This window comes from Geotrypetes seraphini, chromosome 5 (genome assembly GCF_902459505.1).
Source record: "Geotrypetes seraphini chromosome 5, aGeoSer1.1, whole genome shotgun sequence".
Taxonomy (NCBI): Eukaryota; Metazoa; Chordata; class Amphibia; order Gymnophiona; family Dermophiidae; genus Geotrypetes; species Geotrypetes seraphini.
In genome coordinates, this window is record NC_047088.1 from 197,129,547 (window position 1) to 197,375,181 (window position 245,635).

General features: G+C 42.2%; 2 protein-coding genes across 13 annotated transcripts; both read left to right on the plus strand.

Moving 5' to 3' along the window:
• Window positions 1-1,663: 1,663 nt before the first annotated feature.
• On the plus strand, window positions 1,664-14,698 carry ATP5MC3 (ATP synthase membrane subunit c locus 3). Of its 2 annotated transcripts, none has more exons than XM_033946526.1 (5): window positions 1,664-1,714; window positions 1,919-2,022; window positions 3,077-3,154; window positions 6,065-6,258; window positions 14,452-14,698. In XM_033946526.1, exons 2-5 carry the CDS (start codon window positions 1,984-1,986, stop codon window positions 14,564-14,566), a joined length of 426 nt encoding a protein of 141 aa, XP_033802417.1. In that variant the 5' UTR covers window positions 1,664-1,714; window positions 1,919-1,983; the 3' UTR covers window positions 14,567-14,698. The 2 variants fall into 2 exon arrangements, with proteins under 2 accessions (XP_033802417.1, XP_033802419.1); XM_033946528.1 differs by having other exon boundaries at window positions 1,684-1,773.
• Window positions 14,699-30,689: 15,991 nt separating this feature from the next.
• On the plus strand, window positions 30,690-215,823 carry ATF2 (activating transcription factor 2). 11 transcript variants are annotated; one of them, XM_033945191.1, is made up of 14 exons: window positions 30,780-31,121; window positions 56,157-56,254; window positions 57,550-57,621; window positions 75,662-75,758; window positions 93,699-93,726; window positions 102,477-102,595; window positions 110,388-110,516; window positions 136,361-136,539; window positions 149,055-149,169; window positions 155,167-155,253; window positions 166,513-166,662; window positions 169,865-170,071; window positions 180,995-181,100; window positions 209,188-215,823. In XM_033945191.1, exons 4-14 carry the CDS (start codon window positions 75,738-75,740, stop codon window positions 209,412-209,414), a joined length of 1,368 nt encoding a protein of 455 aa, XP_033801082.1. In that variant the 5' UTR covers window positions 30,780-31,121; window positions 56,157-56,254; window positions 57,550-57,621; window positions 75,662-75,737; the 3' UTR covers window positions 209,415-215,823. The 11 variants fall into 11 exon arrangements, 10 of the variants coding, with proteins under 10 accessions (XP_033801076.1, XP_033801080.1, XP_033801082.1 ...); XM_033945189.1 differs by lacking the exons at window positions 30,780-31,121; window positions 93,699-93,726 and adding an exon at window positions 30,741-30,773; XR_004539519.1 differs by lacking the exons at window positions 56,157-56,254; window positions 93,699-93,726 and adding an exon at window positions 185,831-185,956 and having other exon boundaries at window positions 209,188-209,315.
• Window positions 215,824-245,635: the final 29,812 nt, after the last annotated feature.

Genomic DNA, 245,635 nt, shown 5'->3' on the forward strand with positions numbered 1-245,635 from the left:
TGGTGCAGCTATAATTTAGGTTGGCAGCAAAGGTTTCCTTGATGTGATGGAATTCAGATCTGTTTAAGGTCCGATTCACTCTCTCAGAGAGTCACACGAGGTAACTGTTCAGGTCTTAATTATTATAAAATAGGTGCTTGGAGAATACCTGTGATGAGATGCGAGTTCACCCACACCTTAACACAGACTAAATTATAATTAGCACCTTTTCCCTTGGATCTCGTCAGATGACTTCTTCGGACCAATCCAGAAACAGAACTTAGATGAATAGCCTTTCTGTATAAAGTCTCGTACAGGCTAGGAGACACAGGCACCTTCGATAGATAAGCACAGCATAGGAGTATGCCTTCCCCATGATTCACATGGGAAGATCACATAGGCATAACTGGATGTCCTTGACTAGACTACAGTTCTGGTACATACCCAGAATGCATCAGGCAGAAACAGCAAAGATGTTTTCTTCTTTCTCTTCTTGCAGGTTCAGGCTGGAATGATTTCTTGCAAATAATGGTTCAGGCTTGATGATGTCAGGTGCAAATAAGGAAACACCCCTACAATGCGCAGGCAGTAATTCACAGGTGGCATGTAGCTGACCCACAAGCCTTCCCTCCAACATCAGCTCTGATGCTGGAAAGGTTTCAGGGTCAGCTATGTGCAGTATGTGAACCGCTGCCAGCTGTGTGTCTCCCCCCCCCCCCCCCCGACAAGCAGCTGAAGGCAGAAGGAGTGAATGCGGTAAGGAGGGAAGCCCTATGGGTTGGCTTCGGGGGGGGGGGGGGCAGGCAGGGATCTCTGGCAGTGGCTTCAGATAGTGGGGCGAGCAGCAAGGAGGGATCCCTGGTGGCAGCAGCGCGGCTTTGATGATGGGCAGGCAGGGAATATTCTCTGGCCATGTACCCCCAACAAGCGGCCCACGTACGCCCAAGGGTACGCATGCCGCGTGTTGAGAAACACTGCTCTAGTACAAACTTAGGGCCATGTTTACTAATTGCACGCTAAGTGCTGTGCAGCCCAATTTATTCCACACAGCACTTAAGGCATATTAAACTTTAATAAATATGGCCCTTAAATTGTAAACCCTAGGGGGACAATCTACTGTACTAAAATGAAAAAGTATGAGCTAAATCCATAATAATGCAATGTAATGCAAACCCTATTAATGTCATGAAGATTGTTTACTAACTGAACACATAACTTGCATTACTGTATCTTACTAAATCAAACCCTTAGTTTGTACCTGAAACAATGGAGGATGAAGTGACTTGATCAACAAGTATCAACAGAAGACCTCGGAATGGAACGCTGTTTTTTCTGGTTCTTAGCCCATTGCTCTAAAACCCACTAAACTACTAGGCTATCCTAGTTTCCTCCAGGGCTACCAATGTGTTCTACTCCTGTGCTTTACCATACTGCATGCAGGTACCTATTTTGATGGCATTCCCTGATCTAAAAGCACTGCACACATCTTATATCACTATGTAGGTATGTAGAAATAGTAGTCTAGGTTTTTTTTTTTTTTTTTTAATGTATTGAGCCCTTTGGCGGTGGAATCCGCTCTTGCTCTTGTACAGATTTTTCTGCAGAAATAGTAGCAATAAAGCTGTTCCAAAGTGACCTTCAGCGGTTTTCCCTTCCTTGCATCCGGGAGCTGACTATAACTTAGGCAGTACGCCTGCGCGCTGTGCCTTAGTCAGCTCGACCTCTGCTGCCGCCGGTAGGTGCACGGGACGGTCAGGGCCCAGATTCTCAATCTCGTCTCATCCTGACCGAAGGGTGCGTCATCTGCAGCGGGGGCTGTTCTAGCGTCTTGGAATCGGTTCCTGTTCTCTTTTCCGTGGCTTCTTTTTCTCGGGGAAAGGGTTTGTGCTTTTGAATTGTTCTGCTTTTGACCTTAAAAACTCCTCCCTCTTTTTTGCAGAGAAGGTAAGACTGGGTTTCCGAGCCGACTCCTAAGAGAGGGGACACATACCCACTTTCCATAAAATGTATGCCTGCGCGAAGTTCGTCTCCTCTCCCTCTCTGGTAAGCGGCTGCAAGAGGCGGTAGTGTAAAATGGAAAATCCGGTGTTTTTTCTTAGTTAGATTAGTATGGGCCTAGTTTCTGAGAGGATCCTTCTTGTAGGTCAAATTGATTCAACGAGAAGCCTCGTTCTCCCAGCATGGAGCTGCTTATACTGTGATTTTGAAATACAGCGCAATTAATATAAAACTTTTTTTTTTTAGTTCGATACTTGAATTTAAGATTGTGACCTTCTAAGGTTTTTAATTCTTTGGTGTGACCTTAATAGCTTTGTATCTCAAGGACAGACATTAGGCCTTATTTAATATTCTTATTGTTAAACCTCAGATTACACCAGTTGAACGAAAGTTAAACACTAAGAAAACATTCATTTTTCTTTTCTCTCGAAAATATTTTTTATGCGTTTTTATGCAATTGTACTAGAATTATATTATATACTATAGTGTTTACCATTCATAGTTCCTTTAAAATGAGAAATGCATTGTAGTGGAGAAACATTTTTTTAATGACTCCTGAATATCATCTGTGTTCTGACTTTGATCTTGTAGTATGCAAGTGCAAAGGGGGGGGGGGGCTGTTGTGACCTTTACTTTCTATCTAGTGACATAAGATTTACCCACTTTCTTGTGTGGGCTTTTTCTTTCCATGTGGTGATTTGCTATTTAATGGCGCTTAAAATGTTGTAACAAATATTATGTCGTTGCAAAAATCTTACTTCACTGTCTTAATATTAAGAACTAACTGCTAGGTGTGCTCTTAAATCCATATGCAATGATTTTTAGCAGTGTGGTGTCCTGCAAGAGAACAATTTTATAAATGAAAATTAGTAATACATATTAGAGAAGATGTGTTAACTGTCCTTTTAGATACCTTAAATGTAATCAGGTTCTTTTTTTATATATCAATTTATGGGTGAGGTGAAGTAATGTGATGGGTAATAATCATTTTGTTGCATTAACATGGTATGGTTTGGTTTGTGGTGTGTGTGCTGTAGCATTTTACTTCTTGCATTAATGGGGTTATTCTTTCTCCCCTCCCCCCCTTTTTTTCAACAAGATCCGTGCTGGGTCCAGAGCTTTATACAGACCAATTTCAGCATCTGTGTTGTCTAGGCCAGAGGTCAGGACTGGAGAGGTAACTGCTTTTTATTCTAAACTTTTAATACATTACTTACAACATTAGTCAATAGTGAACTTAAGATGGTATGTGGGGTGGTTTTTTGTCATATTTTTCTAGCAGAAATTGAAGTAAATTACTACAACTATAGGTGCTCATAAGTGTACTGAGCAGCATTTAGAAAGGACATTCAGATTGAAAATTGGACTTCAGTCAGGATCCGTGTTCTCTCTAAGGGTGAGTGTGTGAGCGATCGCTCATACTTTTTGTGAGCATTGCTCACATGTTTGCACTGCTCACAAATTTACTTGGTTGCTTACTTCCAGCAGCTACAAGAAGAAGCACATGCGGGTCTGCTCTTCTTGGGTGTACTCTGTTGGATGTGCCGGTCTTCTGCCCTAGAACAGGACTTTACATCAGAGAGTATAGAGGACTAGCACAAGCCAAAGGCACACACCTGAACAGAGTCCCACATGTGTTTCTTCGTGCCACTTCTACTGCAGATCAGAAGTAATAGGGAACAGATTGAAGCCAAGGTAACCCAGGAAAGGGGAGGTGTGGGAACAGCTGGATGGTAGGATAGGGAAAACGGGGAGATGCTGGATGGAAGGTAGAAGAGAGAAAAAGAAAACCCTGGATGGAATGGGGTGGAGAGGTGGGCCATGCTAAATGGGAGGATGAGGAGAGAAAAAGGGGACACTAGAAATAAGGATGTGGGAGAGAGAGGGGGGTGACATGCAACTATGCATGTTTTACTATTATCACTTTTACATTTGTATATGGGTTCACCATATGTAATGTTTATTTTACAGTTATCCATACAAAATGCGTGTTCTGTTAATTTTTCAATACTTATTAAATATATATGGTAGATAAAATCTCCATTACACAAATGACTGTTGTTCATGTCAAGTAGGTCCTCTGCTTATGTAGAAAATTTTTTATTCACATCAATTCAGTCCTTAGAACATAGGTCAGGATATCTGAAGTTCTAGTAGTATTTTAAGACAGGATCTGTCAACATAAGAGCCTGTTCAAAAGTACATAGTAAAATTGACTTTTAGGCACTGGGTAAGTGTGGTATGGGCATCCATTTTAGTAAAATATCGATGAGCTAGAACAGGTACGTGGATTTCTGTGGGGAAACACAAAACATCCATGTTCTATACAGGAAGGTCTTTGAGCCATATTAGAAGCACAAATGTACTTTCATTTTTCTTGAAACTCAGAGGCTGGTACCCCTTTCCCAGTTCTGCTTTTGTATGTGTGTGAGGGGGGGAAGAGGTGAGGCATATCAGCCACTAAGGAGGAGACCACCTTAATCCTTCCAGTGGAGTGATACTCAGCAGGAGCACTTTTCTGATACTTACCGTATATACTCAAATATAAGTTGATCCGAATATGTCGAGACTCCCCTTCCCCCCCAAAAAAAAAAGAAAGGAGGAAAAATGGTTGACTCGAATATGTCGGGCGGCAATATTCAAGTGCCCTGCCCTGTCGGGCACTACACCCAGCCCCTTTCCTTCCTTCCCTCCCTCCTTCCCCTGTCAGGCACTGCACCCAGCTCCCTTCCTGTCAGGCACTGAACCCAGCACCCTTCTCTCTCTCCCCTGTCAGGCATTGCACCCAGCCCCCTTCCTTCCCTCCCCTGTCAGACTCTGCACCCAGCATCCTTCCTTCCCTCTCCCTCCCTCCCCTGGCAGGCTCTGCACCCAGCATCCTTCCTTCCCTCCCTGTCAGGCACTGCACCCAGATCCTTTCCTGTCAGGCACTGCACCCAGCACCCTTCCCTTCCTCCCCTGTTAGACTCTGCACCCTCCCTCCCGCTGTTAACTGGCTGCCGTGAGTGTCTTCGGCTGCTGAGAAGCACGAGCAGGCGTGCGATTTGGCTCTGCAGCTCAGTGCTGAGCAGCTTCCTTAATGGTTCCTGCGAATTCTCGATAATTCGCGTGAAACATTAAAGAAGCCACTTAGCAGCAGCGCCAAATTTCGTGCCTGCTCGTGCTTAGCAGCCAAAGACATTCATGGCAGCCAGTTTAACATTGGGGCAGGAACTTGGAAAGTTCGTTCCTGCCCGCTGCACCTCCACCGACAATCGGTAGTAGAGGTATGAGACTAGGACAGGGAGGGTGGCAGGGTGCAGAGCCTTGTGGTGGCAGGGGCCTGCAATAATTTTGGAAGGGGGTATATTGGTTCGAATATAAACCGGGACCCAATCCCAGTTTATATTTGAGTAAATATGGTATACATCAGTTAGCAAGTCTAAATTCCAGTGTGCATCTTTTTTGGGAGACATTTATTCCCTTTCTGAAATTAGGAATAAATATCTAGTTTAGCCTATGCCTGGCCCCACCCAATACACCCAGACCATGGCCCCTTGTCATATAGATGTTCCATAGTTTAAATGTCCATGTCTCAGCTTTGTAAAATCAGGATTTAGGTGTCCATGCAATATGGATGTCTAAAACAGTTCTAATAAAATAAACATATTGGAAAAGATAAGATTTTAAACTTAAAACAATTCCATATTTATGTAGCCGACTTCTTGCAGCAGCCTACCTAGTTCATTCAAGAGAATTAAACTATATGAACACTTGGGCCTGTCCATGGACTTTTTTCTTGACTATGTATTGTCTCTAGTATGAACTATGCAAATTTATGCTAATGTACTGGTTTAGTCAGTGGCTTTAATTCTATTTTCTTTTTTAAATCATTTTAATGGCATCTAAATTTGGCCAATTCTTTTTTTTTGTTAAACTAAGCTTAATTTTTCTTAAATCCGGGTTCTCTTAAGAACTTGATTGCTAAGTAGGTGTTAAGATTTAACTAGATATGACTTTTATCCTGATTTTTATGGTAGTCACTGAAGATGTCAATTTTCTAATGGCTGTAATTTTTGTTTTCAATTACTTCACTCTTATACCCTAGGGCAACCCAGCATTACTCGGTGGATCTCAGACTACTTTTCAAGTAGCACTAAGGTCATTCCAAACTAGTGCTATCAGCAGAGACATTGATACTGCAGCCAAATTCATTGGTGCAGGTGCTGCCACAGTTGGTGTGGCTGGTTCTGGTGCTGGTATTGGAACAGTGTTTGGCAGTCTTATCATCGGTTATGCCAGGTATGGTTTTCTCATACTAATCACAAAAATTAGTTTGATTTATGCTGTGCTTGAAGATTGGGTCCTTATTTAGGTTACAAATTTCATGTAGTACTTTGATTCATAGATCAACACTTCTGTAACTGTAATCTTGTTATAATGGCTAATATTAAACGCAACGAAAAAAGACATACTACTCAACCAGACTTTCATCAAAGGATAAACATCAAAAAATGGAGCGGGTATATAATCTTTCCACAATTATCAAAAATCTCCTGTAAATATGCTTTATAAATACTTCAAACACATATAAAGGTATGTTGACTGTAAAATGTCTCAAAAATATTTAAAGAAGGTAGAAGGACCTCAGACTTACACTGAGCATAGTGTATGACCACCATCACCCCAGATGGCAAATAAAGGTGTCACAAGGCTCTTTTAGTACAATATTGCTCTAATCCTATACATGGTGCTCAAAATTGTATTTGCAAAAATTGGCACTTATTGTCATTAATCTAAAATTAGCATGTATATCTTCAGGCGCCATGATCTGCACACAAATTTTACGTATGGATCCAAAAAGGGGGAGCAACTGTGGGAGGGACATGGTGGATCAGAAGCATTCCTGAAACTGCGTGCAGTTCTTTTAAAATAAGGGAGCTGTGTGCCTAATTTAGGTGTGAGAATTTACACTTGGAATAAATCCTTGTCTGCAAAACTGGGAGCCCAAATCTGAGGGCCATTTACAGAATTGCACTTGGTGCTAATTTTTATTGGCACTCAAGTTTCAGAGCTATTTATTGAATTGAGTCCTAACTTTTAAGACATTTTGTACTGTGGAGTCTTTAAAGAAAATTTTAGGGTCTCAAACTGATTAAATATTTGACTGTCACAAAATAAAAAATACAATTATTTTTTTTCTACCTGCCACTGCCATATCCAACATTTGTTTCTTTCCTACTGTCTACCCTCCTTCACACAAATCTCTCCCTTCTTCCCTTCCATTACCGTATTTCTTTCTGTCTCCCTGCCCTCTACCCTATGCCCAACATTTCTCCCTCTTCTCCGTGCATGTCTCCCTCCACTCCACCATATGAAGGAATCCTACCTCTTGTTTCATCTCTCCCTTCCTCTCCTCCACCCCAATAATTCATAAGAACATAAGAATTGCCACTGCTGAGTCATACCAGTGGTCCATCATGCCCAGCAGTCCGCTCTTGCGGCGGCCCTCTGGTCTAAGACCAGCACCCTAACTGAGACTAGCACTACCAGCGTACGTTCTTGTTCAACAGAAACTTGTCTAACTTTGTCTTGAATCCTTGGAGGGTGTTTTCCCCTATAACAGCCTCTGGAAGAGCATTCCAGCTTTCTACCACTCTCTGGGTGAAGAAGAACTTCCTTACGTTTGTACGGAATCTATCCCCTTTCAACTTTAGAGAGTGCCCTCTTGTTCTCCCTACCTTGGAGAGGGTGAACAACCTGTCCTTATCTACTAAGTCTATCCCCTTCAGTACCTTGAATGTTTTGATCATGTCCCCTCTCAATCTCCTCTGTTCGAGAGAGAAGAGGCCCAGTTTCTCTAATCTTTCGCTGTACGGCAGCTCCTCCAGCCCCTTAACCATCTTAGTCGCTCTTCTCTGGACCCTTTCGAGTAGTACTGTGTCCTTCTTCAGGTACAGCGACCAGTGCTGGACGCAGTACTCCAGGTGAGGGTGTACCATGGCCCGGTACAGCGGCAGGATAACCTTCTCTGATCTGTTCGTGATCCCCTTCTTTATCATTCCTAGCATTCTGTTTGCCCTTTTTGCTGCCGCCGCACATTGTGTAGACGGCTTCATCGACTTGTCGATCAGAACTCCCAAGTCCCTTTCCTGGGAGGTCTCTCCAAGTACCGCCTCGGACATCCTGTATTCGTGCATGAGATTTTTGTTACCGACATGAATCACTTTACACTTATCCACGTTGAACCTCATCTGCCATGTCGATGCCAATTCCTCGAGTTTGATTATGTCACGTTGCAGATCTTCGCAATCCCCCTGCGTCTTAACTACTCTGAATAACTTCGTATCATCCGAAAATTTAATCACCTTGCTAGTCGTACCTATGTCCAGATCATTTATAAAGATGTTAAAGAGCACAGGTCCAAGCACCGAGCCCTGCGGCACCCCACTGGTGACGCTCTTCCAGTCCGAGTATTGTCCATTTACCCCTACTCTCTGTTTCCTATGCTCCAGCCAGTTTTTAATCCACGTGAGTATTTCACCCTCAGTTCCATGGCTTGCAATTTTCCGAAGTAGTCATTCATGCAGAACCTTGTGGAACGCCTTCTGAAAATCCAGATATACAATGTCGACTGGATCGCCCTTGTCTATCTGTCTGTTTACTCCTCAAAGAAGTGCAGCAAGTTCGTCAAACACGATCTGCCTTTGCTAAAACCGTGCTGACTGGTCCTCATCAGCCCGTTTCCGTCAAGGTGATCAATGATGCTGTCCTTTATCAGTGACTCTACTATCTTTCCCGGTACAGAGGTCAGACTCACTGGTCTGTAGTTTCCCGGGTCTCCCCTCGAACCTTTCTTGAAGATCGGTGTAACATTTGCTACCTTCCAGTTTTCCGGAATCTTTCCCGATTTGATCGACAGATTGGCTATTAGTTGAAGCAGTTCAGCTATGGTCTAATCTAATCTAATCCTTAGGTTTGTATACCGCATCATCTCCACGTTCGTAGAGCTCGACGTGGTTTACAGTAGGAGAAATAAGAAGGAACTACAACAGAGGGTTAGAGGTAGAAGTGTGAAGAAAATTTAGAGGACTTGGGATGCCAAGATATAAGAGTTTCCTTGATTCCTAAGTTGGAGGGAGACTTACATTTTTTGAGAAAAGCCAGGTTTTCAGATGTTTACGGAAAACTTGGAGAGAGCTCAAGTTCCGAAGAGGGGAGGTAAGGTTGTTCCAGAGCTCAGTGATTTTGAAGTGGAGGGAGGTCCCTAGCTTTCCTGTGTGGGAAATGCCTTTTAGCGAGGGGAAGGAAAGTTTTAATTTGTGGGAGGATCTAGTGGTATTAGGGTTTGATGAATTCCAAGAAAGAGGGATAAAGGGAGGGAGGATACCATATAGGATTTTGAAAGTTAAACAGGCGCATTTATAGTGGACCCTGGCGATTATCGGAAGCCAGTGGAGCTTGACCAGGAGCGGGGAGACATGGTCAAATTTACTTTTAGCAAAGATGAGCTTGGCCGCGGCATTCTGAATCCGTTGGAGTCTGGAGGTTTTTCTTAGTTAGGCTTAAGTAGATAGAGTTGCAATAGTCCAATCTGGAGAGGATGATGGATTGGACAAGGAGGGTAAAATGTTTTTGATGGAAGCAGTTCCTTGATGACATCCGGTCCCGGGGATTTATCGCTCTTAAGCCTATCAATCTGCCTACATACCTCCTCTAGACTGACCGTCAATCCTGTCAGCTTTCCGTATTCGTTTCCAGCATATAGCTGTGTATATCTTCTTCGGTAAATACAGATGCAAAAAATGTGTTCAGTTTGTCAGCGATTGCTTTGTCCTCCTTTAGTGCTCCCTTTATTCCATGGTCATCCAAAGGGCCCACCACTTCTTTTGCGGGTCATTTCCCCTTAATATATCGAAAGAACGGCTTGAAGTTCTTCGCCTCCTTGGCTATTTTTTCCTCGTAGTCTCTTTTGGCCCCTTTTACCGCCTTATGGCACCTGCGTTGATGTTGTTTGTGCTTGTTCCAGTTTTCATCCGTTTTTGACCTTTTCCATTCCTTAAATGAAGTTTTCTTGGACAACGAATCAATTCACCAAAATGAATCAATTTGAATCTGGCAGCACTACCTGAAACCCATTCATGGACATCAAGTTAAGAACCCCTGGTTTAGAGCTCTTGAAACTTTTAGTAAGAGTTTGAGACATAGGGGGAAGGACATTTTAAAGGGATGGACTGACTACACTGAATTTTAGGTTGGGTGTGCTCAAAGCAAACATTCCAATAAGGAATCGCAAGACAATTTGGTAAAAGGAACGCAGGTCTTGTATAAGAGAATAGGGCATGAGTGTCTTGCCTCAAACACTTATGATTTTAAGTGTTCGAAGTTTGTGCAGATGAGAACAGAGCTTGCAGGAATGGGACGGGGACAGAGCTCATGGAGACGAGATGGGAATAGTGAGATCCCACAGGGACGGGCAAAATGTATCACTGTGTAATTCTCTATGTAAAGGTTACTGGAAGACAGTGTTATTGATGAAGAAAAGGAATAATATGGTCAAATCTTAATCTTGTGATGGTTAAAACACAACAGTCTGCAGTCAGAATATCTTTTCTAGTGCAATGTGTTTAGTGGTCTTGAATGCTAGGGTTTTGTATCTCAACTTGCAAGTTGATTGCAGAAAACTGTCAGTTGTGTTTTCAACTCTTCCTTCTTCCCAGGGAGCTGCTCCTGCTCCCTGGCTTGAAGAGAAAAATTCTCCAAGCAAGTTGCTTAGAAGTGCTTCTGATTTGCTCTGTGATTTTATTATTTTGGGGCATTTTTCTTGGTTTTCATTTGCAGGTTTGGTGCCCAGAGGTTCCCACTTGTTGGGACATCTGCCTGGAAGAAGATGCAGATCTGCATGGCGGAGATCTGCTGTTAGCAGGATCAGCCCTTGGGGACACCTAGCTATCCAGCCTGCTTTTGTATCTTTTGAGCTTAGTGGCTGTCTCCTGCATAGCTGCTCGCATCCCTGATTTACTCAGGAGCATGATCATGGTAAGAGGGCTGGAACACTGCCCATATGCCGAGAGGTTGGATAGGCTGGGGCTCTTCTCTCTGGAAAAAAGGAGGCTCAGGGGAGATATGATAGAGACCTTCAAGATCATGAGGGGCATAGAGAGGGTGGATAGGGACAGATTCTTCAGGCTGAAGGGGACAACAGGTACGAGGGGGCATTCGGAGAAACTGAAGGGAGATAGGTTCAAAACAAATGCAAGGAAGTTTTTTTCACCCAAAGGGTCGTGGACACTTGGAATGCGCTACCGGAGGAAGTGATCAGGCAGAGTACGATACAAGGATTCAAACAGGGACTGGACGGATTCCTGAGGGATAAAGGGATCGTGGGATACTGAGAAAGCTAACCAGGTAATAAGTATAGAAACCCAACCAGGTCGTGCATGTGCAAGACCGGAGGGTTAGGACTTCGATGGGAAGATAGGACTCAATAGGAAACCAAGGTGGCAAGGGGGCCCCTTCTGGGATTCAGACAGGTCGTGACCTGTTTGGGCCGCCGCGGGAGCGGACTGCTGGGCAGGATGGACCTATGGTCTGACCCGGCGGAGGCACTGCTTATGTTCTTATGTTCTAACAGTGGACCCGGCTGCATGATCTCTTCCCCCACCCCACCCCACCCCCGCAGCATAGTTTTCCAGGAGTTGAGGCACAGTCCAACCTTGGTCTGACTGGTAGCCAGACGACCAGGTTCATTCAGCGAATCTGTGAGGCAGATTTCTCCATTGATTCCTACTGAAATCCTATGCTGAAGGAGGCAGGCACCATATGGCTCTATGAGTAAGGCTGTTGTAGCCTATGAGGAAAATCAGGGGTCCTCCTAAAGTTGAATTTAAAGGTTTCTGACTACAGAGCCTAGGTTCCCTCCCACCCTCTATAATCCCTTTCCTTGTGGATTTTTTCGTTCAGGGAGGTCTTCACAAGCCATTTTTGGTGTGAATTTTCTACAGCGGCCATCTTGGATTTTAAACTATCTTTTTTTGTAGCCTCCATTTGCCTCAAAACCCCTCAATTTTGCTTTTTGACAGGGATGGATGACTCCAGGTCTTTTTTTACCCCTATTTCATGCCAGGTTCAGCTGCATGGGCCAGCTGAGGAGTGTCCCATGTCCTGCATTCAGCAGAGCGCTCGGAAGGGGGGAAGAGCCTCAGGCTCTGCCTCCTTTGAGTCCTCCATGGTTGGAGATCCAGGGGATCAGACCTTTTCCAGGACCCTCCGACAATGTATTGGCCAAGAGCAGTTGCATGGGTGCTGCTGAGCCCAGGAGGGCTGGCAGGGGGTCCCTGTAGAGGTCTTTGAGACCCCCAGTACATGGCATCATCGCAGATTTTGTAAGCCTTTGTAGAATGCCTATTTAAACTGCCAATGGTCCTCAGCATCTGCTAGCAGCACACCAGTGGCGCAGGGGTTCTCCCTCAGCATGCACCCCGCCCAGATAAGGATGCAGACCTGGACCAGGAAGTTCAGTCTGTCATTGACTGGGAGGATGGAAAGTCCAATTCCATGCCACTTCTATCGCAGAATGAGATTTCGCTGGCAGAGTCTGCTTCTTTGTAGGAGGGCAGCGGTCAAGAAGTAGTAACAACCTTGGAACAGGGTAGACCCCATAGTGCACTGGTTGTTCAAGGCCTCTGCGCTTTCAAGCATTTCCACCTCGTGGAATAGTTAAAGCTGGAAGTTCCTCTAGCTTTCTCTTCTCAAAGCTCAGTTATGAGCAGTTCTGCGACTCCAACTGCAATTTTTTCCTTGCATCTGGACATCACTTAGTTGGTCACTGACCACTGGGCCTGCAGATAATGCTACATCATGGGGTGCCATGGCTAGGCTTAAAGGGAGCCCGAAGAACTGAAAATGCTGCTCCAGCACATGAAATTGTAATTATCTCCTGGGGAAGATGGGAATGTGGAGACAGGCTGTCAAATTGAGGGAGGCAACCAAGGTCTAGCTTTATGCTAAGTTCTGGGAGATGTTTCAACATTGGTTAAGGACAAGGTGGAACTGCTCCAGTCTCAGTGGTGCTAGTGTTTCTCCAAGTGGTATTCAAAAAGGGGCTAGCAGTCGGTTATTTCAAAGTACAAATGGCAGATATCTTGTGTTTCAGAGCCGAGTGAATGCCTCTCATCCAGATATAGCCAGGTTTATGAAGGGGGTTCTCAGGTTGTGTCTGCCTGTTGTTCTTCAGCCTGTGTACTGTTCTTCAGGGTCTTTTCAAGGCCTCTTATGAACCTTTACAGCAGGCATCTATGATTTACCTCTTGGTGAAGACAGCCACCTTAGTAAGAAGTCTTGAAGTTGCAGGTGCCTTCCTGCAGAGAACATTTTCTCAAGACTTTGGATGTAGGGGTTTCCCTGCACACAATGCCTTCCTTTTTACCAAAAGTAGTTTTGACTTTCTATGTCAATCAGGAAGTACGAATGCCTGGCATTCTACTCCACAGGGTCGGAGGAAAAAAAAAGACAAAAGTTCTGCAGTTACTGGATGTGCAGAGAGTCTCTGAGTCACTAATGAGTTTTGCCTCTCCGATCATTTATTCGTGCTCACCAGTCAGCTTATATTATCTGAGGGAAATGGCCACTGATATCTTTGAGAGCACATTTACTAAGAAGCATTGCTTCTTCATGGGCAGAGGTCGGGCGATTCTGCATGATGATATCTGTAGGGTGGCTATCTGGTCCATACAGAGTGTGCGTAGCCATGAGGAACAAATGCAGCCTTTGGATCCTCAGTGTTGACGATAGGCTCATCAATACCACCCTAGGCTCTAGGGACTGCTTTGGTATGTCCCACTTGTTCAGAATGAGACACCTATTGCACTAGAAAGAAAGGATTAGGTTCTTACCTCGACAATCTTCTTTCTTGTAAATAGGTGTATCATTCCAGAATCCCACCTTGTACTTCATATAACTCACCTACTTACTGAGTACTGTCTCAAACGGAAATGACAGTTTCTAGTCTGAAATTTTTCAGGCCAGTTAGATTTAAGGGATAAAAACACTTATTATTTTTTTTAAACAATTACATGAGACGCTTATCGCACATTGGAAAATGTACGAGCTCCATAAATGTTAAGCTTGCGGTTGTTTTGCACTGCTGTTTTTATTGGTTTATATTGTTCATAAATTGTCTTTAGTATACTTTTTGCAGAGCAGAACAGACCTGAGTTATTGGGGAGCTTTCTCGAACCCCTCCTTCTGAGGGCTATCACCTGCTTCAGGACAAACTGAAGGGGGCAGCACACTCCACTGAGGAAAGAGGAAGAGTTGAAAACTGTGATTAATACCTTCTGCAAAACGTGCAGGTTTGGATTCACTACCTACTTGTCCAGAATGACATACCTATTTACAAGAAAATTAACGAGGTAAGAACCTAATTTTTCTATCATAATGAGCATATTTGGGCAACATTTTCTCTAAATTCTTTTTTTTTTTCTCTTGTTTTAGAAACCCATCTCTGAAGCAGCAGCTGTTCTCATATGCTATCCTGGGATTTGCCCTATCTGAAGCTATGGGTCTGTTCTGTTTGATGGTTGCTTTCTTGATCTTATTTGCCATGTGAAAATGTGCTGCTGAGAACTATAGGCATTATTCTAAAACATGTGACTGCGTATTTTACTGTGGCTCCTCCTCAAAATTGTTGTGGAAATGTACATTTCCAAAGTTGTTTAATTAAAAATGGTAACAAAGTTTAGTTGTATTCTTTGTCCATTGTGCCTATCACTTTTTTATTGAAGCCTAATTTAAAATATTTCTTGCTTAGATCAAATTTGCCGTGAGACTGTGGGGCCCTTTTTTCTGAAGCTTTGTGCATGCTAAATGCTAAGAAGCCCATAGGTATGGGCTTCATAGCATTTAGTGTGTGTTAGCCATATTAGCTTTTATTAAGCTTTACTAAAAGGAGTCCTATATGTTCATTGAGTCTTTTTTTTTTTTTTTTCTTTTCTTTTTTTTTTAAACTAGTTAAATGCTATAAATCCCATCATGATTTTATGAAAAGGCAAATGCTCCCCCCCCCAACCACCTTATCCAGCAATAAGCAGTGGTGGGGCCCAGATAGCAAAACTTTCCCTTTTACAGATACTCCAGGTCAATGCTTTACTCGGACTGTGCCAGTGACCTCCTAGCTGTAGCTGTGCTGTGCTATTGCAAGGTGTAATCTTTCCAATTGCTGTAGAGAAAAGGATGACGCTTAACAAGTAGTATGATGAGAACACTGCTAGGGGTCATTAGCAAACATTTTGGAGTTGAGCACCAACCTTGATGACAGTAAAGGGGGATTACTGTCTTCTAAGGACCACTCAATGCTGATTATTCCCCCTTCCTGGGGTAAATCTCAAGGGATGGGGAGGGAAGGCCTTAGCAAAGGGTACAGGTTCCTTGTGTTGGCACCCAAATTCAGATTGGGTATTAGGTCTGTCCTAGGGGTGGGAGTATCAGTCCCGTGGGGAGGTGGTACTGCCACCTCTCAATTTAAGGGCCCCTTAATAAAGCTTAGCACCTGCTAATGTATGTTGGCACTCAGTGGAAGATTCTCAAAACTTACCCTGCCCTTAACGATGGTCGCTAAACCTGTTCAGCCATGTATTTTAGTGGCCAATTTATCAAAAAGGCTCACCATGACATAATTTATGTGAATCTTGTAATTTTTTATGTCAAATTTTATCATGCCTCACAGCCAGAACACATGAGAGACGCCTATAATGCATGCGCTTAAGAAGTGTGCTTTTGTTCCCCCCAAAAACAAACAAACACCCTACTATAATTTATGTGAATCTTGTAATGTTTTAGTAGTTTTGGAGGGAAAAATCAAAAGCACGCTTCTTGAGCACGTGTATTAAAGGCGGCGGCGTTTTACGGCTGTGAAACACCGCAAAGCATGTTGGGATTTGTGCCATGCAAAATTTAAATTCCCATGAATTATAGGCATTTGTGAGCTGTGCGTGTTTTGTACTACAGTAGTGAATGGCATTATGAATAGTGGTTCTTATCCTTGTGCTTTCCATGTTCTGAAGAGAAGATATGTGATGAGACTCGAAGATGATGATAGCATTGCTTTTCCCGGCAAATGCACATATTTAAGCCTCTCTTCATGGTGTATTCTGCGCATGTAAATTTAGTGACCCTTTGCAAAACTCTGCGAACTTCAACATGTGTGGTGTTTTGAGAATAATTCAAAAAAATTGAAGAAAAACTAAAGTTGTCCAAAGATGAAAATTCAAATACAGGTGGAGGACAAAACATATCAAGTATAAATTCACTACCAGACCTTAAATTTCCCAAGGCATTGTTTTATTCAAATGTTCTTCATCCTTGTTGGGAAAAACAATCAATCATAGGTCATTAGGTACGGTGACTTATGCTGTGCAAAAAATATTTAAGTTAAGGGCGTAAAAGATAAGTGCTTTCCATTTCTAGGCACTTTATGCACTCTAAGCACTTTATTGACTTAAAGGTCTGGTAGTGAATTTATACTTGATATGTTTTGTCCTCCACTTGTATTTGGTGTTTTGAGAATGACATCTTTTTGAAATTAGCAATAACAGCTGCAACAGCAGCCTGTCGGATTTTTCCGGCGATATTAGAGAATCTTCCTCTCGGTGTACACTATGTGGCCCATAGATATAATATAGGACATGTAGAATTTAGTGTGTGCTAAGCTTTAGTAAAAGGACTCCTTAACTATTTATGGTTGGCCCCTGTACTGCAGTTACTCCTGTGCTGTCTGAAGCTGTGTAGTGCAGCAAATGTGCCCCCTGCTGTTACTGCACTAGCTTTGCAATTACTACATGTTAACCTATTACATTGAATATAAGCCCACCCCCTATCCATCTCTTTTTAGCCAGTGATTGTCATAACCCCAGGCTCCCACCTGACATTGCCCCCATGCCACCCCTGGCCTATCTACATTTTTGTGATTGGTCAGAGGGGATATTCAGCAGAACTGCCTGGTTTAATGCTGATGAATATTAGAAGTTAGGTGGCCTCAAAGGCTTTGAAGTGAGTAGGAGCTCTCCTTCCTGTTTAATTGCTTTGAATATAAGTCCCAAGGTAACTGCAAAGCTTGCCACACTTCAGCTACTCTTAAGGGTCTTTAGTAAAATGTTTAAAGCATAGTACTTGAAGTTTCAAGTTTCAAGTTTAATATTCATTTGATGAATCGCTTATAACAATATCTAAGCGATGTACATTTTAAAAACCACAAGGATGTGGTAATACAATTAGAGTAACAAAAAATTAACAAAAAATTTTAAACAAAAGACAAATAACATTGGACAAACAAGAAAGGTTGGGGAGGAGGGGAAAAGTTACAATTTTTATATTTAGAATTTAACATCAATGGGAAAATACATTGGGTAGTAGCGGGTTTTAATAGAAAAAAAGAATATGGAAACCTGAAGTATTACTTTTCATGCATCAAAAGCATCTTGAAATAAGTATGTCTTTAAAATTTTCTTAAAAGAGACAAGGTCTGTTTCATTTTTAATAAAATTTGGAAGAGAGTTCCATAATGTAGGGGCTTTCACGGAGAACATATCATTGCGTCGTGTGCCTATTAAGAGAAAGCATGGGATATTTGGTTGTTTCCATAGCCCTCTATATAAATTAATATGTTATCTTTTGTAAAAGTCTTGTGAAGAATTGCACTATTGATTATCAAAAGTTTTTATGGTGTTAAGTAATTTTTTTTTTAAATCCAAGCACAGTTTACTTCAGAATATCCATTTGCTTTAAACACAAAGGAAATAGAAAATGAAAACATACGAAGTACTTTCCTCTCTGGGAGAGGGGGTAAGAATTAGTTCCCCTGCACACATTCTGCCACTCATCCTTTTTCTATTCCTGCTCTAGATTCTGTCCAACAGCATCTAATGGTTGCAGCTCATCCAGTGCTTAATATTTGTTATAGCCATTTCTCAGAAATGGGTTTGGTTGTTCAGTACCATTACCATGCTTACTTAAAAAGGTTTTACCGTATATAGTTTATTGAATATGTCAGTCAAGAGTATAAGACAAGGTACCCTTCATCCCCCCCCACCAAAGAAAAAAAGGTTGACTTGAATATAAGACGGATGGGGGGTTAATAGTCATGTACCCTGCCTCCCCCCACCCCCCTTCCTGATGTCATGCAGGACTCCACCAGGCCTGCCTTGTGACATGGACCGGAACAGGAGGCATTCCTCCTATCCCAGCTGACTCTGCCAATTTTTTTTTTTTTAATATCCCTCCCCTCCCCAGCAAAACTTTTTGAATCCTTGATGGTCCAGTATTGTACTGGGCATGAACAACCTTTTCTCGCTCCTGTCTGGCCCTGAGCTGCTTGCTGAATGGCTGCCCTGAGTTCTCGCAAGTCATGCAAGAACTTGGGATAGTCATTCAGCAACAGCTCAATGCCGGGCAGAAGTGAAGAAAGGTTGCTTATGCCCGGTTCAATGCTGGGCTGCAAGAACTCGAGGTAGCTATTCAGGGAGGGGTGCAGGGCAGGAGCCCGGAAAGCTCGCTCCTGCCCAGTACACTGCTGGACTACCAGGGATTCAAAAAGGTACGTGGGGAGAGACAGGAGGGAGGTTAAAAAAAATTGGCAGAGTTGGCCAGGACAGGAGATGGGAGGGATCCCTCCAGTCTTGGCCAACTCCACCAGGCCTGGCGGAGGCCTGCAACAAGTCCAGGAAAGGGGGGGAGGCAATGACCTGAGTATAAGCTGAGACCCCCATTTTTGGGCCATTTTTTTGGCCCAAAACTCTGTTTATATTCGAGCATATATGGTATAACGGTTGTGTGTTTTCTGCTAATCCTTTTAACACTTAGAATTTTAAAAATATAAACTCAATCTGTTATAAAGGAGAGGGTAGCTTTGCACTTTTCTTACCACATATTGCTAGTTATGAATGAATATTTAATGGTCAAGTTAACAAATATTAAGCTAACCAAGCTTCTTGTGTCCAAAAACCTACAGACACACACACCCCACCTCAAATATCTATTTTAATACAGAGGAAGAGAAGTTCAGTAACTGAGCAGTCTAAGCTACTCCATGTGCTATATGAAGAGCAATAAGCCCTTGATGGTGATCTCTCTTCTGTGTATTTTTTGTTTATAAATGTCAATTGTATAAAATTTCTTTCAGTATCTTTGTGCCTAAACATGTCTCTTAATTCCTATCTTAGCCCCCTAAATACACACATCAAATTCAAAATATAAAAGCCAAGGGGAAAAGTGTGGCACAGTGGTTAAAGCTACAGCCTTGGCATTCTGACATGGTTTCAAACCCATGCTGCTCCTTGTGACCATGTGCAAGTCACCTAGTTCCCCCCCCCCCCACCAATATTGCCTCAGGTACATAAGATTGTCCTGGTAGGCTCAATTGGGGAACAAATGCTTAAGTACCTGAATAAATTCATGTAAACTGTTCTGAGCTCCCTTGGGAGAACGGTATAGAAAATTGAATGAATAAATTAACTTAGCTTAAGCTCATTTTGAAACTTCTTAAATTAAAAAAGAGCTAACTGAACACCATCAGATCCTCTCCTCATATTGAGCTGGGAAAGAACAGCATCAAACTTCATGCTGTCATGTCAACAACAAAACTATGAACAAATCAGCATCTCTAAAAGTTCTCAATCCTACAAGCTAGGATTGAGAACTTTTATATAGACAGAAATTTAGCTGTTTCTATTTTCAAACAGTGCTTATATACGTGAGGAAATCCTTCAAAATTTAAATGATGGTATTCCATTCAATACTGTCATTTAAACTCATAGAACCTGCGACTTGTAGCTGATAAATCCAGTAATGTTCCCGATAAGTAAATCTTTGCAAGTAATCCCTAACAAAAAGATTGAACTTTTTCCAATTATGAACCACTTAATTTCAGAAAGTATCCACACTGAAGAAAATGATTTACCATGGGTGCTGACAATGTTTGAGTATTTAATTTGCTGTGATGCTCAGTTAAACGTGCCCTGATTTTACAGGAAGTATGATCCACATACAGTTTTTGTAATATGACATATTTCATTCCATTTGAATTACACAGTGTAAAATAACACAGAACAATTTTTTTCTTGGTAACTGGCTGAGTCCAATGTGTTAGGGACAAAGCGGTTCCACAGAAATCACTGTGTCTACAGAGACTGTGTTAGTTCCACAGAAATCACTGTGTCTACAGAGACCATGTTTTCCCTCCTATACTTGATGAATTTTTCATAGAATGAGTCTTCACCACTTTGTTTCATATATTGGCTCCACATCTAAAAGCAATACAAGGGATGGGGAGTGGCCAAGATGGTGTTTGAGCTGAGCATTCTTTTTACCTTGTTGCTGGATTTTACTCTTAAATGCTGCATACTAAGCCTACTCCCTTGAGCAGCTTAAACATCATCTCCTCGGCAGCAGTCGATTGCTCAGTTTACTGCCAAGATTCCCATAAATGAATCTAGAGGGCAGAGTCCTGCTGAAGCCCCGAAAGAAATCCAAGTTCAATTTATTTGATATGCCACCAATATACAATCAAGGTTTACAGTGTAATAAAAACGGTTTACTGAAACATAAGGAAAAGCTTGGGGATCTGGGACTAGATGTTAATAATTTCCCCTTTGGTATATAACCCTCAATTGTGTCTGAATGTTTCTGCGATACTGCAGTGAAGTTCCAGGTCAGTACAGCTTGATCAGGAAACCCCTAGCCAAGGGGCAAAGGTTGCTGAGCCACTTAAAGGAGCAGGAAGCACGGGTGATACAGTAGCTAAAGATCTGCACAGAAGATCTGCAATAATGACTTATTTGGAGTGCTTTACAGAGGCTTGATTCATAGTTACAAAATCTGCAAAGGAAATATCTAATCTTGTAAGTACAGTTGAAAATTTGTCCAAAAAAATTAAAGACTAAGGAAGAACTTACTTCAGAACTGAAACAAAGATGATAAAGAATTGTCTTAAGCAGCAGTGAAAGATAAAATTATTCTAAACAGGAAAATTGAACAGCTAGAAAATTATAATTGTAGGTTGAACCTACGTATATTAAATTTTCCAAAGTCCATGGGTGTGGCACTGTTGGTATCAGAAGTGTTTAAATTTTCTTCTGAGTCCTATTCCTCCAGCTAATTGGATTTTTATATTCCTGTGAAAAAAAATTTGAGGAAAGCACTGGGACTGAAGTAACCACCTTTCCTAGGAAAAAGGACTTGAATGTCTGAACTTTTAGAATCATTATCTGACACTATGGAGCGAGCTACCCTCTTTGTTTTGTTTTTGAGCAAGACATGAATGCAATTTTGTGACTTATTTTTGTAATTCACATTCTTTTGTGTTAAAAAAAAAGAGATAGATATCCCTCGATGTTAAAAGGCAAACTCATGAGAGAAGGAAGACCTTTTTGCTAATGTTAAGAATGTCTTGTATTAGGAATGACTTTCTTGTGCTCTTTTTCTCTCCAGAACAATTGAGGTCTTTTATAGATATGAGGAAGATAGTTTCTAGAGAATGTGGTACAGTGATTAAAGCTATAGGGCACCCTGTGGTTGTGGGTTCAAACCCACGCTGCGCCTTGTGACCCTGGGCAAGTCACTTAATCCCCCCATTGCTGCAGGTATATTAGATAGATTGTGAGCCCACCTGGACAGACAGGGAAAAATGCTTGAGTACCTGAATAAATTCATGTAAACTGTTCTGAGCTCCCCTGGGAGAACGGTATAGAAAATTGAATAAATAAATAAATTCAATGGAGATTATGATGCGAAAAAGAAACAATGTTGAATGGAGCTCTGTATCCTAAGAGCTTCTATGCCCACCTTTTTTTTGGGGGGAGGGGTCTATTGAGGATGTAAAAGAAGCAATAATGATATAAAGATACTCTATTTTTCCTTTTTTTTTTTGCTTATGAAGATCATCTGTTTCTCAAGCAAGGGTTCTTATGGAATTATATTTAAAATTTATAAATAAAGAGTTAAAAAAAAAAAGCAATACAAAGTCCTGTTTGAAATACTGAATGCAACTAATTTTGAATCACATGGGCTACTTTATGTTCTAACATTGAGTGGCTTAAAACACACATGTCTGTCCATAGTTTTAGAATTTGAATATTACATAAGAATTGCCACTGCTGGGTCAGACCAGTGTTCCATTGTGCACAGCAGTCCGCTCACACGGCAGCCCCCAGGTCAAAGACCATTGCTCTAAATGAGTTCAGCCTCACCTGCGTACGTTCTGATTTAACAGAAACTTGTCTATCTTTGTCTTGAATCCCTGGAGGGTGTTTTCCCCTACAACAGCCTCTGGCAGAGCGTTCCAGTTTTCCACCACTCTCTGGGTGAAGAAGAACTTCCTTACCTTTGTACGGACTCTATCCCCTTTTAACTTTAGTGAGTGCCCTCTCGTTCTCCCTACCTTGGAGAGGGTGAACAACCTGTCTTTATCTACTAAGTCTATTCCCTTCATTGTCTTGAATGGAGCAGTAATGTTTTGTTAGCATATAAGGCTCTATAGTATGCTAGTTTCTGTATAGATAAAAGATAACCGTAGGCTAAACATTTTTCTTTCAATAAAGTTGCTTTACAAACTGTTCATCAGAGGAGCAAATTATACAAATCCTTAAAAACTGAGCAATAGGTACTCCTTGCTTTAATCTTTGAGGATGACAACTCTCATACTTCAGGTAAATTATTATTAGGGTTTTTATATACACTGTGGTTTCTAAAATATTTACACTTTTAAAGTCCAAAAAATCCAAAAACAGAATTTGAGCAGAAAATTATAAATTGGATCCAGATAATTCAGCTATGCTAGAAAAGATTGGTCATCTGCACAAGCAGACTTTCAAAGTACAAAAATATCAATAAATCTTTAAAAAGCTTTCAAATGTTGAGCCCACCTAGAAAAATACAAATCTTTTTCTTCAAAAACAGAAACATAAATTTAGCAACATTGCAGGCCATGCCTGTAGCTATGGCCACTCCATCTATCTGTTGATAAGACTTGAGGTCAAATAAATATTTTTTTCTTAATTCAGTGTATGTTAATTCTATCAAAAAATCTGTAGGAACTCTTATCCCAGGACAAGCAGGCATGATATTCTCACATGTGGGTGACGTCATCTACGGAGCCCCGATGCGGACAGCTTTTCAAGCAAACTTGATTGAAGATTTAAGTTTGCTCTGCTGCACCACGCATGCGTGCCTTCCTGCTCCACTAGAGGGCGCATCCCCTCCTCGTGGTCTCCAGTTCGATTTTTTCCACGGAGCCTAGAAGTCGTATATTTTTAGGCTCTGCCCCAAGTGCCTTCTAGAGTCACTGTGCGCCTCTTTTTTCCTGCTCATCTTCGTTTTGAGGCAACCCGGAGGCTTCTGGGTTGTCGTGGCCACGTGGGCCGCGGCCGGTTTCTTTTTCTATGTCCCGGCCTTTGACCGGTTTCAAAAAAGTGCACCCGGTGCGAGCGGCTTCTCTCCATCACAGACCCGCATCGCCGGTGCATCCTCTGCCTAGGGGCCGATCATCCAACCGATTCCTGCCCCCAGTGCGCTACTTTCTAAAACCGGGCCCTCCGTCGAAGAAAAGCCCGCATGGCGGATCTTTTCATCGCCGATCAGCCCTTTACCTCGTCCTCGAGGCCGGCCTCGGGTACCTCGGCACCATCTCGAGAATCGACCCCGAAGTCCTCGGGCACGCAGAGGTCCTCGGCTCCGGGTAAGTCCCCTCTTCCTTCATCAGGTTCCGCTCCAGCGAAGAAGCCAGCCTCGGGGACTCCGGCGGCACATGGTGAAAGTTCCATGCCTACGGCCCCGACAAAGCCCTCCAAGTCCTCTGGACGTGCCTCCACCACCCGGGAATACTCAAAATCGAGGTCGCCCTCGGTGGAGTGCACAGCGGCATCGGACATGCCCTCGATGCTGTCCGTGGCCGTTTTTCAGGACATGCTCCGGGCGATGATCTCGTCGGAGCTGTCTGCTGCACTGGCCCACCTGCAACCGGCCCCGACCTCGCATGCGCCGGACCAGCCTGAGCCTCGCGTTGAGCCCCCTCGGGGCATGATGCGCCAATCTCATCGCATCTCATCCTCTTCAGATTCCTCGCTGAGGCGATCGGGACGCTCTCCCCCCACAGACCGCCGCGGGGCAAAGCGTAGGTCTAAACAGACCGAACCCTCGAGCCGCCGGACCTCCAAGAAGGCCCAAAGCTCACCTACTCCCCGAGGCCGCTCCCCGACATCCCGTGCAGGACCGCTGAGGGTAGCGGAGTTATCACTCTCCAACCCTCGGATTCTTCTGACTCCCCCTCGGTCCGGGGCTCCGGTCCGAGGTTCCAGGCTTTCGCAGAGGGAGTCCGGGTCCAGGTCTCCGACTCGACATCGATCGGTGCCTCGCACCCCGGCGGCGTCCCCGAGGGGTTCCTCGAGGCGACGCAGGTCCTCGACCCCGGAACACTTTCGCAGTGTATCCCCAGTCTCGGAGCGCGGGTCGGAGCGTGAGCCTCGCTACTCGAGGGAAGCTTCCCCGTCCTTTTCAGCCCGGCGGAGGTCTCGCTCACCGTCCCCTCATAGGGCTCCGGGAACATCCCGCCCCTCCTTCACTCGATTTGTCCAGGACATGGGTCACGCTCTGGACTTAGACCTTCAGTCCGACTCGAGGTATTCTAAGGAGTACCTGGCGGAACTGGATTTGCCCTCTCCACCTAGAGAGTTTCTTCGCCTGCCACTGAATCCGGTGCTCCGGCAGGCATTTATCAGGAATCTGGAGACTCCCTATATGGTGACGGCTGTCCCCTCCAAAATGGAGTCTAAATACCGGACAGTGCCCTGCCCGGGGTTTGAGCACCCACAGCTCTCCCACCAATTGCTGTTGGTCGAATCTTCCTTGAAAAAGACTCACCCCTCCCGAGTCTCAGCTGCGGTCCCCCCAGGACCCTTGACAAATTCAGCAGGAGACTATACCAGAACTCTATGATGGCCTCGAGGGTGCAAAATTACACCTTCACGTTTACGTCCTACCTGAAACACCTGATTGAACTTTTGGGAGCCTTTGAAACAGACTTGCCGGCCTCCCGTCGAGGTGCATTTGGCCTGCTCCTAGAGGATTTCTCCAACCTACGCCTCCATCTATTCCATGCGGCCTATGATGGCTTCGAGCTTTCCTCCAGGGTGGCGGCCTTTGCTGTGGCCATGCGTCGCCTGGTTTGGTTGCGCCTGGTCGACATGGACCCCAACTTACAAGACCGATTGGCCAACCTCCCTTGTGTGGGCAAGGAACTTTTTGATGATACCATCGAAGCGGCTACGAAACGCCTCTCTGAGCACGAGCGCTCGTTTGCGTCCCTTGTCCAGCCTAAGCCTAAACCGCCCGCCTCCAGACCGTTCCGGGCCCTCCCGCACCGCTACCCACAAAAATCTACTCCTAGCTTCTCGCAGCCTCTGCCCCGACGTCAGCAAGCTCACCCTCGGGCTATGCCCAAGTCACAGCCACCTGCAGCCGCTAAACCGTCCCCGTCCTTTTGACGGGATACACGGATGGGGGCTGGCCCTCTCCGCCTCCTTCCCAGGCCTCCTTCCCATCGGGGGTCGCCTCAGAGCCTTTTACCCTCGTTGGGAGCAAATCACGTCGGACGCATGGGTCCTTGGCGTGATCTCATCAGGATACTCTCTCAACTTTCGGGAGATTCCTCCAGTCAGCCCTCCAAGTGTGTGCCCTCCCAATCGGGCTCAGTTGTCCCTCCTCCTCTCGGAAGATCGAGACCTGCTTCGCCTGCGGGCAGTGGAGGTGGTCCCCCCCCCGACCAACAGGGGCAAGGTTTCTACTCCCGTTACTTCCTGGTACCGAAGAAGACGGAAGACCTGTGCCCAATTCTGGACTTGAGACGCCTGAACAAATTTCTGGTGCGGGAAAAGTTTTGGATGCTTTCCCTCCCGATTTTTTACCCTCTGATCGACGAGGGCGACTGGCTCTGCTCCCTCGATCTGAAGGAGGCATACACACATATTCCAGTGCACCCTACCTGCATATGTTCTTGTTCAGCAGGAACTTGTCTAACTTTGTCTTGAATCCTTGGAGGGTGTTTTCCCCTATAACAGCCTCTGGAAGAGTGTTCCAGCTTTCTACCACTCTCTGTGTGAAGAAGAACTTCCTTACGTTTGTACGGAATCTATCCCCTTTCAACTTTAGAGTGCCCTCTTGTTCTCCCTACCTTGGAGAGGGTGAACAACCTGTCCTTATCTACTAAGTCTATCCCCTTCAGTACCTTGAATGTTTCGATCATGTCCCCTCTCAATCTCCTCTGTTCGAGGGAGAAGAGGCCCAGTTTCTCTAATCTTTCGCTTTATGGCATCTCCTCCAGCCCCTTAACCATTTTAGTTGCTCTTCTCTGGACTCTTTCGAGTAGTACCGTGTCCTTCATGTACAGTGACCAGTGCTGGACACAGTACTCCAGGTGAGGGCATACCATGGCCCGGTACAGCGGCATGATAACCTTCTCTGATCTGTTCGTGATCCCCTTCTTTATCATTCCTAGCATTCTGTTTGCCCTTTTTGCCGCCGCCGCACATTGTGTGGACGGCTTCATGGACTTGGCAATCAGAACTACCAAGTCCCTTTCCTGGGAGGTCTCTCCAAGTACTGCCCTGGACATCCTGTATTCGTGCATGAGATTTTTGTTACCGACATGCATCACTTTACACTTTGGCAGCCTGCTGTAATCACTGCAGTGTTACTACCACTCCCAGCAATGATCAAGGCTGAGGAAGAGATGCCAGAAGCCCAAGTCCAGGACGATGTTTACAATAAGAGTCGGAAGGGGGGACCTGCTGCAAAGGATGAGAGAGAACTTTTCAGATCCCTCAAGTCAATGATTGGTGGTTGCCGGTTACTAAGCTGGGCTGCTGCCAGATTTTAACTTGTAGAGGCTAGTTGCATTTGCAGCAATTATTGTACTTTTCATCCTTATCTCAGAACCATCATTGAGAAACTACACACAGGGCTTTGGTATACTGTAGGTTTGTCAATGCAGCTCGCTGATTATACATAGGGCTTTTCATTTAATTGAGGTATTGCCCAGGTATCTTACCAAATCTCTATTACAAACATCTAATCGTTAATGCTGCAAGCCAAGTTGGCAGTGCAGGTGGAAGGCTAGTAACCACCTCATGCTGACTGTGACGTGGCTTTTATCCCTTCATTCGGAAGAGAGATTCCCTTTCCTGCCTTCAATCAGAAAGTAAAGTAGGTGTCCTCAACCATAGGCACAAATGCAAAGGACTGAAAATTGCACTCAAATGCCTTATGGGCATAATAAAGACTGCTAAACAAATGATGCATGGTCTTTTCCTATAAACTGGCAGCTCAGGGCTCATTCACTTATTATGTAACACTATTTTGCATTTCCCCTCTCTGCCGAAGCTGACCCAAAAAGGCTTCCCTCCAATATCAGAGCTGATGTAAGAGGGAAGCCTTCCGGGTCAGCAGGAGATCTCAGTTGCCTCCTTCAGGGGGCTCGTTCCAGCCTTCAGCCACACAGGGACGAGTAGCAGGCAGTGGCTTTTGCACGCTGAACGTAGCTGACCTAGAAACCTTCTCTTTGACATCAGAGGGAAGGCTTGTGGATCAACTAAATGCAGCGTGTAAGAGCCACTGCCCGCGACACATCCCTGTGCGGCTGAAGGCAGGAAGGAGCAGCCAAGCTGGACAGCCCTGAAGGGAGCAAACACGTTGTAGCAAGTAAGAAGAGAGGGGACATGATCATGGGACAAAGGGAGAAACGAGGGTGGGGGAATTTGGGACAAAGGCTGGAAGGCTGGGGGGGCACAAACTCCTGACATGGAAGGAAGGGGGCATGAACTCGGGACAGAGAAGAAAGAGAGGGGGCATGAATATGGGACACAGAAGGGAGGGAAGAAGGAAGCACTAACTTGGGAGACTGGCATGAGTATGTGAGCGAAAGGGAAAGAGATGGTGGCACATGGGGAAAGGAAGAAAGAGGAAAATTGTTGGGCATAGAGGGACTTATTGAAGGGGATGCAAGTGGGAGAAATGTTGGACATAGCAATGGAGGGAGAGATGTGGCATTGTGCTGGAGAGGGGTGATAGGAGAAATGGGCATGGGGCTGGTGAGCAGTGGTGAAAAATGCTGTGCATGATCCTGGGGATGAGAGAGGGAGAAATGTTGGATGTGGCAGTAGGGGGGTGGGGTAGGAGAGACACCCTAGATCTTGATCTCTCCCCACTCCTTTTGCAGCAAGGGAGGGAATGAGAGAAAGAGAGATGGACAGTGAGAGAGAGAGAGGGAGACATGTTACCAATGGGGGTGGAGGAGAGAGGAAGAAAAGTTGGACTAATGAAGGGACAAAGAGAAAGGTTGGTTGGGGAAGGGAATGAGGTCTGGAGGAGGGGAAGTGTGCAGGAGGCAGAAAGAAATAAATATTGGATGCACAATCAGAAGGAAGTGCAACCAGAGACTCATGAAAACACCAGACAACAAAGGTAGGAAAAATGATTTTATTTTCAATTTAGTGATCGAAATGTGAAAATTATGAAAATTTATATCTGCTGTCTATGGGGTCCTTTTATTAAGGCGCGCATTTAGAGGATGACATCACTGCCATCTGCAGGTCTTCTGGTTATCTGGTGGCAGGCTACTGGCTAAGGGCTGGTAGAGTTGAGAATTCTGTAGGTACACAGAGCCTAAGGGAGAGGAGGAAAGGAGAGAGTAGGAGTGGGTAGGCGATTGCTCAAGAAATATGATATAGAGAGGAAAGATGTAAGGGCACCAGGATAGGAGGGACTAAGGATATCAGAGGACAAGGAACTTGATGAGATGCTAGATGGATGGATTGAAAAAAGGCTGCGGCGAAGAGGGCAAATAGAATGCTAGGAATGATTAAGAAGGGGATCACAAACAGATCTGAGAAGGTTATCGTGCCGCTGTACTGGGCCATGGTACGCAAAGGAATGCTGGAATACAGCACTGGTCGCTGTACATGAAAAAAGACATAGTACTACTCGAAAGGATCCAGAGAAAAGCGACAAAAATGGTTAAGGGACTGGAGGAGTTGCCGTACAATGAGAGGCTGGAGAAACTGGGCCTCTTCTCCCTTGAAAAGAGGAGACTGAGAGGTTATATGATTGAAACATTCAAGATATTGAAGAGAATTGACTTAGTAGAGAAAGAGAGATTGTTCACCCTCTCCAAGGTGAAGAGAACAAGAGGGCACTCGCTAAATTTAAAAGGGGATAGATTCCGTAAAAATGTAAGGAAGTGCTTCTTCACTCAGAGAGTGGTGGAAATCTGAAACGCTCTTCCAGAGGCTGCTATAGGGGAAAGCACCCTTCAGGGATTCAAGAAAAGGTTAAATTCCTGTTGGACCAGAACATACGCAGGTAAGGCTAGACTCAAACAGGGCACTGGTCTTTGACCTAAGGGCTGCCGCGTGAGCGGACTGCTGGGCATGATGGACCACTGGTCTGACCCAGCAGTGGCAATTCTTATGTTCTTAGGCATCCATTATATTCTATAGGCGCCTTAACATTTAGCGCATGCTAAATCAGTTAGCTCACCTTAATAAAAGGACTCCTATATTTTGCACTATATTTGTTTATTTTTCTATAGTTGTTACTGAGGAAACATTGAATATTTTAAAGTCATCTACTTGACCTCTTTGAAAAACCCCCAAATATAAATAATTAACATTTTCTGTGTACAGTGTGCTTTGCATTTTTTTAATTTTGTTGTTACCATTATGTATTAAGATTATATTGTGTGTATATGAAAAATGAATGGAAGGAATTGCATTACAATTAGTACAATTATTAGGGGGGGGTGGAGTCAGGGGAAGAGCTTGGGTGGGTCTGAGGTGGAGCCTGGACAGGTCTGGGACTGAGCTTGGGTGGGGGTACTGGGTTGATATTTGTTAGACTTAGGGGGTACTTGGCTTGAAGAAGTTAAGAAACACTGGTCTAAGCTACTCCACAAGTGTTATATAAAGAGCAATAAGCCCTTGACAACGATACCAGACATTACATCATAGTAAATCTCTCTTCTGTGTATTTTTTGCTTATAAATGTCAATCGTACAAAAATTCTTTCAATGTCTCTGTACATAAACATCCTTAATTCCAGTCTTAGCCCCATAAATACACACTTTTATCAATTCAAAATGTAAAATCCAAGAGGGAGAGTGTAGCACAGTGATTAAAGCCACAGCCTCAGAATTCTGACATTGTTCAAACGCAACCTGTGACCCTGGGCAATTCACATTCAGGGAAAAAATTCTTGAGTACCTCGATAAATTCATGTAAAATCATTCTTAACTCCCTTGGGGGAATGATATATACTAATTGTGCGTTTATTTATGGTGGGTATTAACTTTGGAACATTACAGAAAACAAAAAAAGCTCAATAACCTTTTCCAGGCTCGGATCAATACATTTCTTAACTAACACTCTTTAGTCCTCTAAAAAAGTTATCACACTTTTCGAGTTGTTAACCTACATTAGCGTCCTTTCTATCTGAAGCCTACAGACTAAACTAAACTACTGCTGCCAACCAAATATAACAAATCGTCCACTTCCCACCTACCCTACAGCGCAGTAAATCAAATAAACAATTCCTCCGCTATCGCGTTCCCACCAGCAATTTCAGCACGCAGCCGCCTCCATCCGCGCAGGCGCTTTACGACTTGTGACGTAATCCCTACCCCCTTCCCTTCGGCCCCGGCCTGTGGTTGTCAGCGAGTTGTCGCGATATCTGACGGAAGCCTGTGGGATTTGGCCTGCAGCGAGGTACAGCCCTGCAGGGTAAGTTTGTAAACAAGGAGACTAAATAAAGCGGTGGGAGACCGGTGTCTGCGCTCTCAGCCGTCCGAGACTCTGAGCGAAGCGGAATCACCAGAAGCCGGACTCATATCAAGGCACTGGCACCGCAGTATATGGTGTGGGGGCGACTGTGAATAATAATATGGCGACGCTGATGTATGTTCCCAGCCCTTATAGGCGGTACAGTTATTTTTAATGCTTTTATTTTTGTATGGCCGCGGAGTCATCATTCACCGGCCTGTTTTGTTTTTGGGTTTTTTTCTCGGATGCTGAGATGGAGCTCCTGTGAATGTCTGGATGGATTGCATTGCAGGGAGATTGGCTATTAAGGTAGAAAGGCTCTTTTCCTTGATTGTAAATATAAACCGGGGGGATTCCTGTGGGTGCGTGTGATTGAGAGAACCGGCAGCTAACGGTTGTGACCGGCGCATAACGGGAAAAGCCTGTACTTCCTGTCAGCTTGCACAGTTGTTTGGTTTCCAAGGTAGCAGCATAACCTTGCAGACTTTCCCAGTTTAACACTTTAGAGAGGAAATATACATTGTCTCCTTTAAAATGTCATCGCGATCACCTACCTTTTTGTTTGTTACTCAGCACATTCAGAACGGATTGTTTGTTAGTCTATTGAATTTCCATGAACTTTGGTTGAGTTTTGAGCATGGAATGGAACCTATGGGGTACCGAGAAAGGACTTTTTGTTAATGCCTGCTATTAGCTTTCACTGCACTGCATTTTAAAAAATTTATTTATGAAAACTAATAGGTGTTATATTTTCGTGTGGCACCTCACACCTGTTTCTAATTTGTAGCAACTCATTTTCTACGGTCTCCTTTTACGAAGGTGCACTAGTTTTTTTAGCGCACTGCTCAAGAGGAGGCAGTAGCGGCTAGCGCGCACTATTCCGTGCGTTAAAGCCCTAACGCACCTTCGTAAAAGGAGCCCTATATCTTGTGATATTTACCAGTCACATTTCAGTATGGTCTCATTAAATGAATAAGCATATTATTCTGTACAGTTATGCTGTTGATGCTATGAAATCGGTGGAAAATTACACTGTGTTACAGTAACAGTTATCAAAGAGAGAAAATGAGGGTAGGTGAAGACTATGTGGCTTATCCAGTCTGCCCACCCATAATATCTACAGTACAACTGTCAGCTCCTTTCCCTTAGAGATCCTATATGCTTATCCCATGCTTTCTTAACCAGGATTTCCTGTGAAATGTTTACCAAATAGGGGAAATTATACAGAATTGTATCAACTATAAAAGCTTTTATTGTAATATGAAAATATTGAGCCTGATCAATAGCTAAAGTAAAAACTTTTGATCTTATTTAGGGGGTCCTTTTATTACATTGTGGTAAGCACTAACATGCTTATGACAGCTTAAAAGTGTTTACTACAATAAACTTCAAAAGTGTGTGTGCCAAAAAATATTTATTTTTTGGCTAAGTGGGTATGTCTGGGGCAGAGAGTGGGCATTTATGTGCTAATCAACCACTACTGCTAATCATAATCAAAAATACCAGGACTAAGGGGTGCGATGAAGCTAATAATTAGTAGATTTAAAACAAACAGCAGTGTTCTCCCCAGAAATTTTTTCCAGCCGGGTGGCATGAAAAAGTAGCCGGGTGGGGTGGGGCGGGAAAATTGGTAGTGGAAAAAATTAAATGTATAATATTTTTATTAGTTAATTATTATTTTCCAATGCTCGATATGACTTCCTTTTTTAAGGTTTGACACTTGTGCCAGAATATTTTTACTAAATCTAAGAAGTATCCAATTCTAGAAGTGAATAATTAGATATTCACCCTTTTTCAAATGGTATAGAGGTTTAAAAAAGGGAAATGCGTTAATGAAGTCATTAGGTTCAATCTAACCATTTATTTCTGCATGAATTTAAACAACTAAAAAAAAAAAGATAAATATAGCTCATCCAGTCATACAAGAAATGGCTGTACAACACCTCTAATAATGTTTTGATCACTAGGTTCCTTCCTGAGGTCTCACTGAGGATATGAAATAGATGCTAGCCCCACTTCCAGACCTCTTCCACATAATTTATGGAGAGGTGTTACTGAGCCTTGAAGGGCACCTGTGTGATTGATCTTTATCTGCTTCTTTTTTATTTTGCTATAGTGCAAAGTAAGAGCTAGGGCAAAACAGTATAGGTAAAGATGCAGGTAATAATTAGCAATGTATTAAAAATATTTTATTTTTATTTTCTTATAATGTCATTTGAAAGCTGCTTGATGATAATACAACTTTAATTTAATTCTTTATAATGTGTGTGTCTGTGTGTTGGGGGGGGACAACACCTACGTTAACAGTAAAGTTAGAATAGGGTCATTAAATCCAGTGGTGTAACTAGTATATATGACAGCCAGTGCTAATCATTTTTTTAACAACCCCCTCCTCTATATAAAAAAAGATATTTTTAGTAATAATCCATGAGTCACACAATAAGGGTGCATCTAGGAAAAGGCAGCATCTTAAACACTGCAGTGAGCACTAGAACACCAACACACGCATTGGAAAACTAAACAAACCAGATCTTACACAGTCAATTGATCCTGTAGTCGATGCTAACAGAAAGCCATGTCCTTTTCATACACACAGAACACAGATACACCCTCGCCCAATATGGAATAATCACAAACTAAAAATAGAAATATGTAGAAACCAGATTCTTCATATAATGCAACACCACAGAAACAGTGACACATGTCCCCTAATACTGTGCAAAATATAAAGACAGTAGATGTAAATTTGAAAAAAAACTTCTACATAAGTCACCACTTTACAAATTAACAAATAGAAATAAAACAAATAATGAGAAATATGAAAATACCATTTTATTGGACTAATCCATTTTTCAATTAGCTTTCAGAGGCCAAATCTTTCTTCAAGACAATATAGTATACAGCTGTTATGGTATCCTGTCCTGATCTGAGGAAAGGGGTTTAGTCCCCCCCAAAATTGCCTTATTTCCATTTCCTATTGATAAATTTTAATCAATACAGTTACAATACTACTTGATTCTACGTAAAGCAAAAAAAATATTTTTTTTTCTACCTTTTGTCGTTTCTGCTTTAGTCATCTTCTCTTTACTCTCTTCTTTCTATTCAGCATTTGTCCTCGCTCCCTTCCATGCAACATCTGTCCTTTCTCTTTGCCCCTTCAGCCTCTACCCCTTCCATCTACTGTCCACCCTATCTCTGCCCCTTGCATCCACTGTCCACTCTTTCTGCCTTTCCCTCCAGTGTCTGCCCTCTCTCTGTTCCATATGGTATCTTCCCTCTTTCTATGTCTCTTCAGTAAACTCTATATCCTGTGCCCTTTCTCTCCTTTGTACATGATTTATTTCAGCTTCAACCCCCCTCCATTTTTTGTCTCCACCCCTCCCCTATGCTCTGGCATCTCTCTCTTCTCCTTTTCTTCCTTCCTTCCCACTCCACCCCATGGTCTGACATCTCTATCTCCTTCCCTTCTCTCCCCCTCTCTCCAGTATCTGCCTCTCTCTTTCTCTCCATTTTTCTTCTGTGAGGAGATCATGTTGATCTTGAACACTGAATAATTCTTCCATATTCCCCATATCACTGTACTGTAGTCTGGTCCAGCAGACTGCTTTGGCACTATTACATGGGTAATAGTAAATTCATTATGCATCAGCTTTCCACACAGAATGCCACAAGTCTCTATTTCTTGTGCTGTGTTTACATCTGCCAGCAGCAGAAACTTGTGAGACAGATCCCTTGGCAATACTACACTTCGGAGCCCTTTGACCATCTAATTCTGTATGGCTGCAGGCTTTAAAGCTCTGTTTACTGGAGGAGACTGTCCAGCATACATAGTTGCATCACTCTTAAGGATCTAATCAGAGATTACATTAGGCAAGGTGGTATTTTTAGGCATGGAAAAACAGGACATGTTCTCCTCAATCTGCTCAGATGCCCTTTAATGTTCGTCTGATCTCGGGCTAAATCTTGCCTCCTGAGCTAATCTTCAAAGGAGGGCGGAGTGAGAGCCATATCAGCAGTGAGATCTGTTTTGGGCCGCATGTTGTGCAGGGCTGGACTAAGGCAAGTTGTAAGCTTCCTTCCATCGCTGACCTATCTTCCATAAGTTAGCAACGGAAGGAAGCTTACAACTCGCTGCTCTTGCTTGCTTCGGGCCTTCCTCGTTGCCGGGTCCTGCCTTTACGGAAACAGAAAGTAGGCAGGACCCGGCAGCGAGGAAAGCCCGAAGCAAGCAAGAGCAAGTTGTAAGCTAACCTGTCTCCTATAGCAAACCCATGCTCCAGGGCGTGTGCATGCCGACTTCCCTTCTCTTCCCCCCTCGGGACGTGACTTCCAGTTTCGGAGGGAAGCGGCATGCACTTTAGAGCCCCGGAGCATGGATTCAAGTCGCTTGCTGGCGTTAAAAACTAAAAAAAAAAAAAAAAGTCAGGCTCCTGCGATTCAGCCCGGTAAATCTCCAAGCCGGTGAGAAGGTTTGTTTTTTGTTTTTTTTTTAATGTTGAGCAGAAGGCGGCAGCAGCAGCAGGATTGCGATCGAGATTACAGCTGGGCGCTCATCTAAATTAGCTGGGCAGAGCGCCCGGCTGAAAGGCCCTGGGGAGAACACTGAACTGGAGAAAATAATGTGCAATTAAACTCTAGAATTCGTTGGTGGAGAATGTGGTGCAATCAGTTAGCTTAGCAGAGTTTAAAAAAAAGGTTTGGATAGTTTCCTAAAACAAAAGTCCATAGTCCAGTGTCTCGCAAACTGTATGCTGTGGCACAGTGGTGTGCCACAAAGAGATTCCAGTGTGTCACAAGACATTCCAGAATTTATTTTTAAAATTCCCTTCATAAGAAATAATTCATAAAATACACATACACTAGAATAGATGACATCTGTGTTATACATGCAAGAGTCTGTTCCTACCGTGCCTCTTCTCTCTGTCCCTCAGCATACCTCTGTATATGTTCACCAGCATGAGAAGCATTATCCACCTATTGCTTTCAGCAGTCTCGGCTCCCTTCTGACATCACTTCCTGTCAAAGGACCAGGATATATGACCTCAGAAGAGAGCCGAGGGTGGTGCGAGCACCAGATGGAAGATGCTGTTCACACCAGTGAACATTTATAGAGGTATGATTTCAGTTACAATATGCTGCGAAGAATATTTGCTCCGTTTAGTGTGCCGGAGTTAAAAAAAAGTTTGTGAGACAGTGCCATAGGCCAGGGGTGTCAAAGTCCCTCCTCGAGGGCCGCAATCCAGTCGGGTTTTCAGGATTTCCCCAATGAATATGCATGAGATCTATTTGCATGCACTGCTTTCATTGTATGCAAATAGATCTCATGCATATTCATTGGGGAAATCCTGAAAACCCGACTGGATTGCGGCCCTCGAGGACCGACTTTGACAACTGTGCCATAGGCTATTATAGAGATGGTTTGGGGAAATCCACTGCTTATTCCTAGGATAAGCAATACGAGCGGAAACTTCAATAAAGCAGTTTAAAGTAAAACTCAAAACATTTTTATTTGAGGATGCTTTCGGATAAAATTGTCCTTTTTAGGACTAAACCAACAACAGTCCCGTTCCCCACCTATCGTTTAATCCCTAAGTGTGTTTTATTTTAATTACTGTAATTCAACCCTACTTTCCAAATTGTGTGTAGTCAGTATATGCGTCCTATGTTAAAAGTCTACTAACCTAGTACAGTATTGTATCATAACTTTTTTAACACTAAATTTGGTTTGTGTTTTATTTAAAGTTTTCTTTTATCAAGGCTGTACACCGCTTAGAAATTTGAATTGGCGATATAAAAAATGTTTTAATAAACTTGAAACTAAAATCTGTTTGACTGCTTGGTATCTAGCTAGGTACTTGTGGCCTGGGTTGGCCACTGTTGGAAACAGGATACTGGGCTTGATGGACCTTTGGCAATTCTTATGTTCTTATAATTTCTATAGCGCTACTTGATGTATGTAGTACTATACATGTTATATGTAGGCATTTTCTCTGTCCCTAGTGGGCTCACAATCTAAGTTGGGGGGGTTGTACCTGGGAGGGGTTAGGTGATTTGCCCAGTGTCACAAGGAGCTGCATTGCAATTGAACCCGGTTCACTAGGATGGATCAAAGCACGCTGCACTAACCATTATTTATTTATTTATTCATTCATTCATTTTTCTATACTATTCTCCCAGGAGAGCTCAGAACGGTTTACATGAATTTATTCAGGTACTCAAACATTTTTCCCTGGTGAGCTTCCAATCTATTTAATGTACCTGGAGCAATGGGAGGATTCGGTGACTTGCCCAGAATCATAAGGAGCAGCGTGGGTTTGAACCCACAAACCCAGTTTGCTGAGGCTGTAGCTTTAACCACCGCGCCACACTCCTCTTCACTCCGCTCTACTCCTTTGGCTGTTGTGCACACTTCTTTGTAACTGGATTTAATAGCTAATGGCTTTATTACAATTGGCTTTAATTGAACTGTAAATTGACATCTCTGCAATTCTTTGCACAAAGGTTTTTTGTGTGTATCTGCTAAACTCCTCTGTGTTGGAAGGCCATAACCAATCTATACATCAGAGCCCCAATCCCAGGAGTGCAGAAATGTGTGCACGGAACCTGTGCTATGTTGTACAATAAGCAGGGTAGCCATAATGGAATATGGATATGGGAGATTTTCATATACTTATCTACAACATATGTAGTTTCTCTCTTACATATATTTTGTAGAAATCCTGAAAATAAGACTGAGTAAATGCTTCTCCAGGACAGTATTGAGAAAGGATGATCTATAAGGAGAAAGATGTACAGAAAGGATCAGGTAATGATTTTCAGAACTTCTTTTAGTTAAGACCTTCCAGATTAGTATGTGACCAAAAAGCATCTCATTTAAAAACAATCCGAGATACAAAGTCCTGTTTGGTTTCAACCAACCATAAATTGGAGCCCCAACCCTAGGAGTTCTGAGCTTCAGCATAGAACCAATACGATCATTGCACTGGGGAGCCTCCTCATGGTGAGGCTCCGCCGATTGCCTATGTGGAAGAGTGTGTGGCGCAGTGGTTGGAGCTTCAGCCTCAGCACCCTGGGGTTGTGGGTTCAAATCCCGTGCTGCTCCTTGTGACTCTGGGCAAGTCACTCAGTCCTCCATAGCCCCAGGTACGTTAGATAGATTGTGAGCCCACCGGAACAGATAGGAAAATGCTTGAGTACCTGATTGTAAAACCGCTTAGATAACCTTGATAGGCAGTATATAAAAACCTAATAAACTTGTATGTAAGAGATGGCTACATTTATGCTACTAAACAAAGCTAAGTAAATCTTTTAATTACTCCAGTCATTCATTGTGCACGTGTGAGAGTGCAGAGTGGTTCACTGGAAAGTTTATCTTGTTTGCAGCCGAGTTTTATCAGTATACCTGCAATATTGTTGGAATTATTCTTTTTGTTCCTTCTTTTTTTCTCTCTCTTGTTTGTATGATCTTAACTCCACAACTCATAACACATCCAAGATTCTGCATCATTCATTTGATGTCTTTGGGAAAAAGAGGAGAAACATTAACATTTTGAATTCCAGGAAATGGAAATATTGGAGTAAGAACAATTCATAAAAGGGAAATGTTAAAAAGTACAGTACGTGCTGTTTAAATTAGGATTTGCATTTCTAAAGACGCTATTCTGATCATGGTCTTCATGTACAAAACATTTTTTTTTCATAGACAATTTGAGAAATCCTTAATATATCCACTTCAGATTCCATAACAGCAAATGATTAGTTTGTATTTAAACTGTAATGAATTTTCACTGACAAAAATTAATATGGAATCTTTAAATCGTTTTGAAGGCTAATGGCTTGCTTTACTCTGAAGAGTGAATAATAGTGAAGGAAACTAGTATTTAGAACAGTGTGTGTATTCTTTTTATAGTATAGTAGAATTAATTGTGAGGTTACGGTAATTCAGACTTTTGAGAATATACTTGGTTTTTGGGGGGTTTTTGGGCGGGGGGGGAGGGGGGTTTCTATACGTTATCCCAGAAGATGAGGTAATCTAGAAGTGCATCACATAAATGAGTATGTTACGGATGTGCATATGACCATTATAATTATAGTATTGTGCAGTAATTTCCTTGTTTTCGCATACTAAATTGCGCACTAAGAATTTTCTAAAAATATTTTTGGGAGGGAATGTAGTATGGGCAGGAATGGATGATTGCATGTGTTAACTGGTTAAGGCAGCCATATTCAGGAGCACTTGTCACCTCCTAAATTTGCAAGTCTCACGTGCTAATGGAATATTAGCTCATGATCTGCAAAACCAAATAAAGAGAAAGACTTGCAAAACAAATATGCTAAATTTGCAGGTAACACGCAGGGAAAATTTCGCATTAAGCTATATTACTTGCACATTTTAGTATGTTTTAGTAAAAAGGACCCCTTAGTGTGTAGTAAATTGATTTTAAGGCAATCTAATGAATGCTCATCCTAATAGATGTGAGTTTTAACTTCCAAAATACATCACAGGTAAAACTGCATGAAGGGCACATAAAGATGCTGACAACTTATGTTCATTCTTTGCTGTCTTCCTCCATTGACTTATCCCTTTCAAAAAAGAAAATTATTTTATAGAGCATGGCTTTTTTTTTAAATGCAGCAATTAACATCTAGATTATAAAAGAGGAAAATACACACTGGAGTAAAGGCCTCTGGTTGTCAATGACACTGGAAAAGGTAAAAGTAGAAATGGAACCAGCTTTCTTTCAGAACTGCTTTGTGTTGGGGTAGCTGTGGTGCTGAGGAGGAGTTCAGTGTGTGGCTTGTGGAATTTGAAGATAAGAGAAGAAGCTATGCTCCTTTCAAATCATGCCCTGAAGGACACAGCCCAACAGAATGCACCTTACTGACAGGCTGTAAGTATGGAAGAAGAAAGATGGTTGTAGTAGCAGGCAAGATATAGAATAAAAATGGAGAGGATTAGTTTAGGCAGGGGAAAGCGACAGAGAACAAAAAAGCAAGGTCAAAAAGTGCTGGTCCAACCACTGAGTGAACTAGGGGTCTGCTTGGGTCAGCCTAGTCACTTGAGAAAAAAGAAAACCTAGAGTATAAGGCCTCAAGCACATGTCAGTGCTCAGATACCTGCTATATCCCCTTCTCCGTCCAACAGAAAGCTTTGCTTTGATGGGTATAAAAATAATATGACTTTGAGTACCAGAATCTGCTCAAGGCCTCTTGCTGCATACTTATCAGATCTGCAGAATGGCAGCAGCAGAATGGTGATGCAGGCCCAGGTCTACCAAGGGTAAGTTAAGGGAAGAAGTGAGAAAGATACCGAATGGTGCAGGGACAGGGCTAGGAATGAGAGAGGTTCTCTTATGTGTTTTTTTCCTCTTAATTATTTGGATCTTTCCGAGTGGCTTTGGCATTAACAAACTCAAAATTTTCCTGGCTGTACCCCCTGTCATTGGAATCTTAAATTCTCTGCCTCCGTATGCTAGTAAGGTGATATAATCTATAGGTCCGAAATGGTCTAACTAGACTCGTGGAAAGGCAATTAGCAGGTAAGAATAAATTTCACTATTTGACTGGAATGGTATTCACTCATTCTGGTGACTTTTTATTAAACAAAAAAACAAAGCTTGTTAATGTATATCAAAACTTTGTCAACAGATTTCAAAGGATGAATTCTCCATTTTCTGTCTACAAATAGGATTGAGTCAGACCCACAAGAGGCAATGTTATTTTTTGTTGCTGGGATGGGATGTTTCTCCCAGAGCTCAGAATTAGTGTAAAGCATGAACATGAGCGTGTGTACCCCTTCCCATGCACAGCAGTCTTCTCAGTTTAGCTGTTTATGCCAAATGGATCCTCAAATAAAGCTCTCCTAGACTGAAGAGGTTTTATGCCTTCATCTTTGCTTTACAATTTTTTGTCATACTTCTCCTTAAAAAGAGTTATTTTATTTCTTTTGTTTTTCCGAAGATGTCCTAGATGAAGGATTCTGACCTTGCCCACAGTGTGAGAGAGATCCAGAACTTCAACACCCATCCTACATGACTGGTTGATTTGTCTGATTACATATCATAATCATGTGGACTGCAAGCATTGCAGCAGGATGGTGCTGCAAGCTCGAATGACTGCCTAAACCATTTTCAAAATCACTATGAGGCAGAGGAGAGGTTCCTGCTTTTTCAGGAGGAAAGAAGAATGTCTGCTGACACTGCATGCTGGTACATCTTGCAGAAATTGCCTCTACCTCCTTGCATAATGTCTTTGAGTCAAGCTGTGCAAAAGAAGTAGTGCCAGGATTCTTCAAATAGATGTAATCCTCCTTGGAAATTTCTAGACTTATAAATATAGTCCTTTGCATGTTTACACAGGTCTAAGGTCAATGCATCCTCATAAGATTCAGATGGCTAAGTGCAGATGTGGTTCTTCAGAGCAGTGCTCCTAAGTGCATCTCTGTGCAGCTGTTGCCTGCACTGTCCACATCAAAGAGACTTCAGCTGGATGGTAGTGCTGAACTTTGCCCTACTCTGCCAATGCAGTCGTCCTGTGATCTCTTGATACAGATAGGCCAGTGCTGAACACTGAAACATCTGAGCAAGTTCCGAGAAGGCTGTTCTAATGCAAGAATCTCTACACATGCATATCCAGTGTACATGTCCTACTTTCCTGTTAATGTAGAGTTATTTCCTACACAATGACTGACCAGTCATCAATGCACATCTACAGCAAAAACGTTGAATGGATTTGTGAAAAGCTACTATCAGTGCAGTATCAACCTTTTCTGATGCCATCCCAGTTGACTGGTATTCTCCTACACAGAGGTTCACTTGCAAATCACAATTTCCCACAGTCTGTGTTGTGGTTTTTTATTGTTGTTTTTTAAAATCTGTCCTCAGTTTACTCAGAGCTTTTCCAGCAGTGCTCTGGAAGATTATCTAGATTCAGAGTTCATTCCTGTGGAACAGGGATTCTCTACCTAGTCCAGGAGACACACACAGCCAGTCTAGTTTGCAAGATATCCACAATGAATATGTATAAGATAAATATGCATGCACTGCCTCCATTATGGGTATCCTGAAAACCTGACTGGATATGTTCTGAGGATTGGGTTGAGAACCCCTGCTCTGGAATTTTCCTTTAAAAGAATAGTTCTCTGTGCAAGAGACAAAGCTCCTCTAGGACTTATCTCCTGCAAGAAACAAAGCCCTCTATGAAAATGTATCTCTTATCTGAGATTTGTTCAGACCTTCAGCAAGAAGTAAAACTTCATTCAGATTTGTTTTGCCTCTTAAAAATTTGCTTCTTTAAAGATATAGGCCCCCCTTTTACAAAGCCTAGCAGCCGAGTGCCATGTAGCAAATGCTCAGAAGCCCATTCAATTTCCTGTGGACGTTGGAGCATTTATTGCATCAGGCCATGCTTCCGGCTTTAATAAAAGAGGTGGATATTAAAGGAGTTTAAAGATGTATCATTGGATGTTAAATTGACTTGTTTACCCTACTCTTAAGAACGTAAGAATTTCCATACTGGTCCATCAAGCCCAGTATCCTGTTTCCAACAGTGTCCAACCCGGGTCCTAAGTACCTAGCTAGATCCCAAATAGTAAAACAGATTTTATCCTGCTTATCCTTGGAATAAACAGTGGATTTCCCCACACCATCTCAATAATGGCCTATGAATTTCTCTTTTAGGAAATTATCGAAACATATTTTAAACCCGTAGGGTATTGTTCTCTCTTTTTTTTTTTTTCATTTAACCTTGAAATTATCTGTGTCATCCTAACCTAGAAATGTGTATGGTCCTGCTCATTTTGTTCTGTCCATGATCACTGCCATTGATGGTTGCAGAGGAGAAGTGCATGGTATAAGAAAACCACCATTCTCCTCCATTTGCAAACTTTGCTCATTGAACGGAGAGGGTGAATTTTAAAAAAGGTGATAGTGGGGGGAAGAGTGATGAAAGGAAAATGTGAGAGGGAATGAGCATAAGGGTAAAGAGCCTGGTGAAATCAAGAGCTTGGGTGCACTGTTGTCATTATAGGAAAAGAACTTTAAGAGATTGCCAGTGCACTCCCCTCACCACCAAAAAATTATGACCAAGTTTCATTGAATATACTGCCCTAGAAAAGCCTTCAAAGCTATCTATCTAATCTATTCAATAGATATGGGGAGGAAATACATCCATTTATAGGAACCTCCCAAGCAAGCAGCAAAGGCATGACATAACCAATCATTGATTGTATGCATCCTTAAAGAGTAAAGTATTAAGTACAGAATTAAATTTGTTACTCTGGTTGAGTTGAAAGTGATTTATATGCCAGCCATGATGGGAGTCACGAGGGGAGGGGGCGGCTTTGCTTCCTTTGAGGAGACCTCACAATTTCTCTGGGTTCAGTTTCAATCTAGGATAGCTTATTGTTGAATGTGTAGATTTCCTGTGGATTATTACAGTCTAGGCCAACCAGAATCTGGATATCATCCGTATATATCTAGAGAGTTAAGCCTAGGAACAAGATTAGATAGTGACTTGGGGATTCCTGGGGACTTAATGGGGACTTGAGGACTATTGGATTAGTGATTCAGGGATTGGGTATATAGGTGTGTTTAGGTAGGGTGGCATGGAAGGATATGTAAAGCTGTGAAAGAAGTAGAGGGGCTTTGAAAGAGATAGGTCTATGAAATGTTGAATCAGGGTAGAGTAGAATAGCTAGGGTGAAGGTAAATAGGGATATGGGAAGCTAAATAAGAGATAAGAGACAAAATAATAGGCTGGATGTCAAGGAAGGGTAGAGTAACACCGAAGGGACTGGTGGGGTAAGGTAAGAGATGTAGAGGAAAGTGAATAAGGGCTTAGGAAGCAATGAATATAGAAAGCTGGAAATGGTAAATATGGGACGGTGATTGGAGGAACATAAAACTAGAGGGAGGGAGAAACAGAGGATGAAATGGGTTGACTGGGAGAAATAAGAGTGGGAGTGTGTGGCACAGTGGTTAAAGCTACAGCCTCAGCACCCTGAGGTTGTGGATTCAAACCTGCGCTGCTCCTTGTAACCCTGGGCAAGTCACTTAATCCCCCCATTGCCCCAGGTACATTAAATAGATTGTGAGCCCACCGGGACAGACAGGGAAAATGCTTGAGTACCTGAATAAACTCATGTAAACCGTTCTGAGCTCCCCTGGGAGAACAGTATAGAAAATTGAATGAATGAATAAATAAATAAATAAATAGTATGTGGATATGAGGTTAAAAAAGAGGAAATTGAGAACAGAGGGATAGGAGAAGGGCAAAAGAATGGAAATTTATCCATGATAGATTTGAGAGGTAGAGAAGAAATGCAGATAGAAAAACAGAAGATGAAGGTAGATATGGCCTATCCAGACTGCCTATCCATGCCACCTACTGTCCCTTAGAGATGCTATGTATTTGTCCAAAAATTCCTTTAATTCAGATAGTCTCCATCACCTTCATTGGGATGAAAGGGAAGAAAATCAATATCGGACATAATGATAAAGAAGGAAGAAAGAATATAGAGAAATTTAAATGGAAAAGAGATTTTGGAAATGGACTTAGGGGACACCAACAAAAGAATGGAAAGTCTGGACCATCCCAGTTTTATTTTTGGCTTTTTTTGCTTGCAAAATGTGAGTTTTGGGAATGTGCATTTCTTAAATCTTTCTATTTTGCTCAGTATGGGAAAATGCATTTCTATTTATACTTATTTTGTGTTATACTGGTTATTGAAACTGGCTTTCAGAGTTTCTATTTCAGGTTTTGTCTAAATGTTGCCATTTTAAATATTTGATCGTTTATTTTGTAATTGGTGAGAGTTGGTCTTTTTTTCTGTGTGGCTGCAATGAGGGATTCTGCTAGCATATTGTTTCTGTATGGAGATCTGTAGCAGGTTTACATGTTGTGTTTTCTAATAGGAGCATATTAGTTTGCCATGGTGCCTTTCAAAGGTACAGTTCTTGGTATTGGTTTCCTGAGAGTTCATTCTATTATATGGTAGGTTTGCTATGTATGGTCTAAGTCTTTTTTGCAGTGTTTTGTGTTACTTCATAAAGGGAGCAATTCTGTAACCTAGGATTAAGAATCTGGAGAGTGTGCAGTAGAAGACTCTACAGAAGAACACAGGTGTGCGTGTGTCCCAATGTCAGAAGCTTTTCAAAACCCGGACAAAGTGCCGGGTTTTGAAAAGCCGTCCAGACCCCCGGACATGTCCTCAAAAAAGAGGACATGTCCGGGGAAATCCGGACGTCTGGTAACCCTAGATCTAATAAAGTTAATTTACCTAACTAGAGACGTTGAACAGGATGTCTGTCTTTTTTTGACTGGGATACAAGCAAAGGGCCCATTTTACAAAGCTGCAGTAGCGATTCTTCTGTGGTAAGTGCACTGAAGCCCATAGTAACTGAATGGGCTTTGATGCATTTGGTGTGAAGGTCACTGCCACAGCTTTGTAAAAGAAGCTCTAAGTTTTGGCAGGCAGAGAAGAGAGTGAGAAAATTAGGAATTTTTGTGTGTATATCCAAGTTTTCAAGTCAAAAGCAATTTTTGTGTGTATTTCCGTATTTCCAAGTTTCCAAGTCAAAAGCTTAGTCCTGAAAAATGTATGTAAAATTGTTACTTTCCCTGGATAAGGGTGGGAGATAAACAAACAACACAAAAACAAATGTACTATTATTTTAAAATATTATTACTATTATTGACAGGTGTTACTGCAAGATAGAGAATGACACGGTGACAAAATTCATCACTGTTCCTGTCCCCGCAGATAACCGCGGGAAATAATCCCATGTCATTTTCTAGTGTCTATTTCAACCTCAGTCCTTCTACACCAGCATTCTTCAAAGCAAAGCTTGCGGGTCAGTGGTTGTGGCCATTCATACTCTGATTCTTCCCTCTCTCCTTAAAGAATGACATGAAGATGGTTTCCCGCGGTTATCTGCGGGGACGGGAACGATCATGAATTTTGTCACTGTGTCATCCTCTACTGCAAGATGCTATAAAAATTGGATAATTCCAATTTTCAAAATGACATCCTTCGGGAAATGACCATTCATACCATTTTGCTGAAATGGATCTTTAGTGTTAAGTAGATAAAGTTGCAATTAAATTTTTGTGACAAAATAAGGCATGCAGCACAAAGCGTTTACTAAGGGAGTTTCCTAATAAAGGCTGGACTAATGAATTTTCAATAGTTACACTAAACCCCCCTTTCACAAAACCGTGCAAAAGGTTTTTAGCACCCACTGAATGCGCTGTTCCGACGGGCATAGAGCATCGGAGCAGCACTCAGCACACCAGCCGGCGCTAAAAACCTGTTGCGCAATTTTGTAAAAGGGGGAGGGGGATAAATGTTTAAACAATTGCAAAATATTTTGAAACTATATAAGGGATCCCATTTTTTCATGACATTATGTATTTCTCCAGTTTCTTGAAATTTGTGATATAATTCCCAAAGGATAGTATAGTAGTAGTTCTGAATTTACAGCCCTCCACCTTTCACAGGATATATGCCTTTAAGCCTGAACAGCTAAGTTCCACTGGGCATTTATGTACCTTTTGAGTAAGGGCTTTGACATGGAGAAGGATTTGTCTTGACCTGCAAAATTTTTCTTCAAAGCAAAGCGTTACATGTAACATTCTTAGTTGAAGCTCTGGCAGAACAGAGTTACAAAGTAAAACAAGAATGTCTAACCTTGCTGGGACATCCTTATTTCCTTTCTGGACCTCAGTCTCTCTTTGGACTGGTTAAGGTCTCCCTGATTCCACAAAGACACATTGTATCTCTTTATCCAAGAGTTTGAATTTTTCTTTTTTTACTGATTTCTTCCTTCCTCCTCGGGTCTTCTTTGGATTCCAAGGCGACTGCCTAGGACATCAGATTTTAAAGGCATCAATTACTTTAGGGCAGGCTTGTCTAACCTGTGGCCCAGGGTCAGAAACCAGCGCTCCAGGTACTTTTTTTCTGGGTCTTGGAAGCTTGGTAATTCATGTGGTGCTTATAGCAAGATTTCTGCTTCCCTGCCATGACTCAGATCTCTCTAAATTTGAGCCAAGCAATGCCGGAAGTTTGGCTTGGTCTTGCGGTTTCAAGTCTCATGAGACTTGAAACCATGAGACCAACCTGAACTTCCGGTGCCATGCAGCTCAGACTTGCAAAGAGCCGAGTCTGGATGGAGAAGCAGGAAGCCCATTGTTTGTTCTGTAACTGAAGCCAGGCGAGGGGAAAGAGACTGGGTAAATCTTGGGAGGCAGTGGGGATGGGGTTACATGAGAGAGAGAGAGAGAGCATGTGGACTGGATGAAAGCTGTGGGTACTGGGTAGATGAGACTCGGAGAGAGAGAGACTGGCTGGGCGGGGACGACACACTGTTGTATTTTGCTACTATTTGACAAAAGATGTGGCAAAATACAATCGTATGTTTTGGCCCTCTGAATGTTTGCAAAATAGAGAATGTGGCCTCTAATAGAAAAAAGGTTGGATAAGCCTGCTTTAGGGCCTTGTGATTTGCTGATTTAAAGGGACACCAAGTTTAAAGGCCAGCTATGGTTTTTCTCTGTTCCTGGCTTTACAATGATTGGGATCTCCAACACCTCCCCACCCCATTGTCTGGGATCCAGGGCTGTGGAGTCGGTAGATAAATGTTCCGATTCCGACTCCTCAGTTTTTTGTACTTCAGACTCCGACTCCAGGTACCCGAAATTTACTGCGACTCCGACTCCACAGCACTGGTTAATTTTCAGATCGTTAAAATGGAATGTCAAGTTGAGAGAAATGAGCATTTTCGACACCACCTTCTTTTTGCTTTTAATCAAAGTTCTAAGGCCGCAGAAGCTGCTCGCAACATTTGTGCTGTGTATATAGTGGGTGCTATAGCTGAAAGAATCGCTCGTGATTGGTATGCCAAGTTCAAAAATGGAGTCGGTAGATAAATGTTCCGACTCCGACTCCTCAGTTTTTTGTACTTCTGACTCCGACTCCAGGTACCCTAAATTTACTCCGACTCCTCGACTCTGACTCCACAGCCCTGCTGGGATCTGCTGTCTTGTCTTTCCCATGGGTGCCAAAATCTTAAATCTGGCCTGTGGACTTCTTGAGACAGCACTGTTTGGGTGGCTTTCTTCTTTTTCCTTTGCCCATAGCTGGGTAACTCTGGATAAGAACCTGACTTGCTTCTTGCCATCCTTACTTGGATACTTGTTCACACCTGTAGCTCTTTCCCCATGAGAAACTTATATAGAGCAGGGATACTCTTCACTGCTTGGTCCTGAAATGCTGAAAGCACCTTTAGAGGCACTGTACTTTAGAACCTTTGGCAGGCACTGAAAGTGAGGGAGCTTGCTTCCTTCCTCTTCAGCTCCCTTTTCATTTTTTGTAGAGATAAAACTCTCTCCTTTTGGTGTAATGGAACTAGAAAAATGAAATTCTGGCTATCTTTCACAGAGTCTAAGCCTCTGCCCATCATTCTTCACCAGACCTTTGTGGCTACTCCAAAGCCAGTCTGTCATTCAGTCTGTCATTACATCGACAACCAAACTTTGTCCACTACTGGGAGAGACACAGATCTTAGTAAAAGAGTAATAAACCTCTCTCATGAATATTCTTAAGATACATATTTTTCAGTATGGATAATGGTGCCATGATCAGATGTTCATATATATCCAGTACTGCTGCCACACAATCTTTTTTGTTTTATTTTATTCTCATTCTCATTATCAGCATCCATTTCTTCTCCCTTTATTAGCACATTTTTCCTCATTCATAGCTTTTCTCGCATCTTTTCAGCTCTCTTGCCTCGCTATTCTAATTTGTTATTCTAGTGCAATAGGGATGATATGCTGAACGATAGGGTTGTCCATTCCTGCTTATGAGCTTTGTGCAGAAGATATCAATCACAACTTTTCAGCTCTTCCTCCTCCTGCCAAGTCTTCTACTCCCTTCAGTTCTTCCTTCCGCAGATGAGCATGAAGGTGTCGTGTTGATTTTCTCCCTTTATTACTTTATTATTTTGCAGTGTTTTCTTTTTTTTTAGGGTTTTTTTTAATCACAGTTATTAAGCAGCTCAAGGAACTGCTGAGCCTGTTTTAGTCAGTAGCTCCTCTGATAGCCATCTACTGCAAACAGGGCATGTATCCACAGTATCCTGCCCTGAGCAGTCCATCCCACCAGTTTTTGAACAAAAACGAGGTATTTTGAGGCAGAAGCTTTCTATTTCAAATTGGGAAGTCCAAGATGGCTTCTGCAGCAGCGATTTTGGTGCCAAAAGACAAACCGAAAAATAAAAAATGGCAATTTTAGGATTTTTTTTAGGTGGTGGGACCCAGGACTAACCTCCCAAACCACCCAAAATGCAATTTTGGAGACACTCCCCCCTCCCCCCCCCTGAATCAAGCTGCCAGGCTGGCAGCCTGTTCATTGTGCCATGCTGTGTGCTGGAAGCTGTAAGATGGAAGTTGTAAAAGCGTCGGGGAGATCCTCTGCCTCATCAAGCATTGGAACCTGGACTGCCTGTTTCTTCTGACAGCCTCTCGGGCCCAGTTTCCCAGCCAAAGACCTTAACCCCCTCTGGATCCTACAAACGCAAAATGGGGAGAGAAATGCAGATGGCCCTGACCCTGAATAGACCGCCACGCAGTCTGTGCTCAAACCCGCTAGTGGACTAACCTGAGATGAGCTATGCTCCCAAGGGAACAGTCCCTGAGTTCCCAAACTGAATGCAGGCTGTCCAGGTGGGTGCACTACCAAGCAGTTAACTCCCTGGAAGCAGACTCTCTTCCTCAAGAGTCTACAGTCTCCCGCAGCATGAGCTGTACCTCAAGACAATCCATTCCAGCACGAAAAATAAATCGTGCAAACGGAAAAAATACTGAAGTTAAAGTAATAGAAACTCTAGCAGAAAAGACTAGCTCCTACTGTCTCACTTGGCTTTAAATCTACTTGGCACCACTACATCCATTAGATTTCATAAGTACTTTATGTGCAGAGCCCCTATGTATTTTATTTAGGCTTTTAAGGTGTTTGGCTAGCCGTTTTGAAAAACTATTTAATTACAAAGGTACTTTACAATTATAATCTTGCTCCTTCATTTGGAAAGAAGGTACCGTAATTGATCAGATGATAGCAGGTGTGATGACGCAATTTTCTAACCTACAGTTTATAAAAGCATATACATTTTATTAGGAACCTATTTATAGGTTGTTCAAAGTACATTATTTTATTTACCCTAGGCTTTTGTTTCCTTTTGCAAAAAAAAGTTTCTACATGCAGTTTTTCTGACACACATTTTTTTCTGGATAAAGACTGAATGCATGGCAGCGTTTTCCTGAATGTGACTTAGCTATATACATTGCTGTTTCAACTATGTGCATTTTTAAACATTATGGGGCTCATAATCAAAAAAATCCAAACGTCTAAAAAGTGGCCTAAAAGGGTACTTGCACGATCAAAAAGCCTGATCGTCCAAGTACCCATAATCAAAGCTGGTTTTAGACATATCTAAAACCAGCTTAGGCCTTTCCCCTGCCTCTAAACGCATAGAGCGAAAACAGGCGTTTTTAGAGGAGGGGAAAGGGTGGGAGGTGGGCCGACTTACACCTAGGCGTACAGCAGGTATAACCAAAAGTTTAGGCAGGTTGTCTAGTCGGCACTTATACATTTTGACTTAGACCAAGTTAAAACAGGTATAAGTGCCAAAAAAGGCCGCTGAGCTGATCGCTGCAGCTCAGCGGCCCCAGAAACCTGCCTACCGCCTACTGCAACTATCGCTGCAGGAGAGATGGCTCATCTCTCCTGCCGTGATGGTGATCGCCCACCCCCATCCGAACCGCGGCACTTCAGGGTGAGCATTGCAGCAGGGCATCTCCCCTGCTGGTGATCCTCACCCCGAAATGCCGCAGTTCGGAGGGAGCTGGGCGATCACCATCGCGGCAGGAGAGATGAGCCATCTCTCCTGCAGCGATCAGCCCTCCCCCTCTACGATCGGGCAGGAGGGAGCCCAAGCCCTCCTGCCTGGCGGCACCCCCCCTGCCGATTACGATCGGACAGGAGGGAGCCCAAGCTCTCCTGCCCGGCAGCACCCCCCCACCCCACCCCGATTACGATCGGGCAGGAGGGAGCCCAAGCCCTCCTGCCCAGGCGAACCCCCGACCCCCACCCCCGCTAAGATAAGAGCAGGAGGGATCCCAGGCCCTTCTGCCCTCGACGCATCCCCTTCCCACGAACGCCCCCCGAACCCCCGATCGGCCCAACTGCCGACCCGCGAGACCCCCCTTCCCGTACCTTTAAACAATGTCCGGACGGACGGGTACCAAGCCCATTCGTCCGGCAGGCCAGCCATTCCAGGAATGGCTGGTCTTAGGGCCTGATTGGCACAGGCGCCTCAAACCTCGCCCACAGGTGGGGCCTGAGGCGATTGGGCCAACTGGAATCAGCCCAGTAGCCTTAGGCCCCTCCTGTGGGTCGGTGAAGGTGCCGATTGGGGGTTCGGGGGGCATTTGTGGGAGGGGGGTGCGTCGTGGGCAGGAGGCCTTGGGATCCCTCCTGCCCATATCTTAGTGGGGGTGGGGGTAGGGGGTTCACCTGGGCAGGAGGGCTTGGGTCCCTCTTGCCCAATCGTAATCGGCGGGGGGGGGGGGGCTGGGGGTGCCGCTGGGCAGGAGGGCTTGGGCTTGCCTCCTACCCGATCATAATCGGCGAGGGGGGTGGAGGGAAGGGTGCCGCCGGGCAGGAGGGTTTGGGCTCCCTCCTGCCCGGTCATAATCTGTGGGGGGATGGGGGTGCCGCCGGGTAGGAGGGCTTAAGCCCCATGTTGTTTTTGACAAACACCGGTTACAGAATCCAGCTTTTAGGCTAAGGACTGGCTCCTCCTTCGCCTAAAAGCCCTTGTTTTGGGCATTTGGGACTTAGGCTTTTTTTAGGTTAATTATATGGTGTAAGTTTAGACGTAGTGGTGGTCTGGGCGTTTAAACAGCTGAACGTAGAGGCAGGCCATTATTTTTTTTTAAAACCTCCTTTTGGATGTTTTTTTTTATTATGCCCCTCCACATTTAAAGACCATTTTAAGTTATATTTGAGCATCCCGTTAAAATGATAATTTTATACAACAAAAGTTCAAGCCTTCTTAGCCATTTTAGAAAATGAAAATAAATGTTATTTATACACTGTTTTTTATAGAGTCCAAGTCAATCTGCAGACTTAATATGTATTACAGAAAAGAATTAGCATCATATCTATGTTGTTTGAATGTTCTAATGTAGGGGTTTTCAACCCTGTCCTGGGGGACCCCCAGCCAGTCAGATTTTCAGGCTATCCCTAATGAATATGCATGAGACATACTTGCATGTCTGTCCTATCCTAGGACAAGCAGGCAGCATATTGTCACACATGGGTGGCGTTATCCATGGAGCCTGGTACGGACAGTGTTAAAAACTTGGCCGCCAGCAGCACTAACTTTTACCAGCTCTGCAGGCAGCCCCCCAGCGTCCTGCGCTGATGGAGGTGTCCTTGTAGATCCGATAAAAACCAGAGGGAGCCGCAGTATGTGGCAGGACGAGCCCCTTCAGAGCCCATGAGGAACTGTGAGAGGACTGAGACTTAACCCTTCTACCATGGGCAAGAGAAAAGCTAAACTTCATCTTCAAACTTCAGGTTCTGGTCCCATGGACCGTTTATCTTTTGACTTCATCTCCACCAGGGATAGAAGAGCAGATAACCTAGTAGTCCCACGACCTAGTAGATCACTCCATACTACTCCAGATACTAGACGCCATAGGGATCTCAGGTATGGTACTCAACTGGTTCCAAGGCTTCCTTAAAACTAGAACATATAAAGTAAAGTCAAAAGATCTCATATCGGACCCTTGGTCAAACCCCTGCGGAGTACCGCAAGGATCTCCATTATCGCCCATACTATTCAACCTCTTCGTATCCTCACTGGGCACTACCCTAGACACCCTAAATATAGTATCATTCAGCTACGCAGACGACATAACAATCCTTCTCCCCTTCAATATTCAAGACCCCAATTCATCAGGACGACTGAAAACAACATTGGAAACTGTAGAAACTTGGATGACGAACCACAAACTGAAATTGAACACGGATAAAACCAAATTCCTTCTGCTAGAAAAAGACAAAGAACCAACCTTATCTGAATTGGTGGCAAATGCAATCAAATACCCAATACAGCCCTCGTTCAAAATTCTGGGAGTAACGATAGACAGGTGCTGCACAATGCAGATTCATACCAACAAAACTATCCAAAAAGCTTTCTACACCATGCGCAACCTGCGGAAAATAAGAAAATTATTTGACAAAGTACATTACAGGATCATAGTCCAATCACTTGTGCTAGGACTTGTAGACTACTGCAACAGCCTTTATCTACCATGCCCCACTTACATGATCAAACAATTACAGATAGTACAGAACACAGCTGTCAGACTCATCTATTCGCTAGGAAAATATGATCACATCACGAATGCCTATCTCGACTCTCACTGGCTACCGACACGAGCAAGAACCCAATTCAAACTATACTGTCTATTATTCAAAGTACTAAACGGAACAGCACCTTTCTACCTAAACAGCCGCCTACACCGAAACCTTTCACCCAGAGTAAGGAGAACCCAGATCCCATTCACCTACCCCCCACTCAAAGGCACAAGACGCAAAAAACTAGATGACAACCTACTTGCTACACAGGCCATGAAAATTGACCCTCACCATCTCCAAGTTGCTGATCACAACTACTGACTATAAAGCGTTTCGAAAAGATATCAAAACCATACTATTCAAAAAACACATCCCAACAATATAATCTACCATCATCTTCTATCCCCTTCACAACCTCCTTCAATTCCTCTCCACAGGCAACATCTAATCTAGTCGCAATTGATGATAAGTCAATTCATATCTGGAAATATTGTATCCACCAAATATCTCAAAACGTCAGATATAACAACTTAAAAAACAGAATCTAGCTTTTCTGTAATATAAAGTTATGCTATGTAATGTAAGTTATGCAAGTACTGTAAAGATAATGTAAAGTAATGCAAAGTAATCCCATGTAAAGTTTTGTAAAGTTATGTACGAAAAGTTATGTAAAGTTAGGTATGCAAAGTTTGTAAAGTAATGTAAAGAATTGTATTGTCATCGCCTAGAAATGACCAGCCATCTTCTAATGTAATCCGCTTAGAACCGCAAGACACAAGCGGAATAGAAATCACTAATGTAATGTAATGTAATAACTTTAAGCATGCAGTCAGCTTCCCTTTCCTCAGGAGGGGCCCTTCACCACCTCCCCAGCCGTTAACTTCTGTTGGAAGAGTAAAGACATCCTCCAATGTTGAGGATGTAGTCTCCTCCTTTCAAATGTCTGGTTGAACTGGACTTAATATGGTTGAGCAAATAAGTGAGGTGAAAACTAATGGATTGACCCCTGTCCAGATGGTCAAGGAGCCAACCCTTGATGTTCTTCTCTTCAAAGCATAGTTTTGAAATTGTGTCAATTTTCCTCAGATGTAACAGTTAAAATGAATGAGCATGATAATCATTAGGAGGTAAATTGGATAAAGTGATAAGTCTGTGGGTAACTTACAAAGCATTGTTCTATCTAACATTAAAGAGAGTGTACAGCTTCATGAAAAAATAGAAAAAATGGAGAACTATATGAGTTAGAAATCTTTGTTTCCTAAATTTCCCGATCACACATTTCCTTTCTCCTTTGGAGCTAGTAAGAATATACATGAGGGAGATTTTGCAATATTCTGAGGTGGATAATTTTCAACCTGATAACCTCTATTATATTCCAAGGGCTTCTAGGGAGCAGAAAGGGAAATTGATAAACTAGTCTCACTAGATAGTTTAGATCTTTCTCAGTTTCTAGAATCATCTAAAGACACAATAATAAAACGTGCTATACTTTTGGTAGTTTTCAAGACAGAGTTAGAGAAACAAATTATTTTGAAACTATAGTTTACTAAAAAAACAGGCTGTGTTTTGTGACCAAAGAATTCTTATATTTCCTGATGTCTCTAAGCAGACTCAAATGAAGAGGAAGCAGTTCCTAACACTCAGGCCTAGGGCCTTGGCTGTGGGCACAACCTTCTCCTTAATTTCCCTGTAAATGCCTTATTTAATATGCAAGTGATAAGTATTTCTTTTTAGATCCAGTCCAGTTAGAAGGTTTTCTAAAAGATAAACCGGTTCAAACAATATCCTAGATTTATTTGGTATCTTTAACTAGGGAAGATAATTGAAGAAACATATAGAAATAGATGCCACATTCTGCCTATTTAGTTGTTTTTCCTTTACTAAATTTATGTTGCTATAAGGATGGTACTGTTGGCCAGATAATGTGGGCTAGATCGGTGGTATTCAACCTAGTCCTCAGGGACCACATGGCCAGTCGGGTTTTTAGGATATCCACAATGAATATGGATGACAGAGACTTTGAAAACCCAACTGACCAGGTGGCCCCTGAGGACTAGGTTGAATACCATTGGGCTAGATCATTGAATGATTTTATTTGCCTTTTTGTAAATGTTTATGATGATTTTCCTGAGTTTGTTATATATATAATTTGTAACAAATGAATAAAAATAAAAAGTTTTAAGAAACTTTGCATGTGCAAGTGCCTTCCTGCCTGACTCCAGCTCGCGATACCTCTTTGTTTTCTGCAGAGTGAAGAAGTGCTTTTTCTGGATTCCATCCAGTCTGTGTTGCCTTAACCTGTCTGTTTTTGTCTTGGAGTGACCTTTGGCTGTGATTCTTGCAATCATTTCGTCATTTAAACTGATCAGTGCTTGCGCGGCAGCGTCCAAGGTATAACTGACTGCGCAAGCACTGATCAGCTTAAATGACGAAATGATTGCAAGAATCACAGCAGAACCTCTTACTGAATGAGCTATATGTATCGGAAGAGCTGGAAGCTCTCGTTCGGGTCTCCTGAAGCAGATTCTGAAACGGGGCCACGTTGAGACCCCTTGGCAAAGTTTAAGCTAAGTGAAGACTCTCATAGGATTTGTGAATTTTTTGATTTTTGCAACCTTTTTAAAGAAACATTAAACAAAATGAAAAAAGGAGTAATATAGTAATAAGGGGAAAGAGAATATCATTATGTCTCAGAGATTGATCATATGATTTAAACGCAATGACTGGACGATGAACTCTGTGAAAGGGGGGGGTTGTCACTCCCCATTAGAATTCCATATCTCTGAGCGTTCAAGATAACAGTTGATCAATCTATTGAGACATATAGTATTTTTCATATATATCAGAGTAAGTTCCATTTGTTCATACCTCAGTATACATTATAGTATACTTTACTTATCTCCTCATACAAACTACAGCACCCCGTTCTATATAGTTGATTGGAAAGTGAAGAAGGAGAGAAAAACAGCAGATGGATAAGAAGGCCTTGGAAACACAGTTAAGAGCACAGACAGAAGTAAGTTCAATCAGAGACTGGGAAAAGATGATTAGAAAAATAAAATCAGATAACAAAGGTAGGAAAATGTTTTTATTTTCAAGCCGCATTAGGCTTTTATATCGCTGGCCACGTCAGTTTTAGCCTCGACACTTATATATTGAAATGTGTCAATTTTGAGAAAAATCTGCTGTCTATATTTTGCACTGTTCAGGAAGAAATGAATTTCTTCCTATTTCTCTGGTGTCGTACTGCATGTAGTCTAGCATCTTAGGGCTTCGTTTGTGTATATTAGTACTTTTAATTTGTGGTCCTGTATTTGCATAGGGGTTATTTTTGCTCTGCATGTGTGACCAAGGCCAGATTTTCTGGTAGGAATTAATATTGAGAAGCATACAGTATAGTTTAATTTTGTGGTTAACCATTAGTATTGTTAATAAGATTATATTTTGTGTGTGTATATTCAGTCGTGAAAAAATTAAGACACTCCATGAAATATTCAGTTCTTTCTTAAATGTCCACATATCGATGTCAAATCTTTTTTTTATTTATCTCTGGAAAAGAAAGTGATGTAATTGCAGGTAAACAACAAATAATCTAATAGTGCTGTGTTGCAGAAGACTGTGTTGATTCTCACACTTGACCTCTCCTTGTCCAAGTGGCAGAGACTCAGATTGTTGTAGAACAATATTTCTCTAGCTGTTTATTTGGTACCCCCTACTCAAGGGTGTCCAATCTTGGTCCTTGCCCAGTCAAATTTTCAGGATTTCCACAATGAATTTATATAAGATTTATTTGCTTACAGTGGAAACAGTGCATGCAGATAGATCTCATACATATTCAATGGGGAAATCTTGTTTTTGGTGTATTCACAAGGAATATGCTTTCGAAAGACTAGCATGCCCTTGCATTGGAATATGTATCACTTGCATTGGAATATGTATCATACATATTCATTGTGGGTAAGAGGTATCCTGGGGAACCTCTTTAGAAGTATTGCTTCTACTGTAATGTTCACAGTCCCAGGAAACAAGGAATCTTAGTCATGACACAGCAACAGCATCTACTGACCAAACTATGATGTCAAAGGGAGCAACGATTTTAAAGTGTTATGATGTCACAATATGGTTTAGAAAACTAAATGAAAATTCTAGGAGTAAATAGAAAATTAAAGATTCATTTTGAGTTCCAATAACACTTACATGTACATTGCATCACATGTAGAACAGTAAAAGATCAATATAATTTTAATTTGAATGACTTGATATAAATAATGTTTCAGAATTGTACATGCATATGTTATTGTTTCTTTGCAGGTAATATACAAGGACCTGTAGAATATGAGTGATGACAAACCATTTGTATGTACTGCACCTGGATGTGGTCAGGTAAATAGATGTGAATACTGTGGGCACATTTAACATATTACACTATACTGTATATATGGATGCATTTCCATGTATGTATATAGGTATCTGTGTAGCAGATACCTGTATGCATACTTTTTGTGTAGCAGTTATGTTATATGAAAATAAATGGAAACTCAGAATTTTGATAATCATGAAACCAAAAAGTGTATATAAGCAATTCAGCCTTTTCTTTATCAGCTTCTACATATTTCTCCCCTTCACCTTTGAGTCTCATAGTGCCACTTTTGCCCTTCTTCCTATCGCTATAAAATGTCTCATCTCCTTGTTTTATCATGTCAGCTTTTTTTTCTTCCATTTGCATCTTTGCTTTCCTGACTACTCGGCTAGCCTCTCTTAACTTTTCCAGATATTTTTGCCTGTCTTCCTCTTTCCTCTGACATGATCTGGGTTGAACACAGGCACATCCCACTTGTCTGGGCTGGTCTGGCATGGATGATTGGGAAGGTAGAATTTGTACTTACCTATTTAATTTCCTTTCCTTGGGTCCTGCCAAACCAGTTCAGAACTTGCTTATGAAAGCCATGACAGTCAAGGCCTCTGACAACTTCAGAAAGCTAACATTGGGTATGTTATAGCCCAGAGTTTCTCAACATGTAGTATGTGTCCCCCTAGGCACTTAGTGGGTCTCCTGCCCTCCTTTCTTCTCAATTCCCTGGAGGAGCCACTGTTTGTGGAGGGGTTGAAGCATGGGGGCAATCAACCACTGCTCCCAGGGTACTTGAAAGAATGGTAGAATAAAGAGCCTCAATGATAAGTTCGGTGAAAGCTTTATCTTTACTTGCTGCTTCTGATTTTCCTGTCATGGCTACCCTTTTGATTAAACCACCACTTGTGACTCTGGACGCCCTGTGGTGTGCTTTACTTAGATTAGATGATTTCAGATATTGAAATTAACCAGATTCTGTACAGAAATTAAGCCCTTGAATCAAGTTCAGGCTTCATTAGTGCTCTGGAGGGAACTGTAGCCAATATTCATAGTAACATAGTTAATAAGGCAGATGAAGACTAATATGGTCTATTCAGTCTGCTCAAATATTTGGCCTAATCAAATGTTATTTGAAGTCTACGTACAAAACAGTCTGCCATTATATATCTATGCTTTCTTACAGAGTGGACTTGCCTCTGTCATAAAGTTGCAATACTTAAAATCTCCTGACGTTTTGGTTATTTTCCATAATTAAGTTATAAATGAGTATACAGTATATGGACCATAGAGGTTTCTGTAAGATGTCATATTTTTAGTCACCCAAAGTGATCATTAAAGCACTAGTCTCATAATCAAGCTACTTAGAATATAAAAACATAAGAATAGCCTTACTGGGTCAGAACAATGATCCATCAAGCCCAGTAACCCATTCTCACGGTGGCCAATCCAGGTCACTAGTGCCTAGTCAAAACCCAAGGAGTAGCAACATTCCATGCTACCGATCCAGGGCAAGCAGTGGCTTCCCCCATGTCTTTCTCAATAACAGACTATGGACTTTTCCTCCAGAAACTTATCCAAACCTTTCTTAAAACCAGCTACACGATCCTCTCTTACCACATCCTCTGGCAATGCATTCCAGAGCTTAACTATTCTTTGAGTGAAAAAAAATTTCCTCCTATTGGTTTTCAAAGTATTTTCCTGTAACTTCATCAAGTGTCCCCTAGTCTTTTTGACGGAGTGAAAAATCGATCCACTTGTACCCATTCTACTCCACTCAGGATTTTGTAGATTTCAATCATATCTCCCCTCAGCCATCTCTTTTGCAAGCTGAAGAGCCCTAACCGGTTTAGTCTCTCCTCATACGAGAGGAGTTCCATCCCCTTTACCATCTTGGTCGCTCTTCTTTGAACCTTTTCTAGCACTATATCTTTCTTGAAATAAGGAGACCAGAATTGAACGCAATACTCCAGATGAGGTTGCACCATGGAGCGATAAAGGGGCATTATAACATTCTTAGTCTTGTTAATTATCCCTTTTTAAATAATTCCTGCTTGCCTTTTTGGCCACTGCCACACATTGGGCGGAAGGCTTTGTTGTATTGTTTACGATGATACCCAGATCCTTTTCTTGGGCATTAATCCCCAAGTGGACCCTAGCATCCAGTAACTGTGATTCAGGTTATTCTTCCCAATGTGCATCACTTTGCATTTGTCCACATTAAATTTCATCTGCCATTTGGACGCCCAGTCTTCCAATTTCCTTAGGTCCGCCTGCAATTCTTCACAATCCGCATGTGTTTTAACAACTCGCTCCCCCTACCCCCAATTCGTACAAGTCTAAGGGGTTATCATATATTGGTTCCTTTTTTCCCCACATGCTCTGTCCTTAGACCTCATCTGTAAAAGATATGGGGCATCTGTTCCATTGGCAAATTCAAACAGCATTGCTGAGAATGGATCAGCTTCTAGATAAATAACAGTTTGCACTGATTGTGATTAGCATTCTATCTGCTACTCCATTCAGCTCTGTCGCGTTGTGCCCTGTTTAAAGCATAAAGGTCAGTTAATTTAGCTTTTGATTCAGTGCTTATACTGTAACAAATATGCCATGCAATTTTTTAATTCAAAGGATAAAAACAATCACTGTTGTTGTCCTTACCATCTCTCCCAGGCGTGTATTCCATGTATCCACCATTCTCTCTGTGGAAAAGTAATTCCTAATGATCTTATTTCAGTCTGTCAATACTGCCTTTGAATAATGATAAAATCTTTATTCCTTAGCATTTTGAAAACTTGCAAAATCATACAAAAACCTAAACTTATGTTTTTTAATTTTTCAAAGGTTTTGATTTTGTCCTAAGGGGTTATATAAAAAGTATCCTTTTGAGATCTTACAATACTAGAAGAGGTTATTGCTCCATTGCATAAGGTTAATTATCTTTTTAGAGGCTATACATAGATCCTGTTCAGAAGCTGGCAAGATCAAGGTCAGCTGTCATCACATAGCCTGGATGTTACTAGAATGCTGATGAAGTGGTAAGATCTACCTTGCTGGTTAACTTTTGATTTTGAGCAAAACCCGAACATGATTACTTTCATAATGTTAATTCCTTTTTTTTTTTTTTTGGGGGGGGGGATAAGGGAGACAGAGAATCTGGATTTTTTTTTTCACCTTGTTAGATCTACATAGGAAGGAAGGAAGCAGTTATGTCCTCAGGTTTTGACTTTCCTTGTAAATGTTAAATTACAGAATATGATCCTTTTCAACTGCAAACTTTTCTTGATGCAAAGCAGCCCATCAGAAGGAGCAGCATCTATCAATGTTGGGGCTATCATTGATAGAGATGATCAGCCTTTTTTTGTCATTGTTATAAAATAATCTGAAAAGTTTTTCTTTATGGTTTGTTGCATCTTGTTCAATTTTCTTATTCCTCCCTCCCTTGCTTTTAGGAGCTAATTAACAGTGTCCATTAACATTTGATTTTCGATTATATTTTCTATTTTACTTGCAGTATTGCTTTGTCATCTGCTATTTTCATTACTTCATGATGTATCAATGGTTTATTATTTATTATGACTTTTTAACTATTTTTTTAAAAGAATTTACCCAAGATTGTGTATAGCAAGTCTAACCTGGAAACAGACAATAAACATTTACAAAAGTAACAGTACACATTACGGCATAGTATGTTATTTACAATGTCGACACAATACACATATCTTAATAGACAGAGAGGGTACAAGTAGAAGTGCAAATAATTTAACAGGAGCTTAGATAAGGATGACTAACTTGAGGAAAAATTGCACATGTAATCAGAAAAGGTGCATACAGCTGATCTCAGAGTATGGTTATTAAGTAAGTCCTGCTGCAATATATGGAACCAATGTTGGTCTTTGTGTGTGTGTGTGGCTAGATAGCTAGTTGTGTCATGCATGAAAGTCTTTAAATGAGAGGCGGACTTTCACCTGCTTCGTGAAGTAGAGATGGTCTTGCATTAAAAAGTTCTAATTTAAAAAAATGGAATCCCTAGTAGATGACGCTATGCGTGATTCTCTGAAAATGTAGGCCTTTAAAACCCTGGCCTACATTACTATCACCTAAGTTTTTCCTAAGTGTGATTGACACACAGCCAGCGCCGTTTTGTAGGCACCGAAACTAGCGGGCTGACCAGCTCAATCGGGAGCCTGCTTCAGCAGGGCGTGCAAGCACCGCCCTGCTCCTCCCCCGAGCCAGCGGGGATAAGCTTAAAAACAACAACAGCGCCAACAGCGTGCAGCCATTCGGCACACGGCTGAGGCGCATGGCAAAGGCGCATGTGCCTTAGTGCGCGCCTTTGTGAAGCGACCTCACAGATCGGATCCAGCGCAAAACGAACCGAAGCTGACGAAGAGCCTCATAGATTTCACATTTTTCTCAGATCTGCAGGGCAGTTTGTCCTCCCGCCTGTCCCCCACCGTTTCCAGCGTCCCACGCCGAGTCCAACGACTTCAGGGCTCCCAAGCCGCCTCCCTCCTCACTAGGCCGGGCGTGTGAGCGTGCTTTGCCCCCAGAAGCGGCCTGGGAACCCTAGACCCACAGCAGCTAGAGCCAACCACTTGCTACCGCCCTCCTGCCTACTACCACCGATACCGACAGCCCACTAAGGTTTTTGCTAAGGTTTATCTTTCTGCCAAATCTTTGCTGTCCACACTTTACTTGCCAGATTCTTAGATGCATGTGTAATTGTTAGAGGCTTGGAGGCATGTGTAACTGTTGGAGGCATGTGTAACTGTTGGAGGCATGTGTAACTATTAGAGGCATGTGTAGTTGTTAGAGGCATGTGTAATTATTAGATGCTTGTACTAGATACATATGTGATTGCTAAACGCACGCATTAGATGCATAGGACGCAGGTGTTAGTCACATTAAACGCATTCATTAGATGCATGTATTAGGCACATGCACTAGATGCATATTCTAGACACATACATTAAACCCACATATTAGACGCAAGAATGATTGTTGAACACATGTATTAGACGTATGTATGGCTCAAGCTGTGATAGCGAACTCCCCCAACTCAACCACCACTACCAACTACTAGCTACACCTGTGCCATCTTAAGAACTATATCAATCTGCCTAACAACCAAACAAACCATAAATCGAGAATATTAGGGAAACAATATAGCTTTTGCGACAGGAAAAAACACACTACCCTGCAAACATGAATCTCCTATTGATCTTATTGATCTATCTAATAAGCGGTAGCATCAAAGATGTTAACTCGCTCTATCCACAATTAAGATCAATCCACTACCCTGATCTATCAATCATGCACATCATTAACCCACAAGAAGACATGATAAATCACATTAATGTTATCTCAAATAAAAGAAGACATCAACAAACCCTTAAAAAAAGAATAAGGGAAGTAAAACCTATCAGAACCGCTACTTCTACCAAACCTATCACAGCCACCTCTATTCCCTGTGCATATCTTAAAACTAGATATGCACAGAGAATAAGGCTTTTCTAATTAAAGATTGGATCATCAGCAAGCAAATAGCCTGCCTTTTTCTAACCAAAACATGGCTATTGTCTAAAGATGATCCAATAATAATTGATCTCCTATCAGATAATTATAAAATCCTTACGCTAAACCATGAGGGAAAAAAAGGAGGATTAGCAATTATTCTTAAGGAAGGATTTGAGTTCGAACTATTGGATTCCAAAATGACTAATCAATTAGAAATTTTAGCCTGTAAAATCAGTAACAATGAATTAGAAGAATCCCTATCTTGCATATTATTCTACGTCCCACTGAAAAGCTGGCCAAAAGCCAAAGAGGACTTCTGTGAATTTGTTCTACATAATTCAATTAGTCCTTCCTACAATATCATCGCAGGAGACATAAACATACACCTAGATAAAGAGGACAATACAGATAAGAAAGAGTTTAAAAACTTTCTATCCCTACTTAATTACAATCTCCCTGTATCCATACAAACACATGAAAAAGGCCATCACTTAGATGTGGTAGCCATGTCCACAAAGGAAATCTTAGACCCTACCATCTCTCTATCTGAAGGCACCTGGTGTCACGATATCTGGTCTGACCATTTTACTTATTATTTAAAGTTAATCAGGACTCATCTAAAATCTAAAATATGTCCGAGGATAAAAAAAGAACATCACACAAGAGGCTATATTAATCCAGAAAAATATTGGTCACAATAGGAACTGCAAGCGGAGATAGGTGAAGAAATCGATTTTTGGGATCACTGGATGAAAACTAGCACATCCATTTTAGATAAAATTGCCCCTAAACGAAATAGCAAAGGCAGCGTAAATAAATATAACAAATGGTTTGACACCGAACTTCTAAAAATGAAACAACTAGCAAGACAACTGGAAAGAATTTGAAAAAAAACAGGAGAATTGGCAGACTGTAACAAACAACTGATAAAAGACAAACGTAAAGCATTCTACTGTACTAAAATCAACTTATCTTGCACTGGTTCACAAGGAATCAATACAAAAGAGCTGTTCAACTTGATCACAAATTTATTTATTTATTTTTTTTATTATTTGTTTATTATTTTAACAATTTAAACAAGAAAATAAACTTCTTGTACAGAAAATGAATAAGATATGGATTCCAATATCACAACAACAAAATTTTTAAAGTAAAATTATCAACTTAATCAATCTTTAAAGTCCCATAATAGAGCGATCCAAAATTCAAATGAGTGAATCAATATAAAAAGAAAGGAAATAACATATCCTGTTGAAGAAAAGCAGACAACTTTCAGTGAGTACAGGAAAAAATTATTTTCTCTTATTCAATTGCAGTTGTTATCGCATTTCCCCCCTCAAGACGTTTCATGGTTAGAAATCCCGACAGCTGAGAGGGTTCAAAGAATATGTAGTTAGAAGATTTATATTTTACTAAACATTTACATGGATATCGTAAAAGAAAAGTTGCACCCATTGCAATTACTCCTGGTTTTAACAACAGAAATTGTTTTCTTCGCTTCTGAGTTTCTTTTGTCACATCCGGAAATATTTGGATTTTTTGACCTAGAAATTCCTTGTGTCTGTTCTTGAAGAATAGTTTTAATATCCAGTTTTTATCTGGCAGCAATACTACATTGGCCAACAATGTAGCTGGTCTTACTAATTCTTTCAATGAAGTATCCAGCATAGTTGTTAAGTCCATCTGTTGCTCCTGATCCTTTTGTTGCCTGGATTGCTGCCTTTCCTGATTTTCCATTGGAAGATAATAGATTTTTGAAAATGGAGGAAAAATTTCTTCTGAGACATCAAGTATATCCTGAAAATATTTTTTTAACATTTCTTTAGCTGAGATTGAGGATATTTTGGGAAAATTTAAAATTCTAAGATTATTAGCTCTGCTATTATTCTCCAAAATTTCCATCTTCCTTCTCAGATTCAGATTGCCTCTGATTATAGTGGACTGAATCTTATTAACTTCCAAGAAATCATTTTCAATTTTTTCAATTTTTGTATTAATTGCAATATTATCCTGTTTCAAAGTTTTTATATCCTCATTTTGTTCCTGGAATTTCTGTTCTAGAACTTTAATTTGGGGTGACAAAGTTTGACCCAGAGTCACAACTAAATCCCATAGCGAGTCCAGGATAACATTAATGTGTTTAGTAATTGTAAAGATACTTGCAGCCTTTGAATCCTGTCCAGCTGTTCCGATTCCCTCCTGAACGCCTTGTTCCTCTTGCTCCACCAATGGATCCCCCGCAGACAAGCTCTCATCCAGTGCCAAACTCAAGATAGCCTCCCGGGACATAGAGTCCACCACCTCAGGCAGACTGTCCTCCCATGGAGAGCTGGCACTCTGCGGTTGTGGAGGCGGGGTCCTAGCGTCTGGGCTCAGCGTGGATTCCAGCCCAGGGAGATACACGGCGGCTTCACTCAATGCCCGTGGCTCCAGCGGGCGACTCCCAGTCGCGAAAGGTTCCTGTTGAAGGTGTCTCAGAAAATCATCAATCGTTGCCTGTGAGGGAGTCTCCAAGCGCCGCAAGGCTCCAGCAGCGCTTTTCCTTCTCCTTTTCGGCATCGCTGCGCTCCGGTATGCAAACACAGTTCTCTGAGAGCGTCTCTCTCACTGACTGTTGTCCGCGGCCATCTTGGATCGTATCACAAATTTATTTGACACCACACACTACATTCAACCCGTGCACAATATTAAACTACCTTCTGCGAATGATTTAGCACAGCATTTCGATTCAAAAATTAAAAACCTAAGAAACAACTGTTCAACAAATGACCCTAGTGATCATCAAATAGCTAACATACAAGGAAATGAAATACCAGCAGACATGTTCTGGAGTTCCTTTCAAGATTTAGAATGGAATAATTATATCAAACTATACAAACAAATACTCTAAATCATATTGCGTTCTGTACTTATGTCCCCCAGAAATTATGAAAGCGGCGCCATTAGAATTTAAACTATCGTTGCTGCACTACTTAGCCCACAACCTAAAAAATGAGAAGTTCCTCACTAATAACGGTCACATAATAATAACCCCAATTCCAAAAAATAGTAAAGAATCATCAGCACTAGTAACCAACTACAGACCAGTAGCATCCATTCCATTTATTATAAAAATCACGGAGGGATTGGTACACACCCAATTGATGGAATATCTTAATCAGTTCTCTCTCTTACATGAAACTCAATCCGGTTTTAGACCTTTGTTCAGTACTGAGACAGTAATTGCGGCTATCTTAGATAATCTGCGTCTATTGTTTAGCAAGGGCCTCAATGCCCTGATCATGCAATTTGATATGAGCTCAGCCTTTAATCTAGTAGACCATGAAGACCATGAGAAAATGCTACAATGCCTAGACGCTATTGGTATCAGGGAAGAGGTGTTGAACTGGTTTCGTGGCTTCCTTATGTCCCGTGCCTACCAAGTACGCTTCAATCATGATCTCTCCGATACCTGGAGCAATCCATCTGGCGTACCGCAAGGGTGACTGCTATCCCCATTGCTTTTCAATGTCTACATGTCCTCACTAGGCGCGCAATTAACCCAGCTGGGGATAAAATTATTCAGTTACGCAGATGACTTTACGATCATCATCCCATTTGCTAACTCTCTCTCGGAAATTACTCCCAAGGCATCAGAAGCAATAAATTTCATGAAGCAATGGATGACTGACTTCAAGCTTAAACTTAATTCAGAAAAAACGAAATTTTTTGTCGCTTCGCCACATCCACTTGACACCAAAACTCCACTATGCATCAATAAACTTAGTTACCCTATTCAGTCCACCATGAAGAAACTGGGTGTAACTCTTGATCAATGCCTAACCATGAAAGACCAAGTAGACTCCTTAATCAGAAAGGGTTTTTTCACTCTCGGGAAACTTCAATCCATTGAAGCATATTTTGAAATGTCAGCATTCAGAATCCTGGTACAATCCCTCGTACTGAGTCAACTTGATTACTGTAACATCGCCTATTTAGCAATTTCCCAAAAGAATATGCGACATTTACAATTAATGCAAAATGCAGCAGTCAGATTAATTTTCGGGCTGAAGAAGTTTGATTACGTGACACCTTACTACCGGCAGCTGCACTGGTTACCGATGGAAGCATGCGTAAAGTTTAAGTTCGCCTGCCTCTGCTTTAAAGTACTATACGGACTAGCCCCTAAATACATAACTGACCTTTTCTCCTTCTCAGCCAACAGACACAGGAGAAGCTCACATTCGAACTTCATTTCTCCCCCAGTTAGAGGATGTAAACTCAAAAAACATTATCAACACCTTCTCTCACATCAGGCAGCATTATGGGGTAAAGATCTAGAACAATTGCTTTTGCCCACTACTTATGAGGAATTCAGGAAGCGCTTAAGAACATATCTATTCCTGAAGTATCTAGACAACTGACCCGTACAACTCTTTCTCTTCAGTAACAGTTCTCTTGACCTATTAACCACTTTCTTTCACCTTTTTAAGTTCATTCAATTTGTACCATCTTTTAATCTTTTGTAAACCGCATAGAACTTCACAGTCCTGCGGTATATAAAATGCTATTATTATTATTATTTAGGCATCATTTACAGAATGAATTCAGGCCATATTGTAAAATGCATTGTGCTTTGTATTATCTTGATTCAGTGATTGAAATTGGCATGAAGCTAGAAAATGTATCCCCTTATTTTAACCCTTGCCTTTAAATTCAAGTAAAAGAAGCTTCTGTTTCCCTTTCAAAAATTATACAATGGTGAAAGAAGTTTAAGCAAAAGGGAGGTACCCTGGTTTCTCCGAAAATAAGCCCTAGCATGATTTTTAAAGATGCTCCTAATATAAGACCTACCCCCAAAATATGCCCTAGTTAAGTTTGACCCCTGAAGCTCCCCCCTCCTCGAATGTCCCTGACTCCATCCCTGACTTGGCAATTCAGCAACCCTCATCCCTGCTGCTTTAGGAGGCCTCGGAGTGGAGGTATGTCAGTCTCATGGTGGGAGGGTTGGTAGGGTTCTGCTGCACAAGGGGATGGTTGAGAGGGGAGGAATGATGCTTGACCTACATTTCTAGTATTTGCCTTTTGATGTGAATCACACCTCCATAGGTGCTTTATGGTGCCTAATGCCACTTCTGTCGTTAGCCATGCCTACAGTGGTGTTAGGCACCTTAAAGTGTCTACAGAAGTGCAATTCTGGTGCCAGTTTTTTAGGCGCTGTCGGGCATCTTGAAAATCTGTGAAAAAATGTTCTTTAAATGGCATTTTCACTGATCTTTGGTGCCTAAAAAAACAGCGCCCTTTAGAGAATCCAGACTTAAATATGTTAAATAATTTTGTGGAATTTTTGAAATTAAATCTCAAGTTTCTGTATTTAGTGTCTTTTTTTATTTTTTATTTTTTGTAGACTGAACTATACTAAAGGTGTCAGGAGGGTAATTGTTTAAGTCATTGTAATTTGAGCATATACATTAATGATGAGTGGGATATATCGGTATTTTGTTCCAGTTCTCAATAGCTTATTTTATTATGTTTTGAGCCACACTGTAGTATTGTTAAGAAGGTACTGCATTTCTTTGAGGGGATAAGTAAGCAATTGGACCAAGGTGACCCAGTAGACATTATATATCTAGATTTCCAAAAAGCCTTTGACAAGGTGCCCCATGAACGCTTACTGAAGAAACTGTGGAGTCACGGGGTGGAAGGGGACGTGTACAGATGGATCAAAAATTGGCTGGCGGGCAGGAAACAAAGGGTAGGAATAAAGGGGCACTACTCTGACTGGATAGGGGTCACAAGTGGTGTTCCGCAAGGGTCAGTGCTGGGACCATTGCTGTTCAATATATTTATTAATGATCTAGAAACGGGGACAAAGTGCGAAGTTATCAAGTTCGCGGATGACACAAAACTCTCCAGCAGGGCCAGAACTGTTGAAGAATGCAAAGAATTGCAAAACGACCTGAACAAACTGAGTGAGTGGGCAAAAAAATGGCAGATGAGCTTCAATGTGGAGAAATGTAAGGTCTTGCACATAGGGAAGGGGAACTCCAGGTACAGCTATACGATGGGAGGGAGGGTACTCGGGGAAGGCAGCCAAGAAAAAGATCTGGGGGTATTGGTAGATAACACAATGAAGCCGGCGGCACAATGTGCAGCGGCCTCAAAAAAAGCGAACAGAATGTTGGGCATTATCAAAAAAGGTATCACTACCAGAACAAAAGAAGTTATCCTGCCACTGTATCGAGCAATGGTGCGCCCACATCTGGAATACTGCGTCCAATACTGGTCACCATACCTCAAGAAGGACATGGCAATACTCGAAAGGGTCCAGAGGAGGGCAACGAGGATGATAAAGGGTATGGAGAACCTTTCATATGCCGAACGGTTAGACAGGCTGGGGCTCTTTACCCTGGAAAAGCGGAGACTGAGAGGGGACATGATAGAAACTTATAAAATCATGAAAGGCATAGAGAAGGTGGAGAGGGACAGATTCTTTAGACTAGCAGGGACAACTAAAACAAGAGGTCATTCAGAAAAACTGAGAGGAGACAGATTCACAACGAATGCAAGGCGGTTCTTCTTCACTCAGAGGGTGGTGGACACCTGGAACGCGCTTCCCGGAGAGGTAATAAGACAGAGTACAATTCTGGGGTTCAAAAAGGGACTGGATGACTTCCTGGAAGCAAAGGGGATAACAGGGTACAGATAGAGGTTTACCGTACATTGAGCGAATAGGGTATGGATATTTTAGGTTAGGTAGGGAACACTTTCAGGTCGTGGACCTGGGGGGCCGCCGCGGGAGCGGACTGCCGGGCACGATGGACCCCTGGTCTGACCCGGCAGAGGCAACACTTATGTTCTTATGTTCTTATGTACTGAAAAATGATTTTGCCTACTTGCCTAAGGCAGAGTGATTGTTACTGTTGAGAACTGCAGAGATAGGAATAGGAGCCAAATGGTAAAATTGGCAAACACTGAGAAGCAGTAATACCTTTTGACTAGTGCTGCCCAATTCAAGGAAAAAGATTGATTCGATTGAGCCTACTGAATCAATTTTTCGATTCGATTTTCCTGCCCAATTGGATGTGTTTTTCAAACATCCTGGTGGGTTTATTTTATACCCTACACAAGAAAAGTCTCCAACTAATTACTCAATCAAAAGATAGATGGACTATGCTTGAGAGTAATCCTCTTTCCAAAATTTATTGTTCAACAACCACTCCAGTAAATCCTCTGTTGTTGGAGAAGGGATACCTCAAGTGCCTGCAGCTATTTATGACATTAGAACTAGTCTTGTCAATATAGCCTTAATGCAAACTATCATTGGTCCCTTTAGGCTCTCCTTTCTTATGTTTATATATCTTATTTTACTTATAAATCCCACATGTTCAATGTAATAACGTTAGCAAACAGTGTTAAAGAAATGTGTACTGTAACTATAACTTTTTGTACTTAGCTTTGTTTTCTTGGCCACAATATAGGCAACTGATGATATAATCTGCTAGTTGGATTAGACAAAAAGCCTTAAAGCGCTCGATTGTAAACTTGAAAGTGCTCAAGTGCTTCTTTAAAGTGCTCAAATGCTCTACAGAGCGTCTCCGTTTCACTCCATCTAGAGCTTCTTCAGGAGAATTATAGCTGTTGGCTTAAATGCTAGTACTATTAACCGATGTATTATATTACCACTTTTGTCATTCTCTGGCTCTTAACGAGCCTGCAGTATCAGTATCTCTATCCCCCACCCCACCCCTCCACACCATCCCTTGTGTCCAACTTATCTCCCTTTCTGTTCCTTCCTTTCCTAAATCCCATTGTCCACCATCTCTCTCCCTCTCCTCTGTTTTTAGACTCATTATTTCTACCCCCCCCCACGTTATATGCACGTCTCTTTGAACCCCCTCTTCCCTCCCTCTGTGTACCGTATTTTCACGCAAATAACGCGCACCCGTATAAAACGCGCACACGGGTATAGCGCGCAGAAATCACGATGATATGTACAAAAACTTTGGTATACCGCGCTCACGGGTATACCGCGCATGCTGCCCAACGCTCCTTTCGCCCGCCCTGACTTTCCGACTCTCCGTTCACCCCCCCTGACTTCCGTGCACTGTCCCCCCTTGAAGGTCTGTCCCCATCCTGAAAGCCTGATGCCCCCCCCCGACGTCCGATACATCCCTCCCCCCGAAGGACCGCCGACTCCCCAACAATATCGGGCCAGGAGGGAGCCCAAATCCTCCTGGCCACGGCGACCCCCTAACCCCACCCCGCACTACATTACGGGCAGGAGGGATCCCAGGCCCTCCTGCCCTCGACGCAAACCCCCCTCCCCCCAACGACTGCCCCCCCCCAAGAACCTCCGACCGCCCCCCCAGCCGACCCGCGACCCCCCCTGGCGACCCCCACGACCCCCCCCCCCCCCTTCCCCGTACCTTTGGTAGTTGGGCCAGAAGGGAGCCCAAACCCTCCTGGCCACGGTGACCCCCTAACCCCACCCCGCACTACATTACGGGCAGGAGGGATCCCAGGCCCTCCTGCCCTCGACGCAAACCCCCCTCCCCCCCAACGACTGCCCCCCCCAAGAACCTCCGACCGCTCCCCCAGCCGACCCGCGACCCCCCTTGCGACCCCCACGACCCCCCCACCCCCCTTCCCCGTACCTTTGGTAGTTGGCCGGACAGACGGGAGCCAAACCCGCCTGTCCGGCAGGCAGCCAACGAAGGAATGAGGCCGGATTGGCCCATCCATCCTAAAGCTCCGCCTACTGGTGGGGCCTAAGGCGCGTGGGCCAATCAGAATAGGCCCTGGAGCCTTAGGTCCCACCTGGGGGCGCGGCCTGAGGCACATGGTCGGGTTGGGCCCATGTGCCTCAGGCTGCGCCCCCAGGTGGGACCTAAGGCTCCAGGGCCTATTCTGATTGGCCCACGCGCCTTAGGCCCCACCAGTAGGCGGAGCTTTAGGATGGATGGGCCAATCCGGCCTCATTCCTTCGTTGGCTGCCTGCCGGACAGGCGGGTTTGGCTCCCGTCTGTCCGGCCAACTACCAAAGGTACGGGGAAGGGGAATGGGGGGGTCGTGGGGGTCGCCAGGGGGATCGCGGGTCGGCTGGGGGGCGGTCGGAGGTTCTTGGGGGGGGGCGGTCGTTGGGGGGGGGGGGGGGGTTGCGTCGAGGGCAGGAGGGCCTGGGATCCCTCCTGCCCGTAATGTAGTGCGGGGTGGGGTTAGGGGGTCGCCGTGGCCAGGAGGGTTTGGGCTCCCTTCTGGCCCGATATTGTCGGGAAGTCGGCGGTCCTTCGGGGTGGGGGTGCGAGTGGTCCTGCCGGGGGGGGGATGTATCGGACGTCGGGGAGTCGGCCGGGCAAGAGGGCTTGGGCTCCCTCTTGCTCCGATCGTGGATGCGGGTGCGGGTGGGAGCGCGTGCGAGCGGTCGTTCGGGGTGGGGGTGCGAGTGGTCCTGCCGGGGGGGGATGTATCGGACGTCGGGGAGTCGGCCGGGCAAGAGGGCTTGGGCTCCCTCTTGCTCCGATCGTGGATGCGGGTGCGGGTGGGAGCGCGTGCGAGCGGTCGTTCGGGGTGGGGGAGCGAGTGGTCCTGCCGGGGGGGGGGGGAGATGTATCGGATGTCGGGGAGTCGGCCGGGCAAGAGGGCTTGGGCTCCCTCTTGCTCCGATCGTGGATGCGGGTGCGGGTGGGAGCGCGTGCGAGCGGTCGTTTGGGGTGGGGGTGCGAGTGGTCCTGCCGGGGGGGGGGGATGTATCGGACGTCGGGGAGTCGGCCGGGCAAGAGGGCTTGGGCTCCCTCTTGCTCCGATCGTGGATGCGGGTGCGGGTGGGAGCGCGTGCGAGCGGTCGTTCGGGGTGGGCGTGCGAGCGGTCCTGCTGGGGGGGTGAATCGGGCGTCGGGCGGGGTGGGAACTATGGTTTAAAACTTTTGTATACCGCGCTCACGCATATAACGCGCGAGGGGTATGCGCGGTAGGTAAAAACGCGTATAACGCGCGCGTTATATGCGTGAAAATACGGTACTTCTACACCAGGGCCACCCTTCCCTGAAGGCCTGCCCCCCTTTGAAGGCCTGCATGTTCAGCCAGTTTCCCCACTCTTACCTTAACATAATATGGCAGCCTGCAGGATCGCCGATGCTGTAGTGATCCTTGCAGCTGCCGTCAGCATTCCCTCTGCCACGGTCCTGCCCCTCCTCTGACGTAAGGGGCAGGATCGCAGCAGAGGGAATGTGCCACTGATGACGACAGCAGCTGCAAGGATTGCTACAGCATTGGCAATCTTGCAGGCTGCTGTATTATGTTAATGTAAGAGCGGGGAAGTTGGAGGGACATGCAGGCCTTCGGAGGAGGAAGGCAGGGCTTCCCGACTGATCCTCCCCCCTCATCCCCCTAAAGCGGCAATGGCAGTGGACAGTCAGCAAGAGGAAGCACTGCCGCTCCTGCTTTAGGAAGGCAAGGGGAGGAGGGTCGGTCACCAAATAGGGAGGCCAATTTTCTTTAAAAGCAAATCAATTTGAATCGGAAATCTGGTAGCACTACTTTTGACAGATTGGAGCCACAGGACTGCCCAAAGTCAATAAGAAGTAGCAGTGGTTTTGTGGGCAACACATCTAGTGCTGTGCTGTACAAACCACTGTATGAGTGGTGCAGCTAAAAAGGGTGCAGATATGGAGAGGTCCAAAAATTGCTCTAATCTCACTGTTTTCTTGTTGAAAAATGAGTAGCTGGGGGAATGTTGGGAAGGATACTAATGCTGCTGCTATACAGAATTTCTGTGGTATAACTAGGTATGTATACAGTACTGTACAAATACATAAGATACAGACTCTGCCCTGAGGAGCTTACAGTCTAGATGAGACACAATCAACTTATGGTTTATTTAAGATATTTCCTTTGATATTCAGCTCTTGAGCTACTATTATTTGTATGTGAGGTATGGCTCTCAAAGACAGAGCTATATCCAAGAGATCCTTCTGCAAAGAGCTATCACATCAGCAGCAGCTACAGTGTCAATGTTTTGGCCTTGTTATGATTCAATGGCTGCATTTAATTTTCCACAAAGAAAGCAAGTTTGCTTAACTATAGATGCTAATTATCAAAGTTACTGTACAAATATGTGGCATGGGAAAATTCCAAAAAATAAACTTTTTTTATGAAGAGTATTAGGAGATTATGAAGAGATTAGGAGATTATGAAGAGTATTAGGAGGGGTTTAATCCCTGCTTCTGAGGGTAGACTTGTTCATGATGTTTGGATCCATTTGCAGATCTTTTTTGCTTGGTGGCAGAAACGATGACTTCTGAGAAGTACCTTCTCCAAAGTAATTAAATTATGAGTATTTTTAAATTTACTGAAAAAGAAAAAAGTACACCTATCCAGTAAAGGCAACTGAAAGTTCTCTTATAATAGAGAACACCAAAAACAGTAAGAGAAGATCTCAAACAAAACTAGAAATAGCATGGCTAAACGGGACCTATTGTAACTTAAGATGCTACTCTAGAGCTCCCACATAAAAGAGGGCAATTTTATAAAAGTCCTTTGTGTAAAGCAACTTATGTGCAGAAATTGTAGGAGCCTATAATTTATACACTCATAAGTTTGTATATACCTGGAGGTAGGTTTGCATAACATAAAACAGCAAATTTGTGCATTATCATTAATGTATTTTTAAGAGGGAAAATATGTGCATTCTTGCCATATTAGTTGGCCCATTATAATTACCTTCAAAACAATTTGCTTTATTTTGTATTTGTCTATTAAAACAATTAATTAACCCCCTCCCCATTTTACTAAACCACGATAGTGGTTATTAGCGCAGGGAGCCATGCTGAATGCTCTGCGCTGCTCTCGATGCTCATAGGAACTGCGTCGGGAGCAGTGTGGAGCATTAAGCATGGCTCTCTGCGCTAAAAAATGCTTTCGTGGTTTAGTAAAAGAGGGGGTAAATTATTTCATAATTAAAATGATATACCGTATATACTCGAATATAAGTCGATTCGAATTCGCAGGAGCCAGTAAGGATGCAGCAGCGCCAAATCGCGCTCCTGCTCATGTTGCTCAGCGGCAGAAGGAACTCGCGGCAGCCGATTAGCAGCAGGGCAGGAACTTGAAAAGTTCGCTCCTGCCTGCTGCACCTCCACTTGGCGGATTGCCAAGATGAGGTACCGTATGAGGCTAGGGCAGGGAGGGAGGTGGGGGACAGACCTGGCAGCGGCGGCCTTAAAAAAAAATTCTGGGAGGGGGCACTGACCTAAATATAAACCAGGACCCCCATTTTTGGCACAATGTTTTGGCCCAAGAATCCTGGTTTATATTCGAGTATATAAGGTAACTGCTTTTATTTTCTTTCTTTATGCTCATTTGACATTGTACACTTCATCAAGCAATTTAGAAGAATATGAACTTTATTCATAAGCATTTTGCATAGGCAAAGGAGGGGAAATAACACTTCTAAAATGTTTAATAATGGTGATTTTTATCAGTGTTCTAAAGTAATTCCTTCCTGTTTTACTTACTACCCTTTTTCCATCATATTTCAAATATTAAGTACTGTTCTTTAAAAATGTTTTGCCATAGCGTTTTACCAATGAAGATCATCTAGCTGTCCATAAGCATAAACATGAGATGACACTGAAGTTTGGTCCTTCTCGAAATGACAGTGTTATTGTTGCTGGTTAGTATTTATTTTTTTATTAATAGCTTTCAAACAGATTTTAACTATATCCAGTATGTTAATGATTGCTGTAAATGACCAAAGAAATACATTTTTTGCAAGATGTAATTAATATTTATTTCCATGTTAACAGATTTTGGACATTCTCTGTCTGAGGATGTCAAAACTCAGGATAATGCAGCTGGGTCAAGAGATTAGAAAGAGAGCAAAAAATAACCCCATCAGTTTTCATTTAGAGGTTGAATTTGCAGGCTCGGTGGTTCTATAAAATAACAGAATAATCTGTAGTGTCTGTGAACACACTTGATGCATGTTAACTTGGGTCCAGATTCTCGAAACGTGCCCAAGCTCAGTGAAAAACGCTATTTAAACATTTTAAAATGAATTTTCAAGGTGCTTAAAAAATTAGCGGAATCGCATTTCCATAGGCACTTTCTGTCGCGTAACACCATTGTAGGCATGACTAATGCCGGAAGTGGCATTGGGTGCCATAAAGTGCCTATGGAGGCGCAGTTCACATCAAAGGTAGGTGCTGAAAATGTAGGCCTGGAAAACCTTGGCCTGCATTTTTGGCGCCTACCTTTGCCAGAGGCGCAATTCTCTAACCATCGCCATCGTATGATTGACATGCAACTGATGGCCGCTGTTATGACAGCAGCCAACAACTGTCGGTTAGACAATCCAGGCCTTGATGTTTGCTGGGGGTGGGAGAGCACTCGGTGCTGAAACTACTAGAAAAAACTTCTGATATGTGTACCCTTTCACACATATAGCACCCTTGGAGAGGGACCTCCATTTTTCTGCTCTGCTGAATGGATGTGATTTCTGTACCTTTTTACCCATGACGTTAACACTTCTTTTATAACTGCAGACTTTTTTTTCTCTTTCCTTTTATTTAAAAAATGTCTTTCTACTTGTCTGAATTAAAACTAAATTAACCTCCTTGGTTCTACAGTATGTGGAAAGAAATACTGCAACAGGAAAATGTAACAGAGAAACAGAGAAAATGTAAGGCACATAAAGACCGTATGGCCTATCCAGCCTACCTATCCATGCTATCTATTATCAATTCCTCTCTCTTAAAGATCATATGTAGTTGAATTCAGATAAAGTCTTTGACTCTACTACCTTCACCAGGAGGCCATTTCATACATTCATCACACTTTCTTTGAAGAAATGACCTTGTTTCTAGTACAGGCTCAAATATCTGGTGACGATGCCATTTTTATTTATTTATTTTTTCAATTTTCTATACCGTTCTCCCAAGGGAGCTCAGAACAGTTTACATGAATTTATTTAGGTACTCAAGCATTTTTCCCTCTCTGTCCCAGTAGGCTCACAATCTAGCTAATGTACCTGGGGCAATGGGGGGATTAAGTGACTTGTCCAGAGTCACAAGGAGAAGTGTGTGTTTGAACCCACAACCTCAGTTCTGTAATCACAGACCCACTGTTTTCAAAGGAGCTAACGTGATCAGCATTAGCTGCAGATTTACTCTCATGCAGAGCTTGATCTCTCTCCAGCAGAAATACAGATGCCCTCCTCTTTCAACATGTTTACAGAAGTTGAGGAAACATCACCATCTCTACCTTATTAGGCAATGCCAACTGTTCACACTGAAATAGTGAAGTTATTCTCAGACTTTCTCTTTCTCTCACAAATGGGAGCAATGGTCTATACCTCGACTTCAGAAATCTCAGTGTACTTTACCACTGGTCAGTGCAGCCAGGAAGGCATAATGTCCTTCAGCTCATAAAAATTCAAAAGGAAACTTGCTGCCTAAAATTCAGAGGGAAACTAAAAACATTTCTACATGATAAGCACCTAAGACAGATCCTGCATCAACTGCCTTCGACTCTTCCAGCAGAGTATATGGAACATCCAGTCATTAATTCTGACACTATCACACAAACAGACAATATTGTACTCTGCTAATGGTATTTAAAACTAGTTTGCTTTAACCATCATCTGTATTCCCACTAAGTTCACTGTATACTGGAACGTTCATTGTCTTTTGATAACTTTGTTCTCTGTAGCTCCCCATGATATGCACAGGTTCTTGACATTGTAAATCACCCTGATCCTTTATAGACATAGAGCGATCCACAAATGCTAGATTAAGAGTAGATTCACACCTTCTGTCATTCAGCCATTTAGATTCAGATGGTGATTTGTCTGCCCTGTTTTCTATATATATTGGTGGATGCTTTTCATTCAGATGGTGGAAGACTTACAGTTCTCATCCTAAAACTACATTTTGCAGAAGAGTTGTCAGTCCAGAAAACAGGTCACAATCGCTATCAAAAATATTTCTACTTATGAGGATGTTTCTGGTCAGATCAGCAAAGGAGATAACCCTTTTCAATCTAGCAGGAAATCAATTTTTCTCAAATACAATAAAGCTCCCAAGAAAGTAATGTTTATTCCCATCCATACAGTAGATTGCTTTTTTTTAATCTATAGACCAGGGCATTACAGAATCCCATTTCAGTCTAACCAGTCTTAAAACCAATAAACATGAAATACAAGGTTCAATCTGCTCTGAGGTTTAATAATTCTCAGATAGCCCATCAGCCTGAAATTGTAGAAGGAACTTCAAGGAAGGGAAAAGTTTAGAGATTTCTCCTACACCAGAAAAAAAGATTTTTTTTAAATGCTAGATAAAGTAGTAAAAGAGACTTCATACAAATATGCTACAATTCCGAAATTTAATCCACCTGTAAAACTTTGCTCTGCAACCCCTTGGCCCATTCTCAGAAAGCAAAAAGAGAAGATTTTGGGAAAATACTTCCTCAAGGTCCATCATGACATCTTCAAGATCTCTTCTTAGACATCAGCAGTGGCAGTTGTTACACAGAGATTAGCCTGCTTGCATGCACTTGGACTAAATTTTCACTAGAATCCACATGGGACATCCTCTTTGATGACAGCTAATAGTATAAATTGTATACTTTTGGTGACTCTCTGATCCACTGCAGTCTCTGTAGGTTAGGCCAAAGGCCAATATTCATCCCTTTGAGGATTGCCTCTAGGAGCAGAAACTCTAAGAAAGCACTCAAAGATCAGCCTCAAAAATAAGGGCAAAAACCAGTCAGATCCTTCCTCCAGGGCCCTTTCCTATCAGGGTGAGGAAATTCCCCTTAAACAAAATATAGTCTTTTGGCTTCATTATCAGTTCCCAAGGTCTGCTTCAGAAGCTGTCTATCCTTCAAATCCCGGAAAACCCCAAAGTGGCAAAAAAAAAAGCCTTCTCAATAGCAGTTCTCTCAATGGGAAAATATTTGCAAATTAGTATTCAAATCAGTTCAACTTAGAATAAAAAATGAAGCAAAGCAAAGTTTCTCGGTCTCCATGAACTAGTGTAGGTCAGTACTGAGGGACTGATTTCCCCTCACCCTCCTGCCACCTCCCACGTAGCCATCTCTTAACTACCTACCACCACCTTCTGGCAGGACTCTATTGACTCACCACAATATGAAAGAAAGACTCCCAAGACCTAGCCTCGGAACCATGTGGTCTTCTTATATACTGTTTCTCTAAGGGGCTTCTCTCTGGGATATCTGGGTCTCCGCGATGAGATATGCACCCCATAACATCTACTCACATGTGTGCCTCCTTGCAGTTACACACTATAGTACTTAGGCAGTACCTTATAGAATAGTATATAGTACATGCATCACAGCCAATCATTGATGCCAATGATGTGCACAATGACACATATTTCTAGGCATTTTTTTATAGAATCACCACAAATGCTGAGCAAGGGACATCGACGCCTTTGTGAAAGCTTCAGGTTTGAAAATAATAACACATGCAAAATGACACCAGCACAAGGTTTTAAATATTAATTAACATTTATTGAATTATTGTTTCTATTTTTCCATTATGAGATCAAAAGCTTCAGCATAATTGCTTAACAGTTGCGCTAATGGGAGATCGTTAGAGTTGCCAAATGCTGGCCTTCTCATAATGATCTCGATCTCATATCGCCAATCATTCTATTATATAACTTTTGGCTTAGTGACATCATCAAGTTTGACAACCAATAACAATTCCCCAAAGAGGTGGTCTTAAATGTTGGACAAAGAAAAAAAATCCCTCCATGTTTCCATGTTTAAAAGTTAGACAGAGTTTTAGAACAGTACATTTGTTTTCTGAATTAACATTATAACATTATAACACATTCAAGAGAATCTACAATTAGGAGAAATTCTCAGCCCTAAAGGAAAAAACTCTCTTCCTAAGCTGACAGGTTCACACTACACAGAAACCTTAGTCTGGAGGAGGAGGGGGGGCAGGTCCCCCTCTCTGAGCTTCCTATGTTAGAACAGGAGTCTGACTTAATTACTTCCAGATGTTATGTTGCTTTAGGATTTCTTTAGGTTGCAAAGATATATAAATATGTTTTTTCAAAACTCAGTCTTTTGTTCAACACACAGTCATACATAAATCACTCCAGTCATATTTGCTTGGCCAAGCCTTCCATACATAATTTGCATTCAAACCTATATTTAATTCAGTTTGAGACACGTTATCTTTCTTTACCAGTCTAAAGCAAGCACATGTGGTATTAATTAACACCACGCTGCTGGGAACAAAGACCTGGACACACAAAATGGATTCCAGGAACCCAAAATGGATTCCTCAGCATGTGAAGGTATAGCAGACACAGAGAACTCAAAATGGATTCCATGTAATCATGATTTCCACCATGATTTGGCTCAACAGCAAAGTACATAAACAGATATTATTATGCTTTCCCTTATATTAATCTGTGGTGTGTTTTTTTCTGGCCTTAGCAACATATTATTCAGATTTTTGTTCAGCCGTTTTTCCGTACGCTTCTATTTGGGCGTGGTCCTTAACTGACACAGAGGTTTGAATCTAACTAGAATTACCCAGAATCATACGAAAAACAGGCGCTTTTGTAGAAAAACTCCACAAAAAATACTGCACTTATCATGTTCTGACATCCATTCCCATTACCGTCCCATAACCATCACCCCCTGCTGGCCACGAGCCACTACTCCTCAATGCTCATAACCATCAGAAGCTTTATATCTTTCTTTCATTACAAGCAACTGATTGCTTCTCCAAAACTGCCTTAAAGACAAAACAACAAAATCCAAATAGAACCCAAAGGTTCCACCAAGGAAATGAAGCTGCAAAATAACAAAATGATTGTGGAACAGAAGATCAGATGTAACAGTTTGTAGATTAATAAGCATCCAAATAACTTAAAAACAATCCACAATGTATGTATACAGTCATAAGTGACCCACAAGATAAAAACCAAATAATGTATAACATACAAATGATCCAACACAAGCTGTTTCTGCAAAATGAAATGCCTTCCTCAGGGGTCTTATAGGGTCATTGGCTGTCTTAAATATAAAAACATGAAAGTCACAAAACCTCCAAGTAGTTTGAGGCTACAAACACAAGCCTCCGATGTAAGCTACAAAGACTTTTTCTTTTGACTGTTTCCTTGACTGTAGCCACATCTCTAAATTAGTATATTGATGGTAGGAGGGAAACTGTAGCATATCTTCCATTTAATGTAAAGTCATGGATACTCAGTATATCTAAAGGAGCTACCATCTCAGATTTCAAATCTTCCCTCCAAGCATCTGCACATAACACCCAACTCAATCTCTTTGATCAGAGTTATTATAACAAGAAAAGCAGAACTTGCTGAATGCTATTCATCTGCCACACATCTTTTTGTTCAAGCAGCAAGCATGGCCGGCTTGCTTTAGCTGGACCTTAACAGTGATATGCGTTTCCTTTAGAGTTCAGATCAAAACCGATTGATATACATTACATTTCATGAAAAGGTTAAATCCCTTTTATTTTGTTCTACATTTGGAGTTCATTGTTAGTCATGATTTATTGTCTGTATTTTGATGTTTAGTATGTGTAATTTTGTGAATATATCTTATTGTGTTCCACTTTGAATCCTTTATGGTGAAATATGTTAAAATGTACAAGCAAAATAGTCTGTCCTCATTCTATAGCAAGAAGAAGATTTTACTTTTAGTGTTTCAATATGCCAAAGTAAACAGGAAATTCAAAGCCTGTACTAGATTGCAGAAGCTGAACAAGATCCTTTGAGAAAAGAAGCTCAAGATAAACTACATATTGGCAACCCTCCTCCCCTATCTCAATGCAGGAAACTGGCTGTGTTTGCTAGATTTCAAAGATGCCTACACACTTAAAATCCATTCATTGAACCTTCAGGAAATTCCTCCATTTCATATTGATGAGCATTCATTATTGGTACAAGTTTTAATTACTGTATCTAGTCGAATATAAACTAGGATTTTTGGGCCCAAAAATTGGCCCAAAAATGGGGGTCCCAATTTATATTCGGGCCAGCATCCAGCGTATACCCCCCCCCCCCCTCCCAGACTTATTGCAGGCCTCCGCCAAGCTCTGTTCCCTATCCCCCTCCCTGCCCTGTCCATCTTACCTCCTCTGCACTGGAATCTCTGGTGGTCCTGAGGTGTAGTGAGCAGAAGCGAGCTTTCTGCCTCCTGCCCCGCTGCTAACCCGGTTGGTCGCTGCCGTGAATTCCGACTTCAGCTGCTGAGCAGTACCGAGTGGGAGTGTGCTATGGTGCTGCTGCTCAGCGCTGAGCGGCTTCCTGAATGGCTCCCGTGAATTCTCATGAGAATTCGTGGGAGCCATTCAGGTAGCCGCTTAGTGCCAACTAGTAGCGCCAAAGCGCGTTCGTGCTCAGTACTGCTCAGCGGCTGAAGCCAGAACTCGCGGCAGTGACCAACTGTGTTAGCAGTGGGGCAGGAGGCAAAAAGCTCGCTGTTTACACAAAGCTCTGTTTTTGCTTAATGAAGCAAATTTCTTGGTATTAGTTATAACTTTTAATTTTTCACATTCAATAATGATACATTAATAAAAAGATATTTTATGTCAAGTCTGTTTTATTGAAAAAGAATAGTAAATCAGTATAAAAATAACACTAGAGTTTCCAGTAGGCTTGTAATAACAAGTGGGGGGGGTCAGATTTCTTAGAACCCCACTAATATAGTGTTACAACCATAAAAGAATAGGAAAACATTCTCCTATCATCAAATAATGATAAAAAGACATTTTATACAAAAATCTAGCTGTATTTTATTAAATGAACTTTCAATATCTGCACTTTATTGTGGAAAATAACAGAAATTTAACATACTTCACTAATAGTTAAACATGTACACTTTGGTGTAGTCATCTGCCAATGGCATTACAAATACTCAGCATTCAATGTCTTCTTGAGATAGTCAGGATAAAGCCTGCGATTCTGTTCAGTTTGTTGCAAGGAGCTGAATAGCATCACAGGCTTTATCCTGATTATCTCAAGAAGAAATTGAGGCCCAGATTCTGTAACCGGTGCCGTTGTTGGTGGCCACCTTAGAAGCGGCCACTGATCATTTTTCAATCATGCAACAGCACTGGGTATAGAATTGTGCCTCCAGCAAAGGTAGGCACCGGAAATGTAGGCTGATCTTGGGGCAAGCAGTGACTTCCTTCATGTCTGTCTCAATAGCAGACTATGACCTTTTCTTCCAGGAACTCATCTAAACCTGCTATCCGCTGTTACCACATCCTCTGACAATAAGTTCCAGAGCTTACCGATTTGTTAAGTGAAAAAATATTTCCTCCTATTTGTTTTAAAAGTATTTCTATGTAATTTCATTGAGTGTCTCCTAGTCTTTGTAATTTTTGAAAGAGTAAAAAATCAATTCACTTTTACCCATTCTACACTACCCAGGATTTTGAAGACTTCAGTCATATCCTCCCTCAGCTGTCTCTTTTCCAAACTGAGGAGCCCTAACCTCTTTAGCCTTTCGTCATAGGAGTTCCCCAACCTTTTGTTCTTCCCTTTAAGTGTTTTCTCTTTTTCTTTCAATTGTAATTTCCAAACCCTTCTTCCCTTTTGTTCCTGTTTGTCCGTGTCTGTAAATCATTTTTTGATTTTTTTTTTTTTCTTTCCCCCTGGTCTGTTTTAGCCAAACTATTTTTTAATTGGTATAATATTAAGGTATTTTGTACACCACCTAGAAGGTTCGAGTGGGCGGTATAGTAAATTTGAAATAAACTTGAAACTTGAATTTCAACCCCTTTAACATTTTAGTTGCTCTTCTTTGAACCTTTTCTAATTCTGCGACCTTTTGTGAGATATGGCACATCTCCTATTTTGATAATTTTTCTCTCCACTCATTTCAATAATGGACTCATCAATGCAACCTTATGAAAGAACTTCTGCAAGATTTTTTGAATTAATGTGTCCTGACCACGGGCACATCTTACAAAACTTGAAGAGCTTGTCTAAAGAGTCAAAATTACTTAAGATATCTGGTCAGAGAAATTGTGCCGCACAAATCAGCTGAATTCAAAGCAATCTATGTTTTCAAGAATTGTTACCAAACTACAAGGCAAGTAGTACTGGTACAGCCAACAACTAAGTTGCAATGTAGTCTGTGAGCGAACAAAATGGCACAGCTTCTCTGTCTTAGAAAGATAGCAAGAATTTGGTGATCATTATAAGAGCAGCCTATGTGCTATGGGATCAGAATACTGTAACCATACAAGTAGCCCTTAATTAGAGTACTCTTCAAACTTCAACAGAAAGCACTTTCACAATGACACTTTTACCCATATAGGGAGTAATTCTCATTAGTTCACAAAAAGTGTGTACACTATCACTTATGCTAGTTCCAGTTTCTGGAGTAAATACTTAACTGCTGTCGGGCACATAATTGATAGCATTCTATAAATGTAGCATGTGCTAGGTATGCCTCTGACCCTTCCATGCACCTATCATGTTCACATGCCTTGGCAGTTGCACACTAAAAAAAATTGTTATAGAATATCAACTATGTACAGTTACACTCCTAACTGCTAATTAGTACCAATTAACCCCAATTATAACTAATATTGCTAATACCAGTTAGCACCTACCATAACAAGTTATGCATGTAATTGGCAGTATTAATTTGTGTGTATAATTTTGCATGCTAAGCACAAAACTGAGTGCATAAGACTTTAGAATTAGGGGGTTAGTGCCTGTGTGCTTTCTTAAATACGTAAATTCCAGTCCCCCTAAACACCAGGAAGTTTTTCAATCTAAACTAGTACAGTGTTCCCCCTCTCGTTCACGGTTCATGAATCGCGGACTCACTCATTCGCAGTTTTCTCCAATCGCCTCTTCCTATAGTAAAGTCGGGCTACACCAATCTGGAGCTGCGTGTCAAAACAGCTCCTGATTGGTGTGGCCCGACTTTACTACAGGAAGAGGCAATCGGAGCAGACCACGAGTGATTTTCTTCACCCACTGGCGCTCCAGCTTCCCTTTCCTGCCTCCCCTGCCTTTTGACGGGCAAAAAAATCGCATTTGCGGTTTTTTGAAATTCAGAGTGATTCCTGGAATGGAACCCCTGCAAATTTCGGGGGAGTACTGTACAAGAACTGAGCAGTTCTAATAATACCATACTGGCCAATGCTTAAGTTGTTGCCTCTACTTCTAGAGCATTCTATGTAAGATATTTCTGGAGTTGATCATTTAAAACAAAAGGGGCATTTTTTCATCCCAGTCTGAGACCTAACACATTGGCATAGAGTACAAGCCTGGTGTAAAGATTTTAGATAAATAGCAGGATGGGGTGAAATATAGAAGAACACAAGGCAGTATCATAATGATGTGCTACATCTTTTTGTGCCAGGAAAAATTATTTTAGGTGAGAAATTCAGACAGTATGTTTTAAGTATTTAAACTAGCAGGTGAGAGTGACAAAAGGAAGTAAGGTAATTCCGGACACCAAGAAAAAGCATAATAGCAGTGGGGAAGGTAAAGTTAATAATATTAAAAAGCCATCTAAACAACTCACCTATTTGCACAAATGGAAAGTAATGAGCACAAATACTGACGTTTAAGTGAGAAGATTCAGGATTGAGGCAGACTTGGATATTGTTACTTTCATAGAGACATGGTTCTGTGAGTCCAGTGAATGGAATAAAACCATACTGAGATATAAAATTCATAAGGAGGGCCAACAGATGAGGCTTGGTGCTCTATATGAAAAACAATATTAAAGCAACTGAAATGTAGGGAAGCTGGGGTAAAGAGGAAGCAATATGGATTACCGTGGAAAGAGAAGATGGAAACTTTATATACACAGGTGTCTACAGACCTCCAGGATAGATGAAGAAGCTGGTCAAAGATCTGATCAAAGAGATCCATAAGATGAGAATGAAAGAGGAGATACTCAGAGACTTCAGATTGTCTGATGTGGATTGGAATATTCCATCTAAAGAATCAGAAAGATTGTGGATGCCTGCCAAAGTGCTTTACTCAGATAGCGATGGAACCCACAAAGGAAGGGATCTAATGCTCACAAATAGAGAAAGTACTTCTAATGTCTACATAGGTGCTCACCTAGTCAATAGTGATAATCACATGTTTTGATATAAAATCTAAAGCATGCACACAAAATTTGCTTAAGTAGAAATGGGAAGTACCTAAAGAAGGAGCTGATAGGATAGGTAGACATAAGAGAAATGGAAAAGACAGCGGTCCAGGTTGAAAGCAGGTATAAATGTGGCAAGAGATCTTTATGTAAGGAAAGTAAGCAGGAGGCTCCTGAATAAGCTGAATGGGCTGAACTTAGGACCCAAAGTGATGAACTGGATTGGAAAGTGGTTGACTAACAGATGACCACAAGTAGTGGAACATGGAATCCACTTGGAGAAAAGGGAGGTGAGTAGTGGAGTGCCTCAGGGATTGGTACTGGGGCTGAATTGGAAAGTGGTTGACTAATAGATGACAGCAGGTAGTGGAACATGGAATCTACTTGGAGGAAAGGGAGGTGAGTGGTGGAGTGCCTCAGAGATCGGTACTAAGGCTGATTGTATTTAATGTATTCATGAGCAATATTGTCAGAGTGTTAGAAGGAAAAGTTTGCATTTTTGAGGATGACACAAAGATTGCCAACAGAGTAGACACCCCAGAGACAGTAGAAAACAGATCTCTAAAAATTAGAAGAATGGTCTAAGGTCAGGCAGTTAAAATGTAATACAAAGAATTGCAGAGTGATGCATTTGGGATGCAAAAATCCAAGGAGATGTAAGAGGTAGGTGAGAGACTGATAAGCACAGCTCAGAAGAGAGACCTTGGGGTGATGATATCTGAGGATATTAAGGTGACAAAACAATGTGACAAGGCAGTGGCTGTAGCCAGGAATATGCTAGGCTGCATAGAGAAAGGTATAACCAGCAGAAGAAAGGATGTGTTAATGCCTTTGTACAAGGTGGTGAAAGTCCACTTGGATTATTGTGTTCGGTTTTGGAGGCCACATCTTGCTATGGACATCAAAAGACTTGAAGTGCTTCAGAGAAAGGCAGCTAAAATGGTATGAGGTTTGTGCCAAAAGATGCATGAGATTAGACTTGATGATCTGAATATGTATACCTTAGAGCAGGGGTTTTCAACCCAGTCCTCAGGATACACCTAACCAGTCAGGTTTTCAGGATATCCAGAATAAATATGCATGAGATAAATTTGCATGCAGTACCTCAATTCTATGTAAATCTGTCTCATGCATATTCATTTTGGATACCTTGAAAACCTGACTGGCTAGGTATGTCCCAAGGACTGGGATGAGAATTCCTGCCTTAGAGGAAAAGAGGGATCGGGGTGATATGATACAGCCATTTAAATATTTGAAAGATATTAATATGCAAACAATTCTTTTTTCTAGAGACGGGGAAGTAGTAGAACTAGAGGACATGAATTGATGTTGCAGGAGGGTTGACCTAGGAGTAACATCAGGAAGTACTTTTTCACGGAGAGTGGTGAGTGCTTGGAATGTCCTGCAGGTGTGACAGAGGCAAAAACAGTAAACGGAATAGATTAAAAACAAATTTAGTGGTGCTTAGATGGCAGCTCCTAGTAGTTGAGATATAAGGCCAGTGCTGTGCAGATTTCTACAGCCTGTGTCCTGAATATGACTGAACAGATCTGGATGAGCTAGAATGGGCTTTATAGTTCCAGTAGTTGGGAATTAAGTTAGTGGTAGGCAAACTTTTACAGTCTGTACCCTGAAAATGGCAAGAAGAGATCAAGTATACATGTATTATCACATCATATATACGAGTTTTTCTTGTTGAGCAGACTGTATGGACTATGCAGGTCTTTATCTGTCATCATCTGTGCACTATATACAACCTTATAGCCTCCCTCAATTCCAGAGCTTTATTGAGTGAAAGTATTTTCTCCTATTTTTTAAAACTATACTGCTTAGTATAACTTCATGAGGTGTCTCCTAGTCTTTAAGAATAACAAACAGAATATTTCTATACCGTCTCATCCTATTAGCTCTAGAATACAATGAAGAGTACAAGATTCTACATAGACATACAGGTGTAATTTAACAATAATAAAGCTGATTTGGAATACAGTGGTACCTTGGTTTACGAGCATGATCCGTTTCAGGAGCATGCTTGTAATCCAAAACGCTCGTATATCAAAGCAAAGTTCCCCATAGGATATAATGGAGGATCGGGCAATTCGTTGCTGCTGCTGCCGGCGGCCAACATAAACGTAACAGAACTGGGGCGCTGGAGCTCTTTCCACAGCTGAACCAACCTCGCTGGGGCCTTGCAGCTTTAACTTCTTTTTCTTTCATTTTGTGCTGTGGGCGCCTACATTCATGCCGGCTTTCTCCTCCTTCTTGCCGCGGTGCTTGTTCAAAGCTATGGGCAGCGGTTCCCACGTGCCCCCGAAGGCCAACCCGGAAGCCCTCCCTGTGCCGCGGTGCCTACCTTCATGCTGGCTTTCTCCTCCTTCTTGCCGCAGTGCTCGTTCAAAGCCACGGACAGCGGTTCCCACGTGCCCCCCACAGCTGACCCGGAAACCCTCTCTCTGACGTCACGATGTCGGAACGTCTCTGGGCCAGCTGAAGGAGGCATGCAGGAGCTGCCTCCCGCGGCCCCGAGCGAACACAGCAAGGAGGAGGGAGCCGGCAAGAAGGCAATCCTCCAGGGGCGGCAGAGGGAACAAAAGCATTGCCCTCGAGCGGGCCGCCCGGCGCAGCAATTTGGACTCCCTAAAAGGCAAAACTGAGGTGGAAGAGAATCAGAAAGAAAATCTGCAGTCGGTGTGCGTACATTGCAAGGTATGGAGAGGGGGATGCGGGATGTTTTACTTTGGGACACGCTCGTATAGCGAGTCAAGCTCGGTTTACGAGTCACAGATTTTACAAATGTTTTGCTCGTCTTGCAAAACACTCGTAAGCCACGGTACTCGTAAACTGAGGTTTGACTGTACATTAAACAGAAAATTAATTGAGATTAAGCAAATTTCGGCATCTCAATGGCCACGAATTTGGTCTTGGAGAATAAAATCAACAATGTCGGCATCTATGAGACAAACATGGTTGTTTTTGTTGCATAGAGTGTTTTGGACCCCAGTTCGTTTACAGAAAGTAGATAATTCTAGGTCTAATAGATGTTGGCATTGTAAATAAGAAGCAGGGACTTTAGATCATTTAATTTTTTTCTGTCCTTGCATAAATGCATTCTGGAAGTCAATTTGGCCCCAAATTAATTTGTTATTAGAAAATCATGTTGCCCTGTCCTATGATACAATTTTATTTGGCACTTCAATGAGATATAAAAGTCAAATTTCAGGATCCAATAATAAATTATTAACAGGAGTTGCCATTCAGCATATAACTAGGAATTGGAAAGAATATACAAGTCTGAATTTTACGTTTTGGTGGAATATAGTGTGTTATATATATAGAATGGAAAAAGCTATAGCATTACAAAATGGGAACTATAATAATTTTAAAAAGATATGGGGGCCATTAATGAAATATTCAAATGATTTGGCACCTTTACAAGACTGATTGAATATATAATGAAAAGGATAGAATATGATAATGATTGAAATATAGAAATGGGAGGGGATGGGGGTGGGATATTTCACTACTTAATAAGATGTATGGTTAAGAATGAACAAGTGATTGTGTATAATATATTATATAAAATTGTAAACTTGTTGATTGATGTAAAAATGAATAAAGAAGTTTAAAAAAACCCCCAGAGAAAATTAATGTAAATACTTGATAAACAACCAAGCCTGTAGCCTTTTCCTAAATCTTAAATAGTCCATTTCATATCCAATAGACAATGGTAAAGAATTCCATTTTAAATGAATTTTTCTGAATAACTGCAGTAAAAGACTTTTGTTGAAGCTAACCAAATAAATGATGATAGATGATGGTAGAAACTCAGATTTATTAATGTGTACAGGTCGCTTAGATATCTGACACAATCAAAGTTTCAAAAGATTTGAAACTTAAGAAGGGCAGTTTCCATTTAAGAGCTTAAAAGATAAATGCAGAATTTTAAACTCTAATGCTGTGACCAGCAGCTAGCGGAGCTCCTTCAGTAGAGGAGTCATTCTATCATACTTGTTTTTATGCATAATTATCTTCACCACTGTATTCTGCAATAAGTTTAGGCAAGATAATAATGATTTAGAAAATCTTAAATAACAAGGAATTGTAGTAGTCCAGCCAGGGAGGAATCAATGTTGAAACTAGCATTGCAATTCATCTAAGGAGAAGGAACATAACATAAGGATTACCATACTTGAACAGACTGAAGGTCCATCAAGCCCAGCATCCTGTTTCCAACAGTGGCCAACTTAGGTCCCAAGTAGTAAAACAGATTTTATGCTGCTTATCCTAGGAATAAGCAGTGGATTTTCCCAAGCCATCTCAATAATAGCCTATGGACTTCTCTTTTAGGATATTATTCAAACCTATTTTAAAACCTGCTAAGCAGCGAATTTCACAGTTTAATTTCATGTTGTGTGAAGAAAACGCATGTGTAGAAAAATGTAGGGAACAATATGATTTACCTACGAGTTTTCATCTAAAGTAGAGTCTAACCCAGGGGTGTCCAACCTGCGACCCCGTGAAGTATTTTGTGCGGCCCCGGTCGAGGGCAATGCAATCTTTTCCTCTGCTGCTCCCAGGTGTTTACCATCTTGCTGGCTCCCTCCTCTGTCTTGCTGCACCATTTGAGTGTTTTGGGCAGTCCCAGAAAAAATGTTTTGGGCCAATGCGGCCCAGGGAAGCAAAAAGGATGGACATCCCTGATAACCTATTCCTAAATCACGAATAGTTGTTTGAAGAGGAATGATTTTTCTATCTAGTGTATAGCTCAAAGTAGATTGTGGAAACTGCTGAGAAAACATCATTAGTCAATCATCCAATGAGAGATATTCATTCCAGATTAGAAGCCATGAATTTATTTTTTCCTGTGACTAAACTATTAGTTAATTAGATGCCATTGACTCATGTTTGAGTCCTAGCGACCTGATGAATCTAAAAAATTAATTGCTGTTGTGCTAGTTCAGTAAGGTCTATTACTAAAACATATGATCTGAACATTATCAACATAAATATGTCAGTTTCATTAGTTTTAGTTCCCTATTTAAGGAGCTAAAAAAAATTTAATGGATAAGAGGAACTTTGGATCAAAATCTTTGTGTTTTGCAAGACTAAACATTCAATTCAAGTTTATGTATTCCACTCTGCTCATGATTTTAGATCTCTATCATAGCTCCCCTCAGCTGTCTCTTTGCCAAGCTTAATAGCCCTAAATGGGAGTTGTTTTGGTTGCTGTTTTGTGTATCTTTTCCAGTTTGTATCTCTTTATCTATTTATTTATGAGCTGGTGTAATAGATGCATGGAATGCCTTCTGGTTGAGGCAGAAATCGTATCAGAATTTAAGAAAGTATGGGACAAATACAGAGGGAGAGGAAAGAATTAAAGAGACTTTTACTAAGGCACGCTAGCTGTTTTAGCGCACGCTAAACACATCCATTATAGTCTGTCGACGCGTTAGCATTTAGCACGCACGAAAATGGCTAGCGCGCCTTAGTAAAAGGACTCCAGAGTTTTTGGTTTGGATAGGTAACATAACATATCATAACATAAGAATTTATTTCTAGACCACAATTACCGGAGAGTTCAATGCAGTTTACAAAATATTAGCTATAATACATAATTTGAAATGACAGATGAATTAATTATTTAAGAGCTGAAAAATTTTAAAAACAAAATATCTTTGATAACAACCGTTTAAAATCTTTATCCCATAGTGGAAAGAGAGAGTTCTGTCATGGTAGACTGAATAAGTTATATGACTTCTCTGCCATTGTGTTCTGTGTTTCTAGCGAAGTCCATAGGCAATTATTGAGATTGCTTGGGGAATTCTACTTCTTATTCCTAGGATAAGCAGCATACAATCTTTTTACTACTTGGGATCTAGCTAGGTACTTGGGACCATGGTTGACCACTGTTGGAAACAGGATACTGGGCTTGATGGACCTTTGGTCTGTCCCAGTATGGCAATTCTGATGTTCTTATGTTGTGTTCTTATCTCCAGGCTGGATTATCCATCCAAGGCAATATCAAAGCATATCATATCAAAAAGAAATAGGTAGTGAAAATCAAGTAGCCCCTTTGCATATTTTCAGATCATATCATTGCCTAGATCATCAACTTATAGAAGCTGACTACTCATAGAAAATGAAGGCAGATAAAGACCATATGACCTATCCAGTCCATGTACTGTACTCTCCCTTAGAGTTTCCAAGTTTATTAAAAATTTGTTATACTGCCTAATCAGACTTCTAGGCGGTGTACATTAGCTAAAAGGAATAACATAAAATAATATGACTAACTTAATAAAAACAGGCATTACAGGGGGCAATTAGTATGGCAGACAAAATAAACTAAAACAAACTGGAACAATGGGAAGAGGGAGAGAACCACAATCTTTGAAAGAAAAGAACAAAAAAGTGAGGAACAAAAGGAAGGGGAAAGCTCTCTTGAATTCAGATGGACTCTTTGTATACATACCTCTACTAGGAGGTCTTTCCATATATTCACTACCCTTTCTGTGAAGAAGTATTTCCTTAAGTTGCTCCTAAGTCTATCCCCTTTCTCCTTCATGCTATTTTGTCCCTTCCTTCAGTTGATAGAGACTTGCCTCCTGTGCCTGTAGTCTAGTGTATGCAAATCAATCTCATGCACATTCATTGTTGATATTTTGAAAAACTGACTGGCAAGAGGGTACTCTAGGACTTACTTGGAGAAACTGGTTCAAGTAGTTCAAGTAGTTTTAAAGAACAGTTTTGCATAATTTGTGATCAGTTCTTCCAGAAAGTTTATCGGTGTTTTTCCAAATACTGAAAGTCTGCTTCACAAAGAGTATATTTTTTCCTGGTGTTAACACACACTATGACAACCCTCAACTAGTGTGACTGATTCATCCTGCAAGTAGACAGTGAAAACAAAGTTGCTTCTTAGTAAAAGTTGTTTTCCATAGGCAATAGGATAAATTGGACACACAATTCCTGCCACCTTCCAGAGAGTTAAAAGATGCTTGCTTCAAGTTTTGAGGATAGACAGTGTTGCTTCTCTATCTCCCTTAGTAATGGAACTAATAGGAGGTAGAGTCCAGCTGTTATCATGGTGTGGCAGGGGATACTGAGCAGCAACTGGATTCTGCAGACAGGATTACTGGCTAAACTTGTCTTAGATGCAGTGGACCATCTCATTCTTATCTTAGTTGTTAGTTGTCGGTTGTCTTATCACTTTGGTTTTAACCTCATCTTGCCACTTGACATGTAGGATTCTTCTTAATCTGTGTTAATCAAAATAATCTATAGTTTAATTTGGAGTGTTTCGTTACCAACCATGGTTCTGCATTGTATAAAAAATGAGTATCGTAGTACTATTATACACATACATCTTAGTTTGAGATGTTAGTTTCTTATTGTCCCAGATATTCTTATTGACCCAGTTTGTTCATGATTGGTGCTGCTTTTCCAATTCTAATTTTGATTTCTTTTTCAGTGTTGTCTTCTGTTACCAGACTTCCTAAGTAGGTGAATTCTGGTACTTTTTCTAGTTCAACTTATGTTACCTTGATTGCTGTGTTATCTGCTATATTTATAGTCATAAACTTTATTGTTTTGTTAGATATAGTTAACCCAATCTGTTCACTCATACCCATTATTCTCTCTATCTTGGTCCGCATCACTTGAAGACAACTTGCCAACCAAGGTTGCATCATCTGCAAAGTCTAAGTCCTATAACTGCATGTTTTCAAGCCATACAATTCCTGTATTTTTGACTCCTGTTGCATTCTGCATTAACCAGTCCATGGCTAAGCTGAATAACAATGATAATACATAACCTTGCTTGACTCCATTTACTACTTTAAACCATTTTGTGTAATGTCTTCCTCTCTAACACAGCATTCACTGTTGTCATACATGTTTTTGATAACTTGTATGGAATACCTGCCAAGTTCATCAGCTTTCATAAATCTGCATAAGCTATCTCTCAATGCTGTTGAATATTTTTTCAAAATCCACAAAATTTATAACTACTGGGATTTTATACTCGAGAATCTTTTCTAATACTCTGCATAGTGTGAAAATTTGATCTATGCAGCATCTTCTGGGCCTGCTTGTTCTTCTCGTAGCCAAGGGTTATTTGACTGTAATCTTTATCAGATAACAGAAGAATTTCTCTCCAATTACTTCAGGCCAATAAATCTCTTTTCCTTAGCAGCTTTACAGTTATGCCTTTCTTCCATTCATCTACATTTTTTCCATTTCCCACAATCATAGCAGCCATGCTGTCATTTGATTTGATTTGTAACCCTTGAATACAAAGTCAGAGGGTGCCAGTCCAATGTTTGGATAAAGAAGAAAGTTTGGAGATGGGCTGGTTACCCATCCCTATAAAAAACTAAAAAGATTGCAGAAACAGTCAATGTGTCAAAACACATTTAGTTGATAAGAATGACACCACTATCATCATAAGACCTCATAATGAGGAAAGCACATGGAATGTTGAATGACAGGACCAGACTTGTTATGTGATGGGCAGAAAACAAAGCTGAAATGACACCTTGGTACAGAATTCAGTGTTCATGGTGAAGTCCATCATCAATATTGGATGTTAGAATGCATACACATTAATAGAAACAATAAAATTATATGCAGATATTAAGGAAATGGAAACAGTATCACCTTGACATCCTTTGTGTAAGTGAAACAAAATTTACAGCTGGGAATAAGAGAACTATGGATGAAATAAAATAATATAGTCCAGATGAAAAGATGAGACACACACACAAAGCATTTCAATCTTTCTTATAAGCTGTAGTTAAAGTCAAAATTATACAATGGTATGCACCCACAGAAGCTGCAGAAGACATGAAGAAGAGCAGTTTCTGCTGCATTCTACCTGACACAATTAACCAAGTCCTGAAATATGACATATTGATATGGGAGATCTGAATGCCAAAGTTGGAGCAATTTGACTGAGAAAGGACTTTGAAAATGCTGGCATTGAAGTGCACAATAATAGCAAACAATTTGTTTAGTTCACCTAATAAACTAGTCAATGGTGTAACAAACTTCACACAAAAATATTCATAAAGTCACGTGGCACTCATCCAGCTGCTGATAAAACCAGATGATCATGTTGCAGTTGGAGGAGGGTGCATCAGATCACTGAACAATGTCAGAAACTAAGAGGAGCTGATATACGAGTACACAGTGGCCATTATCTCTAATTGTAGAAATCCAGATCAAGCTTAAGAATGGAGAAATAAAAGGATGTTATCAAATACAATTGTAAGTTGAAGCACCAGCAGAAACACTTGCATCAAACAGTTTCAAAGCTTTAGCAGACAAATATTCAGACAGAAAATCAGACGTTGAAAACGTAGACATTTTTCAAAGAGGAACTATATGGCATTTGTATGAATACTCTTGGTCAGGCAAAGAAAAAAAAGAGTAAAGAAGGTGAAGAAACATGAAAGTGTATAAGGAAGTGAAAAGAAATTCAGGCATTAATTACATCACAAGATGATACTGAAAAGAAACATGTTATATTACAGCAGTACTGTCAGCATGATACAGATTTTAAAAGGTGTGAAATGAAATATCAGAAGAAGCAGCACAAAGACTTAAATTGTGTATCGCATAATCAATCAGCTAACAGGAACAGAAGGAAAAAGTTCTATCTGTTAAAGACAAAGAACAAAGGTGGTAAAGTCATTACAGACAAAAAAATAGTCCAGCATTGGGAAGAACATTTTAAGGAAATAACTAAACCACCCAAAACCTGACCAACCAGCTGCTGAAACATCAGCAGATCTCCACAATGGACATCAGCACACAATGGACATCAGCAGACCATTCATAATGGACTGAAACCAGTTCTCCTTGGTAAAGAAAGGAAAAGACTGATAAATTCTGAAAATTAGTGGGACAATAAAGAGCCCCGAGGGACTCCTTAATTAACTGCCCTCAGAACTGATTAATTGGCCAGGGAAATTTATTGAAAGTAGCCTATTAAAAAGATTATAAACCAAGACAGCGTACATCATATACAGTTTGCAAAAGTTGCAGAGATGTCCAGAACCTTTAATAGGGCTCCTGGAACTCTATATGCAGCGATAAGCATGTCGCCAGGCACCAAATCCAAAGTGGTCTCTATGCTACGACCAAGGAAGATTTGCCTCTCATGTTGTAATGAATGTTGCTAAAAGTAAATATTTGAGCTGTAATTAAGGAGACTGACTCAAGTCAATTAAACCTCCAAATAGGAAGGGCTCGTATACACTGTAACATAGCTCAGAGGCATGTAACTCTGAAGAGGGGGAGGTAACCCCCTCTTGGAATAAGAGTTGTATATCCAATCATAGCATAGTATTTGGTAAGAACGAGTCCAACTTTTGAAGGTGTGAATTGATTGAAAACTGTATTCAACACTTAGGTAGAATGACTCACAAAATTTTCAAAAGTGCAAAATAAAAGTGATTGCATTCAGGATATGCTAGAGATTGTACTTAGCTTGTATGCAAAAAAATTGCAACTTCTCAGGGTCCAATCTCTAGCATATCCTGAATGCAATCACTTTTATTTTGCACTTTTGAAAATTTTGTGAGTCATTCTACCTAAGTGTTGAATACAGTTTTCAATCAATTCACACCTTCAAAAGTTGGACTCGTTCTTACCAAATACTATGCTATGATTGGATATACAACTCTTATTCCAAGAGGGGGTTACCTCCCCCTCTTCAGAGTTACATGCCTCTGAGCTATGTTACAGTGTATACGAGCCCTTCCTATTTGGAGGTTTAATTGACTTGAGTCAGTCTCCTTAATTACAGCTCAGCTATTTTTCTGACTCCCTATTGCTATATTGTCCCTGTTCATTGGAAAAGTAAATATTTGTCTGGTGTGTTTAGCCAAAAAATGGCAAATTGGAAATGAGCTTTTTAAAGACTTGAATGGATTATTGCATTTTTCCAAGATTCTGATAGATTGCACTTAGTGAAAATAACATCATAAACAGGCATGCTGCAAAAAAGCACAAAGGTTTAAACTAGAAGACAAGATAACAAGATAGAATGTTGATTTATGGAGACAGTGACAAAAATATCTCTTGTAACTGGACAGCCACATGATGGTAGTCTAGCTGCTGTAAACACCAAAAAGTCCAACAGTACAGAGAACCCACGTGTATAAAACAATACAAAAGGAAGTGGGAACGGACAATGAACACTCCACTGAAGATCACTGATGTAAGACAAACTTGTTTATTTCAGAAAAGGACACAAGCAGAAGCTGCAAGACATTTGCAGCGCCATTCTGTAAACTAGGCGCTCCAAAGTTCAATTATAGAATAGGCTACTACTATGGGGATGAACATAAGAATTGCCATACTGGGACAGATCAAAGGTCCATCAAGCCCAGTATCCTGTTTCCAACAGTGTCTAACCCGGGTCCCAAGTACCTAGCTAGATCCCAAGTAGCAAAACAGATTCTATGCTGCTTATCCTAGGAATAAGCAGTGGATTTCCCCAAGCCATCTCAATAATGGCCTATGGACTTCTCTTTTAGGAAATTAGCCAAGCCTTTTTAAAATCCCGCTAAGCTAACTGATTTCACCACATTCTCCGGCAACGAAATCCAGAGTTTAATTACATGTTGTGTAAAGAAATATTTTCTCTGGTTTGTTTTAAATCTGCTACTCAGTAGCTCCATAACATGCCCCCTAGTCCTAGTAACATTGGAGAAAGTGAACAAGCGATTCACATCTACTCTTTCCACTCCACTCAGTATTTTAAAGACCTCTATCATATCATCCCTGAGCAGTCTCTTCTCCAAACTAAAGAGCCCTAGCCACTTTAGCCTTTCCTCATAGGTAAATCATCCCAGACCTCTTATCATTTTCATCACCCTTCTCTGTACTTGTGCTCAGTAACAGAATCACCCACATTGGTATAATTCTTTGACCCAGCTTCTGCTTGTGTCCTTTTATGAAATAAATAAGTTGGTTTTACATCAGTGTTCTTCAGTGGAGTGCTCATTGTCCGTACCCACTTCCTTTTGTACTGTTTTATACCCATGGGTTCTCTGTCCTGTTGGACTTTTTGGTGTCTACTTGTACATTCAGCAGTTTAATTGCCCAAACTGCCACTACGTGTATGCTTTCAACATATTCTCAGCCAAAAAAATCACCCAAGTCCCAAACGCCCAAACCAAGACCTTTTAGATGAAGGAGAAGCCAGTCCTCTGTCCATCCAGCAGGCCAGCCTTGGTATGAATGGCAGGCCTGCCTGTTCCCAGTACATTGTGGGATGCACCGGGGAGGGGCCTAGTGCCTGATTGGTCCAGGCGCCTAAGGCCCGGTCATAGGAGGAGCCTTAGGCACCTGGGCCAACCAGAATCTTAGGTTGGCCCAGGTGCCTAAGGGCCCTAAGCACATGAGTGCCCTAAGCATATGGGCCAACCTAAAATTCCGGTTAAGTTAAGTAGTGATCGCATGGGGAGTTCGGGGTGGGGGCATCTCTCCTGCCATGATCGTTACGGGTGCAGGGGGACGGGTTGCCTGGGCTGCTGAGCTGATCATGGCAGCCACAATCAGCTCAGTGGCCCGATTCAGAACCAGTTTTGACTTCATCTAAGTCAACTTCATCTAAGTCAAAACGTATAAGGTTCCATCTGAAAAGGCCTAAGCTGGTTTTAGATACGTCTAAAACCAGTTTTGATTATCGGTACTTGGACGACCTGGCTTTTTGATCATCCAAGTACTAACTTAGGCTGGTTTTTGGACTCTTTTTTTATTATTATTATGTGCCCCATAGCATGTATTTTACAAGTAGGAATACACATTAGCAGAATCTTGGCAGAATATTGATGGGGCTCAGGCACACACAACTTATAGAATACTATAAATTAAATGCATATTGCTGGTATCTCTATGACTGGGAAAGTCCTTGCACCTAATGTATGGGTGTATAGTTCATCTGCTATGCTAGTATTCTGGGTGCACTGTTAGAGAATTGCCCCATGCAGTGATATATTCATAAACATAAGAAACATTCTATTCAAGACAAATATGAAAATTAGGGAGTTTCATTTGTTATGGGAAATGGTAAAAATGTCATGGATATGAACGTGAGAATAGCAGGTTAAGAATGAAAGGTAGCTTCAAAATGGTGAGCTTTTAGACTGAATTTGAATATGTGAACTTCAAGTACTCATCTCATGTTCACCATATCTATAGGTTTTCCATAATAGGATAAAAATACTATCCATATTTCACATTGGTCAATCAACTGTGTGTTCCACTTTTTTCCTGAAGCCTGATGTTAACAAGAGTGGCCAGACCCTCCATATTGTAGAAGGCAAACGAGCATTGGCCTATCACGTGAAAAGAACACATGGCACTTGATGTGCTATGATCCCAAAGGAGATACCAGGAGACAAAAAACTTTGTCAAACTGGATTATGGACTGCATTGCACTGCTACAATTTAGTAGAATTACTCTTGAACATTGTAAAGATTCATGAGCTCAGAGCTCCGGTGGGTTCAGTTGCGCATCTACTCTCTTTCTGGTGTTAAGGAGATTTTTAGGGTTGCAACCTGCCTTCCACTCATACAATAACATCTCACTACTGTCTGGAAAAAACATCCCAAAGAGACAGCAGATTTAGACAAGTAGGCCTAAAATCCTAGTCATTTAATCATTTCCTCGAATAAGGTTCTCCAGGTTGTTTTACATAAGCCTGACCCAGAGGCATAGCCAGGTTTTGATGTCAGGGGAGCAGACTTTTGTAAAATAGGCACTAGTCAGTATCAGCCAGGTGCTGGTGTTGTCGCTCAGGTGTGATGGCTGTGGATAGCAATGATTACCATAGGCTGTCTCTGCTGCATCCCTCCTATAAGAAAACAGGAAGTTACATCAGTAGGCAAGAAACAGCAGAGTTCCCAGGACTGGCTGAAGTAGGCAACCTATCTTTTTTTTTTTTTTTTTTTTAATATCTGACTGGGTGGGCGAGGTCTGTTCTTCCTTCTTTGGCACCTGGAAACGGGGGGGTTGCAATACCTATCTTAACTACAAGTAAAAATATTCAGACTGTGAACATCACCTCAAGAACAGCATATATACTCCTTTCACTGCTAGACACTTTGTTTAAACCAGAATGCTTTTGTTTGTGTGGTGACTACAGGATGTGGAGACTACTAGTCCTGGTTATTTTATTTTGGATGAAAAGGGCCACCAGAGCCTGCTTTCAAATAGGGCCAGACACTTTGCAACATAACACAAAACCCTGCAAAGGGACACTCAAAACCTATGTAGAAAACTATATTTATTTATTTTAAAACTTGCACCCTGTAAAATCTAAAAAATTTTGGCAGCTCACAATCAGTACAAACATAACCCACTGTAAAAAAAGCACATTAAGTAAACATACATAAGCTTAAGCAAATGACTGTATTTCCCACTCAATACTTATTTCATAGTCAAATATGCAAAACTTCTCAAAGGTTGTCTATCCTACATTATTTTAAGTCAAGAAGTACATCCAGCCGTATTCCAGGATTATTCTCCACAATAACAGCAATGTTAAAAAAAAAAAGCCCTAACCCACCTACGAAAAGAGTGCTATAAATATTGCATTGAGTTCTAGAGCACCAAACTTACCACACAATAATGGTCGTAACCTATCTATGAAGAACAGTGATAAATGTTACAGTGGGCCCTAGTGCATCAAAACACTGCTACTGGAAAATTGGAACAAGCCCATTCTCCCTCTCTCCCCATCAGTCGTCTTTCCAGTGTCTCCTGTCCTTTTGACATTTCTTCTTTCTTCATGTCCACTGTCATTTCCCTCTGTGTTCTTATCTGTCATGTCTAGAACCTTCCCTTTGTGTTCCTGTGTTATTTCCCTCAAATTCAATATCTGCCCTCTGTGTTACAATCCCTTTTCTTGTGTCCATGTTCCTCCATTGTCCAGCTGTTCCAGTCCTCCTCACTTCCCTTTCTTCTGCATTCCTGACCCGAAGCTAGTATCTCACCGTCTCTCTTCCTTGTGCCAGCATCTTTCCTAATCTCCTCCCAACCCATCCTATCTTTCTCCTTTCCCTCTGTTCAACCCCTCCATCCCAGCATTTCTCTATTTCTCTCCCTAGCTTCTCTCTCACTGTATTCCCTGCCTCCTCATCCAAGTTCTCTCTTCATATTGCTCTTTGCTTTCTCCCTATTGTGTGGTGACATATCTTGCCCTCCTCCGAGTGATGTGGCATCTCTTTTACTCTTCCTTCCCCCCTCCCCCACAGCACCTCCTCTCTCTTTCTATTCCCCGTAGGGTTCTCCATCTCTCTCCCTTCCTATCCCCCTACCACCCTCCCCTGTGCCAAAGTTCTTCAATCTTTCAGACTGCCAGCAGCATCAGTGTCGGCAGTGAAAGCACACCACCTTTGGTCAGCCCCGGAAGCTTTCTCGCTGCTAAAACTTCCTGTTCCTGCAAAGGCGGAATGCTGCATAAAGTCATTTTCCAGGACCAGCCAAAGGCAGCTTGCCTTCATTGCTGACACTCACACTACCAGTGGTCTAGAAGATTAAAGAACTGCAGCTGGGGCCAGGAAGGAAGAGAAATAATGGACTGTGTAAGAGGATGCCAGAGAAGTAATTTACAAGCTATTTTACTGGGGTGGTGTTTGCCACCTGTAGTGATGCCTGTGGTGCATAAGCACCATTTTCTTTTGAAAGTCCATTTGGGGAAGTGATCACTCCCTTTGCACCCCACCTAGCTATGCCTCTGTCCTGACTGTTTCTTGACTAAACATATCCTGGAATAATAGTAGTTCTCACAAGTGTGGCGAATTTCATTGTAGTGATCAAAAGAGAAAGCATAATTGATTACTTGTTACAAGAATTCTTCATAAATCCAGCCATACAAACTGTTCTACCTTGTTTGGGAGTTCATTTCCTAAACTATATGCATATATCCTAATGAGATGCTGACTTTGTAGGAACTCCCATGGTTGAAAAAAATCTTTGTTTTTTCTTTACTTTGAGAGCTAGTCTATGCCAGCACTCTCAGAAGATGGCACTAATTTTTGTATATGCTTTATCTTGCTATTTATGGAGAACTTTTTTATTATAGATAAGCAACTGCATTTAACTGTGTTAGTGATTAGTGGTAGTGTGTTTGTTGACAGTGCTGTGATTAAAATATCTATTTAGCTGTATAATCAAATTCAAAACATCCTGAAATGTATCTTTCTCTGTTTTGTTTTTTTTTTTTTAATTCAGATCAAACTCCCACACCAACTCGATTTCTGAAAAACTGTGAAGAAGTAGGTTTGTTCAATGAACTGGCTAGTCCTTTTGAAAATGAATTCAAAAAGGCGTCAGAAGATGATATTAAGAAAGTAGGTGGTTTGCTGACAGCATTTGGAAAATTAGTGCATGCGCAGCCTTATTAGATGGAGAAGAACATTTTTTTAAAAAAATTTTAACTGTATACAGTTGACTATTGCTAAAGTATAATTTTAAAAGCAAGGAAGATTGCATAATATCCTTAGAAAGCCTGTAGTCTTATGTTAGTAGAAAATATAATGGTCAGTATTCAGCTGATGTGGTGACTGTATTAATTAAATAAATTTAAATTACCATATATACTTGAATATAAACCGATCCAAATATAAACCAAGGTAACCTTCCCCCCCCCCCCAAAAAAAAAGGAAGAAAAAAGGTTGGCTCAAATATAAACCGGGGGTGGTGGTGGAAGGTGTTAATATTCAAATGCAGTACCTTGCCCTGCCAGGCTCTGCGCCCTGTTCCCCCTCCCTTGCTGCTCATCCGGCTCTGAATCCAGCCCCCCTCACTCACTTACTCCCTCCCCTGCCCTGCCAGTCTCTGCACCCAGCCACTCTCCCTCCCTGCCAGGTTCTGTACCCTTTCCCCCCCTCCCGATGCCTTGCAGTGACATGATTTTCCAGCAGTGGCCGGGACAGGAGGGATTTCCCCCGCCTCCTGTCCCAGCCCGATTCTAATTATTTTTATCTCCCTCCCGCCTCCCCCACATACCTTAAGTATCCCTGGTGGTCCAGTGGTGAATCACAGCAGGAGCTATCTTCCTTCGCTCCTGCCCATGTAGAGCTGTGTTATTGGGCCAGAGAAGTTGCCGATAAATATGTAATTTAGTTTGAATGTTGTTGTTAGATGCCATCAACTGGTGCTCCAGCCCTAGTGACATGATGAATTGTGGATCTAAAAAGAAATCAGTTTTGTGCTAGTTCGGAAAGATTGAATTCCAGCCCATTAATACATTTCAGCGAAATAAGAATTATACTAACATGATAAAATGAGCAAACACAAATTTAACAGGTTTCAAAATTAGATCATTTGGTTTCTTTACTGATTTTAATGTTTTTTAATGTTCAGTTTACATTATAAGTTACTAAAGAAAACCAGATACACACAAAATCAATTTGAAAGCAGTGTAAAGGAAAAGAAATATTCACTGAATCATGCCTTTTAGTAGTGGGGCAAGAAGAAGAGGAACGGTTAAAAGGGCTAATATATTTATTAGACACAACAGAGTTACTGAAAAACTTACAATATATATATATATGTTGACCTGACTATAAATTACCCAGCTGTTATAGAGTATTGGCAGATGATTCAAATGGTGCTTTGCTGCTTATGAAGGTCTTAAGATGAAGTCCCGCCCCTCACCCCCCCCCCCAAAAAAAAAAAATAGGATATTTAATGAGACGCTTACAAGGAAACGTAAGAAAATAAATGTCCCCCAGTTGACAAGATTAAAGAACATAATGCCAGAAATATTTTTTTTTGTTTTCCCTGTGTTTGAATGGATTCATCTGGGACAATGGAAAGTTTCAAAACCAAAATTGTCTTCTATTTACAATGGGAACAACAAATCTTCAGTAGAAAATCTCTGTCCATTTGAAGTACCAGGGAGACTAGTAAAGTAGCTGAAATAGTCTCAGCATCAATTAACTTTTGTAGCAGCTGTAAAATATTTAAATTGTTAATCAATAATTGAACAAGTGGTTGCACTTCCTTCATTTTACAATGTAGCAAATAATACATTTTTTACTAGTATGGATAAGGCTTTAAAGGTAATGTATATCCCAGATTTTTATAAGGGGTCCCTGAAACAACTCAAATAAAAATTACTAGTATTTAGGAACATTTAGAACTTTCAAATTTAAATTGTTCTTTGAGTGTTGTCCTAAGTTTCATCTTTGATTTCAATGACAACTTTTCTTTTACCAAGGCAGAATTTGTCTCTGTTTCTATATCCTGTTAATTTAATGTCCAATTTCAGCTATACATAGCTGAAAGCAGTGCAACATGCAGAAAGTGAAGTTTAGATAGTTTTCACTTTCTGCATGTTGCACTGCTTTCAGCTGTGTATAGCTGAAATGATCAGAAGCAATTAAGGAAAGCTTTATAAACTATAAAGAGTTTTACTCATGCAAAATTGTGATTAGATTCTAAAGTATCAACTGCAAGAGACAAGATTTTGTTGCAGTCCTCTAGGCTTTTTTGTAGAGGGGAGAATCAAAATCCGACTTGTGCCTGGAAAACTTGTGCCTTAAGTGTTCAGTGGTTACGTCCTCAACCTCCTTCAGCTCTCACCTCCTCCAGCACCGGACACAACTGCCATCTTACATTAAGCAGTCACCACCAGGAGAGGTGCTGAATTTTGCGAGAGTTCACAAAATTATGAACACACGCACAAGCTGCACTGCCTCCAATGGTTACCTTACATTGTGGAACGTTGCCTGCCTTCCTGCTGTAACCTCACGCAAGCGCTTTCCTGCATCTGTACTCGACTGTCCTCTCTACTCCACCTCACAATCGTGTACAGATGCAGGAAAGCACTTGCGTGAGGTTACAGCAGTGAGGCAGGCAACGTTCCAGAACAATGGTAACATACCGAAGGTCTCAAAATAGTACCTGGCAGGCCACATGCAGCTCGTGGGCCGTGAGTTTGAGACCACTGCTTTAAAGGATCGGCAATTCAAGCATCTAGACCAGTGGTTCTCAACCCAGACCTAGGAGCATACCTAGCTAGTTGAGTTTTTAGGATACTCATAGTGAATATGCATGAGATAGATTTGCATACCAAGGAGGTAGTAGAGGAGCAGCCTAATGGTTAGTGCTGCTGGCTTTGATCCTGGTGAACTGGTTTCAATTCCCACTGCTGCTCCTTGTGACCTTGGGCAAGACACTGAACCCTCTACTGCTCAGGTACAGAAACTTAGATTGTGAGCCCACCACAGCTAGAAAAAGTACCTTCATATAACATGTACAGTGTTGCATACATCTAGTAGCGCTATAGAAATGATTAGTAGTTGTATACTAATTTATCCCATGCATATTCAAGCTGAACACCACCTTGATTTGCATCTGTAAAAAAACAGTGGTTTTAGCAAACTTAAATAAGGGTCATTCCATGCCAAGTGGACCAATACTGAAAACAACCCACGCTCGACCCCCCTTGAAATTTTGTAGTTTGGTACAACACCTTGGGGCAAGTTTCTGTGCCAAGTTTGAAATCTTTTGCGAACGTGCTTCCATTTCTACAGATCAGCAAAGTAGGCAAAAAAATTCACGAATGAAATTTTCATTCCTAGGTAGTTTCCTTCTGCTGCAGTGCTTAAGCAAAGTTGGCGTTTTAGGTCACATGAGGCATGGGAGTGGATCGATTGCTTTGGTTCAACCACCCCTAGCTCCTGACCAAATTGAGATAGATCCCAAAAATTTTGCAGAGTTTCATTTGAGACCCTAGACAACACCCCTTTAAAATTTGGTTGGATTTCAAAGGGGTTGAACATAGGCTCCTGGTCCACTTGACATGGAATGACCCATAAATGAGAACAATAGATGATGAATACTGATGAAACAACCCTGATGCATATTTTTTTAAAATATGTATTTATCAAATAACATTAGGAAGAACAGACCAACAATGGCTTATTTTGAATTATTTTTTACTTGGTTTTGTGCCTTTTCTGCCCTGATAACTCTAAAGGATGCAAATTTATATAAATGATTCCACCAGAAAAGGTGCACTGCAAAGTACCAGTGGCACAGAGTGCCAATAAATGCCAATTTTATATGTCCTCAAAAATACCTAATTAACAGAAAAATAAACACCTATATTTTATACTTGGAGGGCCACTGCTTGCCCTGGATCAGTAGCATGGAACATTGCTACTCTTTGGGCTTTGGCCAGGTACTAGTGACCTGGATTGGCTGCCATGAGAACAGGCTACTGGGCTTGATGGACCATTGGTCTGACCCAGTAAGGCTATTCTTATGTTCTTATACTTTCTAAACATCTAAAAAGAGAAGCACTAAATATATTTTATCTCAGCTCATATGGCTTTAAGATGGTATTTTATGGTTTTGAAAAGAAACCCATATCCTTAAAAAGAAACATGTTATGAACTGAGAGTGACTTTCTCTACATTGGATTTTATTTTTTGAAAAAACATAGTAGATTATTATATAAAGTGGTACTAGTAGCATTAGAATTCATCTTTTACTGGCAGACAAGATAGTTTCTGAATGGAGCTGAAGTTAGTATCAATGTAGACCCAACAAACGTCTTGCAAAGTTTTTGTTTACCTTTGTCAGACTTGGTAAAACACGAAGGAGAACTCAAGTGTTTCCTGTTGCTCCTGCAACTTCTCTTCAGAGCGGCTTGATTGAGAGGTTTATTGTACAACAATCAGTTGGGAATCCTGTGGCTGCACCATTATTTATTTTTTTTAAAAGCCAGACTGTTCTGAGATATTTTTCCCCCTAGCAAATGTGCATGAAGCAACTCTCTTTCATTTGAAAGAAAGCTCCGAAATGAGAGGGCATAGGATGAAGTTCTGTAACATATAGACAGGAGTCTGTACTTTAGCTGTCGATTCCCACTTTCCTTGAAACTGCAGAAGGCTTCACTTTAAGATCTTGAACTCCTTCCCTTCTGCAGTGGAGAACAGCTCCATCTTCAGTTTTTCCTCCTGTAAGTGAACTCAGAAGGTGTGTTCTGATCTGCTATGCTTCTTTTTGTTATTTTCAGCTGTTTTTCCATTGGATTTTTAAATTTCTTTGTGGCTTCAGTGCTCAGAGGTCTCCTTCTTGTGCTTACTTTGCCAGGGAAAGGACGCAGTCCTGCTTGGGTGGACTGTTGCTCCCAGGCCAATCTCATCGAGTGCCTGCTTTGTATCCCTTTAGTAGCTCGGGATCCGTTCTCATGGGAGTGACTTACCTGCTGATTTCATCAGAGGCTTAAGCGCCACCTGTGGGGCCCCTGTATAACAACCCTCTGGGTATCAGAGAGCCAACTACGTAGTTTTTCCCCCTGCCGCTGTGTGAGGTATCTCGGTGGTGGGAGTCCATAGTCGTGATCCATCATACCAGCAGCCAGAAGAATTCCTTTGACTATTAAGGTCTGTCAATTTCTGAGGCAGAAATCCTTTCCCTGCAGATAGGCTGATTCAGGCAAACAGGCACCAGAAGTCACAGTTAGTACTCCCATTATTCCCTATGGGAAAAATTGGGATTGGGGGTAGGGGGGTAGGGTCTGTAAATTTCATTTTTAGAGGTTCTGAGGTTAGGATTTGGTTCTCTCTCCTCAAAAACCTTAAAATCACTATTTTGTATTTTTTGATCTAGTTCCAACGGTCCATTTGTGGCGCATTTTTCTTGATAGTGACAATCTTTTTCCTGCCTCAAAACCACTTGATTTAACCCCACCTCTCATGGATGCTCCAGGCCATTCTAGTCCTGGATCCAGTGTTTTTTTGCGCAGAGTTGCCAGTTGAGGAACGGTCGTGTTCCACATGCTGTGGGACGCAAGATGTAGGGGTGGGAGAAACAGGTTCAGCCCTCATTCAGTCCTCCAAGCCCTTGGAACCCCCCAAATCCTGGAAAATCCAGTCTAAGGGGAAGAGATTCTGCTCAGATGACCCAAGCAGTGATGGGGCAAAATGTAAGCGTGTGGTAGCGGATGAATTTCCTCTTCCCCAGTCTGGGGTTATGCAAGGATCTTCAGGTCCCCCGAAGCAAGGCTTCTCTGATTTTGTCAGCCTCTTTTGGAAAGCCTATTTAACAGGACCAGGAAGTGCTGTGCTGCTTACATGCACGCCATCTCTGCCTCAAGTGAATCCATCTCCCAGGCAGGCATCCCCGCCTCATACCACACCAGCTCCCAGTGTCAATGACCCTTTGGAGCAGGAATGGGATGATTGGAAGTCTCTTTCTATGCCTTTATTATCTCTTGGCTCTTCTGTGATGGTAGATAATTTGGGATCCCTGATGGAATCCAGTAGCCAGGGGGCAGGAGTGCCGGCAGATCACAGTGATGATCCCTCAGTGTGTCACCTTTTCAGATCAGCTTCCATTTCCCATGTTATTTCTGACACCCTCTCTATGTTGAATGAAGGTCGATGCCCAGCAGCCCTTCACCTCACAGTGCACCGTCAAGTGTGGCACTAATTCACAAACAAACTTTTTTCCTGCTCATCCAGATATCACCTCCTTAGTCACTGACCAGTGGGAGGCACCTAAAGGCTCTCTAAGGGTGGCCAAAGCTATGTCTGAGCTCTATCCTTTGGCTCCAGCCTTCCAACAGCTGTTTGCTCAGCAGAAGAATTGGACTCAGGCAGATATTCTTTATACTTCATAGTGCCCAAGAAAGGCTCAGACAATTCTGGATCTTATGTCAATGTAGCGCTCAAGGTTCCACACTTTTGCATGGAGATGGTCCTCTCTGTCATAGTGGTGCTGGCTCCGAGAGAATGGAAAAACAAACCAGGAGAAAGTTCTCCACAATCCAAACGGAAACAAACAAACCACAGTGGAGATATAAAAAGATGATGGTGTGCAGTTTATTCAGTAGTCATAAAAGTTTATGCAATTGCTTGACAAGCATGTGTTTCAGCCAATGTGGCCTGCCTCAGGAGCCTCAATCTGAATATTCAATTACTTGAGTGGTGTTACCCACTATAAATGAAACACCTCCTTCAGGTATGAATTTTGATGAAAGATACCATACAGGTCTCTGCACACCGAACAGCTAAACAGCTGGTTTACAGCTGTTGCACATACACTGCCTGTGGCTTTCTCTGAAGCTTTCCCTCTGACCCGACTTCTCTGACATCATTTCATGTTTCTGTGTGGGCAGGACCAGTCAGAGGGAAGGGTTCAGATCATGTTATAGGCAGCAACTGTACATTACTGCCACTGCTGTGGAGCAACAGAAGACTGGCACAAGGGGCTGGTGTTGTTGAATTGTGACTGGAGGGGAAAGATGCCGGACCATGCCAAGGATATGGGTTGGAAGTAGAAGAGATGTTTGGTGGAGATAGGAGATGCTGCAACATGATTATTTGTTTAAATTGTGATTAATAATTAATGCATTAATTGCAGATTTAGTTGTGATTAACTTGGAATCCTAATAATTTACATGCATAATTTTGTCCCCCTCCCATATAAACACACACCTGTAAAGTACACGTCATTAAAGATTGTTATGTATTTACAGAATAGAGTATAAATTACTAGAATACTGGTATTACACCCATACTTGTCCCTAAATCTAGGCGGCTCCTTTAGAATTAGCCTGTGTGTGACTAAGTAGGCATCACCGGTTGGAGGTGGCAGAGTTCATCAGAAAGTCATTGAAGACCTAGGAAGCCACACTGATGGTGTTGATGAGTCTTGAGATTATCACAGGGCTTTGTGGTTGCACTTTGGAAGGCAAGGATGCTAGGTGAACTAAACAGAGGATCTTCCATGCTTAGCTACTGAAAAGTACAAAGGAAGAATATAAGAGCATAAGACTAGCCTTACTGGTTCAGACCAATGGTCCATCTAGCCCTGTATCCCATCTTCGTGGAGGCCAATCTGAGTCGCAAGTACCTGGCTAAAACCCAAATAGTACAGGAAGTCTCTATATATAGCTGGCAGTGTGGCCAGTGAATGACTAGAAAAGTCATATGCTTTTTCAGCAATAATGTTTTATGTTATGCCCTGGTCTTGGCCACAAGCAAGTATGTCAAAGTACATTCCTATTCCCATCTAAACCCCCAGGTTAAATGTAAATGCATAAATTTTACATTTGATTTCATAAATGTGTGACTGGATAAATTTTCTAATGTATTTTTCTCACTCATCTTGTTTTTTAAGATGCCCCTTGACTTATCCCCACTTGCAACACCAGTCATAAGGAGTAAAACTGAAGAGCCTCCAGTAGTGGAAACAACTCATCAAGATAGTAATTTACCTCACCCAGAGTCCACCACCTCTGATGAAAAGGTCAGAATCCTGTAAAGTCTTTGTACAAAAAGAAAACTAAATTGTATGTTAACTGTAAGAAAAGTTAGGGTGGGTTGTTAAGGTGCATTATGACAGTAATGCGCACTGTGTGCTCCTTAATGTGTGTTACATGGCAATAATGTGGGTTATCAACACAGACAGCAATACGTTACTGTAGGATACATAACCATGGAATGCATAGCTTGCAGAAATATTTCATTATTATCTAAATTGAATAATGCAGTGAACACTGCAAACTGCAATATTCCTAGAAAAATAATGCCAACTCAAAGCTGGGCATCAACCCCCCTCCCCCAGGGCATAAAGTGCAGCCCAGTGTTCCTAGGCTACATTTTAAAGGGGCCCGGCATTAAAACAACTTTCTCTTTTTCTCCCAAAGTCCCCTTCTGAAGACCACCTCCTAAAACCCCTTCTACTTCCTGTAGCTCCCCTCCCCAGGCCTATCTGTTCATATCCTTGGTGCCTAGGGATTTAGGGTTCAAGGTCAGGAGCAATCCCTAGTTGCTCCTGCCCTTGGTGGTGCTGATGCTGGGTTCAAAATGGCACTGGTGCCACCTAGGGAAGACTACTGCCAGGAATTTGAATAGGTAGGCCTGATAGTGGAAGATTTTTAATGCCTGGCTCGTTTAAGATGGGACCCAGGAACTGCAAGTTAGCAACTCCATGTTCTTGGGCATTATGAATAATGCAACTTCAGGTTGATAGCAAGTTGTGTTATTCATGCACAATGGGAGTCACTAACCTGTGGTAAACTAAGTGTGGTAAAAGCCCAACTTTAACCATAATTAATAAGTGCCTCCCCCCCCCCCCCCGCTTCCTCCCTTTAAGGTCTGATATAGTAAACATCTTTAGCATTGACCTAAAACTGGATAAACCTTTAGTGTTTTTTGTCCCAGAAGAAGTGGTGCAGACAGAGATTGTGTCTGCATTCAAGAAAGCATGGGATTGGCATATGGGATCTCTTAGAGAGAGGAGGAGATAATTGTTACTGCATATGGGCAGGCTAAATGGGCCATTTGGCCTTTATTTGCCATCATGTTTCTTTTTTTTTTTTTTTCTAATTATTTATTATTTTCAAAACTTATAATAAATGTAACATTTTCTTCAATACCACACTTAATACTCTATTAATATCTATTTCAGAATTAATTCCCCTCCCCCTCCTAAACAATCACAGTGTTCAACATATAAAATTTCTATATTGACCCTCAAACTAATATATCCAAATTTATTATCCTATCAGACCCCCAACCTCCCCCCTCCCGGATGTGCATGTTTATAGGGGAAAACAATATTTTGCTAATGGCTCCCAAGTCTCCTGAAATTTTTTTAAAATTCCCTTTCTGAATGGCTAATGTTCTTTCCATTTTATATATATATGACACAATGAACTCCACCAAAAACTATAGTTAAGCCTCTTCCAATTCTTCCAATTGCTCGTAATTTGTTGTATGGCGACTCCTGTCATTATTAATAAAAGCCTGTTGTTCTTAGCTGATATTTGACTTTTAGCTCTCATTGATACACCAAATAGCACAATATCGTAGGATAATGCCACAGGATTTTCCAATAAACAATTTATTTGGTCCCATATTGATTTCCAAAAAGCCAAAATAAGTGGACAATAGAACAATAAATGATCTAAAGTCCCTACTTCGAGATGACAATGCCAACATTTATTTGACTTAGAGCTATTTAACTTTTGTAACCGAACAGGGGTCCATAATGCTCTGTGTAACAGAAAAAAAACAAGTTTGTCTCATAGATGCTGACATTATACATCTCAACCTCCAAGTCCAGATTTGTGGCCATTGAGATGCAGAAATTTGGTGCTTAATCTCAATACTCCAAATGTCCCTAAGCCCAGTTTTTGGTTTCTTATTTATAAATCCAGCTAACAATTTATACCATCATGTTTTTATGTTTCTAAATTAATATAAAAAAATAACCAATGGCAGAATAGAATGAGGGCAATTCTGTAATTGGGTGCTTATAATTAAGCATGAGATTATAGGTTTCTCTAACCTCATGCCCTCCAGGTGCTTTAATGGAAAGTAGGTGCCTATTTTCTGTTATAGGATAGGTTTCTAATTGGATATTAATGCATCTAACATTTAGGCATTCACATTTATGCCACCTATAAAACTGGTTTAAGTATACACACCTAAGTGTATCAGGAACACTCATAACTTACATTATTCTGTAAGTCACATACATAATTATATGGTAGCATTCCTATGTATATTCTTTAAGCAGTGTTTGTAGAATAGCACTTAGGTGCCATGCTAGCATTTACACATAGAAAGTGTGCACCTACACATGTAATTGCTAATATTCAAAACATTCACATAAATATGAGTACCTTCTCTCTCTTTCTCTCCCCTCCACCCCAAGTCCATCAGCATCTGTCCGCTTTTCTCTCTTTCTCTCCACGCCATATCCATCAGAATCTACCCTCTTCTCTCTCTATTCCTCCACCTGGTTAAAGAATTGCCCAGAAGATGTCTGTCCCTGTGTCATTCTCTACACTACAGCTTCTTGATCACATGGAATCCACAGTACATGTCACCCCATTTGCACGACTTCACCTCAAAATCCCACAATGGACCCTGTCGACCCAATAGTCTCAATCCATGGGACATCTGTCTGCTACAGTCCAAGTTACCTCAGACCTCCGTCACTCTCTCCAATGGTGGATGGTTCCTCACAATCTCACTCAAGGTATTCCCTTCCAGTCTTCCTGTCATCACAAACTTCTAACCACAGATGTTTCAATGTTAGAATAGGGTACTCATATAGACAGCCTGCACAAACAAACCCTCAATATTAATCTTCTTGAACTGCGAGCCATAGGCAATGCTCTCATAGTAACATAGTAAATGATAGCAGATAAAGACCTGAACAGTCCATCCAGTCTGCCCAATAGTCACACTTCAGCGTTCTCTGTAGAGTGTTTTAGTTGGGTGCCCCACCCGGCTAATTTAGGTGAGTGCTCGGCTGCCTTCCTCCAATGACACGCTTCCCCTCAGAAGTAAGTAACTTCCCCCCCCCCTCCCGCAGACTTTCAGGATGAGGAAACCTGCTTGCCTGCCTACTGCTGCTCCCTAACACATGCCCCCAGCTCAGATAGCATATATATGCAACCTTAGCCCGCCCTCCGCATTACAATGTAATTAGGCGACTTGTTAAAGTCCTGGGCGGGAAATAAACGGCTTTGGTGGATGGCGGTCTTTTGAGCAACTTCTGGTTTAATGCTGGTTTTTTATTGACTGGCTTTCTGGAGCAGACGCAGATGGTCGAAGTACATCTGTACTCTGACTACAGGGAAGATTCGTATGTGCCGACACTTGGAGCCCTGATTGAGATTCAGAGCAGACGAATCCAGATTATGCAGCCCAGCTCAAATGGGCTATTTTTTTGGACGGGTGTTGGTGACGCCCCCCAGGTCTCCGCTCCTTCCTTCAGCTGTGGCCGCTCCAGGGGATGGGAGGGGCGTTCCAGCGCATGTACTTGCACACGAACAGCGAGCAGGGGCCTCCTGCTTCAAGTGGCAATGAAGAGCTGGTCCACCATCCTCGACTGAGAGAAAATGTGGGGGTGGGGAGATCTAACATTTCTGGCTTGCCGGCGTTCACGTTGGGGGGCGGGGATGGCAACAGTAGAGGCTTGTCTGGCATTTTCTAGTCAATCAGCTATAATCTAACTAGAGAAGCTGTCTTTATTTTTGTAATAGGAGGGGTTTGTTTGTTTAGTGTTTTAAAAATATTTGTTGAAAGTGCATGTCAATAGGATTTTCAAAGGGGTAAAAGGCCAGTGGGTAAGGTTTTTCTTGCAGGACTCCAGCTATATCTAGTGCTAGCTCTGGAAGATATATGTTCCAAAAATAAGAATCCCCTTTTCTGTCTTCATCACCTAGTCATGTAATTTTCTTCATCACATTGGTCCTAGTCTCTGTTTTTGGTTTTTTGTGTTTTGTTTTGTTTTTTTACTTTTCCCTGTCTTCTTTTAGCTCTCTGGCCAGGGTATATTTGGCATTTCTTCTTTCTCCATGGCTGCCATTCATCTTGCTTCTGCATTGCAATCACTCTAGCATTGTCCCTTGGCAATAGCAACCCCTGCCCTCTTTTCCCCCAACCCACACCGCATGTGCACTTTCCTCCCCCTTCCCTCCCATACCTCTCTGGCTATTTGCTGACACAAGCTGCATCTCCAACCTGCTGCCTGAATTGGCCTCGGCTCTTTCTCTGTCGCTTGCTGACCCCGCGACCAGTATTGCTAGTTTGGCGGTTTTCCCTTCCAATTTGACTCCTTGTTAAAGCCCTGCAATAAACATGCTGCCTGGAAGCTTTCCCTTTGCTACTGTCCCCATTTAGGAATAAAGCAATAACAGAAGGAAAAATTCCACGCCGTCAAAGATAGTGTGCTTACTTTATGCTGACCGTGGCCTGAAGAATGCAAGTACATAAAAACATAATTGCCATACTGGGCTAGATCAAAGGTCCATCAAGCCCAGTATTCTGTTTCCAAAGGTGGCCAACACCTAGCTAGATTCAAAGTAACAAAACAGATTCTATGCTGCTTATCCTAGGAATAAGCAGTGGATTTTCCCAAGCCATCTCAATAATAGGTCCTCGACAAGCAGCGGTCACAGCATGAAAGATGACCTCTCTCGCAGGGTGCGGGAAGCAGCAGAGGTAAGGCCCTTCCCATCGCAAGGTCCCTGGCAGGATGGGGATTGCCATAGAGATGCTGGATATGGACAGAAAAGGACCTTGAGGAGGGGTGGGAAGTTTCAAGTTTCATTTAAAATTTGATAAATCGTTAATCAAACTTCTAAGCGATGAACATAAATAAAAATTCAAAGACATACAATGGACCTACAGGACTTACTGTGCCAAAGGGGAAAGAGGTTTAGAAATACAATATTTGATAGGAAATAAAACAAATGGGGAAAAACAACAGGATGGGGGAATATAAACCAAAGGAAAGCAGAGAGAACAGTGATTAGGAAAGGAAAGAGATTGGGACGCGGAATAAAAGAAAGGAAGAGAAGAGCCAAAGAGAGTGATTCTGTAGAAAGAATGGAAGTCAAGTGGAATGGTGGAGATCTATCAAGCAGAGCTAAAGGTCAAAGGCATCTCTGAAAAGAAAGGTTTTTAGGTTGCTTTTAAATCTATCCAGAAAGCAGACTTGAACCAAAAGACAAGGCAGATGCTGGACTAGAGAGGAAACACCCTGAACAGAGGAGAGAGAGATGCCAGGCCCTGGGATGGGGAAAGACAAAGAGAGTGAGAGAGACAGAAAGACCTGGAACAAAGGTGGGAGGACTCAAAATGTTAACAGAAGAAAGAGAGAGAGAGAGAGAAAAAAAACTTGAAACAAAGGACTTGGGGGTGTTTAGAGGGAAGAGAGAGAAAGAGACTACAGAGAAGTGGAAAGATTCTGGACCAGGGAGGAAGGAGAAAGAGAGAGGCAGAGAAAGATTTGGAAGAGAGAACAAATGCTGGACATGGGGAGGGGGGGATTGTAAGTAGAAGAAAGACAGAGAGAGAGACCTGGACCAAAGAGGAATGACAGGAGGCAGATGCTGGACTATGGGAGGTACAGACAGAAGAGACAGAGGGGAGAGCCCCTGAGGAAGAACAGAGAGATGCAAGATCATAACAGTGGAGGGAGAGAGAGGGAGACATGTTGCCAATAGGGATGGAGGAGAAAGGAAGAAAAGTTGGACTCATGGAGGGACAGAGAGAGATGCTGGTTGGGGAAGCATGCAGGAGGCAAGAAGAAAAAAATGTTGGATGCACAGTCAGAAGGAATTGCAACCAGAGACTCATGAAATCACCAGACAACAAAGGTAGGAAAAATGATTTTATTTTCAGTTTAGTGATCAAAATGTGTCGGTTTTGAGAATTTATAATCTGAGGTCTATATTTTGCATTATATTTGTCTATTTTTCTACAGTTGTTACTGAGGTGACATTGCATATTTAAAAGTCATCTACCTTGACCTCTTTGAAAATTAAACTAATATAAATGATAATTAACATTTTCTCTGCATACAGTGTGCTTTCTGGTTTGTTTTTTTTATTTTGTGGTTACCATTATGAATTAATAAGATACTGTGTATACATGAAAAATGAATGGAAGAAATTACATTACAATTAGTACTATTATAATGGGGATGGGGTCATGGGCGGAGTTTTGGGTTGGTATTTGTTAGACTTATGGGGTATTTGGCTTGAAAAAGTTGAGAAACACTGGTCTAGGTGACTATAGAGTTCACTCAGTAAGGGCCTCTTTTACAAATACACAGTAGCGATTCTCCCATGGCAAATGCACCAAAGTCCATTCAATTCCTAGGGGCTTCAGTGCATTTGATGTGGCAGAATTGCTATTGCAACTTTGTATAAGGAGCCCTAAGATACTATCTCTGTGCTATGTCTTAAACAAAAACCAGATTGCCAGGGATGCAAAGCATTAACTGATTCAACATGAGCTTGAAGTTAGTTGAATATCATTCTCTCATGTACGGTAGTTTTGAAAGAAATAGAAGGTTTGATACTGGCCAGTAGTTATTCGGAATAAGAGGATCTGCATTACTTTTTTTCAAAGGTGATTTAAATGCTACTGGAACACTGTCTAAGTGTTAAATCTTAAAAAAGGAAGTCATATTGAGCACTGGAAATAATTAATAATAATTAACTAAATTAATAATTAACTAATAAAAATAATGCACATTTAATTTTCTCCACCACCAAATTTCCCCATCCCGACCCACCCGGCTACTTTTTCATGCCACCTGGCTGGAAAAAATTTCTGGGGAGAACACTGCACTTATTATATATTTACTAGTGTTTAAGCCATTACATTAACAGGTGCTAGAATATATGTCCATCTGTCTTTCTTTCTTTCTGTCTCTCTCCCTGCCCCTGTCTCTTTCTTCCTTTCTTTCTGTCTCTCTCCCTCCCGCTGTCTTTCGTTCTGGTGCGCTGCCTGCCTGTCTTTCTGTCTCTCTCTGTGGCCCCCCTGCTTGCCTGCCTTTCTTTGTCTTTCTCTGTGGCCCCATTCTGTCTCCCCCCAAAGCAAACCAAGATTGCTCCCTGCCCCCCGCACACCCCTCTCCCCAAAGTAAAGCAAGTTTGTACCCTGGACCCCTTTCCCTCTCCCCCACCCCAACTTCCCTGTGCAGCAACAGCAGCATTTCCCTCCCACCCTTGCCTGTACAGCAGCATTTCCCTCCTCCCCCCACTTTCCTGTGCAGCAACAGCAGCATTCCTACATTCCCTCCCCCTCCATTTCCCTGTGTAGCAGTAGCAGCATTTCCCTCCCCCCACCTTCCTGTGCTGCAGCAGCATTCCCTCCCCCTCCATTTCCCTGTGCAGCAGCAGCATTTCTATCCCCTCCCCCACCCCACTTCCCTGTGCAGCAGCAGCATTTCCTTCCTCCCCCCTTCCCTATGCAGCAGCATTCCTACATTCCCTCCCCCTCCATTTCCCTGTGCAGCAGCAGCATTTTCCTCCCTCCCCCCTCCATTTCCCTGTGCAGCAGCAGCAGCATTTCCCTCCCCTCCCCACCCCACTTGTCTGTGCAGCAGCAGCATTTCCCTCCCACCCTTCCCTGTGCAGCAGCAGCATTTCCCTCCTCCCCCCACTTCCCTATGCAGCAGCATTCCTACATTCCCCCCCCTCCATTTCCCTGTGCAGCAGCAGCATTTCCTTCCCCTCCCCCACCCCACTTCCCTGTGCAGCAGCAGCATTTCCCTTCTCCCCCCACTTCCCTATGCAGCAGCAGCATTTCCCTCCCTCCCCCCTCCATTTCCCTGTGCAGCAGCATTTCTCTCCCCTTCCCCCACACCACTTGCTTGTGTAGCAGCATGTTTGTTTCTCGCCGGCTACCTTACCCTTTCCAATCCCTGCCTGCGTCGCACGACACCCTCCTTCGCCACCACCGTTGACATGCCTGCATGCGCCGGAAGCCTGAAGACATCGGAAGCCGGAGCGCATGCGGCAAGTTTCACCCTGGGCAGTTTCACCCTGAGTGCAGCGGCAATCGGGGTGGTGAGGATGCAGTTCAGGAGACTGGGAAGGTGTTGGCGGGCGGCGGCGGGGGCCTCCTCCTGCAGGCGCTCGTGTCTCAGGGGTCCCGGCTCATCCCGGCAGGGAGAGAGCTTGCCTGCGCTTCCTCGAGCAGCAGCAGTTGGTGAGTGAGGGTGGGAGGAGGAGAGTGGCCAGAGTATTCCCTGCCGCCAGGTTCTTAAATAGAATCCGGCCACGTATCAGAAAACACTGCGGCAGGGAACACGAAACCCTAAGTGCGCATGCGCGCTTAGAATTTTATTATATAGGATGGTTAAATTGTCTTTTCTTTAATATTTCTGGGCAATAGACCATAGAAGTCCGCCCGGTACTATCTTTAGGTTAATACTGCTGGAGTTGCCATTAAAGCACACTCCAGTCTATCCTAACCATCCTGTCATTAGAGTTTCTATCAAAGCCCTCCCAGTCCCTAGCTCATCCTAAACCAAATCAGAGTATATGGGACACAGACCGTGCAGGATTGCCCACTACCAGCCCTAGTTTGTTTTATACCATTCATTTTCTAATTAGAGATCCTCTGTTTTCATCCCAAATTTTTTTGAATTCTGTCACTTTTTCATCTCCACCACCTCCCTTGGGAGGGCATTTCAGTCATCTACCACCCTCTCCATGAAAAATAATTTCCTAATGTTACTCCTAAGTCTGCCACCCCACAACCTCAATTCATGCCCCTTTAGTTTTACCAATTTCCTGGAAAATATTTGTTTCTATATTAATACCTTTCAAGTATTTAAACATCTGTATCATATCTCCCCTGTCTCTCCTCTCCTCTAGAGTATACATATTCAGGTCTTCCAATATCTTCTTGTACATCTTTTGGCGCAAGCCCCATATCATTTTTGTTGCTTTTCTCTGGACCACTTCAAGTCTTTTTACATCCTTAGCCAGATACGATCTCCAAAACTGAACACAGTACTCCAGGTGAGGCTTCACCAACGACCTGTACAAGGGCATCAACACCTCTTTTCTTCTGCTGGTTATGCCTCTTTCTATACAGCCCAGCATCTTTCTAGTTATAGCCACCGCCTTGTCACACTATTTCATTGTCCTCAGATCCTCAGATACTATCACCCCAAGATCCCTCTCCCTGTCTGTGCATATCAGCTTCTCACCTACTCCCCAAGTGCATCACTTTACATTTTGCATTGAATTTTAGTTGCCAAACATTAGACCATTTTAACTTTGCAGATCCTTTTTCATGTTTTCCACTTCCTCTAGGACAGGGATCTCAAAGTCACTCCTTGAGGGCTGCAATCCATTCAGGTTTTCAGGATTTCCCCAGTGAATATGCATTGAAAGCAGTGCATAAAACCTGACTGGATTGCGGCCCTTAAGGAGGGACTTTGAGACCCCTGCTCTAGGGTGTCCACTCTGTTACTAAACTTGGTATCATCTGCAAAAAGGCAAACCTTACCTTCTAGCCCTTCAGCAACATCGCTCATAAATATATTGAACAGAATCAGCCCCAACACTGATCTTTGAGGCACTCCACTACTCACCTTCCTTCCTCCGAGCAAATTCCATTAACCACCCCTTGGCTTCTGTCCATTAACCAGTTTCTAATACAGTTCAACACTTTGGATCCTAAATTTTGCCCATCAAATTTATTCAAGAGCCTCAACGCAAAACTATGTCATAAGCTTTGCTGAAATCTAAGTAAATTACATCTAGCGCACAATCTAGATCCTATTCTCTGGTCACCCAGTCAAAGAATTCAATCAGATTTGTTTGGCACGATTTATCTTTAGTAAAGCCATGTTGCCTTGGATCTTATAACCCATTGGATTCTAGGAATTTCACTACCCTAGAACACTCAAGACATTCCAGGACCGTCTCTTCCAACAGGTAGTCCTTACATATCTATACCTGACCAAACAAGAGGTCACAGGATTTCAGCCTCTCTGCATGGAAGCAATAAAGATTTGGAATTGGGCAATAGTTTGTAACATACTTCTTCAGAGCAGTTTACTTAGCAGGGAAGCGGAATGTCTTGGCAGAGAAACTGAGCAGACTCCTTCAGCTTTGCAAATAGTCTCTCAGCCCATCTGTCTTACATCAGATTTTCTTCAAATGGTGGACACCGGACATAGATCTCTTTGTTTTCTCATACAACAACAAACTTCCACAGTTCCTCTCCAGACTCTATACTCCTAATTGCATCGCATTGGATGCCTTCCTCATTCATTGGGAGGACAGGTGCACATTTCCTCTGATTCCTCTCATCAGGAAAACTACTCAAGCTTCTCCAAGATCGAGGCACCATGGTCCTCAGAGCACCACTTTGGCCACACCAGGTTTAGTTTCTTCTCCTCCTAGAGCTCTCGGCCAAGAAACCCTCGAAGTTACATCCATTCCCAACGTTACTGATTCAAACCAAGGGATCCCTCCTTTACCCTAATCCTCACTCGTTAGCACTAGCAGCATGGTTCCTTTCACCGAACAAGTAAATGTTTTCTGCTTCTTGGCTTCAGTATCTTCTGTTATTGACGCATCTAGAAAAACCTCCACTCAGCATTTCTACTGCTTCAGATAGATGTGATTATCTTCCTGGTGTACATCACATTTTCTAAACTCCATTACACTTCTAAAAAATCGTAAACAATCCCTAACATCAGTAACCAACTAGACCGGTAGCATCCATTCCATTCTTCGTAAAAATAATGGAAGATTTAGCACATACCCAGTTGATGGACTACCTTGATCAGTTCTCTCTACTACATGAAACCCAGTCTGGCTTCAGACCTCTGTTTAGCACCGAGACGGTGATTGCGGCACCCCTAGATTACTTACGCATCTTATTCAGCAAGGGCCTTAATGCCCTAATCATGCAATTTGACATGAGCTCGGCCTTCGACTTGGTGGATCATGAGAAATTGCTACAATGCTTAGACGCAATCGGCATCAGAGGAGAGGTATTTAACTGGTTTCGAGGATTCCTTACATCCCGCACCTATCAAGTACGTTTCAATTACAACCTCTCTAAAACATGGAGAAACCCATCTGGCGTTCCACAGGGGTCTCCATTATCCCCACTGCTCTTCAACATCTACATATCATCAATAGGCGTGCAGCTGGCCCAGCGGGGTATAAAATTATTCAGTTACGCAAATGACTTTACAATCATTATCCCGTTCAATACTTCTCCCTCTGAAACCACCCCCATGGCAACAGAAGCACTAAACCTGATGGAACAATGGACCACAGAATTCAGACTGAAGCTTAATTCAGATAAAACTAAATTCTTCATAGCTTCGCCACACCCACCTGTCACCACAACACCACTACGCATCAACAATCTCAGCTACCCTATTCAACCTACAATGAAGGTTCTGGGGGTAATACTAGACCAAGGTCTAATCATGAAAGACCATGTAGACTCCCTAGTCAGAAAGGGGTTTTTTACTCTCTGGAAACTTAGATCCATTAGAGCATACTTCGACGCTTCATCATTCAGAATTCTGGTACAATCCCTAATACTAAGCCATCTTGATTATTGTAACATTGCCCATCTGGCAATCTCCCATAAGAAAATGCAGAGACTACACCTGATACAAAATGCGGCAGTCAGGTTGATCTTTGGGTTGAAGAAGTCCGATCACATAACCCCTTCCTACCGACTTCTACACTGGCTGCCAATGGAGACACGTGCGAAGTTCAAGCTGGGTTGTCTCTGCTTCAAGGTACTATCCGGTCTAGCCCCTAAATATATAACTGACCTCTTCTCCTTCTCAACCAACAGACATAAGAGAAGAACACACCTGAAGTTCGTTTCCCCAACGGCTAGAGGATGTAAATTTAAGAGACACCATCAACAACTTCTATCGTATCAAGCAGCCACATGGGGCAAAGACCTGGAAAAACTAATTATACACGCAAATAACTATGGTGAATTTAGGAAACATCTAAAAACATACCTGTTCTTGAAGTACCTAGGTCACGAATCTGCACAATCGACCCCATCACAATCTCACCCCCCAAATCTGATCCCATAAACTGTTAACCACTAATCTCTAACTATGAATGTTCCATTCAATTTGTAGAATCTTCTACTTCATTGTAAACCGCATTGAATCTTTCTAATTCATTGTAATTCATTCTAATTCATAGAATCTTTCTAATTCATTGTAAACTGCATAGAACTTCACGGTCCTGCGGTATATAAACTGTTGTTATTATTATTATTATTATTATTATTATTATTATGTCCACTTCCATCCATACTGGACTACCTTCTGAAAACCAATTCAGTTAGAGTTCATCTAAATGCTGAAGGACACATGCTATCAGTGCGTTTCACTCTCCCTTGGACAAAAAAAGCTCTTAACTATTCATCCCTTGGTAGCCCGTTTAATGAAAGGCCTATTCCACATGAAGCCACCTATCAAGCCTTCATCCGTTGCTTAGGATCTTAATTAGTACTATCTGTTCTAATGAAGTTTCCCTTTGAGCCGCATGCATCTTGCTCTCTCAAGCTTTTCACTTGGAAAGTCGCTTTCTTCATTGCTCCCACTGTACGCCAAATGAGTGAACTTCAAGCTCTTGTGTCTGATCCTCCCTACACAAGATTCTGCCATGAGAAAGTAGTGCTTCCAAACTCATCCAAAATTCCTACCTCAGAATTCCACCTCGACCAGTCCACAGATCTGCCTGTTTTCTTTCCAAAATTGCATTTGCATCCTGGAGAAGCAGCTCTTCACATCTTGGATGGCAAATGTACTCACAAAGGATCATCCCAGCTTTTTGTGGCATTTGAGCCTAATAGACTATGAGCTCCTGTTACCATCTCCACATGGCTAGCAGACTGTATCTCCTTCACATATACTCAGGCAAGGCTAACGCTTCATGGCCGTGTGATAGCCCATAATGTGATTGGCCCATTTCCTTCCTGCATCTGTTGAGGACATCTGCAAATCAGCTACTTGGTCCTCAGTCTCTATACCTTTACTTCTCACTACTGTTTGGAACAAAGCTCCAGAAGAGATAGTTGGTTTGAACAAACAGTTCTGCAAAATCTTTTGTCCAGCTGAGCGCCAACTTTCCCTCCAACTCGCTTGGATTTTGCCAGGCTCATATTTATTTATCCATTATCATTCTCCAGCATCATGTTCTTGGCAGCTTGGGAGTCCTATATGTGCTTGTCCTTGGAGAAAACAAAGATACTTACCTGTAGCATGTGTTCTCCTAGGATAGCAGGTATATATCCTCACAACCTGCCCACCTCCCCTAGTTGTCTTCTTAGCTTTGGTACTGAATTGATGGTTCCACAAGCCAAAGTCGGGCAGGATGGCACCAGAATGTGCATGGTATGGGCACTGCTTAAGATTTAAAGTGACAGTGCACTTGGTAAAGTCTGTACATTATTCCTTAGATCAGTGGTTCCCAACCCTGTCCTGGAGGAACACCAGACCAATTGGGTTTTCAGGCTAGCCCTAATGAATATGCATGAAGCAAATTTGCATGCCTATCACTTCCATCATATGCAAATCTCTCTCATGCATATTCATTAGGGCTAGCCTGAAAACCCGATTGGCCTGGTGTTCCTCCAGGACAGGGTTGGGAATCACTGCCTTAGATAATGTCACCCGCATGTGAGAATATATGCCTGCTGTCCTCGGAGAACAGCTGCTATAGGTAAGTATCTTCACTACATTAGATCTTATAGTTCTAAAGAATTAAAACTGCTTTCAAATATCATTTTCATAGGAAAAAATATTGAGCATAGAGTCCAACCAAATTTCAGTTTTGGCTTCTGTGCCAGAACCAGTCCAGAATTTGGATTCAGCCATGTTTTAGTTTTGGCCAAAAATGCCAGTGTATTTTAAGCTGAAATTGAAACTCTTTCCCCCACCCCAGACATAAACAGGGACTACTCTCCCCTCCATCTCCCCCCCATCTGAAATTGCTTCCCTCCCTGGCCCTACCTTAGAACTACTGGTAGTCTAGTGGCTTAGGGCTGAAATGATCCCCAGTCACTCCTGCCCCACTTTCAAAATGGCTGCCACATCCTACCACTACAATTTTGCAAGACTGCCACTGGAGAACCCAGCAACAATTTTGAGATTGAATCCTGCATGACAGGAGCAACTAGGATCACTCCTGCCCAGTCTAGGCCAATAGATTACCATGATTTCTAAGACATGCAGATTTATAAGAGGTTATTCCCCATTCCTAAGCGTTTTATGCACAGAAATGCATTGTGAAATTATTTCCTTAATCTATTAGTTTTTATGTCTGTATTTTAGATATTGTCATGTTACATTTGTTGTAATCTGCCTTGCGCACTTTTATGCAAAGGTAGAAATAAATTGAAATATTCATGGATTCCAGTTCAGTCTTGCATTTGTTGTCACTGTTACTGCATGGATAATGGCCTTTCTTTGACGGAATTGTCTTCTACTTCGGCAATAAACATATATAATTCTTTACTTCATTTTTATAATTTCCTTTTCTATGTCTTGTTTAATAATGCACAATTCTAGACTTAGGGGTATGTTAACTAAAGCACAGTAAGTTTTTGCACCTACTGCACATTAAGGGGGCAATTCTATACCCTAGATGCCTAACATTTATGGACATAAACATATATACCAGCATGCTACTTATGCGCTATTCTGCAAATACCTACTTAGCTTACATAAAGTATATTTTCAAGGGAGTGTATGCAGGAGCAGAGCATGGGCAACATATAGTCAGGGCTCCCACTTAACAGGCGTAACAGAATACTGGTAAGTGTTGTGTATCTGCCTAGGCACTCACAATTACACCAGCTCTATGATTCGTAGAATGTTTCCACCTAAATATTATGCATGTTAGTACCTGATTATACTAGTATTCTGTAAAGGAAAATAGGTGCCTGCACATCTTTATAGGCTCCTACCGCTCCCTGTTACAGAATTGCCCCCTAATTTTTATTTATTTATTCAATTTTCTATACTGTTCTCCCAGGAGAGCTCAGAACGGTTTTCATGAATTTATTTAGGTACTCTAGCATTTTTTCTTTCTGTCCCGGTAGGCTCACAATCTATCTAATATACCTGGGGCAATGGGAGATCTGGTGACTTGTCCAGGGTTACAAGGAGCATTATGGGTTTGAACCTACAACCTCAGGGTGTTGAGTCCGCAGCTCTAACCACTGTACTGCAGTTTCAGACATAGTATGGTAAAAGGTAGCATGGCAAATATAGTTTGACAAAGATGGCAAAACAAAGTTAACAAACAATGGTAAAAATGTAATTTGACATAGCATGGCAAGCCTAGTTTGGCAAAAACATAACTAAACTAAACCTTAGGTTTGTATACCGCGCCATCTCCACAAGTGTAGAGCTCGGCACGGTTTACAGAGTTAGGATATAGGAAAGGAACAAGAAGAAAGAGAGGGACAAGGGTCCCAGAGAGCAGGAAGTGTTAGATTTTTGAAAAGAGCCAAGTTTTCAGGTGTTTGCGGAAGAATTGGAGGGAGTTTGAATTTCTGAGCGGGGATGTGAGGTTGTTCCAGAGTTCTGTGGCAAACATAGCAAACATAGTATTACAAAGCATGGCTAACATAGTATGACACAATTTAAGGTCTAGTAAATGGACAGTCTGTGTGGTAAATTCAGGAGTGTGGCAAGAATCCACATTGCATTTACTGCACCAGGCAGATGTTTACTGCACAGGCACATATTACATGTATTGGCAGATAGTACAAGTGCACCAGTGCTATCTGTTGATATTTAGTTATATTACTAGCTGATTACCCGACATTGCCTGGATATTTATTTATCCCAATCATCTGTCGTTTTCAATCATTTTTACATGTCACCCCCTTCCCACCCCATAGTATTTTTTCGGAGATAGTAAGTCATATGTATACCAAGTTTGGTTGAAATCTCTCCATGCATTTCAGAGTAATGCTGGAACATACATATATATGTACACCAGTGTTCCCTCTAAGCGGGCGGGTGTTGTGAGCAAACTTTTTTCACCGTGAGCCAAAAATATCGGGCGCCAGCAAGTTATGAGCCAACTCGCCCGATTCTCCTCTCGCCGCCCTGCCATCTGCCGTACGCCTCTTCTGATCGTGCGCTGTGACGAGAAACGTGTGCGCTGCGATGTAATATTTTGTGCGCCAGCGCACGCCAGCGCAGCTTAGCGGGAACACTGGTTCAAATGGTTTTATTTATTTCCCCAAATTTATTTTTGTTATACGCATTGAAAATATTTGATATTGCGTTTAAATCAAAATCTCAATAAACTTGAAACGAGTGCCCGTGAGATTGTGGGAGGGTTAAATACTCAAAACTTAGAAGTTTTTGCTACGCCAGCTTTCTGGTATCTTTACATACAGTGGCGTACCTAGCATATGTAACATCCGGGGCCCATCATTTTTTGGCACCCCCCCCCCATCTGTAAGAAAAACATGATTTTTAGTAACAAACCACACGTCACACATGAGTACCTAGGAAAAGGCAGCATCTTACATATTGCAGTGAGCAGTACATCAATACACCCATTGTAAAACTAAACAAGCCAGACCAGCACAGATCAATCCTACACCGTCAATCCTAACAGAAAACCATGTCTTTCGAACACACAGAACACAGAAAACACCTTCGCCTAGTAAGGAATATGTAATCACAAACTAACCCCTCCCTCTTTTACAAAACTGTAGTGTGGATTTTAGCTACGGAGGTAACAGCTCTGATGCTCATAAAATTCTGAGCATCAGAGCTGCTACCACCAAGGCTGGTGCTAAAAACGCTTCACAGTTTTGTAAAAGGGGGGATAAAATAAAAATACATAGACAAAGGTTAAATTGAACCAGCAAGAAGCTGGACTCTGCATACAATGCTTCACAGAAACAGTGACACATGTCTCCTAAAGCAATAAATAAATAGAAATTTTTTTCTACCTTTGTCTTCTGTGGTTTCTCCTTTCCTCATCTTCTTGTAACTCTCTTCCTTCCATCCACTGTCTGCCGTCTCTCTTCCCCTATATGGCATCTTCTCTCCTTCTATGCCCCTTCCAGAAACTGTATGCCTCCCCCTTCCATCTCTCCTTTCACCCCATTGGTCTGGCATCTCTCTCCTCGCCTTCCCTCTCCCACACCTCTCCTCATAGTCTGGTATCTCCCCTTCCCTGATTCTCTGGCATCTCTCTCCTTTCCTTTTCTTCCATCTTTCGTTCCCCCTCCATGCTCTCACATCTCCCCCTTCCTTTTCCCTTAGACTGGCATACCTTCCTCCTATGCTCCAAGCCCTGGCATCTCCTTTAATTCCCTCCCTCATCTTCCTTCTCCCTCCAGCTGGGTACCGCAACACTCTTCCCTGCAGCTCTGCACTTCCCCACAATTGCCATGCTTCGGTTCCTCTTCTTCCTTCCTTCCTCCCCCCCCCCCCCCCCGCGGGACCCTGCGGCACCATCAACTCTTACTCCCTCTAATGTCGGCCCTGCAGCTCCAGACTTCCTCGCACCTTCTCCCCTCCCCCTTTGGATCGCTATTATTTTAAATGTTATAGCCGCGGAGCTGTATCCATCAGTGGAGATGTCTAACCTCGGCCTGCCCCGGAACTCTTACTGCAGCAGCCGCCCGTCTAGGCAGGAACAGGAAGTCACTGTTGCAGTAAGAGTTCCGGGGCAGGCCGAGGTTAGACATCTCCACTGATGGATACAGCTCCGCGGCTATAACATTTAAAATAATAGCGATCCAAAGGGGGAGGGGAGAAGGTGCGAGGAAGTCTGGAGCTGCAGGGCCGACATTAGAGGGAGTAAGAGTTGATGGTGCCGCAGGGTCCCGCGGGGGGGGGGGGGAGGAAGGAAGGAAGAAGAGGAACCGAAGCATGGCAATTGTGGGGAAGTGCAATCCCCCCAATGCGTCCCCTTACCTTACCTCCCCTTACCTTTGCGACGCGTGTGTGCGCTGTGAAGAGAAACTTTGCGCTGCGATGTTATAGTTTGTGCGCGCGCGCAGGCCAGCGCACCTTAGCGGGAACACTGATGTACACATACACATATACATCCAATTATGTATATATAGATTTATATAACGCTTATATATCCCCAAGGGTTTACGTCGAATAGTCGGGCTCACAATCTACCTATGGTACCTGGGGCAGTGGAGGGTTAAATGACTTGACCAGAGTCATAAGGAGTGGCACTGGGATTGAACCTGCAACCTCAGGCTGCTGAGACAACAGCTCAAACCACCAAGACCACTCCTCTACTATATGCAACAAGGGCCCTCAGTACTAACCATAATAAAGTAAAAAAAAAAAAAAAAGGCAGGGAATTCTCTCTCCAGCAACTATGACCCACCTTCCCCACTCTGCAGACTAGCATGCTGTCTAAATCTCAAGCTTCTCAAGACCCCAGAAATATTAGACTCCAGGTCACACACACTGTTTCTTCAGATCTATTTGGAATACCTGAGTTTGTAAGATGTCTGGCTCCAAGCCAACAAAATTGGAGGTTACAATGGGCTCTACTCAGAGCATTGAATGCTCAAAACCGGAGTCTACAGTCTGGGCATTAACAGCCTACACTCTGGGCATTAACAGAGGAAATTATGCAAGTAAAGGATTTGCTGCACGAAAATAATGACTCCATGACTGCACTTGCTGGTGAAATAGCCACTATAAAGCTGCAACTGAACACAGTTCTGACTTGCATTGGTGTCTTAGAGGAGAGTCCAGAATTACATGGAGCAATTTAGGGAGCTGTGTCATCAGGCTAAATCTTCTATAATGCCTTGAGTTCAGTGTTTAGGACATGAATAATAGGTTGCATTGCAGCAACATACAAGTCCTTGGATTTCCCAAGGGAGAGGAAGGTTCGGATATGTCACAGTTTCTTGAGAAATGGTTGCCAGTTCTTTTGAATTTATCTTTTGAGTATACACTGGATGTGTTGCAGATCCATTGGATGCCCTCTCTGAGGCTGGGACCAGAAGTGAAGTACCCATGGCAGGTAGTCACAAAGCTTATCAGATATCCCCATGCTCTGTCTGTTTTGCAGGCAGCCAAATTGAAGGCTCCATTGAAATATAAAGGCCATGCTATTTTGATTCTTTCAGATCTCAGTGAGGCGACATAGAAACAGCGGAAGGAACTATTGGCCTGGAGGGAACCTCTTAAAAAACTGAGTGTGCAATATGGACTGTACTATCTTACGCAGCTTCTTGTGATCCTCAGCAGTATTTCAAACAATTTTGAGGACCCAGAGGCAGTGTGCACATTCATGGAGAAGCAAACTGGAGCTGATATGGAAGTTAAGTGAATCTGTGACTGGTTGGTTCAGCTTCAGCTCTGGGCCCTTCATTTGGGTTGATCTGATATTGGATTATTTGGATGAAACTTTTGTTTGGTTTCAAAAGAGGGAATATTGTTAGGTACTGTATGAGTATGGGGTTAGGACATTCTGAGTGCTTAGGATATATGAGGTGACTTTGGGTGACAGGGTGGGAATCTGTGGTGCTATCTGAGCATGCTCTCTCAGGCATGGGGCAATAGCTTAACTGTGAGCAGCCTGTTGCTGCTTTGTTTTTCAGTGTTCCATAAAGATTCGCACAAAACTTGGATCATTTCTAGCAGAATGCTGTGGTGTATTTGCGATATGGTTTTTGTGCTGCTATTTTCTGTCACCATGCCATTTCTGAATATTTTAGTTAATACAATATTATTAGTATTATTTTACTACTTCTATTATGGTTTGTAATATTCTCTTCTGTTACATCCTTTCCAGATTCAGCACACTAGGTGTTCAATCCCTTCCTGCAATCCGGGAGTTGCAGAAATCCTCACAATTTTCTGAGCACATGCTCCTCCCACCTTAGAGAGTGAGTTAGAGCCCCCTGCAGTTTCAGTTTCTGCTAACAATTTGTGCAGAAGTTGTCTGCTCTGCTCTACTTCTTTTTTTTTTTTTGCTTAAGTTCATTTTTTTGGTGGCTTGAGTGCCGTGAAACCCCCTTCCTGGTGGTCTTCTGTCAGAGAAAAAAGGGTGCAGTCCCGTGGAGCCCAAACTGCTGCTTCACAGAGAAACTTCGGTGGATCTGTGGAGCCAGCCTTCTGTGTGCCACCCTTTTCAGACTCGTGGTCCATTCCCCTGGAAGTTTGCTTGCCCTTGTCAGGGGTTTAAGCGCAGGATGTATGCATCTTCAGTAAAAGACCCTCCGGGTTTGAGGACGCAGGCTGCGTTTCCCACCCCCGGTCGTGTGGAGTGGTTTTGTGGGGGCGGAGGTTATAGTCTAAGTCCATCCGAATGGCAGTCTGAAGATCTTCAAATTAGGTCATTTGGAACAGTTTATGAGGTGGAAAATCCTTTCCTCCATTCAGCTGCAGTTTAAAAGCTGATAGGAGGCACTACACAGACTGTGAGTACATCTCCATTATTTCATATGGGAGCTTCGGGGGTGGTCTGTGGAAGTCTCCCATCTCCCCAAACTCCAAATCGCTATTTTTTATTTTTGGATTTTGTTTATTTTTGCCATTTTTGGTGCGAATTTGCTGACAGTAGCAATCTTGAATTTTTATCAGTCATTTTTCAAAGTTTTATTTCTGCTCAAAACCCCTCGATTTGATTAAAAATCATTTGGGATGGACTCCTCAGCCCCTAATCTGTCAAATATGTGCATTGATTGTGCTGGATCAGTGACTGTGTACTGCGTGCCGCAGCATACTGGGGGAAGGGGTGGGATCTTTGAGCTTCAACTCCTCCAGGGCTGGTGAGGCTGACCTGTGTCCATGATTTCAGGAAAGTCTTGCCCAGAGAGACCCTGGCGGCTAGACAATCCATATGGTTCTTGTTCCTAAAATTGTGTTCCAAATGCTGCCAATGCTTTCCCTCCAATTTATAATAAGTTGGAAAAGTAACTGAGTCATATCTCGTGGCAGGGTAGATCCCCTAGAATTGCTTTTAATAAACTTAAGAAAGGTTTTGCAAAGAGAATATCACTTATCAAATAAAAGGTACTACCAGTGGCTTCAATTGTGACACACTCTGCAGCAGTGTTTCTCAACACGTGGTACGCGTACCCTTGGGGGTATGCAAGCCGCTTGTTTGGGTGTATGCGCTGCCGCGGATATTGCCTGCCTGCCCGCCCGCCTATCTGCTGAAGCCGCCGTCAGAGATCCCTCCTTCCTGCCCACCCATCCGCTGGAGCCGGTGCCATGGATCCCTCCTTCCTGCCAGTCCTCCCTCCGCTAAAGCCACTGCCAGGGATCCCTCCTTCCTGCCCGTCAGAGGAAAGCCTTCTGGGGGGAGGGGAGCGGCGTTCCCAGTTATCTCCTTCAGCAGCACTTGTTGGGGAGGACATGCAGGCAGCAGTTGACATGCACATAGCTGACCCGGAAACCTTCGCTCCGACGTTAGAGTTGACGTCGGAGGGAAAGCTTGTGGGTCAGCCACGTGCAGTGTGTGAACCGCTCCCTGCACGTCCCTCCAACAAGTGCCGCTCAAGGCAGGAGACAGTTCAACTCGAACAAGGGGACATGATCTGGGACAAAAGGAGAAAGGGGTGGGAGAAGGAACACGTTGGGACATGGGAGAGGCACAATTTTGGGAGAAAGGCTGGAAGGCAGGGAGGGGCATGAACTCGACACAGAAGGAAGGGAGGAAGGAGGCACTAACTTGGGACATAAGAGGAAGAGAATAGAAAGGGAGAATTGTTGGGTGTGGGAGTGAGAGGGAAAGAGATGGTGTACATGGGGAAAAGAAGAAAGGAAAATTGGGCATAGAGAGAGGAGTGAGGTGGAAATGCATGGGGAATAGAAGGATGAGAGGGAGAAATGTTGGATATGGTGGTAGAGAGGGACAGATTAAAGGGGATGCAAGGGGGAGGAATGCTGGACATAGTGATGGAGGGAGAAATGTAGCATTGTGCTGGAGAGGGGTGATAGAAGGAAAAATGGGCATGGGGCTGGTGGGCAGTGGTGAAAAATGCTGCACATGATCCAGGGGATGAGAGAGGGAGAAATGTTGGATGTGACAGTAGAGGGAGTGGGAGAGATACCTGGATCTCTTAAGATAGATGGACAGAGAGAAAGAGGGAGACAAGTTGCCAATAGCAGTGGAGGAGAGAGGAAGAAAAGTTGGTCTCATGGAGGACTAGAGAGATGTTGGTTGGGGAAGGGAATGAGGTCCGGAGGAGAGGAAGCATGCAGGAGGCAGAAAGAAAGAAATATTGGATACACAGAAGGAAGTGCAACCAGAGACTCATGAAATCACCAGACAACAAAGGTAGGAAAAATGATTCTATTTTCAATTTAGTGATCGAAATGTGTCAGTTTTGAGAATTTATATCTGCTGTCTATATTTTGCACTATATTTTTCTATTTTTCTAAAGTTGTTACTGAGGCGACATTGCATATTTTACAGTCATCTGCGTTGACCTCTTTGATAATTACCATTTTCTGAGCATAGTGTGCTTTGTTTTTTTTTTTTCATTTTGTGTTTTCCATTATGTATTAATAAGATTATATTGTGTGTATATGGTTGGAAGAAATTGCATTACAATTAATACCATTATTTTGGGGGTGGGGTCAAGGGCAGAGCCTGAGCGGGTCTGGTGCGGAACTTGGGTGGGAGTACTGGTTGATATTTGTTAGGATTATGGGATACTTGGCTTGAAAAAGTTGAGAAACACTGCTCTACAGCTTAGCATGCTCCTCTTTTCTGATTTGGAAGAGACTTGGCCTTTGGATTAATGAGTGGCTGCACTGCCACATTTTGGCTTTAATTTTTACAAGATGCTTAAGGTTTCGTGAGCCTGTAATTAAAACTAATTGAATATTGTTGGGAGCAGGAGTTTTAGTGTTGAGCTTGATGTGCAAAAGTGGAGGAAAATCTGTTCTCCGCTCAAATAGCATCTTTGTCTTCATCATTACGACAGTCCAGCTATGATTCTTCATAACGCTTATTGAACACCTTATAAATCGTCCTGTTTGGATAAAAACATCAGTAGCCATTGTTGGACATGTCAAGAGGCTCTTGAAACTTACAAACGTGTCTTGTACTCTTGTCCTCATTTACAGCCCTTTTGGAAGGTATAGAATTTCACAATTATTGCAAGCCTTAGTTATTGTCTTCTGATTTGGAAATCCATGGATCTGGAAAGTTTACTGCTGACAAGTCAGGACCAGTTGTTTGATTGTTTGATGACCATTATGCTTAAGTTGATTTTAACTAATTGGAAGAATAAATCGGTATTAACTGAGGTTCAGTGGCAGAGAATAGAATGTCTTGAGTGAGAGTATAGAAGCATCACAAGTGGGAATTGTTGGATAATTATATATCTGGGACATAATATTTTATACAACAGATTCTGTTACAGTATTTGGTTGTTTTGTTATATGTTGAAATTACTTTTGTTAAAATTGGATAAAGAAATTTAAACTCAAGGCTTCTCCCCCCAAGATAACATCATCCCCCCATTCTTAGATCCTCCCCCCCCCCTCCACACACACACATTGTCACAACCCCAGTCTAAAGGCTAAGCTTGTGCCAGGTAAAGCTCCTCAAAACCCAGGCCTTATCCTGAAAAGGGCTGATCACTGTAACAGGTTGAACTCCGACAGACAAATAGGGTCTGAGTTCCCATTGAAACATCAGTTTACAGAACCCCGGGGAGGGGAAGATGAGTGGGAGAACAGCCTGGAGCAGCGGGAGGTGCCTTACACAAAAGGACAGCCTAAGAGTCAGGCTCAGAGCTCAGCTAATGAACCACTGCTGGGGCCAATTAGGGCTAATCAGAAAGCCCAGCAGAAGCAACAGGTTGTTCCTCCCCCTCAAGGTTAGGGCATGTCCAGCTCAGGGCTTTAGAGGCTGTGCTTAGGAAGAACAAGTCAGTCTGCCCTGGGTCAGCCCAGGAAGGAGGCTCGAGTGACTGGGCTCCTGAATCCTCACTGTGTCAGGATGTTGAAATGCTTGAGGCATCCACTGTCCCTGAGGCAAACCAGCCAGCCAGCCAGGACGCCATAGAACCTATGGATACTTCCCTGGAACCAGAGGACATACACATGGATCAGAGCTAAGTTGGATTTCCTTGCTGTTTGTTTGCTTTTGGAATCTAGTTTTCTTTTGGGGCTGTCTGGAAGCACAAGGCAAGTGCAGACAGCGTGAGCAGTGCTGGGCTCACTGCTGCAGCTGTGCCTTATTTTGGGGACAGAGAAGAAAGTGTTTATTTTGAACCTTTTGACTTTTGCCTTTTTCTATTTTGAGAGGACTTTGTGAATGACTGTGTAATAGGGGTAGTAGCGTGGGGAGAATCCACGTAAGATCCTCAGGGCGGGATTGTGGAGCCAATTTTTTGGCAAGCTTTAATTAAGTGGATTCTGCTACTCCCCTCCCCCACCAGCTGTTTGTGAAGTTGGTTGGGGAAGGCCTGTTAAAGACCAGGCCTAGGCAGCACGTTCTGAGAGTGTTTGCAAACCATTGGGAATAACCAGGGAAAAGGCTGGGTGTTCTGGTAGCCGTATTTTGCCTTCTTTGATTGTGGGACTGTTAGGGCAAGGCTACAATAGAACCAATTTTGAACTTACCTGCACGAAAGGTGGGGGCTGTATTTTTTTTGTATGCCCAAATTTTCTGTTTATGATTGTTTTTGAATTCGTAGCCCAAATTGGGACAATTTACTATTTGAGGGAAATAAAGTTGGACTCAGTTTTGTTAAAAGCTTTATTGTTCCTGCCATGTTTTTGTTTCACTCATAAGAACCAGCAGGACCTTCAACCTCTTTTGAAGGCATGGCAGAACTCGGTCTTTGCTGAGCCCTGGTCGGGAGCCGTTTGCAAATCCCGGCACCGGCAGGCTCACAACATGCACACACTTACAATAGCGATCCCTGGTAGTCTAGTGTTCTTATTTGGCATACTGACTCTTTGTACGTAGTAGTACTGTGAGTATTGCTAGAGGTTCAGAGTCACCATTTTGGGACCTGGTATAGGGCAGAAACATTAGGGGATCACACCTTCTCTTACACTAAACTACCAGAGGTTGTTTTGATAATATAGGGGGGTTGAGTTATGGGGAAGGGTTTTATCTTGGGGGAGAGATTTAACTTGGGGGTGGAGAAAGACAAAATCGGGGAGGGGATGGTGACTGCATCAGGTGTCAGCCTAAAGAGCAGGAAGGGAGGACCTGGTTATCAGAGAGATTTCCTGGCCACATTGTTTTATTTTTTAACTTTGGTATGGCCAGGTACAGTGCTACCTAACTGCCAGTAAAGTGACTGCGCTTAGTGCAGCCTTTTGAAGTGGCACCAAGGACACCCATGCTTAACAGCAGTCCTGACCACTAGTGTGTACAATGTCCCTCGTGCTGTCAATTCTGGCAGTACCCCATTTCTGCCCAGATCCTACTCCTACATATGCCAAGCAGCTAATATGAAATGTTACCATGTTAGCTAGTTTTACCATTTGGTAATTATTAGTGCAGATACACACTGACTACCGCATGCCAACACCCACAATAACTGCTTAGCAAGGTTTAGTGAACACTCTTCTTTGTTTTATACATAACAAATGTTTCATCTAATAAAATACAGATTTGGCTTCTAGTAGTACAGCAACTGTTTCAGGCCATAAGAGTTCTTAAACACATAAATGTTGAGATAGGTAACACTTTTGCAGTCATGAACTAAGATATAAATGGTCTTCATATGGAATACAGAGTTATCGTTCTGCCCAGTATATGTCTTACCACTATAGATACACAACTGAAATGACAGATTTTTTTTATTGATTTTTTTTCATTTTAGGAAGTACAATTGCAGAAGAATGCACAACCCACATCTACTATAGTCCGACCAGCATCATTACAGGTTCCTAATGTGTTGCTTACAAGTTCTGATTCAAGTGTAATTATTCAGCAAGCTGTACCTTCACCAACTTCAAGCACTGTCATCACCCAAGCTCCGTCCTCCAACAGACCAATAGTGTGAGTAAAGCATTGCATTTTGAAATAACTGTAATACTAAGTAGTTCATTCAGAATTTAGAATAAACAAAATAATTTCTTTTTTCTGATTTTTCATTTCACTTCTAATGTGGGATGTGTTGACTTTTTTCATCAGTAACAGATTTAACAGTGCTAGTGTTTTCAGTAATCAGTTCTTATACCTTCTTGATATATTTAGCAAATTTACTAAACTATGTTAGGTGTTTAATGACCATGTAACAGCACACATTAATTGTCGAGTTAAACAGGGGGCATAGAATTGATAGGGACTAACTTTCACTGTTAACACAGGTATTATTACCATATTTGAACTGCTAATGTGGCATATAGGTACCATTGTAGCAGAGCTGGTTCTTCCCAGAGGGGTTGATTTTGGTCCAAGGGCCAACCCTTTCAAAGGGACCGCCATGACAGTCAGGAGCCTGAACAGACAGAGCAGGAAATGAGGCAGCACAATGCTTTGTTTCTATGGGTAAAAAAGAGAAAAGTAGTAGGAAAATGGGCTTCTCAACTATAACTCCCAGGTCCAATGAACCATCCCGAGGCTGTATTTTAATAATCCGTAGGCCAAACTATTTTTATCTTATAATATTTTACCTTTTATTTGTTTACCTTTTGTACTTTTCCCTTTTTGTTTCTACTTTCCTATATTGATTTGTATTTCACATCCCCTTTTACCTAGTGTTATGAGTATGTTAAATTAAACTTCAATCCCTAATGTTATTATATAAAAATTTTGTATTGTATTGTTTCCCACCAAATGTAATTTTAAACTGTTCATCGCTTAGAAATATGATTAAGCGATTAATAAAAAAACCCCATTAAACTTGAAACTTGTATTACTAGGAGAACTGAGGGATCAAGTTACAGCATTTCCTTTGGTGCTAAAAATAACTCTTTAGCTCAGCACAATGGCAACTGCCCCTAACCTGGCAAAGGGAAGAGCAAGAAGCACTTGTGGCGAAGTTCCATCTTCAGATTGGGACAAGATGCGGTTACCTCCATTCCTCTCAAAAGTGAGCAGAGAGCAAGTGGGGCTCCCTCAACTGTTGGGCGCTGAATCTCTGAGTCTGCAACTAGAGTGGTACAAATGGTGAGGAGAGATCTGGCATCATATTTACCCTACAGCCCAGTTACAATTTCAGATAAGTTGGAGATGCAGAGAAGTGCTGCCCAATTCACGATTCGAATCAATTCACCAATTCACTTCGGGTGAATCGATTCGAATCGATTTACCACGACAAAAAATCAACCTCTCAATTCGTTCACTGACCCTCCCCCCCTCGCTCCTAAAGCAGGAGCGGCAGTGCTGCCTCTTGCTGGCCTGCCGCTCCTACTTTAGAGGGTGAATGGGGAGGGTTGGTTGGGAAGTGGCTTCCCCACTGGTGTCCGGCTTCCCCGCATCATAGTAACATAGTAGATGACGGCAGATAAAGACCCGAATGGTCCATCCAGTCTGCCCAACCTGATTCAATTAAAATTTTTTTTAAAAATTTTTTCTTCTTAGCTATTTCTGGGCAAGAATCCAAAGCTTTACCCAGTACTGTGCTTGAGTTCCAACTGCCGAAATCTCTGTTAAGACTTACTCCAGCCCATCTACACCCTCCCAGCCATTGAAGCCCTCCCCTGCCCATCCTCCACCAAACGGCCATACACAGACACAGACCGTGCAAGTCTGCCCAGTAACTGGCCTAGTTCAATATTTAATATTATTTTCTGATTCTAAATCTTCTGTGTTCATCCCACGCTTCTTTGAACTCAGTCACAGTTTTACTCTCCACCACCTCTCTCGGGAGCGCATTCCAGGCATCCACTACCCTCTCCGTAAAGTAGAATTTCCTAACATTGCCCCTGAATCTACCACCCCTCAACCTCAAATTATGTCCTCTGGTTTTACCATTTTCCTTTCTCTGGAAAAGATTTTGTTCTACGTTAATACCCTTCAAGTATTTGAACGTCTGAATCATATCTCCCCTGTCTCTCCTTTCCTCTAGGGTATACATATTCAGGGCTTTCAGTCTCTCCTCATACGTCTTCTGGCGCAAGCCTCCTATCAGGTGGTTATCTGTGGTACATTGTTGTCACCTAAACCTCCATTAGATAGATATAAAAGCAGATTATTTGCCATAATGACTGGGATAGCCATGCAAATGGTTACTAAGAACTGGAAAAATTGGGATAGACTTAATTTCTCCTTTTGGTGGAATTCTTTGTTTATGCTATAAATATATGAAAAAAATGAATGCAGAAATTTCGTGTAATAATAAGATATTTAAATTAACATGGGGTCCATTGGCAAATTTTGTTAACACTGATTAGCTGGATTATCCCCTTATTTCCTATTTGATTTGCACATCCAGGGAGGGGGGTATTTATATTTTGTTGTATTAATTGACCAAAGGAAAGTGATGTTTATGATTGTAATTGTATGAATGTAGTAATGCACTTTGTTTTTATTCTTGAATTAGGGCGGGAGGGGGGAAATGTTTTGCAGTATTTTGTAGTATTTGTAGTATTTTGTAGTGCTGTCTTGAAGTCAATTATATGTATATTTTAATGCACTGTTTTCAAATGGAAAATTAATAAAGATTTATTAAAAAAAAAAAAAGGTAAGTTGGAGATGCAGAGTAATGATATGTAATAGGACTTTTTATTTCTTTTTGTTTAGGAATGTGTGAGGTAGGATAGACCTATTTTTATTGTAAACCACCTATATCTGCATTGGCTCGGCAGTATATCAAGTTTTAATAATTGTAAACCGTTATCCTTACTGTTTCAAGCACAATCCATATTTAACAACGATTGTTCTGAAAAATTGAAAACCTATCATCGGGACTTAAACTAATTGGGTTTGAGAGGCTAAAACAAAAGTAGAATCTTTTCTTCAATATAATGCGGCTTTAATGAAGTATAATCTATTGCTGCATAGTAAATTAGAAAATTTAGAGAATATTATTTGTAACAGAAATCTGCATTTAATAAACTTTCCTAAGTACCAAATATTTAAGAAATGATAAGGAAATATATGGTAGAAAATCTTAAGATACCAGAACTTAGTTTGCTTCAAATAGTGAGATCTTATTAGTTGCCTCTTAAATCTAAACCTATTGGTATTTCTGTGGATTTTTTTGGAGCTTGCTATTGATATTCAACAAATGGGACTAACCCCTTTTCTAGAAACATCATTTGAATTACAGTTTCTCCAGCTACCTTAATAATGACATTCACTTTGGATTCTGAATGAGATCATGTATTAAGATTGGTTTTCTTCAATATGGATTTTCTTTTTTTTGTGGGCTAAAGATATGAATTTTTTCAGATGTTACCTTATCTACCCAGAAGAGAAGACAACAGTTTCTTTTCCTACAGTACATCCTGGAGTTTTACAGATTGGGTCATCTGTAAAACTCTGTTTTTGTTATATTAACTGTGTAAATGTATTGTGAGGTTAAACGCTAAGGCCCCCTTTTATCTATGAAAACAAAAACATCGGTGGATTGTTTTCACTGTGGATCATCGGGTCTCCCCATTTTTCTTTGTTGTGCTCCCCTTTTATCTAGCCACATTAGGGTTTTTTTATCATTGGCCACTGTGGTAAAAACTCCGATATTCAGAATTCCTATGAGCATTGGAACTTTTACCGCAGTGACCAGCGATGAAATACTTTAACATATCATGATAAAAGGGGGCCTAAATCTGCATTTTATGAAAATTCTCAATTATCTTTAATTCTAACTGATGAAGTATCTGTCGTTTCTTCTGTTCCAGGTGCTATTTCTCATTCTTAGTTTGCTGGCTTAGGGTCATCGTTATTAAGTAACTAGATTAATGCTGTCTTTTTTTCTTTGTAATATTTTTATTTCCTTCTTATTGTTCCTAAATTTAACTAAATTTTCCCCTTTTATGGAGGACTTTGTGAGAGACTGGAATAGTTTGTTCTTTTTTGGGGTGGGAGGGTCCTTGTAACTTGTTATTACAAGATGAAGCTTGTAAAAGTTTTTGAAATTGCAGAAATTAAAAATAAAAAAAATCCCAAAACAACACATTGAAACACCTTCCCCCCCTAACAGCAGTAGTGCAGTTGGAGGACTCCCGCTTAGCTAGAGTTACCATATGGCTCCAGAAAAAGGAAGACTGATTGAGAGATCCAGGTTTTATTTTCATTGAAAGCAATGGAGGTAAGAAGGACTGATAAAGACATCTAGGTTTTACTTCCATTGAAAGCAATGGAAGTAAAACCCAGATATCTCAATCCGTATTCCTTTCTCTGGAGCCATTTGGTAACCCTACGCTTATCTTAAAGGAAACAGTGCCTATGGTGAAGCCTTGGCCTATTTAGAGATTGCTGTATGCCTTTCCTCCAAGGCTGTTGATAGGACAGCTGATTCAGAGGATAAAGAATCATTGGAGACAGGTGGTCCTCATGGCTCCAGATTGGATGTCTGTCATGGTATGGAGACCTGATCTGCAGATTGCCAATTCTCTTCTGCCACTGCTGTTAGATGCCCTGCTTTTGTAGGATCCCATTCATATGCCCAATGTAGCCTGATTCTTACTTATGGCTTGGCTTTTTTGTGGGTGTATCTGAAGTGGAAAGGTTATTCTGCCAGAGTTATTTCCACTTTGCTTAGTTCCAGGAAGCATTCTACCTCTCTAGTGTGTGCCCACAAGTGGCAAATTTTTGAAGATCGGTGCAGTGTCAGAGATATTGCCCCACTTAAGCCACTGTTTCAGAGGTCTTAGACTTTTCTTCAGAATGGCTTGGATAAAGGTCTTGCCTTATCCTCTCTTTGAGTTCAGTTTGTAGTCTCTATCTTTTCAGGGGCCGGTGCAGGGGAAGCCTTCGGACTTGAACACTAATGTTTCTAGGTTTTTTTAGGGAGTAAAACATTTGAAGCCTCTCTTTAGGAGGGTGGCTCCCATTTGGGATTTGAATCTGATTCTGGATGCCTTGATTAAGGTGCCTTTTGAGAACAGAACAGAAATATTTGTTAAGCTGAAGCGCTTGGAGTGGGACTGCAGAAGACAAATACGAATAGAGATGGAGGAGTGGTAGACCCTGATCAATTTTCAGAGGGTTGTGTTCATGAGGAGGTAGGTAAAGCAATGGGGCAGGGTGGTGTACATCCAAGGGTGCTGAAGGAACTTAGGGAAGTTTTGGTGGCTCCGCTGACTGGTCTTTTCAATGCTTCTTTAGAGTAGGGAGTGGTACCAGAGAACTGGAGAAGAGCGGATGTGGTCCCTCTCCACAAAAGTGGAAGGAAGAAGTAGGGGATTACAAGCCAGTAAGTCTGACTTCTTTGGTAAGCAAATTAATGGAAACACTTTTAAAACAGAGAATGGTGAAGTTTCTAGAATCTGGTGGATTACAGGACTGGAGGTAACATGGATTCATTAGAGATAGGTCTTGTCAGACAAATCTTATCAATTTCTTTCACTGGGTGATCAGAGAATTGGATAGAGGGAGTGTGCTAGATGTGGTGTATTTCAATTTTAGCAAAGCCTTTGACAGTGTTCCATACAGGCGTCTAATAAATAAACTGAGTGCCCTCAGGATGAGCCCCAAGGTGACGGGCTGGGTTTAGGAACTGGTTGAGTGGAAGGCGACAGAGGGTAGTGGTAATGGAGATTGCTCTGAGGAAAGAACATAAGATTTGCCACTGCTGGGTCAGACCAGTGGTCCATCGTGTCCGCTCACACAGAGGCCCTTAGGTCAAAGACCAGTGCCCTATTTGAGTCTAGCCTTACCTGCGTATGTTCTGTTCCAGCAGGAACTTATCCAACCTTTTCTTGAATCCCTGAAAGGTGCTTTCTTCTATAACAGCCTCCAGAAGAGCATTCCAGATACTCTCTGGGTGAAGAACTTCCTTATGTTTGTACAGATTCTTTTCCCTTCTAACTTTAGCGAGTGCCCTCTCGTTTTCTTCACCTTGGAGAGTGTGAACAATCTCTCTTTCTCTACTAAGTAAATTCCCTTCAATATCTTGAATGTTTCGATCATGTCCCCTCTCAGTCTCCTCTTTTCAAGGGAGAAGAAGCCCAGTTTCTCTAGACTCTCATTGTACAGCAACTCCCCCAGTCCCTTAACCATTTTTGTTGCTCTTCTCTGGACCCTTTCGAGTAGTACTATGTTCTTTTTCATGTACGGCGACAAGTGTTGGACGCAGTATTCCAGGTGGGGGCGTACCATAGCCCTGTATAACAGCATGATAACCTTTTCAGATCTGTTTGTGATCCCCTTCTTAATAATTCCTAGCATTCTGTTTGCCCTTTTCGCCATTGCCGCGCATTGAACGGACGGTTTCATTGACTTGTCTACAAGTACTCCCAAGTCTCTTTCCTGAGGGCCCTCTTTGAGTATAGCACCAGACATCTTGTATTTGTGCATATGATTTTTGTTACCGACATGCATCACCTTGCACTTATCCATGTTGAACCTCATTTGCCATTGCGCAGCCCATTCCTCGATGGATATTACCAGTGGTGTGCCTCAAGGTTCTGTTCCTGGACCTGTTCTGTTTAACATTTGTATAAGCAATATTGCTGAAGGGCTGTCGGTAAAGATTTGCCTCTTTGCAGATGATACCAAAATCTGCAATACAGTAGACACCCCAGGGATGGTGTGAATAACATGAAGAAAGGCCTAGCAAAGCTGGAAGAATGGTCTGAAATTTGGCAGCTAAACTAAACTAAACTAAACAAGCTTAATACTAAGAAATGCAAGATCATGCAGTTGGGCTGCAAAAATCCAAGGGAACGGTACAGTTTAGGGGACTGAAGAGCGGGACATGGGTGTGATTTTATGTGATGATCTTAAGGTGGCCAAACAGGTGGAAAAGGTGACTGTGAAAGCTAGAAGGATGCTAGGACAGAGATAGAAGATGGGATGGTTAGCACGGAGAAAGAAGAAAGGAGACCCTGGCAAGCAAGTTATCAGAAGACAACCAGAGCCTGGGACCCACAAGATTTGAATAATGACCAGACAACAAAAGGTAGAAAAAATAATTTTATTTTCTGTTTTGTGATTACAATATGTCAGATTTGAAACGTGTATCCTGCCAGAGCAGATGTTAGACCGCAAACGTGAGCTAGGATTTAACAGAGAGAGGAAAAGTCTTTTTTGTTTATTTTGTTTACACCACAGCGCCAGTGTGGTTAGGAGAAGGCAAAGGGGGGTGAAGTGGCCGTAAAAGGGGTGAAGAATCTATAAAAGGGGTGAAGAGGATATTTGAAAAAAAAACCACCCATTTGGGCAAAAAATCGATTCAAATATGCTGATGGCCTTGTTCCACGTGGAAATTTGTTATGCCAGAGATTCAGTACTAAATTTTTCTAAGTCAATTTTAAATGCTGATGGGATTTGTGCGTGATTTATGTGTTGAAAATCTCGTACTTTAATAGTTTTCGGGACTGGAACAGTTGATGTAAAAGATGGCAGTGAAACTTTGGTTTGAATCAGGAAGTGATCAGACCATGGGACTTGACTTGTAATTGGTTGAGAAAAATTGGAACTTAATTCTTGTACCCACTAGATTAAGTTCCAATTTTTCTCAACCAATTACAAGTCAAGTCCCATGGTCTGATCACTTCCTGATTCAAACCAAAGTTTCACTGCCATCTTTTACATCAACTGTTCCAGTCCCGAAAACTATTAAAGTACGAGATTTTCAACACATAAATCACGCACAAATCCCATCAGCATTTAAAATTGACTTAGAAAAATTTAGTACTGAATCTCTGGCATAACAAATTTCCATGTGGAACAAGGCCTGTAAATCTTTATTAGATGAAATAGCGCCATTAGTAACAAAGAAAATATCTTCAAAAAAATTAAGAAACCCATGGTTTAACGCTTCTTTAGGCCTACTTAAACAACAAATGCGTTCATTGGAACGCAAGTGGCGTTCTAATCCCACCCAGGAAAACTTAAACAATTATAAAAATTATTCATATCATTATCGACAATCTATTAATATCACTAAGAAAAAATTTTACACTAAACAAATTACTCAGACTAATAATTCATCTACCCTGTTCAAAATTCTTAAACAATTAACAGTTTTCAAAAATGATAAAATAAGTTCTATTGATGAATCTCCAACAGCTCAAGCATTAGCAAATTATTTTCAAGAAAAAATTAATTCAATTAGATCAAAAATCAATGCCAAAACAACTAATGTTACCAACTTACCTCATCATACTAATGGTACTAACTTATCTAATCTGGCGGAAACTGACAATTCAATAACTAAGACTCAGAAATTTCACACTACTCTATCTAACTTTCTCCTTCCATCGTTAAAAACTATTGAAAATATATTACACAGTATTAATATTAAAGGCTCAAAAATAGAACCTATTCCTCCTTTTTTTTTTCAAACAACATTTTACAGTCTTTGGGCCATATATTCTTTCAATTATTCACAATTGCTTGTCTTCAGCCAATATTCCATCAGATTGGAAACATTCCATTATATCTCCAATCATAAAGGACTCAAAAAATAATGTTGACAATTGCTCTAACTATCGCCCAATTGCAAATTTACCATTTTTATCAAAATTAACTGAAAAAATTGTGTTTCAACAATTGACAGATTTTGTCGAAAAAACGTACATACTTCACCCCAACCAAACAGGGTTCCGTACAAATCATTCCACAGAATACTCGCTTCTCGGTCTCACAACATCTATAAATTACTATTTGGATCATCACAAATCCGTTTTATTAATTTCTTTAGATCTTGCCGCAGCATTCGACACCATTGATCATCATCTCTTATTGCAACGTCTCTCTTCCATCGGAGTAGCAGATCAAGCTCTAGAGTGGTTTCGTTCTTATTTTTCTGATAGAACTTCATCAGTAAATTACAAGAATTTAGAATCTAAATCCTATCATTCAAAATTTGGCATACCACAAGGCTCTATTTTATCTCCCCTATTATTTAATATTTATTTAGCCCCGCTTTTGACCCTCTGCCAATCAATAGGATTTACGGTGTATGCTTATGCCGACGACCTACAATTATTGCACCCCCTTAACCCGAACAATCAAACCGAGATTCAGTCAATTAACCAAAAATTAAGTAATGTCCACGAATGGTTAAGTACAAACAAGCTTTCTTTAAACATTCAAAAAACAAATACTCTTCTTTTCTCCGGAAAAGAGGGAGATCAATTAATATCTCCAATCATAATCGAAAATACTCCACTTCCATTAATTTCAACTACAAAAATTTTAGGCGTTTTAATCGACAATAAGCTAACATTCCGTCCTCAAATAAGTGCAATAGTAAAAAGTTGTTATTATAAACTAAGAATGATTAGATCACTGGTCCCTCTTTTAGATACTAATTCCCTTAACATTCTGATTCATTCACTAGTAATTTCAAAAATGGATTATTGTAACTCTTTACTAAATGGTATCTTTCATAAAGATTTAAAACGCTTGCAACTTATTCAAAATACGGCCATTAAAATAATCTCGGGAGCAAAAAAATACGATCATGTTACCCCTCTGCTTCAAAAGGCCCACTGGTTGCCAGTCTCTCATAGGGTAACTTATAAAATCGCACTTCTGGCATTTAAAACAACACAGACCAACACACCAGCTTTCATAGATAGACTTCTGATTCCTTACGACCCCCCAAGAACCTTAAGATCCATCTCTCAATACAACCTTAACGTTCCCTCTTTAAAAATCATTGGCACGCGTCGCACCTCTACGTTTTCTGTTACAGCCCCTACAATTTGGAACGCTCTCCCTTTGTATATAAAAATGGAAAAAAACTTAAAAAATTTTAAAAGCAACTTAAAGTGCTTTCTTTTTAATGATGCTTTTAATTGAACTTCTTTTTCTTAACTATTAATTTTACTGCTCCCCAGTTCCTAAGTGTTCTTCCCTTATATGTTTCTCACTTTTCTATTTCAAGTGTATTTCTTCCCCCTTTTCCTTATGTTTAATGGCCTAAGGGTCAACATTTACCCAGTTTGTACGGTCTGTTGTCTTGTATTTTTACTATAAGAAAGTATGTTTAATTGTCATTTTAGATAAATGTAAATACTTTTCGTCATTTTTGTTAAATGTAAATATTTTTTATTCTGTACAACGCTTTGTAGTAACGAAAAGGCGTTTAATCAAAAATTGAATAAACTATAAACTATAAACTATAGCTGAATTGAATCAAATTTTTTTTCCCTGAATCGGGCAGCACTAGTAAATAGTGGGGTTCCCTAGTGGTCTTTGCTAGGACTGCTGCTTTTAATATATTTATCAATGATCTAGATATGGGAATAACTAGTGATATAATTAAATTTGCTGATGACATAAAGTTGTTAAATCTCAAGAGGATTGTGGAAAATTGCAAGAGGATCTTGTGAGACTGGGCATCAAAATGGCAGATGATGTTTAATGTCAGCAAGTGCAAAGTGATGCATGTGGGAAAGAGGAATCTGAATTATAGCTACATGGGGCAAGTTCTGTGTTTGGAGTCACTGCCCAGGAAAAGGATCTAGGTGTCATTGTTGAGAATTCCTTAAAATCCTTGTCTCACTGTGCGGCAGCGGCTAAGAAAGAAAATAGAATTTTAGGGGCCTGTTGACATCTTATATTACCTCACTATAGTAGGTCTTTGATTGTGAGTCAGTTTTTGTTTATTTCCGTACATCCAGGGAAGGGTGGGGGGGCTATTTCTGTCCTAATTAGATCTTTGAATATTTACATTAGAGGTGGGAGGATATTATTAATTCGAATAGGGTAAGGTTATTGGGAAAATCTATGCTGCTGTGTTTTATTGAATAACCATTGGGTGGGTGGGAGAAAATGGTTATGTATATTTGTAAGTTGAATGTACTCTATTGTGATATATTTGTGTATTGCACTATTGAAGTTTGGAAATCAATAAATAATTTTTTTTTTTTTTTTTTTTTAAAGAATTTTAGTAATTATAAGGCAGAGAATTGAAAATGAAGATGTTATAATGCCCTTGTATCGCTCTATGGTACAGCCACACCTTGCATATTGTGTGCAATTCTGGTCACCATATCTCAATAAAGATATTGCGGAATTAGAAAAGGTACAGAGAAGAGCAACAAAAATGATAAAAGGGATGGGACAACTTCCCTTTGAGGAAAGGCTAAAACGTCTAGGGCTTTTCAACTTGTTGAAGAGATAGATGGTTCAGGGGTGATATGATAGAGGTTTATAAAATACTGAGTGGAGTGAAAAATACTAAGACTAGGGAACATGTAATGAAGCTACTAATTAGTAGATTTAAAACAAACCGGAGAAAATATTTCTTCACACAGCGTGTAATTAAACTCTGAATTTCTTTGCCAGAGAATTTGGTGAAATCTGGTTAGCTTAGCAGGGTTTAAAAAAGGTTTGGATAAATTCCTAAAAGGGAAGTCCATAGACCATTATTGAGATGGCTTGGGGAAATCCACTGCTTATTTTTAGGGTAAGCAGCATAAAATCTGTTTTACTCCTTAAGATCTACCCAAGTGTCCTGGGTTGGCCACTGTTGGAAACTGGGCTTGATGGACCTTCGGTCTGTCCCAGTATGGCAATTCTTATGTGAGGTGGTGGGTTTTTTTTAATTCATATTTAAGGGTTTGAAGATTTTTTTTGTCAGTGATTGATATTAGCAGGATTAAAATATTATTATATATATCTGAGGCTTTTTCCATTTTAAAAAAACCTATATTCTGTAACACATAAGATATTTGTTAATGAATACAGCATAGTGAGGTGTGTTTTGTTTTTTGATTGATATTGAACTTTAAAATGTCACTCCTCATTGTATTTTGGTTGTGCTTCTCAAATACTGACAAGGTAAAAAAAAAAAAAACCAAAACCCCCAAAGAATGAGCTCATAAAACATAAAGAATGCAGGAGAACATAACTCAGTTGTGTTATGGTTGTTTCTTTTCCCCTTTGGGTTACTGGGGTAGTCTGATATTTTTTCATTCTGGCTTTATCAATAGAAATACTGGTTATCTTGGGAATGCATGCCACCTTATTGGGTGACATTGTTCAGTTGTTCTCAGTATCCCCATCTGTTTGATAGGAAAGCATATACCTCTGGAGATATTTAAGGAAAGAAAATTAGTATATAAGTCTAATTTCACCTTTACTATCATTGGTTTTGATTTATGTTTTGGTTTATACATATTTCTTTTAACATCTTTAGAAATATTGTGGAAGTTTTAGGACATGGTAGGTTTGACTGACTAGCTGGTATGTGTTTGATTGATACACCAACAAAGATATAAAAAATGAACTACCAATAGCTCAGCTGCAGCTCAACAGGAATTGGTTTAACTGGGCAAACCACTCTTTTACAACTTATTTCTGCTGACCATGACTGTAAATCAGAAATCGGAATTTTTGAATTCTGTGTAAGCTAGAACTGCATGATTCACATCATATTGTGCATTCTTTTGATATTTAAATGGAGAATTCATTGTATTTCATCCCCAATTTTCTTCAATCCATAGACCAGTTCCAGGTCCTTTTCCTCTGTTGTTACACCTACCTAATGGACAAACTATGCCTGTTGCTATTCCTGCCTCAATCACAAACCCTAATGTACATGTTCCTGCTTCAGTCCCAGTAAGTTTGTGATGTTACATAGTATTGTACTGCATGCATATGAAAATACTTATGCAAATACACATTTAAAAAATTTTCCATGAACTTACTACCTTCATCAAAGTTTTAGAAATGTAGCATGAAAATTCTTTACAGATATTATGAGCTGTCTTATTAGTTATGTTCCCCATATTGGAAATGTTTATCTAATATTTTATTATTTGTTTTAAATATATGATTTAAAGTGAACAAGTATGACCACATGGAAGGCCAGTGGATCTACTTCTATGGAATTCTAGAGTTGTCTGGTCATCCTTAAATTTTTTGTTTTACTTTAAAACTGAGTACAGGGAAAGTAATTTATTTGTTCTGTTAGCTGCAGATGGAACAGAGCCAATATTTATTACCTACTGTCAGAAATGGGTGTGGTTATTTTCCTGATTCAATGCAAACTGAAATGGAATCTTAAGTAACACAGAAACAGGGAGATTAAGTAACTTCATTCAAATGTTCATGGGACAAGGATTTGGGTTCCCCACCTCTAAAATTCCCTTTTCTAAATTTTTGGTGCTCTAATATAGCTCTTCCGGGCCGTTTCTTGGTGCTAAAATGCTGCCATAGCAGCCATCTTGGATTTCCCAATTTGTTTTAAAAGCCTCTGTCTGCCTCAAAATGCCTCTGATTTGGGTTAAAATCTATATAGATGGACTCCTCAGGCTGTTTTAATCCTAATTCATGCCAGATTCGCACTGGATGGCCAGCTGAGGAACGTCCGTGTTCCATGTGCTATGGAGCACCTGAGAGGTTGCAGGAGTGCTAGGATTAGCCCCCTCTAGGGCATCAGAGTCATAGGTGGCTTGGTTTTTAGGTCAAAATTCATGCTAGAGCCCTCAGATAGCGACTTGGTGAATTTGGCAAAGCGCAGATGTGCAGACATCTCAGGGCCCATGAAGAAACAAGGTGAGTCCCAGAGCATCCTGTTCAGGGTTTACTCCTGATTTTGTGAATTTATTGTTCGTAGCCTATCTGAATTATCGGGGTCCATCTGAACCATCTGGGGTCTCACCAGTGGTTGCACATGAGGGTTCTCCCTCTCAAGAGTGTGGTTTCCCCTACTTAAGGTTCACTTACAGGAACCCAGTCAGAGAAGGACTGGGATGACTGAGGGTCAGAAGCTTACTTGTATATTCCCCATATTTCCGGACCACAGAAGATTCTGTCCTCGGAGAACACCTGCTACAGGTGAGTAATTTTGCTTTCAAGTAATTTTCTTAGAATGAGCCCTCAGCCAGATTAGCATTAACAAAATCTATAAGCCTTAGAAGAATTTCTGGTGGAGCCTCTTTTAAATAAAAGGAAGGACGCACATCCAGACAGCAACATTTCCTTGCCAATCTTGTCCAAAATCCTTCTCACTAATTCTGATGAAACTGGTCTGAGGGTACCTCGGTTGTTTAATAAGAACATAAGCAGTGCCTCCGCCGGGTCAGACCATAGGTCCATCCTGCCCGGCAGTCCGCTCCCGCGGCGGCCCAAACAGATCACGACCTGTCTGAATCACCAGAAGGGGCTCCCTTGCCACCTTGGTTTCTTATTGAAGTCCTATCTTCCCATCGAAGTCCTAACCCTCCGGTCTTGCACATGCACGACCTGGTTGGGTTTCTATACTTATTACTTGTTACTTCTATACTTATTACTTATTACCTGGTTAGCTTTCTATACTTGTGTTACATCCCAGCTCCTCCCTCAGTATCCCACGATCCCTTTATCCCTCAGGAATCCGTCCAATCCCTGTTTGAATCCCTGTACCGTACTCTGCCTGATCACTTCCTCCAGTAGCGCTCTCTGTTAATTTTACTAATCTATTTAAATTTTCAGTTGTTACAAGCTGAATGAACTTCTGATTTTTTTAAAACTTTAGATTGAAATTATTGAGCCAAAGTTACTGCAGATGGTTGAGCAAACTCAGGAGTTAACAGTATTATTTGCTTAGTTAATACTTGACAGATCTGAAATAACAGTTTTGATGAATTCTTGGCATCTTTTATCTGTTGATCATATTTCATTATAGTCTCCTTTATAAGCCAGTTTATATTCCTTTATCTTTCTTCTCCATTGAAAATAGGTTTTCATCCCTATTCTTCTTCCACTATCTGTCTAATAATCTGCAACCTCTTTTCAATGTTAATAAAGAATAAGGGGTCCTTTTATCAAGCTGCGGTAGGGGTTTAACGCGCGTTAAACCGCCTGCCGTGCTAGCCGTTAACACCTACATTGAGCAGGCGTTAGTTTTTTAGCTGGCCGCAGGGGTTAGCGCGTGATGAAATGTCCGACACACTAACCCCGCTAGCGCAGCTTGATAAAAGGATCCCTAAGTATATCAAGGATTTTATAGCTTTTTACTCAACTTTTTTTTTAAGTGGTGCTTCTTCATCTAGGACAGGTGAGATAGTAGAATTCCATGAAAGAAACATTGATTCAGAGTTTGGAGCAGATATGTCTGTTTGGTAAAATGTTTTGCCAAAAACTAGTACTATTTGGATATTTGCATCCTATATAATCTTGTTTAGTCTTAGGGCTCCTTTTACAAAGGTGTACAAGCTACCCAAAAAACTACTGCCTGCTCAAGAGGAGGTGGCAGCGGCTAATACGCGCGGCATTTTAGCGCGCGCTATTCTGCGCGTTAAGGCCCTAATGCACCTTTGTAAAAGGAGCCCTTATTGTAGGTTTGTAATTTAGGAAGTTTTAAATAAAAAAAATCCAAAAGAAAATGTTCAGACCATAATAAAGGTTCCCAAGTAATAGTGTCCACTAGGGGAACAGAGATAGATTGCTTAGTTTATGCAATAACACCTAATTTACAACCTTTATTGTGAGTGAGATAGAGTAGTCCCAAAATTAGATTTAATTAACTCAGAACTGACAGAAAGAATTAGTATGAGGAACTAACTTCTCTTCTAAATGAAAATTTAGATCTCCTAAAATGATAAAATCTTTAAAAATATACTGTAATGACTAATTTGACTATTCTAGTTTGAACAGTATTCCAGTTTCCAGGTGGTCTGTATAAAATTAAAAACCCCAAAGAGCCTTATCCAAAAATTGGCAAATTACCTTCAATAGATGTATCTAATGATTTAAAATGATGATCATCTTTATAAATAAGAGCCACACTCCCTCCTCTTTTACCTTGTTTGCAGGAATGTACATTTTTATAACCACTAGGATAAATATTTATAATGTGTGGAACGTTATATAAGGTCTGTTCAAAATGTTCCAGGACAGTTTAAATTGCACGCCAATGGGAAGTTCTTTTGAGACATGCTAGATGCCGTTGAGTAGCTTGAAACCTCACGAGTAACCTCCTTTTTTCATTTGTTTATCTGTTTTCATCTCCAAGCTATAGCAGTTTTTGTGAAAGTGTGTTTTCATGATTGGCTATTTTTCATCATGTGCAATCTCAATGAGCAGAGCTACAGCGTGAAGTTCTGTTTTAAACTGGGTAAGACCACTATAGAAACTTATGAAATGTTGAAAGTGGCTTATGGGGAGCATGTCATGAGTTGTGGAAGGTGTTTTGAATGTGTCAAAATTTGCAAATTTTGTGCAAAAATGCAATGACAGTTCTTCCCCAACCACTTTACTCTCCTGACTTGGCCCCTGCTGACTTCTTTTTATTTCCTAAACTTAAATCCATGCTGAAAGGAAAGCGATTCAAAACCATTGAAGACATTAAGCAAAATTCAATGCAGCAACGTTTGGCGATTCCTGAAGATGTCTTTAAGGACTGTTTCCAGAAGTGGAAACAACATTGGGGAAAGGGAAAGGGGAGTACTTTAAAGGGGAACTTTTTGAACAGACCTTGCAGTCTGGAATTCAAGTTTCAGTTATAAATACCATTCCTGCATGAGAGACGCATACAAGATCCACTTATGTGTCTGATTAATTCTGCTGTCTATGGAGGCAAGTCTGATTATTTATTTTAAAAATTTATATTCTGCATATCCTGCAATTCTATGTGGAGTACAATAAAACATCCAAATTCATACAACACATCATATATAATAAAATGCTAGAGTGCGCATGCGCTCTCAAAAATTTGTGCGGTGTGGCGCCGTGAGGTGTGCTTCTGTGGCAACATTCTAATCTCACGGCGCATGCGGGGGCTGAAGGCGCGCGACTGTGCTCTCTCCCTGTCCTCAGCGCGTCACCGCCCTCACTCACCGCTGCCTCTCACTCGCTGCCTGCCCGCGTCTTCGCCATGTCACCTCACTCGCCGCCGCTGATCCTCTTCAGAGCAGCCTGCGATCGTGGCCGGCTTTAAAGAACCTCACAGGCCGCTCTCCAACCTCAGTAGCACGCTCCATCTGACGCACGGGATCGCGTCAGAGTGAACGTGCTACCGAGTTGGAGAGCAGCCTGCGAGGTTCGCTAAAGCCGGCCACCACGATCGCAGGCTGCTTTGAAGAGGAGCAGGCCAGAAGACGCTGGGATGGAGGGGAGGGTAAGAAGGGGATCAATACCGGGAGCCAGGGGGAGAGGGAAAGGGGGCTGCTTTGGGGGGAGGGGTGTGCTGGGGGGAGACAGAAAGGACCATGGATAGGGAGAGGGAAAGGGGGCTGCTTTGGGGGGCAGGTGTGCTGGGGACAGCTTTGCTCTGGGAGGAGACAGAAGGGGCCATGGAGAGATAGGGAGAGGGAAAGGGGGCTACTTTGGGGGGAGAGGTGTGCTGGGGACAGACAGCTTTGCTCTGGGGAGAAGACAGAAAGGGCCATGGAGAGACAGGGAGAGGGAAAGGGGGCTGCTTTGGGGGGGAGGGGTGTGCTGGGGGGAGACAGAAGGGGTCATGGAGAGATAGGGAGAGGTGTGTTGGGGACAGACAGCTTTGCTCGGGGGGGGAAGACAGAAGAGGGCCATGGAGAGACAGTTAGGGAGAGGGAAAGGGGGCTGCTTTGGGAGGGAGGTATGTCCTGGGGGCAGACAGCTTTGCTCGGGGGGGGGGGGGAGACAGAAGGATACAGACAGCGGCCAAGGAGAGAGAGATAAAGAAACACAGACAGACAGACAGACACATCTATTCTAGCACCCGTTAATGTAACGGACTTAAAGACTAGTATTTCAATAAAACAATATAATACAATGAACATATTACAGTACAACAAACAAACATGTAACAATACAACCAACAATGAACAAACACCAACAAAACATCTCCATTGCTTTTACTTGACTGAGACTTGACTTGTTCATTACTCGCTGCTACTGTTTGAAAAAGCATACAAAAATAAAAATGTTTTCAGCTTTTTTCTAAACTCTAAAACCGATGATGCTTGCCTAAGTTCTATAGAGAGCCTATTCCAACAAATAGGACCCTAAACAGAAAACATCACTTTCCGGTGACTCAGAAGTTTAACCACCAGCAGGGAGAGCACATCAAGACAAAATCTTATCTCTAGAACCTAAACTCCGTGACGGAACGTAAAAGTATACCAACGATTGCAACAGCTTCGGACCACCAACATTCAATAGTTTAAAAATTAAACACAGGGTCTTGAGCCCTGCTTGGCAGCCAGTGCAGATCTTTCAAAACAGTCGTAATGTGCTCAAACTGAGAGACATGAGCTACCAAGCAAGCAGCAACATTTTGAGCAAGTTGCATGGACCTAAGAACATGTTGTGGTGAGCCCAGATACAAAACATTGCAATAATCCAACACAGGATTGATCATCAGGTGGTTTTAAAATTATCCTCAGACAGATATTCTCAGTCTGTTTTAGGAAGCAACTTTATTTCACCTACATAGAATCAGTATATTTATTTATGTACAAAATTTGTATCTCGCTTATCAACTAAGCATAGAAGTAACAAAACCATTTCCTGCACATAAATCCTGTTTTATGCATGTAGATGGATTTTAAAATTATCACCTAATTGTTGCACAAATATGGTAAGCATTTTGACTGTTTTTCAGGTGGTATATTTCTTCTTTCTTCCTCTTTTATTTAACTTTCTGGACAGCTTGTTAGACCTGTCACCGTGGTGCCTACTGTCCCAGGAATTCCAGGGCCATCTTCCCCACAACCTGTGCAATCAGAGGCTAAAATGGTAAGTACTTGATAGGTCCTGCATCTTTTATTTTTTTAGATGTATGGAAGGAAAGGGTTTATAATGGTGTCTTTTAGACAATAGAACAGGTCTTATTTTTTTCTGTTACTGTTTACAGATATGATGCTAGCAATATGAATGTTGTAGGCTTTTCTAGTAAAACAGTAGGATTGGCAGCATCTGTCTTGCTTATGATGTTTAATTACTATTACTACTACTATTACTACCACTACTTATCATTTCTATAGCGCTTCTAGACAAATGCAGCACTGTACATTAGAACATTTAAGATATGGTCCTTGCTCAGAAGAGCTTGCAATCTAATCAAATTGATTGCTATTAGGTAGTTGTAGGGCAAATAAACTAGGACATCTTGTTACAAACATACAGTGGTTCTGCTTTCATTGACCCTAGAAATACTACCCACAGAGGGCTGAGACTGCTTCCTATGTGGGCTAAATTTCCATCGGAAATCAGATGTTTTCCTCCCCTGGCCAACCTCTGCCTTCAAAACACATTAATATCATGTGGGTAAAAATGCATACATTTTATTAATCAACATATATGCATTTATCTTCTTAGAGGGTGATCAATAATAAGGATATCCAAAAAAAGAAGAGAAACTGTGGACTCAATGTTCCTTGGTCAGATGATTTATTAGAAATATAATCCACTCTTAACATTTTATTTCATACAAGCAGGTGCAATACAGACCCGACACAGTCTGTGTTTCAGCATAAAAAGCCTTCCTCAAGGGTCCTAAAATGATAAATATTCCATGTGAGTGGTAAAGAGGTGACAATGTGCCGTATGGTACCCAAAATACAAAAATTGTGAACAGTGTGATTGGAATAATAAGTAATAAAAATGATTATGCTACAGAAGATGGACTATAGTTGCCTATGAATGAGATTGTGAGCAATGTGAATGGGTGAGAGATAGTGTAAAAATGAAGAGAGTGATGATGTGAAAAAGATTAGAACGCCTTAAGAAATCGGACGGAAACTATGTAGAATCGGATTCTACCAAGGCAGAATTACTAAACGAATACTTCTGCTCAGTCTTCACCTGTGAAGTGTCGGGAGCCGGTCCACAGTTACGGTCAAGAGACAACCAGAAAGACCCGTTTCTAGATTTCGAGTTTACGCCCAGCAGCCTCTACTGCGAACTTTCAAGGCTCCAAGTAAACAAAGCCATGGGACCAGACAACCTACACCCCAGGGTCCTCAGAGAGTTGAGCTAAGTCCTGGCGGAACCATTAGCTGTACTCTTCAATCTTTCCCTACATACCGGAAGAGTCCCCTTGGACTGGAAAACAGCTAACGTTATTCCACTTCACAAAAAAGGCTGCAGGACAGAGACGGCAAATTACAGACCGATGAGTCTCACATCCATAGTGAGCAAGCTTATGGAAACACTGATCAAGCAGAAACTTGACACAATCCTGGACGAAGAAAACCTACGTAATCCCCACCAACACGGATTTACCAAGGGCAGGTCCTGCCAATCTAATCTGATTGGCTTCTTTGACTGGGTAACTAGACAACTGGATGCCGGGGAGTCTCTGGACGTAATATATTTGGACTTCAGCAAAGCTTTTGATAGCGTCCCACACCGCAGGTTATTGAACAAGCTGAAATCGCTGGGATTAGGGGACACACTAACTGCATGGGTTAGGGATTGGCTAAGCGATAGACTTCAAAAGGTAGTGGCAAACGGTACCCCCTCCAAAACTTCAGACGTGACCAGTGGAGTGCCACAGGGCTCGGTCTTGGGCCCAGTTCTATTCTACTTATTCATAGGTGATATGACCCAAGGGCTTAGAGAAAGTATCTTTGTTTGCCGACGACACCAAACTATGCAACATAGTAGGCAAAAGCTTTTTGCCTGACAGTATGACGCAGGACCTACTACTACTGGAACAGTGGTCATCGACTTGGCAGCTCAGCTTCAATGCTAAAAAGTGTAAAGTAATGCACCTGGGTAAGAGAAATCCATGCAGAACTTACACACTAAATGGTGAGACCTTGGCTAGGACCACGGCGGAACGTGATTTAGGGGTGATCATTAGTGATGACATGAAGGCTGCCAATTAAGTGGAGAAGGCTTCTTCCAAGGCAAGGCAAATGATGGGTTGTATCCGTAGGGGTTTTGTCAGCAGGAGACCTGAAGTGATAATGCCGCTGTACAGATCCATGGTGAGACCTCATTTGGAGTATTGTGTTCAGTTCTGGAGAACACACTACCAGAAAGATGTGCTGCGAATTGAGTCAGTTCAGCGAATGGCCACCAGGATGGTCTCGGGGCTCAGGGATCTCACGTATGAAGAAAGGCTAAATTGCAGCTGTACTCACTTGAGGAATGAAGAGAGAGGGGGGACATGATTGAGACGTTCAAGTACGTTACGGGCCGTATTGAGGTGGAAAATGATATCTTCTGTCCTATAGGTCCCTCGACCACCAGAGGGCATCCGCTGAAAATCAGGGAGGGAAGTTTCGTTGTGATTCAAGAAAATACTTCTTCACAGAAAGGGTGGTTGATCATTGGAACAGTCTACCTCTGCAGGTGATTGAGGCCAGCAGCATGTCAGATTTTAAGAGAAAATGGGATATTCACATGGGATCTCTAAGGGAGTAAAGTCAGGGGGGTGGGTCATTAGAGTGGGCAGACTTGATGGGCTATGGCCCTTTTCTGCCGTCATATTCTATGTTTCTATGTTTCTAACAATCAAGATAATATATGGCTAGTGCAAGATATAGAGATATATGCCATATGAAAGCACAGAAGGTAAAAGTGAGTATTGGATAAAATGGGGGGAAAAACTATAAAAACAATATTAAAAAGTAATAAAAAATGATGAGTTATATCAAAATACACAGAATAAAAACAAAATAAAAACAAATGGAAAAACAGCTGCCAAGCGTCATGAAATGCAAATAGATTAATCTTTAAAAATAATACATAAAAAGCCAAACAGGATGGATTGGGATACTTGGAAAATGTAAACGTACAGGTCAATCATGATATGAAAAAGAAGCAAGGCGTTGCTAAACAGACTTAAAAATATTATGTATCAAAAAGAAAGCTGTAATGGAAGCAATGCAAAAATGATGTATTTTAAAACTATAATGCGTATATGTCTGCGTTCCTTAGCTGAAATGAAACCACAACATTAAAACTAATAGTTTTACTGCAAAACGTTCTAGTGGATACAAAGACGAAAGTGTTAAACCATAATGAAAAGACTCACTGACGTGAAAGATAACAAATAGCAAATAGACATGAAATGCATCTAATATAATAAAATGGTAAGCTGCGCATACGCAGTTCCTAAGTGTGCGCCGCTTTTCTGTGAGCTGTAGCGACACATAGGAAGTGCGCATGCGCGGCTTACGGTTCTTTGAAAGACGCGGCGGTGGCTACTTTCACGATCGCCGCCTGCGTCGGACTTCTGAAGCAGGTGGGGATCATGAGAGGAGCCACCGCCGTGTCTTTCAACTAAAAAAAAAAAAGTCAAAACGGATGTCGGCGGCTGCAGACCGCGGCACCTGTAGCCCGCCGCGGCCGAGCACGGAAACGGGCCGAAGTTTTTTTCAACTTCACAGACGCTGCAGCGGCTCCTCTCACGAGCCGCTCCTGCGTCGGAGAAGGCGGCGATCGTCAGAGGAGCCGCCGGGAAGTTAGACTGCTGGAGGCTCGGCCTGTTAGGTCCGTGTGCAGGCTCCTCTCGCGGTTAATGGAGGGAGAGGGAATGCTGCGGCTGCTGCACAGGGAAGTAGGGAAGGAGATAGGGAGAAAGGGACCGGTCTGATGTCGCCCTCGCCTTCTGTTTTGCTGAAAAATCCACCACCCTCGGCTGCGATTCAGAAACATTCTGCCGGGGGGGGGGGAGGGAGGAGAACCGCGGCAGATTGAAAGCAGGAAGGGGAGCCACGGACAACGTTCCTGAATCACAGCTGAGGCCAGCGGATTTTTCAGCAACACAGAAGGTGAAGGCAATATCGGAATGGAATGGAGAGAAGAGGGAGAACATGTTGGGCCTAGGAAATTCCCTGGATTAACTTTTTTTTAATTTTTATAAAGTGCAAAGGGGGAGAGTATTAAAAGAAGTGCCAGACTGGGCATGGGGGACAGCTTATGGGGCCAGGAACAGAGGAGATAGAGAGATGGTAGGTAATGGTCTGAAGGGAGAGAAGCTGGATCTGGGGAAAGAGATACTTGAAGGGAGGACTATTGGGGAGAGATGGTGGATCTGGGGGAGGGAAGTTGGACCTAGGGATGGAAGGGAGGGAGAAATGTTAGGTCTGGGGGTGGAAAGGGGAGAGAGATGCAGCATCTCTTTTTTTCCCTCCATCTTATTGTTCAGCATCAAGGGGGGAAGGAAGAAGAACAAAAGAAAATGGAGGAAAAAAGAATCCATGGGAGGGCAGAGAGCTGAGATAAGAAGATGCTAGGGGATGAAGAGAAAGGGACAGGGAGATATAGACTGACCAGTGGAGAGAGGGAGGGGTATTCTGAAAGTGGTGAGCCATTTGTATGAGGTCAAAAGGGAGATGACAAGATGAATGAGAGTATGGAGAGAAACAGAAAAACACAGACATATATTCTACCGCCAGCGGGAGGAAGGGACACAGAAATAAAAGAAGAAAGACACAGGGACAGCGAGAGACACAGAACGACAGACAAAGGGGGCCAGAGACAGAGACAGACAGAAAGAAAGACAGCATGACAGAGAGAGAGACACGGAAATAAAAACATACAGACAAACATATATTCTAGCACCAGTTAATGTAACCCGTAAAATACTAGTCTAAGAAATAAAATCAAAGTGACTTACCAAAAGACAGGAAAAAATAAATAAAATGAAGAATTACCACTGGATGCTGCTTGTGCACTAAACAAAAGGACACTAGAAAGAACATGGCATGTGAATGGCGGGAGGAGTGATAAAATCATGTGACATGCAGTGCAGAGGCCCTAAAGAATACAAATCTAAAAACCATATCAAGTAGCACATTGACTTAATTGGGTCAGCACAGACATGTATTTGGAGTAACACTGGACCAGAGCCTGACCATGAAAGACCAAGTAGACTCCTTGATTAGAAAAATCTTTCTCACCCTCTGGAAGCTTCGGTCCATCAGAACTTACTTCGATGTCTCATCATTTTGAATTCTGGTACAATCCCTTATACTGAGTCACCTCGATTATTGTAACATCGCCTACTTGGCACTCCCCAAGAAAGAATATGCGGCGATTGCAACTGGTACAAAATGCAGCGGTCAGACTACTTTGTGGACTGAAGAAGTTTGACCACATAACACCTTCCTTTCGACTTCTACACTGGCTGCCGATGGAGGCACGTGTGAAATTCAAGTTTGCTTGTTTTTGCTTCAAGGTACTTTATGGATTAGCCCCTAAATATATAACAGATCTTTTCTCTTTCTCAACCAACAAACATAGGCGAAGCTCACACCCGAACTTTGTTTCCCCACCGGTCAGAGGCTGTAAATTTAAAAGTCATCACCAACATCTTTTCTCACATCAAGCAACTCTGTGGGGTAAAGACCTATAACAATTACTCACGCCTACTACCTATAGGGAATTCAGAAAATATCTAAAAACACATCTGTTCCTGATATACTTAGGAAACCAACCTATACAATCCTAGCCCTCAACAAATGATCTCTAGAACTGTCAAAGACCAAGTCTATACTTTGTTGATTCCCACTCTATCTGTAACATCTTTAATCATTATAAACCACATAGAACTTCACGGTCCTGCGGTATATTAAAAAAAAACTGTTATTATAATTATAAAAATGTAAATTGTAAGGAAAAATGACAGCTGAATTGAAATAGAAAATGAAAAGTAAATATACTAGGAAATCTAAAAGAAAGAACCATGGGCAGAGGTATGTAATGGAAAAACGACATATAAAAAAGCTAAAAAGGTAGCTTAAAAAGCGTATATGAGAACAAAAAATAGTAAAAACAATCTTAAAAGAATAGTGGCTCCTTTTACTAAGGAGCGTTAGGGCTTTAACGCGCACTAAATAACCGTGCACACTAGACCTTAACATCAGCATTGAGCTGGCGTTATTCAAGAAGTGTACCGCACAGTTTAGCACACTGTAATTTTGTGCGTGCGCTAAAAACGCTAGTGCACCTTACTAAAAGAAGCCCTAAGGCCTGGATTCTGTATAGGACGCCGGTCCCGGGCATCCTATATAGAATCGGGCCTACACCCACCCAAAGTTAACCCGATTCTGTAACTGACGTCCATGTTGCAGACGCCGGTTACAGAATCTGGTTTAACATGCCCAACCTCCCAAAGATCGTGGCAGGAGGGTACCCAACCGCTCCTGCTAGACCCCCCCCCCCCAATGAACCTCCCCACCCCAGAACCCCCCCTTGGGCTTACCAGCAAGTTGGACCAAACGGCTCCTCGCACGTCCGGCCAGCAGGCCCGCCTCCATCCAAATGAGGCGGGCCTGCCCCTCCCCTGCCCAACCCACAGGATCCTAGGGCCTGATTGGCCCAAGCACCTAAGGCCCCTCCTATAGTAGTTTTAGCACAGGGAGCCTATGAGCATTGGGAGGGGCGCGGGGCATTTAGCGCAGCTCTCTGTGCTAAAAACCGCTATCATAGTAAAAGGGAAGGGGGTATATTTGTCTATTTTCTTATAGTTTTTGCTGAGGTTACGTTGCATATTTTAAAGTCATCTGCCTTGACCTCTTTGGGAAAAAAAAACAAATATAAATGATAATTAACATTTTCTCTGCGTACAGTGTGCTTTGTGTTTTTTAAAATTTTATTGTTGGTAGATCATTTGGTCATTTTAAAAGTAGCTCGCAAGCCAAGAAAGCGGGGGCACCCTAACCTAGATGACCTACACAAAAGTTGTCCTCCATGTTTATTAGGCATACAACATCTGTTTAAGAAAATTGTTTAATTCATCCATTAAGAGAAAATAGAAGTCCATTCCTGTCAGCTTAACTGTTAAGTTTTCCTAAGAAAAATCAGTTCTGATCATTAAACTGTGCTCCATAGCTGAAAATTCTATATGTAAAGACCTCTGTGACAAACTGAGAAATAGTTTTACACACAGCAGGTAGTCAGTAAGTTTTCTGCAGGGGGCTTCTACTGAGAGCTGACAGAGGACAGCTTGGCAAATGTTTAGAAATGTACATTAACTCGGTTAGTCTCTGCATGGAACCTTGTGTTCAGCAGAATTCTTGTGACCTGTCTCTCTGCATGCCGAGCTCATCAGCAAACACCTAATGAGCCCACTCTAAAGAAACAGACCCTCCTGCAACCTACTTCATTTTCATACATTCTCTGGGGGTAGAGAGACACAGCTTCATGAGGACTGATGATGTTGCAAAGACCACAATAATGATAATTAACTTGCCGAATTTAGAAGATTATGCTGTTAATTAGTTACAAAATAAAGATAAGTAATAGAGCAGCAGATGGTAGGATAACACCCAGGAGAAGGAGGGTTATTACTCTGATGAGCTTTTATGGCAGATATGAAATATGATTCAGACTTTTCATAAATTGTTCCTAGAGAATATTATCTTGTTTCTGTAAACTGATGATGGAATGATCTAGTCCTACCAAATCTTGACAGATGTGCTGAGGCTTTTTTTCCCCAAGAGTATGAAATATATAATGCAACTTCTATATACCAAAAGATTTAAAAGCATCATTTAATTTATGTTGATAACAATTGCATTATTACATAAAAAAAAAACAATTTTAATTATACAAGGCAATTCACATTGCTTTTATGTATACATCTCCAAATTAATGTCTCCTAATATAACAGAATTGTTTGTGCAGAGATACTAAAAGCCCCATTTTGCATAGAACATTTAAGTAGGAATTGGAATGTCTAAGGGTTAGATTTTCAAAAATCCATGTGAAAAATCAATGGGCTGCTGTTGCAGCCGTTATAGTAGCCTTAGGCCCCTCCCTGGATGCATCCCTGATTGGCCCAGATGCATAAGGCCTCATCCATAGGAGGGGCATTAAACAACTTGGGCCAATCAGGGCCTCAGGCCCCTCCCTGGATGCATCCCTGATTGGCCCAGACGCATAAGGCCCTTCCCATAAGACAGCATCTCTATCGCTGCCAAAGGGAACTATAATACACAGTCAAAATACACACCACAAGATGCACTTTAAACAGTGCTGTAACTGTACCAGCACCCCGGACCAGTCGCTGATTTTTGTCGCCAAAAGCCAGTGCCACTCTTGGAGAATGGCTCGGCGATTTTTAAGAATCCACCGGAGTGCTCATTTCACTGTTGAAGAGCCCATTTGCACAGCAGTGTCAGAGACTGAAAGCTTGCTAAAGACCGAGATAAGCTGTTTTGATAATCCGCCGCTAAAATGCATGCAGGCGAAACCGTCGGAAACCAGTTTAGCGACCACGTTAAAGTTTTGTGAATGTGGACCAAAGTCAGGGCATTCATGGTCCTTCCCCGTCCATCCTAATATTGTACAAAAGGCTCTAGCAATCACAGAGCCTTTCATAAAATACATATATGAACATTAGCAAATACATGTACAGCTGGAACATCAATTGCACAATCGGAAAAAGGGCAGAATTACTAGATAGCTTGTGTGTGTGAGGACTGATTTTTTGCTACCTCCATATCTATAAGGATAAGTTACCAATGTGGGCCATTTTTAAGATGCATTATTTTACTGTTAACTCCAGTTATGAGTGGGATCTGGGCTAAAATAAAATCTTTAACAATAACCTGCATTGGAGCATGTTTACTAAAGGGGTTAATCCCTTAGCATACTCTTAAAGGGGTACCTTATGGCAGCTTTAAGTCATTCTGCAGTAATAAACCTCTTAACACAAATATTTGGGAAATTTTCTGGAAGAAGGCGTGGCATGGAAACATTTTCCTGCTAATATGATCTAGGAAACGTATGCTAACAGGATACCAACTGGAATTAAAGCTAGATCATTAAGCACCTCCTATATAGGAGTTCAAGTTCAGTTTATTTAATATACTGCAAATATAAAACCAAAGGTAAATCTAAGCCGTTTACAATAAAAATTTAAAATATAAAAAAATTAAATAGGGTGGGGAACAAAAACATAATAAAACTTAAAATACAGTTAAACAGTCAAACCAACAAAGAAAAATAAGAAAAGGAGAGAGTCGGTGGGATACAGTGGGAGCAGTGGGGTAGCGAGGGTGAGTGGCACCTCTTCTCTGCCCTCCCCCCACTGTGCGCACACTCCTTTCCCTTCCCCCATAACTCTTTAATTTGCCCGGCGCAAGCAGCATCACAAACTTGCTGCCTGTGTTGTGTCAGCTCTCCCTCTGATGTCATGTCCTAGGCGCGGGACCCAGAAGTAATGTCAGAGAGAGCCGTCACCAACGCGGGCAGCAAGTTCGTGATACTGATCACGCTGGTAAAATTAAAGAGGTACGAGAGAAGGGGCGCACGCACGTGGCAGGGAGGGTCGGGGGAAGTGGAGAGGAGGGTGGGTGCCGTCCCCCCCCCACACACACACACACTGCATAGGAATCACTAAATGATCCAGTGTTAAATCTTAGCATTTACCGCATGCTAATGACTAAATTAGTTTATGATCTACATAAAAAATACCTTCAAAAAGAATAACATTAGGGGCTCCTTTTACTAAGCTGCGATAGCGGTTTTAGCGCACGCTTAGCGTGCACAGAATTGCCATGCACGCTAGACGCTAACACCAGCATTGAGCTGGCGTTAGTTTTAGCCACATAGCATGGGTTTAGCGTGTGCTAAAATTCTGCGTGCGCTAAAAACGCTATTGCAGCTTAGTAAAAGGAGCCCTAGATGTGCAGTTAACACATACTAAAATTCATGTTAACTCCAAATTATAATGCCTTTAGTAAATACGTCCCTATGTCCCTAAATAGCAAAGCCCCAATATCTCTGTTTTTATTGAGTTCCTTTTCCAAAAGGCTTATAAAGAGCCAATTATTCACAGAACAGGAAATACCTTCACATTCTGTGTCCACTTTGCTGAACCTATTAGATGGAGGGTGATTAGATCTTTCAATAAATATGTTGTTTTACTAAAAGTAACAGTCAAAATGTTTGAAGTCTGTATTTTATTTATTATTCAATTTATCTTCTCATTTAGTACAAAATTATTAGCAGAACATAATATACCTCCCTCCTTTTTGCAAAGCCACTTAGCTGAGTGCTGCGCAGCAAATGCTCTGTTGCCCATTCAGTTCCTAAGGGTGTCAGAGATACCAATGAGTGGTCATAACAGTCTTATTACTTAAAACATAATACAATACATACTATTCTCCATAAAATATATAAACCTACCATGTATAAATCGGGCATGAGAAAAAGAATGAAATATAATTAAAAATTTGTTCTGCATTTCACATCGCTTTTTAAATGTATATGTAGGTAAAAATGATAGGACAATATAATCTGTACTTAGTTAATAAATGTATGGTAGCCATAAACAGTTTGGAATAATATGGAGCATTGCTTCAAACTGAAATATCAACACTTAATTGTTGCCGTACAGTCTAACTCAACATGAAGTCTGAAACTGTACATCAATTAATTTGGATGTAAGACTATGGATGTGTTGTTTCTTTAGTAAATAATATGCCCCACAAACTACATCCAGTAAACAAAAATGTGTTTTCTGAAGAAATTAATACGGCCGGGGGAAAGACTCTAAGGGCTGAATTGCCTCGTGTGCTAAACCCGCGCTATGCAGCTCAATGCTGGTGTTAGCGTCTAGCGTGCACAGCAATTCAACGCACGCTAAAACCTCTATCTCAGTTTAGTAAAACAAGCCCTAAATTTCCATAAGCAACAAATGGCATTTTCTGGTTGTTTTAATGACTAGAAACTACGAGCCTATGAGCAGCCATATCAGTGTTGCCAATAATAGCGACAGCATATTTCCAATCATAGGGCTCTACTTAACTTCTCAAATGTCTAAACAAACAAAAGTACTTAAAATTGTTTTAAGTAATCCATAGTGTTGTAAATCTCCAATATATTATTATTCCATGTGTAAAAGTATGCGTTCTTAGCACCATATAATACTTCTTGCATTTAAGTTTAAATCTATTCCCTCATGTTTTGAAGAACATATTTTTTATTGACTTTTGGGCCTTTGTTCTGGTTATATTTGGATAGCAAGTATAGGTTCACAAACTGCATTATAAAAAAAATATAAAGGATATTCTATTTTTTAATCCTTAGAGATTGAAAGCAGCTTTAACCCAGCAGCATTCTCAGGTAACAAATGGAGATTCTGTTAAAGGCCAAGCTAGTGGGATTATAAGGAGTGTATCAGAGGAAGCACATGCGCAATCATTACAACAACCTGCATCATCTACTACTGAAAATCCGGTATAGTAATAGTTTGTCAAGCTTATATTCCTCAATGTGATTTCCATTCTGTTTTCCATTATAACTACAGTAAAAACAAATGGGTAGTATTGTCGGGTTAATATTTAAAGTCTTTTGCCAGCTGATGTGGCTCAGTGTTCCCCAGGTGGTGGGTTCAAATCCACAGGAAACAAATATATAGTCAAATATCCCAGCATACACCCTAAGCTTATAGGTTTTTATATTTGAGGAGAGTGTGGCGTAGTAGTTAAAGCTACAGTCTTGGCACCCTGAAGTTGTGGGTTCAAACCCCGCGCTGCTCTTTGTGACCCTGGGCAAATCACTTAATCCTCCACTGCCCCAGGTACATTAGATAGACTGTGAGCCCTCCAGGACAGATAGGGAAAATGATTGAGTTACCCGATTTGTAACCTCCTTTGGGAGGACAGGCTAAAAAATTCAATGAATAAATAAATAAAACTGGTGTTAAGCTACATAAATGTAATTTTATTCATTCATTTATTGAGATTTATTAACTGCCTTAAAAAAGATTCATTTATACAAGGTGGTGTACAGTAGGTACAGTTTTTTAACAAAAACTTATAATTTTGTTAACAGTAAAATGGCAAAATACTGAATAAGCAAAACATTTAGTGAGGCAAAATAATGGGCTTTTAGGCTGTTCTCGGGATATGATTTAACTTTAATTGGTCAGTGCTGATAATTAGCAATGAGTAGCCAGAGTTACCCAGGTAACTTTAATCAGCCAGATAGAGTAGTATATTTAGGCTCCTCTGGAGAAATCGCGTGTTTCAGTGAATTCTTAAGTCTTGGTCTCCACTCCCAGTCCTCAAGAACTGCCAGCGCAACAGGTTTCCAGGATGTGCATAATGAATATTCATGAGAGATTTGAATATTCATTAGGGATATTGAGAAGATCTGACCCATTGTCAGCCCTCAAGGACTGGGTGTGAAGACCAAGGCTTGAAATGAATAGAAGTGGACACAACATTGTTGCAAAAGCTTACTGGCTTTTTCAAGTGCCTCTCCAAAAACTGATGCCAGAGAGACATTGGCTCTTCAGATTCAGGCACTTCTACTCCTGATGTAGGTATCAACATCAAAATATAGCTGTGTTGAGACGTTTCAGTAAAGAGTCCTTTTACTACTACTGTTTAACATTTCTGTAGTGCTGATAGACATACGCAGTGCTGTGCGTTAACACATATGAGACAGTCCCTTTGCTACTCCATTAAACACATCATCTTTCTGCATTTTTTAATGTAAAATTATTATATGTTTGTTGATTTTTAATAGATTGAAAATAATAAGTGAATCAACTGAACTGGACACACTTAAGTTGATTCATTGTTACTTTTCATTAACCTCCCTTTCACTAAGCCATGGTAGAGGTTTCTACTGCAGCCTGGAGCATTAAATGATCCAACGCTCATAGAATTCTTTTGAGCGTCAGAGCATTTAGCGCTCTGGGCCACAGAAGAAACCTCTACCGCGGCTTAGTAAAAGGGAGGGTAAATTAGACAATAATATGATCTAACAAATATTCTAACACTTCTAAATTCTTAGGTCCTGGTTGTTGTTCATACTACTTTAAAAAATCATGGACTTCTCTGAACAGCTGTCTAAGCATTTGAACAGGGGTGCCCAACACGTCGATCGCGATCGACAGGTCGCTCGCACAGGCGACCCCAGTCGATCACAGAGCGGGTTCCTTTCTTCCCTTCTCTTTTTTTCCCCTCTTGACTGGCCTGCTCCTGAATTCTGCTGCTGCCGCTGCTGCTCAACATTAAAAAAAAAAAAAACCCGGCTTGGAGAACTTATGCTCCGGGGCTAACGTATGCTTGTACCGGCTTCCCTTCTCTTCCCTCTGAAACCGGAAGTTATGTCCGGGGGGGGGAGGAGAGAAGGGAAGCCGGCATGCACATGTTAGAGCCCCATTCACGGGCTAAAGCGGGAGACAGGTCAGTGAAGCTTGCGATTTGTTCTTCTTGTTGCCAGGTCTTGCCTACTTTCTGTTTCCTCAAAGGCAGGACCCGGCAGCATTTCTCCCAATAGGTTGATCTTGGGCCATCAGCCTTCCTTTCCCCGACATCAATTCTGCCGTCGGAGAGGAAGTTCTGGCCTGCGGAACTTCCTCTCCGACGGCAAAATTGACGTCGGGGAAAGGAATGCTGGTGGGCCCGAAGCAAGGAGAGCTTGGCCGGCGGCAGGCGGCTTTGGGGGCCTGTTATCCGATGGTAGCGGCAGTGGCAGTGGCTTGGGGGAGGGTAGGGAGGGAGAAAGAGGGCAGGCAGGGAGACAGAAGGAAAGAAGAGAAACAGAAAAAAAGAAAGGGGGCATGAAGAGAGAAAGAAAGAGAGGGCAGGGAGAGAAGAAGAAAACGTTGGGGGGGGGAATGAGGTCAGGAGGAGAGGAAGCATTACTTAAACAGTGGTCTCCATGAAATAATTATCAGAAGGAAACATTTTTTGTACAGCCTTATCACAAAAGTAATCATATAAAGCATACAAGAGAATTTGACCAGTGGTTCCTAAACTTTTCACTGTAGCTATAGGCTTAAAGTTATCCAGACAACTTTGTCCATTTAACGTTAGACCAGGTATTCAGCCGGAAGGTATTTGGTCTGAGTATCTGGGTGAAGTAAACTGGTTACTTTATCTAGTCAGGGTTGATTGAAGGTTAGTCTTTGTGCTTTTATGTATTGATATGTTTTTTAAAAGTAATACTACAGATTTTTATCTAATTGTGACTTTTAAGGTTATTTCATCTTGGGAACCCGTAATATTTTATAAAACTATACACTTCATACAGTATCTTAGTAGTAACTGCAGGAATGCAGAAGCTAGTTGAACGATACAACAAATGCATCATCTTGCACGGGGACTATGTTGAAAAGTGATATGTTCAATTGCTCACAGTTACTTCTTTTAAAGCCATTAAATGTATTTTGCCTTTACTTTTTGATTTTCCCTTGTAAAAACCTCCAGGCCACGTTGGTGGTGCTTACTTCTAGTATTTTAATATCCATATGAGCCACAAGGCAGACACTTTCCAAAAAAGATCTTAAGCAAATCTTTTGCTTATACTATAAAAAGGTTTGCTTGACTTTTTATAGATTTGTAAATTTGGATGAGTCAAGAATTATTCTTACATTATAAACTTTGTTAAACTGAGAAAATATTCTTGTCTTTGTTCTCCTTAGGCCTCTCCTGCTCACCCAGCACCACAGACACAAAGCACAGGAGGCCGCAGAAGGAGGGCAGCAAGTGATGACCCTGATGAGAAAAGGAGGAAGTTTTTAGAGCGGAATCGTGCAGCTGCTTCACGATGTAGGCAAAAAAGAAAAGTGTGGGTGCAGTCATTAGAGAAAAAGGCAGAAGACTTAAGTTCATTAAATGTGCAATTGCAGGTATATTTTATTCCGAAGAATGAACAAATGTCGTCACTTTTCAGATTCCCATTTTACTAGTCTTCACAATGTCACTTAAACTAAGTTAAATTGATCTTCTCTGATATGGTTTTATACATAAGGTGGTAATGATATAAAAAGGCATGTAGTTTGTATGTTGCGCCCATTTTGTAAAAACATATGCACCTATATGCCTTTATAAAAGCCTACCTGAAAGCTTCTGCACAAAATTGCACCTGTGCTGAGACAAGTGTAACCTTCAACGTGTTTGTGCAGGTAGATATTGGCCCATATTCTTGTATTCTATAAATATAAAGTGCTGATTCCTTCCCCATTCCATCCATTTTCTGCCCCTATAATACCTATGTACATGGAGGGTAATTTTTGAACAGGGCATCTGTGACAGGGAACTGAGATACCTATTATATAAAAACATGCCAGCACCTATGTGCTTTTATATCATGTTAGCAAATTGTGCAAAGCCACTGACATTTATGCCTGCTCCACCCATGTCGCACCCAAACTTTCTCCCTGAGCATGCCTACTCTGTGTTTACTGCACAGACTTTAAGGCATGAGCTATTTTTACCCATGAAAAATGGTTCATAAAGTTACCTCCTTAGTGCATAGAAGTTCTGTATTAAACATTCTGTTATTTTCTCTGAGGAAAAGCAGGATAGCTGAATTCTCGCCTATTGGTGATGTCAGATGGAGCCTAGTTGGGAACTTTTCTCCAGAACATTAGAAAATGTCAAATGTGCAAGCATGTCTACTCCCACCTGCCGCTGTCACATAGGACCACCTCATTCTTTTTTTTATGATGTAGAACAGGTATATTTGAGTGCTATGTTTGCCTCAACACTGATTACTTCATTTTTCTGCTCAGAATTATTTTCCTGTGTGTAGTCCTGTTGTTGTCATGTATTTTATTTTCTTAGTAGCTTCTCTAATTAGGCTTTTTTGGCCATTTCCTAAGTTTTCTTTGTTTTTCCTCATTAGCTTGATTTGGACCTAATGGACCTCAGGTTCACATCCAAGTATATTTTCAAAATTAAGTTCTTTGATTTCACTGCAGCTATTTTTCCAGACAACATGTCCATGAAGACCCTTAGCATCTTCAAGAAGTGTTGGATTCCTATAACTGGTGCCTGAAATGCCTGAAACACAACTACTATCCTTAATGTCTTCTGTGTTCCCAGATGTCAAAGAAGAGAATATGTGAGAGAAAAAGGCAATGAGATAAGCTTTTCGGCACAGATGAGACTGGTCCATTGTTATTGGAAACATTGGTTTGAATAGGTCCCAGAACTGTACTGGACACTAGAGATGCACTGGCATTGAAAATGTCCAAAGTGCCTTCAACACTGAGTATTGATAGAGGCAATTGGGAACAATCATTAAATAGTGTGAGACAGACAGAAACTTAAACTTTTCCTATGGAGGATTGTTATGAATCTGACTGTGAGCACTCTTGAAACTCTGAAGAGGAGAATAAGCCCTTCTCGAATGAAGGGCCTCAAGTCTCTTCAGATTCCTCTCTATCATACAAGAGTTGTAAATCTCCACTTGATTTTATGAGTGAGATGACTCAAGAAATCCCATTTCACTTAGAGAAGGAGGAAGAGCTGAGGGCAGTCTATTATTTCTCTAGCGCTACCAGGTAAACACAGCGCTGCACATTGTACATGTAAGAGACAGTCCCTTCTCAGAAGAGCTTACAATCTAATTATGACAGACACACAGAACAAAAGGGGAGTCAGAACAAGTGTTCATGTAGGGAATTGGAGGGAGGCTGATGAGGTGGAATCACAAAGGACAAAGGGGAGTCTGAGCTTAGTGCTCAAGAAGGGAATTGAGGGGGGGGGGGCTGAAGATGTGGCGGGAGACCATTGAAGGGATGAAAGACATATATTGATAGGGTTAGGATTTAAATACAGCTTCAAATGTGTGCTTTCAGCCTGGATTTGAATACCACCAGAGATGGAGCCTATTGTAAAGAGCCAGGCAGGTTGTTCCAGGCATGCGGTACAGTAAGATAGAAGAGATGGAGATGGGAGTTGACAGTAGAGGAGAAAGGTACCTCCTAAGAAAGCTGTGACAGTACTTTTTCACAGAGTCCTGAAGGAAGTTCTGATGAGAATATGGGAGACACCCTCCCTGCTTCTGTATTTAAGAAAGAACAGTTTCCTCTCCATTCCATGGAGGCTGAATTTGCATTCAAAAGAGCCTAAAGTTCCAAAGCTCTCTCCTCAGTGTCCTCTGGCTCGGACATTGGAGTCTGATGGGAGAAATTTTTTTTCAGAATACTATGCTCATATCCCCATATTATCCCATCAGTTCTTCATGGGCATGCACTTGTGGAACATGGTGTGCAGTATAGTATAGTTTGCTGATACTTTCCTTTAGAAGAAGGCTGAACTGTGCAAACTAGCAACCAAAGGAAAGGAATACAGAAAATACATGCTCTGTACAGCCTATGTGGGGTCAGTATTCAGCCGTCAGGTGGTATTTTGTCCAACGCCGATGGTGTTATTCCCAGATATTTAAAGCCAGCACCTAGCTGCTTAAATTGATTTTCTCAATAAACTTAAGGTAACTTTAGTGACCACTTATGAAAAATCCAGTGTTCATTCACTTCACGGTCCTCAGAGAGCCACACCAAGTGAATAGATAATTAGTCCCTAAATGTGGTAGCCATCCTCATCGGAACCGATTATGGTGAGTAATTGGAAAGAAAGAGGAGGTTCTGCTGTTGGGAGATTTCAACCTGCCGGATGCGGACTGGAATGTTCCGTCTGCAGAATCGGAAAGAAGTAGGGAGATTGTGGATGCCTTTCAAGAGGCTCTGCTCAGACAAATGGTGATGGAACCCACAAGGGAAAAAGCGATATTGGATCTGGTCCTCACAAATGGAGAGAGTATCTAATGTTCGAGTGGGTGCTCACCTGGGAAGTAGCGATCATCAAACAGTTTGGTTTAATATAACGGCTAAAGTGGAGAGCGGCCGCACGATACTTAAAGTCCTAGATTTCAAACGTACGGACTTTAATGCTATGGGAGAGTACCTGAAGAAAAAGCTGTTAGGATGGGAGGACATAAGAGAAGTGGAAAGACAGTGGTCTAAGCTGAAAGGAGCGATAAAAATGGCTACGGACCTTTATGTGAAGAAAATCAATAAAAACAAGAGAAAAAGGAAGCCAATATGGTTCTCCAACCTAGTGGCTGAGAAAATAAAGGCGAAAGAGTTGGCGTTCGTGAAATATAAAAAAAAACAAGAAGAGGAGAGCAGAAAGGATTACAGGGTGAAACTGAAAGAAGCCAAGAGAGATACGTCTGGCGAAAGCACAGGCGGAAGAACAAATGGCTAAAAATGTAAAAAAGGGAGACAAAAATTTTTTCAGATATATTAGTGAAAGGAGGAAGATGAAAAATGGAATTGCTAGGCTAAAAGATGCTGGGAACCAATATGTTTAAAGTGATGAGGAGAAAGCGAATGTGCTAAACAAATACTTCTGTGTTCACAGAAGAAAATCCTGGAGAAGGACCGAGATTGTCTAGCAAAGTTACACGAGAAAATGGAGTAGATTCTGCGCCGTTCACGGAGGAGGGTATTTATGAGCAACTTGAAAAACTGAAGGTGGACAAAGCGATGGGACCAGACGGGATCCATCCCAGGATACTAAGGGAGCTCAGAGAGGTTCTGGCGAGTCCTATTAAAGACTTGTTCAACAAATCTCTGGAGACGGGAGTGATTCCTGGGGATTGGAGGAGAGCGGATGTGGTCCCTATTCATAAAAGTGGTCACAGGGATGAAGCAGGAAACTACAGGCCGGTGAGCCTCACTTCAGTTGTTGGAAAAATAATGGAAGTTTTGCTGAAAGAAAGGATAGTGTACTTCCTTGAATCTAATGGGTTACAGGATCCGAGGCAACATGGCTTTACAAAAGGTAAATCGTGCCAAACGAACCTGATTGAATTTTTTGATTGGGTGACCAGAGAGCTGGATCGAGGACATATGTTAGATGTAATTTACTTGGATTTCAGCAAAGCCTTTGATACAGTTCCTCATAGGAGGCTGTTGAACAAACTTGAAGGGCTGAAGTTAGGACCCAAAGTGGTGAACTGGGTCAGAAACTGGCTGTCGGACAGACGCCAGAGGGTGGTGGTTAATGGAAGTCGCTTGAAGGAAAGAAAGGCGAGTAGTGGAGTCCCTCAGGGATCAGTGCTGGGGCCAATCCTGTTCAATATGTTTGTGAGTGACATTGCTGAAGGGATAGAAGGAAAAGTGTGCCTTTTTGCAGATGATACCAAGATTTGTAACAGATTATGTCCTCAAGAGGGAGTGGAAAATATGAAAAAGGATCTGCAAAAGTTAGATGAATGGTCTAATGCCTGGCAACTAAAATTCAATGCAAAGAAATGCAGAGTAATGCATTTGGGAATTAATAATAGGAAGGAACCGTATATGCTGGGAGGAGAGAAGCTGATATGCACGGACGGGGAGAGGGACCTTGGGGTGATAGTGTCCGAAGATCTAAAGGTGAAAAAACAGTGTGACCAAGGCAGTGGCTGCTGCCAGAAGGATGCTGGGCTGTATAAAGAGAGGCGTTGTCACTAGAAGGAAGAAGGTGTTGATGCCCCTGTACAGGTCATTGGTAAGGAGATTTGAGGCGGTCCAGAGGAGGGCGACGAAAATGATAGGAGGCTTGCGCCAGAAGACGTATGAGGAGAGACTGGAAGCCCTGAATATGTATACCCTAGAGGAAAGGAGAGACAGGGGAGATATGATTCAGACGTTCAAATACTTGAAGGGTATTAACGTAGAATAAAATCTTTTTCAGAGAAAGGAAAATGGTAAAACCAGAGGACATAATTTGAGGTTGAGGGGTGGTAGATTCAAAGGCAATGTTAGGAAATTCTACTTTACGGAGAGGGTGGTGGATGCCTGGAATTTGCTCCCGAGAGAGGTGGTGGAGAGTAAAACTGTGAGTTCAAAGAAGCGTGGGATGAACACAAAGGATCTAGAATCAGAAAATAAGATTAAATATTGAACTAAGGCCAGTACTGGGCAGACTTGCACGGTATGTGTCTGTATATGGCCGTTTGGTGGAGGATGGGCTAGGGAGGGCTTCAATGGCTGGGAGGGTGTAGATGGGCTAGAGTAAGTCTTAACAGAGTTTCGGCAGTTGGAACCCGAGCACAGTACAGGGTAAAGCTTTGGATTCTTGCCCAGAAATAGCTAAGAAGAAAAAATTTAAAAATTTAAATTGAATCGGGTTGGGCAGACTGGATGGACCATTCGGGTCTTTATCTGCCGTCATCTACTATGTTATTATGGATATAATTTATATAATAAAGTGTCAGTGCATAGTAATAAATAGTAATAACGACTTATCTTTAAGTTATTTCTGCTCTGTCTGAATCCCCACCGACGCGTTTCAAATAGCTTCCTCAGGGTCGGGGAACAGATTACTATGAAAATAAAAGCAGATATTAGTACAATCAAGGTGATTCAAGACAGAATTAGGAAAATATAGCTCGCGGACTTACCAGAACATTTTGAATTTCTAATTTTTAGAGTGTATCTAATGCCATAACAGTCATGTCGAAGTTTCAATACGGCCGCGGCGTTCAAAGAGGGAACTAAAGTACAGAAAACCCGTCTGATGTAAGACGATTACCACCAATCACTATTGGGGGCGGGGCCCCACTATCGAACAGCGGCAAACAGAGCGGTTTGAATCATACCGCCAGAGTTAACCAATCACTCGTAAGATTCAGCCCATAGGGGATCATTGTATTAAGTTCAAACATCCATCGGAGTTCCCTTAAATTTAAAGTACGTTCTATATTACCCCCCTCCCACCCAACTTGCACCTTATCAATGATCCGCCATTTTAAGTCCGATATTTTATGTTTAAAAAGAGACCAGTGTCTAACTAAAGGGGCTGTTTCCTCTCCTGTATTGACCCGGGACTTATGCTCGTTCAGTCTGATGTTCATGGGTCTAGTGGTGCGTCCTATATATAGTTTTGGACACAGACATTGGATTATATAGATGACATGGGTAGATTTACAGTCGGTTCTGGTTCTTGCATGGTACGTCCTCTGAGACTGGGGATGAGTCCAATTGTCCCCAGTGAGAGAGGACTCACACCACTGGCAACATCCACAAGTGAAGTGGCCCTTTTGGATCTGGCTAGCTTGATTTTTGGGAGGTTTTATAAGCTTACCTAGATTTTTGGCACGCTTATAAGCAAAAATCGGGGTCTCTACATCAGGGCCCAGAACTAGTTTTACCACATGCCAGTGTCTTAGGATGATGTTTTTTTATATCCAGAGCTAGAGGGGAAAATTGCTGTACACAGACTAAGGTATTTTCACTTAAGGGCTTCTGATTATATTCAAGTAACAGTCTTCTATGAGCATATCGAGCCCTAAGGTAAGCTTGATGAACCACCGAACGAGGATATCCTCTCTGTTTGAACTGGATCTTTAACAATCAGGCTTGCTTCTTGTATTCTTCTAGAGAGTAGCAAATTCTACGAAGTCACAAAAATTGGCTCTGGGGCAGGCTGTCCTTAAGTTTACGCGGGTGAAAATTGTGATACCTAAGTAAGCTGTTCCTGTCGGTAGGTTTACGGAATATTGTTGTCAGCAATTTCCCCTGCTGTTTCATAATCATCAAATCCAGAAAAGATATCGAATTTTGGTTGACAGTAGCAGAGAACTGAATATTATTGTCCATCTGGTTTAACCACACAATGAAATTTGAAAGATTATCCATACTATTGTTCCAAATGCAAAAGACATCATCCAGGTACCTCTTCCATAGGATGATGTTCTGATACCACTGGGATGATACAGGTAGGATTCTTCTAAATTAGCCATATAAAGAGTGGCAAGAGACGGTACCAGAGAGGCACCCATGGCTATACCATGCATTTGGAGGTAGAACTCATTATTACACCAAAAATAGCTCTTGGTGAGGACCAAACTGGCCAGCTCCATTAGAAATACCGAAGGGATCCTCCTACAGTAAGTTTGTTGGTCAAACAGATTTTTTAACAAATCCAAAGCGCCCTGGGTAGGGATCATAGTATATAGAGCTTTCACGTCAAAAGTAACCAGCAGCCAGTCAGTCTGGACATTTGGTATCTCTTCCAGTAACTTGATCAGGTGAGTACTGTCCTTGACATAAGATTTTATTTTGAGGACTTCTTGCTGCAAAAATAAATCCAAAAATTTGGATAGGAGTTCCAACACTGAATTTCTCATAGAGACGATGGGTCGTCCAGGGGGTGCAGATACATTTTTATGAATTTCTGTAAATCTACCCATGTCATCTATATGATCCAATGTCCGTGTCCAAAACTATATATAGGATGCACCACTAGACCCATGAACATCAGACTGAGCATAAGTCCCGGGCCAATACAGGAGAGGAAACAGCCCCTTTAGTTAGAGACTGGTCTCTTTTTAAACATAAAATATTGTACTTAAAATGGCGGATCCTTGATGAGGTGCAAGTTGGGTGGGAGGGAGGTAATATAGAACATACTTTAAATTTAAGGGAACTCCGATGGATGTTTGAACTTAATACAATGATCCCATATGGGCTGAATCTTATGAGTGATTGGTTAACTCTGGCGGTATGACTCAAACTGCTCTGTTTGCCGCTGTTCAGTAGTGGAGGGCAGGGAAGGGAGGGGGGAAGGATGAGGGGGCCATGTGATGTGGTGGGGTCACACAAAGTCATAGAGGGGTTTAGGTGAAGGAGGGTGTGGGTTGGGTGGAGAGGGGGGATGGGGTTGGGGGGTCAGAGGGGTTGGGGGAGGGGGGAGAGGGGATGGGTTGGCAAACAGCAGAGATGTGGGGGAGGGGACTTTGGATCCGGGGTTCTGGAGAGGACGGGGCAGGTTGATAGATTCTAGTTATGGGAGGTGACAAGTTGAGGATGGGTAGTTTAAATGTTAAGGGCCTTAATATGCCTCGTAAGTAACAATTGTTCTTGAAAAAATTACAGAGGCTTCGTATTGATGTTGGTTTTGTTCAGGGGATGCATTTTGTGAAAGTGGGGGAGAAACTGATACAATATAGAGAGTACCCCTATAGAGTGTGGGCTTCCAACAGGAAGGAACGGAAAAAGGCGAGGGTGGGTATTCTGTTTGCTAAACATCTCAAGATTGTCCCAAGTCAACATAAAAACTATAAATTACTATAAATAAGTTGACTGACAGCAGAAATTATAACCTAAACACACTAATGAATAAACTAATCAATACTGATTGTAACTGGTATTCCAGTGCAATAGGGATGGCGTGTCGAACCATAGGGTTATCCATCCATGCTCACAAGCATACTGCAGAAGATGTCAGTCACAGATTTTCAACTCATCCACCTCCACAGTCTCTGCTGCCTCCTCAGTTCTTCCTTCTGCAGGCAAGCATGAAAGTTTCTTTCTGATCCGCTCTGTTTATTTCTTTAATGTTTTGCGGTGGGTTTTTTGGTTTTTGGCTTGTTGAAGAATTTTTTGTTCACCTTAAAGGGACTGCTTTTCCTGCATGGAGAGTAGACATTTAAGTCTGCAGCTGGCACGTGTATCCTTCGGGGTCCTGTGCAGCCAGCCTGCTGAAGATTCATGGAACTCAGGGTTCCAGGTTCTAAGCGCTTGCTCACTTCCTTGACTTGGTCACACTAATGAATCAAGATCACAATAAAAGCAATTGCTATTATCAGCTGTAGTACTGCATAATTTTCAATAGACAAATGACATGAAAAGCAGAATAAGATCTAATGATAAGAAAATCATAGTAAAAATTGCTCAAACTGTTGTCATTTCACAGAACACCTGAACGTAATATAATTAGTGATTGTCCTAATTCAATCAGAAGAGATTTCCATAGTATGTGTGTGTATATATATATATATATATATATATATATATATATATGTGTGTGTGTGTGTGTGTGTATGTATATATATATATATATATATATATATATATATATGTGTGTGTATATATATATATATATATATATGTGTGTATATATATATATATATGTGTGTGTGTGTATATATATATATATATATATATATGTGTGTGTGTGTGTGTATATATATATATGTATATATATATATATGTGTGTGTATATATATATATAAAATGTAGTCTTATGACAAAACATTTATGGAGATGGAAGTTAGATGATATATAATCCTATAAAGCTTGTGTTCCATCCACTAAGAAAAATAAATAATATTTTCAAGTGGAATGGTGTCTTAATAATACATCAACTTAAAAAATTAAACATAGTAATTTGAAAATAATTCTGGGTCATATTGCCAGCTAGTATAGATTAGTGCTGCTCAATTCATGAAAAAAATTTTCAATTCGATTGGATTCAGCCTATTGAATTGATTTTCCTGCCCAATTGGGTGTATTTTTCAAACATCCTGGTGGGTTTATTTTATAGCCTTTTCACCCACCCCATCCCCTTTGCCCTCTCCTACCCACACTGGCGCTGCGGTGTAAAGAAAATAAACAAAAAAGACTTTTCCTCTCTCTGTTAAATCCTAGCTCATATTCGTGGTCTAACACCACGAATATGCTCTGGCAGAATACACATTTCAAATGTGACATATAATCACAAAACAGAAAATAAAATTATTTTTTCTACCTTTTGTTGTGTGGTCTTTATTCAAATCATGTTGGTCGAAGGCTCTGGGACAATCATCTTCTGATAACTCGCTTACCAGGGTCTCCTGCCCATTTGTCGTTTTCTTCTTTCTCCGTACTAACCATCCATTTTCCATCTCTGTCCTCCCCTTCCGTTTTCCTTCTCTCCCCCAGAGGTCTGGCATTTTTCCTTTTTTTTATCTCCATTCCCACAGCTGCAGTGATGGACCCCACCATCTCTAAGTCCACCATCTTTCCTTTTCTCAACTACCCTTGAATCCAGCATCTTTCCCTCCTTCCCCACCACCCCAGGGTCCACCATCTCTCTCTTTCTCTTCCCAAATACCCTCCTATCCAGTATCTCTATTCCCCCCCCCCCCACTATCCCTTGTGCCCAACCTCTCTCCTTTTCTGTTCCTTCCCTCTCTAAATCCCACTGTCCACCATCTCTCTCCCTCTATTCTGTTTTTAGACCCATTATTTCTTTCTTCCCCCCGGCATATGCACGTCTCTTTGGAACACCCCCCCTTCCCTCTCTCCCTCCCTCCATGTATTTCTACACCAGGCCTGCATATTTCCCCTTTGTTTCTAGCGTCCTGCAGCTTCCCTCCTGGTCTTGCCTTCAGCTAATTACGGCAGCCTGCAGAGGATTGCCGGTGCTGTAGCAATTCTAGCAGGCTGCCGTCGGCCTTCGCAGCACGTTCCCTCTGCCATGGTCCCGCCCCTTCTCTTACATCAGGGGTGGGATTACAGCAGAGGGAACGTGCTGCAGAGGTCGATGGCAGCCTGCTAGGATCGCTACAGCAGCTGCGATCCTCTGAAGGCTGCCATAATTAGCTGAAAGTGAGACTAGGAGTCCAGGGGGGAAGCCGAAGGATGCTAGAAAGAGCGCCTATGCAGTACTCCCCGACTGACCCTCGCCCCCTAAAGCAGGAGCAGCAGCGGCAGTGGACGGCCAGCAAGAGGCAGCGCTGCCATTCCTGCTTTAGGAGACCTGAATGTTGGTCACCGAATTGGAGAGCCCAATTTTTTATTTTTTTTTAAACAAATCGATTCACCAAAGTGAATCGAATCTATTCGAATCGGCGAATTGAGCAGCACTAGTATAGATCTTATAATGAAGGGCATTACATGATCACATCCATATATAAATTGGTGCAATAACAATTAACAAATGACAGCTTTATCTTGAACTCCAAAGAATGCATTTAGTTGTTTTCTAAAGAAGAGTTCTCATGTTCCTAGAATGAAGTTACCCTGCTGAGAAATGAAGTGGCACAGCTGAAACAGCTTCTTTTGGCTCATAAAGATTGTCCTGTAACTGCCATGCAGAAGAAATCTGGCTATCATAGTAAGTAATGTTCTAATATCTATAGTCTCAGGCTGTATTAATGAAATAACTTTTTCAAAATGGATTAGGCTAACATTAAAATGATTAGTACAGTTCTTGCATTTAGAATTAAATACTACTACTACTTATCATTTCTATAGCACTGTACATTAAAACATTCAAGAGACAGTCCCTGCTCAGTAGAACTTACAATCTAATCAAACAGATAAACAGGACAAGTAGGGGTGGCAAGTCAAATGCGCGCAAGACAAATGCGCGTGGACAAATGTGCAAAGATAAGTGAGCGCAAGACAAATGAGCGCCAAGACAAGTGAGCGCAAGATAACTGCGCCAAGACAAGTGAGCGCAGACAAATGGGAGCAGACAAATGAGCACAAAGACAAATGGGATCAGACAAATGAGCGCAAAGACAAGTGAGCAAGATAACTGCCAAGAATGTGCTCAGAATAGCCCGCCGTCATTTCGCTAGCCTCTTTGTGATTTGTTATGTAAGCTTCTTTTTTACATGCTCGGAACAGCCTGCCCTCCCTTCGCTAGCATCTTTGTGATTGGTTACGTTTGCTCCTTTTATAATGAAACTTTGAGCTAAACTGGAACTACATAGTGTTTTCTTATACCCACTTATCTAGGGATTCTGTTGCGCGCATCTTATATAAAAAGTTAGCAAATGAAAATATAAACATACCTTGCAAATAAAGAAATTTGGAAGTAGTGTCACTCTCACCAAATGCGAGTGAAATCCAAATTTGGAAGTATTGTTGCTCTCACCAAAGGCAAGTGAAATCCGCGCAAGAGAAATACCTGTTATAGAGCAAGTTCTAGACCAGACCTATAATGGACACAATCAGGCAACCACCATGGGTTATTTGTTAATCTCAAGAACTGGTATTTTAGGAGTCATTTAGTGCCATTCTGAGGTCTTAGAGTTAGATTTGTTTAATATCTCAGAGTCTTTTGCTGCTCTCTGGACTTGTCAACACACAGTAATGTAATGCTGACATTGTGAAAGTCCTGTGATAACCAAGATGCAGTTATACCCTGATCTTCCCATCTGATCTTCATCAATTCAACTTTACATGGACTTCTAAAGCATTGAAATATCTATCTTATTCATAAAGACTCTTCACAAATACTTGAAGTAAACACATCCAGATAAAAGATTTAGTGCCAGATTCTATAATGGCACTGGTATCTGTGGCCACCTAAAAAATGGCTACCGTTCACATGGCAATCACGCACCAGCACCATTTGTAGAATCAAGTCTTTGTGAAAGGTAGGTGCTGGAAATGTAGACCAGGGTTTTCAAGGTCTACATTTCTGGCGCCTACTTTATGACGTTCAATGCCATTTCTGGCATTGGTCACACCTACAGTGGAGTTAGGCACTATAAAGCGCCTCCATAGCCAAAAAGCAGCTACATTTTTTTTTTTAACGCTTTTTTTTTTTTTTTTTTACTGCATTTTGCACTTAAGCTAGGCACCTGTAGGGTACTTACTGGTGCCTAACCTAAGGCGCCATTATATAATATTCACCAAGGTTATGGTGGTGGTGACTGCTCATCTCTGCAGAGCGGGTTGGCAAGTACACCTATACTAGGACAATTGGCTTATCAGAGCACGGTCCCCCACGGAAGAATAAAAAACGGTAGCGGCAGTTATGGAGACGTTACAGAGTAAGGGATTAGGAAGAGCTTGTATATAGAATTACAAGGGAGGCATGGTTGAGCTCCATAAATGTTCAGGCTGTTTCTGTTTCCTGCTTAATTTCTATTTTCTTGGATTCATTGTTCCTTTCAGAAGTAGAAGTAGAAGGGTACTGAACTTCCAAAAAAGGAATTGCAAGAGATGAGACTTATGGTGGGGAAGAAGATTAAGAAGAGGATAAGCACTGTAAAAACACTAGAGCAAGCATGGTCCCTTTTTAAGGACACAGTCACCAAGGTGCAAAATCTATATATAACAAGGGATCCAAGAGGAAAAAGAACAAGGAACCGGTGTCTCACTGTAGCGGTGAAGGAAGCGATCAGAGACAAGAATAATAATAATAATAACTTTATTTTTGTATACCGCAATACCACAAAACAGTTCAGAGTGGTTTACAAGAGAAGAGACTGTACATATGCAGCGAAGATACAGAATACCACAAAACAGTTCAGAGCGGTTTACAGGAGAGGAGACTGTACATATGGAGCGAGGATACAGAGAGTTGTTATCAAGTGTATAGTATAACCAGTAGCAATTACAAAATGATACAATAACAATTACAAGGGGGTGCAGAAAGGGGAAAGGAAAGACCGGGGGAGATGAGGTAAAAAGGTGAGAAGGGAGAGGAGGGGAAGGAAGGGAGGCGGGGGTCGAGATTAGTATTTGGTTGGGAGGGAGGGAGTTAGAGGAATTTATCAAAGAGGTATGATTTGAGAGATTTCCTGAAGGATAGGTAGGATGGGGCAAGAGAGATGAGGGTGGTCAAGCAGTCATTCCATTTGCCAGCTTGGAAAGAGAGGGTTTTGTCGAGGAATCTTTTGTAGATGCATTCCTTTGGAGAGGAATGGAAAAGGTAAAAAACGGATGAAAACTGGACAAAGCACAAACAACGTCAAAGCAGGTGCCATAAGGCGGTAAGAGGGGCCAAAAGAGACTATGAGGAAAAAATAGCCAAGGAGGCAAAAAACTTCAAGTCGTTCTTTTGAGATATTAAGAGGAAACAACCTGGGAAGGAAGTGGTGGGGCCGTTGGATGACCATGGAGTAAAGAGAGTACTAAAGGAAGACAAAGCCATTGCCAACAAACTAAACACATTTTTTGTATCTGTACCAGAAGCTGACAGGCTTATATGCAGGAAACGAAGATGGGAAACTGACAGGGTTGACAGTCAGTCTAGACCAGGGATCTCAAAGCCCCTCCTTGAGGGCCGCAATCCAGTCGTGTTTTCAGGATTTCCCCGGTAAATATGCATTGAAAGCAGTGCATGCACATAGATCTCATGCATATTCATTGGGGAAATCCTGAAAGCCTGACTGGATTGCGGCCCTCATGGAGGGACTTTGAGACCCCTGGTCTAGACAATATATGCAGGCAGATTGATAAGCTTAAAAACGATAAATCTCCGGGACCAGATGGCATCCATCCGAGGGTAATCAAGGAACTGAAAGAGGCTATAGCCGAACTGCTTCAACTAATAGCCAATCTGTCAATCAAATCAGGAAGGATTCCAGAAGACTGGAAAGTGGCGAATGTTATGCCGATCTTCAAGAAAGGTTTGAGGGGAGATCCGGGAAACTACAGACCGGTGAGTCTGACCTCAGTACCGGGAAAGATGGTAGAGGCGCTGATAAAGGACCACATCATTGATCACCTTGACAGATACGTTCTGATGAGGACCAGCCAGCAAGGCTTTAACAAAGGAAGATCTTGCTTGGCAAACTTGCTGCACTTCTTCGAAGGAGTAAACAGGCAGATAGACAAGGGTGACCCGGTAAACTTCGTATATCTGGATTTTCAGAAGGCGTTTGACAAGGTTCTGCATGAACGACTACTTTGAAAAATTGCAAGCCATGGAATCGAGGGTGAAATACTCATGTGGATTAAAAACTGGCTGGCGGATAGGAAACAGAGAGTGGGGGTAAATGGACAATACTCTGACTGGAAGACCATCACGAATGGCAAGCCACAGGGTTCAGTGCTTGGAACCGTGCTCTTCAACATATTTATAAACAACCTGGAAATTGGTACAACGAGTGAGGTGATTAAAGATGCAGGAGGATTGCAAAGACCTGCAACGGAACATTAACATGCTCGAGAAGTGGGCCACGACATGGCAAATGAGGTTTAACGTGGATAAGTGTAAGGTGATGCATGTTGGTAAGAAAAATCTTATACACAAATACAGGATGTCCAGTGCAGTACTTGGAGAGACCCTCCAGGAAAGAGACTTGGGAGTACTGGTCGACAACAAGCCGTCCGCGCAATGTGCGGCGGCAGCAAAAAGGGCTAACAGAATGCTAGGAATGATTAAGAAGGGGATCACAAACAGATCGGAGAATGTTATCATGCTGCTGTACCAGGCCATGGTACGCCCTCATCTGGAATACTATGTCCAGCACTGGTCGCCGTACATGAAGAAGGACACAGTACTACTTGAAAGGGTCCAGAGAAGAGCAACTTAAATGGTTAAGGGGCTGGAGGAGTTGCTGTACAGTGAGAGATTAGAGAAACTGGGCCTCTTCTCCCTTGAAAAGAGGAGACTGAGAGGGGACATGATTGAAATCTTCAAGATAATGAAGGGAATAGACTTAGTAGATAAAGACAGTTTGTTCACCCTCTCCAAGGTAGAGAGAACGAGAGGGCACTCTCTAAAGTTAAAAGGGGATAGATTCCATACAAACATAAAGAAGTTCTTCACACAGAGAGTGGTAGAAAACTGGAACGCTCTTCTGGAGGCTGTTGTACGGGAAAACAGCCTCCAGGGATTCAAGACAAAGTTAGACAAGTTCCTGCTGAACCAGAATGTACGCAGGTAAGGCTAGTCTGTTAGGGCACTGGTCTTTGACCTAAGGGCCGCCGCGTGAGTGGACTGCTGGGCACGATGGACTACTGGTCTGACCCAGCAGCGCCAATTCTTATGTTCTTATTACTGCTTCTACAGTGATTGTTTTAACTTTATCTGAGCAGATCAGACACTTGAATTTGGGAAATTTCCTGTACCCCTCCTTCTCCTGTTTTCTTCTATAGGGCTGTCACAAGGAGCAGGAGTTGAAAAACTGTGATTGACATCTTCTGTAGTATTCTCGCGAACATGGAAGGATAACCCTATGGTTCAGCATACCATCCCTAACTACTGGAAAAGATATTATCAAGGTAAGAACCTAATCTCTTTTTCAACATTTTCTTAAAAATTAGAAATCAGCCCAATACACATTCTGGTGGCGTACAGTTTCCCTAAAATTTATAGAAGATATGAACAATATGCTATTGGAAAAAACAATATTTTGACTTTAACCTCACAATGCTCCATTTGGTCTCCTATTTTTAAAAAATGTACTTATAGAAATTTCTTAATACATTACAATATTAGAAATCAGGCAAATGGCATAAAAGAAAATAACCACATAGGTAACAGTTCAATTCATTCCAACAAGTCCACATTTCGGGGAAGGAAGGAGCAGAAAACAACAAGAATAAAAAAAAAATCACATCTTTGGCTGGAAATCATATAACTAATCTCATTTTACCTTATGGAGTAGATTTAAACTGATTTTTTCTCAGGTTTATTCAAAAGAAAAGATTCTAGCTGACTTGGTTCCAAAAATACATAAGAGTTATTCTCCTACGTAACCAGGCATTTTGATGGAGACTTTAAGAAAAAAGTGCCTCCCATTGCCAAGATTTAGCAAAAGGAAGGCTTTACGCCAAATTGGAGTCTACCTGGATACGTCTGGGAAAATTGATATTGACTGCCCATAAAATAACACTGATTTTTTTGGAAAGTACCGTATTTTCGCGGATATAACGCGCGCGTTATACGTGATTTTACGTACCGCGCATACCCCTCGCGCGTTATATGCCTGAGCGCGGTATAGAAAAGTTTTTAAACATAGTTCCCACCCCGCCCGACGCCCGATTCACCCCCCCAGCAGGACCGCTCGCACCCCCACCCCGAACGACCGCTCGCACGCGCTCCCACCCGCACCCGCATCCACGATCGGAGCAAGAGGGCGCCCAAGCCCTCTTGCCCGGCCGACTCCCCGACGTCCGATACATCCCCCCCCCCCGGCAGGACCACTCGCACCCCCACCCCGAAGGACCGCCGACTTCCCGACAATATCGGGCCAGGAGGGAGCCCAAACCCTCCTGGCCACGGCGACCCCCTACCCCCACCCCGCACTACATTACGGGCAGGAGGGATCCCAGGCCCTCCTGCCCTCGACGCAAACCCCCTCCCCCCAACGACCGCCCCCCCCCAAGAACCTCCGCCCGTCCCCCAGCCGACCCGCGACCCCCCTGGCCGACCCCCACGACACCCCCACCCGCCTTCCCCGTACCTTTGTGTAGTTGGGCCAGAAGGGAGCCCAAACCCTCCTGGCCACGACGACCCCCTAACCCCACCCCGCACTACATTACGGGCAGGAGGGATCCCAGGCCCTCCTGCCCTCGACGCAAACCCCCCTCCCTCCAACGACCGCCCGCCCCCAAGAACCTCCGACCGCCCCCCCAGCCGACCCGCGACCCCCCTGGCCGACCCCCACGACCCCCCCACCCCCCTTCCCCGTACCTTTGGAAGTTGGCCGGACAGACGGGAGCCAAACCCGCCTGTCCGGCAGGCAGCCAACGAAGAAATGAGGCCGGATTGGCCCATCCGTCCTAAAGCTCCGCCTACTGGTGGGGCCTAAGGCGCGTGGGCCAATCAGAATAGGCCCTGGAGCCTTAGGTCCCACCTGGGGGCGCGGCCTGAGACACATGGTCGGGTTTGGCCCATGTGCCTCAGGCCGCGCCCCCAGGTGGGACCTAAGGCTCCAGGGCCTATTCTGATTGGCCCACGCGCCTTAGGCCCCACCAGTAGGCGGAGCTTTAGGACGGATGGGCCAATCCGGCCTCATTTCTTCGTTGGCTGCCTGCCGGACAGGCGGGTTTGGCTCCCGTCTGTCCGGCCAACTTCCAAAGGTACGCGGAAGGGGGGTGGGGGGGGTCGTGGGGGTCGGCCAGGGGGGTCGCGGGTCGGCTGGGGGGCGGGCGGAGGTTCTTGGGGGGGGGCGGGCGTTGGGGGGGGGGGGTTTGCGTCGAGGGCAGGAGGGCCTGGGATCCCTCCTGCCCGTAATGTAGTGGGGGGTGGGGTTAGGGGGTCGCCGTGGCCAGGAGGGTTTGGGCTCCCTCCTGGCCCGATATTGTTGGGGAGTCGGCGGTCCTTCGGGGTGAGGGTGCGAGTGGTCCTGCCGGGGGGGGGGATGTATCGGACGTCGGGGGGGGGGGCATCAGGCTTTCAGAATGGGGACAGACCTTCAAGGGGGACAGGACTTCAAGGGGGGACAGTGCACGGAAAGTCAGGGGGGGTGAACGGAGAGTCGGGACAGCGCACGGAAAGTCAGGGCAGTGCACGGAAGTCAGGGGGGTGAACGGAGAGTCGGGACAGCGCACGGAAAGTCAGGGCGGGCGAAAGGAGCGTCGGGCATCATGCGCGTTATATGCCTGAGCGCGGTATAGAAAAGTTTTGGTACATATCATCGTGATTTCTGCGCGCTATACCCCTGTGCGCGTTTTACACAGGTGCGCGTTATATCCGCGAAAATACGGTAAGCTTTCATAACTTTTTTTTTCTCCAAAGATGATAATGTAATTAACAAAGTAGATCTTTTAGATATAAGCTGTTTTGTATTTTCTAGAAATCTTGTGAGATCTAAACTGTCAGGAGAATTAATATTATCAATATCCCCTTCTAGAACTATTTCTCTAATACCAACTAGAATATAATAAGCATTAACAATGTCCCTGTCTTCTATGACTAATTGCAATACCTCTTTAAGATAAATTTTAAAGAACTCTCTAGGTGATAGAAAATGAGTTACCAGAATATTCAAGAGTCTCAAGTTAAGCATTCTTGTAGAATTTTCCAATATTTCTAATTTTGAATGAATCATTAAGTTATCTTTAATTGTAGACACTTGTGCTGACTGACAAAGCTTAACTTGAGCATCCATTTTTCCAAGTTATTTTTCCACCAATTTTCATTTAGAATCTTGGTCACTAAATTTTACAGAGACCTCTTCAGAAAATTTTGCAAAGTTCTGTAGATAAGTTTGTAAAGTTCTATCCATTTTAACTATCGCCTTCATAATATCTTTTAAAGTGATATCACTTCCTTCTGGGACTGAATCATCTATAGAATAATATTTAAAAGATATAGTAGTAGGGACAGAAATTATCTGTAAATTAGTCCCTGTGGTATGAAAGTCCTGAGATATCAGTTATATCATAAGAACATAAGCAATGCCTCCGCTGGGACAGACCTGAGGTCCATCGTGCCCAGCAGTCTGCTCATGCGGCGGCCCAACAGGTCCAGGACCTGTGCAGTAATCCTCTATCTATACCCCTCTATCCTCTTTTCTAGCAGGAAATTGTCCAATCCTTTCTTAAACCCCAGTACCGTACTCTGCGTCCTCTGGAAGCGCATTCCAGGTGTCCACCACACGTTGGGTAAAGAAGAACTTCCTAGCATTCATTTTGAATCTGTCCCCTTTCAACTTTTCTGAATGCCCTCTTGTTCTTTTATTATTCGAAAGTTTGAAGAATCTGTCCCTCTCTACTCTCTCTGTGCCCTTCATGATCTTGTAAGTCTCTATCATATCCCCTCTAAGTCTCCTCTTCTCCAGGGAAAAGAGACCCAGTTTCTCCAATCTCTCAGCGTATGAAAGGTTTTCCATCCCCTTTATCAGACGTGTCACTCTCCTCTGAACCCTCTCCAGTAACACCATGTCCTTCTTAAGGTAGGGCGACCAATATTGGACACAGTACTCCAGATGCGGACGCCCCATCACCCGATACAACGGTAGGATAACTTCTTTCGTTCTGGTTGTAATACCCTTCTTGATTATACCTAGCATTCTATTCGCTCGCTTAGCGGCCGCTGCGCACTGTGCCGTCGGTTTCATTTCATGTCCACCATTACCCCCAAGTCCCTTTCTTGGGTACTCTCATTCAATTACATCCCTCCCATCATATAGTTGTACCTCGGGTTTCTGCTTCCCACATGTAATACTTTACATTTCTCAAAGTTGAACTTCATCTGCAATCTCGTCGCCCATTCCCCTAGTTTGTTCAAGTCCCTTTGCAATTCTTCTCAGTCCTCTTTAGTCCGAGCTCCACCAAATAGTTTGGTGTCATCTGCAAATTTTATTATCTCACACTTCGTCCCTGTTTCTAGATCATTTATGAATATATTAAATAGCAGCAGCCCAAGCACTGAGCCCTGCAGGACACCACTCATGACCCTTCTCCAATCCGAGTAGTGGCCCTTTACTCCTACCCTCTGTTTCCTGCCCGACAACCAGTTTCTGATCCATCTATGTACGTCACCTTCCACCCCATGGTTCTTCAGTTTCCGAAGTAGGCGTTCATGGGGTACCTTGTCAAAGGCTTTTTGGAAATTTAGATATATGATGTCTATGGGGTCTCCTCTGTCCATCCATTTGTTAATTCCTTCGAAGAAGTGCAATAAGTTTATTAGGCACGATCTCCCCTTGCAAAAACCATGTTGGCTGATTATCAGAAGCTCGTTTCTTTCAAGATGTTCATCGATGCTTTCTTTTATCAGTGCTTCCGCCATTTTCCCTGGAACAGAGGTCAGACTCACCAGTCTGTAGTTTCCCGGGTCACCTTTTGATCCCTTTTTAAAGATGGGCGTAACGTTGGCTATCTTCCACTCCTCCGGGATCACGCCTGTTTTCAGGGATAGATTGTAAATTTGCTGCAGTAGTTCCACTATTTCCTCCTTTAGTTCCTTCAGTACCCTTGGATGGATTCCATCCGGACCGGGGATTTGTCAGTTTTTAATTTTTCTATCTGCCTGCGTACATCTTCAAGGCTCACTTCCAGGGATGTTAATTTTTCTGCTTGATCTCCATTGAAGATTTGCTCAGTTTCCGATATGTTGGTTGTGTCTTCATTTGTAAATACAGATGAAAAGAACATATTAAGTCTTTCTGCCACTTCTTTCTCCTTCTTCACCATTCCCTTCCTGTCTCCGTCGTCCAGAAGTCCCACCATCTCCTAGCCAGCTTCTTCCCTTTAACATATCTAAAGAACAGTTTGAAATTCCGTGCTTCCCTGGCTAGCCTCTCTTCATACTGTCTTTTGGCTATTCTAACCACACGGTAACAATCTTTTTGATACTTCCTGTGCTCTTCTTCAGACTCTAGATCTACGACAAACCTGGATTGTCCAGTGTCTAATGAACAGTTCCGTCTCCTGTCGGTTGTGGGGGAGAGGAGGGGTGCCCCCCCTCAAAAATGGATTTCCTGTCCTATTAACCCTCTTTCTTCCTCCCCTCTTAAAGTCAATCAATTTGTACCTTTGCTTAATCTTTGTAAACCGCCTAGAACTTCACGGTATATAAGCTGTTATTATTATTATTATTATTCATAGGGAAAAGTCTAAGGGAGATAAAGGACCTTCCTTGTCCCACCTACTTAATAAAACAACTACAGACCGTCCAGAACACTGCCCTCAGATTGATCTATTCCCTTGGAAAATTTGACCACATCACCAACGCCTTCCTAGATTCACACTGGCTTCCAATACAAGCCCGCATCCAATTCAAACTATATTGCATATTATTCAAAACATTAAACGGAACGGCACCCTCCCACCTAAACAACCGCCTAAATAGGAACCTCTCTTCCAGACAGAGGAGAACCCAGTCCCCTTTCTCCTACCCCCCTTTTAAAGGAACTAAGCGCAAAAAGATGTACGACAACTTACTAGCAACACATGCAGCTAAATTGGACCCCTCCATCACCAACCTACTGACAGCTTCAACTGACCTCAAATCTTTCCGAAAAGAAATCAAAACCATACTATTCAAGAAATTCATCCTAATTTCCTAACCCCATTTTTTCCCCTCTCTCCCCCTCTTAGTATCCTCTCTTCAAAATTGATTTAGACCTAACGCCTTTAATTGTATTCCTCTTCCTGAAAACGTCCAGCTATCGTTTTGATGTATTAGGCCCAACGTCTTTAATTGTATTCCTCTTCCTGGAAATGTCCAGTTATCTTTTTGATGTAATCCGCTTAGAACTGCAAGGGACAGGCGGAATAGAAGTCATTAATGTAATGTAATGTTATAGATGGAGTCGCTGGTATTAGATGTTTATCCATAGGGCCTTGAATCTCCGAAGAGACAATCTGCATTTTTACACCTGCCTTTCTTTTCCCTATTAAGATAATTGAGCAGAATAATCCACTCAACGCTCCAAATGTGCTCCATAGGTGCGTGCTCCATTGGACATGCTCCTTCGGAGCACACGCCCATGGGCATGCAGCTGCATTCCACAGAACGGATGTGCTGTTGTACCATCCTGCAAAAGGACCCTGAAGTCTCAGGAACAGGGCAACCAGCCAAATGCTGCAGCTCACTGGCTCTCTCAACGCTCCCGATGTTAGGAGGAGTGGACATGCTGATGTACTGTCCTGCAAAAGGACCCCAAAGTCTCAGGAACAGGGTAACCAGCCAGATGCCTGGAGCTCTCAATGCTCCCCCTCCATTTGGTCTCCTATTGACATATATTTACATAAAGACCACATCAAACTATAACTTTGTTAACATTATCTGATTGTATAATACCTTAGTTCTTTCCTTATTGAAATATTCCTACAGTTTAATATCTAACATTCCATACAATTTTATATCATGTTGAACTATCTTTTGATATAGTTGTATTTTGTAACTTTTATTTTAAAAAAAATTTTGAAAAAAAAAGAGCACGAGGCAGCTGTCAGTAAATTCAGTTGGCTAGCAGACTGCATCCCCTTCAATTATACCCAAGCTGGGCTGACCCTGGAGGGTCATCTCATGGCTCATAATATCAGAGCTATAGCAGTGAGCCTACTACCTAGGAATTCCTACATGTGAGAGGTATAGTCCCGCTAGTCCTCTGAAAAAGCAAAGTTACTCATCTGTAGTCGATGTTTTCCAAGCACAGCAGGGCATAAATTCTCGCATACCCTCCCACTTCCCCTAGGAGCAGAGTTCTTTATGCTTTTTATTCAACTGAAAGTCTTGTGTGAGTTGAGCAAGCATGAAGGCATGCACACATGCGTGGTTGGGCCTGTCAGAAGCTGAAGGAACACTGGACAGTGTCTGCACTGGGGCTCCACCAGTGACATCACCCACATGTGACAATTTTGTCCTGCTTTCCTCAAAGAATACCTGTTACAGGTGAGTACCTTTGCTATGTGTTATTCTGCTACAGCTGCATTAAGCATCACTATTAAAAACATTGCATTAGCTTGGGCCCTTGGTTTCTTCACGCTGTGCACACTCTTTATACAGATCCCCGGGCGCGGGTAAGGGCGAATGATGTTTTGTCTGATCCGTTCCCCATTTGCCGGGGCACACGCCAGGGTTGCCCCCTTTTACCCTTATTCATTTTGACGCTGGATCCTCTTATTCGGGACATTCAGACTAACCCTGAGATTCTAGGGATGGTGGTGGGGCTCATCATTTCAAAGTGGCGGCATTTACGGACGACCTTTTGGTATATTTGATTGATCCTCAGGCCTCCTTGCCCGTCCTTTTGGAGAGTTCCCTCTTTCTTGGAATTCCTCAAACCCTAATACCACCAGATCCTCCCACAAATTAAAACTATCCTTCCCCTCGCTAAAAGGCATTTCCCACACAGGAAAGCTAGGGACCTCCCTTCACTTCAAAATCACTGAACTCTGGAACAACCTTACCTCCCCTCTTCGGAACTTGAGCTCTCTCCAAGTTTTCCGCAAACATCTGAAAACCTAGCTTTTCTCAAAAAATGTAAGTCTCCCTCCAACTTAGGAATCAAGGAAACTCATATCTTGGCATCCCAAGTCCTCTAAATTTTCTTCACACTTCTACCTCTAACCCTCTGTTGTAGTTCCTTCCTATTTCTCCTACTGTAAACCGCGTCGAGCTCTACGAACGTGGAGATGATGTGGTATACAAACCTAAGGATTAGATTAGATTAGATTAGTATGTGGATTTTTCAGGCTTTCATTTGAATCATCACAAGTCGAAGGCTCTTGCTTTTCCGGATTCTCTGCGCGAGGGCTGGGGACCCGGATTCCCCTTACGATTGGCAAGATCGTTCCTTTCGTTATCTGGGTATTCAGTTGTCCGTGGATGTTCGGGCCTTATATCGCTTGAATGTCGATCGTTTGTTGATGGAGACTAGGGGGCTCCTGTGTTGCTGGGTGAATCTTCCTCTCTCGTTGATGGGTCATGTCCATCTCTTCCTGATAGTTATCTTTCCTAAGTGGTTATATCTTTTACAAACACTTCCCTTTTTTCTTTTGAAAAAAGACCTGGCCAGTCTTCAGAGATTGGTTCTCTCCTTTTGTTGGGGGAGTAAGAAAGGTAAGATGAACAGTACTTTTCTTTATGGATCCTGGGCTGCAGGTGGCTTGGGGCTTCCCTCGGTTCATCTTTATAATTTGGCTTGTTTGCTCCATCATTTGAGGGACTGGCTTTTTGCTGGCTCTCACTAGACGGATGTAGCCTTGGAGGCCGATTATTTTTTTTCCCTTTGGCTTTGCCTTATCTCTTACATTGGGATGTGAAGCAGTGGTTGGGTCTTGGGGCTCATAGCTGTCTGGTTCGCCCGCTGCGCAGGGCCTGGCAGTGTGTGTTGTGGCTTTGGGGCCATTCACCTTCTAGCTCAGTTCTACTGCCCATAGTGGGTAACGCAGCCTTGTCCCAGTCAGGATAATGTTGTTTTTAAACGATGGGCGCGAAAAGGGCTCTGTAATCTGGGGCATTTCCTTCAGACAGATGGGAGTCCTTGTCCTTTTCCAGCTCTCAAGGCGTCCTGGTCCCTGAGTGTTCTGGATCATTTTGCGTACCGGCAGCTCTCTCATTATGTTGCTACTCTGCCCAGGGATTCCCTCCAGTATGCTTTTTTGATCACTTTGCAGGATTTCTTTTTTGATGATAATTGGGATTGGCTCTCGGTGTCTCAATACCATCGCCAGCTGATGGCTCTGCAGCCGAGGAAGGACTATTCCCAGCTTCTGTCTCTGTGGACTCGGAACTTGGGCTACCGCCCTCGGGTGGCATCCTTGTCTCCTCTGGTGCAGCAAATCCCTCGGGTGGTGCAGAATGCTGAGCTTCAAGAATGTCAATTTCGGGTCCTTCATCAGGGTTATATTTCTCAGAAGCAGGCTTTTCATTTTGGGTGTGCCTCTTCCCCTACCTGTTTGAAATGCCACCGGGTGGATAATTCTCTAGTACATGGTCTTTGGTCTTGTACAGTTATTGCACTTACAGACCCTGGTGGGCTGTGCCCGTCCCTCTCAGGTTGAGGGGATCCTCTTTTTAGCTAAGGGTTTTTTGGGTGGGCTCTCTGCTGGTGATTCTTTACTTATCTGCAAGAGCTATATAGTAGGTAAGAAATGTATTTTAAATCATTGGCTTCAGGAATCCACACCCACCATTTGGTATTGGCGCAACAAATTCCATCTTTTAATGGTCTGGGAATCCTTGTCTGCTCGGTTTTCTCGTCATCGTAGTAAGCTCTTCTTGTCCGTTTGGGCATCTTAGTTGGATGATTTACCCCCCCCTCTGATTAAAAGACAAGTACTCAACCGGCTGCGAAGGCCAGTGGTACCCATGATGCCAGTGGGTTAAGGGTGGGATGGGGGGTGGCTGGGTGGGGGGCTTTTTCTGTAGGGTAGGCCTTGGATGAGTCCGGGTATAAGAGCCCAACCCAGACTCTGACTATCTCCGCCTGTTTGGTGGTTTGTTGTTTTGTGCACTGTATTCTGTATTCTGAAAATGTTATATCAGCTGCTTTCTTGGTTTGTACTTTGTCGTTCAATAAACTTTTTTGAAAAAAAACCAAAAAATATTGCATTAAGTGAATCACTATTAAAAACACATTAAATTATTTCACAGTAGTTTGCTAAGGTGATAGATCTTTTATTTTTCTCTTAACAAGGAAATTTCAGGGTAGTAACTGTGCTCATTTATTAGTTGGTATGATGTCCCCCCTTAGCCAAAGACCACAAGATCAAGCTAAGTATTGCTTAATGTTTTAAGCTTTAAGTTTGGTTATTAAACTGTTTAAAAAACTAAAAAAGTATAAAAAGCATAAAGAGGCTTAAAATAATACATAAAAATATAAAATGGACCCGATGAGGAGCTTCCACATAAAGCTTAGAGCAATGAACGAGTTTGAGCTCTGAGTGGTGGCCTGAGGTTCCAGTAAGACTCTACAATTAATAGGTGTCTACAAACCTTGATAGTTAAGATCACTGTCAGGTTAAAGAAAAGCATTTATTAGTATACTCAGGACAGAATCCATCATAATATTAAGATTTGATGCTCTTACAGTATGTTCTTTTAACAAATTTAATTTTTATGCATTGCTGGTATAAATCACATTCTAATCATGTTAAAATATCACACATTTAGAATAAAATTAATAGTAAATTCATAACTTTTTTAATAACTAATCAAATAAAATGTTAAAATGTATCTTTTCAATAAAAGAATTAAGGTTTTTATATTTTCAGTTTTGAAAAGGTTAATTGTGACTTTCTTTTCCTTCTGGGTATGAAGTACAATATTGGAAGCAGCTGCTGCTGTAGAATAAATGGCCAATTTCATCCATTTTACAGAAATGTGTAACAAATAAGAGCTGGAAGTGTATTAGGCAGCGCTTATAATATATAACCCACAGCTTTCATTTATATGATTTGATGATATTTCAGGGGTATTTGTAAATGTAAAGACTGTTTCTGCTATATGCAGCCACTTCATTTTAATTTACTAGTGTCAGTAATTCAGAAAACTAAAGAAACATTTTGTATTGCACACAAACAGTTGCACGGGTACTTGTAGTAAAACTTAACAACTACCAGTTTTTCCTGATAGATTTTACAAGCAATTTCACCAGATTAGATGATAGTTTTTAATTTATAAGATTCAAGAAATTTAACAACTTGATATTGCTATTTATTTATAATGTTAATTTTGTCAGGTTTGTGCTTAAAAATTTGTGGACTGATCTTTAGTCAGTTTGATAAGGTAGAAAATCCATTTTTGATTGCGGTTTTCACGGGACAGAAGCATAGGAAGATCGCTCCTGCCCTTCCTCACTGCTAGACCACCATGGCTTTAAGGTAAGGTATGGAGGAGTCCAGGAGAAGGTGGTACACAAATAACCGAATTCGCAAATGCCAAACCTGCAAATATGTAGGGAGACCCGTAGTTAAAAAGTTATTTGTTTCTCACTTCCTCATGACCCAGACTTCATTTTCTCTCCATTCCTCAGCAATTTTCTCCTTATCTTTCCCTAGCCAGCTCTCCTCTGAAGGCTTGGCTCATCTGTCCTTTCACTGCTCACATCCCTCAAGCCTGTTCAGTAGGTGAAACTCCCCTTCATTAGCAGGAATCTAATTCATAACTTACCTCTCAAATTTGTGATTCTCCATTGCTAACAGGCACATATCATTTCCCTGCTCTGCTGAGCCCCAGTACATTCCCATTTTTAAGAACTATTTCTGCTTCCCTATTCTCTGCAGCATTTCTCCTGGTACTCATGTATTTCATGCTTTTGAAGTTCACATGAGATACTCTGCAACCTGCCTACCCTGAGCCCAGCTTATATGGTACATTCTGTTCCCAGCTTGAAACTTCAGAGATCACATGATCAGTGAGAAAGCCAACTGACTCATACTCTTTTTTAATCCATTGAATTAGTACCACAGAACCAGGGATAATTACAATATATTCTCTAATGATAGCTGTTCTTATATCAGTTTATCTCTCCTGTACTAAGGTGAAAAAAAGCCTCAGATCTGGAGCCATATACACCATCCAGTGGTGTACCTAGCATATGTGACACCCAGGGCCCATCATTTTTTGACATCCCCCCCATCTGTACGAAAAACATGATTTTTAGTAACAAGTCACTAATCACACATGAGTACCTAGGAAAAGGCAGCATCTTACATACTGCAGTGAGCAGTACAACATCAATACACCCATTGTAAAACTAAACAAGCCAGGCTAGTACAGATCAATCCTGCAGTCAATCCTAACAAAAAAAACATGTCTTTCGAACACACAGAACACAGAAAACACCTTCACCTAGTATGGAATATGTCATCACAAACTAACCCCTCCCCCTTTTACAAAACTGTAGTGTGAATTTTAGCCATGGTGGTAACAGCTCTGACACTCATAGAATTCTGAGCATCAGAGCTGCTACCATCACAGCTGGCGCTAAAAAACGCTCCACAGTTTTGTAAAAGGGGGGATAAAATAGAAATACATAGACAAAGGTTAAATTGAACCAGTAAGAAGCTGGACTCTGCATACAGTGCACCACAGAAACAGTGACACATGTCTCCTAAAGCAATAAATAAATACAAAATGTTTTCCTACCTTTGTCTTCTGTGGTTTCTGCTTTCCTCATCTTCTTGTAATTCTCTTCCTTCCATCCACTGTCTGCTATCTCTCTTCCCCTATATGGCATCTTCTCTCCTCCTATGCCCTTCCAGAAACTGTATGCCTCCCCCTTCCATCTCTCCTTTCACCCCCATTGGTCTGGCATCTCTCTCCTCTCCTTCCCTCTCCCACACCTCTCCTCTGCAATACCTTTCCCTTTTTTCCCTCATTTTCCTTTTCTGCATCTGTCTAGATTACATTCTTACTACCCTCTCATCAATGTCCTTTTTTACTGTCTATCTAAAGCTTGCCACCTCTTTCCCTCACCCCTCCAGTATTTCCCTAACTCAATCCTTTTCTCCCCATCATGTGCCCTCCTTTTATGTATCCCGTCCTTCCATCATGTACCCTCTTTCTCCAACCCTTCCATCTAGTTCCTTCTCCTCTCTCTGTCCACTTCCATCCAGCGTCTGCTTCCCTCTTTCTCTCCTCCCATTTCCTTCCTGCATTTGCTCCCTTATCTCTCACATCTGCACTTCCATCCAGCATAGGCTCCCCACTACCATCCAATGTCTGCCCTTTCTCTCGCCATCCACCCCTCTTCAATCAGCATCTGCCCCCTTTCTTTCCCTCAAATATCCTTCCCCCTTATGTCTCTCCCCTTTCTCTGTACATCAATTCTATCAGCACCACCCTTCCATACCACCCTGCCCCCTTTCTTTTCCTCCACCACTCTTCCATACCAGCAATCCTGCTCCTTTCTCTCCCTTCATGCAGCAAGGTCCCACGATGATTGTAGCTGCCGGCTGCCACTCCACCCCATTCCAATTTACTTGCTCTGGAGCAGACTCAGCAGCCGCATGCTGGAAGGTCCCGCAATGACTCGTCTGCTGACTCTGCTCCAGAAGAAGTAAGTTACGTCGGAAGGGGTGGACCCACAGATGCAGGGAGTTGAGGCAAAGTCCCGCAATGACTGCGTCTGCCGTGTCCACCCCCTCCGACGTAACTTACTTCTTCCGGAGCAGACCTGGCAGACGAGTCAGCGCGGGACTTTCCTGCACCTAAGCACGGCTGCCGACTCTGCTGCAGCGAAAGTAAGTCAGAGGTAACGTGACCATTTATTTTTTTCATCAAAAGGGGACATCTATTAATTGACTGTGTATTCTTTCTTTCATTTCTTTCTTTCTGCACTCAGGCCCAACAATTGTCCCTTTCTATTCCCTCCCTCCTTCCTTCCCATGTCCTTAGTGCCCCCAGTGCCTCCGTCCTGTATCCATAGTGCCCCAGTGCCCCTGTCATGTGTCCTTAGTGCCCCCAGTGCCTCCGTCCCGTGTCCATAGTGCCCCCAGTGCCTCCGTCCCGTGTCCATAATGCCCCCAGTGCCTCCGTCCCGTGTCCATGGTGCCCCCAGTGCCTCCTTATGTCCCCCCCCACTACCTTCCAGATTTTGGCCACCCCAAGGCCAGCCTGCCTGTCTACCTATCTCCCTCCCTCGCTAAAGCCAGCCAGCTTGCCTGTCTACATCCTGCCCTTCCTGCCACAGAAAAAAAAAATTGGCTCTCCCTTTCCTTTCCCCCAGAATGCGCGCTACGATCCTACCTCCCCCCGCCGACAAGAAGTCTTTCCGATTTCAATTCTGACGTCGGAGAGGACGTTCCGGGCCAGCTAATCACTGCCTGTCGGCGGGGGAGGTAGGATTGTAGCGGCGCGGCCGGGGGAAAGGAAGGGCAGGAAGACCCGGACCTGGCCGGCTGTGCACCCCCCCAAGCCGTGCACCTGGGGCGGACCTCCCCCCCCCCCTTTGTACGCAACTGATCCAGTGTTAATATCCAATACTGCTTTAGCTCCTGATTTTAATCATTGGCAAAAACCACCATCCTACCTATTGTCTTTTTTCTATTTTTCTTATTATTATTCTTTTTTTTACTTTTTACTTTGTTTTCTCCTATTACCACCATGTATTACAAACACCCTCCAGGGATTCAAGACAAAGTTGGACAAGTTCCTGCTAAACTGGAACATACGCAGGTGAGGCTGGACTCATTTAGAGCACTGGTCTTTGACCTGGGGGATGCCGCAGGAGCAGACTGCTGGGCATGATGGACCACTAGTCTGACCCAGCAGCGGCAATTCTTATGCTCTTAGGAGAGTCAGGTAACAAAATCTAATTCATTAGCAGCTTGTATCAAAGTCCTTTAAAAGTCATTCATTTCTCCATCTTTTACCGGATTCTATGGCACTTGATATACAAGAAAAAAACCGTTGAAGTTAAAAAATGTTCAAATCAGTTGTACTTATCTGGAACGTTGTATTCACATTGGCAGATTAAAACTGCTTTACAAATTTGTATGCAGTCATAAGAACATAAGAAGCGCCATCTCCGGATCAGACCTTCGGTCCATCAAGTCCGGCGATCCGCACACGCGGAGGCCCTGCTAGGTATTCACCTGGCTTATTTTATAGCCAACCATATCTTTATATGCCTCTCTCAAGGAGATATGCATCTAGTTTGCTTTTGAAGCCTAGGACTGTCGATTCCGCAATAATCTCCCCTGGGAGAGTATTCCAGATGTCAACCACTCTCTGTGTGAAGCAGAACTTCCTGACATTAGTCCTGAACTTGCCCCCCCTTAGCTTCATTTCATGTCCTCTTGTCCGTGTCAAATTGGACATTGTAAATAATCTTCTCTGCTCTATTTTGTCAATTCCTTTCAGTATTTTGAAGGTCTCGATCATATCCCCACGCAGTCTCCTTTTCTCAAGGGAGAACAATCCCAGTGTTTTAAGTCGATCCTCATATTCCAGTTTCTCCATACCCTTCACTAGTTTAGTTGCTCGTCTCTGCACCCTCTCCAGCAGTTTTATATCCTTCTTTAGGTAGGGAGACCAATGTTGGACGCAGTATTCCAAGTGGGGTCTGACCATTGCCCTATAAAGCGGCATTATAACTTTCTCCGATCTACTCGAGATTCCTTTCTTTATCATGCCCAACATTCTATTTGCCTTATTTGCCGCTGCCGCGCATTGTGCCGACGGCTTCAGGGTCCTATCTATCAGTACACCCAGATCCCTTTCTTGTTCACTTTTCCCCAGAGTTGCACCTGACATTCTGTACTCGTATTCCTTATTTTTACTGCCTAAATGCATTACCTTGCATTTCTCCACGTTGAACTTCATCTGCCATTTCTCCGCCCATTTTTCTAACCAACACAAATCGCTCTGGAGTTCCTCACTGTCCTCCTGCGATCTGATTGCCCGGCAGAGTTTTGTGTCGTCTGCAAACTTGATGATCTCACTGGATGTTCCGTTTTCCAGGTCATTGATATAAATATTAAAAAGGATCGGCCCAAGTACCGAGCCCTGGGGCACACCACTAGTCACTCTCTCCCAGTCGGAGAACTTCCCATTTATGCCCACTCTCTGCTTTCGGTTTTCCAGCCATTTGCCTATCCATCTTTGTATATCTCCCTCTATGCCATGGCTTTGTAGTAGAGAATGACACGGTGACGGTTTACCCGCGGCCACCGCATTTAAGCCGCGGGTCACCGCCGAAAACGGGGAAGAAAACTAGCAGTCGCTGCGGTGACGGGGACAAGGCCATTCACCGACCGCGGAAACGGTGAACAGGTTTGTCCCCGCGGGCCAATGTACCCCCTTCTAGGAACCGCTATTTACCGCCCGACGCCCGATTCACCCCCCCAGCAGGACCGCTCGCACCCCCACCCCGAACGACCGCTCGCACGCGCTCCCACCCGCACCCGCGATCGGAGCAAGAGGGAGCCCAAGCCCTCTTGCCCGGCCGACTCCCCGACGTCCGATACATCCCCCCCCCCCGGCAGGACCACTCGCACCCCCACCCCGAAGGACCGCCGACTTCCCGACAATATCGGGCCAGAAGGGAGCCCAAACCCTCCTGGCCACGGCGACCCCCTAACCCCACCCCGCACTACATTACGGGCAGGAGGGATCCCAGGCCCTCCTGCCCTCGACGCAAACCCCCCTTCCCCCCCAACGACCGCCCCCCCCAAGAACCTCCGACCGCCCCCCCAGCCGACCCGCGACCCCCCTGGCGACCCCCCCCACCCCCCTTCCCCGTACCTTTGGTAGTTGGCCGGACAGACGGGAGCCAAACCCGCCTGTCCGGCAGGCAGCCAACGAAGGAATGAGGCCGGATTGGCCCATCCATCCTAAAGCTCCGCCTACTGGTGGGGCCTAAGGCGCGTGGGCCAATCAGAATAGGCCCTGGAGCCTTAGGTCCCACCTGGGGGCGCGGCCTGAGGCACATGGGCCCAACCCGACCATGTGCCTCAGGCCGCGCCCCCAGGTGGGACCTAAGGCTCCAGGGCCTATTCTGATTGGCCCACGCGCCTTAGGCCCCACCAGTAGGCGGAGCTTTAGGATGGATGGGCCAATCCGGCCTCATTCCTTCGTTGGCTGCCTGCCGGACAGGCGGTTTTGGCTCCCGTCTGTCCGGCCAACTACCAAAGGTACGGGGAAGGGGGGTGGGGGGGGTCGTGGGGGTCGCCAGGGGGGTCGCGGGTCGGCTGGAGGGGGCGGTCGTTGGGGGGAGGGGGGTTTGCGTCGAGGGCAGGAGGGCTGCAGTGCAAACATAAGCCTTTCATTAAGACAATCCTGGTTCGCTTTTCCAAGTTAAAACAATTAGAAAAATATTTCTGGAGTGCTGTAATAAATTAAAATTAATAGTGCTCAGAACCCCCAAGGTAACTTCAGGCATCATTTTGAAGCTGGGGGGGGGGGCGGTCGTTGGGGGGAGGGGGGTTTGCGTCGAGGGCAGGAGGGCCTGGGATCCCTCCTGCCCGTAATGTAGTGCGGGGTGGGGTTAGGGGGTCGCCGTGGCCAGGAGGATTTGGGCTCCCTCCTGGCCCGATATTGTTGGGGAGTCGGCGGTCCTTCGGGGGGAGGGATGTATCGGACGTCGGGGGGGGGGGCATCAGGCTTTCAGGATGGGGACAGACCTTCAAGGGGGGACAGTGCAGGGAAGTCAGGGAATTTATATTAATTAATTTTTTCTCTGCGTGTTTTGTTTTTGTATAGTTATTAACTAATATTTAACTAAGTTTTAAAGTTTTAAAGAATGTTTCCTTTATACGTAAATAAAGAAAAGTGAATGGGATTGCAGTGGCGGTGACGGGGCGGTGAATGGGGTGGCAGTGGCGGTGACGGGGCGGTGAAGAGGATGGTGAGACGGGGACGGGGCGGTGACGGGGATGGTGAGACGGGGATGGGGCGGTGACGGGGATGGTGAGACGGGGACGGGGCGGTGACGGGGACCAATTTTTTCACCGTGTCATTCTCTACTTTGTAGCTTTCTGAGAAGTCTTTCGTGTGGAACTTTGTCAAATGCTTTCTGGAAGTCCAAGTATATTATGTCCACCGGCTTTCCACTATCAATTTGCTTGTTCACGGTCTCAAAGAATTGGAGTAAATTCGTCAGACACGATTTCCCTTTCCTGAATCCATGTTGACTGGGTTTCATCAAGTCGTGTGTGTCCAAGTGCTGAACTATGCTATCCTTGATCAGTGATTCAATCATCTTGCCGGGGACAGACGTAAGACTCACAGGTCTATAGTTGCCCGGTTCTCCTCTCGATCCTTTTTTGAAAATTGGCGTGACGTTCGCTTTCCTCCAGTCGTCTGGTATCTGACCAGTTCTGATTGACAGGTTTGCAAGTTTTTGCAATAACTCTCCAATTTCAATCTTCAATTCCTTCAAGACTCTCGGGTGAATTTCATCCGGTCCAGGGGATTTGTCACTTTTAAGTTTGTCGATCTGGTAGTATATCTGATCTAAGTTCACTTCGACTGTGGTGAGGCTGTCCTCTATTTCTCCTGTAAACAGTTTCTCCTCTTCAGGTATTGTTGAGGTGTCCTCCTTCGTAAAGACGGACGCAAAGAAGGAATTTAGTTTGTCTGCGATTTGTTTATCTTCCTTGATGTACCCTTTTCTTCCCTTGTCGTCCAGGGGTCCCACTGCCTCTTTTGCAGGTTTTTTCCCTTTCACGTATCTAAAGAAGGGCTTGAAGTTTTTGGCCTCCCGGGCTATTTTTTCCTCATAGTCCTGTTTTGCTTCCCTCACCGCCTTGTGACATTTCTTCTGTTCATCTTTATGTTTGTTCCAGGCTTCGGTTGTCTTCGTGCATTTCCATTTTTTGAAAGAGTCCTTCTTTACCTTTATGGCTTCCTTCACCTGTATGGTAAGCCATGCCGGTTCTCCTTTGCCTTTAGTTCTCCGATCTTTGGAAATCCTCTGAACTTCACAGTGTTAGCCACCTCTATCTTCACCAACGCAGCCAGCGTTTTGCAGTTCAGTCTTTCATACTGCTGCTTCAGGGTTTATTCATGTTAAGAATGGCTGTCTCTTTTAATTCAAACTTCCAGCCTTTCCCGCTTCACTATAACAATCTGGCAGTTCTTCAGCAGTGAGGTACCAGAACAGCAGCTCACAAAAAGAAACAAGCTTCATAAAAGCCTGTACTGTGATCCAGTTTCACCAAAAATATTGGCTTCTTCAGGAGGAAAGACTGTCAAGAAGTCCCAGTGCATGAGTGAGGAAATTTATTTGATTTGATTTATATCCCATCCTCTCCAGAGAGCTCAGAACGGGTTACATAATTAAACAAACGAGATACAGACAATTAAGGCAATAAGACTAAAGTGATATTCGTCTAATACAACTGATCATCTAAAATTAGCAGATACAGAGCAAGGATTTATAACCTACGGATAGTTCACTTTACATTAGTAATTATAGAGATAAGTTAGTTTCACATATTGGCCCTCTCCAGTACCATGCTACATCGGCTATAATAAAACCCTTAGTGCGCATGCACAGTTGAAACTCCGTGCGGCCTTGATCCGTGATCCATGGCTCCGTGTCGCCACATGCACAGTAGGAGCCTTTGGCGGTTTGTGACACGTGCGGTGATTTCCCCAGCAACGTTCCTGCCCCGATCTCCGACGCTAGCTGACTTCTGACGACACCTCTCCTTCTCACCCCCGGACCAGCAGCAGCAGCAGCCGCGGGGCATTTGCTAGGCCGGCCCACTTCGATAATGCGAGGCGGGCCGACCTAGCAAAAGCCCCCGAGACTGCCCGGCCTAGCGGATTCTGGACAGTAAGCAGGTAAGGGAGAAGGGGTACTACTGGACAGGGGGGAGGTAAAAGTAAGGGAGAAGGGAAGACAGACAGGGGGCAGAAAGAAAGAAATGCCTAAGTTTACATATCTATTCTAGCACCCGTTAATGTAACGGGCTAAAAAACTAGTCTCTTATAAGAACACTAGTCTTTAAGCCCTTTACATTAATGGGTGCTAGAATATATGTCTGTCTTTTTTTTTTTTTCTTTCTTTCTCTCTCCCTCCATTTCCCTGTGTACCGCTGTCTCTGCTTTCTTCCTCACTTTGCACTCTCCAGCTGTAACATTACTGCCTCGCTTTTTCTCCTGCAAGCATGTGTGCTCTCTTTCTCATCCCCAGTCTCTTTGCTCTTTTTCTCTTCTTGCAGGTGTCTCTGCTCTACTATCTATGAGATCTACCTACAACTAAGTGGAATAGAACATAAGGAATGCCTTCACCGGATTAGACCATAGGTCCATCTAGTCCGGTGATCGCACACGCGGAGGCTAAGCTAGGTGTTCCCTGATGAAGACCTTGTTTACCCGTATCCCTCAATGTGATTTGCAAGAAGGTGTGCATCCAATTTGCCCTTGAATCCTAGAATGGTGGTCTCCATCACTACCTCTTCCGGGAGAGCATTCCAAGCGTCCACCACTCGCTGTGTGAAACAGAACTTCCTGACATTTGTCTTGGGCCTGTTGCCCCTCAGTTTCAGTCCATGACCTCTTGTATGAGTCACATTTGACAGTGTGAATAACGATGTGTCTTGCTCTATTTTGTTGAATTCTTTAAGTATTTTAAAAGTCTCTATCATATCCCCTCACAGTCTTCTCTTCTCAAGGGTGAATAATCCCAGTTTTCCGAGGCATTCTTTGTAGCTCAAATTCCCCATACCTTTTACTAGCTTTGTGGCTCACCTCTGCACCCTCTCCAGCAGTGTTATATCCTTCTTTAGGTAGGGAGACCAGTGTTGGATACAGTATTCTAAGTGTGGTCTGACCATTGCTCTGTAAAGTGGCATTATGACGTCCGCCGATCTACTCGTGATTCCCTTCTTTATCATGCCCAACATCCTGTTTGCTTTCTTTGCCGCCGCTGCGCACTGAGCTGACGGCCTCAGGGTCCTGTCTATCAGTACCCACAGGTCCTTTTCTTGTTTGCTCTTGCCCAATGTTACACCTAACATTTTATATTCATGTTCCTTGTTTTTCCTGCCCAGGTGCATCACTTTGCATTTATCTATATTAAACTTCATCTGCCACTTTTCCGCCCTTTTCTCCAGCTGGTTCAAATCTCTCTGAAGTTCTTCACTCTCCTTTTGTGACCCAACTGCCCGACATAATTTTTGTGTCATCTGCAAACTTGATTATATTACTTGTTGTTTCTTCTTCCAGGTCATTTATGAAGATATTGAATAAGATGGGCCCAAGAACTGAGCCCTGGGGCACACCGCTTGTCACCTTCTTCCAGTCCGAGAACTTCCCATTTATACCCACCCTCTGCATTCTATTTTCCAGCCGTTTGCCTATCCATCTTATTATATCCCCTTCTATTCCATGACTTTATAGTTTCCTCAGAAGCCTTGCGTGTGGAACCTTGTCGAATGCTTTCTGGAAGTCCAAGTATATTATATCCACCGGTTCTCCGCTATCGATTTGTTTGTTCACCTTCTCAAAAAATTGAAGTAAATTCGTCAAACACGACTTCCCCTTCCTGAAGCCATGTTGACTAGCTCTCATCGGGTCGTGATTTTCCAAGTGTTGCACTATGCTATCCTTAATTAGTGCTTCAACCATCTTCCCAGGAACCGACGTAAGACTCCCAGGTCTATAGTTGCCCGGCTCTCCTCTTGATCCTTTTTTGAAGATTGGGTTGACATTCGCTATCTTCCAGTCGTCTGGTATTCGCCCGGTTCTAATTGACATGTTAGCTAGGGATTGTAATAGTTCTTCGATTTCTACCTTAAGCTCCTTGAACACTCTCGGGTGAATTCCATCTGGTCCAGGGGATTTGTCACTTCTTAGTTTGTCAATTTGATAGTATATCATGTCCACATTTACTGTGGTGAGGCTTTCCTCAATTTCTCCCTTAAATACTCTCCCTGTTTCGGGCATTGATGCAGTGTCCTCCTTGGTAAAGACAGACGCAAAGAAAGAATTTAGCCTATCTGCAATCTGTTTATCTTCCTTGATGTTTCAGAAATGGTCATGGTCTCATTTGATGCCCTATTGACGCTATTCTGTATCATCTCAGTATTCTCATGGCCTATCATCTCTTGATTTATCAAAGGACTTTCATGTCAGATCACCATTACAGAATCTCCTGTACCTGGAACCTCAATATCTATTTCATATATGTCATGAAGCTGCTTTAGACGCACTGAAATCCACTTGATGTAAGCATATCACAAAGGTTAGAGGGAGAGAAGGAAAGCAACTGACCCGATCCTGGAAGGAAGGGAAGAAGGAAAGAGAGACAGCAACCTAACCAGGTGGGGAGAGATGAATAAGAGAGACATACCCAACCACAGAGGGAGGGAGGAAGGGAGACAGACCCAACCATGGAGAGAGTTGAGAGAGAGAGAGACCCAACCACAGAAAGAGGGAGGAAAGAGAGGGGAGGATCACAGGAAGATTTGTTGGGAGATAGAGGGGTGTTTGAGAGAGCTAGATTCTGGAAATAAGGATGGAATAAAACAAGGGAAATGGTGACAGGAGGGAAGGAGAGAAATAGTGAGCACAGAGTGGTGGGAAGAGAGAAGGGAAGACAGGTCACCAAAGGAAGGGGAGGGAGATGATGATGGTCATGAATGGCAGGGAAGAGAAGAGATGGAAACTAGACATTTTGAAAAGGAGGAAAACCAGTTGATCATGAAAGATGAATATAGGATAAAGTGAAGAGGAGAAAAAAAGAAAGGAGTGAATAGACAGAGCACAGGGAAGCAGAACCAGAAATGTGGAATGAGATGATTAGAAAGATAAAATCACCAGACAACAAAGGTAAGATAAATTATTTTATTTTTAGTTTAGTAAGGGGGGGTAATGGGATTTGAAATACCTCTTTTCTATGGAATAATTGAATTGAAATGTGTCAGTTTTGAGAATTTATATTTGCTATGTACACTGGCCAACATCCAGCTTTACAAAAGAAACACTGGCCAATGTTGACGTGCCAGATCGTCTGCGCAGATAAGCACTGTTTTTCTTTGAGATATTCTGCATTGCATAGAGCCACCTTTTTTGGTTTTCCTATTCATGAGGAGGTTTTTTATGCCCATGAGGTGTTATTACCCCTTTATTCCTACAACAGTCTCTGTAGAGTTGGGGTGGGGTTCTGAGGCTTTTTCCTCATTTTGAAAAACTGGGTAGCTCGTATATGTACTCATATAATTATACATATGTACACAGAGAGAGAGAGGGAGAGAGAAGAAGGGATTGAGAAGGCTTTTTTAAGATGGACCCTGTTTATACATATGTATATTTGGCACTTGTTTACTTTGATTTAGTAGAAAGGGGTTAGTAGTTGAAAAAAAGGCAAAATAGTATTCAATATTCTACATTTTGAAATGGTAGATCTGCAAGTTAATCAATCATATAGCTGATGCTATAGTGCAGTTTTAGTTTAACTTGTCAGCAAGCATTATGCATATTAATACAATACTTTATAATCTAATAAAGATATTTTATTAATACATAACCAGAGAGACTCAAAGCAATAGTGCAGAGTTTGAAGGTCTAAATAATTCTTACTATTTGAACTGTTTTCTTGGTAATATGTATGCTGAAGAACTCTTTTTTTTTTTTTTTTTTTTCCTTTTTCCAGCTACCGATAAGGATGATAGTTCAGAAGATATTTCAGTGCCAAGTAGTCCACACACTGAAGCCATTCAACATAGCTCTGTCAGCACTTCTAACGGCGTAAGTTCAACATCAGTAGCAGAAGCAGTAGCCACATCGGTCCTCACCCAGATGGTGGACCAGAGTACAGAACCTGTTCTTGCACAGATTGTAATGGCTCCTTCTTCACATTCCCAGTCTTCAGGAAGTTGATTAAAAACATCACGTTGCAAGAATTCTTAGGTATTAATGATGACTTTAAAGGGAAATCAAGAAAAATCAGTATCCATATAGGAGAAAGATATACTTTAAATTCATCTTGTTGCAAAAAAGAAAAACCTTAGTAATAAATTTCAGAAATTAGCAAATGAAGAAGAAAACATTAATTTCAAGTCTCTTTTTGAGAAAAGACTTAATTTTTTTTTTAACCATTATTAAATGGTTTATTGTTACTCTTCTGTGCTCCACACATAAAAGTGTGCATGATGTTTATTTTATTTGAATTTAGTGGTACTAGTTATGAAAACTGGCATGATTTACTAAATTTTAGCCCCTAGACTAAGGTTGTAATATTCCTGTGTGATATTTATGCCAAAGTTCTGCATAGTCCAGATTGACTTTGTAATATTAACAAGGTCATGAAGCACTAGGCAAGAAAGAGACGGAGACATTCAATTTGTTTTGTAAACATTTTGCCTCAGTTTTGCACATCAGAAGAACACTGGATGAAAAATATTTTTACCTGTGTTCTGCGTGGGTTTTGAGATTTCTTACGTTTTCCTCTTTTTTTTTGGGGGGGGGGGCTTTTTAACTCTAATAGAAGCATGCTATACAGTAGCATACAGAACTTGATGGGCACACAATCTTAAATAGATCAGGATCATTTTCTTTCTGTTTTAATTGCATTAAATTAACTTGTCTTCAAGTTTCTAGGTGAAAGAAGAGACCTGTTCTGCAGAGTCTAAACAATAATTGTTCTTTCCCATATTGTTTGCTAGTTTACTTAGCAGATGTGTATTGTACAATGCAGGGTTATTATAAACTATAGACTAGTTGTCAAAGCTACTGTAGCCTAATATATTTTATTTTCTGAATCAAAACTTCGAGTTAATCCAAACACAAATATTGTGAGAAAATCCTCAAAAACCAACATTAGGTAACCAAGAAGACTTATTTTTGTCATTGTCTTGTATTTGCAAGGGGTCTCGTATTTAATTATTATATAAGCACTGTCATCTTTAGCAGCAAAATTTTGATACCTTTCTTGTGGAAAAAAATCAGTATCTATCTTGAAAACAATGTAATTATAATGTATGTGTGTGTATGTGTGAATGGTACAGTAGTGTCCGCCAGCAATGTACGCTTGAATGTGTAAAGATGCCTTTAATGTGATGCTGGCTATTAGATGATTGCAGTTTTAAAATGCTATTTACTCTGCATACTTTGATAACTAACATTCCATGATGTAGTTAGTTTCTGATGAGATGATTGTAGGTACACTTTCTAATCCAAATATCTGTAGGATACTGGGTTCTCTAAATGTGCCATTGTTTATTCTGATTCTGCACTCATTCAAAATGCAATATTTAACAGATTAACTTGTTAAAGTGAATGTGTGCTTAAAAACTTTGTACAGTAATAAGATTACATTATAGCATTAGCAAATTCTGGATTCTACCATGTACATGATCTAGACCATAAAAGGTGTAGGGCTAGATTCACTAAACTTACCGATCATGTACCGATGGTTTTGCGATCGTTTCCCGACCTGATTGTTCCACGACCCGATTCACTAAACAACTGTGCGATCAATCTGCTATCTGATCCGATCCACATGTGCAAATGAGGGGAAATGCCATATATAAGTAGGAAGCCATCGATTCACTAAACAGAAGAAGGAACACCGAATGGGTTTGTCAATCCTAAATGAAGCAACTGCTGAGAACCAGTCGCTACTGTCCTTGCCAACTCTCCTGCTCTCTGCTGCCCTGAAATCCCCCTGCTCTCTGCTGCCCTGAAATCCCTGAAATCTCCCTGCTCTCTGCCACCCTGCCTCTCTGCAAGCCCGTAGTTTTAACCTGCAGTTTAAACCTGCGGGTCTAAAGCGTGTTCTGTTCCCTTCTGTCTGCACAAATTTAATTCCTTTCAGAAGCTGCATACCTATGCCACCCCCTCCCCCTTTGTTTTGACCTCACTTATGCGGAGAGCAAGCGCATGCGCTGATTGCATCTACAGCCAAACATAATGGTCTGCGTGTGCATCGTGATCGCTCTGCAGCGATCTGTGGGGCATGCATCCAATCCGATCCACACATGCAAATGAGGATTCTTTAGTGAATCAGTCACCCGGCAGAACTTGGCCATGAATCACCCACGATCCAGACTGGTGAGTTTAGTGAATCTAGGCCTTAGTAGCCTGTTATTACTGTATTTCTTCATGATTTTCAATCTATTAAACAGAATATTTGGCCCATCATATTTAAAAGATTCATGGCTTTACGCACATTAGAAGCAAAATTAATCATACAAGAAAAAAGCTATGATGTTTAGTATGAAAATTTTCAAATACTGAGCTGACAGCAACATATATTATGTGCAAACCTTTTTAAGGACATACAAGTTCAAGAGTTCTGAAGACTCTACATTTCAAATAAAAGCAAAATAAAATGAAATTAGAAGTCCTTATGTTTGCATACTTTAATATTACTGATTTTGTATCAAAATGTAAGAATTCTAATTCATATTAAAATACATCTGTCATAGTAATATGTTAAAATGTTATAAGAAATAATTAACCTATACCAGTAAGGTACAAAATGTGAATTCTTAAAAAATAAAAAACAACTGTACACTACTCTTCATTCTGTTACATAAACAAAGGAGTCTGTATTCTAGGTGAATATCTTCTGGTTGCGAACTGTTACAGAAAGATGTCAATCACATCTTTCAGCTCCTCCTTCAGCCCTCTTCAGTTTTTCCTTCTGTGTGCAAAATGAGAAGGTGTGTTCTGATCTGCTTTGTTTGGTTTTATTATTTTTGGATTTTTTTTATCCATTTCATGAGGCTTAGGTGCCTAGAGGTCCCCAATTTGGGGCCACTCTGCCTGGGAGAGGACACAAATTCCGCATGGAAACAGAAGCTCAGGAAGCAGATTACAGATCTCTTAGTAAATCAAATCCCCACTGCCTGGCTATACCTTCAGGTCCTGGGCTCGATGGCAGCCACCCTGGAAGTGGTTCCCTGGGCGAGAGCACACACGCATCCCATACAGAAGGTTTTCCTCTCCAGGTAGTCCCCCCCACTCCAGTGTCTTTCCCTCCAGATGCAGCTTCCCTGGTATGGGGAAGTGACTTGGAAGGCAAGGCAGTCAGAGTATTCTCGGACAATGTCACTGCGGTAGTATATGGGAACCAAAGAGTGCCTCATTACGTCTAGAGGCTCAGATGTTGTTCAGGTGGGCAGAAGCTCACTTTCAGGCACTCTTTGCAGCCCATGTAGCCAGTGGAAAACATACATGCTGACTTTCTCAGCAAGCACATGTTAGACCCGGGAGAATGGTCACTGTCTCGAAGAGCATTCGATCTCATTATGCAATGCTCGGGAAGTCCAGCGATGGACTTGATGGCTTCAGCTAAGAACATGCAGGTGATTCGCTTCTATAGCCGAAGAAGTTAATCTGAAAGCACAGAGTTGGACACGTTGGTTCAGGCCTGGCCAGAAGGCAGGTTGTTTTGTGTGCTCCCGCCGTGACCCATGATGGACTGGGTCATTCGTGACCCACCTGGGACTTGTGATCTTAGTAGCCCTAGATTGGCCTCACCAGTCATGGTATGCAGATCTAGTAAGACTCCAAAGGGACAGATACGTCAAGTAGCCAGTTGATATGGAGCTAGTTGGGGGTCTAATCCACATGGAGAACCCAGATTGTTTTGGTGTTACTGCATGGCTATTGAACGCTGTGCCTTAATATGTAGAGGCATTCGTGGGTAGTCATTTCTATTCACTGATGAGCTAAAAAATCTTTGACTGTTGCAGCCTCTGCTAAGGCCTAGAAGGCTTTTCAACTCTGGTGCCCCAAAGATGATGTGGAGCTTTTCAAGGCTCCAATTCCGGTGATTCTTGTTTTTCTGCAGGCTAGACTAGAGAAAGGCCTGGTAATGACATCTCTTAAGGTACTAGTGGCAGGCATTGCATGCTTTTGAGCCCAAGTGGGAAAGGTTTCACTGGCATCTCACCCAGATTTTTGAAGGGGGCACTCAGATTGCAGCCTTCATTATGCCTGCCTTTTCTGATGTGGAATCTTAACATCGTCCTGAAGGGACTTTGTAAGTCTCTGTATGAGCCCGTTCAAGAGGCATCCCTGCTGGATCTCACGGTGAAGACAGTGTTCCTGGTGGCAATTGTCTCAGCTGGAAGGGTCGCAGAATTGTGGGCACTCTCGTACAGAGAACCAAACCTCAGGATCACAGAGGCAGGCCTTGTCCTACGCATAGTACCTTTCTATGTACAAAAGTTGTTTCAGCCTTTCACATCTAATCTTCCATTTGTGAGTCGCGCAAACCTGTATAAGCTCTAGGCGACTGACAGAGATCATGAGGGGGAGGGGGAGCAAGGGAGGGACAAGTGAAGGTAGGGGAGGGTGTATAAAGAAAGCAAATAGCATTAGTTGTCAAAAAGATGAGAGTTTTCATCAACGAAGAGGTTCGTCTACCTGCATTTCAGTCTACAGGTTTGGCTAAGCAAGATAAAATAGTGCAGAGACTGGACATATGGAGGGTTTTACTATTTGTAACGGACCAATGGGATATATGAAGGGTTTTACTATTTGTAACGGACCAATGATATTCATCTTTCCGACCAAATTCTTCTAACTAGTCAGTCAAGATGAGGCAGACCAACTGCCAAGGCATCTATTGCCAGATGGATTTGTATGGCAATCTCGTCGACGTATGTTGCCTGTGGCAAACAGCCACCTATTTCTCTCAAAGCTCATTCAACTAGAAGCATGCCACCTGAAGAGTTTTGTAGAGCAGCTACATGGTCTATTCTCCATACCTTTAACAGATTCTACAGAGTAGATGTGGCAGCTTGGAATGATGCTGCTTTTGGGTCCTCGGTCTTGCAGGAAGGCTTATCTATCCCACCTTAGGCGTCTGCCATTGCTTTGATATGTCACCTAGTGTACAAACTCGTATGTTTTTGTGGGATCTCTAATAAGAAATTAATGGGTATATTTTGAAGAACTAAGGCTAGGACTGGGCAAACTTGCATGGTCTGTGTCCCATATATGGCCATTCAGTTGAGGATGGGCTGGGGAGGGCTTCGACAGCTGAGGTGGTTTAGATGGGTTGGAGTGAGCTTGACAGAGACACCAGTAGATGGAACTTAAGCACAGTATTGGGCAGAGCTCTGTGTTTCTGGCTCAGAAATATCTTGAGAAAAAGGACAATTTAAATTAATTAATTTATAGGGCATGTACAGTTGGGCAGACTGGATGGACCATTCGGATCTTTATCTGCTGTCATTTACTATGTTAGGATAAGGTTCTTACCTGGATAATCTTCATTTTGTTAATACTTTTAAGAGTATGTAGGGCCCGTCCTGTCATTTTCAGTGTGCCTACTTTCTACCTGAAATAAATCCATAGTCCTGAACTGGAGTTTTTCTCTTGTCAGCTGGAAGTACATGTAATCATATATGACTAATAAAGCAATAAGTTTATTGAGTTCCTGAACTCCACATGTGTTTGTGTTGCACAGAGCAGGATGATTCCTTGGTACACCAATCTTATTAGTTCGTGTTTATTGTTCTTTTTCATGAGTTAAAGAACAGAAATGCACTATTGCTCCTCCTGCTTTCTTCTGTTATAGTGGATATTGATTGCTTTGATACAAATTGAAGAGAGCACTATACTGGTGAAGGAGGAAGAGCTGAAAGATGTGATTGACTTCCTTCTACAACAATTCACAACCAGAGGATATTTACCTAGAGTACAGACTCATATGTGTATTAACAGAAAGAAGATTATCCAGGTAAGAACCTAATCTTCCATTGTATTTTGATGATATAGATAAAGCTTCATTTTGTTAAATTATTATCATTCTATGAAACACTGACACTGGTGTTCCTGTTAAACCTTATTTGTTCAAGGGAAAGATAGATATCCTATTGAAAAATATTGAATCGCTGCAGTTGTAATTTAAAATGACATTCTAAAGTCTAAGAAGATATAGTCAATTAATGAAATTAGGGGGAAAAAATCATCCAGCGTGGATCCACATGCTCAGTGAATAGAGAAAACAATTTGTGGTTATACAGTCTGATTTTCCATTTTATCATGCTACTTCTGTACTTTGCATTTTGAGTCTCTATATTTGACATTTCCCAAACTATACTCACACGTGCAATTTGCATGAGTAAATCTAAGATTTTATTATCTTTTTGTTGTTCATATTTTATTAACATTGTAACTGGTTTACAATGCAGTCATTTTAATGTGATCTTTTCTCCAATGCAGTCATTTTAATGTGATCTTTTCTCCCTATCTCTGCAAGAACTATTGTAAATCAAATAAACCAAGATGCAACAGATGTGTAGTATAAGTAAAGTAAAATATAAATGTTTTTCACAAAATTGAAAATGCTGTTTCTTTCATTTTGGCTGTTATGTTGTCCTGAAAATATTTTCAGATAGAATATTTCCTTTCATTTATTTGCATTTATCATTTGCCAATCTAGTACCTTTAGTGGGCCATGGAAGCAAATACTACATGGATGGATAGAATAACATATATACAACAGGACAGCAAAGAAAGGCAAGGGAGGCATCCTATCAGCCAATAGAACAGTCTTTATTGGAACAGATGGTCCAGACTAGGATCCTAGTTTCGGCATGTATATAACACCTTCCTCAGGGGACACTAAATAAGCATCTGATGCTGGTATCTGTGCGGTTCACTGAAGAGATCTAGAAGAGGAATCTCCAAAAGGGTAGCTGGTAAGCTTGAAGCAAACTTGCCAATAATGTAATGTAATGTAATGTAATTTATTTCTTATATACCGCTACATCCGTTAGGTTCTAAGCGGTTTACAGAAAATATACATTAAGATTAGAAATAAGAAAGGTACTTGAAAAATTCCCTTACTGTCCCGAAGGCTCACAATCTAACTAAAGTACCTGGAGGGTAATAGAGAAGTGAAAAGTAGAGTTAGAAGAAAAATAAAAATAAAATAAACATTTTAACAAGACAGCATTGATCTAAATACTTTGGAAGGTAGAAGAGAGGAGAGAAAGGAATAGAAGCAGAAGGGGGAGTCGTTGAACAGTAGAATTCTGGAGAAATATAAATGATAGAAATAGAACAAAACAAAGACAAAAGGCAAAACAATAGATAAGATTAAAGATAAATCATAAGCTGGAAAGAAAAATAAAATAAAACTTTGTCTTCAATCCACGGTTTCAGTAGCACTGTTTTGCCCTTATTTAGCTTCCTGTCCTGGCTATATTATGCAGATAGTTAAACCTTAGCATTCCCAACACGCACACAGGCAAATCCTTATAATTTTCTGAAATATATTTTATTGAGTAGATATAGAAGGTATACTCAATTGATGAATCGCCTGGATATTGCAGCTGGAAAACAGAATGTAGATTTGAAGCATGGAGGACGGGCAGAGATGAGAAAATAAGTAGGCAGAAAGGTGCTCCAAGTTTCAGAAATGCTGAGTTATTCATGCATGAGATTGGGTAGCTTAAGATGATAGATAGAGCCACGTGTTCAAGATGGAAGCAGAAATGCGACTGGATTCTCAGGACAAAACATTCTCAGGGAGTACCCATGGGGTAGGGGGGAAGAGAAGAGACCAATGGGGACAGAGCTTGGCAACAGGTAACAAAGAGAGGTCATACCTTTGCAGACCCATCAGAGCCAAGGTTGTAGAGGTGACCAGAAAGTACAGCAGTAAGACAAAAGACTCAAGCTTAGGTGAGAGGAAAAGGGAGGGGGGTATTAGGAGAAAGACCGCTAGAAACAAAGCTTGTACAGTAAGGAGTGGCTGTATGAAACTACATTACACACAATTTCTTGCTCATACACTCACTGCAGCAGAAAGTCCCATTACGATCCCATGCACACCTTAAAATAGTGTAAGGCTGCCGGAGGCAGAACAAGCACCATTATTTAAAATGTATGTTCCTTTTATATCTTATATACAAACCATTATTAAGATGGACTTGGGAAAATCCACTGCTTATTTCTAGGATAAGCGGCATAAAATATGTTTTACTCTTCTGGGATCATGCCAGATGTTTGTAACCTGGATTGGCCACTGTTAGAAATAGGATACTAGGCTTTGATCTGTTCCAATATGGCATATGTGCAGCCTTTTCACCCATCATATATTTAATTACAAAAGTAAAGGCAAAATACATTTAATGGCTTTAATAGAAGTAACTGTGAGCAATTCAAGATATCACTTTTCCATATAGTCTCCATGCCAGACAAAACATTTGTTGTATCATTCAAATAGCTTCTGCATTCCTGCAGAGAAAATTTTTGGTTGCTTCTGAAGCCAGGTGAGTACCGCTTCCTTTACTTCGTCAAATTTTGTCTTTTGCTGTCTGGTTTGTAATGATGCCCCCATGTCTTGTCGCTGATGACAATTCTCTCCAGAATACTCAGATCTTCATACCGTCTCAGGAACTGGGTCGCAACCTCCACATGCTGTTGCTTGTGCAGTTCAGTAAGCTGTTTGGGAACCCATTGTGTGCAGACTTTCCTGTATTCCAAGTCATCATGCATTATGGCATATGCAGATCCATAGCATTCTAGAACTCTGCAAGGTGGCAGCATCAGCTTAAATTCTGTGTAAGCCTATCATGAAAAGTTTCTTTTTTTTAAGATTGCCTCTTTGGTAGTATTTCTTCCAGTGCCACGCTTTCTGAATGAGAGCTTGGAGTGGATATTTCCAGTGATTGCTTCAAGGTGTGACTTTGCTAGCTAAACATCAGAAAAGAATGATATAACAGCAGAACTCTGCTTCTTGTTTACTTAACTGTTTTATCTGATATTGGCAACTAGAATCAGTTCTTCAGACAGTTACCATAAGTGAGAATTTTTACTGGCAATATATTATTTGAATTAATTGACTTAATATCTGTGGTTCAATTTTATTTTTCTTTTACTGTGATTTTTTAAGATCCGAGCATTGATCCTTAAACATATTAGATAAAATAGCCCCACTTCAAAGAAGGAATCAAAAAATGGGAAATCAATACAATAGTGTTAAGTGGTTCTCAACAGAATTAGCCTTAAAAAGAGTGCAGAAAATTAAAAAAAAGATGGAGAAAACATCAAACTGATAACTTAAATCTTTTTTTAAAATTTTTTATTCAGTTTAAAACTAACAATAAGTGCAATATAAGTAATAAATACATTTCACACTTTAACAGCACTTAATATTTAAACAAATTATGTTTCATGTCAACTAATAATAATAATAATTTATTTTTTATATACCGCTATACCAAAAAGTTTGAAGCGGTTTACAACAAGGACAATTAATAAGTACAGTGTGAATAGGAATTGCATAAGAGATAAAATAAGCAGATAAAATTGGAATAGATCAATTAAAACAGGAAATTTTATGTAAAAACACAGAACATATTAAGGCGTCAACCTATCAAACAGATGGGTCTTTAGCAGTTTTCTGAAATCAAAATAAGAAGTAGCCTCTAACATAGTTTTTCCAAACCCCGTATTCAATTTAGCGGCCTGGAAAGCAAAAGTTCTCTCAAGAAACTTCTTGTATTGACAGGATTTAATAGAGGGATAGTTAAACAGATTAATCCTATGTGTACACTTGTTAGAATGACTCAAGAGAAAATGAGGAGCAAGATAGTCTGGTAACATACCGAAAACTGCTTTATAACAGATACTAAAGAATTTAAACAGAACTCTGGACTCTACCAGCAACCAATGAAATTTTTGATAAAAAGGAGTAATGCGCTCCCATTTTTTTAATCCAAAAATGAGGCAAACAGCTGTGTTCTGAATCAGTCTTAGTTTCTTGAGTATTTTCTTGTAAGCCCCTAGATATACAATATTACAGTAATCCAGGATACTCAAAATAGAAGACTATAGCAGCAGACGAAAAGAACTTCTTAATGGTGCAGAGCTTCCAGAGTACCGAAATACATTTTTTAAACACTAAGTCAGTATGTTTTTCCAGGGTAAGGTGTTTATCCAGAGTTATATCTAGTATTTTTATGCATTGTTCTAAGTTATATTCCCTCTCACTCACATGAATCATGGTTTCTTTGATCTTATTGTTGGGCGTTGCTAAGAAAATTTTGGTTTTTTCAGTGTTTAGTTTCAGTTTAAAAGCGGTCATCCAAAACTCAATTTGGTTTAAGATAAAAAAAATTGTGAATTCAGATGACAGACAAGTTAGCGGGATGACTATAGTGATGTCATCTGCATAGATATAAAAATTAAGCTTTAAACTTTGCAACAGATTTCCCAGCGACACAAGATAGATGTTAAACTGAAAAGCTGCCTGTTTACGGCCTTCAATACTATTGACTTCACGGAAACCCAATATGCTGGTTTAATTAATATATATCTTTTATTAACAATCAATAGGTTACAAGAGCAAATCTTTACAGCATATGGAGCTGACAGATAGTATGCCTCAAGTGCTTGAGTATACCTGGATGTCTGTTCTCCTTTCATAATCACAAAGGCTGTCTCTTATACAATTCTTGACAGCCTGAGGCCCCGTTGGCACATATCATATTGTTAATTTTTATTGGTCACTTACAAACGTCATTACATTTCTCAGTTTATTAATTGGTTCATAATATCTGTGTCATACCATACTCGTGTCCTGTTTACTAAAATAACTATCTATTCCCGTCAAATGTCATTTCAATATCAGGTCATCAACTTTGAGCTCTTGGGTCCAGTAAGGCTCTGCCCATTCCAGGATATATCTTGCAAATAATGTATTTTTGTATTCTTGGTCAAGACATGTCTCATCCTTCTTAGGTTCACGTCCCTGTTCTTATGGCAATACAGCAGATGTGACACCAGTTGCAATGTAAAAGAATAAGTTTTGTTTCATTTGCTCATTTTAGCATGTTTTGTTGGCTTGCTGATTTCAGCAAGCATATACTCTGACCAAAGACTGACAGTTTTAGTCAGAGTATTCTCAGGAATCTTAGGCCTTTAGTAGTGTTTATTGGCCTAATATGTTAGGGGATTTCAGGCTCGTCACCTGTCACCTATACAGGACTCTCTCTCTCACTCCCCCTCCCTTCTCAAAACAGTGTAGGGGACAAAGGGGAGCCCTGCGGGACCCTGCAAAAGTTTTCCCAACTGTAAAACAGATTACCATCCTTAAGCACCTGGTACGATCTTTTGGTCAGAAATCCTCAAAACCAATTCTGAACTTTTTCCGAAATTCCTATGGATTCCAGGCAATCCAATAAAATAATATGGTCTACTAAGTCAAAGGCGGAGCTAAGATCCAACTGTAGAATCAGAGTGCTTATGCCTTGACTATCTAATATAATAAAATGATAGGCCGCGCATGCGCACTAAAAAAACGTGTTCCCTAATCTGTCGCAAAAATAAGAGTGCGCATGCGCGGGTTTTACGTCACCGAACTCTTCCTCCTCCACCATGCCACGCCAGCCATGTCCGCCGCCAGCCTCGAAATCCTGGGGGCCGGCAGCGTGAGTCGGCCGGTGCTGAGGACCCGCCTCCTGCTTCCGCCCTACACGGCGACGCCAGACCCGGCCCTACAAAACGCTGAGGCCCATCTTCCGCTTCTGACCTACGCGCTTACACGCATCGGGCTTACCACCGCTGCCGCAAGCTAAGAGGGAGAGCGGGGCTGGCACGGCCGCTCAGTCTCTGCGGGGCTAACAGCCTCCGAAGCTCCTCAGAAGTCTGTCTCGCCCCCTTGAAAAGGGCTCGCCTCCTTGCTCGCGCACATCTCCATCAAGGAAAAACAGTACTACTGGCCGAAGTTTATTATAAAGTTTAAAGCCGCTGCGGCGGCTCCTCTCATTAGCCACACCTGCGTTGGAGAAGGCTTCCGACGCAGACAGCGATAGTGCGAGGAGCCACCGCAGTGGCTTTACACTTTAAAAATAAACTTTGGCCAGTAGTGCTGTTTTTCGTGATGCAGGTCTGCGTGAGCTCTCCCAGAGCCTGGCCCGCACCAAAACGCACTCCTACGGCAGTAGGCTAGCGTGACTGCGCCTCTGGCCGAGAGCTACGTGGAGCACTGTGTTAGATGTGCGGCGTGTGCGATGGTGAGAGCAACGGCAGGAGGGTGTCCGAGGTGCTGCGAGGCGTCCAACTGCTACTGCTGCACAGGGAAGTGGAGGGGGAGAGGGAAAAGGGGCTGCTTTGGGGGAGGGGTGTGCTGGGGGCAGGCAGCAATCTTGGTTTTCTGGGGGAAGCAGAGAGAGATAGGCAGGGTGGGCCAGGGAGAGAGACAGAGAGATAGAAAGAAAGACAGACAAGGGGCCAGGGAGAGACACAGACAGAAAGAATGACAAACAGACAGGGGCCAGAGAGACAGACAGACAGCGGCCAAGGAACGAGAAAGAAAGACAGACAGGGGGTCAGGGAGAGACAGACAGAAAGAATTACTGACACACAGGGGGCCAGAGAGACAGACAGTGGCAAAAGAGAGAGAGACAAAGAAAAAAAGACAGCGGCCAAGCAGAGAGAGAGGGAGAAAGAAAGACAGACAGCGGCTAAGGAGACAAAGAGACAGACATTTATTCTAGCACCCGTTAATGTAACGGGCTTAAAGACTAGTATATATATATATATATATATATATATATATTGTTGGGTGTATAATGGGAGGGAGGATTGATATATATATCAATCCTCCCTCCCATTATACACCCAACAATATATATATATATCAATCCTCCCTCCCATTATACACCCAACAATTGCCTTCAACCATAAATAAATCAAAGCATCCCCCCCCACCCACCCTGGACGTGTATATTCAGAGGGAAAAAATAATACTCATTCCTGGCAAAATTTTGTTAATGGCTCTCAAACATCCTTAAATTTATTATAATGCCCCTACTGTATGGCTATCACACGCTCCATTTTAAAAATATGGCACAAAGAGTTCCATCATAATGCAACCGGTCCCAGGTTTTTCAGTTCTTCATAATCAGTTGTATGGCTACCCCTGTCATAATAAATAGAAGTTTATTATTATTAGCAGATATTTGGCTTTTGGCCCTCATTGACGTGCCAAATAACATGGTATCATATGTCAATGCCACTGGATTTTCCAATAAATTATTCAATAAATTTTCCAATAAATTATTCACTTGACCCCAAATGGATCTCCAAAATCTAAATATCAAGGGACAATAGAACAATAAATGATCCAATGTCCCTATGTCGAAATGACAGTGCCAGCCAGCATCTATTAGACTTGGAACTATCCAATTTCTGTAAACGAACAAGGGTCCAAAAAGCTCTATGCAACAAAACAAAAAAAACCTCACATGTTTGTCTCATAGATGCAGACACCGTACATCTCAACCTCCAAGTCCAAAATCATGGCCATTGAGATGCAGAAATCTGATGCTTTATCTCAATGCTCCAAATGTCACAAAGACCAGTATTTAGTTTCTTATTCAAAAATTCAGATATTAATTTGTACCACTGAGCGGCCTTAAATCTTTATGGAGAAAAATGATTTCCTTCTATAAAAAGTTACTAGCTGATTCAAGAAAGGATTATTATTCTAAACTTATTGGGACAGATGTTTGTGACACAAAAATATTATTTAAACTAGTAAAGGAATTAACTAACACCCGCTCAAACTCAGGGGTGGAAAATTGCATGGCGACACCAGAAAGTATTTCTTCACAGAGAGAGTGGTTGATCATTGGAACAAGCTTCCAGTGCAGGTGATCGAGGCAGACAGCGTGCCAGACTTTAAGAATAAATGGGATACACATGTGGGATCCCTATGAGGGTCAAGATAAGGAAATTGGGTCATTAGGGCATAGACATGGAGTGGGTAAGCAGAGTGGACAGACTTGATGGGCTGTAGCCCTTTTCTGCCGTCATCTTCTATGTTTCTATGTTACTAATATAATTCATATTCCCACTGATAAATCACCATCAGCTCAACAACTAGTATGTTATTTTAAAAATAAGGTTCAATTTATTAAAAATCAATTTCCACCACTATGACTCTACACACTTGTTCCATAATAAAGATCTAAAAGTTATCGGAGGGGACTTTTACTATACTGAATTTGACAAAATAGAGAGTGATGGCTTTATCAAAATTTATGCTAAATATATTAATTCTTACTGTTATTTAGATATATGCCCATTATACATCCTAAGATATGCACCTTTATCATTTAAAATGATTCTTTTAGATTGGCTAAATGAAATGTTTCAGAAAGGTTCCTTTCCCAAATGTCTGAGACAAATTTTATTAACTCCACTAGTGTTTTAGCCCATTACATTAACGGGTGATAGGTGCCCTTTCCTATGTCCTTAGTGCCCCCAGTGCCTCCTTTCCATGTTCTTAGTACCCCTTCCTACGTCCTTAGTGCCCCCCAGTGTCTCTTTCCCATGTCCTTAGTGCCATTGCCTCAGTCCTGTGTACTTAGTGCCCCCAGTGCCTCCTTCCCTTGTCCTTAGTGCCCCCAGTGCCTCCTTCCCGTGTCCTTAGTGCCCCCAGTGCCTCCGTCCTGTGTCCTTAGTGCCCTCAGTGCTTCCTATGTCCTTAGTGCCCCAGTGCCTCCTTCCTATGTCCTCCTCACTACCTTCCAGAATTTGCCCCACCCCCCGAAGCCAGCCTGCCTGCCTCCCTCCCTCCCATCCTCCTGTGCAGTAGAACCCTTGAGCAGCATCTTTCCATTTCTACCCTCCCCCCCATCCCCCTGTACAGTAGAACCTGGCATTTTTCTATCCCTTCCTCCCTCCCATCCCCCTGTGCAGTAGAACCCTTGAGCAGCATCTTTCCATTTCTACCCTCCCCCCCATCCCCCCGTACAGTAGAACCTGGCATTTTTCTATCCCTTCCTCCCTCCCATCCCCCTGTGCAGTAGAACAGTTGTTTTAACACCCCCCCCCCCCAGCCACTATCACCGCCGTGCAGCCGATTCCACTGACCCTCCCATCTGACCCTCCGACCGCAAGACGACATACAAACCTCCCAACTCCAGCAGCGTCCGCAGCACTGTAAACACGCTGCTTCGCAGCCTTCTACTGACCGTGATTTCCTCTGCCGCATCTCAGCGATGTGGCAGAGGAAATCAGGGCAGTAGAAGGCCACGAAGTAGCATGTTTACAGTGCTGCGGACGCTGCTGGAGTTGGGAGGTTTTTGGTCGTCTCGCAGTAGGAGGGTTGGATGGGAGGGTCAACGGGAGTTTGGGTGTGCCGAGTAGGGAGGGGCTGCGCCGACGAAGAACTTCCTTACAGTGAGTGAGGGGGAAGGGAGGAGCCGCGCCGGGTGTGAACTGTAAAGGAGCTGGCAAGACCGCAGGGACCGTTGTTGGCGCTCATTAGCACTCCTGACGGCCACGGACCTACTGATCACAGTTCAGGGATCACGCAGGTAAGAGTGCGCATGCGCGCTTAGCATTTTATTATAGTAGATTATTAAAAGACACCCAGGAAAATATAAGTCAAACATCCAACTACAGACCAGTAGCATCAATTCCATTTTATGTAAAAATTATGGAAGGACTATTTAAATTCTCAATTAAATTCTTACACTGAAAAATTAAATATACTCCATCGTAATCAATCTGGATTCCGCAAGTGTCATAGTATGGAAACTATTCTGGGATCTCTAATGGATATTGTAAGAAGCAGCATTTCAAAGGGTTATAAAGTAATAATACTGCAATTTGATCTTTCGAGCGCCTTTGACCTGCCTGTTTTACAAAGCCGCACAGCAGCAGCCCCGAAGCCCTTTAAATCTCTATGGGCTTCAGGGCCGTTACCGCTCAGCAGTCGCTAGCACGGCTTTGTAAAACAGGCCCCTGGTTGATCATGTCATATTAAGTATATTAGATGATCTTGGCTTATCTGGAAATATTCTAAATTGGTTCAATAACTTTTTAAAAAGAACTTAAAAAATAAAAATGTCCAAAATGATATCCAAAGAATGGTCTCTTCCATATGATGTTCCCCACTTTCATCCACCCTGTTTAATATCTTCCTGCATTCTGGGGGGGGGGGGGGGGTTCTGGAAAAAGCCAAATTCAAGTCATTTATATATGCAGATGATCTTGTTCTCATTCCTTTTTCCTACTCGTTAGATCACATTAAATTAAAACTAAATTATTGCATGAAGTTGATAGAGATTTGGATGTTGAACCATCAACTTAAATTGAATAAGGATAAAACTAAATTATGTTTATTAAATCATCCTAATATGAATTGTGAAACTAAAGTATTAACCATAATAAATAAAATGGATTATCCACTGACTAAAATAATAAGAATATTAGGAGTTTGATCACAAACTTTCACTATTACCTCAGGTCAACTTGTTAATAAAAAAAAAAACTCTTGGTATTTTCTGGAAACTTAGAAGGATTAGAAAGTACTTAGATAATTATTAATTCCACCTATTAGTACAATCATTATTTTGTCTCAACTGGACTATTGTCTCCTTTTTAGATTGCCCTAAATTTATAATTTTTTTTTTTTTTTTTTAAACTCCAAACGCTACAGAATACAGCCATTAGATTAATCTTCAGATTGAAAAAAAGTGATAAGATTACACCTTATTTACGTGAAATACACTAGCTGCCTATAGAAGGGAGAATACTTTATAAATTCTATTGTATTCTATTTAAAATGCGGCTTGGAGAAATGCTTGATTATGGGCTCCTTTTACTAAGCCGCATTAGGGCTTTAACGCACAGAATAGCACATGCTACATTGCCGCACGTGCTAGACCTTAACACGAGTGCACAGTAATTTCCTGCATGAGCTAAAACCACTAGCGCACCTTAGTAAAAGGAGCCCTATATGCCACATGTTAAATTTTCTAATACAGTGGTACCTTGGATTACGAGCATAATCCATTCCAGGAGCATGCTTGTAATCCAAAATGCTCGTTTATCAAAGCGAGTTTCCCCATAGGAAATAATGGAAACTCGCTTTGATGTGTTCCCCCCCCCCCCCATGAGAACCGGCATTGCTCCCCCCGAAGGCCCCCCCGCGATCCAGCCCCCCCCCCCCCCCCCCGTGATCGGCACCCCCCCACCACGATCCGGCACCCCCCTTCCCCCCGACGTGCTTGGGCACCCCCCCCCCCCGCCACTTCTTACCCTCATCTGGGCACCGGCATGTCCTGTGCTTGGTGCCGGTGCCCGAAGATCAACCTCCTCTTCTGCTGGGTCATGAGCATCTGAGCATGCTCAAAGCCTGCGAGTTCACATTCATCTTCGGGCACCGGAACCAAGCACAGGACATGCCGGTGCCCAGGTGAGGGTAAGAAGCAGCGGGGGGGGGGGGCCCAATCACAGCGGGGGGGTGCCCGATCGCAGGGGGAGGGTGCTAGATCACGGGGGGGGGGAGGGTGCCGGATTGCGGGGGGGCGTTCATAAATCGAGCCATGCTCAGTTTCCAAGGCACCGATTTTGCAAATGTTTTGCTCGTCTTACAAAACACTCGCAAACAGGTGCACTTGTAAACCGAGATACCACTGTAATCCATCTTTGAACCTAAGAAACAATGATACTTTTCGATATCCAGTCATTAGGAACATTAGATACAGTAGAACTTTTAACTCCACATGGGCATATCAAGCAGCAAAATTGTGGAAAGAATTACCAACTAACATTAACCAGCAATCTAATTTTAAGGGCTCCTTTTACGAAGCCGCATTAGCGGTTTAATGTGTGCTAATTGTCCTTCCGCACTAGGTGCTACCACCTCCTCTTGAGCAGGCGGTAGTTTTTCAGCTAGCACGCGATAAAAAGGTGCGTGCGATAAAGCAGCTAACGCGGCTTCGTAAAAGGAGCCCTAAATGTTTCAAAAAAAGGTCTAAAGACCTATCTATTTCATGAATTTGTTACTAATAATTCCTAAATATTATAATACTGGTTTTTAATTTGTATCACCATAATTACTTTTGTAAACTACTGTGAATTTCATGGAGGTATTGGCGGTATACAAATAAAAATTCTATTGTGTATCCAAATCTGCAGACAGTTGAGACATTATTATCCATCATTCTCTAATCAAGGCATCCACCCTGTCAATGTAACCTTCATCGGTTACACCTGTTCTTCCCACTTTAAACCTTTTTACCCACTCATAAACCTTTTGTCGCTTCATGGTACTTTGTCCATACTGAGTCAATATCCGATGGTGAAATTCCACAGGTTTCACTCCCTCTGCCCAAAGAAAGCACACTACAACACGGTTAATAGACAGTAACGCGGTTCCGTGTTGTCTTCCAAGACAAAGGCGCGTGCCGACAACTGAGCGCAAGATGGAGGCGCACGCCGAAGAAAAAGACTGTTTTTAGGGGCTGCGACGGGGGGTTTTGTTGGGGAGCCCCCCCCCCCCCACTTTACTTAATACAGATCGCGGCAGCGTTGTGGGGGGTTTGGGGGATTGTAACCCCCCACATTTTAGTGAAAACATAACTTTTTCCCTAAAAACAGGGAAAAGGTTAAGTTTTCAGTAAAATGTGGGGGGTTACAACCCCCCAAACCCTCCACAACGCGGCACGATCTGTATTAAGTAAAGTGGGGGGTTCCCCCCCCATGCCCCCCCCCGTCGTAGCCCCTAAAAACAGTCTTTTTCTTCGGCGCACACCTCCGCGCTGTGCTCAGTTGTCTGCTCGCGCCTTTGTCCCGGCGCGCTTTTGACCTGACACCCTACAACACATTGTTCTTCGATGGTGCAATCTTGCAATAGAACATACATATTTTTCTGACTTCATTGCTACCACATGACTAAAGGCCAAGCACTGCACTGTACGTAGACAAGCTATCCAACAGGCAATGCATTTCGCTAGCTCTGTTTTGATTATGCCCCTCCATGTTACCTACTTTAATTTTTGATTCACCCTCATTAAAAAAAACTTGGAATAAATTGTTTTTTGTTTGTTTATTAAACTTCATATACCACTTAAACTATGTGGTACTACATAATAAATAAATAAAGCATCAAATTTTAAACAAACAATAAATGGAATGCCAAAGTTCCATATGAAAGCCAAGCACAAGCAGGTATCCAAATCAGCATGCAGACCCATTTTTTTGCTATATAATCTAAATTCTTGTAATTGTTTCCAATGTTCCACTATATGACCTTCAGATGAGGGACTATGCAAGTAGGTAACATGGAGGGGCATAATCAAAACAAACGTCTTAAGTCCGATTTGGTCGTATGACGCTAGACGCTCAAAGTCGGCAGTGGGAAATGCCCATTTTCAAAAAAATATGTCTTTAATTTTTTTTTCCCAAAATCATCTATCTGGATGTCCAGGCTATTCATTCAAACTACCAGAATGTCCATCTTTATACCACATTTTCAATCAAAAGTCCCAAACGTCCGGAACAAGACCATTTGAATGTGGGAGGGGCCAATCTTGTAATAGACTGACCACCCAGACATGACAACAGAGCAGTGGGGCACCTTAGAAGGCACTGCTGTGAACTTCATAAAAAGGGTGGCACATAAACATCTCACCAGAACTCCCCCAAAACCCACTATACCCACCTCTCTATAACCCCAATAACCCTTATGGCTGCAGGTGGCACCTATATGGCAGTACAGTAGTAGTTGGGGGAGGGGGTTGGTGGATGCACATGTTCTACCATAACTGTAGTGGTGAGAGTGGCTTATGGGCCTGGGTCCTCCTCTCTATGGTTCACTAGTCTACCCCCAGGCTTTTTAAGACACTTGTGTGCAGCTCTACTAGGCTTTCCTATACCAGGTGCTGATGTTCTGGAGACAGGTATTACTTTTTTATTCCAATCTTTGTGGGTGTGTGAGAGAGTCAGTGAACACAGGAGGGAGTGTGTGGGGGTCTTTAATTTGTCTCAGCAGTAGTTATCTGGTCACTTTGGATACCTTTTTGGCACATAATGTTTTTATATCATCTAATATCCAGGATGTCTAGTAAAACATTTGATTATCCCTGCAGGACGACTAAGTCTAGGAGGGTGGCCCCCATCCCACCCACATAGGGGAGTGTGTGGCACAGTGGTTAAAGCTACAGCCTCAGTACCCTGGGGTTGTGGGTTCAAACCCACGCTACTCCTTGTGACCCTGGGCAAGTCACTTAATCCCCCCATTGCCCCAGGTACATTAGGTAGATTGTGAGCCCGCCTGGACAGACAGGGAAAAATGCTTGAGTACCTGAATAAATTCATGTAAACCGTTCTGAACTCCCCTGGGAGAATGGTATAGAAAAATTGAATAAATTAAAAAAAAAAAAATACTGCCCTAACCATTCCTCCAGATACGCCACTTTTAGCTCAGAGGTCTAAAAAGTCCTGCGACACATCCAGAAAATTGGTTTGATTATCAGCACTTAGACGACCTGTCTTTTAGATCATCCTAGTGCTGGCTTGGGTGGGTTTTTAGACGTGTTTAAGTTTTGATTATGAGCCCCTTAGTAAGTGACAGCAGATAAAAGACCTGAATGGTCCAGCCAATCTGCCCAATCGCTGCCTAGCTGGCCCAAAACTTCTTTTCCGACTTCAGAAATGACGTCGGGGAGAGGAAATCGGGTCGGTCCAATGCTTCTGTGTGGGGAAGCAGGGAGAGCTTGGGACGGCGGTGGTTTGGAGGCCTGTTCCCCGATGGCGGCGATGGTGGTTTGGAGGCTTGTTCCCCGATGGCGGCGACAGTGGCTTGGGAGCAGGCAGGGAGACAGAAAGAAAGAAGGGAAAAAGAAAGAAAGGGGGGACAGGAAGACAGAAAGAAAGGGGCATGGAGAGAGAAAGACAAAGAAAGAGGGGCAGGGAGACAGAAAGTAAGAAAGAAAGAAAGGGGGGGCAGGAAGATAGAAAGAAACGGGGCATGGAGAGAGAAAGACAGACAATAAGAAAGGGGGGCAGGGAGACAAAGAAAGAAAGAAAGAGAAGGGGCAGGGAGAGAGGAAGAAAAAGTTGGCAGAGGGAATGAGGTCTGGAAGCATACAGCAGGCTGAAAGAAGGGAAGAAATATTGGATGCACAGTCAGAAGAATAAAGTGCAACCAGAGACTCATGAAATCACTAGACAACAAGGTAGGAAAAATGATTTTATTTTCAATTTAGTGATCAAAATGTGTCCGTTTTGAGAATTTATATCTGTTATCTATATTTTGTACTATGGCCCCCATTTACTAAACCGCATTAGCAGTTTTTAGCGCAGGGGGGGCCTATGAGCATCGAGAGCAGCGCAGCTCCCTTCACTAAAAACCACTATCGCGGTTTAGTAAAAAGGGAGGGGGTATATTTGTCTATTTTTGTATAGTTCCTGAGGTGACATTGCCTTGACCTCTTTGAAAACCCGTGGAATATAAATGATAATTAACATTTTCTTTGCGTACAGTGTGCTTTGTGTTTTTTTTTATTTTATTGTTGGTAGATCATTTTAAAAGTAGCTCGCAAGCCCAAAAAGTGTGGGCACCCCTGCGCTAGAGTATACATAGTCAGGTCTTCCAGTCTTTCCTTGTACATCTTATGGCTCAAACCTCCTACATCTTTGTCGCCTTTTTTTGCATCAAATATGTGATGATTTGGTGGTGATCAAGGAACAATGTAAGTGCTATGATGGTTCCTCACACCCTCTTGATCACGTATATAATAGGCTTTTGGGTCTGAGTACTTCATTTACTTTAAATAATTGTATTATGAGAAAAAAGTTTATGAAATAATTATATTCATAATCCTGTATATATATTTTTGGATCTTTTTTGGACATAAGAGTTCAATTGCTTTATTATACTTCAGCTGTGTTTTTCAACATTTATCGAGGTCATTTGCAAAGTTGATACTCAAAACTGGTGTTTCAAATACCTAAATCTAGATTACAGATGTCTAGACATCTACCCATCTCATTTGCTGGCCTATACCCTTTCGCATTTCTGGACTGGCTAACCGACTTTGTAAATATGAGCTTGAAGCAGGGTCTATATCCCAAATCCCTCTCAGCTATTGCACTGACCCAGATTTCTAAGACTGCAGGAGCAGACCTAACCAAGGCAGAGAACTTTAGACCAATGGCTGGAATACCATGGCTGGCTAAACTACCAGCAGAACCAGAAACTAACTGGCAAAACTGGGTCGCCCTCTCCGAGTCCACCTTCCATTCCCTCGCCCCTCTCTCCACTAAAACCATCTCCTATTCCCGTAAGGCCCCTTGGTACCTCCCATACCACAGAGAACTGAAACAGAAATGCCGAGCTCTGGAACGAAAATGGAAAAAATCTAAATCCCCTACAAACAGACACTTCTGGAGGGTCAATATTAATTTCTACAATACTGTTCTAAAAAAAGCAAGGAAAAACTTATACGGTGACAAAATCTCCAAATCCAACAACCAGAGTAGCACATTATTTAACATCTGGCGTTCCTTAACCTCCAAAAATGACTCCATCCTCCCCTCCTCCCCCTCAGCTGATTCTCTAGCAAAGTTCTTCAGCGATAAGGTCTCCACCTTGAGGCGCTCCTACCCACCTACAATCTCCTACAAATCTTTGATTCCAATCGACCCCAACCCTATCCCAATAGACTCCTACCCCATCCCAGCCGACAGATCCTGGTCTTCCTTCGAACTAGTTTCTGAATCCCTGGTCCATAACCTCTGCCTCAAATTGAAATCCTGCAACTGTACCTTGGATCCATTCCCCGCCTACCTTTACGAGAACACTCCCCCTCAGGCCATCTCATCTCTTACCATTCTCATAAATTCCGCCCTCCATTCGGGTCTATTCTCCCCAGAAATGGGTCATATCTCTTAACCCCACTACTGAAAAAACCTGATCTAGACCCCTCCACACCATCCAGCTACCGTCCAATAGCAAACATTCCTCTCCTTACCAAGATGCTAGAATCCATCATATCTACTCAACTATCTTCCTACTTGAAAAATTCACCATTCTTCTACCCTACCAATACGGCTTCCGTCCCAACTTCAGCACCAAATCCCTTCTGACCTCCTTAATCTCAAAAGTTCAACATCTCCATTCTCGCAACAAGTTCGCCATCCTTCTTCAATTCGACCTCTCTGCAGCTTTTGATGTCATCCATCCTAATTTATCCTAATTTATCAACTCACCGAGATAGGCATTAACTCCACAGTCCTTGACTGGTTCTCGAAGTTATTACGCTCCCGCTCCTACACAGTCAACATGAAGGGCACTTCTTCCTCCCCCTGGAACCCGATATGTGGAGTCCCACAAGGCTCACCTCTCTCTCCTATCCTCTTCAACATTTACATGTCCTCCCTTAAACTCCTCCATCTCTCCCTACTTGAAACAATTTACACTTACGCAGATGACATCTTTGTTCTCCTCGAGACCGACCGGAACCTCTCTGAGAAAATATCCTCATGTATATCGAACCTTCAATCCTGGGCCCACACTGTGCAGATGAAACTGAACGAATCCAAAACAAAACTTCTCTGGCTCGGCCCAAAACTGGACCAACTGCCCACCTCCATCCCACTGTCCTCTGGCCCCACCCTGCATCTTGAATACTCAAGTAAAATTCTGGGAGTCATCATTGACTCTACACTTTCCTTCAACGATCACCTCAACTCCCTAATAAAAAAATGTTTCTTCAGCCTTCACATGCTAAGGAAAGTGAGAACCTGTTTCCATCAAAAACACTTTGCCGTCCTTGTCCAATCCACCATCCTTTCCAGACTGGACTATTGCAACTCTATCTACCTAAGCCTAACAAAGAAAAACCTTCAAAGACTCCAGCGGATTCAAAATGCCGCTGCTAAGCTTATCTTCGCAAAAAGCAAATTCGACCACGTCTCACCACTTTTGTCCAAGCTCCACTGGCTCCCGATAATCTCCAGAGTCCACTTCAAATGTGCCTGCCTTACTTTCAAGATCCTACATGGCATTCTCCCCCCTTTTATTCCTCTCTCTTGGAATTCCTCTAACCCCAATTCCACCAGATCTACCCAAAAACTGAAACTTTCCTTTCCCTCTCAAAAAGGCGTTTCCCTTGTAGGAAAACTAGGTTCTTCCCTCCCTTTCAGAATCACTGAGCTCTGGAACAATCTTACCTCCCCTCTTAGGAATCTGAGCTCCCTCCAAATCTTCCGTAAACATCTGAAAACCTGGTTATTTTCAAAAATGTAACTCTTCCTCTCTCTGGTTACTCTGTCCTAAATTTTCTCTTCATTTTGTCTTTTCCTTTCACTGGAGTTCCTTTTACCCTAACCCTTGTTAACCGTGTCAAGCTTTGCGAATGTAGAGATGATGCGGTATACAAACCCAAGGTTTAGTTTAGTTTAGAGTTCTTTGTCAGCTTCCAACTGACTTCTTAAACAAGATAGATGGATTCGATAACTCGCAATATGAGTTCCGATCCATGCATAGTGCAGAATCATTACTGCTAGAACTTACCTAAGCAGGGGCACACAATCTGTACTTCTACAGTTTGACATCTCGGCTACATTGGATGCAGTGGACCATTCTCTTTTACTTTTTAGACTAAGAGAACTAGGTATACTATTAGGCTCCCTTGTTGACACAGCTAGACAACACCTCTGCACAGGCAAAAAAAATGCTGCTCATACAACTGGATCTGACCACAGCATTTGACCTGGTTGACCATAACATTCTACTGCAAATCTTGGACACAGTAGGTATCACTGATAAGGTATACTCATGGTTTGAAGGATTCCTCAAATCCAGAACCTACAGAGTAAAGTCGAACAAAGAAAAATCAGAACCTTGGTCCAACCCCTGCGGCGTACCTCAAGGATCCCCGCTATCCCTCACTCTCTTCAATCTCTATACTGCCTCCCTCGGCGCCTGCCTGGACAAACAAGGCCTAACTTCATATAGCTATGCTGATGACATCACCATTCTCATACCTTTTAATCAACCAAAGCCCTCTGTGACAAGACACACTACACCGAACACTAGAAACGATAGTAACAGGGATGAGAGATCATAAACTGAAGCTGAACCCAGACAAAACAAAATTCATCCTCCTCGAAAATAGCAAAGCCCCAACCATAACCAATATAGAAATTAACTCAATCAACTACCCCATTCAACTCACCCTAAAATTACTAGGAATTACAATAGAAAGATGCTACACCATGCAACCACAAATCAATATAACAATACAGAAATCATTCGCAGTTATGAGAAACTTAAGATAAGTTCGAAAATTCTTTGATAGAACACAATTCCTGTTCTTGGTACAATCACTAGTCCTAGGTCTTTTAGACTATTGCAACATTCTTAACCTCCCCTGCCCAGCAACAATGATAAAACAACTACAAACAATCCAAAACACAGCATTAAGACTTATCTATTCATTGAGGAAATATGACCACTTCACAGAGGCATACCTCAACTCACACTGGCTTCCAATTCCGGCAAGAATACTATTCAAATTCTACTGTCTACTATTTAAAATCATAAACAGCGACAACCCAATCTACCTGAACAACCGTCTCATCCAAACTACATCAACTAGACATAGGAAAACCCACACTCCATTCATGTACCCTCCAATCAAAGAAGTCAAACAGAAAAAACCTATATGATGGCCTCCTAGCTACACAAGCAGCAAAACTCGACAACCAAATCTCCAATCTATTAATTATGACCCCAGACTACAAAACATTCAGAAAAGAAATAAGGACTCTACTTTTCAAGAAATTCCTGCAACAACTTAATACAGCTAGCTCCTTCCCACTTCCCAATACTACTCCCTAATACCATACCGATTCCCCAAAGCAACCTCATCTACTCCGTATCTCCCCTAGAAATTATCAGATATCTTCTTCATGTAATACCTTTTTTGTAATTCTTTTGTAATCTGCCTTGAACCGCAAGGCAATGGCGGAATAGAAATATCTAATGTAATGTATACAAGATATGGTATTGAAATGGATCGAAGAATTCCTGACCAACAGAACATATGAAGTAAAGAAGGGTAATGACAAATCTGAAGCCTAGAAAGCCTTTTATGGCATGCTGCAAGGCTTACCGCTGTCTCTATCCCTGTTCAATATATACCTCAGAGCATTAGGAAGGATATTCTCACTCCCACAAATCCACTTAGGAGGAAATATTTTTTCACTCAGAGACTAGTTAAACTCTAGAATGTATTGCCAGAGGCTGTGGTGAGAGCAGATAGCTTAGCTGGTTTTAAGAAAGGTTTGGACAATTTCAAGGAGGAAAAGTCCATAGTGTGTTATTGAGACAGACATGAGTGAAGCCACTGCTTGTCCTGAATTGGTAGCATGGAATGTTGCTACTCTTTGGGTTTTTGCCAGGTACTAGTGACCTGGATTGGCCACCATGAGGAAGGGCTACTGGGCTAGATGGATCATTGGTCTGACCCAGTAAGGCTATTCTTTTTTCTTATATTCACATACTCTCCTATGTAGACAATATTTTCCTGTTGTGTCCAATGAAAGACGCCTTTGAGACCACAACCCAATATATAGGAAGGGCTGTTGAAAATCTCTGTGTATGGACAAAGGAAAACTTTCTCAAACTCAACAAACTGAAGATTAAGGTCCTCTGGTTTGAAAACTATAACTCTTTACCTTATACAGATTTGATGTTGGCATAAAAACATAAGAACAACCTTACTGGGTCAGACCAATAGTCCATCTAGCCCAGTATCCTGTCTTCAAGGAGGTCAATCAAAGTCACAAGTATCTGGCAAAACCCAAATAGAAGCAGCATTCCATACAGCCGATCCAGGGCAAGCAGTGGCTTCCCCTAAAACTGTCTCAACAAAGGACTATGGATTTTTCCTCCAGGAACTTGTCCAACCGAAGAAAAACTCGAGAGAACATCAAAGGCTCTGGGTGTCATTTTAGACTTAGACCTTACCTTTGCTGACCAGATTAATTTCTTGGTTAGAAAATCTTTCTACAGACTAAGACAATTAATAGCAATCAGTTCTGCTCTGAGTCAGGCTAGCTTCAAGAGAGTGGCACAAGCAGTCCTACTCCCTTACTTAAATTATTGCAACTCCTTGTATGCGGTATTTCTGAAAAATAATATAGAAGACTATAGCTACTTTAGAATATGGCTGCCAGACTAATGTTCCAGCTAAACTGATTCGAGAGTGTGACCCCCCTCTTAAGGGAGTTACACTAGATACCTGTAAAGAAGAGAATTCAATATAAAATGGCTTGCATGGTCCACAAAGCTATTTATGGTAAATTCCATAGGATTAATTTCAGACATCATTGTTACAAACTCTTTCTTCAACTCAAGATTGACACAATGCTTTAAGTTAGCTTTCCCTTCCCTTCAGGTTCCTAAACTAAAAAAAAAATAATTTATGTAGAATAGGTTTGTTTAAAAAGCCAAGTCTTAAGGCTAGATTTAAAGCAAATTAACGAAGGGTCTGAATGCAGAAAAATCAGTAGTTGGTCGCTGCGTGAGCAGACTGCTGGGCATGATGGATCGCTGGTCTGACCCAGCAGTGGCAATTCTTATGTTCTTTATGAGTATGCTAAAAAAAGTTATACAAAACCACTTTTGTATTCCAAGGCACCAAAATTTGGAAAAACCTCCCACAATAGCTGCGCCAACTGGATACATATTACAACTTTAGGAGCATGCTAAAGACTCATCTCTTCAAACCCCTAATTCAAAATTAACTAACACTGCAGCTGCATTATTTGTTTTTATGTCCAAAAGAATTGAATTGAAATCTAGTATTTCTGTTACCGAGTTTCCTGGAAATGATTTCTGATCTGAAGAAGGGTTACCTTCAAAAGCTCATCATAAAATGCATTGAGTTAGTCCAATAAAAAAGGAATTACCTTATTTTCTTTGTTTTTTGTTGTTTTTCTATATATTACCTGGAAATTAATGCCATCTAGTGGTCACTGGAAATACTTTTTCCATAAACAGGAAGGATAGTTTTCAAAGTCACTTGTGTGACACATCAGGAATGCCTTCAAGTTACTAAACTTTAAAAAAAAAATTTTATGTAGAATAGATCTGTTTAAAAAGCCAAGTCCTAAGGCTAAATTTAAAGCAAATTAATGAAGGGTCTGAATGCAGAAAAATCAGTAGTTGGTTCCATAGTTTTGGGGCCAATCAGAGAAGGCCATATCATGATAGGTTTCTAACCCAACTCTGCATGTTGGAATGGTTTATAAATGAATATTACTAGAGTGGACAATATAGAACAAGTAATTGTACTAAATAGGGTGGTTGGCCCCTGTAATAAGCCTTATGGACTAGAACTTTAAAGTGGATTCTGCTTTCAGCTAGTGTGACCAGGTTACCCATTCCAGAAGGGAGACTTTTTGGCCAGTCCTGGATTTCTGCCAACCTCATCCTGGTGAATTATGGGACCTGCAACACTGATTTCAATGGATAGAATCATGGACTACTAATACTAAATTGCTTTGGGATGTAATTTTAAAACCAGGACTGGCCAAAAAGTCTCCCTTCTGGAATGAGTAACCTGGTCAACCTACTTTCAGCTGGCAGCCAGTACTGGTCAACTAGCAATGGCATAACAGTCATATTGTCAAGCCCCATAAAGCAAATAAACCACTGTATTTTGAAGAAGCTGAATCCAATATAATGCATATTCAGATAAACCAATGATCCAACTGGTTGAGAACTAAAGAATGCATCAAAGCCTGTGTAGCTTTTAAATCTATAATTGGCCTATTGGATAAGATCTGATGAAGGGCACAGAAAACTTGTCAAGTAGCAAATGTAAAGTAAGTGGAAAATGAAAGGAAATTATCAAAATCAATTCCAAAAGAACATGCAGTAGTATTAATTTTGACAGGAATGTGATGTTCAGAAGGAACAAAAGGGGGTGAGGAACCACAGAACCTCTCTCTTTAACTTAATTTTAGACATCCAGACCAACATCTTTGAATGAGAGGAATTAACCAAACATAATATTCCAAGTCTCAAGAGCCATGAGTTATTGAAATCTGGACATTGTCTGAATATATGTGTTTATGCAGAAAAAAAAGGGTTCTGAACAAGATTGGCAAATGGAGTCAAAACAAAACAGGGACCAAAATGATTTCCAAAATAACATATTGATCCCCCCATTTTAACGTCAAATGTGCAATCAGAAAAGTAGGATCTGAACCAATTCATTGGAACACCTTAAAGTCCAGGGTCATACAGACATGACAATAAAAGCAAGTGGTCAACAGAGGGAAATGCAGATATAAGGTCTAATTGCAACAGCATAATCTCTTTGTCAGAATCCAACAAAGCCTTATTTATTGAATTACCCCTACTTATCTATAAAAATAGAATGTGGATGCCCTGGAATTTTTTGTAACAAATGTTATATAACTTTAAAATCTGTTTTACTTCAGTATTCAGTCAGTATGAAGAGACAGGTGTGGTACAAAGACATTTACAATAGATATTATCTTCTGAGTAATTTTCTGTAGTGGGCCAAGCAACTTTCTTAGCCTTTCCTCTCAAATGTAATATCCTCGATTGTTGAGATATATAAAACATTGCTTATTTGCTAAGCTTTCATCCTTAAAGAAGAGGCAAGCATCTTTCTAGTCATTAAAGGTCTACCGTGTTCCTTTGGGAGATTAAAGATGGCAGACTTTCCAACGATCTATTCCCAACTGCAAATGTGATGCAGTAGGATGAAATAAATATAGTAATACTTTGTCAGTCCATACAGAGAATCAGTGGGAATCTACTGAAAATGCTAATGTGAAGGATTAGATCACCCAAGGAAATTTCCATTTTGTAGAGATCACTGCTTTGTTAAAATTCTCTCTTCCCAAATTCTCACAGCATATGTTGGAATTCTGATCTAAACACAAATGAGTGTTTTACAGCTACACATACTTCTCAAGAGTGCCTCATGAACCTTGACATACCTGTCAACTACTCTGTCTTCCACACTCAGTAATTTCATCACTCACAAATTGGGAGAAGGTTCTATGATCCAATTAGGATATTAACTAGTAAAGGCCATGAAGAGAAAGGTTATGCTCTTTTTAATTTTGTATTTTTACAGATTGCATGTGATGAGATTCCAAGGGCAATGAACATAGACTCAGGAGCAAAATCCAGAAATATTTTTTCCCATGAAAAGATTGATAAATATAGAGAATACTCTCCCCAGGGAGTAAAGGGGATGGGACTTGATATACTGCTTTGTTTTGATTGGTTACAATCAAATCAATTTGCATATTTTAGACAAGTATTTATTTTGTACCTGGGGATTGAACTCGTGACCTCGGGGTGCTGAGACAGCTGCTCCAACCACTAGGCTACTCCTCCAGGTGGCTAAAGTTAGTACTGTAATGGACTGAAAGAAGGCTTGTGATAGGGCAGAACTGTAGTACAAGAATTAGCAGCTGAGGCTGCCTGGCATGCTACAAAAAGAGAATAAAGTAGAACTGGTAGCAGGCAGAGCTCTGAAATCTAAATACATGGATAAGAGAATAGTGCAGGAAAAATGAATTTAGACTTGGGGAAGAGAGAGCTTATTCTGAAAGAATGGGCTCCACCTTTAACAGGGTGGAACCAGACAGCTAGTACTGACATTCACAAAAGAGATCGAACAGCTTTTAAACAAGATCTTGGGAGAGAGCCTGTAGTCACTCAGAAGCACGTGATTTGAAGTAAGGTATCTTCAATAGATACTGGCAGAATACTGAAGTTAGAATATCTCAATGGAAAGGTTATGGTACGAGGTAAAGGCTGAGGTAACTGTTGTGCTTTTAATAAAGTACAACTGTGGATAGAGTCTAAATAGACAAGAAAGATGGGTCTGATGTTTAGGCTAGGACAGGGGTAGGCAATTCCGGTTCTCGAGAGCCGGAGCCAGGTCAGGTTTTCAGGATATCCACAATAAATATGCATGAGATAGATTTGCATCTCAAGGAGGCAGTGCATGCAAATCCATCTCATACATATTCATTGTGGATATCCTGAAAACCTGACCTGGCTCCGGCTCTCGAGGACTGAATTGCCTATCCCTGGGCTAGAAGAAAAGGGCTTGGGCTGGGAGAATAAGCTAAGGGCTAATAAGAGGGACAGGTGAGAGAAGAAGGCTAGGAACTTTCAGACGGGTCTTATGCTGGGGCTGGGATTGAAGAAAGGACCCGATTTTGGAAAATGTTGAGGACTTGTTCAAAGAAGAGGGATGATGCTTGTGGAGTGAGGGGCACAGGTACAGGGGGAGGAGAGCGATGCAAGACCATATGCAGGAGAAGGTGATGGATGCTGAGAGTAAGGAGAAAAGGTGGGGTAAGTGAATATTGCAGAAGATAGTAGGCAGGCAGATGCAGGAGAAGGGGAGGAGAAGATATAGGGGAACACATGGAGGAATACATCCAGAAGATTGGGAGAGCGATAGAGAGGGTCATGAAGAGGGCAAAAAAATAAATAAACAAATCTTTGAAATAGGAGAGAGCAGGGTAGAAATGGCAAAAGTAAAAAGAGAAATGAGAGCATGGATAAGGGAGTAAGACATAGAAAAGGGACTGAAGGTGGAGAGGGAATGAGTGACAGGGAGAGAGCTGGGGTTGGTGAGGGGAAGAGAAGCAAAAATAGATGAAACGGAAGAGGAGATAAGTGCAGAGTTTAGAAATGGGGGAATTGAAAGAGGGATAAATATGAGATTGGCAAAGAAATAAAGAGACAAGGTGGGATTGTGAGGACTAGGCAGGCAAATGTATGAAATAGAAAACTGGTAAGTATGTGATAAGTGGGGAAAAAAAAGGAGGCTGAGAACTAGGGAGAAGGAGAAAAACTCTAGTTATAGGTAGATTAAAAAAAAAAACCAGGTGGGAGAAATAGAGAACAAAGAGGACACAGAAAGATCAATGTCAGAGGCTCTGCTGGTCTCGATCCAGCCCCCCTCTAGTTACTTCCTGATTTTGAGAGATGGGATCAAGATTGGCAGAACCTATAGTGACTTGGCAAGAGGGAAGGCCCCCGTAGCGTCTGCTTCTTCATTGCCAGCTGGTTTAGCAGGACTAGGACCGAAGGCAGGGCTCTTCGCAATCCAGATACATTGCTGACTCCTCACTCCCCCTTCCTCCCGGTAGCCGGCAAACAGCATGGACAACCGCCACAGCAGCTGGCGAGAGGAATCAGCTGCCTGCCTCACATTTTAGGCCTGGTCCAGACCTGTGACTCCATTTTCCATAGCCAAAGCCCCAGGTAGGTAGTGCTGGAAGTGGCAAAAGGAAAGAGATGGAGAGAGATCTTGGATGGAGGTGGAGGGAGAGACATGAGGTGCTGGAGGAAAGAGGGGAGAAGATATGCTGGATGGAAGGGACAAGACAGTAGAAACTGGTTAGAAGACTGAAAATAAAGGGGAAGGGGAGGAGAGGGAAGAGTTAGCAAAACAACAACAATAACAAACAAACCAACCTGGAGAATAATAGGATGAGAGAAATGGAAAGCTGTAAATAGAAGTAGATAGAGATGCAGACAAATAAATGGAGGAAAACTGAAAGGAAAAGCTTAAAGTCAGAGATGGCTGCAGGAGAGGAAGTGAAGGAGAGAAAAGGCAGATAGACCGAAGACCCTGAAAGAAAATGAAGAAAAGACAGAAGAAAGCAGAAACTGGGATAAACATGAATGAAATAGCCAGATAACAAAAGTAGAAAAAAAAATAATTGTATTTTTAATTTCATGAACAGAAAATGCAGTTTTACTGTAAATTTACACTGCTTTCTTTTTATTTTTCAAAGTGTAGAGTGCCGTTTATCTTTCTCTGATGTTGAACTGCATATGGCTTCTTGAGGTTTAAGTTTGATTTTTGTCTACATTTATTTAAATTTGTACTTGTGTTTTCCTATGTAAGGGCCTTGTTGTGAATATGTTAGCGTTGAGATAAATGCATCACACATATTTGTACACTTCTTCCTCGGCATTCGCGGGGGATAGGGGCAGAGACAGACCGCGAATGGAGAAAAACCACGAATATCTTCTCGTCTGGCTCTGACCTACTCCTGCCTCCCTCCCACTTTTCCCCTGGCATCCCGGCCTTACCTGGTGGTCTAGCAGGCTTTTGGGGCAGGAGTGATCTTCCTACGCTCCTGCCCCGTACAGATCACCAATAGGAAATGACTGCCGTGAATTCCTGTAGTCTCTCGAGACTACGGCGGCAGCCATTTCCTATTGAACAGCCATTTCCTATTGGTGATCTACATGGGGCAGGAGCGTAGGAAGATCGCTCCTGCCCCGAAAGCCCGCTAGACCACCAGGTAAGGCCGGGAGGAAGGCTGGAGAGAGGCGGGAACATGCTAAACTATGGGGCGGGTTCCCCCTCCCCCCAAAAAAATCACGAATATGTGAAATCGCGAGTGTCGAAACCGCGAATAGGGAGGGGGTAGTGTATTATGTTTAGTGACTTAGGCAATAGCTGATGGCACAGGTTCTTCAAAGAAAAGTTCATAAGCTAAGATGGACTTGGGAAAATCCATTGCTTATTCCTGAGATAATTAGCTTAAAATCTGCACAAAGTTGTTTTACTCTTTGGGGAATCTTGCCAGCAGGTATTTGTGTGACCTAGATTGGTCACTGTTGGAAACAGGCTAATGGGCTTGATGGACCATCGCTCTGTCCCAGTAAGGCAATGCTTATTTGCAAATAAGCAATCTTGACAGAGAAGAGGGAGGGCTGATTTGGACAGCAATTGCCCTTCTGGTGCCCCCACACCTGATTATGTTTTTAGACGATCCACAATCAATACTGTATACATAAGATGGATTTTAATACAATGGAGATCCAATATTGCAGATTTATATCATATATTTATTAAGGGTCTCCTTGAAACCTAACTGGTTTGTCATTAGGACAGATTTGAGAAGTCTTGACTTAACCTGTGAACCCTGAACAGACAGTTAAGAACATAAGAAGTTGCCTCCGCTGAGGCAGACCAGAGGTCCATCCTGCTCAGCGGTCCGCTCCCGCGGTGGCCCATCAAGCCCATTGCCTGAGCAGTGGTCTATATCTATCTATACCCTTCAATCCCTTTTTCTTCTAGGAATCTATCCAAACCTTCTTTGAAACCATTTAATGTGTTCCTGTCTACCACAGCCTCTGGAAGCGCGTTCCATGTATCCACCACCCTCTGAGTGAAGAAGAACTTCCTAGCATTTGTTCTAAACCTGTCCCCTTTCAGTTTCTCCGAGTGCCCCCTTGTACTTGTGGTGCCCCTTAATTTGAAAAATCTGTCCCTGTCTACTTTTTCTATGCCTTTCAGGATCTTGAAGGTTTCTATCATGTCTCCTCTAAGTCTCTGCTTTTCCAGGGAGAAAAGTCCTACCTGCTTTAATCTGTCGGTATATGGGAGATTTTCCATTCCCTTTATCAGTTTAGTCGCTCTTCTCTGTACTCCTTCTAGTACCGCCATGTCCTTCTTGAGGTGCGGCGACCAGTACTGGACACAGTACTCCAGATGCGGCCGCACCATTGCACGATACAGTGGCATGATGACTTCCCTCGTCCTGGTTGTGATACCCTTCTTAATGATACCCAACATTCTGTTAGCTTTCCTTGAGGCCGTGGCGCACTGCGCCGATGCCTTCAGTGTTGCGTCTACCATCACTCCCAGGTCTCTCTCCAGGTTACTGACCCCTAGTGGTGTTCCCCCCATTTTGTAAGTGAACATCGGGTTCTTTTTCCCCACGTGCATGACCTTGCATTTCCCTACGTTGAAGCTCATTTGCCATTTTTCGGCCCACTTTTCCAGCTGCGTTAGATCCTTTTGGAGATCTTCGCAGTCTTCCCTCGTTTGAGCCCTGCTGTATAGTTTGGTGTCATCTGCAAATTTTATGACCTCACACTTGGTTCCCACTTCTAGGTCGTTTATGTAGATATTGAACAGGAGCGGTCCCAGCACCGACCCCTGTGGAACTCGTGACCCCTTTCCAGTCCGAGTAGTGGCCTTTTACGCCAACCCTCTGTTTCCTGTTTGCCAGCCAGTTTTTGATCCATCGGTGGACCTCCCCTTGCACCCCGTGGTTCCATATCTTTTTGAGCAGTCTCTCGTGTGGTACCTTGTCGAAGGCTTTTTGGAAGTCGAGGTAAATGATATCTATAGATTCCCCATTATCCACCTGGCTGTTCACCCCCTCAAAGAAGTACAATAAGTTTGTGAGGCAAGACCTACCCTTGCAGAAGCCATGCTGACTCAGTTTTAGCTGCACATTGTTTTCGATATATTCACAGATGCTGTCCTTAATCAGTGCCTCCATCATCTTTCCCGGGACTGAGGTCAGGCTCACCGGCCTGTAGTTTCCTGGGTCGCCCCTTGAGCCCTTCTTGAAGATGGGCGTGACATTTGCTATTTTCCAGTCCTCCGGGATCTCTCCGGTTTTTAGGGATAGGTTGCATATTTGTCGGAGTGGCTCCGCTATTTCGTTTTTTAGTTCCTTGAGTACCCTTGGGTGAATGCCGTCCGGACCTGGCGATTTGTCGCTTTTTAGTCTGTCTATCTGCTTGAGTACATCCTCTTGGCTTACCTTTAAATTGACCAGCTTATCATTTTGGTCTCCTATTACGATTTCCTCGGGTTCCGGAATGTTGGTTGTATTCTCCCTCGTGAAGACTGACGTGAAGTTAACTATCAAGGAATTTCAGAGTTTGGAACTTTTCAGGGACTTGTGCTTGATGTTCTGAAAATGCTAGCTGAAGCAGTAAGTTGCGGCTGAAAACATAGAAACACCTCATTTGGAAAGGGCCAAATGTACCAGTACCATGCATTTTCCTTAATACCTCGGAGAGGAGATTTGGACATTTTAAACTTAAGTTATATGTGTTTATAAATGGTTCTCTAGTCTATTTTTCCCATTATAGAATGTGCTGAGTGGAAAACTAGCAAGTACACCAAACAATCTGGCTCAACCGTTAGGCAAGACTAGGTGGTTGCCTAGAGCAGCAGCTTCAAGAGGGACAGCAAAAAGTCAACTGCAGTCTAACCAAAACAGTGAAATGCCAACAGCCACATAATTCAAAGAACCCTCAGTTTAATATGTGGTTAATATGAGGTGATCATGATGTAGTTTAATTATCAAAATCTTGAAGGAGAAAGCTGAGGGGCTAGGGATCTGAAATTTTTTTTTTTTTTTTTTTTTTGGGAGGGGGGGAGTTTGAAGGGTCCCCTAGAGTGCCTTATGCTCTTGCATTGGCCCTGCCATCGAAAATTATACAAAGAAACCTTACCAATGCATGCATGCCAGTAGATTTTGAA

Coding starts and splice junctions, on each gene's coding strand:
- ATP5MC3 (XM_033946526.1), top strand. CDS start 1,984: ATGTATGCCTGCGCGAAGTTCGTCTCCTCTCCCTCTCTG. Junction 3,155..6,064: donor CAGAGGTCAGGACTGGAGAG/GTAACTGCTTTT, acceptor CTTATACCCTAG/GGCAACCCAGCATTACTCGG. Junction 6,259..14,451: donor CTTATCATCGGTTATGCCAG/GTATGGTTTTCT, acceptor CTCTTGTTTTAG/AAACCCATCTCTGAAGCAGC.
- ATF2 (XM_033945185.1), top strand. CDS start 57,574: ATGAGTGATGACAAACCATTTGTATGTACTGCACCTGGATGTGGTCAG. Junction 136,540..149,054: donor TCCTCCAACAGACCAATAGT/GTGAGTAAAGCA, acceptor TTCAATCCATAG/ACCAGTTCCAGGTCCTTTTC. Junction 155,254..166,512: donor TGCAATCAGAGGCTAAAATG/GTAAGTACTTGA, acceptor TTTAATCCTTAG/AGATTGAAAGCAGCTTTAAC.